This window comes from Columba livia, chromosome 1 (genome assembly GCF_036013475.1).
Source record: "Columba livia isolate bColLiv1 breed racing homer chromosome 1, bColLiv1.pat.W.v2, whole genome shotgun sequence".
Classification (NCBI taxonomy): Eukaryota; Metazoa; Chordata; class Aves; order Columbiformes; family Columbidae; genus Columba; species Columba livia.
Genome location: NC_088602.1, coordinates 171,523,393 through 171,757,238, shown reverse-complemented (window position 1 = coordinate 171,757,238; position 233,846 = coordinate 171,523,393). Strand labels below are relative to the sequence as shown.

At 45.7% G+C, this 233,846-nt stretch overlaps 7 protein-coding genes across 25 annotated transcripts; 5 read left to right on the top strand and 2 right to left on the bottom strand.

Moving 5' to 3' along the window:
• Positions 1-31,451: 31,451 nt before the first annotated feature.
• On the top strand, positions 31,452-94,301 carry EP300 (E1A binding protein p300). The gene is made up of 31 exons (XM_065046350.1): positions 31,452-31,874; positions 46,062-46,720; positions 55,533-55,709; positions 57,846-58,107; positions 58,880-58,993; positions 59,907-60,143; positions 62,063-62,156; positions 62,489-62,623; positions 62,986-63,103; positions 63,610-63,784; positions 65,817-65,894; positions 66,764-66,873; positions 67,349-67,504; positions 68,577-69,011; positions 69,539-69,727; positions 70,405-70,561; positions 71,143-71,261; positions 72,794-73,033; positions 73,581-73,669; positions 76,175-76,255; positions 78,692-78,748; positions 80,164-80,241; positions 81,335-81,402; positions 82,872-83,022; positions 83,304-83,450; positions 83,820-83,933; positions 85,666-85,831; positions 86,488-86,652; positions 88,693-88,854; positions 89,303-89,584; positions 90,895-94,301. Exons 1-31 carry the CDS (start codon positions 31,781-31,783, stop codon positions 93,133-93,135), a joined length of 7,350 nt encoding a protein of 2,449 aa, XP_064902422.1. The 5' UTR covers positions 31,452-31,780; the 3' UTR covers positions 93,136-94,301.
• Positions 94,302-102,312: 8,011 nt separating this feature from the next.
• LOC102087727 (histone acetyltransferase p300-like) lies at positions 102,313-106,471 on the top strand. The gene is made up of 4 exons (XM_005514959.3): positions 102,313-102,454; positions 102,856-102,973; positions 103,480-103,654; positions 105,142-106,471. The coding sequence occupies exons 2-4, from the start codon at positions 102,908-102,910 to the stop codon at positions 105,183-105,185; spliced, it is 285 nt and encodes a 94-aa protein (XP_005515016.2). The 5' UTR covers positions 102,313-102,454; positions 102,856-102,907; the 3' UTR covers positions 105,186-106,471.
• Positions 106,472-107,037: 566 nt separating this feature from the next.
• Positions 107,038-124,815, top strand: L3MBTL2 (L3MBTL histone methyl-lysine binding protein 2). 5 transcript variants are annotated; one of them, XM_065046382.1, is made up of 17 exons: positions 107,038-107,167; positions 108,812-109,079; positions 109,319-109,452; positions 109,799-109,922; positions 110,893-110,972; positions 111,896-112,013; positions 112,376-112,510; positions 113,206-113,294; positions 115,373-115,604; positions 116,323-116,402; positions 116,976-117,080; positions 118,226-118,373; positions 119,256-119,338; positions 120,931-121,165; positions 121,985-122,050; positions 123,005-123,127; positions 123,990-124,815. In XM_065046382.1, exons 1-17 carry the CDS (start codon positions 107,147-107,149, stop codon positions 124,097-124,099), a joined length of 2,151 nt encoding a protein of 716 aa, XP_064902454.1. In that variant the 5' UTR covers positions 107,038-107,146; the 3' UTR covers positions 124,100-124,815. The 5 variants fall into 5 exon arrangements, with proteins under 5 accessions (XP_064902454.1, XP_064902474.1, XP_064902472.1 ...); XM_065046400.1 differs by lacking the exon at positions 107,038-107,167 and adding an exon at positions 108,310-108,392; XM_013371371.3 differs by lacking the exon at positions 107,038-107,167 and adding an exon at positions 108,666-108,725.
• Positions 124,816-125,933: 1,118 nt separating this feature from the next.
• Positions 125,934-131,189, bottom strand: CHADL (chondroadherin like). 2 transcript variants are annotated; one of them, XM_065046364.1, is made up of 5 exons: positions 130,880-131,189; positions 129,621-129,790; positions 127,871-129,532; positions 127,020-127,186; positions 125,934-126,665 (listed from the first exon to the last, which is right to left on the bottom strand). In XM_065046364.1, the coding sequence occupies exons 2-5, from the start codon at positions 129,771-129,773 to the stop codon at positions 126,440-126,442; spliced, it is 2,208 nt and encodes a 735-aa protein (XP_064902436.1). In that variant the 5' UTR covers positions 129,774-129,790; positions 130,880-131,189; the 3' UTR covers positions 125,934-126,439. The 2 variants fall into 2 exon arrangements, with proteins under 2 accessions (XP_064902436.1, XP_064902430.1); XM_065046358.1 differs by lacking the exon at positions 130,880-131,189 and having other exon boundaries at positions 129,621-129,992.
• Positions 131,190-134,033: 2,844 nt separating this feature from the next.
• RANGAP1 (Ran GTPase activating protein 1) lies at positions 134,034-156,023 on the bottom strand. 2 transcript variants are annotated; one of them, XM_065046413.1, is made up of 16 exons: positions 155,865-156,023; positions 153,467-153,604; positions 152,114-152,241; positions 151,150-151,209; positions 150,304-150,483; positions 148,920-149,054; positions 147,611-147,769; positions 147,311-147,424; positions 145,744-145,843; positions 144,928-145,012; positions 144,404-144,542; positions 143,795-143,908; positions 143,369-143,471; positions 141,443-141,531; positions 139,729-139,850; positions 134,034-135,486 (listed from the first exon to the last, which is right to left on the bottom strand). In XM_065046413.1, exons 2-16 carry the CDS (start codon positions 153,576-153,578, stop codon positions 135,417-135,419), a joined length of 1,710 nt encoding a protein of 569 aa, XP_064902485.1. In that variant the 5' UTR covers positions 153,579-153,604; positions 155,865-156,023; the 3' UTR covers positions 134,034-135,416. The 2 variants fall into 2 exon arrangements, with proteins under 2 accessions (XP_064902485.1, XP_064902492.1); XM_065046420.1 differs by having other exon boundaries at positions 155,734-155,895.
• Positions 156,024-159,772: 3,749 nt separating this feature from the next.
• Positions 159,773-209,419, top strand: ZC3H7B (zinc finger CCCH-type containing 7B). 12 transcript variants are annotated; one of them, XM_065046313.1, is made up of 23 exons: positions 159,773-160,235; positions 166,831-166,891; positions 169,923-169,956; positions 170,321-170,518; positions 171,354-171,512; positions 175,010-175,090; positions 176,602-176,658; positions 178,062-178,104; positions 182,129-182,388; positions 183,286-183,634; positions 184,581-184,687; positions 185,558-185,720; positions 185,807-185,968; positions 186,823-187,028; positions 187,764-187,864; positions 188,522-188,703; positions 193,148-193,233; positions 198,768-198,901; positions 200,166-200,271; positions 201,693-201,801; positions 203,477-203,610; positions 204,411-204,574; positions 205,360-209,419. In XM_065046313.1, exons 2-23 carry the CDS (start codon positions 166,839-166,841, stop codon positions 205,550-205,552), a joined length of 3,081 nt encoding a protein of 1,026 aa, XP_064902385.1. In that variant the 5' UTR covers positions 159,773-160,235; positions 166,831-166,838; the 3' UTR covers positions 205,553-209,419. The 12 variants fall into 12 exon arrangements, with proteins under 12 accessions (XP_064902385.1, XP_064902364.1, XP_064902358.1 ...); XM_065046292.1 differs by having other exon boundaries at positions 159,774-160,235; positions 176,599-176,658; XM_065046286.1 differs by having other exon boundaries at positions 159,964-160,235; positions 184,578-184,687.
• A 7,546-nt stretch (positions 209,420-216,965) lies between these two features.
• On the top strand, positions 216,966-233,522 carry TEF (TEF transcription factor, PAR bZIP family member). Of its 2 annotated transcripts, none has more exons than XM_005514939.3 (5): positions 216,966-217,287; positions 227,167-227,493; positions 228,966-229,186; positions 229,827-230,038; positions 231,939-233,522. In XM_005514939.3, the coding sequence occupies exons 1-5, from the start codon at positions 217,185-217,187 to the stop codon at positions 231,958-231,960; spliced, it is 885 nt and encodes a 294-aa protein (XP_005514996.2). In that variant the 5' UTR covers positions 216,966-217,184; the 3' UTR covers positions 231,961-233,522. The 2 variants fall into 2 exon arrangements, with proteins under 2 accessions (XP_005514996.2, XP_064902281.1); XM_065046209.1 differs by lacking the exon at positions 216,966-217,287 and adding an exon at positions 221,801-222,123.
• Positions 233,523-233,846: the final 324 nt, after the last annotated feature.

Sequence of the window (233,846 nt, the reverse complement as noted above, 5' to 3'; positions counted from 1 at the left end):
TTGGTGTGTCCTGGTATCCTCCTCAGTGCATCAAATTTTGCCCCCTATGTCGACATCCGCAGCAAATGCTGGGAACTCAAACAAGGTCAAAGAAATTCCTTCTGCTACAGGAGGCTGTGTCACTTCATGTCAGCAATGGTAGATACAGCACATTTCTTTCATTGGTTTTTAATGATGCCACTTTTTTGCTAGTTATTGAGCATGGGAAATCTGGTGGGTGATGTTAAACATCAGTGTACTACAGTGATAGGGAATAAAGATGGTCATTGAGAGAACCCAAACTTGCATGTTTTTCAGTAATTGCTTTCTTTAAGCTGCAGCAAGCAAATGTCAGGATTATTTAATCAGCTGGTGTCAGTGCTCTGAAATGATATGGTTTGCAGTTTTTCCACCCTGAAGAAGAAGAGAGGAACAACTAGAATCAGGAGAGTTTATAGCCAGTTTATTTACTGGGTTTAGTTGATAGAAAGCTTATCCTGAATTTGCAAGGTGATGGAGGCAGGAATAGAAGAGGAGGGGCAAGATGATCTCAAAAGTGGTCAAAGCATTCATCCAGGCAGCAGGATATCCAGGTTAAATACTGTTCACTGAAACTTGAACTCCCATTTAATGTCCTGTCCAGCTGAGATGTCCCCGTTTATGATTATCCATTCTGTTTGCAGTGTTTGATTTTTCAGGACCTGGAACCCAGATGCTCACTGATTGTGGAATTATTTCCTTGAACTTTGTTTTGGGTCCAGTTACATCATTCTGGTTCATCTCCCTTTAGTCTGTGCATATTGCCCTGAGCATATTTTTTTGGCTGTGGGGACAGGCACATCAATGCAGGCATTTCCCTCTCCTTTGTGACTTCGTGTACATTTGCTTGAGGCTGTGCCTGCAAGGAGACAGAGGGATTTTGGGGTTTTTTAATTGCTTTTTAAAAAATTGGTCCCTCCAAATGGCAGCCTAGAGGCACTCTCCCCAAACACCCTTTGAACTTGTTTTCTGCTACGGTGTGTAAAGCCCTAACTGTTAAATTTGATTCCAGGTTTCTGTTGTAGTGTCTGCCCCAAACCTGGCTTTCCCAAATGGACAAATATGGACCGTAAAGCAGCGATTGCTTACAGACCCAGGAAAGAAAATCCCTTTTCAGCTGCTGCCCATCAAAATGGCCCTGCTGCTGTTCCCTGCCACAAAGGGCTGGAGCTCCGTGATGACCCACAGCATCTTCAGCACACAGCTGCTGGCAGCCCCATTTTCCATGCCACATTAAGGGTTGTGTTTGGTGGGAGGAGGAAAAGCCTCAGCAACTGACCTGAGAGAGAAGCTCCATGGCACAGGGAGCGCCAAGTGAAGGTGAGAGGGATTTAGTCCAAAGGCACAGAGCCCCATTTCCCCAGGGCACGTTGCCCGCTCAGGCTGGCATCGCTCTGTCCTGACTTGTATGACTTGGCCTCCATCTCTGCTGGATGTAGTGATGGTAGGAAGGGGAAGCCCCATTCCTTCCCACCGCCTTTTCATTTTTTTCCTGAAGTCACAATTGTTTTCAACTACAGCTTCCCCTTATTACAAAGTACAGAGAGCTTTTTGGGGTGGAAGAAGTAGTTGGACACATTTCTAAGCGTTGAGGGGGGAAGGTATGTGTGCAGGGGAGAAATTATGACCGTTTCAGTACCATTTGTCAATCATATAAGCTGAGGATGCATCGGAACTGCGGACCCAAAAATAAAATCGGGAGAAAATGACGGTAAGAACTGCAGAGAGTAGCTTATCCTGCAGCTGCCTGGCTTAGAGAAAAACAAATCACTTCTAGACCTGCTGCGGAGCAGAAAGCAATTTTACATTTCTGATGCTTTCCACAAGTTTGTCAGTGGAGGCGAGCTGCATCGCTGAGCAGACGCTGGCTGAGACGGCTCTGGGCAGGCCAAAATGGCCAGACAGCAGCCTCCTTCTTGTCTTTTTGAAAAGGGGGCCATGAGCTCCAGGTGCTGTGCGGCATTGGCTGTACCCCTTGTGCCAGATCCCTCGCTGCTCTTGTGTTGAAATGCCGGAATCGGAATGACGTGGCACTGAAGATGGCATGTTGGGCTGTGTGGAAGTAGGAGGGGACAGATGAGAGTTTCCCTGTCAAAATCAAGCTATGGGCCATACATTAAAAAAATGGCAGGAGTCTGCTGGCTGGAAGGTGTTTGTTGTCTGAGAAAAACAGCTGAAGTCTCAACCAGTTTGCCAGGCTTGTAGCAACACACCATGGAGTGAACTTCATGATCATGTCTTCCTGTCTCAGACAGGGAGGGAATATCTGTGGAAATGCAGATGTTTGGGTTGGAATGAGGAAGCTTTGCAACTGCTTTGGGTGGCCCTGTGCATGTACCTCTTGTAGGGGAGCCCCAGGAGCTGCTTCCACCGTTGTGTGGTTAGGCAGGGACAGCCCACGTGGGGAGATCTGCACTGCTTCTGGAAAACTCCCTTCTCCAAAGGCATCAGGGCAGAGGATGGCAGCAACACCACCTCCCTGACTGACACCACCATGGGTTTCATTCCCTCAGCTAGAGAGGAGTAGCCAAGAAGAATGGGAGGGGACGTTAACTCAAAGAAGAGATGGGCAGACGCAGAGACCAAGACTAATTAGTTGTCTGTGTTTGTCCAAGACACTGCTCCCGTGAACAGGCAGGTGAGATGTCCTGGCGTCTGGGGACTGCCCTTGGTGGACAGCACAAGCTCTTCTCCTCAGCAGTGTGAAAATGCTCCCACGTGGTTCTTGGGCAGCAGGAACATGGTGTTGCCATGGGACAGCAGAGAGGCACTTGCAAGGTGCAGAGCTGATGCCCATGAGTGGCACTTGGCCAGCCCGCTGCCAGTCCTGTTCCTGTCCCACCATGGACTCCAATGCTTCTGCCCTGCTGCAGCTGCTTTGCCATCCAGCCAAGGGATGAGCCCCTCGGTGGGCTCAATGGGTACTGCCACCCAGGTTCCTCATGCCAGCCCAGCTGGAAACCACCTGCAGACCCCTAGGCCACAGCTGGAGAGAAGGGGGAGAAGGTGACACTGCTGAGGGTATTCTCCTACCACAGGGTCCCCAGGGGGCTGGAGGGGAGCAGGAGGAGGGTGCGTGTGGAGAAGCATCCCTTGTCTCCCTGCTTTGCTCAGCCTATTCCTCTCCCGACAAAACCCATGGAAAGAGCAAGCTCTTCTTGCCTGCATTTGCTTTTCTCCACAAGCTTGCTCTGCCATTATTATTACCAGCTTTAATCTGCTGTGAGGAAACAGGCTGTCCCCCCTGCCACATGCTCTCTGTGTTGCTTCGTTTCTTCACGAATGCAGGAGGTTTTGCAGCAAGCCTATTATTGCTCACCGCAGGGCGTCTCAGCCACACGGACGGATTCCACACACAGCTTGTCCCACTACTGCCACCTCCCCACTCCCCTCTGCTCGCACTGGTCTGCTCTCTGCTTCCCTCTTTCACTGTCCCCCTCTCTGATCCAGTTCCCATGGAGATTCTGAGGCATAAACGGTGCCATTCCTCCCTTTGCAGCCTTGCGGGGCGGGCATTGGCAGGATGATCTTTGGCTCACCTGGGATGAAGTTGCATCCAATCCCCAAAGTCAAGTGACAAGTTGCTGGAAGGTTTGGTCTGTCTCTCTCTCACTTCAGTCCTTCACAACAGTAGGTCTTTGGCCTGTTGCCTCTGTTTTTTTCAGCTGCTTTCCAGCTTCTCCCCATCAGATGCAGAAGGGGATGCTGCCCAAAGCTCAGCCCTGTGATGGCACAGCTTGCTAGGCCTTCACATCATGCCATCACTGATCCTGGCTACAGAAGAAAAAAATCTGTTGAAATTTAGTACCAGCTGATTCTGGAAAGGCCAGATCCAGAGGTGGGGATGCACCACTGCCTGCTGCCTTGCTGAATTTACCTGCTCCATTGCAGCAGCATGGAGTTTGCCTGTTCGCTGCCTTTTCTTTCCATGTGGCTGTGAACATGGCTCAGTCACCCAATTTCTTGGTCCTTGTATGAAAGGTGAGTCCTGGCCTCACTGCTCCAGCACATAAGCCAGGAGGAGGGCATGGCAGTTGCTTCTGAAAAGGTACCAGAGGTACCAGTGTGGTAGGCATCAAAACTCGAGATGGGACTGCAAAGCAGAATGACCGTGGAGCATCAGGATTTTCTGTCCAGGTGGCATCAGGTAGGTATTTTCAGTTGATCTGCTGTTATGGGCAGATGATCCTAGACGGCAGCGCACTGGTGGTGCCTTTGGGAACACGACCTCTTCTTCTGATTGTGCTGTTCTTCTTCGGTCACTCTCATCTCCTCTTTGTATTCCTGTGCTGATCTCAAATGGATGTTTATATGCTGAGGAAGGGGATTAGAGAAGGTTTTCTTCTCTGGAGATGCAGCCTGCAGCCTGCTTTTTCGTCTCCTGTCCTCTTGCTGAGAGAGGTGGTGTGCTGTTGGAGCAATCTTTTCATCCCAGTTGTTTCAGAAGCATTTAAATTATTCTTTTTGACATTTTAGACATGAAACATTATGATTTTTTAATGAAAAACATGAGTGTGGATGTTTTGCGTACTTCTCCCAACCCCCAAATGTCAGTATTATGGATTTTTTGAAGGGTGTATGTTTGCCAAAAATCATCTCTAAGCTGCAGCTTTTTCTGTAAAACGTGAGTTCAGTTTTGTACCATTTCAGTGTGTAAATCATTAGGCTTGTCACAGAACCTTTTCACTCGTGTTTCCTTTTGGGGTGAGAGCTGGCTCCAGGTGCCATGTCTCTTGCATCCTGCTGCTCCATGCGGAATGAGTGGCCATACATCTCCCTGCTCAGCTAAGTGTAGACTGAACATTTAAATTACTCATAAATCACGGATCTCCTAACCATACAGAGATTAAGGTCTACAAAAAAAGAAAACAGCTCTGTGAGGATTGTTTCTGAGCCTCTGGTTTCTCCAGAAACCTTCCAACATGGTAAACAACTCCCTAAAGGGATCGGTGTGAGGAGCAACCCAGACTTGTCCTCCCAGGAAGATATTTTGGGTGTCTCTCAGTGCCACTATGTACCTTTCCTACGGGGTGGTGAGATGACAAGGAGGTGTTGCTTCCAGGTAGGGGCAGAATTATTTACCCACCCTTTTTCAGGCATTTTAGGACAGATTTAATTTTATCCGTGTGGGATCTTCTTGAGAGGGTTGAGGTAAATGTGAATCCCACTGGGTCTACTGGACACAACTTTCAGGGAGTAAAATTCAGACAGACATATGCTGAATTTGCTTCAAGAGATTTTTACCTATTTCCCAGACCTTGTCCCCATCCCCAGTGTCACCCGTGAGCATCAGCATCTTTTTAGACAGTCATCAGCTGTTGATAAACCTAGAAAACAGTCTTTATTTAGTCAGATGCTACCTGCCTTTAAAACCTGAGTCTGGCACCCAGAGGTGTTCCTTTTGCTGATGGAGAAACAGAGCCCATCCTTATTCTGTTCCCATATTACGTATGACATCTATCTCAAAAATTACTTTTACTGTTTCTGCAACCACTGTGCTCATGCGACATTTCTGTCCCGGCTTGAGACCACCTCCACCATCTCACTGATGTGGCTTGTTCTGCTTACAGCTGGAGACCTCCAATGGCAAGGGAAATATCCATGAGAGAGTGGCACAGCAAAACCTCAAGAACACATGCAGCAGTATTTGTGCTGAAAATCAATGTCACAGCCCTGGACATTGCTCGTTTTGTGGTTGTTTCCTCAGCGCAGTGCTGCAGGTTGTGTCGGTAGAACAGAGTTATGGGTGATGATGGTGGCCTCTCTTATACCTGGGGCTGCGGCCACTGGTGATGAACAATACACTGTGGCAGCAAAAGCAGCTCCTGGAAGATGATGCAGCCTTGTTTCCTTTCTCATTTCCCACTTGTCTCTTCTGGGGTCAGTACACCATTTTGGGCTTGTTCCTTTGGGCTCTCTGTCAAGCCCTTTGGGTTTTCTGTAAATGTAGCACTTTCATTAGCATTTAATTAGCACTATGTAGGGCCATCTCTGAGCAGCAGCCCATGAAGATGCCATGCTTCAGGTGGGAGGCACCTGTGGTTGGTCATAACTGCTGGGTGACACATGCTCATCAGAGCTTTGCACGGAGAGTAGATGTTCCTGGGGCGAAGACTATGACCTCAACCCAGCTCCTATCTGCTGCCCATAAATCAGATTAGAGTATATCAAAGCCCTGAACTGTCAGCGCTACCTAGATGTAAATACTGTAATTATGCTAAGTGAAATTAGCAGTTTATCAGACTTCCTGTATTGAATCTTTTTATTAGAGGCTTTTTTTTTTTTTCATCACAGATTTGATTTGCCATAGACTTTATGTGACCCTGGATTATAAATGTCTGGCTTTCAAACACTACCTGACATCTTGAGCTGTTGCAGCAGCTAATTGGCAACTGCTCAGAGGCTTCTTTTGCTGAGGAGAAGGCTTTTTTCCTGGCTGTCCTGAAATCTGTGGGTCCCTTTCAGGAAAGGTTTGTACATTTTTTACAATGAGGGTGGTGAAACACTGTCCCAGGTTGCCCAGAGAGGTGGTAGATGCCACATCCCTGGAGACATTCAAGGCCAGGCTGCACGGGGCTCTGAGCAACCTGATCTAGTTGAAGATGTCCCTGCTCATTGCAGGGGGTTGGACTGGATGACCTTTGAAGGTCCCTTCCAACCCAAACTATTCTATGATTCTATATAACGAGTGATGCCGGTACGTATTGAGGTCCTATAGGACCCAGGTGTGAATGGAACCTAAGGAACCTCCCACCTGAAGCATGGCATCTTCATGGGCTCCTGCTCAGAGATGGCCCTACATAGTGCTAATTAAATGCTAATGAAAGTACTACATTTACAGAAAACCCAAAGGGCTTGACAGAGAGCCCAAAGGAACAAGCCCAAAATGGTGTACTGACCTCAGAAGAGACAAGTGGGAAATGAGAAAGGAAACAAGGCTGCCTCATCTTCCAGGAGCTGCTTTTGGTGCTTCAGTGTATTGTTCGTCACCAGTGGCTGCAGCCCCAGGTATAAGAGAGGCCACCATCATCACCCATAACTCTGTTCTACCGACACAACCTGCAGCACTGCGCTGAGGAAACAACCACAAAACGAGCAATGTCCAGGGCTGTGACACTGATTTTCAGCACAAATACTACTGCATGTGTTCTTGAGGTTTTGCTGTGCCACTCTCTCATGGATATTTCCCTTGCCATTGGAGGTCTCCAGCTGTAAGCAGAACAAGCCACATCAGTGAGATGGTGGAGGTGGTCTCAAGCCGGGACAGAAATGTCGCATGAGCACAGTGGTTGCAGAAATGGTAAAAGTAATTTTTGAGATAGGTGTCATATGTAATATGGGAACAGAATAAGGATGGGCTCTGTTTCTCCATCAGCTAAGGAAACAAGCCCGTATCAAGGAGAGTGCAGGGTGGAGCGTGTGGGGAGAGGAGAGGGCTTGAGCCCTCATTCCCAGCGAAGCAGAAGGTGACAGCTTCATGCAATGAATGCAAAGATGATCTCTTCAGTCCACCATGCCCGCCAGCAACTGCAATCATGGATGCCACCATGTCAGGCGAGGCTGCTGATGGCAGCTGCCAAGGTAGGAGCTTCAGAGAGGAGCCTGCACAAAGCTGTGCTAGCATAAAAAGTTATTTATAACACAGTCAAAGCTTTCTAACGATCGTATCAGGCTGTAGAGTTCAAGTCATGTGAAATAATCTAACAGCGGGTTTTTTTCCCTTTTTTTTTTTCCTCTCCTACCAGAACAGAAGCCACTGAGTGAAATGACTGTGCTAACAGGGAAGCACCAGCAAAGCCCAGTGCTGCATTTTCCACCGCCCACCTCCCTGCAGCAAAAGCCAGCGGACAGTCTGCACAGGCATTTCACCATGAGTTACAAATGGCACATGAGAAAAAAAAAAGAGAGCCGTACTTCAAACACACACACAAAAAGAGCCTTTTCTCACAGGCGTCTTTGCACAGCATCAGGAGACAAGCGACGTTATTGCTTTTGTCCCAGCAGAGCCTGGAGCAGCGGGTTCATCTCAGTTGTTTTTCCTGCCTCTGACTGTCATCCTGTGCAGCGTCTTTCCAGCAGCTCCACACCTCCTGAAGGTGATTCAGAAACTGAAACAAAACAAAACTCATTTTAATAGCTTGTCTTGACCAAGGCCAACTAGGAGTACAGCTATGTCATTGTCGTGAGCTGGAACACAAAGCTCTTACTTCATTAGCAGGAGCGACAACAAAATAGCAGTCCATGCTGTTGGCAAGGGTAGAGCCAGAACTAAAATATTGCATACAAACCAGCCAAATATCTGGAAAAAATACCTTATTATAGATTTAAAATATTTTTTCTTGGACAAAATAGGCTCAGAAAGCTCCAACGGCTTGTGTGAGAGTCCCTGAAAAGCAGGTTTTATCTGTCTGACTGTGTGAACTTCTGACATCCTGAGGAGATGCCTCCAGATGAGTCAATGCTTAAAGGCCGTAGAGTGAAGAAGGGACAGAGCTAAAACTGTTAACCAAAGTGCTTTTACATTTTGGACTGACTACAGTTCTAGAAGCAGGACTGGCATCCAATTTGTATTTCCATTCCCAGCCTTTGTAAAAGCAAAGCTGAAGGGCTACAAGTGGAGCAAAGTAAGAGCAGGCTCAATTCCTTATCATGAGACTAGCATAACCAGGGTTTTTTTTGGTTTGTTTTATGTTTTTATTAAAAGGCTCTCCATAAAATTTTGAAAAGTCTTTTCACTGACTGTGGATAACTTCTTTCAAGGAGGAGATTTCATTCCCTAGACAGACTTGGAGCAGCTCCCTCTGGCAATGTGGACATGGGGGGCTTGCCTTCTCTTGACAGAACAGTTCCTCAGAAGTACAAAACATGAGGATAAAAAGTAGAAAGATCTGCAGTAAAATCTGCTTATCTTTGAAAGAGGAACAGTGTTTTTCTGGTTGTAACAACATAATGTCCTTCGGCTTTGTTCCAAATTTTCAGTCTATCTTGGACTATCTTTTGCATCTTAAGTAGATCAAGCTGTCCCTAAATCCCCCATGAACATACCTGAAAGGAACATGTGCTGTACCTTGAGCATCCAAAATGTCATCCTCTTCCTCAATCTGCCGGAGAAATCTTTTAAAGCAGCCATTCAAACAGCCTTCCACATGAGGAACTCATCCCATTGTGAGATTTCGATTTTCTCTCTGTGTGCTTGACACTTGGTCCATCAGCCGTGCTCTGCACCTCCCCGTTTCCCTGGCTGTGCCTCTGCTCACTTGCAGACACATTCTGACGAGCCCCTGTGCCCATCTGCCCTGGTGAGCTGGGAGGTGTCTATGAGAGGTGAGCACCAAAGATCTCCAACAGCTTCAGGGACTGGTGTGGAGAGCATCCCGATGGGGACCATGGCGTGCCAGGCTGCACCACCAACCCTCCAACACAGTGCACCCAGAAACATTGCTTGCTTTTGGGGCAACAGGTCCTCCTACCCCCATTCAAAACTGCCGTGAGCAAGGAATGTGGCTGCATGTGCTTCCTCCAAGCCATATTATGCTCGTGCCCACTTTAGGAAGCGCTACAAAATCTGGCAAAGATGCTCTGGCTTCATCCTTTCCTCAAATTATTTCCATCACCAATTTTCCCCACACTGGTGCTTTGTGTTCAGCTGCAGCATAAGCCATACAGAAGCCTGAAGAGGACAAGGCAATGTATGTGTCCCAGAAAGGATAAGCTTCGAGATATTTAATCCATGGGCATGTTTGCATGCCGAATGGTGTTCAGAGGGGCAGCAGGAAGAGAAGTACAGGCAGCAAGGCCTGGTTCTGCCTTTGTGAGTAGGCTGTGTGCTGCAGGGAGAGCCGAAAATCTCAGCGACACCCGCGTGCTCTCGGTCTGACTCTGCGGCCTTTCCAGGACACCAGGCTCTAACTCCGCCTTGGCTTTCTCATCGTCGGGCCTGGGAAAGGAACGTGAACATCAGTAGCACAGGGTTAGAAATGATTACTCAGAGTCTACAGTGCTTCAAATTGGAAAAGTGCAGCGCAAGCACTTTTATTATTTAGGTGCTAAACATGTAAGGTAATTATGCAGTGCTCGTGTTTGGGTTGCTTTCTAAGTTTGGTTTTAAAAAAAAAACCACACACACACCATGAATCAGTCATCAGTAAAGATGTCTCAAAAAGATGAGCTAAGGTAGGGAAGTTTCTGCAGTGAGTCACAGCAAGATCAGAAGTAATTTATTGGTGGCTTCCCCATCCTGGGTGTCTGTCCTGAGCCGCTGCTTCCTGTCCCACTGGGTGGCTCCAGGCAGCCGTGGGTGCCAGCATCCAGCATCCTCACACACAGCCCTGGTCCTCACCTGCCCTCTGCCAGCTGCAGCACACAGGTCCTCTGCGTGAACAGCTTTTTTCCTCCCCAAAATGTATACTTTGGGTTTAATTTTAATGGACTACCCAGAATGTAAGAGAGATTTACACTGGAGCTAAAATGTAAGCTCTTCTTCTGACAAATAGTACTGTTTGGATAACAGGGAAAAACAAAAATCAATTTGCTTCACACTTCGTTCCTGTCCACTCCTCCTGCTCACACACTGTTAGAAACAGAGACCAAATTAATTGCAGGAACATCAGGCACAGAGGGGTAGAGGAAAAAAAGAAATCTAAAGCCTTGTAGTACAACTGTAACAGTGTTTCATGTTCTCTGGGGTTTTCACTCACTGTGACTCTACATCAAGGTTTTAGTCACACGGAATTTAATGCCAACTTTTATTCTCCTCAGTCCACATTGGCGACACTGTGCTTGACTTTTGAAAAAAAACCCGACACTCTGAGGCCTCAATGCATCAGTGCTTTTTGAGTTTCAGGTAGGAGCAGGGCCCCAAAACTATTTCTTTCTTTGGTTTGCTACAAAACGACTAACTTTTTCTTCCTTTCTTCTCTCGGGTGCTGGATTAACAGATAGGCACTATCCATCTGTGCCAAGGCCCTGGCTCCTGGAGCGAGGTGATGAAATTGAAATCTCATCTTCTGGAGCTGAGATTATTTCTGTTAATAAATTGAACTTCCAGTCTTTCATCATACTGAGAAGAAATCTGAAAACATCACTTAGAAGATGTCAGCTGGAGTCTGTGGAGGTGCTGGAGCTGTAGCTCAAACAAGATGCACTACATTGTGCATCTCAACCGGGACTTAATGACAAGGCTCCTTGGTTTATGGCTGGAGAAGAGTGTGGAAAGTCCAGCCTTTCACCAGCTCATAAATCTGGCTGCTGTGGTGGGAGTTTTGGCAGAGGTCTCTCTTACCGCCCGAGGTGAGGGAGCCTGGCAGCCCCACGTGGGGTTTAACATCATACTGAGGATGGTGGACTCCGCAACTCTGACTTGCCTACGGGGCTATTTGGGGTCACTTTTGGAGATGATTTGGAGACTACAGCAAATGGCAGTGTGTAGCTAGCTGCCAGCATGGGGGAGCAAGCCCTGTGAACATGCCGTACTGTGCTCGGGTTGCTGATGCTGCAGCCTCTTTCAGGGGCTGACTACAGTGTAGGAAGTCCTGTATAGGAAGACCTGGCTATCTTCAAGACCACCTGCCTGGTGCCTCCAATCAGGAATTCTACGAGCACTGCAACATCTATCTGTTTCATTCTTGGCGTGCACTTTTCAGGATCAGTGACTGAGGTGGTGGTGCAAGAAGCAAAACACTCCCATAAAGCTCTCCAGGCACCCGTAGGCAAAATGCCTGACGTGGAAAACAAATCCACCAACATTTTAGGGAACGAAACATCTTAAAACACATGATGCTGAATGTTCTTGATAGAAGATCTCTATAGGATTGTCTTCCTCTTAGAGCATTTTGGAGCTTGTATTTGTCAGTCCTCCGGGCCCATGGAGGCTCGCTGGGGAAAGCCAGCCCCAGGGCAGCTGTTTTCTCAGCTCTGAGAGAGAAGCCCTGTTGGATTAAACTGCAGCAAGCAGTTAGCAAACTCCTGATTACTTGTTTTGCCCCCAGTATGAGTGCCTTTGTGCATGGAAAGATTTCCCTGCTGTCACTTGGACACTTGCAATCTCCGTGCCATGCTGGTAGATGATTCAAACTTTTCTGTAATAAAGGAACTCACTTTGGATCCTGCTGCTTTAAATTATTCACTTCCTCTTACTATCCTTTTTTCTTTTTTTACTTAAGCAAGTGAAAGTAACTTGCTTGTTCTGTCAACATCTGTTTTGCCTGCTCCTTCTCCAGGACTGACACACTGCTGCATGGACCAGGAGGTGACTAAGGGCTTTGCTATAGCACAAACACCGAGGAGAGCACTTTGCAAAGTTGCATGTCATATAGTGGGAAACACTAAATATGACGAATCAAATTTCTGGGCTTGGCATTTCAGCAGCCAACACCAATTACTCCCAGTCTGGGATGAATCACCCTGGAGCTGCTGCAACCTCAGGCAGCTGCAGCAGAGCAGAGAGCAGGTGGCTCTGCCACTGCCAGAGCCTTCCCACCACCTTTGCCCTGGCCTTTCTCAGCTCATGGAGATCATAAAATCATAGAATAGTTTGGGTTGGAAAAGGCCTTCAAAGGTCATCTAGTCCAACCCCCTGCAATGAGCAGGGACATCTTCAACTAGATCAGGTTGCTCAGAGCCCTGTCCAGCCTGGCTTGGAATGTTTCCAGGGATGGGGCATCTACCACCTCTCTGGGCCACCTGTGCCAGTGTTTCACCACCCTAATTGTAAAAAACTTCTGTTTCGTGTCCAGCCTGAATCTCCCTTCCTTTAGTTTAAAACCATTACCCCTTGTCCTATCGTAATAGGCCCTGCTAAAAACTCTGTCCCCATCTTTCTTATAGGCCCCTTTTAAGTACTGAAAGACCTCAGTAAAGTCCCCCTGGAGGTCTTCTCCAGGCTGAACAACCCCAAGTCTCTCAGCCTGTCCTAACAGGAGAGGTGTTCCAGCCCTCTGATCCTCTTGATGGCCTCCTCTGGACCCTCTACAACAGGTCCATGTCTTTGCCTTGTTGAGGCCTCCAGAGCTGGACACAGTACTCCAGGTGAGGTCTCACCAAAGTGGAATAGAGGGTGCAGAACAGAGAGATGTTTTATCCAGCAGCAGCAGCGTGGGTACCACAGAGCCACAAGTGCTCTGCTCTCCCCGCAGCTCCATCACAATGCCCAGAGCCTGTCCGGCACAGTGGGACATCGTCGTGGGCTTGCTAGACAGCACTAGCTCAATAAAAGAAATTATCTCTAGCTGGGAGGTCTTACAGGGAGGTCTCTAGAGTAGCTCTGGGTCACCCTGAGCCCGTGCGATTTTGTGACAGCAGTATCTGGCCCTGTTGGAAACTGCTATTCTTTAGAGAGACAGAGGGATTCAATGATCCTAAAAGCAATAAACACACAAATGGAGTAAAAAGGGCTGTGGGGTCAGCCTCTCTGGGAAAAGCACCAAAACAGGGATCACAGGATAGGAGTGAGCTTGAGAGGTGGCTCAAAATCCTGCTGAGTTCTCCAACCTCTTCACGTGCCGCCTACATTGCTGGCTGCTGGCCAGTACTTGGGTTTAAAACATCCACAGAGTATTTCGGAGGAGCTGAGCCTAGATATTTGCTCAGGGACCAGACTGCAGCATCCCAACTGATCCCTGCTTTGTCCTGATCCCATAAGTGACCCCAAAACCGAGATATCTCCAGGCAGTAAGGGGCCAAACATGCTCGTTGTTGAGGTCTGCCACCGGCAGCATTCTGCAAATGGTTTTCCTGCCTTGCACATGTGCTGCTGAACAGGAGGGAGATGTGCCTTCCTCTGCTCTGCACAGCAGACCCCTGCCCCCCCAGGACTGTTCCATGCCCCAATGTGCCACAAAAGCTGGGACTAGTAACAGCCATGGAGCCTGGCCCACCCAAAGCCATCAGTGTGTGTTCCTGGACATGCTGCTCACACTACTCTGGAACCTCCAGAAAACAAGCATCCGAGGGGCTGCTGCAGGGCGAGCTGGCGTCTCAGCCTGATTAAACGGTGGTTTGGTGTTTGGCCACTAATAGTTTGAAACTGGGTCCTTCAGCAAAGATGGATGACTGGAAGGTGGTTGCTTTTATAGTTGGAGATAAGCAGTTTGTAAGAAGAAAGAAAAAAACCTCATTTATGTGATAATTCATTGTTTTGTCCAGAATTCAACTGCTACTCTTTCAATTCACTAAGATGAAAATGCAGTAAAACAGGGATTTTTCAAACTGTCTCCTTTTCTTTATAGTAGAGGATGGGGCAATGCTTGAATCAATGAGCTCTCCCATGAGATCATGGGAGAAGGGGGTGAGGGGGTAATTCCAGTATGGGACTCTGGACTGCAACAAGTTCAATACCTCTCATATTTATGGTTCTTCAGATATCCCAAATATCTCAGAGCTCACAAAATGCCATGTTTGCTTATGACTTTTGTTATAGGTATATTTAAATATGGAAGTGATGCTCTGAGCTTAACTGATGGGGATTAGAGGCTGGCTTTGTGGTGAGGTGACATCTAAACCTGTATGCAGGCATTTTTAATGTGAAATGCCGCATTTAGACAGGCTTTTTCCCTGTTGTTTGTTCCCAAACAGCCTTCAGGCCCTCTTGCTTCAGAGAGGGATGGTGCTGAGCAGAAATCAGCTGTGCAGCAATGGCCTGAGAGTGGGGGTTTTCTTCTTTCCTTTTTTCCCCTCTCCCTTTCCTGGATGCTGAATGAAGCAGCTCTTTTGTGAACAGCAGTTGTTTACATTCTTCCTAACAAAAGTTGGGATTTCTTCTGATGCTAATAATCTTGTCACTAATGCATACAGCCAGCCAGAGCATTTGGAACAGCTTTTTAATAACGTCTGGGCCAAGCTGAGCATGCTTGTTGCTGATAGAAACAGCTTCGCAAAGCTCAACACAGTGCCGCCAGAACAGGGAGGTGACTCTTCATCGCTGCCTTTTTCCGCAAGGGCAAATACCTTGTATTGTTCCCTGCAAACCTCGGGCTGAGGGCTGGGTCGCATTTGCAGGTTTTCAAAGCACCCACCATCACCTTTCGACTTGCTGACACCTGTTGGGACCCCCAATGTGTGGAGGGTGATTGGCCCAAGCACCTCAGACCCGTCTTGGTTATCCTGGGCATCCAGCCAGGTTTTCCACATTTGTATTTGTGCTGTCTAGTAACGTAAGATGATGTCTCTCTGTTTGAGCATTTCTGTGCTATCTCGGTATTTTATTTCTTTTCTCTCTGAAGGGCAGTGCTCATCCTTGGTCTCAAACATGTGGCATGGTGAGAAAAATGACATTTTTCCACTTTCCCGCTTGCAGATGGGAGTTATCCTGAGGAGGGGCACAGCCATTGGGGCTGGTGTCTGCTAGGTATTTGCTGCTGTAAATAGGGAAGAGAATTCCTTCAAGGAGCCAGTCTTGGCAGTCACCACCCCACAGCTGAGCATCATCCTATGGGATCCCAACCGGAGGATGATGTGGGCTTGGGGCAGGGCTGCCATTGCCAGCAAGCTCAGCAGCGTGAAGCTAAAGGGTTGGCCATTACCAAAAACAGTGCATGCCACAGATGCGTCTTTTTGTTCCCAGTGTATCCCTCAGAAAAAGCCACTCAGCAGCAAGAGCTGCTGTGACCTTCTGCTCCCATCATGGCTTTGCCCCGTACCCAGGAGCATCCCAGTGATTATCCTGACTCCTGGGGCACTGGGTGACAACCAGTCCCTCCATCCCTTGTCCCTGACCTCTTCCCACTGCCACACTGAGGGCTCGGTGAAAAATAAAGGTCCTTTCCAGAAGAACTCAAGCAGAGATATTCTGAATGTTTTGGTTCTGTCCATAAAACTGAAAGGTTTATCAAAACCTGCTGTTGAGGAACCTAGAAGCTCTTTGCCATTTAAGTAGTTTTATTTAAGAATGCAGATGTTTTAGAAGACCAAATCCAAGAGCGTTGTGCCACACTCTGTAAGTAAAAATGTTAGGAAATCTAAAAATAAAGTACTTTATTTTTACTGCCCAGAACAAATGAACACAAGTAACCACAGCTATTAATAAAAACTTAGTCCTTGTTTTCTTTATTTGAAAGTGTTCTGAGCAGAGTCCAGTTTTTTCTCCTCAATAATCTCTTGATTTCACCTCTGTATATTTTTGTTATTAGTTACCTGGTATCTCTTATTAAACTACATGTTGAGAAATAGGATTTCCTCATTATAATTTCAAACCTATAGAGCAAACCACAAGTTTCCAACTAAACAGCTCTTCCCATGTCAGCACCTGGATGCAAAAGGTTAAAATGCAACACAGGTGGAGAGGGATATTTCAATGTTTTTGAAAACAAATGCCTCCCTAAATATTGCTGTTAAATGCAGAAATACTACCATTCGTCAAAGCTGAACAGCTCTTCACCCCTGAAGACATGCTGAAAAGAAGGAGATATTGGGGTGTGTCAGGGGGTTGCTGTGGCTGGTGGGTTGGAGCAGCTGGAGGAATATGCGGAAGGCAAAGAATAAAAACCCTCTGCCAAAGAGAGGCAGAAACCCTGGCAGGGGACAGGCCGAGAAGAATGCAGATGGAAGTTGTTTTCCTTCGTTAAAATAATCATCAGACAGGAAGTGCTACGATCTGGCAGGTAAAAGCATTGACTCCTTAGGCAGGAGGAGCAAGCACTGGGGTCTGAAACGTCCCTCTGTGATGAACAAGCACCTGCAGGAGAGCAGGTGAGTGAAGGTGCCATGTGCACCCTTTGAGGCTTCACCTTCATTGCTTCTCCCTTCCATCTGTCCCTTGGTTGAGCTGGGAACACCAGGAGGGGGTTCCTGGCCTGTCCTGCTGGCATTCTGATGGTCCCCCAGGAATCAGGGCAGGGGAGCACCCGGACAGCCCCACTGCTCCTCTCCCAGCCCCAGGCCACTCTGGCTGGATCATAACGAATGATTTGATGGGTTTTGCTTCTGAACCGGGGGGCAAAGCCTTTTTCTCTCCAGTGTTCTCAGAGCACTGTGACAACGACACAAAATGGATATAAAATTGATAAAAAATCTCTTTCAGTCATTAATAAAATAAATGAATGTGACAATGGACCATGAAGTTTTCTGAAAGTTTTTCCTCACAGTGTATCATTTCCCTTTTGAATTCAAAGCCACCCACTAGCAATCTGAATCCCCGAAAACCTAAAAGCTCCAGAAACGTTTTTGATTGAAATAGGTGGACAACAAACAGACCGTAAAGCTGCACACAGTCGCCATAGCGACGGGGCTTCCAAAAGTATGCAGGAGAGCCTCAGCCTCCCGGAGCATCACCAGCATCCACAGCGCTGGGAGAAGCATGAGCATCCCAAAAAGGGGGTCGGGGTTGCTCTTTGCAAGGAGCTGTTTAGGGGGCAGACAGGATGTTGCGCAGACAGGGTCATCCCTGCCAGCCCTCTTGCCAAAAGGGTAACTGGGCAGATGGGAAGGTTTTTGAATCTTGGGAAGGAACCTTCAGGAACATGGCCTTAGGACAGTCACAGAGTTGTACGGGCTTACTGCGGGTGCTGAGGATGGAAGGTGACCTCGGTATCTTCACCAGCCCAAATTTCTATTTAGGAATAAGTCCTGAAGTACTTTAATAAAAGATATTTAAAACCCAACACAGACCAGAATGAACCAGCGTGGCTCCACACAATCTTCCCTGTGGTGCACTGATAACAAAAGGAGAATTGGACACCCCTGACTCTAGCATGGGGCACAGAGGACTTCATCTCATATCACAATAGAAAGATGAGTAAGGAAGACTGTTGCTCTGCCACCCAATAAATAGCAAATACTGTTGATAAATAATGTCAATAAACTCAAAGTGCTTAATACTTTTTTTAAATTTTTTAATCAGTCTTCAGTGAATATCTTGCTGCTCAGTGGGCAGCCAAGAAAGGGAATTAGACACGAGCCTGGAAGAAAGAAGTGGTTAGAGAGTACCTGGATGAGGTAAATATTTTCAATCTCATTGTGCAGGAGAAATTTCACCCAGCACTGACTGACATTCATCAGAATGGTAGGTGGTTAATTTGGGAAATTTGTGATGGACACATCAGGGCACCCCAGGATTAAAAAAAGGGCGAAGCAGTTCCTATCAATAGAAAAGGGAACACGAAAGAAGCCAAGGGAATCACAGACCACTCTGCTTAACTTTAACTCTCTGGAACCAACAATTTACTTGCAAAGATCCAAGAGATGGCAACAAGATAAAAAGCAGCCAACCTGGATTTGTCAAGAGCAAGCCACACCAAACCAACCAAGCCATACCAAACCAACCCATGTTCCTCCTAATGTAGACCAGCAGTGGGGTCTGGGGTGAAAGGAGAAGCTCCAGCCACGCTTTGGCATAGTCTCACACAATGTTCTCCTAAACCAAGCAGAGAAACCCACTGGATGAATCTAGTAAAGGACTAGTGGCAAAACCCTGTGCTATTCTAGTCTTCAGCAGTGATTAATTTTCAAAATGAAAGGATGCACTGAGTGAGGGAGAGCCAGGATCCAGCCCAGGTGCAGGCCTGTACACGGCTTTCATATAAATTATCTGCCTAAAAGAAGAAAGATTAGGTTTGCTAAACCTGCAGATGATCTGAAGCTGTGTCGAGCTGCAAGTAACACAGGTAACTCTCCCTAAAAATAATAGAAAAGGGTCTTTACAAAATAAAATAAGACATTCAAATTTCAGGTATGCTTACTAATAGCATCTTGGAAAGACTGAATATACATATAGATGAGATCAGTCAAAATCCTTAGCTACATTTCACCCTAAATCAGGAAATTGCTTTCTACCAGAGCACTGTGCAGAGCTCACCTCCTGATTTGTGCTGTCTCTGCAAAAGGGGAACCGGAGCACCTTTTATTTTACGTTTTCATTTTTTATTTTTAAGGCCCCCATTTCACCTCAGGTATTCCATTATTCACATCAGTGACAAAGAAATGTGAAAAGCCTTCACCGCATTACCAGCAAGCCTGGAGCCTCTGTGAATTGGGAATTCAAATACATTCTGACTCTTGTGTGGACTGGAGGTTGTGGGATGAAAATAGGCCTAAATTAGAGTCAATGCTGACTTTAATGGTCAAATACCGATTAACAGAACAACATTTTGTGATTTTAGGTTAGAAGCCATGAGAGTAAGTGAATTTACCCCAAGTTACCTCCCCAATTCTTTTCCGTTAATAAGTTCACGGTATTTTAGCAACTGCTGAGAACAGTGGAAGAGGAACTGGCATGAGGAAAATGTACTCTGGAGAAAGCGTGTTGAGCAGGATGTCAGGTATTTTTCCGAAAGCTGATTTCTGCTGACAGCATGTTATACTCCCTTTACCTCTGCTGCAAGACTGGCATCTGCCTTACTGACAAGGCTTCCTCCCATACATGCCTGTGTTTTGTATTACCAGTGAAGGCATGATCAGGTAAAATTAAAGGTCACTTGCTGATGGGACTTTCCATCACAACTTGTGAGGCACCTGGGTGACAGATATAATCCAAAACACCAGGGTTCGCAACTGGCCCACCAGCCACACAGCCTGAAGGCTGATTTATGCAGAGGTTACCCCTGTACAAATGATAACGATTCAGAAAACCTTGCTCTTTTGTGTCATCTGTTCTCAAAACAAACAAGCAAAGAAACAAACACAAAACAAAAGTGCCCACCAACATCACATCTCTGCCTTGCACCGGGTAACCCACACAGAACAAGATGAACTGGACCAGAGTGAGGGTTCTCATGGGGCTCAGCAGGCTGCGGCCTGATCCAGGACCACATCAGGCTCCAGGCTGTCCAGCCCAAAAAAGCCCTCAGTGCTCTGCTCGGCATGACAAAGAAACTCAGACAAGAACTAAAAACCCCAAGGAATGATGTAGATGAAACTACATTGTTTGTTTTTACCTTTATTTTAATGAAGGGATTCTCTCACTTGTTTTTTTTTTTTTCTGATTTCCTCTTGGTATGAATGAGTGAACAGGTGTGTTGGTGGGAAAAATACTCTTGGAGGACTACTAAAATTAAGTTTAAATGAATTCAGGTGGAAGTCTTTGGAGTTGAAAACAAGATTATTCAGAAGCATAATAGCTGGGTTTGCCCTAACCACCCCCTCTGCTTTAGCAGTGAAGGAGAATTGGGCCATTTGCGAAATAGGGAATATGCAGGCAATAAATGTTAATATGTTTAAAAATAAGCTTAAGGTTTAAAGAAGGATGTGTTAAAGGAAAGTTACCGTGGAGATACCTATCACGTTACTTCCCCAAACAGAACTAAAATGATTACCACATGACCTGGGTCATGTAGTTTGGCAAAAAATCCAAAGACTGGACATCGTCCTTTAAGGGGGGCGGGGGGAGCTATATCCTTCAAAGAGGGGATATATATCCTTATATCCTTTGAAGACCTATGTTCTTCACCAGTGGGGTCACTGCATCTGCTGAGAAGCTCACTGGGGTTTTAGCCTGAAAAGACTCTGCCTCCTCCTTGAAATCTCCCTAGGCAAGATTAAATCTCAGTAATTCCCTCAATGGCAACTTCACAAATCACTTTGATAGACGGATATATAATCTGACGCCCAGTCGTTTGAATCTATTGATTTATCGATTTGATCTTAATCATGATCTCGGTGTGATCACTTCATTGGTCTGCCTTTAATTGGCTTAGTAAAAATAATGAATTAGTTTAGCAATATCCTTGCTGAGATGTGCCTTCATCCGCTCATCCTTTTCAATCACTTCTGCATGGAATATGCAAGGTAGGTTTACCCTATCGAATCATCACTGAGGTTACAAACCTGAGGGCAGCAGTAAATTTGGGTAAGGCACATGCAGGCATCTCAGCTCTGCAGCTCTCCAGCCAACATCTCACACACTCTGTGAATAAACTCATGTCCGAGTATGTTTGGTCTCCAGAATCTCCCGAAGACACCGTGTAGCTCTGCTGAATGAATGGTGCAGAGGTCTGCATCTCAGAAGCAGTCAGACTTTTTGAGGACATCTTTCTCCATGCCACACCACCAAGGAGGAGAGGACAAGACATCCTGGGCCTCACACTAGGTGATTTATCCTCCCTCAGCCTTCACTCACTAGCACTTAGAGCTCTGACTCTTGTAAAGTCCTTAGTGTAAGAGCTGTGACTGAAGCAGACTGAAAGAGAAGGTGAGATTTTGAATAACACATTACTGGGATCATAGGCATCCCATCCCATTCTTTATTTTTTGCATTATTGTAGTTCTTGGATACCAGGAGAGACCATGCCCTCCATGGGGTAGGCACCACACCAAGACCAACTCTCGATGGACTTTCGTGTGAGATGGATGGGTAGTGGAAGAAAAGCTGCAGCTGAAACCCCAGAAAAAGTCTCTCCATTGGGTATTTGCATCCAGATGATTAGAAAATTCAAGGAGAAGGGCTGAGGCTGTATGTGTGGTGCTAGATGGGAACAAACGGAGAGAGAAGGAACCAGGCTGGTGCCCATGGAGTCACTCACTGTCAGAGCAGGTGCTATTGTGGCTTTCAATGTCCAGGTGACTCTTCTTTTGGGATGGATGCTTTCAAATCCAGGTCAACTGCATAACCAAAACTGAATCAGCAGAAAAAATACTCACATACTGCAGAGGCCATCACACAGGGAGTGAATATGGGACGTGGCTTTCCTGACCACTCAGTTAGTTAATCTTGTTCTTTATGGATATTGCTAGCTGTTAGCTTTGTGAGTAAGTCAGAGACATTGCCTGAACTGGCTTAAAAAATTATAAACAAGCATTTTTATTTTTTTTACTGGAGAAGATGTTAGAGGCCTGGTTTGAAGCCAATTTAAGTCAATGGCAAGATGTAATTGGGCTTTGTTTTCAGTCTTGGAGGCAGCCTTTTTTAAAACCATCCCTCTGCTTATAATCAAGACGTGGCCCCATCAGATTTTAATCACTTCTTCCTAGGTTAGACACCAGTACGGGTGCATGACGGTCACTGCTGCAGTCGCGTACTGCTCGTGCATTCCTGGCGCTGGAAGCCAGGCTGCTTCACTCTTTCTACCACCGACTGTTTGCAAATGCAGGAGAGGAGCTAGGAAAGAACAGAGCGATGCAGAGCTGGGGAGGGAGGGGTTTGGTGGCTGGGCTGGAGTTAGTCACCGCCAACTTCCATTTCCAGATTGTGAGGAAGGACTCAAGCCATTTTAGGCATTTTCTTGGACTTCTTCCCTGGCTTTTAATTGAAATACCCAGGAGGAACGGAGGAATCCACGGGCCTGTTTTGCACTGATGTGGGATACTCATGCGTAAGCACAGACGCTCTTGTCTTTCATGCCGTAGTGTCAGGCCACCGTCGCTCTAGCCCTTGGCTCGGCTCCTTTGCATGGGAACAGGGAATCTTCCATATGTGTCTCACCTTCTGGCAGCTGATGCACTCCTCTGTGAACAGAGGGACACTCACCTCAGTGCAAATAATTTTTAAAGGTTTTTTCTTGCAGGGGCTAAATATTCTGGGATGACTTGAATATTCTGAGCAAAAAGCATTTAATTTCTATACCCTGAGATACAGAAATACACATCTATGTTTATAAATCTGTGTCAGTACCATACATAGACACATGATCCGGGAAACTGCAGAATCACAAGAGGCCTCAGGCATCTCTGTTTCTTTTCAGGAGGAATTCAGATGCCTACATCTAGCAGAGCAAATGAGAAAAAAACCCTGCTTAGCTGCCAAGACAACCGGCACATCCAGCCGCCAGACTTTTCGCTATGCTACTCACTCCAGTGTTGTAAGTTTTGCATCTCCACATGCCCAGCAGCATTCTCCTGTTCACCAGAGCAGGTGTTTGGGACATCGTCACCACGATGTCCTGGGGCAGGTGGGCAGCAGGCTCACTGGGAGCACACCCAGCACGGCATGTGGACAATGTCCCCTCTGTCCATTCCCAAGCATGTGGCCAACACTCACCACAGAGGGCAGCAACAGCAGATGATGGGGCTCATTGGTGTTGCAAGGATTTGTTGTGGGGTGCATGTTACAAGCCTTTTTTCTCCTGCTGAGACAACTACTTTTTCTCTGCCTCAGCGATCTCAGTGCCCTGGTTATCCCAGAGAAGGTTCTCCTGGCGCTTGGCCGAGCAGCACCATGCAGGATGGCCATGGCCAAGCCCCTTCCTACAGGGCTTGAAAGCCTGCACAAAACATTTACTCATCACGTATATGATGGTGAAGGACTGAAACAAACGTTCTGTCATTTTGAGATGTTGATCGTGCATCTCCCACTTCACATTTTGTTTTCTTGAAGCTTGCTCTTAAAGAGCAACAAATTTGCAGTCATGTGAAAGGAGTAACATCAACCTTGAAATCGTTACTTTTCTGATCACTAGAAAAGCCCTCTACATTACCTAAAAAATTGTCTAAATGTTTCTTCAACTCTGACAAAAGATAAAGCTTTTTATCTTCGAATGTTGAAAGCCACATAAAAAGTTGGCTGAGATTTGCTGCCTGACAGGATTCAGCATGGTTTTTCTTCTCTCAAAAGCACTAAAATTTCCTATCTGCATTGCTTTCCATACCTCCTTGCACTCGCAGCTCTGCAAGACCTATGTATTTAATGCATTTTGTCACAAGCGGGTGGGATAGGGGCCACCCTGTGTGGCCTGCCAGGCAGCGCTCTCCTCCGAGCCACAGACATTGGCTTTATTCTCAGGCAGCCAGACAATATTGTGTCCTTGCTGCCAAAGTGTCGTGCCAGCCACGACTTCCACCTCCCATCGGGGCCTGACAGTGGCTGAAAGCTCTTTTTTTTTTTTAATGGCTGGTTCAGCCCTCTCAAAAGTTTTCAGCTTTCTTCCCAGGTGGCTGCATCCTTGTTGTGGCACCTGTGCTGGACCAGGACTGCTCGTGTCCACCTCTGCGTGCTACATCTGCTGCACGCTGTGGCATCCTCCTCCCATGCCCATTCTGAGACTGAGAGAAACAAAAACCTCGTGGATGTTGAAACGTGAGGGTTCGTGAGGGAACTTCTGGGAAGAGAAGTGATAAGCCTACATAAATTAGGAAGGTAAGGAACTAAGGATTAACCCTATTGTTTTAGATGGAGTCGTCGCATTAGAATCAATTGGCTTTTGGTGTTTGTGGTTAATGATTGACTTTTATCTGCCTGTAGAAAGAACACACTCTTGAAGAAGGCATTGCCTTTTCTAGCCAAGAAAGTACAAGATCTTTTTTAGACAAAAGAAGAAAAGAAAACCAAACCAAACAAAAAATCCAGACCTATATTACCTGTGGAAGTTTTTTCTTCTATGGCAACTAAAAAAACAGTTCAGATTGTGTTGATTAACTAAGGGTATTCGACCACGAACAGCCGGGTCTGTCAGAAGACCAATACCCTCTGTACTGAAAACCTCTCAATTCAGTACATTTCTCTGCTGCAGAGTAAATTCCTGCTTGGCCCCATCAAAGAAATCACTTTGTATCTCAAAGCACTACAACTAATAAATCAGAAAAAAATAGTTATTTTTTCCCTCTTTGCATTTTGATTGCAGACATTAAACAACACATTGTAGTTCACCATATAGAAGAATGTTGTAGCCTGTATAAAAACTCACCACAATACAAATCAAGGAACACTACATGAAAAAAGAAAAAAAGCAAAGGAATGAGAGGTATAAGATAAATAACTCTATTTTGTTCTTTGTAAGCATGTGTGGACAGAGGATTTGTATCTGTGGAACAATTCAGGAAACAAATGAAAAGATAAGTGTGGGGTTTAAGCTCAGCAGATTTCAAAGCACATTGTTTATACCTTCTGCAGTGCAATAAAGCTTATCAAGAACTTTCCCATTGGATACCATAGTCAAAAGAAGTAAGAGGAATGTGAACAGCGTGTTTCCTCTGGGTCGTTACAACAACTGTAATTCTTTCAGCACATATTTCCCATGTTAGCTTGAGCTCCATCACACAATTATCATTTTTAATAGATCATTGTAAATATAGTGATGAGAAGACCAAGTTATTCAGAAATTTGCCATACTTTCACCTTCCACAAACTCGAAGTACATGGCAAGTTCAAGGACTCTTAATTAAAAATATTATACTTTCACTCTAGAACCCCTCGCTTGACTGCCCATAATACTCGGATAAATCAACCAGCAATGTAAATGCATTAATTTCAGTGTAATTTAATTTAGAAGACACAAGAGTAGTACATTTTCATGTAATGATTCAGATGTACTTTATGTAAGCAGGAGGTAGCATCACCTCCCTGTACAGGGGGGAAAGCTTAGCCTGGGAAGTGAAAGGTGGCGAACTGGCCAGCCCTTGGTAAAGCTGGAGGAGCACACAAGCCTCTTGCTCCTATTCCACATTTGAGCTTACATCATGAACTGGGATATGAAAACAATGTATAAAGTTATATACATTTCAGATCATGAGATTCGGCTCTAGATGACCAGACCTCAAAGCTGTAGTATTTCTGCCCCACTGTTAAATTGAGAGGTCAGTTTTTGTCCTCATTTTCTATTGCAAGGGCACTCTTGCAAGGGGAAACTGCACAGCATATTTGTTAGGACTATAATGTTGCATTTGCTAATGAAATAAAGTGGGAGGTTTTTTGAGAACTTCTTTTAAACAAAACCATGTGTTCCAGGGAGGAAACATTTTTCTGGTAAACAGCTGAGCCCTTAACATTTAGCAACAGTTATTGAAAACTGAGTGACCGAGGAAGACTGTTTCTGGGGCTGAGGACTGAAAGCATTTTGCCTGCCGTCAGAAAGCCAGCCCTTTCTTTGATGTATGTCCTAGATGTAAGAACCAACTATTGGATGGTTCCTTCTTATGGTTTTAATAAAATTTGTCTCATATCAAAACGCTGCTGAGTTTTAATGTTGACGTCGCGCTGAGCAATGCTCTCTACTCCGGCAATGCTGCCTCTTGCTTTCCAGAAATACAGCTGTGCCCTGGCATTACTTGCAAAAATTGCAGCCTTAAATAATTTCCTTGCCCCTCTGACCTATGCCAGGAAGGACCCTCCACACACAGATTTCCTTGCTGGTATGGAGAAGGGGGTCATTCCTCCTTTGGTCCCCGGGAGCAGTACTGTGTGAGCAGAGAGCGGTGGCAGCAGCAGGTAGCTGAGGAACAGGAGAAATTACCTGTCAGACACGAGCAGCAGACATGGAAAATTCAGGGGAAAAAAATATAATCAAGCTGGAAACTGCAGGCAACAACAGGGACTGAGAAGACGGGAGACTCCCATCTGCGGCTCCTGTCCGCCATTCCACGAGCCCTCCTCTTTTGGAGACACTTGTGCAGCTGCAGGGCTGCGGGGCAAATCCTGCCGAAGGAGAGCAGGGAAGTTTTATTTAGGACAAGTGATTTTCCAAGTGGCACGAGGGAGGGGAAAGGTGGGTCGGGTGGCTTTGAGATCACACACCACTTCTCAGCGCAGCAGCTGGAAGGGAAAGGCCACAGCCCCAGCTCCCTCCAAGCTGAGGGAGATGATTATTCCTCTGCCTGCTCCTCTCACTGAGGCTGGCATGCTGAGCTCTGGGCATCACGTTGTCCCTTGGAGTACGAGGGGGTCTGATCTTGTTCTTTGTAGGCCTCAAAACAGCTGGGCATGCCTGCAAACTTCAGTACCTACCAGCTAAGGCCAAAATGAGATCCCATGATAAAAGTTCAAGGCCCTGCATTCCTATTCTTATTGCTTTCCTGAGAGGATTCTCATTTTAATCGGACTTACAGTACTTTCATCCAGTTATCTCAAAGTACATAATGACTGCTGTAATTACTGGCAATAATGAGATAATTAATTCTGCTGGGTATTATTTTCAACAGATAAACCCTATTAATATCTTTGCTGTAAGAAAGGGGAAACTGAGGAAAGGAGGACCAGTTGTTGGGTAAATAGATTTGGTTTACTGCTAATAGTACAATCCTTTCCTAATTTTATTTGTATACATTTATATATTTGCCTCTTAGTATGCTTTGTGTTATATTTTATTCCAGTAATTTTGTATATTATTGTTTGGGAAGATAGCATTTAGCAACAGTTGTGTGTATGTACTAAGGTTCATTTAAGAAAACTGTGTTGTTTTTGGAAAAATTAACAGATGCTGCAGGGATTTTATTTTGTTTGTTTATAGATATATTGGATTTATCTTAACCCTGGGTTTTCCTTTTTCCTCCTCCTTTTTTTTTGTTTTAGATGACCTTCTTTTTCAGAAAACAAACAAACATTCAAACCACAAACAAAAATATCAACAACAAACAAAAACAAACAAATAAACAACAACAACAACAACAAAACACCAACCAAAACCAAAACACAAGTAGCAGCTTTTTCTATTTATTTTCCTTATGCTTCAGCTTGCATTTAAGTCTCTAATATGAAAAGGTAAGTGAATGGGACCTAATATGTAAAGAACTAAGGTATTCTACTGTTTGTGTAGCTCGTAAGGCAGAGGTATGGTTTTACTACTATATCAGTTAATTACTTATATCTGTAGTTCCTATTCAGAAGATGTATGCTAGTGTGGTAGCATTCACCAAAGGGTATAATGTTTCCCACAGTTCAGGTACTCTTCCCTGAACTCATTCAAAGTGTAAACAGGTAAAGGGGAAGCTGCACCAAAAAGAGAAAAAAAAAAAAGACTTAATTTTGTCAGATTTTTCTGGTACTTAACAAAACTAACCAATCTGGAGTAGCAAATAACTACCCAATTCTTTAACTTTTATCTCTAAGGCTGTGCTCCAGCAAGCACACATGTGTTTAGTTTTACTATGACATGTAATATAGCACATCTTCAGTGGAACTATGTGCTACATGAAACTAAGGACACATGCAACTACTGGTAGGATCAAGTCTCTAGATAGGAACTAGTGTCACAAAACTCTTATTTGAACAACTGCTCTGCTCCAAACTTCTTGTTTAGTAACAGCCCGACTTCTAAATGCATTTAGGCGTTTATGTGCACCCTGATGTCTTTATAAAGCTGGCACTAATTCCTTACTGAACTATGGATTAAGGGTCTCTAGAGAGTCTGAAAACCTTATATAGGCTTATTTCAGTCAACTTAATTCTAAGGAGACTTAAAAAAAAAAAAAAAAAGTTAAAATTAGTCCCAGCCATGCCAAAAAAAGTGCTTCACAAAGAGGGGAAATAGTCAATCTGACAAAACAAGTTGAGGTGATACAAGACTTGGGATATTTTGAGGAATTTAGTTGCAAGAAGAGGCAAAAAAACTCTGAAAACCATAACATACTTTCTAAGTTGATGCTGTTAGGTTTGACGCTGTTAGCCCTGACAGCTTTAGTTCTGAGACTTTCAGCTTTCCAGACTATTTTCCTATCACTTATTTGTCCTTGCAAGGCTCCTTCCACGTCTCTTCTAAAACATATAGATTTGTGCACTGCCTACAGTTCCAGGACTTTTCCAGAAGGCTAATACATGTGTAATCTTTAAGCATTTTTGGACTGGTTTGAGCATAACCCTATTTGTGTTTTCCCTTTTGTTCAGAGGGAGACAACGACGATCTTGCTTGCAATAAAGCCCAAACAAGGGAAGCCGAAGTGTGGGAGTACACGAGGGAGCTGGTGGACAACTGTTACAGGGCTGTGAATCTCCACTCACACCTTCTCTCATGGCCTGTGGTATTAATCCCGGTGTTTAGGCTGGGCTTTTACCAAATACCCGCTTCGGCTTTTACATGCAAGACTGTGGAGAGCTCAGCCCTGAGGGTGGGCGGCAAGAGAAATCCTCGCGAACATCCCGTTCAGATCAAACAAAAGTGCTTTTTCCATTAAAAACACACGCGTGCTTGCGTTTCCCTTCCACTCCCACCCCGCGATGGTGCACGGCCCAAAGAGCCCAAGCGCACCCCAGGGGAAAGCCAGGACGGGGCATTTCCTTGCTAGCGATGACTGACGAACCTTTGAAGATTTGAGGAAAGCTCTTAGTGGGTCAGCAACCCCGAGCTCTGGAGCGGCTGAGGGGCCACCAAGGGCGACATAGCCGCACCTGTCCCCACCTACAGCCCCAGGGTCACCTCCTGCCCGGCCGCAGGAGCGGGGAGCAGGGGGTCTTTTGCTGGACGCTGCTGTACCGCGCAACGCCTCCCGCCTCTATTCCCAGCACACGCAGGGATTTTTTGGATGAAACGTGGGTTTTGTCAGTTTATTTACTCTTCGGCATAAAGCGTTTTGTTGGGGTTTCTTTATTATTATTTTTGTACCATCGAGGGAAAACTGCGGCGCCTCTCCGAGTTAAGCAGTGCGTAAAGCGCCCCCGAATCTCACACACACACTGCCCGCCGGGCCCCGCGGGGCTGCGCGGCCACTGCCCGCGGACGGGGCTGCTGCTCACACCCCCGCTTCCCGCAGGTCGGGGGGGCTGTACCCCCGCTCGGGAGCCGCGCCGCCCCGGGGCCTCCCTCCCAGCCCGGGCTGCCATGTCTGTGGCGCAGCAAGGCCCGGGACCGGCGGCAGGAGCGCCCCGCCCGCCGGCGCCGCGGGGAACCGACCGGGCGCCGACACCCATGAGGGAGGGAGAAAGGGAGGGCAGCGGCGGGACAAACCCGCTCGCCCCGCCGGCCCCTCAGCCCACCGGGCCGCGGGCACCGGGGCGGAGCGGCCGCCGGTCCCGGGCCGCGGGTTACGGGCGGCCTCTCCCGGGCCGCCGGCGGACACTTTTCGGCCGACAGAAAAGAGCGTGAGTGAAGACGGGAGGAGGAGCCTTCTTTTTTTTAATAAAAATCGCCTTTGCCTTTAAGGGGCGGAGCCAGGGGAGTTTGCGGAAGAGCCTGGCGAGAGGCAGCCGCTGATTGGGCGAACGTGGTCTCGTGACGACAGCCGGGCGGGTCCACTCTGCTCGCCCCCCCCCGCAGCACGCCAGCCCCCCGCGTTCCATTGTGTGCGCCAACGCCGCCGGGCCCCGCCCCCAGGCCTGGCCCCGCCCCCTTTTTTCTCTTGGCTCATTTCCGGCCGCCGCCGCCGCCGCTCGCTTCCCTCCGAGGACTCGGGAGAGTGAAGAAACAACAGCCGCCATTTTGTTTGTGTGTGAGCGACTGAGGGAGGGAGCGAGAGGCCGAGCCGGACGGGGCGAGCCAGGGGGAGGGCAGCGCAGAGAGACCCAGGGGCCCGGCCAGGGGACGGGGAGAGAAGCGAGGAGCCCAGAAGCAACCCCCCCCCCACCCCGCGCCAGCCTGCCCGACCTCTCTCTCTTCTCTCTCTCTCCCCCTTTTTTCTCTTCTCTTTCTCCCCGACTTCTTTCTCTCCCCCGCTCCCCTCAGCCCCCGCTCCGCCACACACGCCCCAGGAGCAGCCGCAGCCGGGCCGGCGCTGAGCGCCAGGCAGGGGCAGTAGGGAGCCTGCGCTCGGGCCCCGCGCTGCCTGCGCTGTCCCGCCCCACCCCCCCGCCGGGGAGCGCCGGGACCCCCTCCCCCTCCCGGCCATTTAACCCACCGCGAGGCGAGTCCCCCGCCTTCCCCCGGCGTAATTTTTTCTTCTATTTTGTTATTTTTAATTTCACCCTCCTTCTCCTTTCGGAGGGGTCGCTGAGCGGCCTCCTCCTCCTTCTCTCCCCCTCGACTACCAACCTCTTCGCTTCCTTCCCCACCCTCGCAGAGGCGAAGAGCGAGTCCCCGCCGCGCCCGAACAGCGCCCGAGGTTTTTCTCCCTCGCTTTCTGCGCCCAGCGTAGCGGAGCCGGGGAGCCCCCTCCCTGCCCGGCGCCAGCGCCCGCAACCATCCTCGGCCGCCCGGGAGAGGGGAAGGTAGGCAGAGAGGGGGGGAGGGGCCGGCTTCTTCCTCCTCCTCCTCCTCGCTCCTGCCCCTCTGCCTGCGCCGGAGGGGGGGGCAGCCTGCAACTGAGAGCGAGAGAAAGAGGAAGGGGAAAGGAAAGAAGAAGGGGGTGGGGGGGCAGAGAGGGTGTTGAAACCCGCCCCCCACCTTCCCATCCCGCGATCGGTGCTGCCTCCATCAGGACAACAACCCCTCCTCCTTCCCTGCACAACAAGATGTGAAGCGGAGACTCCTGGGACTTATCCTCACCCTCCTCATCCTTACAGCTCCCCTTTCTGCAGCCATTAGCGACGGGCGAGGAAGAAGCGAGTGGAGCTGGGGACCCCGCGCACGCCTGGCCGCTCCCCCCGCCGCCTCCCCCCCAGCCCTGTCGCTGGCGGTGGGTGTTTTTTTGCAGGGTGGTGTTGGAGGGGGAAGGAGCCGCTGCTAGAGGACGGTGATCTTTTTTTCTTTTTTCCTCCTCCTCTCCCCTCCTTCGCCCGCCTCCTTGTGGCGATGAGGAGGAGGAGGACGGCGCCGAGGAGGAAGAGGCTGATGGCGGCAGTGAGGAGGCAGCAGGAGGAGGAGACCCCCCGAAGGATGAAGAAGATGATGGTGGCAGTGGCGAGGAAGCACCAGCAGCACAACAGCCGGGATTAATTTTACTGAAAAAAACCAAACCAAAACAAAAAACAACCAAACAACATAAACCACCAGCTTTTTTTTTTTTTTTTTTCTTTTTTTTTTTTTGGCGGGGGCTCTACCTGCTCTTCTCATCTTCGATCAGCCCTTTCGCTTGGGGGAAGAGACCGCTTCGCTCCCCCCACCCCAGCTCCTACCTTCTCCCCGCTGCTCCGCTGCCGCCCTCCCGGAGCCCGAGGGGCAGAAAAAGGGGAACTTGGCCCCCTCCTCCGCCGGATCCTCCTTGCTCGCTCTCGGCCTTATTGTTCTTCAGCCGACTGGGGGCCCGAGAAGAAGGTGAAGATTTCGGGGTTCTCCCCCCACCGCCTCTCTGCTCTGAGTGATTGTCTAAAAAAGAATTAAAAATGGCCGAGAATGTGGTGGAGCCGGGCCCGCCTTCAGCCAAGCGGCCTAAACTCTCCTCACCGGCGCTCTCCGTGTCTGCCAGCGACGGCACAGGTCAGTCTCGGGGTCCGGGCCCTCCCCACCTCTCCGTGCTGCAATTATTGCCCCTTTTCTCCCCTCTTCTGCCTAAATCTCCTTCTCGCTGCTGTTACTCGTGCCTGCCTTCGTCCTTTCTGTCTGTTTCTCCCGTTTTCGCTCCGTTTGAATCTATTGGCGTTAATGGCATAGGGAGGATGTTCGGGTGTTTTTGCCCTTCTGGTATTTTGGAAGTTGCTTTTGAGCAACTGCAGATAACACTTAAAAATTTGGCATTTTCATGTCACAATAGGAGCTATTACTGAGCTCCTTGCTAAGCATATGCCTTTAACGCCAGTTGCAGAAATACGAAATAGTGCTGAAGATGATGCTTTTGTACACTTTATTGTTGAATTGCATGTGTACATTTGTACACACAAATGTGTCTTGTGTCTTAATTATTTTGCATACACAAGGGTTTTTACAGCTTGTTTAGAAATGAGATTTCTCTATTTTCCCTTTTTCTTCTTACATGCAGTCTGCTTATTTGATTTCTTTTTTACAATCCTTCTTACTCTTCCTTGCAGAAGGGTATCTAAAAACTGCTGTTCTGATTCAAATAGACCATCGACTTTGGGAAAAAAACAGTTAAAACAAAAATCCAGATCCCAAGCTTGGAGCATAAGGTTTATCAAGATTCTTCTTAGAAATGAAATGTTGTTTCACCTTATTTGCATTAAGAATCAATATGGAGTGCAGTTCATCTTGCGTCTCCCATTTCTTTGCTGCGAGACCAAAATGTCTGAAATTTCCCTGTAGGCTTAAGGGCTGTGAAGATAGAGGGACTTCTCTGCAGTCCTGCAGAAGTCTTTGGTGATGCTGTGAAAGCAGATGGGAGGCTGGAAATCTTAGGTGTCCGGATCCCTAGCAAATAGTCACTGGTTGTACTGGGGGGGGAGAGGGAATAACAAAGGGCTGTTTAGCTTTTCAATGCTTCTTGCGAAGCAGATGAGTATTTGGTGTTATTTAGCTATGAGAGTACTTGATTACCTGTCCCATAGGAGTTTCTTTGAACTCACTTTTCATCTTTTTAGCCTCTGCTTTGGGAAACATAGGGAAAAGAAACTTCTGTAGCACTATGAGATGCAGAGGGGGCCTCCTGCCAGTCTGGTGAGTGGTGACATTTCTGATGCCACTGGTGGTCTTGTTCAGTGTGGTTACAGCTGGCAAGAAGGAGTTGTTGGAGTTAAAAACAAAAAACAAACCTCATTTGACAGTAAACAGAACCTTTTAGTAGGTGGTTTTTGGTCAATCAGTGGATGTGATTCTACTTGGAATCATCTTCAAAATTTTGTTTTTTGGCTTTCTCTAGGTGAATGACATGTTAGTTTTGAACAGTTTGTTTGTACCTTGCAGAGATATTAGATGGAGGTAATATTATGTTGTAACTGGAAGACATGACTGTTCCTAATATCAACAGGTCTTTATTAAGAGAGTAAAAGAGGATTGGAAAAGCTGCTCTTTAGCTAGAGCTAGTTGTTGGGTTTATTTGCTGGACTTAGAAACCAGTACTTTATTCAGTTGTAACTGTTTTTATATTGTCTTGATGGTGGTTATCTTGCTCTGTTTAGGGAGGTAAAATAAAAATGTATTTTGTGAGAGAAGTCCTAATACTTCAAAATATGGAAGTTAAAGATATATTTTTATTCAGATGAACATGTATCTAAGTTAAGATGTTTGTGATCAAATAAGGTTCGGATCATTTGTGAATACATTTCAGCTTAACTGGTGTAGATTTTAACAAAATAGTCTATTTTAATTGTTTCTTTACTGAGCCATTTAATAAATGAACTTTTTAAAGTTATGGTGGAACACTAGGGATTGTTGGACAGTTTCAGGAGTACACAACGGAGATAATTTTTCTGAAAGTGATTGAGGTTGTCATCACTTGGTAACTATGCAGAGGTTCATAGTGGTGCGAACAGTTTGTGCTGCATAAAAACTGTTGAAGAATTCTTACTCCTCTGCGTTTTTTTTTGTTGACAACTTACGTGGATCTGGGACAGTTGAATTTTCTGTGTTGTTTAACATTATATCATTTCTATTACTTTATTTAAAGAAAATCAAACCTTTTAATTAATAAGCGTGTTTTCAGAGTTATATTTTTTCATTTGCTGCTGGAGAGACTGCAGCTTTTCTTGTCCCACTTTTGCTGTTGTGGGAAGCTGCTTTGAAGTTTACTTTTTTTTTTTTTAACCTATCTGCTCCTTAAATTTGCTTTGGAATAGTGCAAGCAACTTTCATTAAGTAAATTCCACTTATAGAATCTGTTGTATTGCTCCCACTCCTTAGTTAATTATAGAAAATAAATAACATGGCGCTTATGTACTTACTCAAGCGCTCTTTTTAAAACTGACAGATTCACAGCATCATTAGAGGGAAGGAAGAAAGTAAGAAATTCGCACCCATTGATGAAACTTTTTCCAGCGCATGTGCATAGTGGATCTTTCAGTGTGTTTTGCTGTTAACTTTTGGACTCATTTCTTAATCTGAAATACTGCTTTAGCTTGTTAGATACCTAGAAACAATGAATGTCTCTAGTTAACTTATTCCCAAACTTGCAGAAGTGTATTTATATTGAAGATGAAGTGGAATCTCTTAATTCACTCATATTTTTGCTGTAGACCTGGATGATACTGATGTCCTGGGCTTGGAATATGCTAAACTCAAATGCTGGTGGTTTTCTTCTATAAAAGTAGTAGGTAAAGATTGTCCTAATAAACTTGATTTATTGGCAGCAGTCAAATACAGCTGCATTTCCCACTGTTGTTGCAGTGCCGCATCTTCTTCTGTCTTAAATGGTTTGTGTGTTCCCTGCTCAGAATTTGCATTGCCATAGAACGTGCTGTATTAGTGTAGTTTTGAGTTGCTTTGTTAATGCCAATTGCTTCTTTCGGAGGGAAGAATAAGATAGACTTAAAAGGAGACTGAAATGTTTGTAGCACATTTTGTAATAAAGTTTATTTTGAAGTAATTTAGAAAGTCTTGGTATTGTCAGTGTTGTGTAGTATATTAGTAATGAATTTTTGAATGGTGTCATCTTTTTCTTAAATGTTGTGTAGTTGCAGAATAAGCTTCAGGAGCAGAAAGGACACTGTGGATTCTCTTAAACTGCCAGAGGTTTTCTACAACTTTTTTTTTTCTATTTAAATGTTAAATTTGTTGCAAAGAAGAATGGTAATTATAGATGTATCTTGCCCAGATGTTAAGTTTTCTAAAGCTATTACAGCTCTATGGTGGGGTCACCTCTTGTTGGTACAGTATCCTTAGTGTGGGATGTGAGTTTGTGACACTGTGTGCTGGCACAGCTCTTCTGTCCCAGCATGGTTACATTGATGTAAGTACATTACATTGATACATTGGTTTGCCAGTGTAGCTCATTTTGCTTACCTTTCCTTATTGGTAGAAACACTGTTTTGATATCTTGCATCTAGATTGACAAGACTTTCTTAAACATTGTATTAGCAAAGCGGGGTACACCAGTCTATTTTTCCCCCAGTAACTCTAACAGAATAAGTTTACTACAACCTGAAGAGTTATGTTCTTGAGTAAATTAGTGGAAGTCTTTCATAAAGATATATTTTAGCTGGATGACTTAAACCAGTGATTTTTATATATATATATATTTTTTTATTTGTGAACCCCTTGATATTTTTTTTTTTTTTCCTGCAGTAATGCAGGTGCACTGAAATTGCCATGTACAGATTTCCATGTGGTATATTCAGGAAGGGAGAGTTTAATAATCTTTTACAGCCCCCCTTTAGAAAAAACATGTTTACTGCAGACTAGGAAAGTTTTTTGGGCTCCAAGTTCAGAACTGCTGTGTTTCATCAAGGAATAAAAATGGAGTATACCCTCTGCTGCAGCATGGCTGTACGGCATCATGTCTTTGGGTTGTTAGATCTGAAAACAGGATTTTGAAGTGCTTAGTGTTTCTGGCTTGCTGTAATATTGGAAGCCAGCTTTCTTCGATTAGTTGTCATGTGTTATATCGGAGATTGAGTTACGTATTTGTGGTATGTGTCTTAACATCCTTCAGTTTACTATATCCAGAAGTCGAGTTTTTCTGAGTAATAGCGTATCTTCAATCTCCCTTTCAGTACCCATCTTTTTGTAAAGTCTATATGTTCCCCCTTTTTTTTTTTTTTTTTTTCAGGAACTGCTTCTGACCTTTGAAACTTTATTCTCCTTTACATCAAAGGTGTAAGACTTTTAACGAAACTTCTCACCTGGACTACTGCAATTTTGACTGATACTCATCTTTTGTTTGTTCCAAATGTGTCAGGATGTTTCTTTGCTCAAAATGAATCATATTATATCAATCTTATATCGCTGTGTTTTCCAGAGGCATATGCAGGGTTTTCATTTGTTTTTGGACAGCTATGCTGTTTTCCCTACTGTTTGTTTGTACTACTTTTAAAATTAAACACTTTTCACAAATCTGCTTTCTGGCTAATGTTTAAGACAAAGTTATTAGCTGCATTTAACTTAGAGCCATCAGTTAAAATATTTTTATCCCTATTGAAAACCACATTTTTTTCCCCCCAAGTATTTGTAATGAGAGATGCATTAAAACATGGTTAAATGGATGGCATATGCTGTAAATTGAGTATTGCAGTGGTGGATGCTTGTGTGGCAAAAATGGGCATCTTTGCCTTGTAGCTGAATAGGTACTAGAAGTAACTGCATTAGGAGTAAGTGTAAGTTAAGATAGTTTAAGTCTACAAGATTTCCTTTTTTAAAAGTAAACCAATCATTCATGTGGTGCTTAGTAACTTTTTAAAAGTAGGTCTTGCAGACTTTTGAACCTCATAGATTTTCAAACTACTGTATCTCTGCTTTTTTCCTCTACCCTTTCACCAAGTGGATTGTGTGTGTATGTACTTTTTTCTGAGCAGTGTTATGAACCTTTTTTTTTTTTTAAGGAAATATCCACCACGACACAAAACCCATACATATTGTGATGTAAAACTGAATCTTGAGCACTTAGAAATAAAAAACCTTTGAGACTTGAAAACAAGTTTACAGCTGCATCTTAAAAATACAGATTCATAAGTTTGATATTTCAGGGAAAAGCTTTGTTGCTGAACTTGGGAATTTAAATCCTAGATAAAAAAAACCCTACTAACCTATGGGTCTTGTCCCTCATGGTCCTAAAGCAGGGTTTGGATTTAGTCTAGAGTGTCCCTGGTTCAGGTTATTGGTCAGTTGTTTATTTGTAGAAAACCCAAGTATATCTGGGAATGGTATAGTGGACTCTAAGGTTTAGTGTATATTTTTAGGGGATGTAGGTTTTATAAGGTACTACAGATAAAGGCTGAACTCCTACTGTAGGCATTCTGGTTTCTTGTACTATTACAACTTAGAGAAAATGACCTTATTAGATTTTAATTTTGTATGATTTAGTGAGTATTTCTTGCAAAATCTCTGTAGACTGTTTCATTATCTCCAGTGTGTCACTTCAGCGTCTTGCTTAGCTGCTTTAGCAGGAGCAGCCTTTCAGTGCCTGTTCCAACCATGTAATGATACTAATTTAACCTTTCTCATCAGCCGAACTAGTGCCCCCTCTGAGAGAGCTTGGCGAAAAGTCATTTAGATTTATTATTTGACAAATGGGATAATTTTGCTGTGTAGATTTCACTGACAGATAAACAATGCGCACCTGTCTCCAAGGATTTGGCTTTTCTGTCTTTACTTAAAGTGTAGCAGCAGGCTGAAGTAAAATACATCTGTCTCTGTGTATGGATGTATGCACTGACAAAACATCTGCGGTTACACAGAACTTCAAGTAGAACTTGAACTAGGGCAATTCACAGAAATCCTCTCCCTGAGCAGTACTGACGAATCTGAAAACACGACTTTGTTCTCTTCCTAAATAGCAACAAGTTCCTTTAAAATGGATTGGCATATGAATGTAGTTAAAGGTATCTTAAAAACTTGACATGCTGTATTCTTCTTCAAACATGCATTTCTTACAACACTTCTTGAAGAAAATGAGAAAAAGGGGTGTTGGATTCTGATTATTTCAAAGCGTAGTAACTTGTGGTTTGGTTGACAACATCATTGTGTTTGTAGGAATAGCAAAGAGATGAAATAGTGGTCCAAACTAGGATTTGTACAAAAAAAGTGCAAGTCAGGTACAAGACCTTTCTGTTATTGGTGGCTGTGAGATGGGGCAGAGAAAGATTTTGCTCTTTTCTACTTGATGTGCGAAGCACCTCTACTGCACTTTTTGTTGCATCTCTGTAGGAGATGTAGGTAGAGTTTTGAACTGTATGTGTTTGGTTGCAGAATCACAATTTATTTATTTATTTATTTTCTGGTTTTGTAGTAAAATAATCTAATTCTCAGGGTTTTTTAGAATAGTAATAAAAAAAAATCTGGGAAAATGCTGGCATATGTCTTGCTCAGTACAAATTCTGCTGAAGCTCAACTGCCTTTTACGTATTCATAATTTCAAGAGCTGTAGGCAATCAAGAGTTCTGTTTTTTGTTTACTTTTATATATATTTTTGTACATAAATTCAGCATTTTTTATTTTACTTGGGAGTAATGTCGGCTGGACTCAAGTCAGTAATACTTGGAAAATGGACTTGACTTTTTGGTAATTGTATATACAGATTGCATCATTTCAAACTTGTTGTTAACTTGACAGTAATGTGAACTTTACTTTTTTCTTGAAACTGACTTGTAATCACTTCTAAATTGAAACTGATTCAGTGTGTTTGTGCACATGAGTGCGCTTTTCCTAGCTGCATGTACCCATTTTGTGCCGACCAGCATAGCAGACCAGCAAGGCATCTCGAACTTCCCAGCACTGTGCGCACAGTGATCCAGAATTTATCAGATTCCTGACTGAAATACCATTCTCAGTGTTTAATGATACCACAGACCAACAGTAGTTAACTTAAGGTGGTCTTATGGGAATTTTGGTGGCATACATGGGGTACTCTTGGGAATAAGAATACTAATTTACGGACTTTTCAATAAAGATGAAGGTAGCCCAATGAAGTTTATGCAAATAGCAACATGTTCACAAGGGACTTATTAAATGTGTGACTTGAGCATTTTGGAATTAAAACTTCTAAACTTTTTTGTTTTATTTGAGTCACCAGTGATGCCGAAACTAGTATCTTTGCATTGTGTTGGTTGAAAGTGTGAGTAGGCAGGTACACAAACAACAGTGTCTCTGAAACTCCCCCTTAAGTTAAAATATTAAATGTACTCTGTGTTGATTCCTGTACCTAGTCTTTTCCATATGATTACACCACTTCTGTTTCTCTGTAACAGCTACAATTCCATATTCCATTTAATTTTCATTATTATTTTCAGTGGTAAACACCTGCTATCATCTGTACCTCTAAACAGTGTTTTTTAAAGAACTTTGAATAGAATTATGAAAATGAAAACAGTTTGTTATGAATACAATTTTCTTCTGAAGTTGCCAAAACCAGAGATCAACCCAAGTCTACTCAAATTGGCATTTCTCTTTATCTTAGTTTGGGACAAGTAGGACTTAAACTTGCAGATTACTGAGACTTTGCAAAATTAAGAGCTGATGGTTTTGACACCAGTGTTTGAATAGGGGTTAGGATATCTTAAAATATTAAATGTGATGGGTCCTAAAATAGTCTTCGATAGGACACTTATATTTATATTCGATTGTTACAATTAATGATGAAACCATGTGCGTTCTAGGTGGTGAATTTGAACCTTCTCGACCAACAAACCCTTGCTTGTTTTTAAAAATCGGTGCCTGAACTCAGTGCGCTACAATGATGTGCTAACATGTTTTGTGCCTCTGTGCTTGCTGTCTTCCAGGGGTTTTGAGTGTGTCCTTTTTAGGCGTGTTTTCTGCTTGTATCATTTGCAGTCTGTCTTCAAATTACCAAGTTTCTTGATGTGGTGAGCAAATTCAGGTCTTTTCTGGATCAGCGGGGAAACAGCCAGTGCTTCCGCAGTTTCTTGCAGGGAATAGAATTAATATGAAATTCCAGTGCTGAAGACTTTGTTACCCAAATAGCACACTACAAAATAAGAATCCCCAGTTGCTGTTGTGTAAGTAATAGTGAAGACCTCTGCATCACACCTCCACTTTGGGAGTGGGTGATGCTTAGGGTTATACAGGGACTGCTGTCCTGGGATTTTGGAAGCAGTAGTTGCAATGGTGAATCTTGACTTCAGTATTTTAAACTGATGTTGAATTTTTGCCCCTTTGTCTTGCATCAAGTTACTAGATTAATTTAAATTAACTCTACATTTTAAGGTAGAAAAAACGGTTTGGCAGAGTTTTTGCTACCATTGGGTAATTGTGGCTTCACAGAGGAGCTAAATGAAAAGTCTTCTCCTGTAATGGGCTTTAATGGTAAGAAGACATCTGATCTCCAAAATGCTGTGTAGCAAAATTCTCTCACACCCACCTGGTAGGAATCTTAAGAGTTTTTGCCTCTTTCTCAGACATGTTTTTTTCCCCTGATAAAATTGCCTAAACATGTCTAGCTTAATTTTCTGCCATTGCAGAGGCCTTGGAAACTGATGACTTTCTTTATTAGCACTTTGTTTCATGTCTGTGCTTCACCTTTGCTTTTGCATTTTCATGGATACCTGAAAATTGTCTTGTGAGAATGTGTCTCCTTGTGCTGCCTTTTTTAATTTTATGTTTTGAGTTCTGGCTTTTATTTTTTAGGGCATTTCAGGCAATACATTTTAGGGCCTGTGATGCTGGTGCTTGACTGCTTGAATGGCTGGTTTCTCTGGGATATAGGTTGTATCTTCTAGGCACTTTCTCTGTTAAATTCAGGCCCTGTTCAATTCCTGGGGAGCTTTCCTGTCACCATGCAGGGAAGATACTGACCTCAGCAGCTTTTTGTTATTCTTTATCTGAAAGCACAGCAAAGGTACCATATTTTCTGTGAAGTCCAACATCATCTGTGGCTCCTGTCAACCCTGTCACATGCATGCTTTGTATTCAGTGTCCTGTATTAAGCCTTGTCCACTTGTTTCATTGTGAACCTAATGACTGTGATATAATTTGATCCACTGATGTATTTCTGGAGCCCAGAAACATTTGTGCAGAAAGGTGACTGTTCAGCAGCTTTCTAATTTGATATGTCTGTGTTCAGAACATAATATAAATAGGGTGCAGGGACAGGACCTGTAAAGCCTCCTACCTCTGTAATATCAGTAATGAGGTAACCACTGGAGTAAGTTGTTGTCTTACCTGTCTGCCATGCCGGGTTCTTCGGGTGTCACTGTTCACATGATGCTGTTTCTTCAGATACACCAACTCTTCCTGGAGATTGAATGCTTGAAAATATTGAGTCCGAGGGTACAGTACACATGAGAGTAAAAGTGTTCTTGATATTTTGTAGCATGTGGGCAAGTTCTTAGAAAACTAGTATTATTCACTGCTGTGTATTTACTAGAACCAGATAATCTCCGTATTGATAGAAATGCTTATGTTATTCTGAAAGGTGAATAGAGGTCTGTTGTCTCAATCCAGAAATGAGAAAACAACTGAATCATGGCTATAGGCTAGAAAGCACGCAGAAGAAACTAGCATGTGCCACTTGAACCCACATGTGGCTTTCTTTGCAAAGTGTAGTTAGTGTGGGTATATTTTCCTTGCATTGTCAGAAATCTCTGCCTTGCATGCTTTGAGGGCTGTTACATCACCGGTGCTGCCAGGTGATCTCGCAGTAAAACAAGCTTGAAATAACTACGTAGTCATTTGTTTGAGAATTGGCTGCTCATAAGGCACCTATGTCTTACTGACTTAAGAATCTTGATTGCACACTTGGACTTCAAACTAGTACAGATTCAATTTTGGTGCCAGGTGGGTTTCCAACCCAGGCTCTCAGTTTCTGTTCATCTTGCAGACCAGACACTGTCAAAGGCAGACTTCTTGGAAGTCAGTTCTTTGTAGGGTCCAAAGCTAAGAAAATAATCCATAGGATGCAATACAGGTTAGGATACTGATTTTTGAAGTTGCTTTCTCACAGTTCAGGGTGCAGTTCATGTTACTTAATCCAGTCTAACTGGACTGCCATTGAAAGAAACGGACCTGCTCCATCTACTTACTGTCTTTTCTGACCCACTTTCTCACTACAGATCTAACGTAGTAAGGGCAAGTCAGGCCAGTTTCTTGACTCTATAAAGAAGACTTGCTTAAGTGTTCAGTAGTGGTGCATTTCCTCAATGGAATTATTATATGCCGCTGCATGTTGAGACTACCTCAGGTAAAGACTTTCTAATTACCTGCTTAGATGTTGTTTTGTAGAGCAACTTTCCTTCTCTTTGCTTTGAATCGTAGGTGGCAGTAGCAATCTACTCTGTATCTTCTTGTTACCTATGGGAAGCAATACACTAATAATACTGTGAATAACATAATGTGGAATCACTCTGTGCTACTCCATTGAGATCAGGATATAGCTCTGCCTCTTACTGCCTGCATGTTACTGGATGGTTTGGGGCTCTTAGGCTAGATGCTGTCTGTTCTGTTACATCCTGATTTTTCTGTGTCTGATTACACTCTAAGATCTTCAGGGATTATGAATTGGGTAGACAAACCATTGCAGGACTAATCTGCCTCCTTCACCTTCCCACAAGCTTCTTTTAGTAAGAATTTTTTGTGGGTATCCTTAATGAAACAGGCTGCAAGGCTTGCAGTGGACTCTGTACTTCCCATACTACTGGGAAGTCAATCGGTTCTATGAATGTTTATCACCATTGTCTTAAGCTATGCCTTCAGCTCTTGTTTGAGTGTATGTGCCATTATTTTCACGTGGCCTGAGCTGTCTGGACCAGCCTTGTCAGTTTTTGGCCACAGGTGGAACTCTCTACAGTGGTCATTAGGATATGTGTTACATGTAAAAGACTGTGAAATGGATTACAACTCTTGCCGGATACACACAAAGTCTTATTGATCTTTATGGTCTTTTGAGACTGTTCCTGTTTCAGTCCTGTGTCTGAAAGCTTCTGCCCCCTGGCAGCTGACTAAAAATGTAATTTTCGTAGTTGACCAAACAACTGTTTTTGTTTTTTGTTTTTGTTTTTGTTTTTGTTTTTTTTTTCTGGTTTTGTTGTTTGTCAACTGGCTGAAGAAGACTTCAAACTTTTGGTTTTGGAAAAGACTTACAAGAAGACCAAACTTGCACCAGAATATTGCATTGTTGATATTTACTACTCATGATTTTTGCTTGTAGCTGATAGTATTTTGTGATGAATCTTGTGTTGTATATTCTCTAGGATTAAAAATCTGAACAAATTAGTTTTATATGGAAAGAACAATTTATGTTTTTTTGATGTAAAGAACTAATCTGATTGGGATTATCTCACAAATATTTAGTTTTGCGTTGGTGGTGGTTTTTTTAATGCAGCTGTTGATTTTTTTTGTGGTTTGAGATGTTAATGAATATAATTAAAAACACTTTGAGTTTTTATGATATTTTTCTTCCTGTTCACGGGTCTCACAGAATGACCAGGCCAAGGAGCTCAGGTAGCTTGTACCTGAATACTCCAGTTGGATATGAACGGGTAAGCCTTAAAGCTGGTATTATCTTCTCATTTATGAGGAGGGAGAATTTCAAAAAGAATGAGATCTTCAGAGAAGCAGATTAATATTTTCTTGTGAAGAAAGATGAACAAATCTTTGTCTCTCAAAAACAAGAGTTGCTCTGCCCTTTTGCAGTGCTATATCTGAAATAATCTCAATGGGTCTTTCTGAGAAAATGCTCTTTGATGGTGTGGGAAAAAAAAAAATAGTTCTTCCTATTTAGACATTTACTGAACACTTGCCAGGTGGTTTTGTGAGAGTCTTGGTATACAATGGTCTAAGCTCAAGAAAGGCAAAGTGGGGATTTTTGTTTTGGGACTCATCCTGTCTTGGGGACCCTGTCTGTTCAAGAGCACAAGCTTTTTCCCCAGGTACAATCACCAGACTGGCCTTTGAGCTTCGTGGGCATCTTTACCCATACAGCTGTTTCCTGATGTGCAGATGGGAGGTTGCTGTGTGTGCCATTATGGTTATGTTGTACTTACAGGGTTTGTGCTGGTTCCTGTTCTTTCCAGACACTTTCAATTTCAGTTTTGTTCATTGTTAAGGAGAACTTTTTTTTTTTTTTCTGGACAGCAGACTAACTTGTGAATTACTGATTGTATGTTTTACTCCTTTTTCACTCATGGGCTGTTTGTCAGGGTATTAGCCAGAGTGTTTTATGGATGTAGTGCTTCAACATTTGCCTGTTAGAGTCATCCTAAGAGGCATCTTAAGGTGCTGTTGAAGCTGTTGTAAACTGTCATGTATTTTTTGTCTGCTTGCTCCATTTCCTTGACCTCCCCTCGAATCTGAGGATCTCTTCTACTCTAGCTCTTCCCATGATCATCCATATTTAATTCTTCAGCTAACCACTGAGCATTGTAAGTTGTTTTGGGGGAGTGTGTGTTTTGAGGAGTCTACTGACACAAAACTCTAAACTCATAATTTTAAATAAAGGAAAACTTGGACAAAGCTTTATTCTTCTGATTCTTCCTTTGCTTCTGAATCTTCAAAAGTGACAGTCATGCTGAAGAATACTAGTGATGCAAATGAAAGATTAGTCCTTAGTATGTGTAGCAAAGCGTAACTTTTAGCATGAGACTTACGTTAATGAGGAATGGGCTAACCGATTTTAACAGTTTAAAATATAAGTCTTTAGTGGAAATTTTCTATCTGTCTCTGGTGCTTTGCAGTAATGAAGAATATATAAATGGAGTTATAAAATACCCTCTGTTGTGGTATGCCCGCATTCTTGCCAACCTCATACCATATTTTCAGAATTCTTAAGTCATGATCTTATCTGTGATAACAGTTGCAAAGTTGTAGAAACTCTGTTAGTACTGGAGTTTGTCAGTTTGGGTGAAAAATGTAGAGATATGTAATGCTGATGTGATGAGCTTTTGTGACTTAAGTGCTGTTTAGCAGTAGTCTTTTTCCATTTATGTTTAGACAAAGTCCTCTTGCCAGCCTCTCTAGAATTCAGTGTAATTGACATTTCCTTTTAAATGCAGTTGCTGAGATAATGAGTAGTATTTTAGGTAATTGTCTAGATCTAAGTTTTTGAAAATACAGTGCAATACCTCCTACAGAGCATCTACAAAATGACCTTTCTGGGAGAAGTGGTGCTGAAATGTTCTAATAATTGAAAAACCCTTCCTTTACTAGGTATTCTCAGATTCCAAATATTAAGCTTTACAGCCTAGCTGTACGTAGGTACATCACACAGGGCCTCAGCTTTTAGCCATAAACTTTCTAGGTTATTTTTGTGCTATCTACCATAGACTAAAGATCCAGGTCAAGGTGTGTGCTGCTTTTGAAAACATAAGAACTTACTGTTTTCTTGAGCAAATGGTTTCTGGGTGCTGTGTAATATTCTTGTGTCTATATGTCCCAAATAGTAATTTTTCTCCACTTAGCTACCTTGGGGATTACTTTGAATGGGCTCTTGAGATGTGAATTTGATTTTTTCATCCTAGTGTTTTTTCACAGCTTTGTGGCCAGGACGGTTACTTTGATTGTTTTCTGACAGTGTTGTGGGAAGATATTGGTTGTCCAGTGAAGTTCAATGGAATTTTGCAGTTTTGTACTGGGAATGACTGGATGTGGAAACTTAAAAAATCAAACAAACAAACCCCAAAACCCCAACTCTATTTTATAAATAGTAAACTTTTTAAAAACTATGATACTTATATTATGTCTGTACCAAAAGTGACAGAGTTTGTTGAAAGTTAAAAATGAAGACAGTGCTTTCCCATCAACCTTTTAATTCTTTGTAGTAATTGCTGTCTAATTCCATTGGCTAACTGTGGTGGGATTTTTTTAATGCAATTTTTTTCTCCTTCCTTGTCAATCTTAAGTTGCAAGATTATAGTCTGAGATATGCAGTGATCTTTCAGCACAAACTGTTGTGGGAGAGTGAAGTAGAATGGTCTTCTCTAGTTTAGACTGTAAAGTTTAGAAATCACTTTTATCATGGCAAATTGGATAATTTTCAGTAACGACTGATATGGGAATTTTGCTGGAACACAAAGTGAAGTCTTGCTAGTTACTTGAAATTAAAAAATTTGCAACTAATGAACAAAATTTTTCTTCAAGATTGCTCTGACCTCTCACAAAATTTTTGTTTTTCAGATTTTGGATCACTCTTTGATCTGGAACATGACTTGCCAGATGAACTGATCAGCTCCACAGAACTGGGACTCACCAATGGTGGTGACATTAATCAGCTGCAAACCAGCCTTGGCTTGGCACAAGATGCTGCCTCTAAACACAAGCAGCTGTCTGAACTTCTACGGGCTGGTAGCTCCCCAAATCTCAATATGGGAGTTGGTGGCCCTGGCCAGGGCATGGCAAATCAAACCCAACAAAATAGTCCTGGAATGGGAATGTTAAACAGCATGGTGAAAAGCCCCATGGCACAGGCCGGGTTGACTTCTCCCAGTATGGGAATGGGTGCAAGTGGACCAAACCAGGGTCCTTCAGCCCAGTCTGCAGCAGGAATGATGCCAACAGTAAACAGCCCAGTTAATCAGCCTGGCATGGGCATGAACACAGGGATGAATGCTGGCATGAATCCTGGGATGTTGGCAGCAGGCAATGGACAGGGGATGATGCAGGGGCAAGTCATGAACGGTTCAATTGGAGCAGGCAGAGGACGACCTAATATGCCATACCCAAATCCAGGAATGGGTAGTGCTGGTAACTTGTTGGCTGAGACACTGCAGCAAGGCTCTCCGCAGATGGGGGGACAAGCTGGACTGAGAGGGCCACAGCCTGGAGCCATGAACAAGGTAAGACAAGCTCAACTTGACTTTATTACCTTCCTTCTTCTTTTTGGCTTTGTTTTGTAAGATGAATTCCTCTGCAGTATGCATTCTATAGAATAGGATGTTTTTCTTTTAAGAATCCTGGATAATGTAGTAAATAGTTTATATACTGCTTAAACGGAATTTGTGACAGTCATGGGAGGCAAAAACTGAGTCTTGCACAACAAGCGAGACGACTGCTGAATTAAAAATCCTATTGTAGATTGTATTTTATTCTGTTTTACGTTTGTCCACAAATGTATTTTTCCATCTAATGTGATGCAGGTATTGTGAGTATGATGGGAATCCGTCAGGACCATTCAGGTGTTGTGGTGCTTTTTTCCAGTGTGACACTTAATGAAAGTATTTGTTGTCTGAGATCAGCTGAGTGTTTATGCTGTAGCAGATGCCAAGAGGCATATATAGAGGTTTGAATGTATTGATACACTGCATGTGCTAAGACATACGTTGGCCTTGTTACAAAATAGGTATTTGAGTTAATGGTGGAGAACAAATGCTTGCATAAACACCTGAAGACAAATGTTGGGTTCTTAAAAGACTGTTAATCCAACTCAGTTCTAGCTCTAAAATTTACAAAGGCTTTGTCTATAGGAGAGTAAACTAGAAAGCAGAAAAAACCCTCTTATGCTGGAGGGTGAAATAGATAGTAACTCATGACAACTTTTTTCAAATATCTAAAAAGATGAGAGAAGACCTAGCGGTTCAAGTGACAAAAGGAGATGTCTACATTTAATTTTTGCTTGTACAATTAGCTTTTTTTTTTAGAGTAGGGAGCCACTTGAGTATTTCTTAAGTTTTTAGTATTTGATCAACAGCCTAGAAAATAAATGTTTCAGTTCACTTTAGGTATGTATTTTATGTTTCTTGGGTGATGAGGGGAAAGTTTTTTCCAAGGTGCTCTGTGATACTTGAATAGATCTATCTGGGAATGCCTAAAGTCAATCCGCTTGGAGGGCTTGGAACGATAAGTAACGTAGTCCATAAATGTATTTGAAACATAAATGGACATTATGCTGTGTATTCATGGTTTTGCTGTGCTTTAATGTATTAAGTAAAATTTCTTTAGTGTCTTGTGAATGTTATTAATTATGAAGTTTTTTGATCTTAGCTATTTGCTTAAACACAGTGCTGCTAACAATAGTTCTGAGATATATACATATATATGTGTATATATATATATGTCTAGTAATCAGTTAATTTTGCGGTCTGGTCATTTCAGATATTTTTGCCTGTTAAAGTTGTTGCAAACCTTCATTTCTACAGTAGAAAATTTGTATGCAGTTTACAGTGGAAAGAAATAGGGAACGACTTTAAAAGTATTCTTGTATTGGAATTATATAATACCTCATTCATTATTCCTTGGCTAAAATAATAATAATAATAAATTGATCTTTAGAAAGCTGTATTCACAAGTCAAAAATAGATTTATTGGGTATTTGGGTAAAATGCAACTTCTTAATCCTTACTTACCAGAGCTAAAGTAGGGTTATGCACTATAATAAACTCATTTATCTAGGAGAAGTAGGGAAAAGACACAGAAACTTTTTGCTGATGTAATCCAAAATTAAATTGTCTTCCTCACTTGCTTAAATTTTGAAAGATGCTGTACATCTAAAGAAAGAACATTTTATGCTTTTGGGAATATTCAGGCCAAATACACATTATTTTTTTTTTTTTTAGTTCATAGTCCCAGACTGCTTAAAAATACCTAGAGTTCTTTAATTGCTGCTAAAAAGCCTTGAGACTTTTAGCATAAGTATAGTGGGTATTGCCATCATAAAGGACTTGAAACTGCCGGATGAGAAAGAACAGTCTGAAATGGAGGCTGAAATTCCAGAATGTCTTCAATTGGTTTGGTTGTTGGCAGGGAGCCTGTGTTTCACTTCGTGCAGTGGAGTTCGCAAAATCTGACAACAGTAATGCCTGACTGTTTTATCTCTCCACCCATCTGCTTTTGTTTTTCCACCTACAAATCTTCAAAAAGTAGATGAAAACAGAGGACACTAAGCAGTTGTTTTTAAAAGCTATCTTTTTAATTGGGAAATTTAATACTGTGTTGCTGTTAATGTGGGAGTTTGTGTAGTAACTTCTGTAGGTTTCATTTATCACTGCAAAAAAATGTGCCTTATCCAGGAGCTGTCCTTCAATAGGAGGAAAAACAGATCAAACACTTTGGTTGTGTTCGACTTGGTCGTGTTGGCTGGCCAGAGTCAGGCCCTTTAGGTGATGGGAGGGCTGCGTCTGGGAGTTCTCCCTCAGTAAAACAGAGGCATGTTGTCTGCAATGGTTTGAATGGAGGAATAGCTTCGGTTTCCTATGATGTTAGTTAATTTACGGAGAGGATGTTATGTTCTTCTAATGGTAAAGATGAGCTCCAAGTGTCTAGTCAATTTGGAAACTAAAATTGGTTATGTTTCTGCTTTGGTTTGTTGTTGAATGGAGTTCCTGAAGTGTTTTCTTCTCCTCCCAAAATATTGGCTTGCGGAGTGGAGCACTTGCTTTAGACGTTAGCCATGTACTTCTCAACTTTTTTTAGTTGTGCACATTGCTTTTCAGGACTCAGAATCTCAGAGATGTAAATGATTTATTTGGGTTCACCTGGTATTCGTAAACTTATATTGTTAGAATCTGCTGTGTACATCCTGTGATCTAATGCTGTAGTTTTATGTATAGAATGTGGTTCTACGTAAGCAGTCACTGACATACAAAGCAGCAGTTATGTCCGCACACCATCTCTTTGCCAGTTGCATGACAGGCTGTGTTGAGGAACTAAATAATGCTTGAAACTCATGTGGTCATTTTAAAAAAACTTTTAATTTGAATTGGTTTTCTAGTTCAATTTATACTCATCAGATGGAAAGCTAGTGCTGATATTAGGGAGGGGTCATATTAAAGGAGTTGATATTGCCAGTCAGAGAAGGGTGTGGACCCTGCTTTGGTGACAGTACCAGCTTAAAAGTGCTTGTGAAAGTCTAGCCTGAAAGGAACTGTTACAAGTTTGGAGGGGAAGGGAATTGTAACAAGTTTTGCTTTCTTGAATAGCTTTTTGTTTTCTATGTGTTTGGTTGTGTGCAAGTTAGGAGGATGACAGACGTGCCTATTATTCTTAAAATAGAGTTTTGGAGATTGTTTGTAATGCTTTGATTCTTTCAGTGTTTAAGCATTTTTTGGGCTTTTTGTTTCACTAGGTAGTTTTACAGCTTTGATTAATTTAAAAGTAAATGGATAGCAAAGTAAAGCTCTATAATAAGAACAAATTAATGTTTCATGGTTTGAGCCATTTTTCATTTGGAATTATATCCAGTTAAAATGTTCAGTTTGTTGTTCCACTGGGATCTGCCAAGAGTGCCCAGTTACGGTCTTACTGTCCAGCCTGTTATTAGGAGAGGAGGGTATTTTGTGGGTAAGTTGGTGTGTGCGTTTCTGGGATAGTGGTGCTCATCACAAAGTGATGAAGTTCACCTGGCCTTCAGGTCATTTGGACTTCATGTCTTACTGATTCAAGAAGTGTTTTGTTACTCAAGTAATGAAGTGGATGTGAAGGCAGTTCAGATTAGTAAGGACATTACTGCTACCTCTGCTATGTAAGTATTTATCTTGCATGTGAAATCACTGGAAACGTTTAGAGTTCCAATAGCAATTCTGTGTTGTTTGTGTTACTGAGTATATACAGGGTTCTCTCATAATAAATATACTTGGTTTTGTCAGTTTGACCTCCTTTAAGAACCAATGGCAGTGTTTTACAAAGACAAATGTAATTCTTCAAAAATGTCTTATGTCCTGTAAGTAAAACAATAAGAAATTTTGTTCGGTTCAAAGTTGCAGAGAGATTGAAGATGATGTTACTTTCAAACTGTAAAATTAGATAAAGAAAACAAAAGCACCTCATGTTCCTTAGTGTTCATGTATTCAGCATTGCATTTTAAGTAGAAGGTCAGTGTTCTTGGGTGCCTTATTATTTTCATTAGCTGTTTGATTCAATGCTTAAATTTGTCCCCATTCCTTAGACTCTGTGACTAAGCATACCATACAATGAAGTACCATTAAAATCCATTAAAAGTGTAGTTGTGTGTTCTGATCCTTTGCTGCTGCTCCTTTGGTGAATGAAGGTGAAAAAATGGATAATATCTTACTTTATCCCAGTGCAAGGAGGGAATGTTTGTTTATGAGAGAGAAATGGAGCAGTAAAGGCTCACCTTTGAGTCAGAATTTCTTGCATAATTGGCAGTGAAATAATACTAGTGTCTTAAAATAGGTGTCTTAAAATATTACACAGTCAAGTGCAAAGAATAGCAATCAATAACAGTCCTTGGCAAGGAATGCAGCGGATACCACTGGCAAAATTGTGTTGTTAAGTTATGCCTGGGTTCAGTAATGCTCTACCAGTTGATGGAGTAGCATGAGAAAGTCATGTACAATAAATTATTGTTTTTAAAGAGCCAGCTGGAATTTACCAAAACTAACTCTCCGGTTTTAGGAAAGTTAGTCACCTTCTACTTGTGAACATGTGCATATGGAAAGGTACTAGATACCTGTCAGTATGGACTTAAACTAGTACATGCACTGCAGTTACCCTGATAGAGGTAGATAGTTCATATTGCAAATGTTGAATTATTTGGAAGAATGCTATTAAAACTTAATTCTCTTTCTTCTCCATGCTTACATTTATCTTTGCAAATCTTAAAACTGGTCATTGTTCAATACTATTGCTGACATCTACTTCTCTTTCAAATGTTGGACTGTCAGTGAAGCAGGTTTTTGGTTGTTTTTGTTTGTTTTTTTGTTTTATTTTTTTACAGAGAAACAATATTTGTAATGTCTATGTACATAGTTGTAACAGCTATTCCTCCTCAATTTGCACTCTGTGGTATCAACAGTAAAACTGGAAGCAGAGTTAATTAATTTACCTTCTTCTGAACTGAAGATGCATGTGTTTCATGACGTTAAATCAAAATTTCGGGGGATTTCCTCCACTGTCATAGTTGCTTTTCTCAGATGAGGGGAGTGTCTGAACAGCCCTGTCTGATGGTGCTGATGCTTGTGAACTGGGGTGTTTCTTGGACTTATGTCATCCATGCTGTTTACATGATGAGGTGCACATCTTCCTCCATTCTGGTAATGACAGCCCCTGCTGTTGGAGGCACAAAAGTAATTTTCCACTGTGTGTGTAAAGGGTAGAACCATATGAGATTACCTTTGCTGTGAGCCATACATCATCTTCTGCTGTTTTCCTTGTTTCCTCCTCTTCTCCTTTACTGTGAGGTAGATTTTTGTCTGCTCTTCCTTGTGTGTAAGTCCTTGCATGCGTGATGAAAGTAAGTTGTGAGGCAAGGAGAGGAAGAAAAACAACAGATTACATGGATAAGAGAAATGGGAAGAGCAGCTGAAGGGAGGTGGTGGCCAGGAAGGAGTGAGTAGTTGTTGCACTTGCTGACTTGCAGCTGTGACTTGGCCATGTATGTTTTTGCATGGTATTGCAGATGAAGCCTTGTACTTGTCTTGTGCCGTGGTACTCGCCACACATTTCTTTGACTGGTTCTTCTGCACTCAAATGTTTTATTGACCCCTCACTCCCAATAGACCATTAATATGATGGTGAGCTATATGTCAGTCCTTCTGGTTGTTTCCTACTGATAAAATTATACGGTATTATTTTTATTGTTCTTCTGTAGTCATTAGGTCATCCATTTCTTCCTGTTTGTTTTCTACTTTCATGTTTCTCAACATGTCACAGCAAATTACTTGAGCATGCTCCTAGTTGTTGTGCCAGGGTCACAAGGCCACCTTGGGCTAGGTGAAGGATCTCCTGAATTATCCTTTTCTTGAGTCAGGCCAGAATTGGCTGCAGGTTGTTGGTGTCAGGTTAGTTGAGCCTGTGATGGCAGGGCTGGGGGGCATTGCTGTGAGCCTCACCTGTGAATCTGGCAGGTGTCAGTCTTACCTGGACCAGGTGATGGCTGCTGATTCATTCCAGGAGACCTTGTTTTTTAGCATGCTTCTTAGGTGTTTCTTGACTGTGGCTTTTGGAGCCCATTTGGCATACTTGTTCTTCAGCCTGGCCTCTTCTCTGGTCTTTGCTTTCCCTGCAGGCTGAGGCAGGGAACTGAGGATAACCCCCGTCAGGAGCAGCTGGGCTAAGATGAGCATGTTGTCATCTGCTGCCAGGTCCCTGGGTACTGTGGGTGAACAAAGTCCCCTTGTTGGGGTGGATGGTGGTTCTCAACCCTAGGGAGAGTGGATCTTGCATTTCTGTCATGGAGACAGCCTTGTTTGAGGGTGCTGGTTTTGCATCCTGAAGAGTGCCAGTGGCTCGTGTTTGAAAAACATCGGAGATCTTTGTGCTGGGCCAACTTGATTAGTGCATTTAAAAAAGCCATGTGCTTCACACAAAGTTTGTGTCCAGATGTGGTTCAGATACAGAGGTTTGTTGACATGGTCAAACCTCACTCCTGAGTTCTATCAGAAAGCTTCTATTCTGGGTGACATAGTAAAGGGGCTTTTTTAACTCTAGGTTTGGGTTTTTCCCCCTGCAGTCCGGACAAAGTTGGCTTACCTGGCCACTGTTACTTTGAATCCTTTGGTATCAATGTGTGGAGTCCCTTGTTGTCTGAGTTGGGAATATTGGTTTTCTCCCTGTGACAGCAGGGTATGAAAATGTGCCTTCAGATTACAATTCTGAATTGTGTAGTTAGGGTTTATTTAACACTGATAGCATAAGTTGCAGAAGTTGTATGGGGGCAGTGTTAGTGATGGCCACCGTAGTCTAGGTATACTCTCAGGTGTCAGCTGAATTTGGGAGCTATGATTGTTAATGAACTTGAAAACTTTATGTAGAAGTTTCTGGTTTGGGGGGATGTACCTGCTTTCAAAAGCCTTTCTGGAGCCAAAGGGATCAGGCTATCTTGCAGGAAAACATATTTTGTTTTCTGAAGGAAATAATTCCCACTGTCAGTCCTTCACTGAGCCTTGAATATGTTGGTCAATTTGAGGCAGCAATGATGATGGAGAAGAGTCCTGAAAGTGTTTGCTGATCCCTTAAGCTTTTTCTTCTCCCTTTCCCTTCTGCTCAGCTTGCATATAGGATCTTACTTAGAGGTATAGGCAGAAAGGGTTTGAGTCTTACCTGTTCTGTTTTTGGCAGCAGCTGCCTCATCAATCACCATGTGTATGTTCATCACAGTTGAGACACAGCAGGGGTGGTACCAAAGGAGACAGAGGAAAAAGGAAGGGTTTTTTTTTAGCTCTGCCTGATCATTGCAGTTTGTTGATCTCGTATGTGTAGAGATTCTTTTCGTTGCTCTCTAATGAATTACTGCTGTGTGATTATGGTTATTGCTTATGTGTGGAGGAGGGGAGCTGTCCTCAAGGGAACTCACTTGCACATATCAGATGTCTAAAGTAGCAGGTTCTTTAGTGAATTTTGTGTAGCTTGGGTTTGATCCTGCTTTATGTTGTAAATGCAAACTGAAGGCTATTATAAGGGAATGGCAGATGATACAACCTGAAAAAGGAAAGTGTTTGACTAATTGCAGGTAATCTCTGGGCACATAGGTTACTTCTCTCTGCAGACTGGAGAAGCTTGGGAAGCGGCAGAAACAAGGTGTTTCTACTAGGGGAGGTTGCTTTGAGAAAAAAAATGTAGGAATGATTGGAAACAGACCTGCCATAGGAGCTTGAATGCATTTTTTTTGGATGCAGGAAAATGCCCAGACTTGAACCAAAAAGCATCAAGGAGACTGTACATTGTCTAGTCAAATGCTTATGTGAGTTGAAACAGTACAGCTCTTTATTGTTATGCCTTTATTCTGATTTATGGCTCCTTGAGGATCTTGCCAGTGTCATGGTGAGAACTTGGTAATCTGAAAGATCTCCAGTTTTCCTGGTCCACTATGGCTAGTTGTTGTCCTAGCAGGCCAGATTTCCCATGAAAAATATATGAGAATGCAAGGAATGGAAAAAAAAACAAAGAGAACAACTTTATTGGCAAGATTGCTTCTAACTGTTCTTTAGGTTCTGGAGCATTCCAAGCCAACAAATGGTATTTTCTGGTATGCTAAAACTGTTGAGTATACATATAGCTTGTATGAAAGACAAATCTACTTCTGCTATGGATGAATGCTTCAACAGATTTGTTTTGCTTGCAGAGTTCCTTCATAGCTTCTCCTTTGACCTCTAGTACTGCTCACTGCAAACAAATTACTATGCCTGTGTGTGGTGTTACCTATGCTTATGGTATATTCCTAAATTGAAAATGCTTGTGTACTGAAATTGCAGACATGCATTGTTATGGCTGCCTGGAGGGGAGCTGTGAGAGTGCTGACAGTTCAGTAGGAGGTTTTGGGGATAAACCCTGCTGATATGAATGAAGGTGATACTTGTCTTCATTTGGAGTCTGCACAGATGCACAGTGCAGAAAATCTCTTCCAGGCTTCTGAGTTCTATAGTCAGTGGTACAAATTTGTGATTGGGAAAGCTGAAATGAGAAATCTATTGAACAAAATGCTTTATAAATGAATAATCAGGCCAGTTCTGACCAGACTGACTTCAAAGGCTGGTAAGTTGGCTTCACTGTGTTTATAGGAACTGTCTGGTTGAGGAGTTAGTGTTGTGTGATGGGTAGATACATGTATGTAAAGGAGCAAGGGAAGAATGTGGATCACTATTGACATTGCAGCTGGTTTATGGCTGTAATCAAACCTGCTTTTCTGAAGTATTAATTTGCCTTCTACGTTGTGAACTATATCTTACTTGAACACCTTACTATTTTAATTCCTAGATGGGAATGATGAGCAATCCCAACCCTTATGGCCAGCCATATAGTCAGAACACCGGGCAGCAGATTGGAGCCAGTGGACTTGGGCCTCAGATGCAGAATAAAGCTGGACTGCAGAATAGCTTACCACAGTTTCCAATGGACAAGAAGCCGGTTCCTGGGGCAGGAATGCCTAACATGGTAAGTAGAATGAAAGGTATCTCCAGAAGATGTCATAGCAGACCAAAGTGGAGCAACATGCTCTGGTGTTGCCATGTTATAAGTTTTTGCAGCTGTCATACCCAGTGCGAGTGCATGCTCTGAATCCATACATAATGTACTTGCTTCAATTCCTAAAAGGGCTGATATGGAGGAGAGGACTGAGTTGTGCTTTCTCTGTTCATAAGCTGCACTTCCAGTCTTCGTCCTTCAAACCCTGTTAGCAGAGAAAATTAAATTAAGCTCTTTAACCAAAGCAAGCTTTGCCACCTTTTGGTCACCTCTGCTCTCCTCTCCCATCCTTTCTCTTGTGGTTGCTGTATTTGGCCCCTTCTCCTCAGTGTAACTTTGTCTTGAGTATTATATTTCTGCTTGTACTCACCAATGTTTTTGGGGGAAAGAAGTATCCCTTCTCAAACAGGAATTCCCTGTCATAGGGCTTAGAAGCCCCAGTTGTGGGTTCATTCCTATTCTGAATTACATGAGCACACAACAGTCCTGATGCTAGAGGTTGTTGCTTGTAGTAGCCCTGTTGCCCCTGATTTTTCCCCCACACACTGTTATTGCAGCAGGACTGAAAGAAAGTGGAATTCAGAGTAGTGAGAAAAGTGGATGGCCCAAGCTTATAAATGACAGGTTATGACATTAGGTTTCCTAGTTTGAGCTTAACACTGGTGGCTGAATGTGTTTGCCTCAGTATTTTAGAAGCTTAAACTGGTTAGGCGTATGGTATGCAATATGTCCTGCCTTTTTTCCCTATACGTATATTTTTTAATTTGGGAATGAACATCACATTTCTGAATATAGCTTGTTTTTCTCACTGCTTCATATTCCATCTCTCCACTCTCTGGGAGAGTCAGTCTCTTGATCTTAGTAACTGTTGTTGAAACACCATTTTCAGATAAGTTTTGTACCTTTGCATTAAAAAGAGCTCAATCCTTTCAGTTATATTTAATGCTTTTTAAGTTGAGCATGAAACACTGGAAGTCTAGCAAACCAGGTGGTTGTATGAACCAAAAAAGAAGCAGCCAAAACTTGGCTCTTCAGAACCGCAGCTGTCAAACTTATGTTCAGTGCAGAGTATAAAACTTTTGAAGTTGAACTGCTACCCAGCTGAACCTGGGAATGAAAAATTGCTGCTCTCTCAGTTGTAATTTAGAATGATAGGCTACAAACAAGGCAGTGATGGTCATATTGGAACATACAAACTGTGAAGGGTCTGAGTAATTGGTGAAGTCTCCTTGTAAAATGAAAGGTTAGTACTAGCATTGAAGAGCTACTGAAGAAGTGGAGTTTAGAAATGCAGGTAGCTGAGCTCTAAAAATCTGGAGATCTCCAGAAACTTCCTCTAAAACTCTCTGTGAAGAGTCTACTAGAAACTGGAAGCTGTTGAATGGAAGTGATACAAGCAACACAGAGTCCCTGAGCTTCTCTTTGCTGAGTACTCCTCAAGTGTCACCTGGAAAGAAATATGAATAAGTCTAAAGAAATAAACAGAAGTACTAGATGTTGCCATACTTGATATTACTTCTGTGGCATCTGTTGTCCTGAAGTTGTCCTTAATCTCTAGCAGAGATTAGGAGATGATTGTTTTGAATGTCTACATGTGAGTTTCCTGATTGGGAAGAGATCCCCGGAGCATTCCCCTCATTCTCCTTTTCTAGGAAGAGTCAAATTGAGGCACCTTATACGGAAACAGAAGGAAAAATCTTCACTCTGAAAGGTGTTTTCTTCTGTTAATGCGAGTTCTGTGGATGCAACTTTCTAGCCTCCAAAATGAGGAGGAGATTTGAGGTCTAAGTGTTTATTCTGGTTGGTCTAGCATGCAAATTAACCTGTGAGCATGTGCAAAGTTCTGCTGGTCTTTGATAAGGCAAGAGCTAAGACTGGGAGAGTGATATGGGGATGAAATTGTGTCTGGCAAGCCAGTTATTGCCTGGACTGTTGCTAAGGAGTATATTTAATGAGTCATCCAGAACTGCAGATAGGTGGGCTATTCCATAATCACAGAACGTAGTAGTTGTTTCTCGTTTGATTTTTCTGTTGTTGTTTACTAGCTAAATGGATTGTTCTCAAAATCAGATTCATTTATGGGAATTTCCTTTCCACCTTCTGCAGGGCCAGCAACAGGCTCCCCAGGTTCAGCAAGCTGGGATGGGGCCAGCAGCTTCGCAGGGAATGGGGTCTGGAGCACCAACAGCCGATCCAGAGAAACGCAAACTCATTCAGCAGCAACTAGTTCTCCTCTTACATGCTCACAAGTGTCAGCGGCGAGAACAGGCCAATGGGGAGGTGCGACAATGCAACCTCCCTCATTGCCGAACCATGAAGAATGTCCTGAACCACATGACACATTGTCAGGCTGGCAAATCTTGCCAAGGTAAGTGGAGGAGTGGTTATATAGATGCGGTTAACACTTGCAGAACAAGAAGCGCTCCTAGAAAGAGATGGAGAACTAGTGGGTGGCTTGGGAAGTAGAATTTTTTTGTAACCCATCTGTGCCCTTAAGAATGGAAATTAGAAACTTTTGAGCCTTTAAAGTTTAGGCAAGTTAGAGAGGACAAGATGGCACAAAGAGATGAGTGAAGATCTCTTGCTGAACTTTGTTAGCTCACTGTGAGATCTTTAGTATGCTGCCTTCTGGTGAAGGTTGACACAAAGTAGGAATCTGCAAGTAGGAGCCTACCTGTCTCCCTTATATGGAAGAGACAAATCTCAAGCAATAGGTAGCCAGGAATTCAGCTGCTACTGGCACTGGTGAACTCTTAGTCTATCCTAGTAGCCAAGCAAAATGTATGCTGCCTTTTTGGTAGTCCAGGCGTGTCTGGGTTTTGACAACTGCTGGCATCTCAATTGCTTGGTAGTCTGCCTGATGTATGTGTTGTTATCCTTAGAGTCAGGGAGACAAAGGCTTGCATGTCTTAACATAGAGCTTTCAAGTAAGCTTTAGTTGAGCCCATAGTACTTGAAGAAATCTAGCTACATTTTCAGGGCTAGGTAGTGCTGAACTACTGCAAATAATACTTTACTGACCTGTGTTGATATAGGTGTGTGCCATGAGAGAAATAATTTCTCCCTACCCAGTTTGTGTCGACTGCGTACAAATGCTGACGCTAGTTTGTAAAAGTCTTTCATTGCTCTCCCTTCTTCAGTGGCACATTGTGCATCTTCCCGACAAATCATCTCGCACTGGAAGAACTGTACGAGACATGACTGTCCTGTATGTTTGCCTCTCAAAAATGCTGGGGACAAAAGAAATCAACAATGTAAGTCTTCTGGGGAAATGTGCATGTTGGATAAACCATAAAATGCATGTTGAGAGTTAAACTTTCCTCTACCCAAGTGACAGTAGTGGTGCTCTTGAACCTGGGAACACATAACATGATTTTCCCCTTGCTTTAGAGTCCCAGAGTGTGTTTCTGTCTCTGATAGATAGTCCTTATGGAAGCTTTCTAACTTTACTGAATTTTCCTAGCAGGAGAGTGGTAAAGGGTGAACGCTTTAGTGCTCTCAACCAAATGATTGGCTTTTCACTAGCACCTCTTCCAGCTGGCCAGGTTCTGGAGACAGATGTGCACACACATAGAGGATTGTGTCAGTTCAACCCTGATAATATTTGGTTCTTTCTTCATCGTTTGTTTGCATCAGGTGTCTCTTCCCCCTTTTCTTTGTGTCCCCTTGGTCTTTTTGCCAAAATCTTTGGCAAGATACTTGTCATTGTATAACCTCTCTGAGTTTTTTTTTTCCTCCTTTCTTGATGTTAGTTTGGGCTCTTCTCATGACTAATGTGAGCTATTTCTTGTTTTAATAATTTTTTTTAAAGGCAGTACAGTATCTTCTTAGAGCTGTATGTACCCTTCTATCTTTGGCTTCTGTGACAAGGTGTGTCTCTGTTTTCAGTTTGAAGCAAACAGATGTGTCCTAAATACTTGGAATGGGATTTCCCCTCAGCAGCTTAAAGGGAAAACAACACCACATTGTTGGAGTGGCTGGTTGGGTCAAAACTTGTCTCCCTGTTTCATGACAGGTTTTCCAGACCTGGCATCTTCTCTGCACACTCTTAGAAAGAGATATTTTAGTTCCAAACAGCCAGTGCACTCTTTTATGTTCTTTCCCTGTTTTCATGGATCTCTTTGGCTAACCCCTGCTGGCCTTACTAACTTACGATGTCTCTTGCAGCGCTCCTGGGCGGAGCTGCAGTAGGACTTGCAAATACTGGCTCTGTGGGCGTGGGGCAGCAGACAACGCCCAGCATAAACACTACCAGTCAAATAGACCCCAGCTCCATCGAGAGAGCCTATGCAGCCCTTGGACTCACCTATCAAGGGAACCAGATGCAGACACAGCCCCAGGCTCAAGTGAAGAATCAGCAACAGGGACAGTCACCCCAGGGTCTGCGCCCTATGAATCCTATGAGTAAGTTTATCTGTTTCTGTTAAAATACAAACTACAGGCAACTTTCCTGTGCTATATCTAATGCAAATTTTCTTAACCTACTAGCTTAATATTGTTAGTTAATTTGCAAAAGCTGTATGGTATTGCAATTATCCTGCCTGTATGCCCTGTGACAAGCGTGTTTATGGGATGAGCCCTGCGAATGCAGAGGAATTCCATGGGGAAGGACTTGGGAGATTGCGGAGAAGAGTAGCAGTTGGTTGCAGGCTGCAGTTTGGTGGGCTGTTTCTGCACCAGAGGACATGCTATTCCTGAGTTACTCAGGAAGAGGCTGTTGGGTAGAATATGCTTGTTAATGAGGTGACTGGTCCTCAAAGGTTGCATGTGACTTCTACACTGCTAAAAGTTTGCCTTCCAGTGTGTAAAGCATTTTTTTTAAAAAAGAGTGTGAGGGAGCGGTCCTGAGAACTTAGTCTTTAAACAATTAGATTAAAATAACATGGTTTTCTACTGTGTAGTAAGAGTGTATAGCAAATAGATTAATTTTTGGAAACTAGAAAATGTTATAGTGAGGGCCTTGAAAGGTCAAAAGGAATGTGTCACCATTTTACTGAATCAAAATGGTTCTTTTTTATTTATGGACATGGGATTTAGGCTGTGCGTTTTTACTGGGCACTTCTCGTAGAACTGATAAGAAAATCAAAGTGAAGAACTTAAGGTTAATATAGAAAGGACAAGCATGGAGGGTGTGGATTTTGACTGTTGTTTCATTATTAGAAGCAAGGGGCCAAGGAGGGAATTACAACACACAAGATGGGAATTATCAGGTCATGGCCTACATGACAACACAGATAGTTTAGGAGAAACAGCAAGATTTGGTGAGGACTGCGATGTGAAAAGATTTAGTCCTAAGTAGATCAAACAAATGGTCATTTTTGGCAGTTGAAAAGGGAGAGTTAAGGTGAAGGTTGACAGTTGTCTTCTACACCAGCTTGTTCTCAGATGACAAAGTGAATTTGGGAAGGAGAAGAAAGTGACTAAGGGAAGGGAGGCTGGAGGCAGCTTTATGAAAAGACTGCTAAGCACTTGGTTGTGATATTAGAGGTATGTATTAGGCTTGATATACTTAATTTCAGTGGATTTCTCTTGTACACAGTGTCTGATTTTTCTTGAAATACAGATTCTGTAGGATTCAGATGTCCTAAATATGTGTGAAGCTTGGTAATGATTTTCATGCTACCCTCAGCTTCACAAAGTGATCCATTTTGAAGCTTCAAACAGAAGTGTACTGCATTTTTTTTCACTATTTGAATCTTAACTGTAGTGTGTGAAGAAAGTACAGGTGATTTTTCTGGTGATTGAGATCTGCTGTGATTCAGAAAAGCAGATTTTTGGTAGAAATTACTAGGGATTCTTCTTTCAAAGGATTGTCAGATTTTCCTTTTTAGTATGAAATTGGAGCTAATTATAGAATCCTTAAATGTGGAATGGGTGAGAGGGGAGTACCTCATCAGATGTAGGTGGTAGCTGATGTTTCAAGTTTTTCAAGCCTTTGTGAGTATATATCCTGAGCCTCTGCGTGACAAAAAAAGCTCCAACCACTTACAAAGAAAAAAAAAAACCAAACAGAAGTGGTTGGTAATGCTGAATCTTTAGTTAGGGAGTCACAGAGAAGTGCTCTGGTACGTAATATTTGCAGTAAATTGAAAGTGCTTGTTCCTTATGTTTGAGAAGATGTGCAGAGGAGTAATGTGGCATGATTCTTCACTTGGAGGTTACGAGTGTTAAGCCTCAGACTTCTAAGTTTGTAAAAGGTGGAGCTCCCTTCACAAAAATCAAAATACTTGAAAGTCTGGACCCTTGTTATTACTGAGCAATTACTGATTTTTGTACAGTAAATGGGCTGTTTACTTAAGAATACTTATTCCTCCGTTTTATAGGTGCAAATCCAATGGGAGTGAATGGAGGAGTAGGGGTTCAAACCCCTAATCTGCTGCCTGACTCAATGTTACATTCAACCATGAATTCTCAAAAGTAAGTTGACGTATTCTTTGCACCTCAGTGATTTTGTTTTGATCTCATGGCACTTCTTGCATAAACAGTGGGGTAAATGCCATTGATGGCTATCTCTCCCTTTGGATTTTGTAGCTTTTGTTGCAGTTTTCCAAATCCTTGGGTAGGACAGCATGTACTCTTTCACGGTATTGTTTTGGTGTCTGTGCAGCTGTTTCTGTAGAGTTTGTCCATTGATTAGGGAATGGCTGAACTAGCACTTTGTCCTAACATTATTCGAAAAGAGGCTAGGACTGTAAGATGACTAAGCTTGGGCTAGACTTTTGCCCTCAATTCTTTCTCTGTTTTTGAAGCCCCATGATGAGTGAAAGCACCAATGTTGCCAGTTTGGGAGCCATGCCAACAGCTCAGCCATCCAATACTGGAATTCGAAAGCAGTGGCATGAAGACATTACTCAGGATCTCCGAAACCACCTTGTTCATAAATTGTGAGTAGCTAATAGCAAAACAGTCTCCTGTTAGGTGAGTCACTGCTTCTGAAGTGTACATGTGGGGCAGGAGGAAGCCTGTCTTCCAAAACCAAGGGACCAGGGAGTGAGTGTTTTCGGGGTACATGAGGAAGCAGAAGCCTGACAGATGGAGCTGCATCTACTGTTTTGGGGCTCTTGTATTGGCATGTCCCACTCTGTACTCAAGCCATCTGCATGGAAGCACTGGGGCAGTAGCAGTGCCACAGTCTGTCAGAAGATTTGCTTGCTGCTTTGTGTTCAGAGCACTGGGGATAGTGCTGGTGTCCCCTGCTCTGGGGACATCCTAATCACCTGCATGATTTTTTTACCCCCCCCTGCAGAGTCCAAGCCATATTTCCTACTCCTGACCCTGCAGCACTGAAGGATCGGCGTATGGAGAATCTGGTGGCTTATGCTCGGAAAGTGGAAGGGGATATGTATGAATCGGCAAACAGCAGGGTGAGATGCCATCCTCTGTCGTCCAGTCGTGTATCTCTGCCTTGATCCCGTAGTGCTGGTGAGGGAGAGGGGTGCAAGCACAGAGGAGGCTCCCAGGCTGAGGAAGCGCGTGTTCAGGGCTGCTGGATGGGGTCTGGGAACCGGCCAGCTGCCGGCTTCTGCCTGGGTGTGCCGGGAGTCAGGGTGGTGCCTGGCGGGCTGTGCTGTGCCTGAGACTCCTCGGAGTTCCCCAAAGGCAGCGTGAAGCTGTTCAGTGTGATTCTCCCAAAGCAGCTTTGGATGTGAGAAGAGGAATGTCTGCTGTTGGCCTAATGGTTGCCAGCAATGCCCTGAACATTATTTGTCCTTCTGGCTGCCTGGCATCTCCTGCAAAGGGAAAGCCACCCCCACCCAACCCAAAATGTGTGTGTGAGAGGCCGTTTTACGAGGTTGGATCACTGGTACCTGTTGCCTTTACTTATCGTGTGTGTGTCATCTCCTTTTCTGACTTGTGTTCCTCCCAACAGGCAGAGTACTATCACTTGCTAGCGGAGAAGATCTATAAGATTCAGAAGGAGTTGGAGGAGAAACGAAGAACCCGGCTGCAGAAGCAAAACATGATCCCAAATGCTCCGGGCATGCCACAGGCTCCCATGAATCAAGGGCCCAACATGGGACAGCCCCAGCCAGGGATGTCTGCAAGTAAGAACAGCTGGGTACTGACTGGGTGCAGGCGAATCTTGTAGTGTCATTTTTGGTAGGCTGGTTGACCATTTTGCACTTGTTGTTTCACAGGTACCCAGCTTGCTCAAAGTTAAACAGAACTTTCTCCTCTTTGTTTTGAAGTACTTGCAAAATCTTTGCTTTCCTTTTGTGTTAATTAATGCCCATAGATTAGATAAAAGCATTTAGTCTTCTGAATAAACAGAATATTGTGGATGGTTACACTTAGTTTGAGGGTGGAGGGAATGGAGATTTTTGCATCCTTTAAGTTGTAGAGCTTCAGTCTCATTAGAATCACCTCTAGAATTAATTGATAGCTTCAGTTACTGTAAGAGAAATATATTTGTATAGTATTTGGTTGTGTGCTCTTTAAAATGATATCACTATTACTGTTGCTAAGCAGAGAGTATGATGATTGGAGTGCTTGAGTATTTATGCCTTTGAAAGTTTAGAAAGTGCTTGTTCTGTGCCATATTTGTTTTTTTTGGATAAATGGCCTTTCCAGCATGCAGTGAAAACTACATTTCACTTTCTTTTTGCTATGCAGCTGTCTTCAACTTCGCAGTAGTTCTGTGACTTGAATTGACCTTCCTAATGCTAAACAGATGATGATGATGATTATTATTAATAATAATAATAAAGATTCCCTGCTAAGTATGCTTTAGTATATTTGAATAAAATTGACTTTGAAGTGGAGTTAATTATTGAAACTATCATGCTGCTCAAAAGTGTAACGTCTCTTACAACATTAGGAAGGGACAAAGTGCTGTAGGTTGTCTGGTATCTGGTATATTTTTATTTGGATAACAGATAAAAACAGGTAACACAAATTACTGTGGTTGATATTTCTAGTTAGAAGGTGGGCAGAGGCATATGCTGACATTGTAATCTTGTATTTCCAGTTAAATCCTGTAAATAATTGAAATACAGGCTTTTAAACTGTACATTTGTAAATAAAATCTGCTTTAAGATAAGGTTTTTTTCTACTTGTGATTCTGGACTGACAGCTCTAGAGACTGAAGTAGTCTTTGTTAAAACTGAGTGCAACAGTTCTGCAAACATGCTTTCTAGAGGGCAGCCCTTCCACCCACATGACTCTCCCAACAGCTTCCTTTTCAGAATGAAAGGATTTTTCTCCTCGATTGTTTGTCATGCATGTTCTTAGACACTTTACAGTTAAGAATGGAGTTCTTAAGATACCTCATGGAAAGACATGTATAGCTGTTAGTGGCTCTGTAATAAGTTGTCTAAAAAGATGGGGTCAAAATTTGAATTAGTCAGCTAGGAGACAAAAAATGTTCCTGTGTTTTTTTCCTAATGCTGCAGAAAAGTCTAGTAGATCCAGGCATATGCTACAAGAATCTTTGAGTTCTTTTTTTTCCTGCTTAAATTTGAATGCATCTTGGTAAATCCAGTTCTGGGTCTTTTTGTGTTTGAAGTCAGAACAGGATTTATTGAGATGCATTACCAAGATCAAGAAAGATTATTAAAGGTTGGTGCTGTGACTTTGTTTGCTGCAACTTCTGTAGGAAGTGATCTTTAGCAGTAGATGTGACGCTTTTGGTTATTTATTGTGTATTCCAGTTGTATTCTCAAACTTCAGAGTTATGATGAATACTCTGAACCATATAGTTTTCATAGTGTTTAAATCTAGAAGTGCAAAAACAGTTTAGAGTGATCTGTAGAAGTTCTTGTGGTCTGGAATGTTTATAAGCTACTGAGTTTGTCTGTGTACTTTGATAACATGCTTCACATTTGTCCACATCTTCTGAAAGGTGACCTCAGTCAGAGGATATTCCTGTCAATGGGACATGCTTGTGTTTTCAAGGAAGTTTTTGGTTTTGCTTCACATGTTGAGGACTCTTGAAGTGTTTAGAGTTACTGAGCTATGTCATTAATTCCTTGTTTTTTTACACACGGGTTTTAGTGTGTAATTCTCACTAAAATACTTGGTGGATAAAACCTGGTGATCTTCTAAATGTCATGACTTATTCCAATGTCTTTTTTCCAGATGGTCCTCTTCCTGACCCAACCCTGATACGTGCCAATGTGCCAAACCAGATGATGAACCGCATGCAGGCACAGCCAGGTAAATATTTGAAGAAAAATTGCTACTGTGATTTTGAAGGAATCTTGGAATTGGACAGCTCATGCTGAAGTGTCATAGCCCTGGTTTCATCTGCAGTTTTCCCATTTGATTAAGAAAATAGCAATCTCTTTTGTATAATACTTACATAACTATATATCTAGTGCATGTATAAAACTGTATTTCTCTCTCCAATAGCATTTCATGATCTTGTGAATTTAAGAGCTGCATGTTAGCTGCTTGCTTTGTTAAATAAAGAACTTGATGGCTTTGCAACTTCTGATTGTGTCAACATAGGATGGTGGGGTCAGTCAAACATGGCAGGCCTAGCCAGCTTAGATGAGGACATGGTGGTGGTAGAGGGAAGATGGTGAGAGTTATTGCTCAAAAGAAAGAGGCAGAACCTTTGTTACGTATTCAAGTATTGTAGCCAACACACAAAGTACTTAAGGAATTGAAGATACAGTTTGGGATTCAACAAGTGAATTTCTAATATGTAATTAGAATAATGCAAGTTTCTGTAGAAAGTCGATCTTTAGCAGTAGATGTGACACTTCTGGTTACTGATCATGGATTCTAGTAGGTCTCAAACTTCAGAGCTTTGATAACAGTGGGAACAAGTCTTTGGGGGGAGAAAAATCTAGTATGTATTCTAAGGGGTTGGTAGCTTGGACACTTCATTTTTAAAATTATTCCATGTAACTGGTTGATAAAGGGAAATATTTCCTATATGGCAATGTATACTTCAAAACTGGTTGCTAGAAAGTGAGATTAGGAAGAATCTGACAGTGTTTCTTCTGCAAATGTTGAATGGTGGCTGAAGGAGAATTTAGGTATTTGCTTATATGTGTTTCTTTGGCACAAACACACAGGAATGAATCAGTTTGGCCAGATGAACATGCAGCTGTCACCGATGGGACCCCGGCAAACCCCTCCTCTTCAGCACCCTGGACAGCTAAGCCAGGCTGGGGCCATGAACCAGGTCAGCGGTGCTTCGGCCAGTGTCAAGCTGGCGGGTTTGCTTCTGTTGGCTGGGGGTTCCTTAGAATAAATCAAAAAATCAAGCATTATTTCTTCGTTCTCTTCATCCTTTGATTTCTCCTTTTGCATCTCTGCTGAAAGACTTGTCTGATCTAAGCTTTTAGATCTTGGTGGTAAAAATTGCCTAAAATTTAAGTTTAGGTGGTTTTTTGTGTTGTTGTATCCCTAAAACAAAGAACAAAAATAAGTCTTAAGTCACAGTCCCCATCTGAAATCTGTATCCTTTTCTTTAGCTTACAAGGGAAATCATCATAATTTCTGTCTTTTGAGAGGAGCTATTACATAAGCAGGCTTTCCATATTGTATCCTGCAGATAAGCAGCAAACATCAGTTTTTGCAACAAAATAAGTGTGTTGTATTGTAAAATCTTATGGAATCCTATGCACATTGTGTGAAATGAGTTTCTTTTCCAACAGATGGGATTTCCTCCACGTATGCAGCAACCAGGAGTTGGCCAGCCTTCTGGTCAGAATCAGTTTCTACAACAGACCCAGTTCCCTGCTTCTTCCCCGGGAATGAACACAGCAAGCCTGCCTATGACTCAGCCTGGCAATCAGACACCAGTTTCTCAAGTAGGTTTCTGATTTCTGGAAGTGATGTCAGTGGGCTCTGTCATATACTGTTTTCATTGTTCAGTCTGTAGTAATGGCAGACAGCTTGTTTTCTCAAGATGCTTTTGGAATTACAGTCAACTGAATTCCTTTATTGAGACTCTGCATTTTCCTGATGTAGCACTGGGAATGGTAAGGGTGGCACATTGTTGGCTTGTTCTCAGGCTTTAAGTGTGACAGGATTTTTTTAAAGTTTGTTTTTATGGAGCGAAGAAGAAATCATTGCTCAGCATGCAGTGGTTAAGAATTTCTTGCTGAACAGCAAAGTATTAGAGCCTGAGAAATTAAGAGATGGTGGAATAAGTCAAAAAGGCATGTCTATCTAGGACCAATGTGTGTTGCTGGCTTTGGGGAATAGGAGGGTTGTCACTACTAAAAATCTGAACTTACAGTCTAGCAGATTCCTTTCTGTCCTTTCCCTCTCCCTTTTCAGCAAGAACCTTTCAGGCCAGGAAGAAATAGGGAACGTCAGTTTGCTTCTCGTTGATGCTTCTTCCTAGTTTGCAGGCAAGATTATTGTGGAGTGACAGCTTTTTTCCTTGACCAATACATTTTTTTCTTTTGTAATCTTGTAATGGTACAGATAGAGTGGTCCTTACTTCTGATGATAAATTCCATTTCTAGTCTTGGGGGTGGGGTCATGGGCACACTATGAGTGTATTTGAATGCAATTTCTCACTGTAGTGCTTTGTCCCATATTCTGAATGTACAAATCTGCAGTTTTAGAAGGAAATGTTTTGCCAGCTGGCAGTGTAGGTGTGCCATTCTTTGAATATATCAACAAGTAGAAGTTACTCTATTGAAACTTCTATCTCAAAGCTGAATAAATTAAAAACAAGCTTTATGTTCATGTGGAGCAAAATAAATCAAATAGTTTATTTCTCCTCTTGAAATAGAGTTTTTAAAAACGAGACAGATAGTTTGTCACATTTTTAAAAGTATGCCAGTAACCGTGGGAAAGCAGCCGTTTGACAGTGAGTTCTGTCGCTTTTCTATTTCAAGTTATTGCAAATGTGTACTTGTTTTCCCACAGGCACAAATGACCAGTGCTTCCTGTCCTGTGAATTCTCCTGCAATGGCTCCAGGTTCTCAAGGGAGCCATATTCACTGCCCACCTCTTCCGCAGCCTCCCATGCACCGAAATTCTCCTTCTCCAGTACCTAGCCGAACCCCAACACCTCACCACACACCCCCAGGCTTGGGATCACAGCAACAGCAGGCAGCAGCTGCTGCTGCCCCCACACCTACTCCTCAGGCAATGCCGCCTGGACCGCAGTCGCAAACTATGCACCCCCCTCAAAGGCAGACTCCAACGCCTCCACAGGCACAGCTGCCTCCACAGGTCCAGCCTCCAGTGCCAGTTACCCCTTCTGCGGAACAGCAGCAGCAACCCTTGTCCCAGCAAAGCACGACTGCATCTGTTCCCACCCCAACAGCACCGCTGCAGCCTCAGCACCCCACAACACCTGTAAGGAAATGCTTTAATTGTGCCTTCCCTGCAAATGTTTTAAGTGTAAAGTTTAATTTTCGGTTGGTCTTTATTTCTGTGTGAGTCTCTGATGATGGAGGTAGCTTCTGGCATATTTAGTATGAAAATAGGTTTTACTGCATTTGGGAAGTAACCTTTTTACATCAAGACAAGTCTATAGATCATCTGGTGTTTCCAGAGAGGGAATATTTTTCAGAATTCTAGTGCATGTTTTGAAACTTACTGTGAAATATGGATGAGGTCTGTAGTTACGTCTACATACGCGTGGTGCTGTACGATAGGGAAACAATATGTAATTTTCTGTGTGCTAGGCCTTCCAGTGCATGTTTTGTTGAGTGTTTTTCTATAACTGGAGTTGTGTAGCAGTATGTTCTTCATATGAAGCAACTAGAAGGGCTAGAGTGCTTTTGAACTTAGTGGAAATGCAGTATAGGTAAAAGGTAGATTAGAGAAAGGAAAATAAATTAATTAGAAGCCAGTTTGCAATGTGTGTTTTGTTCCCTCAGCTTTCACAGCCAGCTGTAAGCATTGACGGGCAGGTGTCCAACCCGCCGTCCACCAGCAGCACAGAGGTGAACTCCCAGCAGACTGTTCCAGAGCAGCAGCAGCCACCCTTGCAGGAAGTGAAAATGGATATTAAAACAGATGAAGGGGAACCAGAGCAAGCAGAGCTGCAAATGGAGGAAAAACCTGAGGTGAGATTGTCAGTCATTTGTTGGATAGAATATCTAGTGCTGCTAGATGCTGTCTCCATGCAAAACATTCCTTCTAGAGTTCGATGAGACCTGTAGGTGCTACCTGCTGCTGCTGCTGTTTTGACTGTTGTCTTTCTCTGCTTCTTCCTAAAGGAGGGTGCCTGTTTTGTGGCGAAAATGTTGGTAAAAGCCAATGGCCACAGGAATAACTGTGATATGTGGTTGCAGTGTTGAGTCTTTTTGGTAAATGTCAATGTTAGGGGACCCTCAGGTCAGTCCTTCGGATGTTATTGGCAGCTGTTAAATGTTATAACAGTGGATATGTATATGATGGGCTGCTTTACTGGGCTCTGACAGCTTGTCACTGAGGACAACTGGGAGTGTGGCTGCCAGCAGCGTCATCCTGGAAGCCCCAGTGTAGGAGAGACTGTCAGACCTGCCTGAAGGGCTGTGTGTTGTCTTTCAGCTCAGAACTGGTTATCAGCTTGTTGGTACTACTGCAATGTTAAAAGGTGTGTTCTAGCACATCTGCTCAAGTTGTAGGCAAGTTTTGACTACAAAGTAGATACCCTTAATCCTTGGGAAGAGTGGTGGGTGGGATGGCAGATAGGTTTAAAGGGCAGAAGTGTGGATGGGTGACTTCACAGGAGACTGACAGGCTTCAAACTACTTTTCAGGTGAAAGTAGAACCAGTCATGGAGGAATGTAAACCAGACCCAATGGAACAAGAAGAGAAGAAATCTGAAGTCAAGACCGAAATACCAGAGGGGGAAGAGAGACCTACTACTCCAGCTACTCAATCTTCTCCAGCAGCTGGGCAATCTAAGAAAAAAAGTAAGTAGGAACACTATTTTGACTGAAATTCACTGCATCTCCCTAGAGGAATCTTCTGAGGAAAAAAACAAAACAAAACAGAACATGAGCTTTCTTCATTGGTACTCAGTAGGCTTATATGCATTGTTCTTTGTGGCTTTTCAACAAAAATTAATAGTAACACATGTGCTTGTAATTGGCTTTGGGCAAGTTCTTTAAGGCTTTAGTATTAGAGGTTAAGCCTTAGTAAAATTGTTGCTATGATAGAGATCTGAAATACTCCGCAGTTACAGATTATCTAGATGAGTTTTTTCTTGGGACTTCAGAGAGGGGCTGTATTTGGAATGTAAACTAGCTCTATTAAATTTAGCAGTGTCTTCCTGTGATAAAAACAAGATTCTCCTTATTTTGGCCATTTTCTTGTGTCTAGGTGATCATTTTGGTATCCTTCTCAAAACTGAGTGTTTCAGAGGATAAACAAGCTGTCTTAAGTAACTTAAACCCATTGTCTGTGGTCTTTTTCCACAGGCCACATTTTTCCAGTAGGTTTCTTTCTCACAGCTGTTTTTGCTATCTTTCTAATGTTGATTGTTTTTCAAAAGTTTTCAAGCCAGAAGAGTTGCGGCAGGCACTTATGCCAACACTGGAGGCACTTTACCGTCAGGATCCAGAGTCTCTTCCATTTCGACAGCCTGTGGATCCCCAACTACTAGGAATTCCTGTGAGTGTCTTAGCAAGATACTTTCTTAGCTTTAATTCAGAACTACTATGCTATCACATACCTGTTTGAGAACAGCTGAAGTCTGTCTTGTTAACGTTTTTATATGGAGGTATTTGAAGAGGTTTGGCTTTAGGCAGTGGAACATAAAATATCTGATTTAGGAAGGCTTGTTTTTTTGAAAGTTTGTTTGGTTCTGTGTTCCTTTTGAAAAATAAGCAGGTATACTGTACATTGAAGTGATTACCAATAGATCCCTGGTGCTGTGTCTGCTTTTTATTGATGTTGCTTCACATTGTGATGCTTCTATTGCTGAATTCCATAGGTGTTTCTCATATACAAAACTTGGCTGAATATGTGGGAAACAGAGCAGATCAAGACCACTTAAATCTATCAATAGTTATTAATCTGTTAAAAGCAAGGAGAAGACTATTCAACTTCTAGTTTTTGTTTAGATCAAATTTTTGCTTGTTTTAGAATTGTCTTCAGAAGATATTACTATAATTCAAGGGTCTCTGTGTTAAACTCTCTGGATTGACCCCACGAGTTTACTATTTGCACACAAATATGTGTACATAGAAGTCCTACATAGGTGCTTTGGGCTATATTTTTTTGCCTGAAAGGGTTTTTTTGTTTGGTTTAGGTGTGGATGTTTTTTCTTTAGGATAGATACTGCAAAAATTATAAGCCTGCTGTACTGTAAGCAGGCATAAATGTTAATAAGAATGCTTAACAAGCTCTCAGTTGGCTGTCATATTCTGAGAACTTTTGTACAAGTCCTATAACTGATGGGGGATTGGAAAAAAGCATTCTTTAGGCAAGACATGATATCTTTTATTGTCTAAGAGTTATTTCTTTTTATTTAATAGGTTTTTCTAGTCTACTAAAGACAGTCATTTTCTATGAATGTTCTTGTGCATATCCTCAGATCACAGAGGCTGCAAAAACATTGCCTTTTCTTTTTGTAATACTTGTTTTGCTAACTAAAGTTAGAGTGGGTTTATTTCATCAGGAGTGGAAGAGCAATAGAGTCTGAGAATCAGAATCATACAATGGTTTGTGTTGGAAGGGACTTTAAATATGGGCAGGGACATGTTCTACTAGACCAGATTGCTCAAAGCCCCATCCAACTTGAACTCTTCCAGGGATGGGGCATCCAAAGCTTCTCTGGGCAGCCTGTTCCAGTGCATCACCATCTGCATGGTGAAGAATTTCTTCCTTATATAACTCACCTATGTCTACCCTCTTTCAGTTTAAAGCCATTACCCCATGTTCTGTCACTACATGCCATTGTAAAAAGTCTCTCTCTAGCTATCTTGTAGGTCCCGTTTAGGTACTGGAAGGCAGAAAGGAATAAAGAAAAAGATGCACTGGGAAGTGATGCTTGTAGGTCACAAGCAGTTCAACAGTTAAGCCAGGGAGGAAGCTGTTTTTCTTGATGTACTGCAGAAGAGTGTATATGCTGAGAATGCACATGCGGTCATGTCACAACATAGTTCAGTAGTAGTGTTTTGATACGCTGTGTATACTTGCAGGATTATTTTGACATAGTGAAGAACCCCATGGACCTTTCTACCATCAAGAGGAAGCTGGACACAGGACAGTATCAGGAACCATGGCAATATGTAGATGACATCTGGCTCATGTTCAATAATGCCTGGCTGTACAACCGCAAAACATCACGGGTATATAAGTACTGTTCCAAACTGGCAGAGGTGTTTGAGCAAGAAATTGACCCGGTTATGCAGAGCCTTGGTTATTGCTGTGGAAGAAAGGTAAGAAAATTATTATTTTTAGTCTGCTGCTTGCTTCCTGGTGTTGAAGGGGGAAAAATGCAGCAGCTGCAGTGTTTCAAAAATTTGGGAAATTTATCAGGATTTAGCAATCCTGAATAATCTGATTTTGAGGGTTTTATGGGTTTTCTGATTTTATCTAGTGTTTAATTTATTTGTATATAAGCCTTTGGGGGTAAAAGATCCATAACTGAAGGCTTATTTTGATTAGGGCAAACCCATTTGCTATTGCTAATTAAATGGGTGTGGTTTTATTGCTGCAGAAGTAGTGCTGTCTATTTCGCTGTAGTTTGAGACTGTATTTCCATTGTCTTGTTTTGATATGCTTTCCATCTTTGAAGAGCAGCTAAATTGAGAATAACAGCCCACTGAACATTTTTTGTGACACTAGCACTTCATACACTTGCTGTACTGTGAGATTGGTGCACAGAATAAAACAGAATTGGTCGTTGTTTGGGTCAGACTTGCTTCTCGTGGAGAGCAAGTGAAAATGCATATGAGTACTAAGGCGATCCATTCCTCTTTACAGTTGGAATTCTCACCGCAGACTTTGTGTTGCTATGGCAAACAGCTATGCACAATCCCTCGAGATGCCACTTACTACAGTTACCAGAACAGGTAAGGAAAATTCACTTGGTGAGGTTTTGTGCATGCTGTGATCGATCTGTTAAAGGCATGCATGTATTTGCATATACACCCTCTTCATATGTGTACATGTTTGTGTTTTAAGGTATAAATATGCTGGAAGTGCCCTTGAGTGGTTTACCTTGTGTGTTAATGATTTCTTTTTGCACAAGTTCACTGCAGCCTTTGCTCTTCCTCTTTCATTTGCAGAAACATGATGTTTCACTAACTTCTCATCATGCAGTTAATTAAATCTTCAGTTATCTAGATCTAGATGTCATGTATACAAGTTTTTGCTTCCTACCATGCAGCACTTTTTCAATGCAGAACACTGACTAAACTATACAGCAAATATATTAATGCCTGTAATATATATTATATATATTATATTTGGCAAGTCTTTGTTTTTCTTTGTGATGTTAACACTGTAGAGCAAACTTGCTTTTGTGGTGCAAATCTTCATTGGAAGATTTGTGTATTCAGATTTGAGTAGATTGATGCTTGTTCTTTCACCCTAAGTTTCCTTAGGGGATTTGTCTTGAAGTAGCTGTCAGCAGCAGCTCTGTAAAGTGCTGTCACTTCTACAGCTCTTTTGATTTTTTTTTTTTAACTTTTTTTTTTTTTTTACTTGGGGTTTATTAAAGGATTTTAGTTGATTTCTTTTCTGAAAGGTTTCTTGCTTAGGCATCTCTTTGCCAGTTGGGAAAGTGAGGCAGGAAGAAGCAGGGAAATAGATGCTACAACACTCCTACATCCCCTGGCCTGTCCGCTGAATGCATCTGTTAGAGCAGAGGGCTGGTTACCTGCAAATTGTCATCTCTGTCGGTTTAGTTGCTGGTCTCCATTCTTTCCAACACCTTTAAACAAACAAAAAAAAACTCAGACCTCAAAACAAGGACACAGATGTGAACATACATGCAAAACTAACAAAACCACTCAGGCTTTTACCTGAAAGCCAAGATAATTTTGAAATAATTATGGTTTTCTTAAGCACCTTCTCAGGTGAAAGAGCTACAGGAGTTATATCTTAACTTTCTTATGCTTCATAAAGGTTTACAGCAGTTAATGGAGGTTTTAATGAGTGGAGAAGTAGAAAATAAGCTTTATTATCCCACAATAATTATTGTACCTTTAGATTTGCATGGTGTAGAGCTTTTTGTATCATAAGTCAGTATCTTCTACTCATGTTTATCTCTAGGCAAGCACTAGGTGGACCAAAAGACTATTATTCAAAAATCTGACCTGATTTACACGTTTTCATACATTAGAGAATGTTTGGTGCCTACATGTGACTTGTAAATTATGTTATCTGCACACATGCATATATGTCTATAGACTGAAATGTACAATTCCAGAAGTACTATTCTCTGCAGTATCTTAGATGAAAACTGGTACAAAGGGTTGAGAGATCTATTTTTTCAACTTAACAGCTGCTATAGTTGTAGTTTGTGTCTTTACAACAAACTTGTTTGAATTCTTTTTTTTTGACGTCTTGTGCCCTCAATTAACATGCCTTAGAAACAGAGGCCACAGCTTAACAACATATTGGAGGGCTCAGGTAGAGTCTTGCATTAATCACTATTGTGTTCAAGTGCAAATGGAAACTTTCTCTGTAATACTTGCTGTATTGATACCTGCCACATTCTCACCACTGGGTGAGAATTTTATCAATTTAGAGTATTATGTGTGTTGTTAACATCAGGTATTGAGTTAACATACAGTTTGGTGGTTCTAAAATTATTGTAAGATTTTGAGAACAGATACTCTTGTTCTTTAAGCTTCTGATGTTCAGCTTTCCCTTTCAACTGGGGGAGAATCCTGTGGCCTTTCAGCATGTATACATTTAAGATTGAGGACTGTCCCTCTTCCATTGATCTGCCAACAGAAGTGCTGTGCTGATGTACAAGTCAGAGTAGCAGTTCTTGCTTCCTTCTGCTCTTTCCCCTTTCTCATTTTAACTCTTTGCTGTATGTGGCATGGATTATTAAAATAAAGAGGGTATAGACATGCTAGAGTGGAATACTCTTGTTTAATTTGCTTTAATCATTTGCTGCTTGTGAACCTATTTGAGAGATTTAATGCTAATCTGTGCTTTGCCTTGGCTTTCTGCTGTGTGTTGTCTTGTCCTGCTTCTGTGTTTTTGTTTTTGTCCTGCAATCCCTGTTTCTTTTTTCATGTGTTATTTTTTTTTCTCCTTCATGCCTGTCATTGTCTGCACTTGGCTTTTATCGCGGAAAAAACAAACAAACAAACAAACCACACACACAAAAAAAACCAACCAACCAAACAAACAAAAAAAAACCAAACACAAACCAACCAAACACAATGTTGGGGGCCCATAAATCTGCATCATTGAATATACTTGTCGCTGTTGATGACATCCATGCTCTCTGCTCCTGTCCCTTCCTTGACCTGCTGTGATTGGTGGCTCCGTTGCTTGACTTGGGCTATGTTGTGTGGATGGAGCAGTTCACCAAAATATGGCCTTTTTGCTGACAGGTATCATTTCTGTGAGAAGTGCTTCAACGAAATCCAAGGGGAGAGCGTTTCTCTGGGAGATGACCCATCACAGCCTCAAACGTGAGTTATTTGTGTTTGCATTCATAAGCTGTATCATGGTCTGCAGTACTTTCTCAGAGGGAAGGAGTCTGGTTTCAGGTAGCCCTTGCTGTATGCAGTCTAGTAGAAGGTGGACCAGATATTATTTGTGAGAGCCTGGACTTGTGCTGTAGATTTGGTTTTTTCTTCAAAATCTGGACTGACTGAACTATAGCATAAAATTAGCTCATAGTGCTTAAAATTGCAACTATACCAATGGAGGGGAAAGAGGAGAATCACTTTTTTCTGAAGAAAATGTGCAAGTATTCTACTGCAGAAAAATAACTGTGCCTGCAGGCAGGTAGGTGACAGACATAGTTTGAAATGTACCATTCTGTTTATAGACTGGCTATGCTATTAAACCTGTATTCAACTTCAGATTGTTTTTATCCAAATCAGAACCAGGCAACCTCCTTTTGCCATACAAATATCTTACTGTTGGAGTTGCCATCTACTTATGAGAAATGCTGTATAGTTGTTAAGGAGATCACAGTAAAAGTCTTTCCTTCTGCTGTGTACCTTCCTCACACCTTCCAAAAAAATGCTGAAACAGAATTTTGGGAGAACAGGGAAGCCTTTGAGGGACAAATGAGTGCCAAGCTGTTACTCTTTGAGCTGTTGAAGGAAGCTCTTTGGGGGATGGCTTTGCAGGAACACTGCACAGAGAAGCAAGTGGGGAACTTGGGAAAGTCTGAAGCCAGGGGGAGAGTTGTCAAAGGTACTTAGACAGTGAGTTAACTTTCACTGGAAGCAGAAATTGTCTTTAGCAGTGTGTTACCACATCCTGGTTGCACTGATGGATGTATCTAGAACAGTAGTGAAAGAATGCCTTTGGGCTTGGGAAGATGTAAGAGTACATCTGCCTTTCTGGAAGGAAGAAGGAAGAAATAATGTTCGTATGGTGGTCAGTACAATGGGCCATGTCTCTGTGGATAGTATGGATTACTACTGCAGTAGAATCGAAGTCAATATCGTCCAGTTCTGTTAGTATGAGATGTGGGATATGAAGTGTTTACATATGAGAAGTAGCTATATAAATATAAATCTGTGTATAAATAAACTGCAAATATATACAGGACTATGTGTTTTTATTTAGCTGCTAGGTGTACGGTCTGTCTTGTACACCAAGTTGGAATGGTTTGCTGCAAACCTTTGAGTTGGGGTAGAAAGTATCATAGAGTGCTTTTGATTTTTATGCCAGATCTGGAAACACATATGCTGGATGAGTTTTAAACTTTTTAATACTTTTTTTTTCAAAATGATCAAAAGCTCCTTGAACACAAGCAATGCTAAGAAGATACTTCCAGCTCCTGGTGTCCTTTTTCAGAGCTGGTTTAAATGCTTGGTAGTGAAAATGAAGACTATAGGCTGCACATGAAGAGCAATTACTCTTCTGAATGTTCTCACCTGCTTACAGGCTTTCTCTTAGGAAATTATTTTAGTGGGGCATACAGATCCTGTTCCCTTCCTCTCTTGCTACAACCTGTAGGTAAAATGAACAAAGGCAAAAAAAGATTAGGAACACATATGTCAGGTCCTGCTTACAGTTCTACTCACCATATTGTAGTAATAGCCTGAGGTAACTGAGAGATTGAACTATCCTCATTTATCTGATAAGGAGCTTGAAGTATTCTGCAGGTGGCAATATTTAGAATAAACACTGAAATAAAAGGATAGGGAGGTTAATGCACCTCATGCAAGTTGGATTGAGTCTTTGTCATTGCTTCCCAGAGCCGTGTACTTGATCTTCTCACATTATACAGCACCCTCTTCAGGGTGAATTCTCAGAGATTTGGGTTCTTGTATGATTGTTCTGGACTATTTTGAACCAGTTTGGTGTAAATATACCTGGGACCTCACTGTCAAAAAGGTGGGATTTCTATCCTTACAAATGCTATAGGTAATATAGTGTAGAGTAGTTGCTGGGCTGGGATTACAGGGTTTGGAAGCTGAAATTCAACCTTTGAAGTTAATCTAGGAGGGAAGGTTAGGGGAATCTGAAATAAGACAATCTACCTTTTTTGGTAATCAAAGATAATGGGAATTTTCTGCCTTCAGAATATCAGAGAGGTATATCAAATAGTTCTTTCACTATGAAATACAGATCAGACTGGTCCAAAACTTGAATGTCAGCCAGTTTTACCACTTATCCTGTAGTAAAACTGAATAAGGAAGCAAGGTGGTTCTCTACAAGCTATTGTCCCATAGAAAATGCTATTTTCTGTGGATGGAGTCAAGGGTAGCATATACTTCAGTTGTCTGTCACTTTGGGAAATACAACTCTTTTCCTTGTAGTGCCCAGTGAGTGTTTAAAAGATCTGCTTGCAAGTTTTGTCGTGGCGTGTGGATATATGTGGTATGGCATGAAGGTATGTTATCTTGTGTTAAAACTGAGTTTTATTGCCTGTTTCTCCATAGCACAATAAACAAAGAACAGTTTTCAAAAAGGAAGAATGATACACTGGACCCTGAACTGTAAGTAATGCCGCCACACTTTGAATGATCCCCATTTTGTTATAATTATTTTGTAAAAGACATAATTCATTCACCATCAGCTTTGTTTTTCAATGTTTTCTGAATTTCACGTAGCTCTGTTAGCTGGCAGGGGCTGCTCTGTAAGCAGCATTTCTGACATTCTGTGCTGAGAACCCAAACCACCACAGCTGTACTTGAGAAATATGTAACACTCTATGCATGGGCTAAAATTATTGCATTTAGTTGTCTTGAATGTGGATTTGACAGCAGGATAAGTGTAGATAATTCTGCTTTGAAACTCTGCTGTGGCAAATGCTCAGAACTGATTTGAGTCATTTGGCAGTAGTTCTTTGGGTGCTGTTCACTTTTCTAGTTGTCATATTTTACAGGCGGCTGTAGTAGAAAAAGTTGTTAAATTTGAATCAGCTGGTTCTTCTACACTGCTCTGGAAGCAGAACTGTAGACATTCAGTAAGGTTAAGATGATGGTGACTCAGTTCCTTTTCTAGATATTCCTGAGGGGTTTTTTTTGAAGCCACTTTATGTGGTCCTGCAATATACACCTGTGTTGCTATCCTGCAAACATTACCTTTGTTCTCAGATGAATAAGCAAAAAGGATATGTATTCTTCCCACACCAGCCTTCTAAAACCATGAGGAGTCAGCCAGTTGTACAAGTGCTGTGAGAAGGAGAGAATAGTACCTTGATTCATAACTTTTCTTTCCCTTTTTTATAGTGAAGATACAGCCTAACACTAGAATACAACATAACTCACAGGATGATACCATATGCCCCACATTAAATGACAGCTATTCAAAGTCTGAGACTCCAACAGACACTTGCAAAAGGAGTGAGATTGTCCTGATAGATTAAACAACTTTTTTTGTTATTTTGCCAAATTATATTCACCAACATCTGTGAAGCAAACCATAGTGCTTACCTCAGTTGTCCCTAAATCTCTACTAGTCTTCTGAAAGTGGCTTTGTTGCTTCTGTTTTCTTCCTTCCCGCCTTTCTGCAGTTATTCGCAGTGTACCCCAGGCTTCAAGCCAGCTATTTTTCCGGGTTCTTCACTTCTGACACCTGTGAATCCATTTTCCTCTCTTCATTATAGCAACACGCAGTGTACAGATTTTATCCTTAGAAGGGCTTCACTTGGAAAAAAAAAAAATTAGTGAAGTGGATGGCAGCGAGGAAACCAAATTGTAATAGTAATGTGTCCCTGCATAGTCAACCTGACTTTAGCTGACATTCTTAATTCATTCTGGAGGGTGTTTTCAGCATAGATGTGCCCTCTATGTTAAACAGGCTCAAAAGCCTAAATTCTAGAACTCCTCTGGTAGAATATTACAAAATATATGAGCAAGTAATGATACTATTAACCTTGCTTCCTTTCCCCTTTTTTTGCCTTCTACAGGTTTGTTGAATGTATAGAGTGTGGAAGAAAAATGCACCAGATCTGTGTTCTGCATAATGAGATAATTTGGCCTTCTGGGTGAGGAATTTCTACTTCTTAATTAGTATGTGATAGATTTACTAGAGTTAGTGCATAGACTTTGTTATATTTCCTTATATATTGGTAACATTCAAAACTGTCTAATGGAAGAAGTTGCATTCCCACCTGAAAATATTGCAGAATCTATAGGAGAACGTCAAATTTAGATGTAATATCATACTGTGTGTGTGAAGTTGTTCCTAATCTTGAATGTTTCTAACATTTTTTTTGTGGAAAAGGACCCTTCAGCCTTATGTTTCAGCCTTTTATGTTTAGGGATACTAGTCTTGCATGAAAATGTTTTCAGTTCTGGTAACTATGTCATACTGATCTGTTTTTTGTATAAATTATATTGCTTTGTCATCATAAAAAAAAAAAAAAAAACTGAAAAATTTAACAGGTGGATTCAGTTTTTTACCTCAGTGATCAGATTAAATCTGAGAAACAATCTAGTCATCTTTAGATACTCCCTAGTTTTTGATCAACATACTGGGGTTTCTTCTGATTGCTTTAAAAGCTTTTCTAAAGAGCTTATGAATTTCATGTATATAAAGCTCTGTAAGAGCTTAAATGTTCCCTTTCTTGACAAGAAAGCCGTGACTTCTACCATACTCTTGTCCCATCCATTGCTGCAGGCAAGGGTAGACATCCTGTAACTGAGGAAGAATCTGCCCATCATTTCATGCTACAGTGTACTCGGGCGTTTAGAACGAAATCAGCCTTTTGCTTTGTGTTGCAGTATCTCATAGTGATCAGAGACAGCAGTTTGAGACTATTGGTTCAAGAATGCTTTAAGCAAATACTGTTAGACCTGCCAGCGGAGACCCGGTTTCCTGGGCTTGCAGGTGGTGACATGGGTGACTGACAGGAGATGCACCCCCTGGAGCTCAGATCCTCCTCTGCAGCTCTGAAACAGTTGGGGCATTTCTGCTGGCACTATTCTTTGTGCCATCTTTTATTTCAAATTTTGGTTAAAGGTATTTTCCATACCAGATAAAGTCTGGTGAAAGATTTTGCTTCTAATGGTAAGATGCTAAGGAACTTTATGGTCTGACTTGAGGTGGGTTTTCACTTTATCCTGTTTTTGCTTCAGCTTTGTCTGTGATGGCTGCCTAAAGAAAACAGGACGAACCAGGAAAGAGAACAAATTCTCTGCTAAAAGTAAGATTCTGACACTTGCTCCAACAGATCTTAAATAGTTTAAGAATGGGGAAGAGGTGGCTTTTATGCTCTTTTTGCATTTATTTCTGTTTTTTCAAGATAAAGGAGGATACTTGGGTCAGTTCTGAACATCAGTTGTGTGATGTTGAGAATGTTTGCTTTCACAGGTGTTATCGTGGGTAATAGTCTGTTGTAGAGGGTTAACGTACTGTTTTAGAGCACCGCTAACACAAGATACTGCAATTGAGACAAAAGGATGTGTATTAATAGCATTGGGAAGTAGTCGCTGTGTGACTGCAGTCTAACTTAAATTTGTGATAACATGTTTCAGCCACTGTGACTATTGCTGCTTTTAAAAGCTTTGATGGAGGTAAAGATTGTGTCACCTGGTGCCAAAACTCTCTATAAACATTTCCTCTTGATCAAGGCAGCTGATTTGAAGGTAGTGTAGGAGGAAATTTGTGCAGTTGTTATCCATCTGTTCTATAGACAAAACAAGTCTTTCAGAAGCTTCTTTGGTTGGTGTACTTCATACAAATAGTGAGTATTTACATTTCTGCTAAAAAAAAAAAAAAATAAAAAAATAAAAAATCCCCAGCCAACCAATAGCAACAAGATTCAGCAAACCATTCAGTGAGTGGTTTCAACATCTCAGTTTTTATTCAAAATCCCCAAAATCAAAACTCCCTAGATTCACCAAGAATACAAGAAGAATGCAAAGGTTCTTTTACAGTTTTTATTGGTTTTTGTTTCTAGCAATCTTTGTGTTGCATACTTTACTTAGAATAGTGATGCTTTACTGAAAGGTATCAAACTGGAAAAATGAAAAGTTGATTGGCAGATACGTAACTCTACCAGAAGTAATGGACAGCAATGAGGCAGGCCCTGTTGCACCAGAAGGCTTAAATCCCTTTAAGTTTTAGGTGTTTGTCCACTCATGTTATGCTTGTACTTCTTTTGCATGAAGATTGTTTGAAAATGAGAGATTTCTAAACTAACTACATTATTTGCAGATACAGTTGTATCCAGTTGTTCTATTTTTTTGAATGTATTCTTTTGCTTAAGTGGAGAGACTAACTGAGCTAGTGTGGCTTTATAGACAGAAAATACTTCCAAATGCAACATCTGCTCCTGAAGATACGTCTGCGAGCAGTGTTTTGTAATCCAGTTTAAGTAATTTAATAGCTTCTATTCAGGAGAAGACTTAATTGTGATTGACTTTTAAGACAGAAATTGGGTTGAAATACTGATTCTTTCTTCATTTAAATCATGTATAAACCATAAATGTGCCTGCAGGTGAAAAGCAGCTCACCCTGTCTAGAAGTGTTAAAGATAAAGCTTTAATTTATGATAACACTCTGCATGCATTAAGAGTCAGTTTTAATTTAACATCTGAATAGAGAAATCACATTTGAACCATTTGGTTTTGTAGATATATATAGAGAGTGAGCTGTATTTTTCTTCTGCAGGGTTACCAGCTACAAGACTTGGTACCTTCTTGGAGAACAGAGTCAATGATTTCCTAAGACGACAGAATCACCCGGAGGCAGGAGAGGTTACAGTCAGGGTGGTACATGCGTCTGACAAAACTGTTGAAGTAAAGCCAGGAATGAAAGCAAGGTATGTTCTTTCCATTTCTAATTTTGCTTTCTTGAATTTAAGCCTCAAAACCTCATCAATGTTCTTGACAAACAGGTGTTACAGAAGCATCTTAACTTGTTGTGATGAGTGTTGTCCTTTTCATGGTAAAAAGTGAATTACTTATGTTTAGTTGTCTGTAAGCATTTGGCTTTAACAATGATGAGGGCTGCTGTAAGTGTAATTTTGTCTTTACTTGGTGACATATATTCTCTAGCATGTGAATATCTTTGTTATTCCCCTTTACCCTCTGTAATCTGCAGGTTTGTAGACAGCGGCGAGATGGCTGAGTCTTTCCCTTATCGAACAAAAGCGCTTTTTGCCTTTGAGGAGATTGATGGTGTAGACTTGTGCTTCTTTGGGATGCATGTACAGGAGTATGGCTCTGACTGTCCTCCTCCCAATCAAAGGTGAGGAGCTGCATGAAAGTTTCTTTTGATACTGTCTTGGTTGGGTGAACCTTCTGAAGTTCTGTTGGCAGTGTTGCGTATGTGAGGACTCAGTGCTGTCAGCTTCTGCAGGGCATGTGTGGGTTGGTCTGGCTTTTTACTGGGGATGCTGGCTGGCAGACGGCAATGCCCTAAGGATCAGTTGTCAATATTCCACAGGAAGGGGTTGGATAGTTTTAGAGATAAGGCTGGGATATCAAAAGTTTACTTTCTAGAGGTAAATTAGGGTCAGAGGCTTTGAAGACTGCTATTGAAATGTATAAAATAACATGAATAAACTTGTAGAACTACTTTGAAATCTCTGCTTCTCACAATTTTTTTCTTTTTTAGGCGAGTGTATATATCTTACCTTGACAGTGTTCATTTCTTCCGCCCTAAATGTTTGAGGACTGCTGTCTATCATGAAATACTAATTGGATATCTAGAATATGTCAAGAAGCTAGGGTAAGTCTTTTTAAATGTTTTCTTCTGTGCAGCATTTGTGCTAGGTAGTACTTGTGGCAAATGAAATTACTGCATCCTATTGTGCAGAATATAGTGCCGAAATATCAACTGGTAATAGAATAAATTTGCAACAATGTGCATAGTTGAGAAGGAGAAAAGATAAAAAGATTGCAGGCTTTTCAGGCCAGACTTATGCTTCGGATAGTTTAGGTTTCCAAACTTATGTAAAATTTCCGTAAGTCTAAGTAGAAAAAGTGAAGCTTTTTAGCTGCATGGTAAAATTTTGCTGACGTTGTTGATAGTGCTTTCCTTGTGTAATGCCACTGCTTTAATCAGGTCATTCCTTTGGGCTGGTAAGTAAGTTTTTAGCCATGTTTATGAGGAGAAAGGTGTGTTCTGTCTGTACTGATTAACACTGTAACAGCTGTGTAGGGCCACTAAGAAATTTCTAATAGAAAAAGTAGTTTAAATGGTGAAAAACTGGAAAATTAGACTAGAAAAAGGAGACTATACTTGGGACAGCACAAAAGAGAATACAGAACAACTGAAGAAAGGTAGAAAGTAAACGACCATGATTACTTAAATAGAAAAGGCAGTAAGCATCTGTTGTCAAAGGTATCTGGTGCAGCTTGGCAGAGAGTTATTAGTCCAGAAATTAAGCACTATGTTTAGAGTAGGTGCATGAGAAAAATAAGGGGAGTCAAGAATGGAGGTGGGTGGTACTGTCTTCAGTACCTCAGTGAGATGATATATTCTGTAGTACTTCAAAGGCATATGTTTGACTTCTCTCGGCTTTTTTTATTGTGTATTTTCTAGCCTGTGAGTCTGTAGAATTGGTGCAGAGGCCTCAAGCCTCAGTTGTACTTAATGCTGTTTTTTGTGTTAATGGCTGACATCAGGTTCTCATTTTGGGAAAACAATATTGGTCACGCAGTATCATCTCTCGCTTCTCAGGCAGAAGGAATGACAACTGGCTGCAGTTCCCAGGGTTTGGGGAGGGTTCTGCAGAGCTGTTTCTCAACATGGCAAGGATGGTTATTTTTCTCTAACTTGAGATCCGATTATTCCTCCTACTGGAGTTCTTTTCAAAAACTAATAGAGAACTAAGGATGGAGAAGTGATATTGTGGTATTATATTCTCTGCAGCTGCTACTATTTGGATGTCATCTGTCTTCATAGTGCTTAGATTGTGCACCCAGTAGCATAGGTTGACAGTGACTTTATTCTCAGATATAATTGTGAAAACTTTTAAAACTGATCCTCAGAGTTAAAAAACAGAGGATTTACAGTAGGATAATGAATTGTGTGTTTAAGTAAATCTGGTTTTAAAGTGTTGCTAGATAATGAATGACTGCACTATCTCAAGGAAGAACAATTCTGGCTTTTACTACTGAAACACCTACTCTCCATCTTTCTCTTAAGTTAATTGGGAGGTGGCATTTGCAGGTCTATATCAGGCTTTGATTTTTATCTAGACTGGAAAACATACACAGTTTGTATAAACTACTCTGCATATAGTACTAAATTAAAAAAAAACAGTGAACGATGGTAATACTGTTGCATGAATGAAGATGGAATGAACACTAGAATTCAAATCTTGGAGAGTTATAATTATTGTCCGTCTGCAACGTCAGCCAACTTTGTGGTGGCTCCATCTTGTGGCAGAGAGAAGAGCAGGCTCGAGTATGAATCATCAGAATCCACATGTACTTTTTTTGTCTAATGGTGCTAGGTATACTACTGGTCATATCTGGGCATGCCCGCCTAGTGAAGGAGACGACTACATCTTCCATTGCCATCCTCCTGACCAAAAGATACCCAAACCCAAACGACTGCAAGAGTGGTACAAAAAGATGCTGGACAAATCTGTGTCAGAGCGCATAGTCCACGACTACAAGGTTGGTTAAGCATATATTTGTGTTGGAGTAAGGTGTGTTGACTGGTCTTGTCTTGGTTTCTTCCTTGCCTTATGCATTGTGCCCGATTCTTGGAGTTTACTCTGTTAGTTTTAAGTTAAATTAATAATAAAAATTTAGAGTGTTAATGTATCCTTTTCAAAGCATGTAGCTTCTGAATCATTCTACCAAGAGGTTTGAAATGATTCCTTAGAACAAACTAAATTCTTGAGGAATACTGTAAAAGAGAGCAAGTCGCATTTCATTATACAAAGAAAATATATGGAATCCCAAATCTTCTGGTGTCAAATTAGGCTGCTGACACAGTTAGAAGTATGTAGAATCTTAGGAATTATCAGGGCTTCAGCTGGTGTTGACAATATAGTGATGATATTATCCCACTTGGTAAGTATACATATTGAAGTCTAGCAGATGGTAATGATATATTTCTTCAGAGTGGGAATATTTGAAATTTTGATGAACTGTCTGTAGCTGATATGTTAAATATGCGCTTAGAATATGCCCTTATAAAATTAATTGAAATACTAAGCTCTCCTTTGTTTGATCTGCTGGTGCATTTTTTTTATCACTCACTGAAAAGGTTGACTTGACTTATGTGACTTGTAATAGTGGTAACCAAGTGTGTTGCTCTTTTTCAGGATATATTTAAGCAGGCAACAGAAGATCGTCTAACAAGTGCAAAAGAGCTACCTTACTTTGAAGGGGATTTCTGGCCAAATGTTCTAGAGGAGAGCATTAAGGAACTGGAGCAAGAGGAAGAAGAACGAAAGAGAGAAGAAAACACTAGTAATGAAAGCACGGATGTAAGAATGCTTCTGTTGTTTCATGATCTAATGTAAAATTTGTGATTATCTGTGGCTAATTTAAAAAAATGAGGGGAAGCCTAGGCACTTCGGTTAACTGGCTTTTTCACTTTTCTAGCTTCATTCTAATATACATTTGCATTTTATATTTTATGAATTAGAGCTGTTAAAATACAACTATGCTGCATGTGTGTGAGCTGGGGTTGTTCATATTGCTATAAACCTAATTACCAAAGTCAGTGAGATTGAAACAGCTGCTCGTTAAATATTTTGCTGCTGAAGTCCAATTATTATGAGTGTTCATGCTGCAACCCCAGCCTGACTTTCATAAGCTTTTTCCTTAAGCTTTCACTTTCAGACAGTGGGTCTCTTCTTTCTACCTTAGATGTTGTAATACGTTAGCAGAACGTTCTGAGGAAGTAACAGAGCGCTGTGATTTAGTAGTTTACTCAGTATACATTTTTTAGTAGAAGGCTTCAAGATATTTAAGATCTGAAGCACAAAATACTACTGAGTTGTTGTGGGGCTACTTAAACTAGAGAAATTTGCTGGTATTGTGCAGTTTTTTTGAGACCGTGCAGCTACTGTGCTTTCGCATTCCACAAAGAACAAAAAAGGTATGCCTCTTAATTCAGTGGTAAATTTGAAAATGAACAGATGTGGAATTTATGCATCTGCCCATCCTTTGATCTTACGAGCTTCTATGGAAGAGGTGGTGAATCCACGATGAAGTTAGTAGTTTTGCTCGCACAGTGGTACTTGTTAGTTAACACTGTTGAAACACTGCTGCTTCATCACTTTATCAGATACTAGGTTTTTGTTGGGGTTAAGAATTAATCTTTGGATCAAAAAAGTTAGGTTTAACATTAAAACTAGAATTTGTGGTTCTCCTGTTCTGTTCTTAGCAATACCTCCTTTCAAAGATTTTGAATAAACTAAGTGCAAGTGTGACCTGGGAATCGGGCAATTTGATATCAAACTTGCATTAACTAACATCTTACTTACAGTATTATTTAAAGGTTTGGTTTGCACTTGGCATAGCTGCAAGTTCTCGTCTCTCTAATATACCAGAAGCCAGTTGTGAGGAATCATGTAGCTCTGTGTGTGAGGTCGGTCAACACCTAGTTGTTCCTTCACAGCAGTGTGGCCCCAGAATCCAGCAGTGGGGGAAGCTTGCAACATATTACTATTTAACCTTTATTATTAAAAATACTTTTAACTCTTTACTGACATCATGTTTCACTTCTGGAAAATGGGGCAATAACAAACTACTATCAAATGAAGTGATAGTCATTCATGTTTGCTGGACATTTCCATCCTGACAAAGTTAAGCTTAGGAAAAATCCTTATTTGGATAAGAATTTCTTTGATCTTTGACCATCATATTCTGTAGTGGTTTGAGGGTCCCTCTGAGAAGCACAGAGAGAAATAAACTGTTCATTGCTAATTTATTTTGATTGAAATTAAGCTGCCCCATTTTGTTTGACTGTTGCAGGATATATGACAGGAGGAAAGTGCATACTAGCAATTGCACTGCTAATGCCTTTTGGACTCAGAACAGCAGCTTCATATGTAGTCCATTAAAAAAATAAAAATAAATCTATCACATCTGTAACAAACTAAATCTAGATGGATTAAGTGTTTCTTACCTCTTGTTAGTGCAGTATCAGTTGTACTTTTCAGTTATTTTTAGTTCTGAATGGCATTGAGAAGCCGTCTGCAGAACCCCTTTGTGATTATCCAAGAGGTTCTTCAGTGTTTAACTATAGCAGACAAACAAGCTTTGATAAGCATTTCCCTTGCACCTCCTGAGAACTTATGCTTTTAATATTCTTAAAACTATGTATTGCTAATATTGCTGTCTTCTGGAGTGTTTCTAATGGAACTAAGTTTATGCTTCAAGGGGACCCTGGTAAGTGTCTTCGGAGTAAATTATTGCGAAGTGTGTTTTGTCCTGCAGTTCTATAACATATGAAAGTAATAGAATGCTGATGTGGTGTGACTTAGATACCTGACATAAAATGCCTTTAAAATTAATAGGTGAGCAAGGGAGACAGCAAAAATGCCAAAAAGAAGAACAACAAGAAGACAAGTAAGAACAAGAGCAGCTTGAGTCGTGGAAATAAGAAAAAGCCTGGCATGCCCAATGTGTCCAATGACCTCTCCCAAAAGCTGTATGCCACTATGGAGAAGCACAAGGAGGTAAGAGTTGATAGAATGACAAATATGTATTTCATTTAAGTAGAGAGGTGTACAAAGCATTGATACTTCAAACAGAGTTGTGCCCTGCACGTTACACAAGTTTAGCTGGAGAATTGAGTGGCATACCAGACAAGTACCAGTAAGTCTGGGCACTCTTTGCTGTGAAGGCAGTGGGGATAAATACAACTGTGCTCATACAGAAGTTCAGGAGTCTAGATTGTTACAAGTTTCACTGTTCAGTCCAGTGCTCCTTATGTAATGCTTCTGAAGAAGGTGAATGTGCAGCGTACACAGAGGTTTGAAATTTCTCAGCCCTTACAAGCACACCACCCTGGCAGCATGTTATTCAAGTGTCAGTTGATCCTGGAACTGTAGATTCTGTATGATGAAGTTTGACAACCAAAACATCCTGGTAAGTTCTGGCATATTAAATATTTTTACTTTTCAGGTCTTCTTTGTCATCCGTCTCATTGCTGGCCCTGCAGCCAACTCCCTGCCCCCAATTGTTGAGCCTGACCCTCTCATTCCTTGTGACCTGATGGATGGGCGTGATGCTTTCCTGACCCTTGCTAGAGACAAGCACCTGGAGTTCTCCTCGCTACGAAGGGCTCAGTGGTCAACCATGTGCATGCTGGTGGAACTACATACCCAGAGCCAGGACCGCTTTGTTTACACCTGCAATGAGTGCAAGCATCATGTGGAGACCAGATGGCACTGCACTGTTTGTGAGGTATGCTTGGTCGTACTTGTGTCTCTAGTTGTGTCCCTATATCTTTGTCCAGAGTGCTTTACCTGAACTAACTTCTCATTATTAACTGATGGAAAAAGATCCGTACAGCTCATCCTCTGGCAGTTCAGAAAAAAAAGGAGAGGAAATGATTTCTTTAGCAAGTGATTCTACTTATGTGCTGCTTGGTGTGATTTTTGTCTTCTACTTTCAAGCTGTGGAGACCTGAAGTACAATTGTGTTTGTTGTAGTTCATTTAAGGTGCTGGTACCTGAGCAGTTGGGAACTGTAGCGATTGCTTGAGCTGTAATGGTAGGATCAGCTAATTTTCCTGAAGAGCAATGCATCCTTTTTTATTCAAGGGTCGGAAGTGTTGCACTGCAGTATTTCTGTATATAGGGCTCTCAGTTGGTTTACTGGCATAGAGGTTTTGCTATGCTAGAAGTCAGATTCCTGTACTTGGTTGACTTTTCCACTACCCTGTTGTCTCTCTGTAGAATGCTGCAAACAGCATTTTTGTCTTCAGAAGTGTTTGTAATCCCAGTGTGTTTGAAGATCAAGTCCAGCAGTCTGCATCAATGCTGAGCCCTCCAGAAGCTGAACTAACCTTGACTTGACTTGTAACTTCATTTTTTAGCTTGCTGGAAGTAAATGATTGTCTTGGATTCAGTTCTGAAAAGCTCTGCTTAAAATACTATGCTCCCATTTCCTCATATATACTAGAAAATAAATTCTAGATTTCCTATAGATTAATGAATCCTGGGGGTTGGATCAATTATTGAGTCCAACCTCTTGTGCTGTTGCTTTCACAGAATGTAAATGCTGTTCCGTTCTTCTGCCCAGGACACTTTGCTGCTTTAACTCTTCTGAAAATGCAGCTTTCATTCTTTTTTTTTTTTTTTTTTTTTTTTATTGGTATCTCTCCTGCAACTCTTGCCCTCTTTTTGAAGCAGAAGCAGATGGGCAGCTATTTGTTCCTTGCCTTTTTCTTTTCCATTCCTGTTAGGAAAGAAAGAGATTTTTCTGTCCCAGCTGAATGATGTGTGACTTGTTAGCTCAGAGCTAACTTGTTTTTCAAGCTATATATATTTGTGTAGATTTCAGACACCCTTGTGCCCACACACTTTCCCTGGCTATAATTTAGATTTATTCCTTCTCTAGTACCTCAATATGGCATGAAAGATTGAATTTTTCCCTAGAGCAAAAATTTGCTGGAACAGACCGGGAATAACTTGCTGAGGTGACATGCCATCATTTATTTATCATATGGGGTTTCAGGAACCCTGATAACTTTTCCTTCATTGTCTTTCCAGGATTATGACCTGTGCATCACCTGCTATAACACTAAAAACCATGACCACAAGATGGAAAAACTAGGCCTTGGTCTAGATGATGAGAGCAACAACCAGCAGACTGCAACCACCCAGAGCCCTGGTGATTCTCGGCGCCTGAGCATTCAGCGCTGCATCCAGTCCCTGGTCCATGCCTGCCAGTGTCGCAACGCCAACTGCTCACTGGCATCCTGTCAGAAGATGAAACGGGTTGTCCAGCACACCAAAGGCTGCAAACGCAAAACCAATGGAGGGTGCCCCATCTGCAAGCAACTCATTGCTCTCTGCTGCTACCATGCAAAGCACTGCCAGGAGAACAAGTGTCCCGTGCCCTTCTGCCTCAACATTAAACACAAGCTTCGTCAACAGCAGCTCCAGCACCGCCTGCAACAGGCACAGATGCTCCGAAGGAGGATGGCAAGTATGCAGCGGACCGGTGTGGTAGGCCAGCAGCAAGGATTACCCTCGCCCACGCCTGCCACCCCAACAACTCCGACAGGCCAGCAGCCTACAACACCGCAAACCCCCCAGCCCCAGCCTCCGCCCCAACCTGCCTCACAGCCTCAACCTGCGCCTCCCAACAGTATGCCCCCCTACACCATGCCAAGGACTCAGCCCCCCAGCGCTGTGTCCCAGGGCAAGGCAGGTGGCCAGGTGACTCCTCCAACTCCACCCCAGCCACCTCAGCCACCAGTTCAGGGTCCTCCTCCAGCGGCAGTGGAAATGGCCATGCAGATCCAGCGGGCAGCAGAGACCCAGCGTCAGATGGCACAGGTTCAGATCTTCCAAAGGCCCATTCAGCACCAGATGCCCCAGATGCCGCCGATGGGAATGAACCCTCCACAGATGGGCAGAGGTCCCGGTGGTCATATAGATCAAGGAATGGGGCCGGCAGGGATCCAGCAGCAGCCACCGTGGGTGCAGGGGGGCCTCCCCCAAGCTCAGCTGCAGCCAGGAATGCAGAGGCCATCCATGATGTCAGTAGCCCAGCCGGGTCAGCCGATGAATATGGCACCTCAGCCAGGGATGGGTCAGGTACCTGGCGCTGCGCAGCCCAAACAACCACCTCTGCCCCAGGCGGCCTTACAAAACCTGCTGCGGACTCTCAGGTCTCCCAGCTCACCCATGCAGCAGCAGCAGGTGCTTAACATCCTTCACTCCAACCCTCAGTTGCTGGCCGCTTTCATCAAGCAGCGGGCTGCCAAGTACGCGGGGTCCCAGAACCCCCAGGGGATGGCGGGTCAGCCCGGCATCCCCCAGGGTCAGCCGGGCCTCCAGCCGCAGCAGGCCATGCAAGGGCAGCAAGGAGGGGTGCACCCCAACCCAGCCATGCAGAACATGAACCCCATGCAAGCAGGGGTGCAGAGGCCCAGCATGCCCCAGCAGCAGCCGCAGCAGCAGCCGCAGCAGGCCATGGCCGGGATGAATCCTCAGGCGCAGCAGATGAATATGAATCACTCGGGGATGGCTCCCCAGTTCCGAGACCTCCTGATGAGACGGCACCAGATGATTGAGCAGCAGCGCCACCAGCAGCAACAGCAGCAGCAGGGAGCAGGACCAGCACTGGGACCGGGGATGGCCAACCACAGCCAGTTTCAGCAGCCCCAGGGTGTCGGGTATCCCCAACAGCAGCAGCAGCAACAGCAGCAGCGAATGCAGCATCACATGCAGCAGATGCAGCAAGGAAACATGGGACAGATAAGCCAGCTCCCACAGGCCATGAGCGCAGAGACAGGAGCCAGTTTGCAGCAGGCTTTCCAGCAGAGGCTACTTCAGCAGCAGATGGGGTCCCCAGCTCAGCCCAATCCTATGAGCCCCCAACAGCACATGCTCCCCAATCAGGCCCAGTCCCCACACCTCCAGGGCCAGCAGCTCCCTTCATCGCTCACCAATCAAGTGCGTTCTCCGCAGCCCGTCCCCTCACCGCGGCCCCAGTCCCAGCCCCCCCATTCCAGCCCGTCCCCTCGGATGCAACCTCAGCCTTCTCCGCACCACGTCTCCCCGCAGACCAGCTCCCCACATCCAGGACTGGTAGCTGCCCAGGCGAACCCCATGGATCAGGGGCACTTTGCCAGCCCGGAGCAGAGTGCAATGCTTTCCCAGCTGGCCAGCAACCCTGGCATGGCCGGCCTCCATGGTACAAGCGCCACGGAACTGGGGCTCAGCTCTGAGAACTCAGACTTGAATTCAAACCTTTCACAGAGTACACTAGACATACACTAGAAACATTGTAGCATTTTGGGAGCAAAAAATAAAATTTAAAAAAAAAAGAAAAGAAAAAAACTTATTTTCTCAAGACTTTTTGTACTGAAGACGATTTTTTTTGAATCTTTCTTAGCTAAAACAACATTTTTCCCTGGAACACATCTGAACTCTGCAGCAGTAGTTTGTGGTTTTAAAAACAAACCGACAACAAACCTGAGGGACAGTAGAGTACAAAGAATATATTTTTGTTATGGCTGGAATCATAACCAGTCCTTTTTCTTGTTTTGTTTTGTTTTTTCCTCGTGTGCGTTGGGGAGGTCGGGGGAAGACGGTGGTCTTTTGGCTGTTAACCAAAGGATGCTCTCCTCATGCCTCCAATAGGTTTTATTTTTTTTTAAATTAATGAAAATATGTAATATTGATAGTTATTATTTACTGAGGCAGATGGTAAACATTTTCCCTATTCTGGTTTTTCTCCATGTCACTGCAAAAAAACAACCAACAAAACCCAACACAACACAGGAGAACCTTTTCGTAAAACTGGAGGACAAAAGGGGTTAATGTTGCTTTAAAAATACATTACATATATAAATATATATATATAAAAATAAATACCAATCTTTTCCTCTTTGGTTGGAAATATGTCCATTCTTTGAAAAAATGTAAAAATATTAAATAACTCAGTCCCCTCCTCAAGTCTACTTTTGTCCTCCAAGATTTTCTATACAAGAGTCTGAGCTTAAAAGAAACTTCAAGTATTAAAATAATTTGTACATGTAGAGAGAAGACAACATTTTTGCAAATACACAGGGGCAGCTGCCAAATGGATGTAGTATATATATTGTGGTTTCTGTTTTCTTGAAAGAATTTTTTTCGTTATTTTTACATCTAACAAAGGAAAAAAAAATAAAAAGAGGGTAAGAAACAATTCCAGCGGGATGATTTTAACCTGAGAAAAAGTCCCTGGGGTTTCTTCTTTATGCTTGCTTTCTCTCTCCCATGCCCCTTCCCCACCCTCTTCCACTTTCTGTAAAACTTGAAAATAGAAAGCAAAAAACCCTCAAATGTTGTAAATCATGCAATTAAAGTTGATTACTTATAAATATGAACTTTCGATCACTGTATAGACTGTTAAAAATTGATTTCTTATTACCTATTGTTAAATAAACTGTGTGAGACAGACAGCCTGTTTTTAATGTTTCCCTTCTCTCCCACGTCTTGCTTGTTCTTAAAATGGTGGGGGTAGCAGAAGATACGCTATTTAGACGTCGGAGAGCTATTTAATGTATATGACTGTTTTAAAATGCAAATCTCTAATAAGGGACGTGGAGTAATAATTAGTCTTCTAAATGGACGCTTTTGGTACAACTCTGCCTTCGCGTTTGTTCCCGGCATGTGTCTTACCAAAGAAACGAGGTCTGACCTCAACAGTTGTGCCAGTCAGCTCTGCCCACCCTGCTCACACAGCCCGGGAGCAGCTGATCTCCAAAGGACCTGTTTTTGCATTTTGAAATGAGAACTATTGTTTGGATATGTGATATTAAAAGATCCTATTTCGCTTGGAATATATTGTACACCTTTTGGCGCTGAAGCGTGAGCACGAGGTAAGCTTGCGGGTGTCCCACAGACCCTGCACTGAGATGGCGCGTGGGTGCCCTGTCACCCTGTGTAGAATCCGGTGATCTGCCAGATGTAGGGTGTGTGGGGTCAGTTACTGTATATTATATATATATGTTGGGGGATTTCCTGAACATAAATGCTTCAGCTGTGGAGCACGTGTAGTAAACACAGTTGTGTTCTGCCCATCACCACGTGCACATGGAGCTGATCCCGTCGTGTAAGAGCGTGTTGTGCACTGGCTGGGCAGCGTATATAGAGCTGGTCCATTGGGGGCTTCCCAAAATACAGCCTATTCTGTGAATGTATATACAGTGCTGGCTGCCTAGGGATGAACTCAGTACCAGGGTATTACACAGCTGAAAGACCCAGATGTGGCCAGGGATGTGACCAGAGCACAACATCTGCATAACACCAGCTGTGGTGTGACATCAGCATATCCACAAATCTTGGCCAAAAACCCGCATGAGCGACCTGCCCTCAGGAAACAGCTGGCAGAAGATGATGGAGGGGGAACCTGGATGGATGGCAGCCTCAGCCAAGTGCCAAACAACACTCGTGGCGCGTTGCAATGTGAACCCATGTTAGAAAACGGGAGAGTAAAGTGCTTCATATTTTGATAGAAACACAAGTAGGGCAATTAATCTTGTATTTTAAAAGGGTGTTTGGTAGCAAGCCCTCAACAAGATGGTGGGAAGTTCCTGGGAGGCTTAAGGAAAGCAGCTTTGTGCTTTGGTGTTCTCCTGTGGGTAGTCCCCATATCCATCACCCCTGCGTGGTGCAGGCCAGCTCTGCACCAAGCTCACGCTTACCTTGTTTGCTTTAGGAGGGACTGCTGCTGACCTGCACTAGAGAGCAGAAAACAAAACCACCATGTGCTGAGTCCCATGGCAGCAGCCTGGGGTGGTTTAGATTTGCGTTTTCTGTGCCAGTCATGGTAAGATTTCCTCTTGTTCCCCCAGCCAAGCAAAGCCTACTTTTACTTTCAGCCTTGTGGGACTTCTCAGGATGGAGTATACATAAAATAGAGTATAAATAAAATTCCTTCTGACTGCACGCTGGTTAGTGAAGTATAAAGTGTGCCCAGCTTTCTGACCTGCATGCTTTCTGTGCATCCCAGCTTAGCAAACAGCTTTTATTCGTGCCTTTATGTTAGCACACAAAATGCGTTTTGAATTTGTCCAGGCCCGCACGGGAGCATCTGACCCACGCTGAGGTGGGGAAGCCTCGAGACCTTGCAGAGCAGCTTTGATTCAAAGAACATAGCAACTTGCTTAAAAGATGCCAGGAGGCATTTTATGTGACAGCACAGCTGCTCTGTCCCTCTTTGTAGATGCTGTCCCTGAGGCAGGTTCATTGAGGTGGTGTGGGTGATCAATGGTCTTGAATTTGCATGGGGTCATTTTTACCCTACATCCCTCTCCTGCTTTTCCTGATTCTGCTGGAGAACCAGAACCCACCAGCTGGGGAAATACTATGGCTAACTGTGGGAGTGGTAGAGCTTCAGGATGGCAGCAAAATTAGAATGTCATCTGTATCACTGTCCTGTGCTCTTGCCAATTAATCACTTGCATCTGAGTTATGGTAGGTTATTTCCCTTCCCACCTATTCATTAGACTCTTGGACCAGCAAAAAGAACTTGCACCTGAAGTTTTAGCAATCTAATCAAAGAATTATTGTCCAGTTACTATGATGCTAATGCTTATAGTCAAATAATATGCAGTTCAGTGAAGTAAACTTCCTAATGTCTACCCTTTCCAATGCACCTTTGAGTCCTAGGGTCAATGACTGAAGTTGCAGGTAGAGAGGCCTTATAATGGGTTTGTCATGGGGAGGAGTATATTTATGGTTTTTCTTTCAGTCTTGGGCTCATCTGTTTGTAAAAAATATACTTTGCTCTTTCATGGTTCATCGTTCCATATTATGTACAAGTTTACTGTTTATGGAGTGTTTTACTTATGTTGCATGCTTGTTTTTTGTTACCCCTAGAGCTGTTTTTACCCACCTCCCGGTTACTCTGGTGACTTGGCCGCTGGCGAATTGCTTATAGCCCTGGACCTGCAGTATTGGACTGTGTCTACACTGCTGCTTTTTTTTTTCTAATTCTATCATCATAGATACCCTGTTCCACACAGAGCCACTTGTGTTTACAGAAGCACAGAATGGCTGAGGTGGATGGACACCTCTGGACATCATTTCTTCCACCTCTTTGCTCAAAGTAGGATCACCTAAAGCAGGCTGCATGGGGCCAAGTCCAGATGAATGTCTCCAGCGTGGAGGTGCCACAGCCTCTCTGTGTTGTCCCCCAACCAGGACATGTGTGCTCCCCCACATATAGATAAGATCTCCCTGAGCTGAACAGTCCCAGCTCTCTCAGCCTCTCCTCCTAGGACAGATGCTTCACTCTCCTTATCATCTTCCTGGCCTTTTGCTAGACTCACTCCACAATGTCCAAATCTTTCTTGTACTTGGGAGCTCCAACCTGGACACAGCACTCCAGGTGTGCCTCACCAGTGCTGAGGGGAAGGATCCCCTTCCTCCACCTGCTGGCAATATTCCTCCAAATGCAGCTGAGGATGCCGCTGGCTGCCTTTGCCCCAAGGGCACATTGTTGGCATATTGTTCAGCTTGTCCACCAGGACCCCCAGACCCTTTACTATCAAGCTGCCTTCCAGCACTTGCTGGTGCATGGGGTTGTTCCTCCCAGATGCAAAACTTTATGTTTCCCTTAGTTGAACCACATGAAGTTCATGACTGCCCATTCTTTTGAACTGTTCAAGTCCCTCTGGATGGCAGCACAACCCTTTGGTGTATCAGCCACTCCTCCCAGTTTTATACCATCTGTGAACTTCCTGAGGATGTACTCTGCCCCATCATTCAGGTCACTAATGAAGATTATGTGAAACAGCATTGTCCCCAGTACCAGCTGCTGGGGGACGTCACTAGTGACGTGCCTCTGCTGGACTTTGTGCCAGTGATCCCAACCTTTCAATCCACATTGCTGTGTTTATCTAACCCATACTGACTCAGTTCATGAAGAAGTTGTCAGAGATGGTGTCAAAAACCTTAAGTAAATTAAAGATAACATTCACTGCTCTCTTCTCATTCACCAAGTCAGTCGTCTGATTTCATAAGGGTGTCAGGTTGCTTAAGCATGATTTCCCCTTCATAAATCCACAGTGACTAGTGACTACTCCCATTCACCTTCCAGTTCTTAGTGTGTTTGGAAATGGTTTTTGGGAAGATTTGCTCTGTCACCTTCCAAAGGATTAAGGTGAGGATGACTGGCCTGCAGTTCCTCAGTTTCTCCTCCGTTGAGACAGGGGTCTCTTTCTTCCACTCCTCAGGAACTTCCCCCAGCCACCATGACCTTTCAAAGATAATAGAGAGTGGCCTTGCAGTGACATCAGCCAGCTACCTCAGCACTTGGGTGTGCAACCATACAGGCCCATGGACTGGAGCATGTCTAGTTTGTTTAAATGTTCTCTAATCTGATTGTACTTCACTGAGACCATCTCTCTTGCTCCAGACATTCCCACTGGTCTCAGGGAGCTGGGATTGCTGATAGCAGGGAACCTCAGGGAGGCTGAATTCCTGCTGATTCAGGGATGCTGATTTCCCAGAAAAGTTATGAGAGCTTTCTGCAGGATGCTGTCCTCCCAGCACATCCTTGTTTTCATGCGTACATGTGGGCTGGGTCCCCATCTGCCATGTGTCAAGATGTCTTCCGTCCACATTACACTGCAACCTTTGCTTGCCAAGCTAGTCCATCACTTCCTGACTTGATTGTCAGTTCTCCTGTCCCTCACCTGTTGTCCCTAGTTTAAAGCTCTTCTCCACAGGCTGGGCAGCCTTTGTCTGTTTAGCAAAGATATTTTTGTCCCCTTGGTCAGGTGGATCCCATCACTCCATAAAAGTCCTTGATCCTTGAAGAGGGTCTGATGGTCATAAAAATTGAATCCCTATTGACACTAGCTGCACAACCAGTTGTTGACCTCCGGGCTGCATCTGTTTTCCCTCAAGTACTTTCCCCTCACTGGCAGAAGACCACTTAGCCCCCATACCTATGGCCATTGCATCCAGAGCCACAAAGTCACATTTTGTATGCCCTGGGTCTCCCCTGGCAGTATTGTTGATGCCCACATGGAAAAGCAGCGGTGGAGGGATAACAGTGTGAGGACTGGACAAGCCTTGGCAGCCTCTCCATAATATCCCAGACCTGAGATCCAAGCACATCTCCTTAGGCAGATGGGGACCTCCATCCCCTGCAGCAGGGAATCTCTCACCACCAGCAGCCACCACTTCTGCATGGTGCTGCTCCCAGGCTCAGGCAGTTCAGACGTCTCACTGGACACAGCTCCCACCCTCACATCTGCTATGAAGGCACTGAACTGATTCTGTTGTGGTCCTACGTTCAGGTGGAGCAGGAGGCATCCCCCTGGTGCCACAGGTCACAGGCTTCCAGCCTTTATCATCACAGGAGTCACTGATTCCCAATCCAATGAGCGCAGACTCTGCCTTCAACACAGATGTGGGCTTCTGGCTCTTGAAACTGCAGGTTCTCCAAGAAGATCATGTTCTGCCACAGCGCCAACCAGAGCAAGAAGCCTCACATACCGCCTGCAGCACAAGACTTGCAAAGCCATGTCCTCCCACAGGAGAGCTCAGCCTGGGTGGAGGCTCTGACATTACAGGGGGAGCTGTTCCAGTGGCTATGGGAGACCATGGCTGATCGTGGTGATCCTGGCCCCTCCATCCACCCCACTGTGCAAACCCCTGTGTCTGTTGGCTGCTCTCTGGGAGCTGTGCTCTAGGCCCAGCAGTTAGATAGGCATCTCCCTAGTACCTGCTATCTGTTAGTCACAATAATACATAGGCAGTAAATGTCATGTGAGATAATTGTACAAAAACTAAAACAATGTTGGTAACAGCCATTTGGTCATTAGGCAGTTATTGAAACAATGAAACAACAGCACAGGTCCTGGCAGGCCAAGACAAGTCCAGACAAAACCTGACAGGGCCCAAGTGACTCACGTAATGCAGAGCTTGTAGGCTCTTATAAGCCGAGGCAGCTCCACAACAAGGCTGAGGTACATGATGTGACAGTGACAGCCATTCCAGCGTCTGCTTCCTTTTCCTGTGCTTTTTCCAGTGTTTGATACACACTTAGTTCCTCTGCAAAAAACTCCACCTCCTGTTTCCAGGATGGTCTTTTTGTGGCCTTGATTGTGCTGCTCCCGGTTCCAACCAAACTCAAGGAGAGTCTGGAGCAGGTCCTGTATTGAAAGATAGCAATGGTCAGAAGCATCTGCTCCTGGTGACTGCTTCTGCCTAAGTCTGTGAAGAGGCTTCCTACACATTTTAAAATCAGCTTTTCCTTGAAGAAAAGCCATACATTGCCCTGGCTGAGGAATGTTTGTGTTTACAAAGCCCCTTAGTGGCTGCCTTGCTACCACACAACCCTTAGGTAACTGTCAGTTTGCACAAGATGCCGTTTCCTCCCTCAGCTTGTCAAAACAGACCATGTGCTATAGATCCCGGCCTGAGACAGAGCCTAGCCCAGGCCCTGAAAGTGTCACAGCACAACAGGCTCCCCTCTGCAGTGGTTTTGGCACCATCTTTGCCTCCATCACAGCTGAAAAAACACCGAGCTGCTCTGTCAGCCTTGCAGGCAAGTTGTATGCATAGGCATTTGCCTGCCCGATTTCAACCCGGCGCTTTGTTTAGAAAAATGGGGATTTGATGATTTGCTTGAGTTGCACTCCCTTAGAAAAGGGTCCCGGTTGTAACTCCCCAGCAGGGATCCTGCATGGTGGAGGCTGGAAAGGGAAACCTGTTCTGTAACCGGTGCTGTGGGTAGCTGATGGGCAATCAGCCATGGCTCCGGTCTGCACTGCCTGTTGTCGAGAGTGTGGTGGATTTAGGGAGGGTGGAGAAATTACTGTTGACACCAACTCCCTTAGCCATCTTTGAAGCCCTTCACAGCTCCTGGTGAAGCTGGCACGGCTCAGACTGTTGTTTCCCCCAGGTGTGCTGGGTGGTGGCAGGCTTTGGCGTATCTTGGGAACACAGAGCTCTGTGGGATGCAACCACAAGCTCTGACAGTGGGTGTTTTGCTTCTCCCCATGTCCCCACAGTCCCCAAGGCAATAGCAGGAATTGGAAGGCAGTGACAGTGGCATTACAAGAAAAATACTCTTTGCCAACCCTGCTCCTCTGGCTGAAAGGGCATTGTTTCTGCTGCCCAGAGAAGCGAGGAGTCCTTCGCTTATGTGTGTGTCCTTCTTCACTTTTGCTTTCTGTTGTCTTTATTGCCCCACACCATTGCTGTAGCTTCTCTAAAATGCGGAAAGAATGTAGGTATGGCTGCGTACCCTCTGAAGGAAGAATCAGAGCAGCATGGGACTCTGGAGCTGGTGAAGCAAGGGCTCAGATGTAGGGGCATCCCTGGGCTGATATAGAAAGGATCTGCAAGGGCTAGAAGGCAGGACACTGTCTCCCTGGTGAGCAGAGGTTTGGGTGCCATACGACAGAAATCTCACCAGGCCTGTGGACTGAAAGCCAGGGCAGCCCAGGGCCTGAGGTGTGACCTGGGTCTAATGGGACCCGTGCTGCCAGGGCTTGTAACCACATTCACTGGCTGGGTTAGAGCCACCAGAAGTTAGAACCTCAAAATCGTGGGTTTAAAAACAAAGACCTCAGGTGCTCTTCTGTTTGGTTGCTGTTTTCTGAGCTTGTATTGAAGGATTTCAAGCCTTTTTTCTGTCACCCGAGCCTAATTCCCTTATGTCACCACGACCAGTGAAAAAGGGCCCTTAACTGTGACTTGGGAAAGCATATGTAAAGGGTTTTCACCTTTATAAACTGCATATTACGTGCCAGGTCATATAGGTGTTGTAACGTCTCGTCTTCTGCTATTAGCTGGACTTCCCGTTCCTCCGGGCTGCCCATTCTGGCAGGGAAGGGGACCTGGCAGGACATGGTGGTGTCACATCTTCCCAGGCTTGCAGAGAAATCACGCAGGCAGCACAGCCCAGCACTCAAAACCCAGATTTCTTGGGGGAATGGGATGGGGTAAAGTACAATACTTAAAACTGAGGATTATCTCCCAGTTAGCTCTTCCCTCCCCTTTTCAGGACAGCCTCGGAACTGGGCATAGTTGTGTTGTGTTGTTTTGTTTTTTAATCTGGACACAATTTTTTCGTTTAGTTTTTTAGTATTATTTGTATGTAGAGCTATGTTGACATATACTGGCAAACCTAGCATGGTGAAAAAATAGCAAGAAAGGACAGACTTAGTACCTGTGCCCTTAACTGGGATGCTTGTTGAGTCTGGGGTTAGCTTATTTGTTCAGCACACCAACTCTTGAATCTCTCTGTCTATTGCGCAGTGTGGTTTAATGACAAGTTGCTGTAAATACGTAAGAACATCAGTGCAACATTAAGTATGATCTGACAGGGGTTTTCTGTAAATTCCACGCTGGGAAACTCCCTGCCTTGAAGGTTTGTTTGGGGTTTTTTTGTTTTGTTTTATTTAGATGTTTTCCCGGTGGGAGTTGTGGAGCTGATGCTCCACTGGGTGAACCGCAGCAGTGTAGAGGTGGCCATGATCCCCGAGGTAGTCGGCCTGGAGTCAGGGGGCTCCCTGCCCTCGGGAGGCAGCCAGAAGCAGTGTAATGGAGAAGTCACACAGGATCTCTGAAACCGCCTTGTTCATAAATTGTGAGTAGCTAATAGCAAAACAATCTCCTGTTGGGTGAGTTGCTGCCTCTGCCATCTCTGTGTGGGGCAGGAGGAAGCTCAGCTTCCAAAACGAGGGGGTCGGAGGGTGAGTTTTATCAGGGTACAAAAGAAGGGAAAGCAGAAGCCCAAAAGATGCGTTCTTGCTTTCCTGATCATTAACAGAGCTGCATCTGCCATTTTGGGGCTGCTAAATTGCCATGTCCCACTCTGTACTCAAGCCATCTACACGGGGGCACTGTCCCCTGGCACCAGTAGCAGTGCCACAGTCTGTCAGAAGATTTGCTTGCTGCTTTGTGTTCAGAGCACTGGGGTTAGTGCTGGTGTCCCCTGCTCTGGGGACATCCTAATCACCTGCATGATTTTTTTACCCCCCCCTGCAGAGTCCAAGCCATATTTCCTACTCCTGACCCTGCGGCACTGAAGGATCGGCGTATGGAGAATCTGGTGGCTTATGCTCGGAAAGTGGAAGGGGATATGTATGAATCGGCAAACAGCAGGGTGAGATGCCATCCTCTGTCGTCCAGTCGTGTATCTCTGCCTTGATCCCGTAGTGCTGGGGAGGGAGAGGGGTGCAAGCACAGAGGAGGCTCCCAGGCTGAGGAAGCGCGTGTTCAGGGCTGCTGGATGGGGTCTGGGAACCGGCCAGCTGCCGGCTTCTGCCTGGGTGTGCCGGGAGTCAGGGTGGTGCCTGGCGGGCTGTGCTGTGCCTGAGACTCCTCGGAGTTCCCTAAAGGCAGCGTGAAGCTGTTCAGTGTGATTCTCCCAAAGCAGCTTTGGATGTGAGAAGAGGAATGTCTACTATTGGCCTAATGGTTGCCAGCAATGCCCTGAACATTATTTGTCCTTCTGGCTGCCTGGCGTCTCCTGCAAAGGGAAAGCCACCCCCACCCAACCCAAAATGTGTGTGTGAGAGGCCGTTTTACGAGGTTGGATCACTGGGACCTGTTGCCTTTACTTATCGTGTGTGTGTCATCTCCTTTTCTGGCTTGTGTTCCTCTCAACAGGCAGAGTACTATCACTTGCTAGCGGAGAAGATCTATAAGATTCAGAAGGAGTTGGAGGAGAAACGAAGAACCCGGCTGCAGAAGCAAAACATGATCCCAAATGCTCCGGGCATGCCACAGGCTCCCATGAATCAAGGGCCCAACATGGGACAGCCCCAGCCAGGGATGTCTGCAAGTAAGAACAGCTGGGTACTGTCATGGTCACGCTGGTGACCATTTCCCTCTTTTTATTTCACAGTTACCTTTGTAAAATTAATCTGCCAAAAGTTAAACAGAACACCTTTTTATTTATTCAGTTTGCTTGTTGCTTTTCTGAGCTGTTCTGCCTTACTTTCCTTTTTCAGAGACAGTATCGTGAATATGACCAAAGGTTACAAGGCTATAAACATTTTTTCTTCAAAATGGCTGCCTTCCCCATGCTGATGACAGAAATCAAAGCCTTGCAGTGCTTTTTTGTTTTCTTACAGTGTCAGCATAGGAGGTGAGAAGAAAAGCATTACTAAAGCCATGTGCCATTTCCCACTGCACTCAAGAATTTGGGAGCTGGCCCTGTAACCAGAATGGCTGCTGGTTGGTGCTGGAAGTCAGTCTAGACTCAGGGACTGTCAGGATTCTCATGAGCTCTTTGAAATGACAGTAGGAAAAAGGAGGCTCTGGAGGAGCAGTGGATGCATTCATGAAGCTTGGGCACCCGGAGCATGAGTTCCCTACCCCAGAGGTGAGGGGACAGACCCAGTGGACAAAGAGCCAGTATGTGCCAATGCTCCCGAAGGAAGTTGTGGTGATGAGGGACTGAGCTGGTGCTGAAGTACAAAAAGCTTCTCCAGCTGCACAATTTGGAGCCGAGCGCCTGTGTCCGGCCCTGAGAAACCAGCCTGGCCTCTGTCCTGCAGGAATAATCCCTCTCACTGCATGCTGGACTCCTTCTGGGCTTTCACCTGACAGCAGCCTTTTGGTAATGATCCTTCTAAAAATTTTATTTCAGATAGCATCCAATCAGAGACCAGGCCCAGAGCAGCAGTAGGGAAGGAGGTAGGAAAGGTGAAGCCTAATCTCAGTTTTGGCTTTTGGTTTCTTGAGGTTGTCAGTGCTGTTATATCCCTGAAGAAAGGAGCTGGCGTTACAAAGATATTACGATTAGTGTTACATAACAAAGTTTTTATTATTAAAGAGAATGTAAGTATTCATTAATCAATTTGAATTTGATTCAAATTAAAATGAAATTATTTAAATACTGTTATTTACTGAAAAGTTTTATTTAAAACCGCAATGTCAAGTGAACAGCCATGGGATGAGGACTGCCCTTAGGCCTGCTCCATGTCAACACAGAACTCATTTGTGCTTAAGCTTTCAAGAAGCCTTGAGCCAGCCTGGCTGTCACCTCAGGGAGCGGTGCTGCTTGTTCCGCTCTGGGAAAGAAGCAGGGGATGCGCACCAGCAATAGCTCGTAATGCGTTACGTGAAAGATTACTGCGGTAGAAAGATTTAATGAATGTCTACTTTCATATCCATGTCTTTTCTGGAAACCGCTTTGTTGTCTGTCATGCGGTGCGCTGTCTAGCAGTATTTGCAAGAGAATAACAGCCTTTATAGCTTATTTCATTTTCACCTACATTATTTAAGTACTTTTAAAGCAGTTTTCTGTTTCTTGTTTCTTAACAGTGCTGGAGGATTGTTTGGAAAACCTGAAGCTGGAGGATCCCTGAGGCTACAGAAATCTGCTGATCGCCTGGCACGCAGTAGGCTTTGCAAGCTCCCCACCACTGTCCCTCTGTAATGAGGCTGTGACCCAAATCACCACCCAGGATTCTCAGCGTGCTTCACACGGATAGCGACACTCTTTTGCCTTCGGAGCAACGGGCTGTAGCCCCGTGTTAGTGCCTTTGGGTTGTCTGGAAAAGAAATCCATGTAGGTCTGTAACACGGGGCAGCCTTCGGAATGGACCTGCTCCCCGCTGCCTCACTTCCCCCTGCGACTGGGGCATCACTTGTTTAGCCGCTCACTACAAAGTCTGTACTGTGCAGGAATGTTCACTACCAGCTTTTTTCTTTTTTTTTTTCTTTTTACAATGTCAACACAATGAGTAGTAACAAAACAAAAGGAGTAGAATGGGAAATAGAACTAACTCCAGGGGGCTTACAATTTGAGTAAAAGAGAATCGGTGCCAGAGACATAGAATCCTTTTGGTTGGAAGAGACCCTTAAGGTCATTGAGTCCAACTGTTAACCTGACTCTGGCACTAAACCATGTCCCTAAGAACGTCAACTATGCATCTTTTAAACACCTCCAGGGATGGTGACTCCACCACTTCCCTGGGCAGCCCGTTCCAGGGCATGACAACCCTTTTGGTGAAGAAATTTCTCCTAATATCCAATCTAAACCTTCTCTGGCACAACTTGAGGCCATTTCCTTTTGTCCTATCACTTGTTACTTGGGAGAAGAGACCAACACCCTCCATGCTACAAGCTCCTTTCAGGTAGTTGTAGAGACACTTGCTGTTCAGCTGCTCTTGGCAGCAAGCCGGAGCGCACGATGTTGCTACTGTAAGGAACGTTTGAAGAAGGAATGTTGTTTTTACCAAACTGGGGGCCTGGTGCCTGACCCCAGCTGGGGGGGAAGGACTGAGAGACATCAGACTATGAATCCTTAATGTAAAACAAAGTCTCTTTGAACTAATCCTGGAATGCAAATGGATTACTGTATTTAAAAAGCTGAGCTAGGGAGAATGGTAACCAAAGAGCCAGGAATCCATATTTTAAATAAATCAATAAGGGGAGGGGGATCTTAGAACTAGACGAATGAGACAGGTAAACTGAGGCAGGTGTCGGGTAGTCTGTAAACCCTGCAGTACCAACCAATGGGGAACAGGGGAGGGAATTTTCACCTGGGATTAGGGTGGTGTAAGCAGGGGCTTTTTGCCCTATTTTGTGTGCCTGCCTTTAGGTAGAACACCCGATCTTGCAAAATTGTTATTAAAATATGTTTTGCTGAGAGATCATTTCTGGGCCTATTATATCTGCAAGGTAATAGTTTCCTACCCTACTGGTACCACTAAGACCACTCTACTTGTCACGGGGAGAAAAAAGCTAAAAGAGATAGAAATTTTGTACAATGAAGAAGCTGTGCTATAAATGCGTCCGAATTTTAAAACCCGTTGCATAGCAGAGCAAGCACTTCAAGGCCTCTTTTGCATAGGTAACGCTTCCTTTGCCAAACAAACCATGTGTTTATGCGTGAAACCTCTGAGGCTGATGATCTCAGGACACGGGGCGCAGCAGCATCGACTCGTGTGGATTATTTACCATTAGGGGGGTTGTTGGGGTTTTTTTCCCCTTTGTTTTGTTGTTTAGAGAGGCTTCCGCGACTGAGAGAGCTAACTCGGAACTACGAAAGCGGAAGAGGCGGGCGCGCCGTGCCCGGGGAGGCGGGAGCGGGCCCCGGGCTCTCCCCGCCCCTGGGTGGTGCGGTCGTGAGGCGCCATGGCCGCGCCTGCCGCCGCCGTGGCGGGAAAAGAACTACACCTCCCGTCGAGCCCCGCGGGGAGCGCGGCGAGAACAAACTCTTCGCTGATTGGCTGTCTTTCCTGGCTCCCGCCAATCAGATGCGCCGCTGAGGGGTGGGCCGCGCTCCCCGCGTGTGAGGCGGGCTATCGGTGTCGCGGGAGCCATGGAGCAGGACGGGGGGGAGGTGAGCGGCGGCGAGCCGGAGCCGGGCCAGCGGGAGCCCGTCCGCCCCTGCAGCTGCGGAGCTGCCCGCGGGCTGCTGGGGAAAGCCTTGGGGCGCCGGGCTGAGCCGACTGGTGTCTTGAGGGAGGAGGGCGCGAGGCCCGGGCGTAACGGGGTAACGGCTGCCTGCAGCCGGGGGGGGCCGGGAGCGCCGGGCCACCTCCTCCTGGCCGTCGCGTTGTTGCGCTTGCCGGTGTGGCCGTCCGCCCCGCCTCCGCTCTGCCGGTGGCGGGGCTGGCGCTGGGGGGGGTGATGGGTCTGACCCAGGCGGGATGGGCCTCTGCGTCCCCCTCGGCTCCCTAAGGGTGTTGCACGTGGTGCTGTCCTCGCTCGTCAGCCCTGGGAGCTTGTATCATGTCCGCGAGTTTCATTTGCGTTTGGTGGACGAGTAGTGATTCAAAGATAAACCCTTCCTGTGAGCTAAAGGAAGGTGCAGCCCCAGATAGGGGCGAGAGGGAGATGAATGTACTTTTTTTCTTGAGGTGTTCAGGCTTTTCAGATGTCAGGAATGCTGTCTGAGGATGCAGATCTGCAGGAAAGCAACACTGTCTTCAGGGGACAACTTGGGTACCTTGGGTCTGTTTTGTGGGGAGGCAGCAGTGAGTGAAGTCTGATCTTTCTGTTCGTGTGTCTCTGATTATATCCAGGAGCCAGGAATTGGAGGGAATTTAGCACTGGGAGGTGATGGACATGCTGCTGATCTTTTGTCACTGCCCACTTGGATGAATAATTGTGTCCTGGTGCCTTGTGTGGCTGTCCCAGTCTATGTTTTCCATCACTCCCTATGCTGATGCTGGCATCTTGCTGCTCTTTCATGAGTTCCTAACACCTTTTTCCAGCTTCTTTTGCACTTATTTGGGGCCCGGTTCAAGATTCTGCTAGTCTGAGAAACAGTCACTAGATTTCTGTGCTCTTTCGTCGATCACTGCCTCTCTGCTATAAGAGCAAGTACAAAGAGCTAGTAAAGATGCTTAGTTGTGGAGACAGCTGGTTGTAGGCAAAAGCTCTTAACAAACGTTCTGTCATCCTGGTGATGCAGCTTCTGAACTGAGGTCAGCTATGGACTATACGTTTTCCAACGAACATGAACTTTCTCCAGGGTCGAGTTTGTCCTGCTAACATCCAGGCTGTACCGGTCTTGTGAGCTGTGGTGGCCAGAATGTGCAGCTTTGTGCTCTGTGCTGGAAGTTTGTGGTGACTTTAATGTTGATGGTGTCTGCACTGCTGTGCTGGGAGACTGCTGGGAGACACGGGGCCTGGAAGGATGCAGTCTCCTCTGTCTTCCTCGGCATGGCAGCCTAATTCCCTGTATTCTTTCCATGTTTCTCAAAGTCTTTTGTATGTAGCTGCAGCTCTGTGGCTGTTTGTTTCCTCTTGGGAAACAGAACGCAACCTATGAAATACCTGTAAAGGGATCTATTGCAGGGGTAAGAGCTTCCTTGCTGGAGATTCAGACTCCTGCCTTTGGGGTTGTTATGTGGACTCATTGCTCACCCCAAGGCCTCTCCCCCGTCCAAGAGGTGACCCCCCAGTAACACAAGGCAGGTTTATTGTGGGGTGTGGTGTAAAATGTCTATTTTAAGGCATACTGTCTCTTTTTTTTCAGTTGGTGTCTACCCCCTGCCAGAAAACTTCATCTTTGGAGCGAATGGAGGAGGAAGGTGATGATGATGAGGAGGATGATGACTTGGACATCTTTGGGGGTTATGACAGCTTCCGGGGCTACAACAGCAGCATGGGCAGTGACAGCAGCTCCTGTCTGGATGAGTCTAGTGACGATGAGGTGGCAGACCGGGAAGCTGGAGAGCTTCCGACCTCTCCTGTGCACCAGCTGTCCACAGGCCGGCTCACAGAGGACAGTGGCTCTGAGCCAGGTACTGCGCTGCCTGTTGTACCTAAAACATGTATATGATGGAAGAGCAAGGGCTGGGGGAGCCAAAGCGTGTATGACTGCACCTATATGTGCTTTAGGAGCAGCACTGGATTGAGACTGCATTTTCTGGGCTACATGGGGGAGCTGCTACATCTAATGAGGGTTACCAGAGCTCAGCTCTGTCCTTTTGGTGCATCAACCTTGCCAACTACTCATGTTTTTGTGCCTTCCTTCTCTCAGCTGTGTGCGAGATGTGTGGGATTGTAGGCACCAGGGAGGCTTTCTTCTCCAAGACCAAACGTTTCTGCAGTGTCTCCTGCTCCAGAAGCTACTCCTCAAACTCCAAGAAGGCCAGCATCCTCGCCAGACTGCAGGTGAGTCAAAACTCTCCCTTCTCCCCTGGGCATGGAGCAGGATATGCCTGTGTGCAGGGCTGGGTGGTTGCTCTCTAGTTAAAGATAAGACTGCCCTTACCAATGGCTTGTTCTTGTTGCCCGAAGTCCCCAGAGAATGCATGCCAGCTGAAAGCTGGTGCTCCCTAGAAGCTGAGGGAGGACACTTTGATATGTTACCCGCTGTTTCTTCTTGTTCCTGTGAGCATTAGTAAAAATTGCAGTAGCCTGAAAACCACTTCAAGCAAGAAATGCATGCCCTGCTGGCCACTTGCAGGGACTGGCTTCTCCTGTGCCACTAATGTTCCTTACATTCCTTCTTTTGTAGGGGAAGCCACCAACGAAGAAAGCTAAAGTTCTTCACAAGGCAGCTTGGTCAGCCAAGATCGGGGCCTTCCTCCATTCGCAGGGCACGGGGCAGCTGGCAGATGGGACACTGACAGGCCAGGATGGTGAGTGTAGGTGAGGTGTGAAGAGGTGTGAAGAGAAATTAGGACATCTGGAGGGCTGTAAGCTCTATAGTCTCTTTCCTCCACTATGGTATGCTGCCGTGTCCTGAAATGATGTGTGTGGTTCGCTCTGACACAGGCTGTCAGGACACAGGGCACATCTGCTAACAGAGCTCTGGTGGGGGCAACGTCCACTGTTGCATCCTTATGCGACTCGACCTGGAGCGTAAGATCTGTAGTCACAGTCCCACGAGGTGCTGACTTCTGCTGGCAAAGCTGACTTAAAGGTGTCCTGCTGCTCCCAGCCATTCACTGCTCCACAGCCTGTGGTGGACTGTGTTTAACCCAAGTCACAGATAAATTTGAGGAATAACCACTTGCTGCAGTAGAGGGAGAAGTAATCTGCTGTGTTGGGGTGAAAGTGAGCCCTGTGGGGTGGAAGGAGGGACTGATTCCTGAGCAGACTGCTGCTTGAGCAGAGCTGTAGCCTTGGATCAGAAGTGACTGTGGGATTAATATCCCAGTGCTTCACTGTGATTTTCCCAGCACCCTCTGGCAAGCAAGCACTGCTGATGTGACCCTGCAGTGTTGCTGCTGAGGGGCAAAGCTGCTCAGTGGTTTAGCACTGACAGGATGCATTCTGTATTCTCCTTGGAGTGCTGGAGACCTGGGCTGGATTTGACCCTCTTTCTTTTCCCCTTCTGCCCCCCCATCCCCCAAAAGCAAGTGACAGCAAGAATTGATTAATAATATAGTGTGCCTCTTGTGGGGCCTTGTCCCTGTGTACTCATGGGATCTATTTCCCCACCAAGGTAAATGCACTGGAACAGAGAGTCCCTGAGTGCTGGGGCAGAGGGCTCTGTCTCAGTGCAGGCCACAGTGTGGCTGCAAGCCCTGTAATTCAGAGGTAACTGGGCACTCTGTGCCTTTTCTATAATTTCACCTGATTTTCTGCTCTCATGTCTGCTTATAGCACTCGTCCTGGGCTTTGACTGGGGAAAGTACCTGCAGGAGCATGGCTTCAAGGCAGCTCCTGTCAGCTGCTTCAAACACGTGAGTTGTTCTTTGCTGTGCCTTGCAGCGCTCATAGGACATGCCATCTGCATGGGGCTCCCCTGTGCTCCTGTGGCAAGTGGTGGGGAGAGATGTGGGGAGCTGGTTTCTGAAACCCAGCTGATGCAAGGAAAGAAGTTTGGGCTTTTCACAGCTAAGAATGGGAGTCCAACAGAGGTACCAGGAGTTTTGGGGAAGGAAGCAGAGGGAGACTTGGTAGAAGCAGGTGGTAGAAGGGGGTGATGGCCCAGTACTGGCTGGGGACAGACTTAGTTCTGATTGGGGGCTAGCAAAAAAGCTCATGGTTGCCTTTGCTGCTGCTGTGGGTGAGCACAGCCCGGGGTGATGTGCGGGGAGGAACTCTGCTGATGTGGGCCTGACAGTAACTGCCCGTCTAACATGTCTGGCTCCTGTCATACCGATTTGCAGTCCTTTTGGGCCAAGCAGCCAAGGCAGATCTATGGAAGAATGACAGTTCTTAGGTATTATAGCATGCCCAGGCTCTTTGTGTATTAAGTCTCACTTGATAAGTTCCTTTTGAGTTGTGATTTCTGATAATACTAAAAAAATGGGTTTTTCTTGAGGATCGGTCAGGAAGACGTGGCAATTTGATGGGTTAGGGATTTTGGCACCATAGAGGAATGGCAGCAGATATTAATGAGACAGATAATAATGAGACAGCTGACCGTGCAATAGTGAAGCGTTGCTGTACCATGTTCTACCTTTTGGTATCCTCTGAACACACCAGTGAGATATTTGGGACAGTTCAGTGGTATTTCAAGCTGTTGGCAGATATAGGAAGGGTAAGGTGTGCAAACATGGGTCTAAGATAAAAGTTCTAGCTCTGAAAGCTAGAACAAGGGCCCAGGCCCTGCTCTGATTGTCAACGTCCCTTTCATGACCTGGCTGCCTCAATCCTTCAGGTGCCACTCTTTGATCAGTGGGATGATGTCGTGAAAGGTATGAAAGTGGAAGTGCTGAACAGTGATGCCGTGCTCCCCAGCCGCGTGTACTGGATTGCATCCGTCATCCAGACTGTAGGTATGTCTCCAATGTAATTCCTGACAGCTGGGAATGACTAACTTCTGAGGGAAGCTTTGGAGAGCTGAGTGTAGCTGGTCAACTAAAACATCAGCTCTTAGGAGCTCTGCAATTGCTGAGAGATTTTGGAACGGGAAATACCATGGTACAGGGGTGGGAGGAAACCAGTGTTTGGTTCCTCTTCTGGTTGATGGGCTCTTTGCAAGGGCAGTTCTGGCTCCAGGATGGTTGGAGAAGCTCTGATAACCTACACAGAGCTCTGAAGACCATGCTGTAGGGGATAAGCCTGTGGTGCCCAACAGGAAGAGGAGAAATTCTTGGCCTCTAATGCCTTTGTCTGGTTGTTTGCTCTGTCCTGGCAGGGTACAGGGCTCTTCTGCGATACGAGGGCTTTGAGAATGACGCCAGCCATGACTTCTGGTGCAATTTGGGCACAGTGGATATTCACCCTATTGGCTGGTGTGCCATCAACAGCAAAATCCTGGTACCACCACAAAGTGAGTGTGGGGCAAGAGGGGTCAGCACGAGTCTGGGCATGGAGTAGCCTTGGTTTATACTTAGTGCAGTGGACAGGTGCTCTCACTGTCTGTGGGACCCCAGCTCCATTTGTGCTCTGAGTTACAAAGAACAGTTGGTTCTTTGGGAAGCTGGAGACTGCTTGGACTGCTCCTTCTGCATCTCCCTGTTCCTGGGGGTGCTGGATGCAGAGGTGCTGTCAGACCTATGGACAGAAGCTAGTGCAGGTGACTATTCCTCCTCCTGACCCACATGGTGGCTAGGCTTAACCCTTGGGGAACTTCTTGGTCCTATATCCTGGACAGTGTCTCTGGGGAGTGCACTGGATCCAGTCCCTGCTCAGCTAGCAGTTAAGAGGGGGAGGCCAGTTCAGCAGAATTTTGGCAAGCTGAGGTTTGGTTGATATCACTTGCTTGTTTTAACTCTAATACCACTTCCACAGCTAGATCAGTGGAGCTGGATGTCTGCTTGGCCAAGCCCGTTCTGTAATGGTGATCCCGTGCAGCCAGTTTTGGGGGTGAGCTTGCAGAGCAGGGTCTGCCTGAGAGCACGTGTAGGATCTGAATGTGGAGAAGGCTTTTTAATGCAGATAGCCTCTTGGATAGGAAGAAAGGTGTGGTGTGGTGCTGTAATTCCTTCAGTCATAAAGATGTGCTTTTTGCCTGTGTGTATGCAGCGATCCATGCCAAGTACACTGACTGGAGAAGTTACCTCATGAAAAAACTGGTGGGAGCCAGGACCATCCCAGTGGATTTCCACATCAAGGTAAATGTAGGAGGATGTCATTTTATGTGTGGAAATGAAGCTGAAGCCAAGAGATGTGTGTGCAGCATGTCTCTTCTGGTTCTGAACTGTGCAACTCCTGTGTGCCTCCTTGAAATCTGAGCATGACAGGGGCAGTGAGACCCCTATCATGATGCTGTAGGAATGGCATAGCCCCTGTGCCTTGTCAGCACAACCGTCTCTCCTTTGGGTTATAGATGGGCTTTAAAAGCTGTTGTCATATCAAGCTCTGCTGGAAAATACTGGGGATAAGTTTGCTTCTTTGCTGAAGGGAAAGGCCAGTGCGGCTCCAATCTGGCTTTTCCCTGCCCTGTTTCAGTGCTGGGGAATGGCTCTGAGCGTCAAAAACCTTTGTCTTCTCTGTTGGTAGCACAGCAGCCTGTGGGGAGCAAGAGGGGTGCAGGCTCCCTCGAAGTGCACGGAAACAGCTGTGCCATGGCCTTGGCAGCTTTATAGCTCTTGTGGTGGTTTCATGTAGCCTGCACTGAGGTTAGACGTTGTCAAGAAGAGGCTCTTCTGTGTCTGGCAGCTTTGGAAACTGCAGATAAGGAAGATGGTCTCAGAGGCAGCAGGCAGGAAGGCAGATGAATTATGGGTTTTCCTGCGTGCAAGGCAGTTAATGGTGCTTAGCTGGAGACTTTGACATAGTTGGTGCTTCCCTTGTTGCTTCTCAGAAAGCTGAGAGGATGTTTGCAGCTGCTTGTTCCTGGGCCACAGGTAGCTGAGCGCTCATGCCATGGAAGGGAAGGGGTAGAGGGAGACAAATGTGGTCAGTATCTTTCTCCCCCCCATGCCTCTCCTCAGAGAAGGGCAGTGAAGCTGGTGAGGGGTCTGGAGCACAAGTCTTATGAGGAGAGGCTGAGGGAACTGGGGCTGTTTAGCCTGGAGAAAAGGAGGCTGAGGGGAGACCTTATCACTGTCTGCAACTACCTGAAAGGAGGTTGTAGCATGGAGGGTGTTGGTCTCTTCTCCCCAGTAGCAAGTGATAGGATAAGAGGAAATGGCCTCAAGTTGTGCCAGGGGAGGTTTAGATTGGATATTAGGAAAAATTTCTTCACAGAAAGGGTTGTCAGGCACTGGAACAGGCTGCCCAGGGAAGTGGTGGAGTCACTATCCCAGGAGGTGTTTAATAGACGTGTAGATGAGGTTCTTAGGGACCTTGTTGAGTGCCAGGGTTAGGTTAACAGTTGGACTTGATGATCTTAAGGGCCTCTTCCAACCAAAATGATTCTATGATTCCCATCTAATGAACAGAAGGTGCAAGGGGAAGATCTTACCTTAAAAGTTCTTCTGGATTCAGGTTTGGATGTCTGAGTCTGTTTTGAGCTGTGTCTCTGAGTTGCTGCACAGCATCATGGGATCTGCAGTGCCAAAGTGTCAGGTGTTATTTAAATAGCTCTGGGTGTTTGTGGATGTGTAGGGCCAGGCTGTATCAGCAAACTGAGGTCTCAAATCAGTTAGAAGGCAATCGGTGACTCATTTTTGTGTGCCTGTGCCTTTGGGTGAGTCTGCAGAGTAACTAGCATTGGAGGTGGAGCTGACAAATCATCATGTTGCTCTACCTCTGGTCAGAGTCAAAAAGTGAAAATAAGGTCCTGGACTCTTTTAGAGTCAACTGAAAATCCCTTGAGAAGCTATGCCTCCAACTGCTTCAAGCCTTGAAACCTTTATGGTCTCTTTCATGACTGAAAAAGTCATGCAATTCCTCACCCAGTTCATGCTGAACACAAGTGACATCTGTTTCTCGTGCTCAGAATGTTACCACAAGGTGCTGGCTGAGCATGGCTGCTGGGCCAGGGTCAGGGTAGCTGTTTTGAGGCCACAGGACAGGGGGTATTTAGGGTGCATGTGCCCAACTGTGCTGTCATGTGTGGAGCTGGCAGCTCGCTGTCCCCTCAATGAACCTGCTCTTGTGCATGCCTTCCCAGAGGTGTCTCTCAGTCAGCTTTGGGCAGCACAGGGCATTGGCTGGAATGTCTGTGGGGAAAGCTGTTCTCTGAAGTGTTTGAGGAAGGAAAACACCAAGTACAACTGATCTCACTTCTGTTGGTTGTTGCCAGATGGCGGAGAGCATGAAGTACCCATTCCGGCAGGGCATGCGGGTGGAGGTGGTGGATAAGAACCATGTGTCCCGGACACGCATGGCAGTGGTGGACACAGTGATTGGGGGCAGACTGAGACTTCTCTATGAAGATGGAGACAGCGATGATGACTTCTGGTGCCACATGTGGAGTCCCCTCATCCATCCTGTGGGCTGGTCACGGAGAGTGGGCCACAGCATGAAGAAGACAGGTAGGGATCAGGCCACCACAGGCATCTTCTGATTTGCTATGAACTGCCTGGACTCTGCTGTTGACACCAGTCCTGACATGCTGGGAGCCAGGCAGTTGCCTCAGGACCTGACAGGTAAAGTCTATGCAGTCCTGTGTCTGCTGATTTTCTCCCTGGATAGATAAAAGCCCAGCGATCTGCTGCCACAGGGCAGGACAGGGGGACTGTAGGGTTTCTTACCTGAAGCAGGGGGTCTGTCCCCACAGCATGAGAATGCAGAGTCTGCAGTATCACCAGTGTTTATAGTCTTTTTGAAGAAATTCATACTGGCTTCTTTAAGATTGGATGCAGTCGCTGTGGTTTTTCTGGACTTCACAAGGGAGTAATTCTTGATCAGCTTAGATGGGCAGAAATAAACGAGACTTGAGCCCTGCTCATCCGTTTGGTTGTTTCTCCCTTCCTTGCTGCCTCTCCCTTGTGATTACAGCCACATGTCGAGGTGTCATCACTGGTGCTCAGGAAGATCATCCATCTGCTTTTGAGCAAGCTCTGCATCACAGCCCATGTTATGGGAAGGTGTAGAGGGACTGACCTGTTCTGTTTATTACTCTTCTCATGGTCTCTGATCTAGGTATTTTATAGCAGCTGATGTCTCACCAGGGAATTCATAACCATTGTGTTTTCTTACTGCAGTTGCTGCAGGTTTCTTACTTCACTTTGTTTCTTTCATTCCTCACAGAAGAAAAACGCAGTGACATGGCAAACCATCCCACGTTCCGGAAGATTTACTGTGACGCTATCCCCTATTTGTTTAAAAAGGTAGGACAAGTCTGCCTTTCTGTGTTAGCCACAGCAAAGGAAACAATGGTATCACTTCCTTTCATGGATCTACATGCTGTGGTGTGGGTTTTTGAGGGACAGCTCATTTGTTTCACAGCTATAGGGCAGTAAGGTGTTTGGGGTGTCAAGGCTGTGGTTGGGCAGGGGTGAATCAAAATAGAGAGATGGAAGAACTAAAAGACGATAGATTGAGGGACTCAACTGAGGGGCGAGCAGTTGCTTGGGGCTTTGAGTTGGAGAGGGAAGATGATTGCATGGGAGAGACGAGTTCCAACAAGGATCTGGATCATGCTGGTAAGGACTGAGATGAGAAGGAGGCTTGCTTTGCTGTGGAGCAGTGGCTGAGTGCTCTCTGAGCAACCACAGCCTTGGCCGGAGGCTGCTGACAGAAACACAACATTGGTTTGTATTCTTGTAATATTTCTTCTTCCTCTCCCAGCTTTGTTGGCCCAAGTAAGAAGCTCTAATCCTGTTTGCATTTGGCGTGCTGGGTGTTGGGGTGGGACTGTCCCATACCCCTGCCAGCACATGGTATACCAGAGTCTCCTGTAGGTACGAGCTGTCTATGCTGAAGGTGGATGGTTTGAGGAAGGCATGAAGCTGGAGGCCATTGACCCCCTGAATCTGGGCAACATTTGCGTGGCCACTGTTTGCCAGGTAAGGTCGGTGGGCAGAAGGGGTCTGCTGTATTTACCTGAGGTAACCCAGCTTCTCCTCGGGTCTTTGCAAATAGTTAAGACCGGGTAGGGTTTTGCATGAGGGAGAGGACTGTTGAGAAAGGTAGGCAGCTGATGTGTGGAGGGAATTGGGGCATTACCTCAGAGGTCTGAGAGCTGATGAGACCAGCAGTTGTCCAGTTGTGCCTAAGCGGACAGCATGAAGATGCACATGCTTGGTCTGCAACCCAACTGGCCAGTGTGTGTGACTGGCAGCCACCATTCCTTCTCCTGTGGGCATGCAGTAGGGAAGATTTGTTCTCCAGCTCTTGGAGTGTATAAAGAGAGGACTCTGTAGTGCTACCTGGAGGAGGTAAAGGAGAGGAGAAGAGTTGTGGGGTGATCTCTGTGTGGGAATGGGGGTGTATCTATAAAGGCAGCATTCACTGGTGTAGGAAGCTGAGGATGGATGTGTCTCCTGCTATCTCCTGATGAGGTGCTACTGTAAATTGCTTGGCCAGGTTTCCTCAGTGAGGTGCCTTCCTTGTCCCAAAGCAAGAAGCTGTTTGCCCTTGTAGATCCCAAGCAGAGGACATTGATACTCAGGGTCTGGCAGGAGCATGCTAGGAAAGTCCTTTGTGTCTGGGAACATGTTCCCTTCAGCCTTTGCTTTGAATTGTGAAGAGGCTGGGGCAGATGTGCCCGTTACTTTTGGTAGGTGCCAATTACTAGTGAGTGACAGAATGCAACAAGTCTTGTTGCTATAGGAAGTGGCAAGTCTGAAGGTGGCATCCTTCCCTTCTGCCCAGTTACAAATTCACGATGTGGCTGGTGTAGAGGGACTCTGGGCTGCCCGTAGAGTCTGTTTCTGAGGGAGAACAAAGCTCCTGACCTTTTATGGCTGAGTCCTTTTCACAAGGCTATTAGCATTGGTCCCAGTCCTGCAGAAATAGCTGGTTTGGGGATTAGCTTGTGCTGACTAACATATCAGGAGAAGCTACTGCGTGCCCTGGAGCATGTAACACTGCATTTTACTATCTAGTGGCAATTGTAATCCAACTGTGGGGACACTTGGGGGAATCCTTTGGGAGGAGAGGCTTTAGAGCAAGCAAAACTCTATACTTATGCCCTTCACTCCCATCTCAGGTCCTCTTGGATGGGTATCTCATGATCAGCATTGATGGAGCCACCTCTGCTGATGGCTCTGACTGGTTCTGCTATCACGCCTCGTCGCATGCCATCTTCCCTGTCAACTTCTGTCAGAAGAACAGCATTGAGCTGACTCCCCCAAAGGGTAAGGTTTGGGCTCTGCCCTGTGATACAAACCTGCGTGCAGAATTTGCTGGGTGGTGCTTTTCTGAGAGGTGTCACGTTCAGATGAATCAAAACCACAATCTGCCTGTTTTTCAGGGAGTTAGGGCTGGTTCAGAGAGCTGGTCCATTTGAGCCCTGCCCATATACCAAGCCTTGGTACTTTATGGAAGGAAGTAACATTTCCAGAGGACATCAATGGCATGGTGGTTATCCCGTGGCAGATCAGTGGGAGAGGTGTACAATCCCCAAACTGAACAGAATCAATCAAAGGTTTAAAGGACAAGGAGAGTGGGAAGGGTTAAGTAGAGCCATCGCCTCATGACTCAGTACTTTAAAGTGGCAAGAGTCACCCCTATTCTCCTTGTACGAATAAATCTGAGACCAATATTTCTGCAAATTCCTGAGAGGCAATCACCCCAGGAGTGTTTTTACTGCCTCATGTGGCCATACCCAGAAAAGCCTGCTCTGAATTTCTACGTTGCAGCACTTTTGTGTAGTCCTATTCTATTTTCCTTTGATGTTCCTGCTGGTGAGAGAAAGATTGGTCTCGGTGGTGTGTTTCGAACATCCTTCTTCCTGCCTGCTGCTTCTCCCCACCTTTCTCAGTGGTCTGGATATGCAACTGACATGGGTGTTCAGGGTTGCAGCTTGTACTTTTCTGTGTTTGCTCTCTGGAGAGGGGTGCTGGGCTGCCATGGAATCTGTGCGCTAGAGTGATGTCCAGGATGAGGCTGTACATGCTGGTTCATGAAACTGCTTTGCAACCAGTTGCAATGTGTCATTCCTGCCTATTCTGCCTTTTCCCCCAGCTGGTCTATCCAATGGCTGCCTTCTTCCCTCTTACCATTTCTTCCTGCTGCAGGGCAAGATGCAAAGACCTTCAACTGGGAAAGTTACCTGGAAAAGACTAAATCAAGACCTGTTCCAGCACGGCTCTTCAACACAGTGAGTGCTGCCAGGACAAAGAGATGTGTAGGGATTTGTGCAGTCAACAAGGAGGAGCACAGGAGCTTTGGCTGTCACAGAATGGTTGAGGTGAAAATGACCTCTGGAGGTCATCTTGTCCGGTCCCCCTGTTGAAGCAGGGTTACCTGTAACAGGTTGCCCTGGACTATGTCCAGATGGCTTTTGAATATCTCCAGGCATGGAGATTCTACAACCTCTTTGGGCAACCTGTGCCAGTGCTCAGTTGCCCTTGCAGTAAAAAATGTTTCTTGATGTTTAGAAGGAACCTCCCATGTTTCAGTTTGTGCCCATTGCCTCTGGTCCTGTCACTGAGCCCAGAAACGGACACAGTACCCCAGGAGTGGTCTCACTAGTGCTGAGCAGAGGGGAAGGATCATCTCCCTTGATCTGCTGTGGACATTCCTCCTCATGCAGCCTACGTTACCACTAGCCTTCTCTGTCCCAAGGGCACATTGCTGGCTTATGTTCAACTTGGTGTCCACCAGGACCTTTTCTGCCAAGCTCCCTTTCAGCCACTCGGCCCACAGCATGTGCTGGTGCCTGGGATTTTTCCTCCCCACGTGCAGGACTTTACATTTCCTTTTGTTAAACTGCATGAGGTTCCTGTGATACCATTTCTACAGCTTGTCAAGGTCCCTCTGGATGGCAACACAACTTTCTGGTATATCAGCCTCTCCTCCCAGTTTTGTATCACCAGCAGACTTGCTGAGGTTGACATGACACTCCATTATGTCATTCAGATAAATAATGAAGACATTGAACGGGATTGGATCCCATATTTATCCCTGTGGGAACACCACTAATTGCTGACCTCCAACTAGACTTCACACCACTAATCCTCCTCTGGGCCCAACCACTCAGCCAGTTTTCAGTCCACCTCACTGTCGCCTTATCCAGCCTAGAGCTTCTCCATGAGAATCTTACAGGAGACAGTGTCAAAAGCCTTCCTGAAGTCAGGACAGACAATATCCAGTGTCTCTACTGCTCTTTGCTGCCAGTCAGCACTTCTAAGGAGAGCCTAAGGTATAGGAATATGTGTTCTCCAAGCAAAGGCCCTGTTTGGCTGGCCAGGACAAGCAGCATTACGCCTTTATGTATGCAGTGACATCTTGGTCTCTCTGAGTGTGACATGCGATTCTCTAGTGTTTTCAGAAGCTCCAGGCTCCTGGTGGGTTCTGCAATGCTTGTTGCCTATGGACATATGGCTGTCATGTGGGTGGAGGGGGCTTGTTTTGCATCAGCAAAACTGCAGCACCTGGCCCCGTGCTGGTCTTTCTGATTTCCCAGGGCTGCCTCAGGTTAATTGGTTTGATTGGGTGTCCCTTAACTACTGTTTCACCTATGTGAGGTCTTGTTTCTAAAGGCTGGGTTGAGATTTGCTAAGGTCACAGCTGGCCTTAGGTCTGTTCATGTGTGTCCCTTTTTGTCATGTGACTGGCTGGTTCTTTCTCTGCTTCCTTTAAGCTGGAGCAAGCCCGTAGCTGTTCTAGGGTGCTGGTGGCCAGGTCTGGGTTTGGACTGGATGCAATGGCCTTGGGTTTTCTTATTCTCATTTTTTTTTCTGCACGCAGGACTGCCCAAACCATGGCTTCAAGGCAGGCATGAAGGTGGAAGCAGTGGACCTGATGGAGCCCCGTCTCATCTGCGTGGCCACAGTGAAGCGTGTAGTTCACCGTCTCCTTAGCATCCATTTTGATGGCTGGGACAACGAGTATGACCAGTGGGTGGACTGCGAGTCTCCAGACATTTATCCTGTGGGGTGGTGCGAGCTGACAGGCTACCAGCTTCAACCACCTGTTGTTCCAGGTGAGTGGAGATTTGGCTGTGGTTTCTGACGCTAGAGGCAAAGTTTCCTTCCTCCTGCTCTGTGAGTGCCTCATCCTTTTTTGGGGCCTTGTAGGGAGGAGAAAACTGCCTCCTTGATTTGTGCTGGCTACCAGAAGTCTTTCTCTGCTGCCACACATTCTAGCAGCTGGCAGAGGGAGGAGTCTGTGGTGGGGAGAAAAGTGCCTGAGATTTGAGGTTGGCTCCGTCTTCCCTCTGTTCCCCCACCTGCATACCAACAGAGAATTGCTCCTGTTGAAGTCAGGTAGAGTTCCAGGTAGTCCTGTCCCTGCACAGCTCCCTTTTATTAAGCAAACCTGAAACCTCAGCCAAGTAGCAGGGGGAACTCAGCCCCTACTCCCTTTTCTCATCAATTCTCTAACTCTATCTCTAAAAGGTAAGAGCATCCCTCTGAAGAGTTTCCTTCCCTTGTCGCAGGGAGGCCACTGCCTCACCTTTGCAGATGTTTTCCTTCTTGTTCCAAGCTACAAATCTTGTTGGGGTTTTTTGTTGGTTTTCTATTTGTTTGGTTGGTTGGTTTTGTTTTTTTTTTACTGCCCCTGCCCAATCTCTCCTGGGCCTCCCTCCCCTGTGCTGCCCCAGCCTGCCACCCTGGGCCCTCGCCTGGAAGCACAGACAGCAACTGCGCTAGAGCCTTGCTTTCCCCCCAGCTGGTTGTTTTGGGAAGAGGGCTTTGGCTCGGGGGGACGGGTGTATCTTGTTTCTCGCTTATGTCACTTCATCCCAGTTACCTACTGGTTGTGGGACTTGGCTTTCGTTTCCCTCTCGTCTCCATGACAGAGCCCACAACTCCAGTGAAGGCCAAGGAGGTGCCCAAGAGGAAGAAGAAACCCTATGGAAAGAAGAGTGAGTGATGTTTGATTAGTGCCCTCCCGCTCGCTCGCAGGCTGGGCCCAGTTAGAGGAACCCTGTCCACGTCCTGTCAGAGCAGGAGAGAAAGGCCTTGTCTTGCTGTGGATGCCCTCAGCCAGCTGTGGGTTTGTCAACACAGCTTCATCCTTCTTCACTGCCCTGTTACCTAAAAAAGCAGAGAGCTATGTGTGTGGGAAGAATCTGTTTTGCCGTCTCTTTTCTGTTGGCCAAGGTATAGCTGGTGCTTGCTTCCAGGCGTGAGGTTGTGCTGCTTTCCCTATTGTGTCTGTGGTTGGAGGGAGATTTTTTTTGTTGCAGCTGGAGGGTAGCTGGAGAGCAACCCTGCCTGCTTTGTGCTGGGGGAAAGAAGGCTTAAAGACGGCTGAAGAAGCCAGTAGTGGGGCTGGACCATGTTATTGTTTCATCTTGTCCTTGTTGTCATCAGTGTTGCAGTAGCTGTGGCAAATCATGTATAAACAGGCAAGAAATTCCTTCCTGGGGGGGAGGGTGTGGAGGAAAGGGCATCTGAAGAGTTATAAAGACATTCAACCTAAATATAAATGTCAGCTAAAATGCAAACATTAATGCTACAATGTTGGTACCTTGCAGCCAACATGCCCATTGCCTAGGACTAGACCCAGACAGGTAAGCAAAGCTGGATCCAGACTGATTCCAACAGGACCTGCTCCTCAGAAGTTATGCACACGCTGAAGTGGCTTGCCTTTTATGAAGGAGAACACAGAGGAGCATATTTGGAGAGGATGATTATAGAGTTTTTCTCCAGTAGGCCATTTCTGTTGAGTAACCAGTTGGCAGCTAATGACTGAGTAGGTTGCTGGTCAGTTGTGCTGGTGCCTGGCCTGTGGTTTCTCAGTGGAGCAGGGTTGCTGGTTTTCCAGGGGAAAAGGAAAACACTTTTTCCCCATGCTTTGTTTTCTTTTTGTTAAGGAAAAAAGTTACCTGCCAAAACCCGCAGCGTCAAGCAGACTGTCAAGAAACCTGCCGCCCTGAAGACAAAACGAGAAGCGAAAGCTGCCAGCAAGGCTTTGCCAGAGCCAGCACCTGATGAGAGTAAGGGAGTGAGTCACTCCACCTAGCAGCCACATGCAACTTTCCCGTACGCCCTGCCTGCCACCAGCCCTCCTGAGGCCTGTGCTGCCTCTTAACTCTTAGGTCATGAGTGCCCCAGGCAGAGAAAGGCAACACTGTGACAAATGTCCATCTCTGCTCCTCCAGAGACAGTGGAATAAATCCTTTGCCTGCTTTCCCGTGGAAGGTTTGCCTCCTGGGAAGGTTTGGTGGCACCAGTACAACTGGATATCTTGATACTGCTGATGCCTGCTGAGGACATGGCTGCCTTGCTGAGCAGTCTGGTTGTGCAAGGTCAGGGACGAGAGTCAAGATGGACATGTCAAGAGTGTGCTGTCACTTCCCAGTCACCATAAGGGCTGACACAGCATGACACAGCCTGTCATGCTAAGCACCAAGAGATGTGATCGGAAGAGCATCTGGGAACTGGGTCACCTGCCAGCCTTAGTGGGTGTTGGGAAGATGAGTATGAGGTGCTTTGCGCACCTCATGAAGGTCCACATTGTTCATAGAGGTTTTGTTTCCCATGTGTGGATGCAGGCAGGTAGAGAATGGACCACACTGGCTTTTCCTCCCTCAGCCCCAGGAGAAGTTGTTCTTGGGAGCAAGCAGCTGAATGCTGCCAGGGTTTGGTCCCATCCTGGTTGCTGCTGTGACCATGGATGGATTTGTGCTAGCAAAACAGGGCTGCCTGTGGTGAGGGACCCTCAAGAAGTGGGCTGGAAACCCAGGACATTTTGAGTATCTGCATGTACAGAGCTGGATCTAGGGTGTTGCAGGTAGAGTGAGGCAGCATGGATTGATTTTACTTATGTTTTCCCTCTCTCTTTCCATCTCTTGCTAGTCATTGCCGTGCAGGTGAAAGAAGAAACCATTGACCCCTCAGTAGAAGAGTATGAAGCCACAGAGCTTCCCATTCCCGTCAGCAGCATAAAGCAGGAGGTCACAGATTGATCCTGGAGTGTCTCCCAGCTGCCCACAGCAGCCTGCGCTTCACCTTGTGGCTCTTTGGGGAAAGTCCTGGCAAAGGGAAGCAGAAGACTAAAAGGGCCTTCCCTTTTTGAGGCAGACCACCCTGCAACATCATAATTCTGCTTTCCTGGCGTGCAAGAAAATTTCTCTCAGGCTTGTGATTTTAAGCCCTGGGAAACACACTCCAGAAAGGCTGCTGGTGCGTTGAGGAGCAGGACCAGGGTGGCTGCTGGGGTTGTGTGTGCCTGGCTTTGAAAGCACCTTTCTGAGCAGAAACTCCCAAGTAGGGAAAAGAGGCTGCCAGAGTACAAAGGGGCAGTGTGGGTTCTCAGCTGTGGCTGGAGGTGGTGAGCTGCAGTCTGAGATGATGTGTGCAGGTCACATGTGTCAGAAAATCAGCTGCCATCACAGGACATAGGTGCTGTGCTCGCTCGTCTAGGCCCTGAAACCCCTGAGAAAGTCAGGGCAGGAAAAATGGAAAGACATTTGAAAAAAAAAGGGACAGTGATACCTCTTGAGAGAGCAAGAGACCTTTTTTGAGTGTCACTTCTTGCTTTTGAACCCAGAACTGCAGAGGATGTGGTGTGCAGTTTGATTTTCTTTTTTTTTTTTTTTTAATTTTTAGCAGTCCTACTGTAAATTTGATCTATGATCTGTACCCTAAAGCCCTTTGAATTAAACTTGAGAAAGAGACCAAAGGCTTGTGCATCGTTTTCCAAAATACCAGGGTTGGCCAAGAGGGGAAGAGAAGAGGACTGTAGGTGTTAGGTATAAGGAAACAGTGTTTAGGGGTGGTTTGAGTTTGAGGTGTTTTTTTGGGCCTTCCGTTAGGGTTTTTCTGAGCACTTGCTGTTTACCTGCCAGATCTGCATGAGGGCTGAACATCATGAGTGCAATAGACAGCATAAGGCAGGGGATGCCATTTCCAGTTTTAGGGCAAAACTATAACATCTCTCTCTTTCCCCAGAGTGGCCATCGAAGTTCAGGATAGAAATCAGGAAGGTCAGTATGGTGACAATGATGAAAAACAGTTTTAAATCTCCTGTAGCAAGTTCCTGTGGACTTTCTATGTGTGAGGGTGTGTCCTGCCTGTCAGTGCCACAGTGGGATACAGCAAGTGCCCTGTCCGGTCCTACGGGGACATGGTGGCTGCTCAGGGCTCTGCCTTGGCCATGCTCCCCTCGAGCTTCCAGACAAGAGCCCGTGATGCCAAAATAGTTCCTGCTTTGCACAGTGGCTCATGACCAAAACTGAAAAATTTGCAAGCTAACTGTCTAGAAAACACAGGGTAGAAACGGGGAGTAATTACCAGTCTTCCTCTTTTCCCTTCTAAAGAGGCAAATGGAGTCTTTAACGGGAGAGGGACAAAAAAGGCAGTGGGGGAAGCAATTAAACACGACCAGAAAAAGAACAGAGGGTCTGTATCAAACCAGGCAGGAGAGCTGTGCCCATCCTGGACTGAGCCCTGCAATGGCTCTGGGCTCCTGGGGAAATGGGGATGGGGTGAATGGGGTGGGGGTGTAGGGTTTCTGTCAAAGGGCTTGTAGGACCACCTGTCTTTCCAGGAGAACTTCCAGACAACTTTGGCTTGCTTCCTCCTCGTTTTTGCACTAACATTTCCGTACCCCACACAGTTGTTTAATGGCTGGAAGTGTTTGCCTTCTAAAGCCTTCCCAATTTGAACCAGCTTCTGACTTGAAAATGGGGCTGGGGTTCCCAGCTTGGGCTGCCATGGGGAATAGGTTGGGCATATCGCTTATGCTTACCCTGTAAGTGATCCCATTCCACCAATCAAATTTTGCAGGAAATAGAAACGTTTCAATCTGCTTATGTTTTAATTCTGAGGAGCTGCTGGGGATTCAGGCAATGTTTTCTCTGAGAGTAATTTTAAGTTTCTGCTCTGAGATTCAAGGCAGTGCAGGATCTTGCATTGGTGCTGTTTGCAGTCCCGCTCTTTAATCGTTCTGGAAGCTGCGGAAGCACAGCACTCTTGAAAACAAAAACAAACCTGTGGCTTCCAGCTTTTCCACATGGCTGGAGGGAGCCTTGAGAAGAAAAAGCAAGGATTTGGCTTTGTTGGTCAAGTCACCAAAGCCTGCTGCAAACAATACGAAAGCTTTTTGCACCAGTTCTTTCCAGGGTAGCGTACCTCTGTGTCCTGCAAAAACACACCCTGTCTTGGGCAATTCAGCGTCACTTTGGTGTCACCAGGCTCTCTTCTTTGCACCTTGTGCAATATCCCTGTTACCGCAGTGGGGACAAGCAGAAAAACCACTCTCCCCAGACTGTGGGTACGACCCTGTTGTGTCCTGGACACGCGTCCTAAGCTCTGCTCCTCTTGAAGCCCCTGGCTGGTGATTTTCCTGGTCTCTTTTTCTTGCTGGGCTTGCCTGCGGCCTTGGTCTTGTCAGGCCTGGCTCCCCGAGCCTCACCTCGGCCCCAGCCAGGGCAGGTGAGGAAAGTGGTGGAAAGCTTCACCTTCAGCCCCTGGGCTTCTGCAGGAGACCCACAGGTGGCCCCTATGTGGAGGTTGAGTGTGTTGATCCACCTGGAAACGTGGCAGAAGATCAGGGAAAGGAATGGGATGGGGCAAAGGCAGAGGTGAAACTCTGCCCATGAGTGGGTGCGGGTCCCTTCAAAGCCAGGCCAGGTTGCTCAGCGTCTCACCTGGGTGACCTTTGAATATCTGAGTACCCGCCCACCCCAGCTTGTGGTTGCTTTCCCTACACCAGGAAAGCCCAGGCTGCTTCCACCCTTGCACAGAGGTGCATGTTCTGTCTCACCACCATGGGAGAAGACACAAGAAGGCCAGTGTGCCATGGGCCTGTGCCTCTGGTGTGGCAAGGGTCCAGCTGTCCCCATGGTTGTCCCCCAAGGGCTGTTCCCCCCTTGCAGCACTCACCTCCACAGGGGAAGGAGCTGGCAGTCACAGTGGAAAGGCACATCCCTCAGGTTGAGGATCTCCAACCCTGTGAAGTTGCTCATGTCAGGGATGTTGCTCATTTTGTTGCTCTCCAGGTAAAGGCTTCTGATCTTGGGACCGAGGCCAGCGAAGGCACCAGGGGAAATCTGTAACGAAGTGAGGGTGAGTCAAGGGGTCCTGATGGAGGCCTAGGAGCAAATCTCGGCCCCTGCACTGCTAATCAGGCTGAGGGGCCAAGAGAACCTGTCCTGAACCTGGTGACCCATGAAAGAGCTGTTTTAAATGGCAGCACATGTGCTTTGGGACCATTAGTTAACCGATTTTGGGACTCACTGGGCCCTGCTCAGTCTTCCTGGAAAGAAGGTGGCATGCAGGATGTATTAGAGCAAACCCCGGACGCTGCTAAGGTGCGTGGTCCTTGTGAGAGTGGTGCTAACACAGCTTTCTTCAGAGGCTGGAAGAATTCAGGGTATAGTGGTGAAGAGTCCCACAGGACAGATTTTACAAACAGCAGGAGAAATAAATCCAGGGCTGGGAGAGGAGGTGGTTTGGGGAATGGTCTGGACCCCACTGTAGTGGCGTGTCTTTAAGCACGAGAAGGAGCAAGTGTGTCCCAGGGGAACAGGTTGGAGCAAGACAACGCTCTGGCCAAACCTGAGGAAGCATCTTCTCCTGGCCAGGCTACAGAGCCTCTCCTAAAGCCTTAGGAGTTGGGGACATCTGTTTGGATGCCTCTATAGGGGCCACCAGCCCTGGGTGGTGGAACAAGACAGGACCTGTGGCTGTACCCCGCGGTGCCCCTGCCCCTTGGGGTCCCCAGCCACACGCACCCACTCCAGGCCCATGTTGTCCAGGTAGAGGTGCTGCAGGCTGGAGGCCACGGGCAGGAAGGCGCCATCCCCCAGGCGCTTGATGGGGTTGCGGGACAGCTTCAGCTCGCTCAGTGCGGGCAAGCCCTGCAGTGCAGCTGTGGGCACCTCTGCCAGGTGGTTTCCCTCCAGGTGCAGCTTCTCCAGCATCTTGGCGGGAGCCAGGGCAGTGGGGGCGATGTGCTGGATGGCATTCCCGGCGAGGTAGAGCCAGCGCAGCCCCCCTGCCCTGGCCAAGTCGCTGTCCACCAGCTCCCCGATGGCATTGTGCTGCAGGTGGAGGGAGATGAGGTTGGGCAGGAGCTGGAAGGTGTGCGAGGGCAGGTGGGTGAAGGCGTTGCGGTCTAGGTCAAGGTACGCCAGCTGTGGGGCACCCTTGAAGGCAGTGGCTGCCAAGGTGGAGAGGTGGTTGTCGGTGAGGTAGAGGTAGACCAGGCTCTCCAGCCCCTGCAGCGCCCCAGGGTGCAGTGTCCTGATGCTGCAGCTCTGCAGGTGGAGGGACACCAGCTCCTTCAGGCCAGGGAAGGCGCCTGGCGGAACTGTCCCAAAGGCATTTTGGCGCAGGTCAAGGAGGCGGGTGTCCCGGGGGAAGCCCTGAGGAATCTCCTGCAGGTCCCTGTTCTCACAGGACCCGTGATGGAAATCCGGGGAGCAGGAGCACCCCAGGGGGCAGTGCCCGCTGCTGGCCACCCTTGACTGCTCTGACGGCATGGTGGGGCTGGGGGTTGGCTGGGAGCGGCCACATCTCATCTCGGGGGGCCTGAGGGAGTCAAGGGGGCGTCCACGGAGGGCGAGGGGAGCGGCACAGGCCCCCTCCACCTGCACCCGCACTCTTGCCAGCCAGCGGTGGAAGGGGCGCAGGAGGCAGGAGCAAAGCAGGGGGTTCCCGACCAGGCTGACCCTCTCCAGCCTCCTGGCCCCGGCCAGGGGCGGCAGCCCTTGCAGCTGGTTTTCACGGAGGTCCAGCGTGCGCAGCTGAGGGCTGTGTGTGAAGGCATCGGGTGCCACATCCTGGAGGGCGGCATGGTCCAGGAAGAGGTGCTTCAGTGAGGCCATGGCCAGGGCCTCCTCGGCCATGTAGGTGATGGGGTTGTGGCCCAGGTCCAGCCAAGTTGCCCCATCCAGCCTGGCCAGGGCCTCGCTGGGCAGCGCCTGCAGCTCGTTGTGGTCCAGACTGAGCCTGCGCAGGGCGGGCAGGGCGGCGAAGGCCTCACTGCCCAGCACGTGGAGGGCGTTGTGGGACAGCCGGAGCCACCTGAGGACTTGCAGGCCCTGGAAGACCATGTCTGGGAGGTAGACCAAGGCGTTCGCCCTCAGGTCGAGGACAGTGAGGGATCCCAGGTGGCCAAAAGCACCCGGCTGGATCTCCTCTATGCGGTTCCCCTTCAGGATGAGCTGCTGGAGGGAGGACAGCCCATCCAGGGACTCCTGGTAGAGGAAGGCTATGCCATTGGAGGCCAGGTTGAGGTAGACCAGCCTCCCCAGTCCCCGGAAAGCCCCTTCCTCCAGCCGTTCCACCTTACAGTGCTGCAGGTCCAAGTGTGTTAGGTATGGGGTGGCGAGAAAGGCTCCCGCCGGGATGACCATGAAGCTGTTGCCCCGAAGGTCCAGGTTTTTGGTGAGCTGTCCGTCACAAAAACAAAACACTGAGTTACCTGAGGGCTGCCATCCCCACCTCCTTCCCCCATCCCCTGCCTGTCCCCTTGCTCACCTGTGGGATGGCTTCGGGGATGGCTGTCAGGTTCCCATGGAGGCAGAGGACTTGGGCGCGGAGGTTGTCACAGACACAGGGTGTGGGACAGCGGGCGGCAGCCAACCTCCCCAGTGCCAGCGCGAGCAGGAGGAGCCCCCAGGGCAGCCCCATGGCTGAGGCACCTGCAGCTGGGGAGAGGCTGCAGTGAGGCCTGGGGAGGAGTGGCAAAGGGGTCAGGCCCCTTCCATCCCCAAACAGCATCGCCTACTGCCACCGGGTGCCATGAGGGGCACTGCTGTGACCTGGTGGGGCAGGTCTCATCGTTCCTTGAGCTCACACCATGACTTTTCAGGTTATAAATGAGGAACAGAGCAGAAGGAGAAGATAAGTATTGAGAGTGAAAAGTGAAGGTCGCAGATAGCAAGGCTCCACTTGGAAAGAGCTTTTTTCCCCTGGTTATCTACACTCCCTGAAAGAGGTTTGGGACAAACTGCAAGGAGCCCAGCAGGAGCACAGGGTCACTCCTGGGGAGTGGGCTTGGAGCAGACACCTCTGTCTTTTTCTTCTTATATCACTAGCATAAAATGGTCTTGATCTATACAGAATATTAATATTCCTCCTGCAATCGAGGGTTGGTTTTTTTTGTAAGGCAATCAGGCATAACCATGCAGGGGATGTGATCACACCAAATTTATGAGCTGCCACCTTTGTTTTAATTGCAAATGTCCCATCTCTGCCACCCCAGCCACTTTCCACCTCCCCAGGTGAGTGTCTCCCACCTGCCCCACCCCCCCAATTCCAAGCTATTCACAGCAGTTTTTGAAATAGCTCTCCACTGTTTAGCTGCAGGAAGGATGGGTTAATTTTGGCTGGGCAGGAGGTGCTGGGGAAGGGCCAGGGCTGGGGTGAGCACAGAGAGGGACAGCAGTGTTGTAGATGTGTCCAATACACCCCCACCGAGCTCTGGGGAGCAGCAATGGAGTCTGCAAGGCTCAAACCCGTGGAGCTACCACAATGCCCATCCCCTTGCCCACCATGGCTAATCATCCCCCAGTCCCATGTCCCCACTCTGCCCTTCTGCCACCACCACCAGCCCTGCCTTGGCCTCCCCAGCACTGCAGTCACACCCCTCCCATGCAGTCAGCAGCGAGTGCCACCAATGCAATGTCCCCAGCTCAGACCCCATCCTGAGCCTGGGCACCGCCATGGGCCAGGCACCAACCCGCCACCCCCTCCCACACACATGGGTGGTCGTGCACCCAGGGGCTGGGGGGTACCTGGACCTCAAGAGGCAGCGAAGAAAGAGGGGAAAACGAGTCCCCCCCGCCGTCCAGCGGCTGCCGAGCTCCTGTGCCGGTGTTTGCTCTCCTGGCAGAAGCGAGAGCTGAATGGGCCCCGTTGTGTTGCTTTCCCAGCAGCGCTCACCGGACGGAGCCAGAAACGCGGCAGGAGGAAGAGAAGGAGGAAGGGGGGGAGGAAGGGTAGAGCACCCCTGGAGAGAGGGCAGTGACCCAGACATCGCCTGCCCCTTGCCTCGCAGAGGCCCGGGAGCACCGCTGCTGGGGAGCCAAATCCCGGCGTGCTGCAGCACCAGCCGGGGTGGGATTTGCTCTCGGTGTTTCCCAGGCTCTGCCTTCTCTCTCCTGGTTGTGTAAGTCACAGGAGCTACAGAGGTGCAGGGCAGAGAGGTGACATCCAGACAAAAGTGCAACAGCAGTGGTAAGCCTGAGCAAAAGGAAGGAGGCAGCTGGCAAACTGGGCAGCAGGGCCCTGCCACATTTGCAGCCCCAAGTTCTCCAAATTTTGCTTCTCTGCTTGTTTCAGAAAGGCCAGGGACAGCAGTGCCTGTATGAAACATCATTTCCTTGCAGAAGGCCATGGAGGCCTTCATTTTGCTCCCCGACTCCATCATTTCACAGGGAACATGAACAGCTCTGCAGCCCAACAAAAATCTGGAAGATTCAACACTAAAGTTTCTCTTCCAGGCCCTTCCCCTATTCAGCAGTCCCAGCTGCCAGAACCAGTACATCCCATCCTGCTGCCACCTGTGGGTGATGGATTCACTGCCCAGGGGCTGTGACCCTCCCCCCTGCTGTATGGCCAAAGTCTCCTTGGCCCAGAGTCCCCTCCATCCCTGTGGGCTCTCGGGGGTGCTCAGGTGACACAGGGTGACTGCCCAACTGCAGTGATGTGATGAGCAGCTCTGGGGCATCAGCTTTCGTGCTTATCTCTGCTCTGCTGTGTGGGGAGGACCACTGGGGATATAGGTCTCAAGGGAAGAAAACTGCCCCAGGCTGGTCACCCTGCAGAGCTCACCACCTGCACCAAATCACCAAGACCTGTTTTGGGGTGGTGGCTTGTTTCATGGAGGGCCAGGTGAAGGGAGCTGCATCTGCTTTGTGTTACAGCCATGCTCTGGTGGTCTTCACCTGCCCCTGCACGTGCCACCAGCACAGCCAGGCCCACGTGCTCCCCAACCTGCTCCTGCTTTCTGCAGCAGCATTGCATTTGCTGCCCCAACTCCAGCCTGTCCCCACCACCCACTGCCACCCCCATGCCACCACTGAGCTGACCTGGCAGCCGCACCTCCTGCCCGCGCTGGGGGCCGGCTTCTTCCCAGAGCACTGCCCTCCCACTAAAGGGCAGCAAGGTGGAACAGCTCCAGCTGGGAGCTTTCAGGGCCCAGGGAAACCTTGACCACCTCCACTGGAACCACAACCTCCTCTGCCCCACCCCTGGCCACCCTTCAGCTGCAACCCCATACATCCACTGATGTGAAACCAGCCACCGCAGTCACCGTCACCACACCACAGTTCTGGCCATTGTCCAACTCGCCCTGCTCCCCCCTGCTCAGGCTCACCACCACCTCCCCAGCCAGGAGCCCCCACCCGTTCAGCCAACCCTGTGGGCACCAACACCTCCCTGGAAGGGGCTTGGGCTCTACTAAAGGACTATGGGGAGGGTAAAATGCGGTACCAGGTACCCAGGGCCACATCTGCCATTGCCCCAGCCTCCCCCCAGGCTTTGAGTTTGGTCATTTGCCCAGCAACAATCTCTCCAGCTTCAGCTTCTACTGGGGCTGCAGGGAGGCAGCCAGCCTTTGCTCTCTGATGGGACATGAAGGAATCACACCTGAACTTCCACATGGTGGGATCTAACGCGCATCTGCCAGGCCAGAGACTTTCGCTTTCCATTAAAGAAAATGTTTCTCCTTTGCCTGCAAGGGGCACAATTCCTGTCACTGCCACTCAGGGTTTCACTGCTCAGAGCTGCACCCAACGCTGCTCCATGCAGACCGAGCTCTGCACCACCACTGCCTCCCTGGACTAGTGAAGGTCAAATTAAAAATACTTCTGACAACGGTGGTGCTTTTGGGGCAAGATGGTTGCACAAGAGAGGCTGAAGCAGCACTGGAATGACCCCACGCTGCTCCAGGGCACAGTTGCTGCCTCTGGGAGCAACTTCTACTGGAAATCACAGTTAGCAATTCCCATCCTCTTTTTTCTTTTTTTTTAACCCCCTTATCCTGAGGCATAAGCCACTTTTAAGAGACTTCTGAGTCTGTGTCCTACCTAGAAGCAAATCTGTCTTCTCCAGAGACCCTCACATACCCCTTTTTCCTACAGATATCTAATCTTGACACTGAATAGCAGGACAATCCTGCAGGACAAGCCTTGCAGACTCCACTGCTGCAGGGATCAGCACCTCACACTTGTTCTACTATGGCTTGGCTACTCAGAGCTTCCCACATGGGATCTAACCATGACACGGCACACAGCTCTTTGTGCAGGCATCATCCCCCTGACCTCCACAGGCTCCATCAGCCAGCCTTGCACACATGACATGTTCCACCAGATCTGTTGCAGACGGCCTCCTGCAGAGGTTAACCCTTGGCTTGGTCTCTGCATCTCTCTTCTCCCTCATGTTCCTTTTTTCTATGACTCCTCTCTAGGGCAGAGAGGTGTGAAGAGCAGCAAGAGGCCAGGGAGCTCCAGGGAAAGCTATGCTGGTTCAAGGCTTACAGAAAACACAGGTTCTTTTATGTTTCAACTTTGTCCTCAAGCTTGTGGCAAAAACAAATCCGTTAAGTTTTGCAACAGAGAGGCGAAGGAACAGGATGGTGTGAAGGAGGCAGGGCACGGTCTGCAGTGATCGAAGCTCCTTCTGTAGGTGCAGGGACCTTCAGTTGCTTTTTACCAGTTTGGACACACAGGAATTCCAGCTTTAGTCACAGAATCTGGGAGAAAATGCACTTTGCTCTTAGTCTTAGGGCAACCTTTTCTAAATGAGGGGACACGGCTGTTACATGAGGGCCAGCAACTCCCTTGCCAGAGTAACAAGAGCCACACAAAACTTCTCCGTTTCACCAGTGGTTGCCTTGAACATGCACAGAACCTGCAGAAATTTAAGCAGAGAGTGCGTGCAAGTAGGTCTCGCACATTCTACACACTTTATTTCAATCCAGTACCCCAAGCCCCTTTTTTCTGCCCACATTGTGAGTTACCACCAGCTTCTCCTGCATTTTGGCCAAGCACATGCACCCCGCTGCCAGCTGCAGTACACGTTGCCTCTCACAACGAGGGGACAGCTCACTCCATTTCCTTGTCTTCTTCCAGGCACTGGCCCTATTTGTAGCACACCTCAATTGTAAAGTGGGGTAAAGGAGGATGAACAGTCTCCTCCCGCTGAAAACAGAGGGGAAGAACCACTTGCTAACTGAAGAGATGTGTTGATTCTCAGAGGCTTAAAAGATGAGGGAGCAGGACACCAGCCAGGAGTGGTAGAGGTAGGTGCCACAAATGTGTAGGCACATGGACAATCCTCCATCCAGAAATTTAGAGGCATCTGCTGCTAATCCTTCAGCACCAGAAAAAAAGCACAGCCCTACCCAAGAATGATCAGCAGAGCCCTAATTCTTCATGCTCTTATATGTGGTGAGCTTTGAAACATGTGAACAGTGCACAAAGTCCCAGTGTTTTGTCAAAGGGAGAAGAAAGGGAACATGTATTCCACAGGGACTTCATGGATTGTATTAATTTCCAAACCAAGCCTATTTAATTAGGAAGAGGGACAGGGAAAGGGCAGGAAGAGGGAACACAGGTGATGGCAAAAAAAAAAATTTACAGTAAAGATATGCTTGCTCCCTTAAGCAATAGCCACCAGGGTCAGCTACACTACACGAATATTCCAAGCCACAGCAGCAGGGGAGTAGTATATTTAAATAGGAACCAGCCACACACTGCCTTTGACACATGGACTTGAAAGAAAAAAGAAAGGGGAACACGCCTTGTCCCTCTGACCTGACAACAGCACAAGGGAGTGAAGCACTGCGCTGGCCTGGAGAAGCAGTGGCAGCAGCAAAGCCTCCCCTTGCACAATGCTGAATGGTACCAGGCAGGAGTCACAGTCCAATAAAACAAAATAAAATGCACAACAGCTTTGATCCTGATGAGAGAGCTTTTGGGCCCTGTATAAGTCTTGGCACACCCTTGCCAATGCGACTGAAGTGGAGGACTCTTCTTTTTAATTCATGCAGAGCTCAGAGCAGCGCTGACTCATTCCAGCGTAAGCACCTGCCCTGCAGACCAGGGAGTCATTCCATAAGGAATAGGGAAAAAAAAAAAAATCAGCAGGATTTGTCCAGGTTTATGAAAGCAGAAGGAAGGACAGATATCCTATAGGGAAACACAAAAAAAAAAAAAGGACAACATGTCTGTATGGGCTCTAGGATCTTCTCCCACCACGCAGCTCTGAGTTCTCTGCTGGTGACAGTCCTATGAGGAGGGAAGGGCACAGCAGCGCATCTCTTGTCTCTTACAGCTGGTGGAGGGTTTGTAAGAGCATGTGGCGAGCAAATGAACAGGAGTCAAGAGCACGGTTTGGTCTGTGGAAAGAGAAGAGATAGAATTAAAACACTAAATTTAAGCACTGCAAATAATTTTAATCCAATGTTTTCCACTGTTCTAAGAATAAAAATGATTATTATAACCTTACCTCTCTCCCATCCCACCACAGCAAAATAACCTTTAATAATTAATAGCAGTGAGGTCTACTCAATTTGGGAAAAAAGGGTGAGCTGAAATAAATATTAGAATACTTAGGTAGGAACAAGAAGTTTATCTCTGGATTTACAGCACATGGGCAATAGCTGCAGAGGTGGTTTGGTACCATGTCTGCTATGGTTTAACAGAAGCACATCCTGAAGAAAAGTCAACCCCTGTTATTCCCCCAAAAGCCATTCTCGGCACCGCACTGAATGTACAGGACACAATTCCAACTTGCAGTTTATCTTCAAAGTGAGGTACTTCAGTCATCATTTTTGGAAGACCCAGCCCTGTTTGCAGTGAGCAGGCTGATTCTGTCTAGGCAGCTCCCCATTTTTGGAAGCAGAGAGCCTGAACTGCTGATGTGGATCACAGCCAAGCTCCCTCAACCTCCACACCTAACACCAAGCTTTCTCTAACACTAAAAGCCTCTTTACTTGCTGTGGAGTTAACTGCCCGCCACTCTGTACTACAGGCTGTTGAAAGAGGCCAGTGATGTGATCCAAGCCAACAGCAAAGAGTAGAAAGAAAACAAACAACCCTTACAAAAAAAAACCACCACTACCCTCAGCAAGTCACAAGCACACAGGCACACATCCACATACTTTCAGCGTTTCCACCTAAAGAATTATGGAAGAGTACATGTGGATTTACAGCACCCTCTTGTGTTCAAAAAAAGAGAAAGTAAGGACTGACATTTGCAGAGCAAGATGGATGCTGCTTGCAGTCCGTATCCATAACCTTATTAGTTTTGAATTAACAACACGACCTACAACATCACAAATTGTCACAAAAGAAATGAGGAGAATGACTACTCCAGAAATAAGCTCCTTGTAGCAAAAGACAGCAGAGCTCTATCCTAGGCAGCTACAAGAACTTTACAGCTCTGAAAGTCCAAAGGAGCTAACTGCAATCCTAAAGGAAAAGTCTAAAAAACATCACAAAAGTGCACACCAGTTTGCTGCAAATTAAGGACTCCTGGGTTTCACAGAGTGGAGTCCATATGAGCTCTGCAGATTACTAGGTTAACCAGGTAAAGGTTTGATTTAAGGTTAGGAGGTGATTTTGTTCTTACTGAATTGCAAGGAAAGACAAGGGCTGTAGGTTAACCACGAAGCTGCTTTAACTGGACTTCGTGGTTCTTGACTACTGCGTTCACCTCTGGGACTCCCAGCATACAGACATGGACTTGTTGGTGCAAATCCAGGAGGACACGAAGATGATCAGAGGGCAGGAACAGCTCTCCTATGAGGACGGGCTAAGAGAGCTGAGGTTGTTTAGCCCCTGGAAGAGAAGGCTCTAGGGAGACCTTGTAGCAGCCTTCCAGTACCTAAAGGGGACCTACAAGAAAGCTCAAGGGGGACTTTTAACAAAGGTATGTGGTGATAAGACAAGGGGTAATGGCTTTAAACTGAAAGAGGGGAGATTTAGATGAGTTATAAGGAAGAAATTCTTCAGTATGAGGGCGGTGAGGCTGCCCAGAGAAGTTGTGGATGCCCCATCCCTGGTAGCATTCAAGGCCAGATGGGATGGGGTTTTGATCAACCTGGTCTAGTGCAAGATGTCCCTGCTCACAGCAGAGGGGTTGGAACGAAATGATATTTAAGCTCCCTTCCAACCCCAACCATTGTATAATTCTGTGATTCTTGAACTGCTCTTATTCTCTTCAGGCAACTGTAAAGGGTTTAACAGCTGTTCTCCTTGTTCCCTTCAGGAAAGTAATTTAAGAAATACATATATTTAGAAAACACAATGTATATTGCTTGTGTGTAGTGTTAACTACATCATACTGCACAGGACATAAGTTTCCCTATGATAATATCACATCTAGCAACAGAGAAAGAAGCTTCAGCTCCAAGAATGTCATGGCACCAGGGATACTGCAGGCTTGGCATTCGCAGCCTTACATAGCAAAGGCAGGGAGATCTGCCTTCCACTGTGGGATTCTTGGCTCTCACTCTCCTCTGAATGACCTCTCCCTTTTCAAAAGAGGCCTTCCCTTCTTCTTACCCTCTTCTACTTGTAGTGAAATGCTGGCTACGGATTCAATGGATTTTTTTTGTTGATGAATGCATTAAGACCATAATTTAACTCTCATTTTGCCACATACAGCATCACCTACAGATGAAAAACTTTTGTTGGTGTTTTGCAGGCCTGGAACCTGTCCGAGGCCTACATACACACACACACACAGGGAGAGGGGAACAAGTGTCTTTTGTGAGCTAGTTTGTTTAGAAAGACATGTCACATTGAGTTATGAGGCTACTCTAGGTACCGGAATCTGACATAAGCCATTAGAAGGGTCAAATGCATTGAACCGAAGTCTCCTTTTCCACATTCCCAGCTTTGAGTGATTTAAATCCTCTGTTTGGAGGGCTGGGGCTTATAGGGACTAAGTGGTACTTGTTTTGATCAAGCTGACTCTCTGCATAATTAGTGCCTGATGAAGAAGTAAGCCATCATTTCCTCCACCCTTTTAATTTAGGGCTGGTAGCAGCTCCTTATGCTGTACATATCTACCTGATCAACAATCAAGATGACAAGCAGTGTGGTACAGAGCAGAAATCCAGTGATCTGTCTGCACAACTTCACATGGCAAGTCCTGATACTTCTTGCTGTTCTGTTGGTACAACATATGGTCACTGGCTTGTAACTGCCTAATTCTAAGCCTGATCAAGCCAAAGAGAAGACACAGCAGACAAACAGTTCCACCACAAGGGCCTCTGGTTTAGCATTTACACACTTGTAAACAAGGTATCCATATAGTTTAATTTTCCAAAACTGACCTTAGCGTGGCTGCTTGCTTGACACATACCACCGCTGTGCATCAGCTTTGACAGCTTCAGCCATGCCAACACTTTGAAAAACTCTTCTCACCTGTCACAACTGGTCTGCTTCCAATCCCAGCAGAGCTAAGAAAAGACTGACCACCAATAGTTGACTGCATCACCATTACCCGTGTTTTGTACCAGCCACAAGTATCTGATGTCTCTGCCTTTCATCAGCAAGAGATCCTGAGCATCTGCATGTTCCCCACACCATGAAAATCAGGAAGGCTTAAGCCTCATTCTGGACCCCATTAAAAAGCTGCTCGAACCCTACAGGGCATCTGGTCCATGCTGAGTGAACCAGCCACTGAGCTCCAAATGGATTTCAGACCTCTGCTGGTTTTGCCTAAAGTGACAGTTTTGTACTGTTTTTTGTCTTGACTGTTGAAGAGTAGTATTTAATCCTCCCTCTCTCAAGGGAAGGCCTGTTTAAAATGTTTTTTCTAAGTCTCATCAGTGCTGATTTAATCCAGAAGAGATACAGCTTCCACAACTATTGCATTCACAGAATCACAGAATGTTAGGGATTGGAAGGGACCTCAAAAGATCATCTAGTCCGATCCCCCTGCAGGAGCAGAAACACCTAGATGAGGTTATACAGGAATTCACTATGCTTTGAGACATTAGAGAAACTAAAGCTGGTGGGAACAGGGTTGACTCTATACCTATATTAGAAGTAACAACATTAAATGGAAACAGGCAGTAGCAGCAGCTTCTTCACCACTTGTGCTCCAAATTCAGTTCTCAAAAAAAAAGTCACTGGCCTTGTTGCTGCCACGGTAGGAACAGTTTCATTGAGAAGAAATTCAGTCTCTGTGCTTTGCACTGTTTCTGGTCTGCTGGTGTTCAGTGTTACACAGCACTAAAAACTCAGGTAAAGCTCTGCTGACCCTCATACTCAGATAATTTGAAGGGTGCAGTTAGATCCAATGTACTCATAGTTGACTCAAGCACTGACATGTTTTCTTAAGTTCAAAACACCTCTTCTGTGACTGGCATTAAGAATCTCTGCTTCAGAGCCAGTTAGTTGCAAAGCCAGCTTTCCACCATTTATTCTTCAGGATCAACATTTTATTTTAAACCTTGCATACTGGAGTAAGCAAGATAAGAGTAGAGGCCCATTAAACTATTAATCCTTAATTTCAGAAGAGATATTTACTGGGCTTTAACAGAACAGCTTGCATGTAGCTATTAACCCTCAAACAGCTTCACCAGTTCCTGTGCAAAAGACTGTACGGCAAGTACAATACTCACTTTGTGATAAAAGCTGAGAGAACAGGAGCCAGGGATTTCGGGAAATAATCCTGCTGGACCATATGGTTCAAGGTCATAAGAATACCATAGAGGCTTGGGACAGCTTTGATTTTCTCTTCACTCTGAGAAAAGGACAAGAAGATGAAATCAGACATCAATCGTGATTTTATCTAATCCTCTACAGTTCACAGAGGCAATGAATTCTCTTGAATGAAGTGCTCCTAAACACTGTAGGAGAGAATGCTCCTCACTAGAATAAGTGCAGTGTTCCCCAACACAAAGGTAGCCAATTCCATACACTCCCAGCCCCAGGATCTCTAATGAGAGTAGCATCAAGGACATTCTAGTACTTATCAATTGACAGCAGTACTAATAGGGAAAGGGAAGTAACGAACTTGCAAGTGAAACAGCCGAATCTTCTCATAGGCCTTGTGTCAAAGTGTTTTCCTAAGGAATTCCACTAGACTTCAATTGATAAAGAATTCAGTTGCCTTAATTACATAATTTTTTTCCTGTATTATTCTGTAACTCATTTTTATACCATCTCCAGTTCTTCAGCAGGCTTACTGCAGAACTTCATCCAGTATTCCCAGAACTGGTCTCATCATTATGTACAAGATAAAGCTAAGTCATCTCCCTGTTTACATGATACGTAAGTTATTCTTGCTCCTACCATGATGCTAACCTACATGTTCCAACTCTTATATTGTTTTTATTCACTTCTCCACTGCCACTTCAACTAAAGCCCTTCATTTTGTAGACAGGATCTAGACCTGTGTTCCTAAGTGTATGACCTTGGATTTCATAGTGCAGAATGAGCCACCTCTGGTTCTGCTGACCTGTCTGAAAAGTAGGAAGCTCAGCATTAGTCCAATGAACACAGGGAAAGACTTAATTGAGATTGTATCCAAACATGTCAACAGCTGTCTGTACCCCAAGCTGGATATCACCAGAAGGAAATCCATAAAAATAATTAAGAGCAGGCTGCTATAACATAGATTATGGCTATTCTGTGGTTTAGAATTGTCTTGGTCCAAGTTTCCATTCTCAGCTTCTAGGTCTTGAGGCACTGGGAAACATTAACCCTTGTAGCACAAGTAGGCAAAGGTGCTTCTTGAATTTGCAGAAAGAACCTCTCTCCAGTCATGTCACTGAAAGTAAAGCTACAGGTATTCTAAAGCAATTCACAGGTTTCCTACTCAACCTCCATCTTTTCTTGCAAGAAAGTTCATGCCCTGTAACTACATATTTAACACTAGCATTTGGTGAAGATACTCCAAAGCATGAAGTTGAATACTACTGATCTGGCACGAGTAGTTGGATATATGTTTTCAAGCCATGCTGCTAAGAGTTGCCCTAAAGGACCACATTAACTAATAATATTGTAGGTTAGACTCCTGGACACAGCTTTTTATAGACACCATAGTGCAGTAGCAGCACTATTTCCTTCCCTGACCCTCCCCACCTTTAGGGCATGACTGAGAATACAGTGCACATTAAGCAGAAGAGGTACAAAGAGCTGACACCTCTGCCATCCTAGTGCAACCTTGCAATTTACAATTTCTGCTGGACCTGCAGACTTCCATTGTCCCTGGGCATCAGGCATGCACAGGCACCCAGCTGCTTCCATGGCAACATAATTACCCAAAACCCAGCCAGTCTGGTCTTCAACAGCCTAAACAGACCATAACTTAACTCTTTCCTGCTTCCTCACCTTAAGTAGTCCCATGTGGATCAAGAGGCTTGTGACAAATGCATCTGAATTAAATGTGGCAGAAGTGAAGGCTTTTCTCATCAAGGCATCTAAAAAAAAATAAATGCATCATATTAAACAATAAAGAAAGGGACTCTGTTACAGATTTTAAGATCAAGATTGATCATACAGGACCCCAGGGATTATCGGCTGTTACAGGAGTTTGGGGAGGTGCTAAGATTGCAGTTGTCTCTGCAGGGACCAAGTATAATCTCAAACACTGTGAAAGATAAAACCCAGTCCTTAAGTACAAGGCCTGATACAAAGGGGGAAAAAACCCCACAAACCAAACCAAACAACAAGAAAACCTCAACAAATCCCACAAAAAATCCCAACACAACAAAAAAACAAACCCCACAACAACAGAACAAAACCCCTTCCAAATTCCTACACTGCCAAGCTTCAGATGCAATTTCACTCAGTACTGTGCACCACAAAATGCCCTACTCAATACATGCTGTGTGCATATATATATATGATCAGATGAATTATATCAGCAAGAGTTAGAGCCTTGAAATTTTAAAGGCCAGCAAGAACTCACCTTTCATTTGAAACAAAAAACAATAAGAACACAATGAGAAAACTTGTTCAACTGTTTTCGGGGCTTCCATAGGGCCAGTATTCCACTGCAAGGTATAGGCAGATGAGTGCTTTAGCCTCTCATGTCTACAAGGTCAGCAAGGCACCAGTTTTGACCTCTGACTGTTCTGGTTTCCTGGAACAGGCAGAACCCACTAGAGTGGCTATAGAACAGTGTCAGACATTAACCAGGGACCTCATCATCAGGAGTGAAAGTAATTGCCATGTTCTACCTTGCCCTAAGAGGCAGGAGTAGTAAGGAACAGTTTTGGAGATAAATACATATGCAAGCACACTTCAGACAACAGGAATATCATATCCTGTGCTCCATTTTTCGTTGAGACAACTTGTAAGGGGCACGAGCAAAGGCCAGCACCAGCTCAATGAGATGTCAGCTGACTATTTTTGGCTGATTGGACCCATAACCAACTGGAGAGAACTATTACCTTACTGTTTTACAGACAACAGCTAACACAATTTCACCATGTCTATGTATCGCAAACTAAGAAATTCTAAGCTAGGGAAACGCACATTTGTTTACAGTAAATCACTCTAAGTGGTCTTAAAAATAATTGATCCTGTTCTTTTGCACAATATTGATAGGCAGCTCATATATGGGAGAGCTGTACGACTGAAGGATTTGAAAAAGATCAAAGCCAGTGGTCAGATGTCTAAGAGTGCTTGGGAATTCCTGTTTCTGAGTGAGAACATGAAGGGATACTATTAGTCCACACAAAAATCAGACATAATACAAATCACTGCTCCACAAGATACAGTGAGAACAGTCCCTTGACTGTACATTAGCCTCTGTGTCTTGTCCTGTGTTGCAAATCTCTGCTTCCTGAAGAAATTAAAGATGTTGATAGGTTGATAGGAAGGAACATTAAGAGGTCTCTTTTTTTTTTTATACTCTCTTAATACTACACTGGAGAGGCAACTTCCTGCAAAATACTTTTTAAATAAACAACCTTGAAAAACTAACAGATCTTGGAGCACAGAACTACTGGCTACTGACAGCCCAGCATGAAGGAGATGCAGGTAAGGGCAGCACAGGTCCACCAAGACTGCAACTACAAGAGACATTCATTATCAAGCTTTGGAAGCACAAGATATGCTCAGTTCAGAATTAATCTCTACTTTCACTCTGCTCAACAGCACAGCACAGCTTGGTACTTTGTTATCTACGTTTTCCTGCTGCCAGGGATGAAACAGTCCAGTGGCCTGGCCCACACGGGCCTTTCCTGCATCGCAGTGGGGTCCCTAACATGGAAACAGGTCACACCATGAAGTGAAAAAAGGCCCAGTCACCTGTTGTTTCCTGCACTGCTGTTTTCACTGGGGCTTCATCTTTGAAGACTGAGGATATCCTTAGGAGAGCTGTAACTACTTTCTCTACGTCAGATGTATCTGTCTGAAAGAGAAGGGAAAAAAAAAAAAAGGGCCTTTAAGTTCACTGTGCATCAGCTTCAGAAGATTGGTCTCTACTAGGGCAGTGACAAGAATTACAGCCTCCTGCTGACTGACATCAGTTCTGTCTTAGAGTGTTGCTTGTGCCTTGTGATGTAAGTTCCGGTGGCAGTATTAAGCATTAACTGAATCTTCTACTTCCACAAGGTTCCTCAGGATCACTGAGGAGAAGATGCAAGTCTAGGTCTCAAGAGAGCAAGTTATCACCTCTGGGGATTAAACGATTCTGAGAGAGAATCAAGCAGAGAAGAGCACTGGCTCACCTACCTGCTGAGCTATCAGCACAGAGCACTTTGGTCCTAGCCGCAGCAGCTTCTCCGGGGATGGGAAAGCAAGGAACGTGGCAACATCCACTGGAGGAGATGGCACTGGAGTTGAATCCTGAAACAGGCAAAATCCATCTCAAGTTTACTCTTGGAAGTAAATAAATTGGTTCAGCAGCAAACGTACATAGGACAGGTCAGGACAGAGGTGCATCAAGTCAGGATTTGTTCTATTTGCAAACTATTTGAGGCTGGAATGAGCTCAGAGTTGAAATAGCCAGAACATGCTAGCACGACTGCATGACACTGCATATACAAGGTTCCCATCATTTTCTGGAGATGGGAAGACTTCTTCTGCCTGTGTTTGTTAAAATCGCCCCTCAGCCTCTCCCTCCATGTATGCGTTCACATGCACATTTCAACAACACAGGTTTCCAAGTCATCAATTTTCTTTGTTTCCTGCATGTTTTGTCCCTGACTGTTACTACAGTGCCAGCCCACCCAGGAATGTGAACTCCTGCCAGCGCTCCAAGTTCAGACTCACTCCCGATCTCATTTCCTCCTTCACTCTCCTTGAGTTGAGGAAACAGAAATGCACTGGAACCAAGCTTACCTGAGATTCAATTATCTTCTTAGGAGTCAGTGACTCCTCTTCTCCCTGTTCTCTCTCCTTCAGTTGTTGCTGGTCCTCCTCCTCTTCATCTTCATCCTCCTCTTCTTCATCATCCTCCTCCTCCTCCCCTTCATCATCACTAAGATGTGAGAGTTACATTAATTACACAATTCCCGCACATTTGAATTCAAACCTTTTTTCAAGAACAAAAAAGCAGTCTCCCTTCAAGCCTTACTGCAAGAAGTACATCTCCAGCTACAACAGGTTAAGAGGACACTCAGGCTTCAGTCACCCAGTTGACAATGGCAAGCGAAGAGTGAGAAACACAATAAATGACTAACACTAATAAATCCATCCATAAAAACAAGACACATGGCTCATCCTGCTTATTGAATCCCGTCATGGTAACCCACACTCAGACCAACACCCATCTGTGACATTACAGTTCTTATTTTCAAACAGGCAAATGCAAGTCTTCATGAAAATCGCCAGATTTCTGATTTAAGCTCTAGTAGCCTGCCTACCTCAAAGATCCCAGCACAGCTGCCATATTGAAGCCTTCAAGGATCTCCTGGAGTTGCTCACATCCCTCTTCTCCCAGACAGTTACCTAAGTTGATGGGGGAAAGAGAACAGACTTAACAGAAGCACACGAGTTTGTTCTTGAGGATTTTGCTACAGATTCTTATATATCTCTTCTGAAACTGAACAGTTATCAGTCATTTATAGACAACACCTCAGAGGCAACAATGCAGACTTGTTATCAGAATTAAACAGTTGCTAAACAAATTTCAGCAGTATTACACAATGGCTGGAGACAAAACCCCCTAATTTTTCAGAGTGTCTTCAAGAGACCTCCTTTTACTTCTATAAACAGCTCTTGTTCTCAGCAATTCTAAAACAAAGACACACAGCACAGTACCACTGAAATGCAGTGACCCAGGATATGAACAGAAAAAGCCAACACTGGTCAAAGTTCTCCCACTCTTCTGCAGAGATGCACACAGAGGTTTTTGTTTGCAAGTATGAGATATCTGAGATCACAATGAACAATTTAAAAAGTTTTACTGAAAACAAGTATGGGTATCAGTTTAATCTTTCCATCTTACAAGATATACTGAAACTGCTTAACTTTAACAATTAACTGAGTTCATGGCTTCAGAAAACTTTCAGACCTATCTGCTTCCTGTCCCGAGGTTATCCAAGTTCAGCTTCTCTCATAGTACCATTTTTAAACACTGACAATTGCAAGACTAGAATATGCGATACTGTCAACATTCTTCCTACGGATTTCTTGTTGGGATCAGACTAGACATACTTTGATCTAGCAAACTTACATACCATTGAGATCCAACTTCTCCAACTCTGCCTTATCTTCAATAGCTTCAGCAACTGTCAGAGCAGCATCTCGTTTGATCTCACAGAAAGACAAATTCAGTTCCTAAGAAGCAGAAGAACATTTGTTTGCAGAATTCCTATTAACATCTATCACCCCCATAAGCTTTATGTGCTCGCAAGTGTTCTGGAAAGACTCTCATCTGAACAGACTCTTAGCAGAAAAAAACCATTGACACACATTCCTACCTCATATACCTAAAAGGGGCATTTTGAAACATATTATCGTTAAGAGCAGCACTACTGAAGGTAACCACTTTGCTAAAATAGCCACAGAGACCAGACCATTCTGACTGTTCGCCTAAAAGGCAGCAGACATTTTAATCCTTATCAACCAGCTGACTTCACTTATTCAAGGGCCACAGGAGCATTCCAGAATTCACACACCAGTGTTACAGAAGAAGGGTAGCTACTGTATTAAACAGACTGCACACATTTGCTTTTGAACCGTAAGGTTGCAAGCTAAGGCCTTCAAAAGACCAACTATAAGTGGTATTAACACTTCTGAAAAACACAGCCAGCAGAGAAACAGTGTGGACAAACTAGGAAGAGTAAGTTACTCAACAGCCAGACACCATCCTCCACCAATCCATGGTGTGTTCAATCAATCCTTTCCTGAGAAGAGGTTTAATATTAACAGCAAAAGGGAAGCAGTCCTTGAACAGAAAGAATCAGCTAGGATTGCTTCATGTCACCCTCCCTTAACCACTTCTGCTCTAGAAAAAAAGGATTTAACTTCTGGCTGTTCATCCCAATACCCCCATTAGAATTCTTACTTAAGTTTTCCTGAGAGATTCAGAAGAACCAGCAGAAGCCTGAGCAAGGGATCTCATACCACAAAGTACTTACTTCTTTCTGTACCAGGTTCATATACATACATAAAAGTACTCAGATTAATTTTTGTTCTTGTAAGATTGCAAAATTAGGAATTAGTGTTCAGCATCTGTCTTGGTGCAGCTGTGACCCATGGCAGGTGTTTCGAGAGATCCTAGTTTACTTACATTACTGACTGGACTTAGGCCTGTCTAGAATGTTGTCAAATGCAAGTCCTGTGCAAACACTAATGCAGGATGCTGTGGTATTGCCAAAAAACTAAAAATACTTGGACCTTTGATACATGCCCTAACAAAGAAAAAGCATGAACTGTATGAACTCTGAAATGCTGAAGAAATTACAAGCTGTTCAGAAAGAGGAATGTCTCAGTCCCTGCTCAAGACCCTCTGAGCGGTTCGAAAAGCAGGTACTTTCATTATCAGATTTATTGACTAGCACTTGCTGAGTTGAACCAACAGCTTCAAATACATCAAGCAGAGTCGTGGATCACTGATACACTATGGCGACGCCACTGATGTACAATGCATCTTATTGCTTTCAAGTTGTGAGCACAGAGTCTGCACTGAAGTTAAACCCACTTTAAAATAACCAGTAGTAGTAGGAGAATGGACAGAGAAACAGGAAAGGGGAAACTAGGCATTTTCACGAGATTTAAAGCTGAACAGCAAGAAGACTGTACCTTTAATTTATGAAGCCCTTCTTTAACAGCATCAGCAATAGCAACAGCGCCCTTTGAACGCACCAGGCAGTCTCCAAAGTTGATCACTTCAACCTGCCGAAGCGCCTTCAGAGTCTGCAAGACAGCACAAATTTAAAAGTACAGACATGAAAGTAAATGAACATCCTATCACTCCTGGAAGGTCATCTTTCCCACTGCAGCGTGGCACGTGGCTCTAACCCAGAGGTGCTAGTGCTAACTATATTTGAAGAGACTGGAAGGCAGAAAACAAACCCAAAGCAACTGCTTAGAACAACTCACCTCTGCCATGGCCACAGCTCCTTTCTCTGTGAAGGTGTTGTCATTCAAGTTTATGACCTTAAGCAGTGGGTTGATTGCAAAGGCTTGGGCCAGTGCTGTGATGCCAGGATGGTTAATTCCGTTCTGTGGCATATGGACCTCTTCTAGAGTCCCAATGATCTGGGAAAGGATGCAGATAAAAAGCTGTTAGGAGACATTCTTCAACCGAAGAACATAGTGCTTCCTTAAAAAAAACCCAACATTTTCATTCAACTCAAAACTCCTTTAGTTCTTCTACATAGAATTATTTAACAGCAATTATGTCACAAATCTAAGTGAAACTGCATGGTCGTGGAAAGTGCCAGATTAACACAAGGCCCTGATTCTAAGAGTCACAAGTAGCATCCTCCTATAGTGCCTGCCCTAGATACCTTAAAACAAGAGCTCTTCACCTGTGGTTCAACAACATTGAAACAGATCAAGCAACATCACTGAATATGGTATTTTTCTAATTAAGATCTACACTTCTCCCTGACTGCAGGAGCAAACGTGTAAGAAAATGAGTATGAGCACTGTTTATGGCCTAAACAGTATGTCACAAAACACTAATTAATCCCATTTTGGTAGCGCCATTCAGTCTGAATTCCTCATGAATCGCTTTTTTATGTGCCTCTCTAATATTTAAGAAGTCTTATTTTTGCCCTGATTACTGGTCAGTCAAAATCACATTCAGACAGCTCTTTACAAAAAGAACAACCTATAACTTGCAATATAATTGTAAATATACCTGAAAAAATCTATTATAATTCAGAAGTCACTTTCAGCAGCAATGGAGGAAAGAACAGGGCATTAGATGGCCCAACCGCAATGAATTTTCTTCCTCCAACAAATGTGCAAGTTGGCCAGTGACAGCTAGAGAAAGCTAGGCAGCATTTAGAGCCCTCAGAGGATGATCCTAGTGAAAATACTAGGTTGCTTTTACCAGATGACTGAACAAAGCTGGTACACCTACCCCAGTGCCAGATAACATCCATGCACACAGAGGACTATTACATTACTCAGGAGATGCCTATTTCTCCCTCAGGTAAATCTTTACACAGCCACTAGTTAAGCGCTTGTAAATTTAGGTCACAGAAACATTCAGTCATAAATTCCAATTGCACTTGTTGAAGCCTCCAGCTTCAGCAGTAAACAACATTGAGACTTCAGCAAACCAACAACCAGCCACTTCCTCCAAGCCCAGATAAGCTCTATGTGCATTATCTTTAACATTAGCACTTAGGCACGCCTTGCTCCATTTGCTGCCAAGAAGCTCTGGTTTGGTACTTACCCCAAAGGCTTCAGCCAGGGCAGTGGCACCATCATTCTCCAGACGGTTTCTGCCAGCCACAAATATTTTCAAGGCAAGAGGCTTGCCCTGAGCACTTGATTTCCTGTGACACTCTTTCAGAGCAGCTGCCAATATCTAGAGATAAAAGAAGCAGTTTATACTACCCCAGCATCTCATTCTGAAGGAATCCAGATGTGGTTTGTATATCCAGCTCTCAAGAAATACTTCAGTGACCACCGAAATGTACCTGTTTCTATAGCAGGGTATACAATAAATCTGTCTGTAACTACAGCACTTGCACATTACAGCCTTAGGCAAGAAGTCACAATTTTGCAACACTAGAACACATTGACAACAGTAAGAACATTTCATTCTTTAACAGACAAACATATAGGGTCTTAGTAATAACAAGTTAGTCCCGTTTTTTTCCTTCATCCAACAGGCATCCCTCCAGTGCTATGCTTGGCAACACTGTTCTCTCAAATGCAAGACTACTAGCTCTCTTGACATGGAATCTAATGTTTAGGATAGAACTGTTTTCCTATCCTAGAGAAACAGATGAGCTTTTCATACTCCAGAAATTCATCCATGAAAACATGTAGAGCGAAGGTATCTTGAGATTAGAGAAATGGGCCAACAAGAATCTCACTACGTTTAAAGGAAAATACAAAGTCCTGTGCACAGGGAGGAATACGCCCATATACCAGTGCAAGCTGAGGGTCAGCTGGGGGCAAAATAGATTGGCAGAGAAGAACTTGGGAATCCTGGGGGTCGAGAAGCTGGCTATGAGCTAGTGATATGCAGGAAAGTCTGCTGGGCTGCCTTGGGAAAAGCATTGTCAAGGGAAGTGACCCTTCTCTCAGACCTGTGAAATGCATCTGAGTACTGTGTCCAGTTCCAGGCTCCTACATGGACATACTGGGATGAGTCCAGCAAAGGATGATTAAGGAATTGGAGAATTTTATGTACTGGGAAAGTACTGAGAGCTGGAGAAGAGAAGGCTCTAGGGGAAATCTTACCCATGTGTAAGAACTGCCAGAACAAAAGGAGAGGGGGAAGAAAGTGGTGTCAAGAAGGCAGAGGCAGACACAAATGCACACAAACCAATGCAGAGAAAGTTCCATTAAAACACAAAAAAAACTTTTTATTGTGAAGGTTGTTAAAGACTATCCAGAAAGCCTGTGAAATCTCCATCCTTCAAGATATTCAAAACCTGACTAAACACAGCTGTGAACAACCAGGTCTGGTTGCCTTGAGCAGAGGAGTTGTACTATATGACCACCCAAGATTCCGTCCAACCTCAGCCACTCTGTGATTATGTGCAGGGCAGTCTGAAGCCACGTCCTGGCTCTGACATCATTCCCAAAAAGTAGACAACCCTTACCTTGCCACCACCAATGCCCATGCCACAGTTATTGAGCTTGAGTTCCTGTAGGGTGTAGCATGCAGGGCTCTTCAGCAGTGCCTCAAAGCCACGAACACCGTCTGGCCCAAAGGCGTTGTCACTCAGGTCCAGCTCCACCAGTTGGGCTCCAGCAGTGATGAGTGCATCCCCCAAAGAGATCTGTAAGAAAACAGATGGCAGTGGGTGGGAGGGAGTGGATTGACTTCTAGTGACAGCATCACTGCAGTGGCTGGGTATGACAGTGATGCTGCAAAAAATTTCCACTTTCAAGACATTCAGAAAAGCTGCACAGGAAAATAAAACTTTACAGCTAAAGCCAGAGAACAAGTGCAAATTAAGCTAAAGATAACCACAAAGCCACTACCAAGAAGTTATTCCATCTCTTTAGGTCAAATACACATTTTTCAAAGCAAGTTTCCCCCTCTACACTGCTAAAATAAGTATTATTTTCATGCTGTTGAGTTTATCATGTTCTTGCTCCACAGGACTCAAGGAGGCAGGGACCTCTGTAATGCTCCTGGAATAGATGGCCATATGCTCCTATTTAGAAAGCTTAGTTTCCATTCTATCCATCAGATCACGAGGGTGTTTTCCCCAGTGATGAGTTTCTTCACTACTATGGACTGGCATTTGGCCTTTTATCAACTTTTCTCCACCTCATACAGAAGGAGCGAAAAAGAATCACTCACATATTCTGAGACACTTAAGCATTAATGGCATAGAGAAAGATCAGGTCTGTGCTAAAAAACATACTCCCACAAAAAGCGTTACAGATGAGAAAACAAGTTATATTAGTCAGAAGTCTCAGATCTAGTTTTTACTTACCAAAGCAGGAGGGATCTCCGACCTCAGTCTTCCTGTGAACATGTCACTCCAATGACACCTCTAAAATAAGAAACATACAGATAGAAACCATTAAAAATATTTAAGACAACAAAGTTGTACAGAAGTTTACACACACAAGCTGCATTACATCACTGGGGACAGGTTAATACTGTCTGCCTTCCTTTGGGCTTGTCATTTGATTGTACTAAAGAGCTAGGAGAACTAATGCTGCAATCACCTCACTTACAAGGACATAAAGCCACTGAAATGCACAGGGTAAATAACACTAAAAGAACCCTTGCTTGCATTCAAGCTGGAATTCATTTCTGCTGAGAAAATTACAGGAAAAAGCAGCATGAAACTGAAAGGTACATTAGGAATGCAGATTTTACTAAAGTATGGAGCTCAACAATCTGAACTTGCTTGGAAAGCCACACTTAGGTGATTAACGTGAATCTACGTTTCATACTCATCTCCTGCAACAGACTGTGCCTCTAGCAGCACAGCATCCTTCTAACATTAGGCTACAACAGTAGTAGGGAAACAGCCCGGACATTGAAAAAATCCCTGGTACACATTCTCTTCATGATTTCTTCCCTATCCAGGCATTCTCTGATGTCTCATTCTTCAGAAGATCTCATCCTTCTCCAGAAGGTATGACCCATTTTCCATTAGTACTTAAGTTGTTTTGCCGCAGTTCTTCATTTACAGATGCTACCTCTGCAGACAGGCTCTTCCTTGCAGAGCTTCCCAGCTTAAAGACTGGAAGCCTCCTGAACAGGAACAGTTAGGAATGCAGAAAGTGTTCCCATTATCCTAAAGTCCCCAAGTTCTGCCATTTTCATATGGTTGTTCTTTCCACCAAGCTAACTCAAAGCACACTTCCGCAGGAGGAGCATAGGAAGGCTTTCAGTATTTCTACATTACTTTTTCCCCTTCACATCCACCCACTTGAGCATCTCACCTTGAGCTCTGATTTCTTCTCCAAAGCTTTGGCAATGACTTTTGCTGCCTCCACACCCACTGTGTTGCCTTCCAGGCGCAATGCTTCCAGGCCATCAAATTCCTCTATTTGTTTGATCACTTCTTCAGCTGCAAAAAGCAAATAGTCTAGTTGGCCTTTTAACTGTCATCTCGGATACCACAATAACACTCTGATGCAGCAGCACTTGCTCAACTCCACCCTTAGCGAAAACAGCTCAATTACATTATTTGAAAGAATCCTGAAACAGCAGTGAGAACAGAGCTAAAGTGTCAGGTCACTAGAGAGAACGTTCTCCATTCCTTACCCTGCCTTCTCAGAATTTATTTCTAGTTCTGTTTTCCAATAGCCATCCCCCTATTTGCAAAAGTAGGTTTCCTTACTTCCTAAATGAGAATCCTTTGTCATTCCTCACATGGTTTAGGAGATAGAGTGTATGTGCAAAAGGTGCAAGGACTAAGCTAAAAGTTGATGGGAATTGTGCCATATCAACGGGAAGAATTTCCCACTGACTGGCAAAAGCAGATGCCTGTTTAGCAAACATGCCAGGGTGGAACAGTTTAGAGAAATCTTACACAAGACACGGGAGCAGGCTGCAGACTCTCTCCTGTCAATGGGCACTTGTTATCATTCCCAAGCTCCAAAGCCTTTCATTATAGTTCAGTGGCTTTGCACTACTAAAATGACATATAAAAAAGTATCACCTTTGGAATCAGTAAAAAAGTTACATAATATAGCAAACAACCTCTCATGCTGTTCCTTGGTGTGGCACAAGTGTTGCTCTAAATACATACATGTTCTCCAGATATTTACATTAGCAGCCACCACAAGACATTTTTATTTGGAAAACACACATACACCAGCAAGAGAGATATTCCAGAAAAAAAATAAGAGTCTAACAAATTGGTCAGAATTTGGGAAGAAACTAGACTATTGCAGCAGACTAACATACCAGCCCATTCATCTGCGCAAGTCTTTGAAGCACCTACTTGTTCCAAGAGCTGCTATCCACTTGCTTACTGTTTCTAAAAGGAGTGCTGACTTCTAATGCACAGAGAGTGTCAAAAGCACTTGGAGAGAACACTAAGAAAACAAGAATTACACACCAGGGAGCCAAACCCCAATTCTGCCAGCTGTAGCACTGCCAGGGCATCAGGTCAAGGCAGGGTACAGGGGAAAGAAATGTCTCTGTCAAAAGCAGCTGTAGATGAATGATCCTCACATCATAGCTAACATTATGACAACTTGCCCATGCAGGATTAGCAGGAGGTTTACTAACAAGACTTTAGAATTTCAAGGAGACACTTGCAAAACACAAGGGTATTTTTTTCTTACCATCTTCAGCTGTATTGAGCTTAAGGCTCTGGCCTTTGAAGCTCAACTGTCCACCGCCCACTTTAGTTTTGGCAAGTGACTCTGCAAGCTTAGTGATGTCTTCTGATGCCATTTTTCTGCTTGTCCAAGTGTTAAGCCCTGTTGATTAAAATAAATTGTCAACATAAAAAAAGCAAGCTATAATACAAACTGTATGAATAATCATATTTATTTGATCCTAATGTGTTTTTGTTCCTGAAATATTGAATTGTCTAATTGAGTTTTCAGTGTCATTAGCATTTTCCCCATGGCTCACTTATGACAGCCTGGCCAGATTAACATTCCAAAACCCACCAGTCAGTGTTGATTCTTTCAATGCTGACAAGACTTGGGTTTTGATGGAGTTGTTACACTTCATAAATAACCAGTACCTAAACCATGGATTAAGGCCACATTAAAATGCTACTCTCTGCACAACACTTTTATAGATAAAATGTAACAGTTCTCTCTCCCCAAGCCCCATCCTTTAATTATACATGCTGCACATTTCCCCTCTTCTATGAAGGAAGCTAGAATGAACACAACTGTTTTTCCTTTTCAGTGATATCCCCACTAGTGCCATTGTCAGCATAGTTCTAGAACCACCGCGTTGCTGAAAACATCATGTGTGTTGCACACAAAGCTCTCTCAGATTTGTGAGAGTCTCTTTACTTTCGGATGTCCCACACAGATTCATCACACACATTAAACAGGATGATCTTACACTGACAAAGCGTTAGTGAACATTTTGTCTTGAGGCACAAAACTGAATCTAGCCATGCCTAATAGCATATGCATTCCATTATTTAACGAATGTCAGTCACTGTGTGAAGTGACCGGCCTCTATTCATTCAGCAGGATAAACGGAGCATGTTTCTTATCCCAGCACCTCCGCTGGGATAAAAGACTACACAACTAGTGCTTAGAAGCAACCTACTTATAAAACAGACTTCTGGTGTCAGAAGGGCTGAAGGTCCATTCCTACAACAGAAATCTGGTTCTCATCTATTCTTATCTGACTCAGAAGTGGCCCCACACTCTTGCAGATCTTTGAGTTCAATAGCACTGGTTTTAAAACACCCTCTAAACAAAAGTTGTTCATACATCCTTTCTTCCTGCTACCTAGCTGTGAAGTATTTGCCCCCAGCTTCCCCAGAGTACAGCTTCTCTTCTGCTTTCATTAACTTTAGTATTGCTTTTGGATGGGATGTGTGGGGGGTGGATCTCTAAGGCTGATCAACATCACTTTTCTCGGATGACTGTCCTCTCAAGTAGGTGCTGCCAGTAGAAAGATGCTCATGTAACTTACTCCACTCCTACCAAGCCACACAGGCATGAAACTGATGGACATTCCCAGCCTCTGCCAATCCAACACCAAGAAGGAAGGAAGAGAGGACAACCTCCAACCCATGAAGGCTTTACCAGACAGAAACAAAAGTGAGGGACCAAAGAAGTCAGTCTGTTCACCTAGTTCAATTATTAACCTTACTTTTAAATACCTCATAACCCTACTGTTTAAAAAAAATTAGTTCTGTTCTGCTATAACACCCTTCTATACTCTGGAGGTGTACTCCCTCCTTTTGCTTCTCTTTGCCTTAAATCACCTTTCACTTTCTTCACCCTACAGACAGACTGCTTCCTAATTGCAACTCGAAAATTCGTCATCACATCCTGAAGCATGTTTTATTCCAAACATGTCAGCCACACCCAGTTGTCAACCTACCAGAGAACTGCTAGCTCTTCTGCAGGAAAAGCTTAAAAAAAATTCGAAGAGATAGTACACTCGGCAAATAAACATAAGATCTGGAAGTGTCTGAAGAGACGTTTCCCCATTATTTAAAGACTGTACGAAGCTGTACGCTTCCTGATGGTCAAAAAAGTTCGTTCAGGCGAGTGCTTTATTCACAGCAGTCTGCCCACAGCAGCAGCCAGCGCACCGGCACCCCTCAGGAGCAGCCTGCTCTGCCCTCCCGGCAACAGAGGGAGGGCCGGGCTCCCGGGAGCGCCGGGCGACAGCCAGTCCTCCCGGTGCACCTCGCCCCGCGGACCGGCTCAGTGCTCCGCTCTTCCCCCGAGGAAGCCGCCGAGCACCGTCAGCGTCGCCACCCGCTCTCCGCAGCGGCCCCGCCACCCGCCCTCCCGGCCCGGTCCCACGTAACGGGCCCCGGGAGCCGCCGCCGTTGCCCCTTCCCGCCCCGGGCGCACGCGGAGAGCGGGGTCTCCCGCGGCCACGCGCGCGTGACCCGCACCTCAGCGCGAGAGAGGCGTGCGTGGGAGCGCCGCGAGGCGACCCCTTCCTGCCCGCCCGCGCGAGGAGCCGGGGCGGCGGCAGGGGCTGGGGCGGGATCGCCTCTCCTCACGCACACCCCCCGCCCCTCACCTCTCCGCCGCGGGGGATCCGGCGCCGCCGGGTGCGGGTGGAGGCGATCGAGTGGCGCCGGCCCGAGCCCCCACGCCGCCGCCGGAGATGATGGGGGAGGGGCGGGCGGGGGAGGCGGAGGATTTGAAAGCCGGCAGTTTTACTTTCCGCCCCGGGATTGGCTGCGCGGCGTGACGTCACAGGGGCGGCCCCCCGCCGCCCCGCGCCGGGTGCTGACGGCAGGCCTGCCGCAGGCGGTCACGTGTGCGGGGCTGCGGGGCCCTCGCGGCTGCCGCGGGGCACGCCGGGAGTTGTAGTCCTGCGGGGAGAGTACCCGGCGTGCCCCGCGCGGAGGCGGCCTGGGCTGGGGCCTTAGGCCTGGGATGGGCCCGGCCCACCCGTGTCCCGACACCGGCCCGTGTCCCTCCCCTCCGCCACCTCCGCTCCTGTCTCTCCGCAGCGCCGCCTCCGGGGCCCAGCAGCCCTGCCGCTGGTCTCAGGGGCTGTGTGGATCGGCGCTGTGCGCCTGAGGCCCTTTCACAACAGGCCTTCTTCTCAAGGAAGAGAATATGTCACTGGAGGAGCTCCACGTTGCTCTGCGGGCCTCCCGTGTACCCACAGATAGGACACGAGTCACCTTTCTGTGTGACCTGTCATTTAGATAATGTCTCTGCAGATGTCACCTTTGTACGTCAAATGTTTCTGCCACAGAAAGTGTTTCATCCAGGAGCGCGCAGTCATTTCTACTTCAGAGGGCAAAACGCATCAGTTTACTTGACAGCTTCTTGTATACATTGTATGTGACATTTTCTTGAGTACAGAAATAAAAGTACATCTGCTGGGACAAGGTGAGCTGTGCGTAAACCTGCTTGCAACTGCAGTGTGTTTGCACAGGTCATCTCAACCCAACCCTTCTCTCTGAGTTGCAACCTACGGGCACTGACAGGTGCCATTTCAGCTGGCAGCCACAGATACCTGGTGAGATCAGTGTTTTAGTGGGTAATGGCTGGATTTATTCTGCTATTGGATCCAAAAACATTATAAGAGGCATTTTTCATTCTCTCACAATTGTCCCAAGTGTTGTTATAAGTAACAGTATGAAATGCTTATATGGACCCAAGAAAATAACGTCAATAATTGGCAATGCTGAGTGACCTGGGAGACTGCACGGAGGTTGAAGGGCGTGGTAGCCCTTCTTCCTTCTGGGGGAATGCAGAAAGCAATTGTGTTTCTTTATGGAGCATGACTGCTGAAAGAAAAAAAAGCCGTAACTGGTACAGCAACCAGATAGAAACGTTGAGCGAAATTTAACTATCATAAGTAATAAGAGGAGTTTCTCTTGCAACTGAAGAAAATTACGAAGCTGAGGCACTGCCTAGACAACAGTTGTATGTGAGAAGCATAAAGATGCCAAAAAACTCAGAGCAGATGAGGAAATAAATTAGTGTGATCTCGGGGAGCTTGAACTTGGAAAATATAAGGAAGAAATTCGACACTTTTTATTAGTTCCTCACAATCTTTAGCAATAAACAGGATCATATCAAATACATCTGATTGCCTTCTCTGTTTTTCTCATAAACATTGGCTAATTACCTGGGCCACAGGGGTGAGAATAGTCTTCAATTGTGGATGTAGCTATAGGGGAATGAAATTACACCGCACCGTTGTAGCATAGATGCATAGATTCATTCTTCCTAAAAGAATAGCTTTATAAATCAAAGTAATTTTTATGACACTGTAACTAGTTTGTAGCAGGGATTGGCAGCATTTTGACTCTGCTGACTAGCTGCACACAAGACCTAGGCAACCATGCTTGCAAACCGTGAAAACTTCATGTTAACCACTGAGGAAAAACATTGTTTCATGAGAGGAGCGGTACCTGCTGGACCATGACCTTGCCCAACACCTCTTGGTCTTCAGGCAAAGGAGTTTGGCTGGAGGGAAGTATAATGTGATGTTCAGTGGGGAATTTCAGTCTTGAAAATAAATGTTATTGAATTAAAAAATAGTGCTTATTCCAGCATAACTCTTGATTGTGTGTAGATTTTGGGTTTGTTCCTCTTTCTCTTGATCTCCTCCTAAGCCCTCTTCTTCTTCTTGTCCAGATGTGATGTTGTGCTTTTCAGAAGCACAGCAGGGTTGGAGGTGTCGTAGAATCATAGAATCATTCTGGTTGGAAGAGACCCTCAAGATCATGAAGTCCAACCACAACTTAACTGTGGCACTAAACCATGTCCCCAAGAGCCTTTTAAACACCTCCAGGGATGTTGACTCCACTACTTCCTTGGGCAGCCTGTTCCAGTGCTTCACAACCCTTTCCGTGACAAAATGTTTCCTAATATCCACTCTGAACCTTCCCTGGCGCAACTTGAGGCCATTTCCTCTTGTCTTGGGCTCTGTGACTCATTTGATGCCTAACGGCTCCATGATGCTGCCCTCCCAATGTGCTCCGGCATGTCAGGTGGCCCCATGTTCACTTTTCCCCACCAGGCCTTTTTTTCTGCCCCAAGCCACCCCTTGGCAGGGATTGTTATTTAATGCACATTTGGCCCAGCAACTTCTACAGCAGAGGCCCAGCTTGGTTAGACTCTACTCATTGTCATGGTGGTGTTGCCTAAAAATAAGAGGTAACAAATCTGCTGAAGAGATAATCAAAATAAACATTGTCCTATCCATGAATGACAACAATATTTGGATGATAACAAATATCTTTTAAAAAGTACATTGTGATTAAATATTGTGAAGTGTGTAAAGCACTGCTCTGCAGTGTCATATGGTACATTATACAATTCACAGCCTATATTTCATAAATTATCAGTTTATTTTGTTGACAGAGCTGCCAGAAGCCAATCTTACTCAAGATAGTAAAGTCTTTCCTTTTCTACTCAATGTGTTTTAAATATTAAACAAGTTTAGGACACTTCAGGTGATACCGTCTACCTACCTCTGAATCTTGTCAGTTCCTTGGCTGCAAAACACTAAGTGACACTGTTTTGGGTCACTGTAAATAGAGAAGTGAAACACTGAGGAGCAAATATGTCACTGATCACATTGGAAAAGAGATGATAATTTAAACCAGTGTCAGTCTGGAAATTATGATCTGATGGTAGACAGAATCCCTTAGGGAGAGGAAAACCTGTCCTACCAGGGATACTGGATGGGGAGCTGAGCATAAAATTAATTTCAGAGGGTTATTTGAAATTAATGGTACTGCAGCTGGGCAGGAGTGGATGAACCCTCTGTCCAAGGTGGTTTGTGTTCTTCCATCTTCATCACCATTTCCCAGGACAGAATAACGTGTGTCACTGAGCCTCTGCTTCCCACCCATAGCTCCGCTCCTAGGGCTCCATCTGCATGGGCTGCTGCGGAGATTCAGCCCACTTTCTGGAAATATTGAGGGATTTGGGATGAAAACAAGGCAAAAATCTGGCTCAAAATAGTGCCCAAATTCATATATTAAACAAACAAACAACAAAAAAAAAATATATATATATGTATGCGTATGTGCATGTGCATATAAAATATATAATGCATGTATATTGTACAATATCCCAATAGTATATAAAACAAGAACCACAATAATACACAGACACTATGTATTCCTTTCCACCCAAAGATTTATGCTTTCAGAAGGTCTTATTTACAGGGAAGCCCCCCCAGCAGTGCGGGGTGGAATAAGTAAGGTCTGTCTGGCACAGATAATCACTCTGCCATAGGCAATGGCTCTGGCGCCCTTCCAGCAAACATTTATGGGTGGGCAAAAGGGTCACTGCTTCAACATATGTGATAATCCCATCGCGGGGCCGGGGGGCAGGGGGGTGTCTCGTAATTCGGTTCACTGCTGCGCTTCACATGCATGCAATCACTCTGCAGAGGCAGCTCTCCTTTCTTTTGGGGTGTATTTTACATATCGGCAAAGACAGCCAGGAAGAAGAAAAATGTTGCATTAAACGGACCCTCGACCGCTTAAGTGCTTTCGTTTTTGGTTTTTTTTTTTTTTAGATTTTATTTTTATATATTTTTTTTAAGCCTAATTCACCTTAAAGAATCTCAAAAGCAACCACAAGGGAAAGGCTCTGTGAATTTTTGTAATGGAAAGCGGTAGCCTCTAGGGCCCAGAGGATATGCAGGGAGGCATTTTCTCTTGCTGGTGCAGCTGAGAGGGAGCGAGCAGCGAGACCTGGAAATGAAAGTAAAGAGATCAGGAGGCACATGGAGGGAGCTGCAGGGGCAGCCGATCCAGAAGCAGAATGCTGCCTTCTGTAATTAAATAGCACTTACTTATTATTATTACTACTTCTAGTAATAATACATTAATAATATCTCTAGTAATACGATACCATTTATCAACGAAAGTTTATACATAGTGTGGGGGGGAAAACCCAAGGAGAGGTGAGTCCTTTATTATTATTTTGGGGGGATTATTTTTGTCTTTAATCAATTCTGTATGTGTGTGTGTGTTTGTGAACGTAGAAAGGGGTGGACTTGAGAAACCAGAAAATCTGGATGTTGCTTCATTAGAAAGTAAAGGTTTCAGATAGTAACTGCATGGATGAAACGTTGTGTAATGGCAAATTTAAAAAAAAAAAAAGTGAAAAATAATATGGGTGAGATTTTGAAGCTAACCCCCTCTTCCGCCAAAAATATGGGGTTTGCAAAAAATAATTGTCAGAGATCCTAATCCCACCCTCTGGAAAAAAATATGGTAGTAGTCTAAAAGTGGATAGCTAGGGGAAAAGCCCCTGGGTTTATATGAAAAAACTTAGTAATAATTAGGTTTGTGCCTGTTTGTGGTTTGTAGGTTTGAGAGCTGTGTTCAGGTCAGTATTTAGGTTGCAGTTTCCCCCTCTTGTTTGGTATAAACCCCGTGAAGCAGCAGAGAAACCCTTGTGGAACAGCTTTTCAGATGCACCTTCCGTAGGGGCTTGTAAAGTTTTTCAAATAAGAAGGTTGTGGGATTTTTTTTTTTCAGATTCTTTGTATGCTTTAGACAGTTTCCGGGTGACAGGGAAGGTTAGCCTTTTCCTTTTTTTTCTTTTTTTTTTTTTTTCCCTTTTTGTTTTCTTTTAAAAAAAATCTTAAAACCGCCCTGCAGCCTCCTGGATATGTGTGATTTTTATTTAAGTGGATTGGGGGTGGGGAAGGAGGAAGAGTATGTTTTGGTTTGTTTTCTTTTTTTTCCCGGGGAAGCCTGGATCTCTCCTGCCGCGGGAGACCCCTCCCAGCAGGGCCGGGGTGCCGGCGCCCGGCCGAGCCGGGTGTGTGCAGGAGGCGCCGCCGGCCCCTCTCCGCCTTGGCCGGCCGAGGTGGCGCTTTTGTCCGCGGCGGCCGCTACGCAAGGCCGGGGATCGGCGGCCTAGTGATGGGGGTGGGGGAAAGGAGGCGAGCAGGGGCTCCCGCTCCAACTGTATGGGAACTAGCTCCAGGATTTAATTTTTGGCTGGGCATGAAACCAAGAGCAAGTTGCCGATGGATAGGCGGCGTCACTTCACCACCCCCTCCTTGCTCCTCGGGCTGCACTGCGGTGCCCCTTGGGCAGGGTCCGGCGTAGAAGGAAGGGTGGCCTGTAGTACATGGGGTGTTGTGTGTGGGGAGCGGAAAATGGGGTGATGGTGGCTGGGGTGGTCTCTTGAGGCTTTGCCCACCACCTCCATCCCCCTCCCAGGGAAACTCATGGTCACTGCTTTTATTTTCAGCTGGGGTTGAGGTTGTTGTTGCTGCTTTGCTATGCATTCGCATGTGGTTCTCGCTGGGTGAAGCTGGTGGCACCCCGTCAGCAGCCACTGCGATGGTGCCACAGGGCAGGAGTGGGACTAGTGCGATGCTGGGGTATGGGAGAGTGGCCATGGAGGTACCTTGGGGTGGCTGGTGCATGGAGGGACAGGGTTGTCAAACCCAGTGGGCGCAGCATGGTGCTGAGGACTCTGCGAGCTATCGCCTGTGAGAATCGTTCAAACCCAGGGAGGGGGGCATGGCAGAGAGTGGCCACGGGAGCGAGCGGGAGCCTGTGTTTGTAGTGGGCTGTGTGACCTGTTCTCTGCTTGATATGAGTCTGGTTCTGCTGCACCACTGAGGTGGCCAAACTGCAGCCAGTGAAAGACTCCATGTTGCAGACAAGCTCACCCTGGAGCCTTTTGCCTGGAGGAGAGCACACACAGCCTGAGGCTGAGCTCCTGTCTCAGCTCTACAACTTGCCATTTGTGTCTTGGTGCACTTATTTCTGCTGAAATGTTACAGTCAAATCTGGAAGTCAGTCAAGTGCGAACTCATTGCCATCCCAGAAATATAGTATGAAGAACTTTGCCCAAATGCAGCTCTGGCAGGGTTGGGAATAACACCCAGGTTCTTGATAAGGTAAATTCAAGTCTTCCCATTCATCTTGCAGTGTCTCATAGAACATATCTACTCAGTTTGTGATTGACTCACCCTGTTTACTGGCGTGTGCTTCCTTTTGAAGGCAAGAAAACCATCTTGCCTGTCTGCAGCATTTTATTTCTGTCTGGCAAATAGTTTGTAACTCATTGACAAACTATGAATAATGTCCTCTTTAGATGCTGGACCAGAAAGGATAAACATCCCTGGACTGAAAGGATAAAAGATTAGTAGTGGGGATATAAATACTCTGGATTCAAATCCCGCTGGTGATTTGAGCAGACAAGTCTGGACAGAGAGATTTGTTGGGGACAACACAGGATGGGACGACAACAAAGGACACTTGGGCACACTGCTTCATTAGTGGTTTCCACTGTGTTTCTGAAAATATTTAAAAGACTGAGAAAACAAAACATAAACAGGCTTGGTGCTTAAAATTAATTATGCATCAGCCATGGAATGGTGTGCAGCAGAACTGAAGTGTTGCACGTATGGGTGGCTCACTGGGTGTTGGGTTTGCCGACATAATGAGTGTGCAGCTTGGTCTGAGGGTCAAATTAGACATGGTGAAGAGGCTGGAACTGTGAGGGGAGACAGAAGCGACTGAGTTTGCCAAGGAGGTGGCAGGGAAGGAGGTATGAGGAAGAAATGGAGGAGTCCAAGTGGTGGCCTCCAGCAGTGGTGAGGCAGGGGAGAGGTCTGCCATGTGTGGATGAGGGTGCTGGTGTGGAGTCAGATCAAAAGGAAAAAGTGATTCCTGACAAACCTGAAGGATGCTGGTAGGGCAGCAGCATATGGTGTGTGTTTTGAGGGTGTTGCCGTGAGGAGATGAGTTTCATGTGCAAAGTCATGACGTAAGCCTGAAGGTGTGATGGAGTTTTAGCAGGGGAAGCTGGTCGACCACTTGCAAGGAGAGAAGAATGTGCAGCAGTATCAGGGAGCAAGAGTCTGGAGGGGGGATCAGCCTGCGGTTTATGTCTAAAGAAGGCTATGGAGGGTCTTGGGTTGGAGAATGTTCACTGTGGAAGATGAGGGTAGGAGTACAGAGAAAAAATGTGCAGGGCACAGCGGAGCTTTTTAATGATGGTTTTGTAGCAAGGATCAAAACTGTAGCTCAGTATCGTGGGACTTGGAGAGATGCACTAGGGTGGTCAGCCATCCACATGAAGTAAGGATGGAGATACACATGGTGGTTCTGGTGGCAATGGATGGTGAGGAGAGGAAAAAAACAGAAGGGGAGCTCCAGGATGCAAAAAGTTGGGTAACTCTAGGAAGGAGACGTTCTGGAGCCTTCCCCCGCAGTCCTGTGGCTCCATTCCAGCTTTTGGTCAGTAATGTTTGAATGCCCTTCTCTGTGGGCAACCAACAGTAAGCAGTTCTCATTGTAACATATTCCATATCCTGCTGTGTAGGATGCTACAGCAGTGGCGTCAGGGTAACCATGAGAGCAGGTGCTGATCTCTTCTTCACTCCTTGCAGTAGTGTTCTGAAAGCTGGGCTCAGAAGCAGAGGTTGAAGTAAGCTGTGCGTATCCAAAGCTTTTCAAGGTGATGATCTGTTTTGTGGATATACACAATTGTGAAGGTGCACCACAGAATTTTTGGAGTGCAGCTGTTGACTTTGTGACGACCAGCCAGCGTTCCAACTGCTCTCCCCACAGTTATGAATAATCTCCCCTTTCATCAGATCTGTGTGCTGCTACTTCACTTTCCTGAGTTTTGTTCTCTCTAGAATGGCTCATATCATGGGCTACTCCTCCAGGGAGGACAAGCTTGGAGCTGAAAGTGTTAACAGCCACCAGCAGTGCCCTCGCTAACTGGGGTACAGTCCCACTATATCTGAACAGTGCAGGCAGAAGATGCTGATAGTAGGAGTTCATCAACAGTCACAGACAAGATGAGGTGGTGAATTGAGTCCAGGGTCCACCCAGCAAGTCCAGCAGTAAGAGATGGTGGCAGAGACAGGAGTGGAGACAAGCTGCCTACAGTGTAGGTCCAGGGTTTGTCCAGGAGATAGGACTGAGGACAGGTACACCTACAGTATAGCTCAGTGGTGCGGTATGCCTGGACCTGAGCTTAAATGGACCTCCTAGACCATGGGCAGAGGGTATGTGGGTGGGGGTCTGAGATGAGGCTGTTTGGGGCATTTAAAGCCTGTTAGTGCACTCAGGGCCCAAACAGTTTGAAATTCCTCCTTCCTCCCTGTCCTTTCACCCATCAGCCTTTGTGAGGGTCCTCTGGACCTTTTAACTCCTGCCCACTAGTATATCTCTTGTCATTTCTTGTGGTGGTTCTTTCCCGCCTCTTGTCTCTGATGGCCCTTGCAGTTCTCCCTTACGCACCTCTGGGGTTGCTCTGTCCTCTTTTGTGGCTTTTTCTGTGTGGAAACAGTTCCTACCACTTCTCTTCACCTTGTCTGTTCTCTCCTCTTCTGTCTTTGTTGAATTTCATTCAGGGAGAAATATCAAATGAATTGCCTCTGTCTCTTTTGCTACCCCTCAAGCTGGTCTGCCTATAGCATTAGTGATCATATTAACCTCACAGTCTCCTTGCTGAATTTCCATCTTTCTTCCTGATTGCTCATTATCCAGGCTATTTATAAATCATTCCAGGCCTTCTGTTAGTCTTGTACTGAAGTCTACCTGCTTTTCACCACCACTTCTGTTCAAAGCCTTTACAGAGATGCTGATCATCACTCACCTTGTCTGTTGGCTTTCACTTTCTTGCTGCGCTGCCCATCCCATTCCAAATACAGCTGCTTAAAATCTTCTGCCTGCTGCTTGGACCAGATTGCTCTCAAATTTAATGTATGATACTTGCAAACTGCAGAGTGTCACTTTAAAGCTCTTGCTTCCTTCTGCTACTGCTTCTTTCTGGTCTTTCTCTTGCTCCTGCCTTTCCCCCTTCCCCCAACTCTCCTTCGTAAAGGGCAGGTATCAATTCTTCTGCATTTTGCATGATGCAGAGCACAATCAATAAGGGCTTGCTGAATTGTCAGGATTGATTTTCACATACCTTAAAGGTCCCTTCACCCTGTTCCAGACTGAATGTGCCATAGATACTGTAAGATACCTTAGAATCACAGAATGTTAGGGATTGGAAGGCACCTTGAAAGATCATCCAGTCCAATCCCCCTGCTGGAGCAGGAACACCCAGATGAGGTTTCACAGGAATGTGTCCAGGCAGGTTTTGAATGTCTCCAGAGAAGGAGACTCCACAACCTCCCTGGGCAGCCTGTTCCAGTGCTCTGTCACCCTTACTGAGAAGAAGTTTCTTCTCAAATTGAAGTGGAACCTCTTGTGTTCCAGTTTGAACCCAAAATGATGGGGAAGGTAAAAGGGAGCTCGGTGACAATGCTTTCCAAGCTGGCGTGGTGCAGTTAGATAAATTACTTCTGTTTTTCTCGTAATCTCTTCAGAGGCCATCCCAAGCACAGTGTCTTCAGCTCCATCTGCTCTCAGTGTTTCTGTGCTCGCTGCCTGTGTCCCCAAGTTACCATTCGTCAAATGTTGAGCATTGTTTGTGATCACAACCAGTTGATGACAAGGCTGGGAAATTCCTGTTGCCAGCAACTCTATTTTGCCACAAAGTGCCATCCCTTCCCCCTTGCTTTATTCTTTTCTTCTATGGCAGACCTGTGCATCTTGGGGAGAGGTCAGGAAGGAGCCATTCCAAGATTTGCTTCCAAACTGCAGGGGATGACGCTTATGTACCTAGTGGTGTGATTCCAGCCCATTTTAGTTAAGAAAAAGAACATTACTCCAAAATTACTCCATCATAGTATTTTTTCAAATGCCTGTGCTTGCCGAGACCCTGACTGGATTGGGTCAAACCCAGACAAGTTACTGTGCGCACTTGTGTCCCTAAGTGGGGATAACTCTCTCTCGAGCCTTCTCAGGTGCTGCCTACCCCAGCGTAAAACACTCCAGGGTGGAGCCCTGTTCCCTCTCCAAAGGAGCATTCCCAAGTCTCTGCTGCCCTTGCCTGCTGATTTTCAGCACTAAATTCCCATTGCATTGATTCATTCCTGTCCTTTTATGTGGACCACAACAAGCAATTCCATCTCCTTCCTTCACATATCTCTCTGATGCACCTCCATACATCTTATGGAGATTACTTGCCTTTGTATGCTGTGGAGTAAACTAGTTTAAATCTGTCCCATATAAATAATGGTCAGAATTCCTTATTACAGGAGGGTCCCAGTACAAATACCTGAAATGACTGTTAGTGCAGGGGAAATGTTGATTTTTACTTCTGTTTTTTTCCCCTTTCCTAGAAGGCAGTCATGGTAACAGTTGGTTCCCATTGCTTTATTTACTGGCAGCTGAAGTAGAGAGCTCAAATTGAAGTAATTCCTCTTTGCTCATGTATCCTGGCAGTGCCATGTGAGAAAAAGCAGATGCTTGGTAGTGAGCTGCTTGCTGTCCTGTGTCTGTTGGGTGGATAAATTACGGACTTCAGTGTTCAGGGCATCTGGTCTGGAATTTTGTTAGTAGTAAATTCAGGCACATGCAAAATACTATGCTGCCTAATTGCCAGCAAAACCTACAATGACTCTTTTTGTGGTGTTTTGTTTTTTTTTTTTTTTGATTATTTTTGTATTTCTTCCTCTACAGTAACTATAATGGAGAGACAGAAGAGAAAACAAGAAATAGAGAAAGGACTTCAGTTCATTCAGTAAGTGGACAACCTCATTGTTTCCTGTGGCTTTGGAGGTGGTTGTCTTCATATGGAGGACTGCGGGAGCTGAGTTCGTCCTGTTCACCACTTCAGGGCTGCTGTGTGAGAGAGATATTGGTCCTGAGGGTTTTCACTGTGATTCTTCAGGGTGGTTCTTGTCCTGTCAGCTCTCTAAATTTGAAATTCTGTTAGTTTAATTTCATTGGATTTTGCCCTCCACTGCAGTTCCAGGGTGATCTTTATAGTCAGCACAATGCTGATAGTACTTGGACCTTCTACTTCATCTTAAGTATGAATATCTCCGAGTGCTCTCTCAACAAGGTTATTCCACCTTTCTTAGGAAGGGAGATAGTGTTTCTGTTGTGTAGGTAAGCAGGGTGAATGACTTGCCAGGTACCCCATATGGTGCTTATAGGAGAAACAGATGACCTGGGCTCTTTTACAGTTGCCAACCGGTAGGTACCTCAGGTCACTTTTCTGTGAATATCGTGTGGTCTTATAGAGCTTGAAGTGGTTGCTTATGTGGTGGTTACAAGTCCAAGGACTTCCTTATAAAACACATTGTTGTTTTTTCCCTCCAATGTTTGAGTTAGCAAAAGCCTCAGATTCAGGTCTAGGTTCCATGGTAAGGAAATAGCAAGTTCATAATCGGATTGGTCTGGGGTTTTTTTAAGGTCTGCTTTGAGTCCTACAGTTATTATGGCTGAAATCTGTGCATCTGCAATAGGAAAAAAAGCGCCAAATCTTCCATATTACATATTCATATCCTGTGGCATGACAGTTATATTTTCACCATTGTCTGAGACTAAATGAGGCTGATAACCCAACTTCAGAGAGGCAATTGTAAGGTTTGTTTTGTTAATATGTGTAAAAATCCACAAGATTTCTTGAAATAATTTAGAAATATGGGGGTGTTATTCATGCTTCTGGAGCGTATCTTGAATCCTGAACCAGGGGCAATGCCATTTATTGGCTCAATTTAATGTGAAAGAGGTAGTCCCATTTTATAAGGATTTTGAATGTTTCTTACAAAGCCATGGCATTTCCTGTACTTGATTTTAAGGAGTAGATGATGATTAGATTAGGTGAAATCTAAAAAAAGTTTATTCTGACACCAATAAGATCATGTAAATAAGATCATGTATACGATTTTGTATTTCAAAGTGAGGATGGCCATGAAAGGTACCTAGGGTTTCTCCAGATCCTATTGTTTTCTCCTTAAGAAAAAAATTAAATATATCTGGACCAAGCCTGGATGACTTGGATGGTCCAATTTGAAGAAATGAACCTTTCTGCTAAATCTGGGTGCTGTTGTGGGGTGGGTGTTACCCACACAAGCACTGCTGGTTTTGTGGCACAGCCTGGCAGCCTTGGCCGAGACAGCTGGAGTTAAATGGCCTCCCAAACCTGCATTGTTTTCACCCTTCCTTTTGTGGCGTAGGCCTGAAGGTATGTGGCTGAATTAATGCAGAGGAAAGTTGTGTTTATCATTGTATGCCTTGGATCACACAGAGGATTTGAAGAAGTCTTGGAGTGCCAGTCTGGTGCTTCTTGTTAGAACCAGATGCACATAAAGTAAACTGGATTCTCCATGACAATCACAGAATCACAGAATGTTAGGTATTGGAAGGAATCTCGAAAGATCATCTAGTCCAGTCCCCCCATCGGAGCAGGAACACCTAGATGAGGTTACACAGGAATGTGTCCAGGTGGGGTTTGAATGTCTCCAGAGTAGGAGACTCCACAACCTCCCTGGGCAGCCCCACCTGGACACATACCTGTTAGTGCTGGTGTTCTGCCTTTGCAGCACAACAAGACACTTACTGGCTTTCTAGATTTTCAGATAATGACTCTGACCTGTGCCACTGTAACATGATGTGGCAGATGCACTCGACCCAACTCACGGAAGATAGATAAACTCTCAATGAAAGACTGGGAAAAAGGTAGAAAGAATAGCTTTAACTAAACTTCGGTGGAGATGCTAACATAATGCTAATTGGGAAATTATGAGGATATCATCCATGATGATACAGACTTGTCATACAGAATGTAATTTGCTAGTTTGATAGTGTGCTATCCCCTACTGAGTCAATTTTGGAAGGCACTTCAAGTTCAAGCAGCTAAAGGAGAAAGAAAATCCTTTGAGAATCATAGAATGCTAGGGATTGGAAGGGACCTCGAAAGATCATCCAGTCCAATCCCCCTGCTGGAGCAGGAACACCTAGATGAGGCTACACAGGAACATGTCCAGGCGGGTTTTGAATGTCTCCAGAGAAGGAGACTCCACAACCCCCCTGGGCAGCCTGTTCCAGTGCTCTGTTACCCTTACTGAGAAGTTTCTTCTCAAGTTTAAGTGGAACCTCTTATGTTCCAGCTTAAACCCATTACCCCTTGTCCTACCATTGTTTGTCACCGAGAAGAGCCTGGCTTCATCCTCGTGACATTCACCCTTTGTATATTTGTCAACATTAATAAGATCACCCCTCAGTCTGCTCCAAACTAAAGAGCCCCAGCTCCCTCAGCCTTTCCTCATGAGGGAGATGCTCCATTCCCTTAATCATCTTTGTTGTCCTACGCTGGACCCTCTCCAGCAGTTCCCTGTCCTTCTTGAACTGAGGGGCCCAGAACTGGACACAATATTCCAGATGTGGTCTCACCAGGGCAGAGTAGAGGGGAAGGAGAACCTCTCTCGATCTACTAACCACCCCCCTTCTAACACACCCCAGGATGCCATTGGCCTTCCTGGCCACAAGGGCACAGTGCTGGCTCATGGTCATCCTGCTGTCCACCAGGACCCTCAGCTCCCTTTCTCTTACACTGCTCTCTGACAGGTCATTCCCCAACTTATACTGAGCATAATGCTCCCTAGTTGTGTTCTCTTCACCCCAGCTGCCTTTGAAGTGATAAAATGGTCTGTAATTCACTGAGATCATCAACACAGAACCAGAAGATTGGTTTCTTCATCAGACAAAAGCCAGTGTTTGCACAGATGCCTGTTTCATGACCATTTTCTCTTCTTTCTTTTCAGGTCCACGTTACCACTAAGCCAAGAAGATTATGAGGTAATTAATAAATTTGTTTTCTGAAGCTGGGAACTCTTTGGTTAGCAAGATTTGTTCTGTTGCACAGCCATTAGTTTACGTGCCAGAAGGGGAGAGCATAGGAACTTGTCTGTAACTTAAAGCTTTACGTTTCTGACAAGTACAACTTTCCGTGAAAGGAGAAGACACTTGATTGTTCAAGAAGGAAGGAAATTTGACAGGATTATTTTTCCATACCAGAAGATTGGTGTTTTACACGAGGGTGGGAAGAGGGGGCAGGAAGAGGAAATTTGAGAAATAATGTGGAAGAGAATGGGAAATTGGGAAACCTCTCCTGTCTCTTGAGTATCCACTTTGGTCTATTTTCTCTCTCCTTGCTGCCCAGGCCTTTTTGCAGAAGCTAGTGAGAAACCTGTTTGCAGAGGGCAATGATTTGTTTCGAGAGAAGGATTTCAAGCTTTCACTGGTGCAGTATGTAGAAGGGCTGAACGTGGCGGATTATGCAGCCTCCGATGAGGTGACCATCCCAAAGGAACTCCTGTGCAAGCTGCACGTCAACCGAGCTGCCTGCTACTTTGCCATGGTGAGCACCTTCCCAAGGCAACCCCAGGGGCCAGGGAGGACTTCGTGGTTGCAGTGCTGTGCACTTGGAAAAGATGGCAAGAGGGGTTTCAGTTGATCTTGTGCACTCCCGTCTCTGCCACTGGAGGAGACGATGACACACTGAAAACATCTCCTCACTGTCGCATGGTGTCCTGTGAGACCACAGGAGGGATGTGAAGAAGGGGCCAGGCCTAAGGTGCTGAGAATGCAGTTGTGGTTCACGTTGCTGAGGAGTTAGTACAATCTGGAGATTGGAAAGGGCCAGTGCCTTCCAGTACTGACTGTTTCTCTGGCTTATGGTTTGAGTATTGCTCTGGAGGTTCCTGCCTCCTCGAGTGAGGTACTGGAAGAGAGTGAAAAGGCTCTAGGTTTTGATGGAACCTTCAGCACACAAATGGAAGAAGATTCTGAAAGAATAACGCTCTAAAAGGCTGTGTGCTTCCGTTTTCCTAAGGAATCTAACAGCTTTCCTTTATGGCACAACCCCAGAGCAGGTCCATCCTGCTCATAATGAGGCTGAGTCCCATGAAAAAAATTAGCAAGCAGTCACATTGTTAAAGCTGGTCAAAGTAGAGGGGGAGACAAGATAAGGTTAAAGATAAATAGCCTTAATTCTGTCCTTCAGTGACTTTGAAGTGTTTCGAGTTTTGTGAGACTTAAAAATGTTCTATTACTGTAGGTTTTGTGTGTTTGTACGCTGGTCTGTGTACGAGGTAAGATATGTATTTCCAATTGCCTTTTATATTCCTGTTTTCTGCTGAGAGATAAAATGTCTGCTGTGCCTCAGCTGACTTGAGGTGGTCTCTTCCGTGCAGGGGTTGTATGAGAAAGCACTGGAAGACAGCGAGAAGGCTTTAAGTCTTGACAAGGAGAACATCCGAGCACTCTTCCGGAAAGCCCGCTCCTTAAATGAACTTGGAAGACACAAAGAAGCATATGAGTGCAATAGCCGATGCTTGCTCTCCCTCCCACATGTAAGTTTTTTATTTCTGTGGCTCACCACCTTCCTCCTCCCTAACATGCTTAGCACGAGGTTGGAGGATAATGGAAGAAGCAGCTTGGATGTTCCTGGGAACGTGCTTATGCATGGAAATTCTGTCTCTCTGATTCAAAGATGTTTGACCTCCCATGGTTCTTCAGTCCAAGTCTCCCTCTACAGATAGTCCCAGCCTGCGACACTGGTTAGGGACAGCAGGTTTGGTGGCCTATTCGTGAAGAGCAAAACCCCACCCTGACAAAATGTGAACTAAAGCCATGAGATTATTTTACTTAGCTGTTTTTATGTGTCTAATGGGAGTGACTAGGAGCATGGGACAAGTGGGAACTAGAGCAATGGAAGGAAAACATGTATACTTTTTCTCTTTTAGGTAAAAATGTCCCGCCTTTTACTTACAGTTGCTAAGGCAAGCTGATAAAGCTTTTTATTTCTTGAGGGACATGCAAAGGTATCTTTGACATCACATGTCAGTTATTTTCATGTTCACAGGTGTATAAATATTTGCATTCAGAGGACAATATCTGCATATCCTAGGCCGTAGATATTTTCCTGACAGTGCTTTTGTTGAGTGTCATTTTAGGCCAAATATTGAACAGGAAACCAGACTCTGATTAGGTAGATTCTAGTGAGCACTGGTTGTCTTAGCTAAATTTGGTTCTGATCCATCACAGTAATGCTATAACAAGAAAAATGCCTTTATAATACTTCCGCAGGGGAAGTTAACTTTCCTTTATTATTAGTGTTACAGAGGCAATATTTGAAAGCTTTGTTAAAAGTTAGTTATTCTTTTTGCATAGCTTGTAAATTCTAGTTTCTTTGACTTTGCAGAAGAGGATGACCAAAACATACTAAAGGCATCTTGTTAGGGGAGTTCCAAATAACTTTTTTTTTTTAGAAACCCTTTTATGAATGAAAACATCTAATATATGTGTTCATGAAAAGCCATATCTGGCTGTATTTCACTTTGCAGTTGAGCCACTTAATTGAGTTTTTTAACCATATACTTATGTTTACATACTTCCCATGTTTATCATATCATCATGGTCTACAAACACTTTATCAAACTTCTCTGTGGCAGGAAGGTTCAGCCTTACAAACTCATATCGAGTGATCTGCATTCCCTATTGTAAAAAATTCAGTCTTGTAAATTCACATACCCATTTCCTTATTACCTGATTAACAGAATCATAAGCCTTCTCTGCATCAAAGGCAAGTCAGGCTATCCATCGTCTCACTCTTGTTTCCATTACACCAGCTGCTAGGCCTCTGGAGCACACGAGTACTTCCAGCTTACATTGCTGTAACAGCTGAGAACTTTGTTGTGGTCAAAGCGGAGCAGGTATTAAAACTTCCAGTGATGAAGGATCTGCCACTCAGTTGACTCGCTCTCTACCAGAGCGTGTGGGAATAGCACAAGAATGGAAAATTGTAAATATGCTCAAGCGACTGCAGCTGGGGTGTAGAAAAACACATAGATCACAAATAGAACCTCTGTGTTTAGATAACAGGCTTGTGAAAAGAGTCGTAAAGGCACCTTATCACACATCCTTGAGATTCCTGCAGAAAAAGATCAAAGCAGAGTGGTAAACTGCGCCTGCGTGAATCCCTGTGTACAAGCTGAAATGAGCAGGCTTGTTGATCATCACCAGGGGCTGAATTCTGCAGCGCCTGTGTCTCCGCTTTTGTGACCTCTGCCTTGGAGCTTTAGGTGCTGTTTCGGAGATCCCCCGGTAGCGAGGTAACAAAAATAAATGTGCTCTTTGCGTTGCATTCGTGGCGTCTGGTTGCTCCTGCGACCTGCCTGCATTGGCTCACACACAGAGTTAATTGGTTTCTGGGTGCAGATACTCCGTGCGGCTGGTTTGCAGAGGTTTCCAGCATGGTGAGATTGATACATCTCTGTGGTGTGCTTTTTTGGTATGGCATTGGTATTTTTATAGGGTGTCAGAGGAGAGCATATTGCATGCCCTTGTTGAGCATTGCTCTCATTTAGCTGGGAGGTAGAAGGTGCCTGAGGATAGCATTTGGCTGAGGGAGGGGAAAGCAAAAGGAAGATCTTAGGGGTGGCAAAGAGCAAATAACCCTCTACCCTCAAACCTCAGGCCTGCTGACAAATGGGACAATAATTAACTACCTGTGTTGGGAAGGAAAGTAGTGGCAGTCTAAAGAGAAATACATTCCTGATCTTCTCCAGGTATCTGAGAGGACATCTTAGAGTTAATGCCAGTGTGTGGAATTGGATAAGGTAGAGTTGGTAGGGATGAGTGTGAGATCGATGGAAATAAATGACATCAGAAGTCTTTCTGATGAGTTTTCCACAGGAAGCAGAAAAATGGGAGACTTCAGAAGGCACCCGAGAGAGTGCTTGGAAAGGCAGAAGAACCAGAGGCAAACAGAGTAATGAAAATGTGTTTGGTAGTAGAAAGATCTGAGAGGTGGAAGAGAGTGAGGAGGGAGCAGTGACCATGAGATTTCGCCCAGATGAAGTCTCTGGAGGGTGCAGGAACAGTTTTAGGAGAAGGTAGCACCTCCTGAAGGGGTGTAAGATGGAGACAGAAGAGGAGACGGACAAGACAGAGTTTGTCTTCACTGAGTTCAGAGAAGGTAGTGACAAGATGGATGTTGAGGTGTGGGGGAGCGAGTACAACCAAAAAGTGGCACTCAAATTGAAAGGAAAAGTTACTGATACTGTGGGGTGGAAGAACCAGAGGCTGGTGAAGGGTTGAAAGGGAAAGGATGAACCTGCAGGGAGAAGGAGGTTGGAAAGACCAGCATGACAAGTAGAGAGAAGACAGCAAGCTTCAGGATTGGAGATGAGGGAGCAGTTGTTGGGACATTAAGGAGGGATACCACAATAGGTTGGATATATTTTTCTTCTTTGAAGAAACTGTTAAAGTACTCCAATATTTTTGCAAACAGGGAGAGAAAGGAAAGCAGAAGGCGAGTTGATGGTGATAAATAAGTGAAGAAGGTTGTGGCAGGTTGTTAGTCCAGGCAGAACTGGAGAGGATGGAGCAGGGGAATGGAGTGTGGCCCAGAACTTTGCCTAAAGCCCGTGGTGGTGTGTGAGTGGGCCTGGGCAGTGAGCAGAGAGGGTGGTATCAGCTGTATCAGCCCCCAGCACTGGGCCTTGGCAGCCCTTCGGCCATCTTGCCAGCGGGACCCATGAGCTCTGCCTGCAGAGAGCAGGCACTTTCCTGGAAGCAGGCACTTGATTCTGATTTCCTGCAGCATCGAAAGAGTGTGGGGAGAGGTCCTGGTGCAACCTCAGGGTCTCAGCAGGACTCAATGACAAGTGCACTTAGGTCTGTGTGGACTCTCCTAGGGCTGCTCTGGCAATTGTCCGTTTGTTGCTGTCTAAAAGTGAGGCTTCTTGGCACAGCCCAGTGTGGATAACTGCATTCCTGTTTATTTCATTGTGTGTGCCACTAAGGCAAAACTGAAAGTGTCCTGCCAATGTTTTTGATTCCCCAGGATGAAAGTGTCACGCAGCTGGGACAGGAGCTTGCCCAGAAGCTGGGACTGAGGGTTCGAAAAGCGTACAAAAGACCTCAGGTATGATTTTTTTTTTCTTAGAGACTATTCTTTGTCTCTTTCAGATTTACTTTTGCAGAAGTGGCAGGTGCTGCTCTGCAGCTACAGACAAACGTACACTACCCTGTGCCCTCTTTTTCCTGACCCTCAAACTTAATTTGCCTTAATCCATTTCTAACCCCATTGCTGCTCCTGTGTCCCCAGCTAAGCCTGGCAGAGCTGGGCTAGTGCTACAGGAGAGGCTTCTGATGCACTGGGAGCCTCTGTTTCTGGGAGGACAGGGACACGTGGCCTGATCCCAAAGGAGATTTTGCATCACAGTCCTTTCCCTGTTATGGGATGAGGAGGGTGAGATTCTCTGCTGCATTGGAGGCATGTCTGGTTTTGGAGTGCAAAGTATCAGGAGGGTTTCTTGCCCCATATCTAGGCACACACCTTCTTCGTGGTGGGGGAAAGGCTTGTGCTTTGGGAAAATGACAAGTACTCATCTGGTTAAATGCTAGGAAGGAAAGCAGCCAAAAGCAAGTCATGGGTCCAATAAGTTGACCCCAGTGTCTGAATCGGTAACTGGCTCTACAAGAAAGTGCTGCTGCAACTGGGGTTCTGTTGGTATGTAAGTTTATACCCTGGGATGGAGCTAGAGGGCGTTAGGCCACTGCCAGCGCTCTTGGATAAAGCTGCCTTGGTTGTGTAAAATCCCAGGATGTGTTTTCAGGAGTAGGGAACATTAGGAAGTACTGGAGGTTCACATTTACATCCTGAGCCCTGTGCAAGCTGTTGTATTAAACAGCCAGCACGTTCCACCTCCGGAGGGGCACCTTTGCCCTCCATGGTGAGGTTATCGGTGGGCACCCTGTTTGCAGAGAGCTTTTGGTGTAAATTTGGCTGTACCATCTTATTCCTCTCCCTCACCAATCTCACATGTGTGATTGACCTACCCCCAAAAAAGCACTCGATGTTGGAGCAGCTCTCAACACTCTGAAGGGATTGTGTCTCAAAGAAAGGGAAGTTTTACACAGAAATCTTTTTTGTAGCTGCTCACTAGGTTGGCCTTGACACCTGTTTGCTGCTCTGATGTTACTCAGCTGTGCTGGGCTTAAACTACCTGTGCATTAGAAAAATAAAGATTAAAACCTCCAAAATACTTATTATTTGAAATTTATTGATTGGTATTTTGATAACACCTTGCCCTCTCTTGTGTTGACTTCCAGCTTTCACTCCAGTGCTGTAATGCCTTCTTGAAGTATTAATTTTTTTAACGAAAAGACAAAAACTTCTGTTCCTCAGGGAAGCTTTTCTTCCTGATTATGCATTGGATATTGAGTGTTTTGCACTGAGGTGTCCAGAACAAACATATGGCCCTTTCAGTGTTCACTAAACTGTACCCCTGTGTCAAACTGGTATGCCTTTTGGGAGGGCTTTTATTTATGGGCAGTATCTGGAATGAAACTGTATGTGTAACGCTGCTTTACCTAGTTTAGAAGAACTAACGGGCTGTCTCTGTTCTAAGACCTCTCTCTTCCTTGCAGCAGGAATTGGAAACATTCTCGCTACTCAGTAATGGCACGTCAGTCAATTTGTCAAACCAGGTAGAGTTTGCATCCTGTGGTTCTTATTGTTCATGATTGCGCTACTAGAATACGTCGCAGTTTTGTTACATGCAAAATTTATAACCATCATTTAGGTTTTAGCTGTATCAATTAGTTTTTTCCACTTTTAAGGAATGTTGCCAAGGAAATTAATTTCTTTGAAAATATTTCTAGTGACACCATTTTTATGTCAGTGATTGGGTCACTGAAGATGATTTTTCTTCTTAGTTATTGTGAAGGTTTACTTTCTCTTGCATTTTAAATAAGTTTCAGTTTTCAAGTTTTTGCATCGTTAGGGCAATGCTAAGGAAATGTCAGAAAGTGCAACTACTGAAGAAACATACCAAATTAAATCACGTGACGTACTGAGCAAGGTACATACACAGTTTATATATTCTTTGTATTGTCCTGTCACCTGGGAGATCCAGCTTGGGTAGGGCACTCTACAAATACTAAGCCAAAATACAATAAATTGCTGATTTCCTTGTTTCATCGCTAGCCAAAAAACCTGCAAACACTTGCTGTTTTTACAGGCTGTTTGGAACTTCACACTGCTCCTAAAAGCAAACAAGCTATAAAAGCGTACAAATTGTCATTTTGTACAACAAGATGGAATACTGAAGAATTAATTTACCTCTGACTGTTCAGTGACTTGCCTTCATATATTTCTAGGAGAGCTAGTCAGCTTTCTTTAATAGTTGTGCCTAGTTTTTAATTCAAAAATCTTTCCTTTAGCAGGAGATGAAAGTAGTGCAAAAACTACAAGTTGTAAAAACTATTGCAGTAGATGCAGTACCTCAAGAGTAACACTTTACTTGTGCCTTTTTAAGTTTAAGCTGAAGGCATACATACTTACATCTGTTTATGTTTCTGTAAAATACGGGCTCATTCTTTGCCTGGAGCTCCAAGTCAGCAGTTGTCTTGGCAGAAACCTTTTCCTGTTTTGAGTTTGCTATACAAGTTTGTGGTTGTTCAATTGCAAAATATGTGAACTAAGAAAAGGAATGTTGTGTAAGATCAGGCTAATCACATCTCACACTGCATGGGCCTGACAAGTTGCTGTGTCCTGAGACTTGGGACACAGCAATCTCATCCACACATGAAAAACGCTATTCTATGTACAGATCTGCTCACGTGCTTGGCTATGGTGCAGGGCTGGTATTCCTTTGCAGCAACAGGGTTTGTCCACTGCTGGAGGTAAAAATGAATAGGATCTGTGGATTCATGGCCTCTTGAAGTTTGTTGGTTTTACTGCTCTTGCACTGAAAAAGGCCATAAAGGAAAAGAAAGGAACAGATGCATTTAGGAGTAATAAAGAGTTTCATCTGAGAAGTGTGAATATCTTTTAAAATATGAATTTCTGGTGATATTTTTCTCTTTCCCTTCCTGCACCCTCTTTGCAGACCACTTCCAATGGATTGGGTTCGATAGATGACATCGAAACAGGTAAAGACATCTCTCTTCTCTGATTTTTTTTTGGCTTTGGTAAGGTATCCAACCAGGCTGGCAGGCCTGAGAGGTTCATGATCTTCATTTGCATCTTTTCTGCACACTCCTGGCTTTGGTAACTAAGAGGAGGAAAAGGTGGTAGGAAGCAGGAGTGTTTTGCCTGCAGAAAAGCTTTTTGTCCAGGCCCAGTCAGAGACATGTGTGGGAATTAGAGGGGTCTGCTGAGGTACGCAACTCTCTTCAGTTGTGCTGTCTTAAAGCTGAGCTTGGCAAAGCTTCTGAAACTGCTCCCAGCCAAAACAGTCCAGATAAAGCGAAGTTAAGGTTATAGGCAGCTGTTTGTGCTCTGAGCCGGTATCATCCTCCAAGATGTTGAGATGGAGGAAATGAAAACAAAGCGAGTTGGGAGGGACCCAGAGGGAGCCACATTCAGGGTTTGGCACCCAGGAGAAGCAGCAGGAGGGCTATGGGGTTTCTTTTCTCATGCCAGGAAACAAGAGACCTTAACTCTGCCCCTGTAGAAAGGTTTGCTACGCACTTTGTTGTGTGCTGGAGCATTGAACTCGTGGCTCTAAGCACATCAGTCTGTGCCTTTGAAAGGGAGCTATATGTGTGAAGGTAAGTGTGAAGACTTACCGCTGCAAGTAGCAATTGCTCTTTTTATAGAAATAAACTGATTTCATTATTAGGTTGTTCTGGAAAACATGTCAGTTTTCTGTTGAGTGCCACTTTGGGTATCAGTAACCAAGTGCTATGTGCAATCATAAGACCCAGTTCTGTGAATTAAGGAGAGTTTTTCACATTATCTTGCTGTGCTAAACTCAACTGGACTCCTACTGCAGAGTGAGACTCTTTATCTAATCAGGGTTTGGTGTAAGAGCAGAATGCCACCTCTGCTGCAGTTCAGGCAGAGAGAACCTTTGCTGCTAGGAAATTTTTCCAAAAGCACTGAAATTAAGTGTTATCCCGTTGCCCTGAGTGTGGTGTGCCACCAGGAGAGCTGCGTGTGCTTGGTACCTTGAGAATTTCAGATTGAAAGGTTTTTTAGCAAAGTTTTTGTTGTTGTTGTTTTGTTTTGTTTTTAAGATGCAAACACCCAAAGCCCCTTCCCCTGTGCTTTGCTTGAAGTCATTTGATTAACTTAGCCCTGCTCTGCAGAGATCATGGCTCAGACCTGTCTCAGTATGGCCTTTGACCAGCTAATAATGCAGGAGGGAACCACTGATACTTTGTGAAGCAGAGCAGAGCTTTTAGAAGGACTGTACTTGTCCCTCTGGGACAGTCAGGTGTATGGCCAGAGAAGCTACCAGGTGGGAAGCATGGTATGAGAGACTTGGTTTGGGGAGTGGATGGAGAAAGCCCTCATTGAGCTTATAATAATAATACATGAGGCTTAGTGTCATGGCAGCAGCAGAAATCAGGGGGAGGCAGGTGTGTTCCGGTGCTTTGTTCATCCAAGGAGGCTGTTTTACTTTTTTTAAGAGGGTGCAACCATTAGGTGAATGCAAAGAGGTGTGTGAGCTTTCTGGACTTGAGGTATGGGTATGGTGGAGGTGCATGAGGTCTACAGATGGGGTGTCCTGAGGAAAGCAGGAGCGGGAAAGGAAGGATAAGGGAGAAGATTGGACAGAGGGGAATGGAAGGAAATGGCTGAAGGAATGAGAGGGTTTGGGTGGTCAGGGAGAGGGGAGCAGACAGACATCTCCTCTCTGCCCCTTGCAAGTAGTGGAACCTCTTGGTCCTTGCTCTTCTCCTCATCCTTCACATGCACTGAGCTGTGAGGGGTCTCGTGTCATTCTCTGCCGTTTGGTTGTGTGTTCAGCTTCTCAGTGTTTTGAGCCTCTTAGGGTATGTGAGGGCCTCTTTCCTGTGCTTCCCAGTCCAAGTGGGAACTGGAAGGCCTCATTCATTCCCCAGAGAAGGTCTGAACTTCTGGATCCTTTGGGACCCTGTCATTGTGAATGCTTTTGCTCCCCCTTGCATGTGTCCCCATCCCTTCCAGTGTGTCCTGGACGTTTTGTTGGCCCCTGGAGAGATCTTGACAGTACTCCAGATTTAAACATGTGAAAAACGGGAAGGCACAAGCCGTTCCTTTGTACTGAGGGAAATCTGGCCAAGCTACCAGCCATGAGGCCATCCCCGAGGGAAGCTGGGTGGCTGGCTCCCGAGCCCGGCTGGAGGCCCATGCCAAAGGGAGATGAGCTGAGAGAAGTCGTCACAAAGGGGGCATGGCATTGGAGCTGAGCCTGATCTGAGGGGCAGCTGCAAAACTAAGGACACTTACAGCATTCCTTTGAGCTGCTGCCTGTGGGCAACGTGTCCAGCTGCAGCACTGCAAGTCCCATAAGGTACAACATGTGCTTTCCTTCGATCATATGCATGAGGTTGTGGAGAGAGTCCTGCGTGTGTCCCTTGCCACTTCCTCCTGCTTTCCCTGCCTTTTGTCATGGCTCAGCTTCTGGTACCTTGCATGGCAACCTTGCTGTGGTCCATCCATGTGAACCACTCACAACAAATGCCAGAGGAAAGGTTACCTGGGGTTGTGGTGTGCTCCTGGTGGGGTTAGAGATAAGGGGACCTGTGTTTGTGTGGTCTGTACTGTTGTTTTGTTCAGGACTTGGGGATTTGCAGGAATTGTTGATTTGCCGACCCCTGTAAGAAGAGCACCAGCACAGTCCTCGGTCAGTGAACATGTGGTGTAGAGGACAGCAACATGGCTCGCTTGCCTCATCCCCCTTACAAAGGGAAGGCTGAGTTCTTGTGGGAGCTGAGTGAGCAGAGGTACACAGACAGGATGCAGCATTTCTTGGTCAAGCAAGATTGTGTCTTGGAAGCTTGTCTTCCCTATGCTTATCAGCTTTTCTAATAAAAGCTGTTGCCTCTCCTTCCAAACTTTGCCTTGCTTATAGCCTTAGACCGTCATAGCTACAGTGCAGCGACTGCTACGTGGATAGAGAAGGTAGCATCTTTGTCTTATTTCTTCTTTTTTTATTCCAGGACATCTGCACAGGGGCAGAATTAAGGTAGTTTGGGTGTTTGGTTTGAGAACTGCAAATGTAATGCTGCATTTTACGAATTTCTAACATTTGAACTTCTTTTTTTTTTAACCTTTAATTTTTTTTTTGAGAATAAAATGCTCTTCTGTGAAGAATATGTGCTTGTAACCTTAACTTCACTTAACAGAGGTTTATCTTGCATGATGGGAACATCTTACCTTTTCAGTAATGTACTGGAGAGGCAAGGAAACCTTACAGAAAATCACTGCCTCTCTCCTGCCCTGACCTTGGCTCACACGAATTCCCAAGGGGATGTTTGCTACTGAAGTGTTGAGGCGGGGGTGTGAGGAGCAACCTCCCACCTACAGACATAAGGAAGCAGTCAAGAGTAGGGAATTTACTTGGGTAAATACAACTGAGTCTGATGGGATTTTCTGTGGACACATTGTTAGCACAGCCTTGTCTAAGCACCTGATCTCTGACTCTCTTCCCAGCAGGACCTTGTGTTTTTTGTCTCCTGCCATTTATGATGCCTGAGGTTTTAGAGAGGGTGTGTGGGTAAGCAAGCTTTCAGCTGTGATATCAAAGCTCCAAGGAGAAGAGAAGGCAGTGATCTCTGCCAAATGCATTAGTGAGGAACATTAAAAAAAACACCAGGTGGTGGGCTATAGAGAAATTGGATTATGTGCCCCTGGCCTTTAGTCCTGGCCACAGAGAATTCAGTGACTGCTCAGCCACAGGTTTTGTGTTGTCCTGGTTACTGTACGTGCTTGCCAAATCCTGATGGTCAGTCTGAGCACTGGCCCTTAGAGCGTATTTCAGCTATTGGTAAGCCATTGGAGACTGGGAACAAAAATGAAAGGGCAAGAACGCTTCAGACCAGAGTTCTTCCTCTCGTAAAATAGGCATACTTGGTTTTTGTGATTTGATGGAATTGTACCATATTGTTTTTGCCAGGCTGTGCTCTGCTTGTCCCTTGCAAGAGACTCTCCTGGGTGACTGGCTCTGTTTCTCCCCCAACACAGACTGCTCTATGGACCTGCAGTGCCTCCCAGCTTCTGTGGCCACCTCCGTCCCTGCGAGCGAGGGGCTGGCCCCTTTGCCCTCTGATTCGGATGCAAAGGGCTTGCCTTCCTCACTTCCTGCTGCCAGCCTCCTCCCATCTCCAGACTGTGTGCCCCTGCCAGTGCCTGAGAGTGTGGAGGACTTCACAGATGGGGACATCATTGATGAAGAACTGGACTCCCTCCTGGACTCCCTTGCCGAAGGGTCACCATACCCTCTAGTAAGAGTGGGCGCTGCATAGGTCCCCTGCTTCTTGTTCCAAATATGTCCTTGGAGCAAGTGGATATGTGTGCTGCCTCGCTCTCTCTTTCTGTCACTCCTTCCTCCTAGCTCTTCTGGCAAAACTCATTCATTCCATCCTTTATTTTTGCAACTGGCTTGTGAGTATCTAAAGAGCCCACCTCCAAGCCTGCTTTGCAGTGTGCCACTTCATGGGGCTGCCCCTCAAAAGTACCCAAGATACCCTTCCTCTGCCATCACCTTCCCCCAGCCTCTGCTGTCCATGGAGTTGAAGCAGACGTGAGGGTAGAAATGCGTGTGCTGAAGCAGGAACGATGGATGTATTTTATATAGTGGGCATGCTCTAATCGTCTTGTATTTTGTGCAGGCTACATTCAGCCTAACCTCTTTGAACAGGTCTGGGAGCTGTAGAGACAACCTTATGTTGGATTTTAGTTGCCAGTGTTGCTGATGCTATGCGAGCCAACTTGGGTCTGGAAGCAATCTAATCATACTCATGCAGGACCCCTCTCGAGCCAAAATGCTCTGATGAGATGTGCCGTGAGTAATGGTCGTTACGCTGACCTCGGCACTGTGTGTACTCAGCTGTTTCTTGACCTGAGCAGGTTTAAGTGCCCAGCTGAGGGCTCTTCCTTGCAGACTGATGAGCTCAGGTAGCCCAACACTTCTTTGGGGACCTCAGTCCAGACTGCATGCGGTGCAGATAGACTGGAAGGTCTGTGGGAAGTCTGCAAGCAGATGGAGCTGCCGGGTATCATTTTGCTTCAGATAATACAGCATGCGCTTGAGTGGGAGCCGATTGCTCTCTGTGTTCACTCATTCTCTGCTCGTCATTCCTAATGTTCTGTTTATCCTCCCCCTTCCTGATTCCCCAAAGTCTCTGGTCCAGGGCACCATTCCTACGAACCTGCCGACAGAGATGCCCCAGCTGATCCCTGTGTTTCCGGGGGGAACTCCACTGCTGCCCCCAGTTGTGACAGCCAGCATCCCCGTGTCCACCCCGCTTCCACCTGCCTCCTTCGGCCTGGTGATGGATCCCACCAAGCAGCTCTCCTCCTCCTCTGTCCTGGATGCCTTTGAGGCCCCGCCAGGAGGAAGTGGCAGCTCCACCTTAGATTCGCTGGATTCCCTGGATCTGCTCCCTTACACAGACTCACGGCTCGATGCCCTGGACTCCTTTGGGACAAGCAGAGGCTCACTGGATGCCTTGGATTCGTTTGCCATTGGTAGGCATGGGGCAGCTGGGATTTTGTACTGCTTTACCTCGGAATGCATGCCAAAATTATCTCCTTCAGTGCTGAGGACATCTGTTGTAGAGCCCTGTCTGCCGACACTGCAGGAGTATAAATGTAGAAGAGGGCAGGGAGTTGTCTTGAACACAGCAACCGAATATGTCTGGCTCAGGAGTAATGAGAAAGGCTATAGGTGTGTTATCTCAGATGACCGGTATGTGCGTGGTGTGAAATCTCAAGAGGAGAAAGGAACACAAAGGTGTATAACGATGAGTAATGAGACTTAAACCTGGCTTGGTGTCCAGGGCACCTCCCTTGGCACAATTTGCTAGACTATAATATAATTCCTCCGCCCTCCCCAATGAATCTGATGTTTTGGACCTAAGGAGCAAAATCCTGATTATTGTTTTAGATTATACAGGACCTTGTTGTGATGGACAATGTGGTAGAGGCCAAGGTGGGTCTCTCCCATCTCTAAATTCAGGGCAGTGAGCATCCTGTTGCATGGAGCACTGCACTCTCATGTCACAAAGCTGTGGGGGATGGTGTCCAAGAGTAAGTCCCCTCCTGGCCCAGGAAGGAAGGCAGGCTTATTGGCTAACTTGTCCCCCGTATTACACTGTGTTGGCAGCAAAAGTATTTTGAGAAGAGCAGGGCTTGGCCAGTCAGCACTTCAACACTCAGATTCACTTCAGCATTGGGGTGCCTTGGAGTGGCCACCTTGGGAATGCCAGCACTCAGCAGCATAGAGTTGGGTTCAGGAGCGCGCGGGGGACAAAAAGGCGTTTCCTGAAGTTTTTCCAAGACTTAGACAGGTGGTTTGTGGAAAAAGTATTAAAATGTTATGAAATAAATAAAGCAAATAGGTTTGTACTGCATCTGAAAGTGAAATGATTGTTTTTGTTTTGTGGGGCTCTTTTCCACTTCTTTTGCCCAGAAGAAACTAGCCCTCAGAAACTGCGGCACCCACCTGGCAGCCAAAAAACATCCCCCGTGGTGAGTGAGCCGCTCCCTCGTGCTGATGTCCCAAGGTGCTCTGGAGCCAAGGTAGTAGTGACTTGGGTGATATAGGTAATTTGGGCCCCTCTTCTTAACCTGTCCCTGTGGGTGTTGCCTCCCTTGTTGTGGGATATTTGGAAATTAAGATTTCCCCAGAGTCAGTAGGGATATGTTTGTTCCATGTTCATTTTTATCTGCAACTCTGCATATTGCCACGGTAAACATGGTGTGATGTGGGTTGTAGGGATAGCAGGGGATCATGGAGGCCATTGTCCCACTGTATCTGGCAGCCACATAACACTAAAGGGTGGGGCAGAGTAAGCCAACTTTGTCTTTTGGCTACTAAGGTTCTTTGCTCCTCTCTGGCCCTGTCAAGAGGCTTTTCCAGATACAGTGTTCTGCCCCTGTCCCATGTCCCCAGTCTTGGAGAAAAGGGGGAGGGTTATGAACAAGAATTATTCTTAAGCTTCTGTCACCTGCTATTTCTGTTAACATCCATGTGAAACTAAGTCTCAGCCCTCAAATTAATCTGCTCCCTGAAGACTAAGTGCAGTGGTTTGTTTTTTTTCCCAGGTTGGGATGGGGTTGATTTGAGACTTTTCTAATATGGTGTTGGTTTTGGTGGAAGGAATGGGAAGGAGTGAGGAGGTATTTTGTTCTGTGACTCATGATAGAAAACTGAGCTCCCTTACCATGAGAGAAAGGGGCCTATCTTTGAAGTGAACATACCACACTGTGTGTTATTTTTGAAAAAGTTGCATGCTGCTCTTTTCGAAATGTCATTTCAAATATGAACATTTTTATGAGAGAGAAAACGAGAAGGGTTTTTGAGAGACTGGAATGGGGCAGGGGGTTAGAGAGGCTTCTTACCCATGTGGTTGCAGAGCTGAAAAGAGAGGTACGTATGTTTTCACTTAGGTCAGCCTTGGTGGAGTGAGTCACCCAGCTGTGCCCAAGGTCACTGAGCACTTGCTGTCCCAGCCAGAACCAGTAATGCCCAACACAGCCCTGCTGGTGAAGAACCCCCTGGCATCTACTCACGTCTTCAAACAAGCCTGTCATATCTGCTACCCCAAAACAGGTGACACATTTGTTTTGCCACCCAGCACACTGGCCCAGCCTGGGATTTGCCTTTCCCCAGGCTGATGGGGTTCGTCTCTCCTGCAGGGCCCAAGGCTGGTGATTACACCTATCGGGAAGGCTTGGAGCACAAGTGCAAGCGGGACATCCTGCTGGGCAGGCTGAAGAACTCGGAAGACAAGACCTGGAAGAGGATCCGTCCTCGCCCAACCAAAACCGACTTTGTGGGATCCTATTACTTGTGCAAAGGTGATCTGGAGTGGGTAGGGCTGTTAGTGGCTGGGAAGGGGCTGTTCGATGTGTGCTGGGGAGGCTGTGGGGAGATGTCCAGTTGGTATTGCCTGCTTTCTTTGGGGTCTTCCTGTCTGACCAGTAGGCCTGGTACAATGAAAGGCAGTGACCTCTCATGCTGTGGAGAGCAGGCAGCTTCTAAAGTGGTGGAGCAGGAGAAGAGTTGCAAAGGCAGGAGGGTTGCTGGGCACAGCCAAAGGCTCAGACCTGCCCTGTTTGTCACAGGCTTTGCTGAGACCCTGCCTCCTGTACATGTGCCTGCATTAGTCCCACTCCACCCAGCAGCCCCACGGCAGGGCTGTGGTTCTGCCATGGGAAAAGCTCTCTCTGCCTGCCCGTTTGCTCCAGCCCGTCTCTCTGTACCTGCAGGCAACATGACCAGACTGGTCCCCGAGACAGCATTGTGACAAAGTACCTAATGAAGTGGGGGCTTGCGAGAGCCAAGATGGCAGGGCTACTTAGTGTCGGACTACTAGGAGAACTTAATCTGGATTGGCTCCAAAAGGGGTTGGTTAAATTGTGGTCTGTCCCTGGCCAGGCACTGAATTAAAGCAGGCCTCCATTTTGAGAGAGTTTCCACAACAGATGGCATTACTTGAGATTGTCACCATTCAGTAGTTTGTATTAACTTTCCTGAGTATCTTGGTGTAGACAAACTTGGGGGGAGATGTCTTTTCTTTTTTCTTGAAGTCTCTGTTTTCTTGCTTTCAGCTCCTTGTGAGGTGTGGGCAGTGGGAGAAACGAGAGAGAGTTTAGTTTCTGACTGGGCCGCCCTCCCTGTGTGGTGGTGTGTGCTGTTCGTTGCTTTGTAGATATGCTTAACAAGCAGGACTGTAAGTACGGGGATAACTGCACCTTCGCGTACCACCAGGAAGAGATCGACGTGTGGACGGAGGAGAGGAAGGGGACTCTCAACCGTGACCTCCTCTTTGACCCGTTAGGTGGGATCAAGCAGAGCAACCTCACCATTGCCAAGCTCCTCAAGGAACATCAGGGGATCTTCACCTTCCTTTGTGAGGTACAGAGCTGGTGGGAGGGAGCAGGCACCCTTTGTCATCTCCTCAGTATGTATCTGGACCATTGGTATGTCCCAGCCAGTGCCCTGCTCCCAGAAGGGCAGTGAGCAGTGCATACAGCTGTGCAGGAGAAAGGAGGGGTAATTTTCCTCCTTAGCCCTCCAGCTGAATCAGTAATCTCATGGGACCACCTGTCTCTTCCTCTGTCTTGAGATGTTTCTTTGGATTGTAATTTAGCCCCAGCTACTTTTGAAAGCAGAAGCCTGTAATGCAAGAAATTCTCACTTGATGTCTGTGCCAAGCCACTAAGTCGGTCAGTTAAGGATTGGCTCATACCATCTTGATGGTCTGCAGCAGAGAGTTCCCTAAGCTGGCAGTGATACATGTAAAGGGACATGTTCTTTGCTGTGAACTGGCTGTTCTTTTATTTTTCCCCATCCTTTCCCCCTTGTTGTTGCTCTGTTGGCTAAGTGGGAAAGAATATGTGGCTCTGACCAATATTTTTCCAACCACAATGGAAAATGCTGTTGAGAATGAGCCAAAAAATGTTGTCCGGAAGCTTTTCCAAAAATTTGCTTGCTTTATTTTGAAGTCACACCACAAAGCTTTCACCAGGCTTCTTCTAACTTTGAACATTAGAATAGGCTGGCTCTGGTTCTTTTTCCCCTTCCAAGTGAAGCAGCTCTGGTTCACTTCTCTCTAAGGTTTTCCCAGCATGCTAATTCTTCTCTTCTCAGATTTGCTTTGACAGCAAACCCCGGATTATCAGCAAAGGGACCAAGGACACACCATCTGTCTGCTCCAATCTTTCTGCCAAACACAGTTTCCATGACAACAAGTGAGTGAACATTTTTTGTGCTGATGGGAGCAATTTCTCACAAGTCCAGTTAACTCCAGGGCCTGGTCTCTTTCTTTCTTTTGTCCCCATGGGTTCCAGTCATAGGGCTGTTCAAAGCACGATAAACAGCACTGTGTGCTCTGCTCTACATGCTTGCTCCTGGTGCTGAAGGATTTCAGGCATGAGCAAAGCCCTTTGGAGTCGCATTAAGTTTTCCATTGGCTTAATTTGCCTTTCAGTTTGGCCTTTACATAAGGGTCAAACCAAAGATCCTCTAGCTCAGGATCCTGCCTCTGGCTGGCTGGCAATGAATGCTGAGGAAAACAAGTATAAGAAACATGTCTAGTACACAGTAATACAACCCCTCTGGTTCCAGGCAACCTGAGACTTGGGGATTTGCCGAGCCAGAGGAGTTGGTACCTTTGCTGCATATTTTGAAATGTGCCTGATCTCTGAACCTGAGTAGGGCATCACTCATGGGCTGAGGAGAATGAAGATGCCTACCTAGGGGTGATACAGAGTGGGAGGGCAGGGGTTTGGTTTTCCCAGTGAGTTCAGCTCTCCCAGAGTTGATTTTCGGTGTCCTTTGCCTGCCCAGTCAAATGGGGTTGAAGATTTGGTCCTCTGGTGCTTCATATTTCTCTGGCCTGGCTGCAGGTGTCTGGTCCATATCGTGCGTTCCACCTCCCTGAAATACTCTAAGATCCGCCAGTTCCAGGAACACTTCCAGTTTGATGTGTGCCGACATGAGGTGCGTTATGGCTGCCTGCGTGAGGACAGCTGCCACTTTGCTCATAGTTTCATCGAGCTCAAGGTCTGGCTGCTGCAGCAATATTCAGGTGGGTGTGACTTGGTGCAGGCCTGGTCATATGTACACTGGTTTCCTCCAGTGTGTGCTCTGGGCCAGCTGAGTTGGGAAGAGTATGATTGGAGACCTCACCTGGACAGGGTCCAGAGGAGGGCCACCGAGATGATTAGAGGAATGGAACACCTCTGCTATGATGACAGGCTGAGAGAGTTGGTGGTGTTCAGCCTGGGGAAGACTCTCGAGAGACTTTATTGTGGCCTTTCAGTACTTAAAAGGGGCCTGTAAGAAAGATGGGGACAGACTTTTTAGCAGGACCTGTTACAACAGGACAAGGGGTAGCAGTTTTAAACTAAAGGAGGGGAGATTCAGGCTGGACATGAGGAAGGAATTTTTTACAATGAGGGTGGTGAAACACTGGCACAGGTTACCCAGAGGTGGTAGATGCCCCATCCCTGGGGACATTCAAGGCCAGGCTGGGTGGGGTTCTGAGCAACCTGATCTAGTTGAACATGTCCTGCTTATTGCAGGGGTTGGACTAGATGACCTTTGAAGATCCCTTCCAGCCCAGACTGTTCTAGGATTCTATGATTTGGCAGTACTGAGAAGTTGTCCCCCGCTTGTGCGTACACTTACTGTGCCTCCTCAGTGACACGGGGCCAAGGTGGTTCTGTGAGATGATCTGGCCCTTGTTCCTTTACAAGTGCTACTGTAACTTGCAGACCAGGAAGCCTTTCCCTTGGGACCAGCGGCCTAAGTTGAAATGATTATTAGGTAGGGCTGAACCCCCAGAGGTGTTATGGTGCTTAAACCCTGTGCAAGACCCTAAGTAGCAATTGGGCCCCTGAGTGAGCATCTGGTGCAGTGAGAATGGCAGCATGTGCAGGTGACAAAGCAGTTACATAAAGCAAGACTCTACATCTCCAGTTTCTCTGAACAAATTCACCAACAGTGGGAAACAATGAAATAGTGTTTCCCAAAAAGGCTTTCATAGAATCATTTTGGTTGAAAAAGACCTTTAAGGTCATGAAGTCCAACCATTAACCTGGCACTATCAAGTCCACCTGTAAACCATGTCTCTAAGCACCTCATTTACACATCTTTTAAACATCTCTGGGGATGGTGACTCAACCACTTCCCTGCCAGCCTTTTCCAATGCCTTAGAACCCTTTCTGGGAAGGAATTTTTCCTAATATCCAGTCTAAATCCCTGGCACAACTTGAGGCCATTTCCTCTCATCCTGTTGACAAGATGTACCTCTGAATAGGCTATTGCAGAAATTATATTCAAGTCACTCATATAATGACACTGTCACATCTGGCACTTCCAGCCTTCTCTGTCTCTGACATGCTGGATGGTTTCTCTTGCTGCTCTCCTATTAACTAAATAGATGCTGATCCACCCACAATGCTGCCTACATCTTTTTCACCCTGGCGTCTTGTTCAGTGCAGGACCTAGTCTAGAAATGGGAGTACTTCCAAGAGGAAACATATTAAGGATGTTTCTCGCTATTCTTTGGTGTAATTTGGGGCAACTTCTTTAATTTCTTGTTCAACCCCTGTCACTGTTGTTCATTGCAGTCCTTGGCCTTGGCTCGGCCCATAAGGGACAGTGATGAACAAGTGGCATGCAGCGGCAAATGCTGGTTTTTTATTCTTCCCATTTGGCCCCATTTACTTGTGGCCACAGGAAATTAAAAAGTTACAACACCAGAGTTTCTAGAAGAGCATGTTGCCTGTGGACCATAGGCCACCATTGCTGCCCAACATGCTTATGATACTGCCTTGTAGTACTCTGGACACTCTTCAAGCACCTTGCTCTTTTCCCCACCCCATGGTTATTTTGTTTTGGTTGGTTGGTTTGGGTTGGGGTATTTTTGTGTGTGTTTTGGTTTTTTGTTTGTTTTGTTTTAGAAAAAGTTTATTTGCTCCTTCCTTCCCTGTTCATCCTCTTCAGCCTGTAGAATAAATAATTAGATTGATTTTTTGCTTCTTGCTTTCTTTACTTGAAGAAGTGATTTCTGAAAAGGAAGCTGAGGAGACGAAACAAGCCATGAGTTTAGCTGCAGAGGTGGTCAGTAAGACCTGTGCTTATTCCCATCTTTTCCATCAGTAGGAAAGCTATAATTTATTATTTTTTTTCAGTAGGGCTGTATATATAAGCCTGCTTTCCTTATAAGTTTGCCTTCCCAGCGTGGTAGTTTACCTCTTTTAAGTGTAACCCTCATTATGGAAACAGAGCTGAAGGGAAGTTTGCACCATTCCCTGGGAATGCTTTAGTTATGAAGCAGAGACTCTGGGCACCATTTGCTCTGCAAGAATAGGAAGAGGGCATCATTCATAGCAGCTTGCATTTGAAAACAGTGGGCCGTTGTGTTTCACAGCCATTTGAGCTTTTACAGAGCTTGTGGTTTTGTTCATGGGGATAAATGATTGTATTAGTGGAGTAAAGGCTCCCAAGATCTGAAAATGTGGACAGGCAGGACTGTTTCTTGTTCACTGTGGCTTTTCACAGACATATCTTGCTATCTTCTGCATCAGTGGAAATCACAGTGTCTTTGTTCTCACTAATAATGTTGCAAAAGATGCTGAAATGGTATAAGTAATCAACACATGCGCCTTGTGGCTCCCAGATCATCTTTTTGGGACAGTTCATACTTTGAAGAACTGGTGTGTTGGAAAACATCCTTTCGAATTTCTAGACTCTATTGTTGAGTTATTCCAGATTTCCTCGTCTGGGAGAGTGCAATCACTTGCGAAGGCCTTCATCTGAAATTCAGTCTTCTGACAAGAAATGTGTGTGCTTCTCCTGTTGGTTCTGCACCCTGAGAAGCATATTACAGGTGTGCAGAATAGAGAAGATGGGAGCTGCTTTAGCCGTTTCTCTGCCAGGTCCAGTGTAGCACTTTAACTTTTTGCTGGTTTTCCCAGCTTTGTTGTTTTTATCCCCAAAGTACAGATCAGCTTGTGTCCAGCCCTGGAATACTTGGACGTGGAAGAGGCAGTTGCATTTTTTCTAACTCTACACAGTTTCTCCTGGGATTAATGGTTACAAAGGAGAAAATCCACAGACAGCTCTGATCTGGGAGTAGTACCAGCTATGTAGGAGCTGCCATTTTGGAGGCCTGAGCCAGTGTTCTTGAAGAACGGTACAGTTCCTTGAATGTTTTTTATCTTATCCAAGCCCTGTATAAACAGCAGTATGGTTGCCTGGCGGGGACCTGGACAGCTGAAATCACAGGTGGGAAAACTGAGGTCAGGAATGCTATGGCTTACCCGAGTTACACACAGCCTAAGCTGAGATGAAGACTTGTGTTTTCTCGCCCTTAAGTTCTGGAACATGCTGGCTCCCAGATCAAAGATCATGTCCTTGTGGTGGGCTTTGGGAACTTCAATAATAAAAGCTGTAGGCAAAAGCGAAGCAAGCAATTTTGCAACCTGTCAGTGCTGGGGGTGCTGCATCAAGGCCATCCCCAGCACCCCACTTGTCAGCTGACCATTTGAAGAACTCCCTTCAGTTTGTTTTGGCAGCTATCTCATTCTTCATAGCACTTAAATAACATGGCCTTTTTGTAACAGTCTTCACGCTGACCAGGCAGTTCCTACTCTTGCATACTTTTCTCTTGCTGTTTAGTGCTTTGAGAATCATAGCGCACATCTAATTGGTTGGTGCTGGCAGGAGCTGTTCTCTCACCACTTGAGTTGCTCTGGAGCTAATTCCTCAGATAAGGTCTGACCAACACTTTTTCTTGTCTGATGTTGCATTTCTGACTCCTGAAACCTTGCAGATCTTTCCTTGCTGGTTACATACTTGCAGCTGTCCCTTGGTTGGTTTTGCACTGTTGGTCTCTCCTTATTTCCTTGGTTGCACTTGGTGTTTGTCTTCAATTTCATCTTTCCTCTTTACCTATTGATTGATGAGCACCCTCCACAACATGAAGTGTGTAACAGGCTAATCCCAAAAGGGATTATTAGGTGAGACTTCTGGGATCTTGGAGATGCTAGATGTCTCAGTGGGATATCTGTGATCTACCAAACTAGTGGCAAAAATTCCAATATACAGGAGATTGACAGTAACAAAGCATTGTCTTCAGGGTAGGGCAGGATCTGTTGATCTGGTGTTGTGGGAGAGCCTTGGTCAAGGTCTTGATCCCTAGTCAAGAATCAGCATCTTGGAGGCAGCATCTGAGTCCTTTGTACAGCGTCCTGAGCAAAAGGCTGGGTCTGAATGAACCCAGGAGACCAAACTCTTTCCCTTTCATCTGGCTTGTATGGGAGTGCTGGAGAGAGGAACTTCCCCAGCCTGTGCTTGAACACCTTCTGTGGTGGTGTCAGGTCCCCTCGCAACCTGACGTTACCAGTGGCAGCCATCAGCCACACAGGGGTTCTGAAGCCCAAACACAGAAGTCCTGCAACCCTTCCCTCCCTCTTATGTTGGCCAAGGCCCAGTAGCTCAGTCCCGTCTCCTTTTGTTCCCAGGAATGACCCATGAAGATATTGTGCAGGAATCTAAGAAGTACTGGCAGCAGATGGAGGCACATGCCAGCAAAACAACCAACAGCATGGTAAGTCAGGTGCAGCTATGCCTTGCAGCCTGGTTTTGCTCCCAGCTCTTCTAGCACTTTTTCTCTCTTTCCGCCCACTGCTGTGCCTGACAGGTCCCAGACAGACCAGGCTACGCATGGAGGAGGAGGACAGCTGAGAACTTTCCTCTCTGTGGTGCCAGGGATGAGCTTTGCATGTTGTTTTCCACCATTGTATCTGCTCTGTTCAGTGGTGGGATAAAGCCTTCAGAGCAGGGAGGGAAACATCTGGAGAATGGTGCTTCCTGCAGAACCTTGGCACCTTGCTAGTGAAATCGGGAGACTTCGGGGACCATGGCCACACAGAGTGGAGACCAAAGGTGTCCTGCTGCCCTTTAGTGGCCAAGGGATGATACCGCAGTTTGAAGGACTGTAAGCAGTGACCCACAGGATGGGTCTAAACGCAGGAGTGGGTGGAGCTTGCAGCTCAGGTGCTGTTTGGGCTGGGCAGAGATCTCAGTGGTGCTTTGCCAGGAGGAGGCAGCTGTGAGCTTTGCCTCTTTTTGACCCACCAGTCTCTCAGTGTGGGAGAAGGTGTCTCTGGCTGCACTCTTCAGCAGTGCCAAGAGCTTTCTCTGGAGAGGTGTGCTATAAGCAAAGGGCACCTTTTTGTTTGCTTTCTTCCAGCCTGTTGGCTACGGTTAGCACTGCCTTATGCTTTTTTTTTCCCCCAAGGGGGTGTTCTGTAGCATAGTAGCAGAGCCCACCCAGTGAGGACGATTCCCAGACCAGCCCTGAGGGTGAACTAAAGCAGTTTTGCCATTAGAACAGGGATTTCTTTGGTATTTAATTACTTTCAGAAGATACGACTGATGTGATGAGAAACCTCATGACTCCTAGTAAGCTCTCATGTGTAGGAGCAATTCTCTTCCCTGCAAAATGGTGGGGAAAGTGTTGTGGATCCTTTTTGTTCCCACTTGACAGCTTTCTTGCCCCTCATGGGGCCTGAGCTTGCCACCCCTTGGCCTGTGCCTCACTGGCAGAGCAAGGGTGCTTCACCTTTGGGACCTCTCATCCAGGAGTCCCTCTGCAGAGACCAGCATCGAGTGCAGCCTGTGAGAACCCTACAGAACAGGTGTTTTATAGGAAATGGATCTGAGTCACTCATGTGGTGTGTATTAGCTTTTTTTTGGAGAGGTTACAGGCCAGCAGAAGTGTTTGAAAGGCTGTCAGTCCCTGATGCCAGGGAAGAGCAGGTTTGATGGGCATGAGTTTAGCCCAGCAGGAAGGATGCAGGTGACTGCACTGATGCTTGCGATGAGCTTTGTGTCCATCTGTGTACTGGTTATGCTGCATGAGATGGAGTCATCTTTGACGACATGCTCAGCAACATCCCTGTGCAGCCCATTCTGCTCTTGTGGTCTGAAACGGTTGGGGGAGAGGAATGAGAAGCAGCAGTCCAGAGCAACCAAGGTCTCTAGTTCCCAAAGCTAAGGAATATGTTCTAGCCTCTCAGGAAGCTGAGAGGACAGGTTTCTACAGCCTGTATTTTAAGAGAAGTGAGCCTGGATGATGTGAATGGTCCCTGCAGACAGATCTGGCCATCATCTCTTTCTGCCTGGTGTGCGGATGGAGGCAGCTGCCTGCATCTCCACAGTGGAGGAAACTAAGTCAACTTGCAGCAGTTTGTGACAGTAGTTGGATATATATCAGCAATTCCTGGCCCATGGAGAATGAAGGCTAGTGACTGGTCCTGTCCTGCCTGTTGTGAATCTGCCTGCATTTTTCAGAAGGCTCTGTCTTGCTGTTCTCTATGCATAATCTGGGGATAAAAAAAGATAGATGGACAGCTGTTTTCCTGTAAGCCTTTCATCTTCAAATTCACCTTTGTCTGGAGGTGCTGCTGTTGGAAGAACAAGTTGTTCAGCATGCATGTCCTCTGAAGCATGTGAGATCTGAATGCTGAGCGAGGGTTTTGTTTCTGGCTGTTGGGGCTTGCAGGGGCCAGAGAATTAGGAAAAGAAATGCCAGCGCCTGCTACATCAGCTGTCAGGGGATGGGCAGAGCGCTACAGCTTCTGGGCCCTGTGGGCAGTGCTAGGACTGATGGCCAATGGCAAAATGTGGTTGTGCCCCACAAATGCCTGTCACAGAGCTGGACTGCACCCTCCACCTTTGCAGAACATCAGTTTGTGTGGAAGTGAGGCAGCAGCCTTGTTGGTACAGTCAGGAAACGCCAGCCGGAGGCATCATCAGTTGTCTGTAGGGCTTGGCAGCCTGGCTCTGTGCAGGGAGACAGAGTCAAGTCAGTCAAACGCATGTGTTTGCAATAGCAAACTGTGGCTTTGACATCAGCACGTACTCAGCCAGGGGACTGTGCTCCCGGATGAGACACTGGCTTGCTGCCGAAGACCCTGGGGCAGGACTAATGTATCTGTTGAGAGATGTTTACTTTTACCATTATTTTCTCCCGTCCAAGCAGGCTAATGTGACTCAGAGTTTTCTCAGTGTCCTTCCAGCTTTTGAAGTTGGCTGCCTGGCAAAGACAGCTTCCCAGGAGTGCTGTAAAAGCAGACCCCTCCTTCCCACCGTCCTGTGTGATGCACACTCACCCCGGTGCCCTCTGGTCTGTGGATGCAAAGTCACACCCAGGGATTTTGCTAAAGTTTTGTCATAGCTGCCAGTTGGACTCAGTGGCTGGGCTTATCCAGTTGTGGAGAAAAGAGGCAAGCAGCATGTAGGGACCCAGCAGCTGTGGTGAGGCAGGTCAGGAGACTTAGCAACAGGTGGAAAATGAAGATAAACTGCTTGCTAAATGCTTGCCAGAGATCTTGCTCTTGCCCCCACAAATTTGACCCTGTAGAGGCTGCTGGAGGAGTAAATCCAGTGGCTGCAGATGGAAGAGGCAGCCAGCTGGAGGGACTGTTGTAGGTAGCTGGATGTTCTTGACTTCCGTCATATCCCTGGGAAGTGAGGGGGTTTACCCTCCGTTTTTCTGGTTTTTGATGGCTATTCTGTTTTACCTCACTAGCCAGCTGCAGGACTCCCATAAAAACTGACCTCAGAATTGGCAATTTAAGCACAGAGAGAAAAGTCTCTAATAAGGAGTGCTTGCACCTAAGTACAGCTCACTGTTCAGTGGCTGAGTAACCTGGGCTCTTCCTATAGTCCCCTGAGGCACGTGGCTCCTCCAGGGAGCATTTCATTATTGCTGAGAGAGATTCCTGAAGTCCTGAGTCACAAGTGGCCATGCTGGGGCTATTGCTTTCTGCAAAGCCTGAAGTGAAGAGCTGTAGTGCCAAAGACTCTTATTTACTTGGTTGCCATGGTGCATAGTTAGCACTATATTGTCTGGCTTCATAGCAAGGGGTGGTGCCACAGCCTGAGGCACTTTTGCCTGGCTTCCTCTGCTAGAGCCTCATGTGATATTAATTTCCACACTGTTGGTTATCAGCAGCCTGCCAGGTATGTGTCTTGCCTTTACAAATACAGTCATGTCGCAGCAACAGCAGCAGCTTTGATTTTTCGCTTGGCTCGTAATCCCCTGGGAGAAGACATGCCTTTTGGATTGACCAGCAGTTTACATGACTCTGGCAAAGAAATGCACGGGGCTTCTTTTGGTTAAGAATTTGTGGAAAAAGGAGCCCAGATCACCAGAATTACCCAAGAAACATTTTCTTTATCTCTGATCTCTAGTGCCTTCTGGAGTCACTCAGTTTTTATTTTTGCTGGATCAGTAGATTTGAGCCAAGCTTTCCTGGCTGTGCTGGGAGATCTGTCACCTGGAGGATTATATGGCAGATAACACGGGGCTGATAAAAGGAAATATGCCAGCAGTGCCGTCTTGTTAACTTAGCCCTATAGGTTTTGGGCATAATTTCCTTTGGAGACAAAGTGGATATTAAAACTACTGTTCAAAAGCCACACATCTGAGAGACTGACACCTTACTGCCTTCTGTGATATCCCACGTCCCAACCCTGCGCATCCTGTAGCCTCTGGCTACTTTGACGTGTTCTTGGCGGTCATCATCACTGGTGAAAGCTGACAGATGAATGAGCCACGTGCCAGATGCCACCAGAAAGGCCGTCTTGCAAGCAAGTAGGCCAGAATCACCGCTGCTTTTCAAGGGAGGCAATGGTTCTCTGGAAGGGTCCTTTTGCTGGGACATCCAGAGCAGTGATGGCCTCTTGTAGCCAGTGCTGCCAAAGGTCAGCTCTCCAACCAGCTTTTCACAGCGATGGAGGACCCTTTGTTTGTCAGCTTTGCTTCTGCAGAAGACTGGCTCTGGAGGATGCAGAGCCACAGCTGATATGATGTTTCCTGGGAGATGTTCTGGTTCTGCACCACCTGTGCTTGCCGTGTTCCCTTTGCTGGGGGATGAGCGCAGGATCTGTGCTGCTCCTCAGGGACACAATTTGCCTGTCTGCTCGTTAGTAGATCAGGGTTAGAAGTCAAGGCACAGCAGCTGGGATGGGCTGCTGACGTGGTTCACAGTCAGGCAGCTGGTGTATGGGTACATGACCTTTGTGCTTCACAGTCAGCTCGAGGACCGGGGTGTCCTCTTGTGCCCTCACGCATCCAGTCAGGTTTGATCTTTGGTTTGGAAATGAACTGGAGACACCAGCCTCACATCTTCTGTTGGTGCTACAGGACGGAAACGGCTTTCCAGAGATTTGCTCAGAAATCATGAGGCAGTGGTGGTATGGGACTGGCTCCTTTTTTCTTTTTCTTTTTTTTTTTTCCGTAATCTTTTAGTCATAATCCCAAAACAGCCTTCTCATGGGGACAGGTAGAAGGCCAATGAAGTGAAGTGGCTGAGAGGATATGAAATACATGCATTGACAGTTGTAGCTCTGTCCAGAATTGGCTTTGAAGGGCATTAACAAGAGGACCCAGCTCTGACTTCAGTGTGCCAAATGGTGGACATGACATGAGCCTCTTGCTCCAAAACCAGGAGCAATGGGTCCTGCAGGCTGCCCAGGGAGGTTGTGGAGTCTCCTTCTCTGGAGACATTCAAAACCCACCTGGACATGTTCCTGTGCGACCTCACCTAGGCGTTCCTGCTCCAGCAGGGGGGTTGGACTAGATGATCTTTTGAGGTCCCTTCCAATCCCAAACATATTGTGATACTGTGCTCTGTAGCCTCCTCCCAAAGGAACTCTCGGGTGTGCAGCTGAGCTCTCTCCATGGGTAGGAAAGGGGACATGGGTTACCCTCCCTGCAGGGAAGCGGGAATTAAGCACTGGGGCAGGTCTCACAGAGCTTGTCCGTGCGTGGAGATATGCTGCAGGGGTTTCACAGCCAGGCCTGGTCAGTGCTCGAAGCTGCCAGGCTGGCTGTGATTTTGGCCAGATGTCAAAGCCCAGGAAATCATGCTGAAGCAAGTGGTGGTTTTGCTCCTGTCTGGTGTCTCGAGGGGCCACCCCCTAACTCTGGCAGAGGAGAGCTGGGCTGTCTCTGATTTAATCTGGCTTGTTGCTGGCATGTGGGCGTGCAGGGAGCCACCGGCATCTCTGCAGCAATTTGGGGGGTGCAGTTTGGCTCTGTTTGCCTGAGGTTGTGGTTCTCTTCCCCAGGCTTCTCCTCGGGCTCCCACGTCAAGCACCTTTGACCTCCAGATGAAATTTGTGTGTGGCCAGTGCCGGAGGAACGGGCAGCTGGTGGAGCCAGATAAAGACCTCAAGTACTGTAGTGCCAAAGCCCGCCACTGGTGAGCAATGCAACCTCCTTCCCCCACCCCTCCTCAGGGGTAGGAATTCCTCCTCTTACCTTCTCCAGGGTTTCATTTGGCCTCTTTGTAAGAGGCTGGAAGGTTTCCTAGCAGCCTCTCACTGCTTGGGGTGTTTGTCACTATAGCAAGCATTGCAGAAAGCTGTTTTCCAGTTTCCAGCTCTCTCCTTGCTGTTTGTATCTGGGGCCAGCATTGTGCAGACTGTCACTCCTGGTGCATGCAGTCCAGCTCCCACAGCTCCCTTTTTTTCCCAGTTGCTATCATTTCTTCTCAGCAAAGTCACTAAGATAGTTCTCCTCTGCACTTGTTTATACTCCTAGATGTTTGCAGATGTATGGCAGGTCATTATTAGCAATTATTCAAGGTATTCTGCTTGCTTTTAAATTAATTTCCTTGGCTCTTTCATTGCTTTGGTTGCTCTTCTGTGATGCATGTCTTGTCTGTTTGTACCTCCTGGCTCCTTGGGGCCCGTGAGGATGTTCAGTGTGGTAGAAGAGGAATATCAGCTGGGAAGGCACCATTGGGTCATGAAAACTGTGGCTCATCTCACTCGGGCAGCCTGGCAGGATAGGGTGGGAGGGCTGACAGGGCTTCACTTCCCTTAATACAAGTCACAAAGACTGAGTCCAGCATCCTATTGCAAATATAAGACCTTTGTTGAAAAAGAAACAGAAGCAGGTGGTGGAAGTGAGCAGGTGAGGATCGCTTCCTGGAACGGGAAGGATGACACCACTTTGTGCAGCTGCTGAATAGAGCTGGGGGTTTTGCCCAGGGTATCTCCTGGCGATCGCTTGCCAGTGCTACAGGAGAATTAATACATCCAGGCTCCTGTTCGTAAGACAGTGCTTGTAATGACTTGCATTTCTACTGCACCTTTCAAGCAGAAAATATTCCAAAATGCTTTTCGTGGATCTGATTGCACAAGAACTGGTTGTGTCGAAGGGTGGAATGCAGCTGTTTAGTAGTCCATGGTGCTGCCACGTGAGGCTTGGGGCAGACTTTTGTGGCTTTGTGAAAAGAGATACTCCAGGAAATACATGAGAAGTACAGGGAGAAATCCTCCTAAAACACCCTTCTTGTGGCTTCTCTGTCACAGATATGCATGTCTAGGAGCAGCCAGATAGTGCAAGGGACAAGCTGGACTGAAGAATCTGGTCATCTCAGTATTTAAGGGTCTCTGAGGAAAACAAAAGCTTGTTCTTCTCTTTCTTTCACCTCTCTTGATTTATTCTTTCTTCTCCAGTTGGACAAAGGAACGTCGTGTCCTGCTGGTGATGTCCAAAGCAAAGAAGAAGTGGGTGTCTGTCCGACCACTGCCTTCGATCCGCAACTTCCCACAGCAATATGATGTAAGCCCTGTGCCCGGCACAGCCAGGTGCCCCTTCCCCTTCCCTCCCAGCACGGTGTAGCGCTTTGAGGGCTGGTCCCGTGCAGACCTGACAGGGAGGCAGGCACATGTTGGCTGAAGTGGGAGGCAAGGACAGACTGACAGCAGCAAGATCTCAAACAGCTCCAGCAAAAGGGTAGAGCAGAAAAAGGAGCAGCACCCATTTAAACCACTCTATGCATGTATTCGAGTTTCTGATATTGCTGTTGATGCAGTCACCATCTCAAGAAGTGGCTGCCAAAGGATTTGGAAATGAGATTGAAGTCTCCCCTCAGGTCAGGGTTTCTCAATATGGGTGAGAGGCAAGACAGAGCACTTGGGAGAAGCCTCTCCCTGCCTTTGCCGTGGCTGTGTAGCTGTAGACTGTTAAACTTGCTCCACTACGTGTTGTAAAAGCAAAACTAAGAACTCGGCTGAAAAGCCACGTGCTTTGAGGAGAACTATAGATATCCAGCCTCCAACCCCAGCCCTGAATATGACGATCAGTAGTTTCTCTCTCCTTTCTTTCCTTTCTCCCTGAAAGGAGAAAACTCCTCTCCCTCCTGCCCTATGGGATCTGCTGCCCCTTGGTCCCTGGGCAGGCGCAAGGCCACGCATGAGGCCTTAAACACTCTCCAGTTGCAGACCAGTTGCTGGAAGCTGGAGTGGAGGAGCAAGAGATATTTGCAGCTGCTGCAATAGGAGACAGGGCCAGCGGGTGAGTCACAGATGGTGCAGCAAAGGCAAGTTGTACATACCCGTGTGTGTACTGCCTGAGCTGCCACCCAGCCCCAGCCACAGAGGGGTTTTCTCTTCCCCCCAGTTTGTGTGGGCCAGCTGGTCTCTGCACTGCTGTCCCCTTCTGCTGGCCCGACTGGGGGAGAAGGGACAATCAATAAATACGGGGCTTGGAAAGCTGCTCATTTTCTCAGGCGATGATGCTGTTGGTAGCGGTGAAGTGAAGTTGTGTGTGCACTAATGTGCTCTAAGCAACCCCTGAGGCCACTCTTCACCTGCTTGGAGATGGCTGGAGAATGAGTCACCAGCAATGTGACCAGTAGGAGACACTGTGGGGTCAATCCAGGTTGCTTCCTGCTGTCTCTTCCAGGGCCAGCACTAAGCTTACCTGCACCCAGTCATACCTGCACCTGGTTGCCTATGGAAATGGCAAGAAGAGAGGCTGCGTGCTGAGCTGAGCTGCCTGCATGTATATAGGAAATTCTTTACCTTTCATGTCATCAGGAGCTTGAGGAAAATAAGCACAAGTTAGTGATGTACAAAGTGTCGTGTTTGCAGCCTCTCCTGTGTGCAGTTTAATATCCCAGCTGTTTTTTTGAACCCACTTTCCCCTCTAGCACGGAGTGTTTGTGCAGATGCTGAATTTTGCTCTCTGTCTTTTAACAGTTGTGTATCCACGCACAAAATGGCAGGAAATGCCAGTATGTGGGCAACTGCTCCTTCGCCCACAGTCCTGAGGAGAGAGACATGTGGACCTTCATGAAGGAAAATAAAAGTGAGTGTGGGAAACATGGGCCAGAGAGTTTGGGTAAAGGGAAGAGAACATTTGGGCAGTGGATGCAGAGTCTGTTAAGTCATATTCTTGACAACAGAGACAGAGCTGGACAGAGCTGGTACCATGCAATTGCATGGGATTATTGGGCAGGTCTGTCTACAGTAATTTAGAGCTGCTCTTTTCTTAAACATGTGTGTATATCTTGAGTCCCTCGCTCTGGGACTAGTGCACATTGGTGCCTTTTCTTGCACTGCTCCATTGCTGCCCTCCCTTTCTGCAGCTCTTTGAATCCACCCTGTGCTGTTCTTCCAGTTGCCTGTACTGTCTCAGGCCTGGCTCCATATAGAGCTCTGCTGAAGCACCAGTCCTCACCTGTACCTGCTCCTGGATCTTTCTTATCCATCTTGTATCTGCCTTGGCTCTCTTGCCCATTTCTACTCACGTCCCTTGCTCATGGGCATTTTATTCAAAGGGGTGGAATGAGAATATCATTGAGTGGAGCCTTTATGGAGGATCTTGTCTGAAATTAATTATGCAGGCTTCCAACCTACCTTTTGGGGGAAGCTTGGGGGTTGCCCATGTCCTGGACAACCAGTTTTCTGGCAGCAATCCTTGTTTATTCAGAACAACAGCAAGCTGGGAAAGAAGACTCTCTTTGCAATGCCCAGTTGCCCAGGTGCTCACCTAGCTCTGTTGGGAAATGCTGGAAAGCCTGAAGGGTTTCTGGCCCGCCCTGAATTTATTCAGTCTTTATGCTTGGATGGAGGGTCTTAATCTCTGCTGGGCCAAACACTTATTTGTTATGTTCCAAGCCATTTTGTTGCTGAGGTTCTTAAAGCACATCAGACCAGTCTGGGTGCGTTTGCTCAAGCATGAAGGTGAATCTTCAACAGTGTTGTTTCAGTTTAGGGGAATTTGCATTCATTATCCCCAATTGCCTTGAGTTCCTCAATTACCCATTTAGCGAGGAGTAAATCGCTAAGGCATCACACTTACAGCATCGCATCGGTGTCTGCAAACACTCCTGTTTCTGTAGCCTCTTCAGGAGCTGATCTTGGAAAAGCAGATGTGCAGTCAAAGCTTCTGCCCAAAATTTCCCTTCCTACTAGTATGTTGAATGGGTTTTAAACCAAAAGCACCAGGAAACATGGACTGCAGTCCTCTGGGCAGGTTTTGAACTTGGGTCTTCCTCTCCTTCCCAGTGCTTCCTGTAGCCAGCTTGCCTAAGGGCTCTCTTCCCCCTTGAGTGCTGAGGATTAAATGTAGGTGTAGAGGGAAGGGACAGATCTGAATCCAGCCCCTGCCTGAGCTCCCTGGCTGGAGTGAGATGTCTGCTGAGGTCAAGCAGAACCAGGCCTGATGGAGAATCACCTGGTGAGGTGAAGCCCATGGAGGTCTTGGGGCACTTACCCTCCTTCCTGAGTACTCTGTGTAGCTGCTGTCACAGTTGCTCCTTGACTTAGAGAGAACAGCCCTCCATAGCAGTGATGTGGTGTGAATTTGGCTCCTCTCCCCCGGGTTCTCACCTGAGGAGGTGACATCGGGCCTTCAGTCTGCCACTGCTGCGCTGGAGGGGAGGGAAGGGCAGGGCTGCCCCAGCATTTGTCCTTTTCTCGCAGTTTGTGCACGGGGTGGGAGGTTGTCTGAGTGACTTCAACAGGTTGCCTTTGTGCAGTACTAGATATGCAGCAGACCTATGACATGTGGCTAAAGAAACACAATCCTGGGAAGCCTGGAGAGGGGACACCGCTCACCTCACGAGACGGGGAGAAACAGATCCAGATGCCCACTGACTACGCTGACATCATGGTAATCAGTTGATCTCTTGTCCTTCATCCCTCCTCCTCCTCCTCCTCAGTGCTGACAGCCAGCCCCTCTGCTGTACTCCAGGGGTGAGCTATCAGAGGCTGCATTGCGCCTGTGGGAAAGAGCCCATGCTGAGGTAGCTTAAATGGACAGTCTGGAGCAGCACAGCAGGGGCAGCACAGATGAGGTGGGAGGAGATTGAGCTGGGGTCAGCAAGGGTCTGCAATGGCTTTTCTCTTAATCCTCAAATCAGTAGGAGTCTAACTTAGGTTCCCTTTCATGTGGGCTCAGCCCCTCCTTAGAGTTCCCGCCTGCTCCTGGGGAAGCTGGCAAAGCCGCTGCTGGGCTCTCTGAAAAGAGGGGGAAGCTTGGAGAAGAGCTGGGTTGGGAGCCCAGAGGCCTGGGAAAACTAGAGGTAGGGCTGGCGGAAAAGCAGTACTGGAAAGTGGAGGTAGGGCTGATGCCTGGTGTGAGGGTTTGTGCCCCTGAGGAGTCCCGCACTGCCTTGCGCTCAGACCCCACCTGAGCCATCAGCAGGGGCAGGGGGACCATGTCAGTGAACTGAGCTGCCCTGTGCTCTGAGCCTGCTTGAGCTGCAGGGTAAACATGGGCACAGCATCTGCTCTGCTACCCCTTAGAGGCAGCATGATGCCTTCAGGATAACATGGCAGGGAAGTGCGGGAGGTTGTAAGCTAGGTGGAGCTTCCAGGATGCTCTGGAAGGAGAGGGGCAGAGGCAGGGCCAGCACAGGAAGGCTGATGGCAACGCACTGACTGGCCCTTTGCCGTCTCTGCACCGGTTAGATGGGCTACCACTGCTGGCTCTGCGGGAAGAACAGCAACAGCAAGAAGCAATGGCAGCAGCACATCCAGTCAGAGAAGCACAAGGAGAAGGTCTTCACCTCAGACAGTGACTCCAGCTGCTGGAGCTACCGTTTCCCCATGGGCGAATTCCGGCTCTGCGAAAGGTACTGTTGTCTCATCCCCCTCCTGTGCTGCTGCTGCAAGGCTGGAGCAACAGGCCCAAGGCCTCCATCATCCCGGCTCCTCCTCCTTCACCAGCTCCTCCTCCTCCTCTCACAGAGTCCTCAGGGACTTCTGCTTGGAGGAGGAGTGGGACAAGCTGACAGGTTTGGAGGATGGCGAGGCTGCTGTTGGACCCCAGAGGTACTCAGCCACACTGCTGAGCGGTAAAAACACATTCCCAAGCACGTGTCTTTAGAAAAGGAGAGTGAGCTTCATGTCTGCACCTGTGCCCTCCATAGCCAGGGTGCTCTCAGGCTGCTGAACTGTCTCCTTGGCCTGATGCTTGGGAGATCCCAGGTGTTTTATTAAATGCTTTGAATGTCTCACACCCTCTGAATCAGCACCTCGAGGTGTCTTCAGAAGGCTTGTGATGGTTAGAAATGCTGTTTTGGTTAGAGAGCAGGCTGTGCCTCTCATGGCTGTTACCTGGCATTTCCTCTCTCATGTGGTGGTTTCTCCTCATCCCTGTGGGTCCAGTTCCAGCTCACATAATTTTGTTCTGTTGATTAAATCCCCTCATAGATGTTGCTCTGCTCACTGCTCTGTTTCCGTGCCTAGCCTCCATATTGCCTTCCCTGGCTGCACGTGGGTTTGTAGCAGAGTCACTTTGTCATTAGAAAGCAGGCTTCTCAGCATGTTTCTTTGGGGTCTGGTTGAGTATCCCAGATGGGGAGCTCAAAATCCCATCCTGGGGATGCCCTCCTGATCACACTCCTTGTGCCAGCAGGTTCCAGAAGAGCAAGACCTGTCCCGACGGAGAGGAGTGTCGCTACGCCCACGGCCAGGACGAGCTGACAGAGTGGCTGGACCGGAGGGAGGTGCTGAAACAGAAACTGGCCAAAGCCCGCAAGGACATGCTGCTCTGCCCCAGGGACGACGACTTCGGGAAATACAACTTCCTATTGCGGGATGATGTATAGTAAGGGCTGGGGGGGAGCCTGTCAGCTGGAGAAACATGGGATGGGTTTTCTGAGAGTAGCAGTAGCAGGGAGAGCGAGATCTGTGTCTCGCGAAGAGAACTTTTTATTTTCTTTTGTTTTAAGATTATGAGATGATGATTTATTAGTGGTGAATGAAATCGTGAATTTGATTCTCCTTGGCCAGTGAACGCCATGCTCAACGAGTTTGTAATCTGTCTTCTCTCTTTTCTCCAAATTCTCCTTCCTCTCCATCTTTTTGTTTTCACTGTCCTTCATTCAAAAGAATGAATCCAGTCTGTACTGGGCTGCGAATCAGAGAATTTCTCCTTGTGTCGTTCTCCTGTGGCTGCAGAGGTCCGGAGGGCAAAGCTGAGAGGAAGGGGCAGACATCTGGCCAAAAGGTGACCATGAAGTTCATGTGCTGCTTTTCTCAGTGCTGCAAAGCAAGCCCCACTTACACTGCTGCAGCTGGCCTGCTCTCCTTGGAGTTCAGTACCAGAAGAATTAGGCATTCAAATGCAAAAGAAGGAAAACCACTAGTTCTGGCTTAAAACATCTAGGCTTAAGCTCCTGCTGTGTATATTGCGCTGGGGAGGGTAACAGCCCTCTGATATAAAGAGTGTAGCTAAAAGCAGCAAAATAATAAAACTGCTTCTAGCAGCAGGAACTGGATCGTAGGTGACTTCAGACTGTTTCAGCTGACTGTACCCAGAAAGCAAATCAGTGGCTCCTCGTTAGATGTCTTTCTCAGTGTGCGACAGTTATTCAGGGTGAGTAGTTCTGGTTTGTTTTTTTGGCTGGTGTGACTGGTGCAAGTAAGACTGAAGCCATCTAGAAGGTGTACTGGAGACCGTGACACACCCTGTGTCGCTGTAGTCCACACAGCAGCATCAGTCAGGAGGAAGGCTGTAACCAGGAGCCTGTGTTTCTGTATCAGCTTGTGTCCTGAAGAGAGGGAGGAGGGAAGTAATGAACTTCCCTCTTTGCTCCTTAAATGACCTGTGTTGCTAGTTACTTAGAGCTGTGTTTCTCTCTTCACTGACAGAAGAACTGGGTGGGGACCCATTTAAATGGACACCATGGAGCAGCACAGGCGATGCTTTGATGATGGGGATCCAGCTGGAAGGGCGTTTAGGAGCACTAGGGTTCCAGCCCTCTCCTCCTGGGCACCGGGGCAGGAAGCTTGCAGGTGCGCAGCGCAGCCAGGATGCGACCCAAGGCAGGGACTGTGGCGCAAGGTGAGCAGGACGGGGGGACCTGGACATGCACCTCCTCCTGTCCCACCCGATGTGTGCCAGGAAGGGGGAGCCAGGGGTGCTGAGCTCTGGGCCAGGATTTTTGGCTTTTATAGTGGTATGGCTCGGTATGCCAGCCTTGGCCTTCCTGGCTGTCTCATCCTGTAAGCAGCAAACGTGTGTCCTGTCCTGAGCTTCCCTCTCCTCCTCTCTTCTGCAGTCCATCTGTGCTCTGCAGTTCTGCATGCATGGGTGGCACCATCTTCTCACACAGAAATACACCTCCCTCCCGGCCTTTGGAGGGGATGTCTTCATACAGTCTCCCAGGACAACATGCTCAGAGCCCTTGGGGCTAGCAGTGTTGTATCTGTGGTAAACATGATCTGGCCATGAGCTGCTTGGTGCTTTGGCATTGTTGGTTCCCCCTTTTCCCTCCCTGCTCCCACATCCTTGTGGTTCCCAGCTTCAAGAGAGGTGTGTTGTGGAAACGCAAGAGATGTGGAAAAGCAGGAGATGCTGTTTGAGGCAGCTGGCACCTTTCTAAACCAGCCTCCAGGTGCATCAGCTCCACTGGATAGTTATGGTAATATTACATGCTCTAAGTAAGCTGAATGTGCCTCTGAGCTTGTTTCCTCTCCTTTAAAGTGTGGATAGTGATCACTGGTTTGGTATGAGCTTCCCTTCTTGGCTGTACAGCACCTTGAGATCTGGCCTGAAAGGGGCCAGGACCATAACATCTGATGATACACAGGTGGCTTATTGGGAGGAGAGAGGAGGAAGGTGGTTGTTTCCACCTCTGTCCATGTCTGGGGAGGAGGATGAGATGAGGATCTGCAGCACTGTGAGTAAAGAGGGCGACCAAAGCAATATCAGAGGTGGCAGTTTTTGAGTAGTTGGGTGCTGTATTTTCTCCTCTGCCCTTCGCTGTAGCTGCCTGAGTTGTACCTTCTCCTGGCGCTCCTTATTCTCAACTGGACAACTTTATAAACAGAGAGAGATGAGGGAGGAGGGAGGCATCAGCTCTTGGTTACCTTGTTCTGCTCTTCCCAGGTAGACACGCCAAGGAAGCGAATCTGGATCAGGGAATGTTGGAATGTTGGTTTTTTTTTTAATTACCATTATTTTTTAAAAAACAAATCTGCATCTCTAGTGTGACTCTAGCGTTCGCTGCACCGTGATTTCTCATACGATAACTCCTTTAGGTTACGGAGTGGGTTGCTGCCCCCTCTCCTCGTCTCTGCGGTGAGAGCCGAGCTGCTCAGTGTGGTTCAGAGGGACAGATTGGGGCTGAGGCAGGGCGGGGGCAAGCGTGCGTGAGGTGAGGGAGGCCCACGGTCACGGGGGTTGCATCGAGTATCTCGTTTTGTTTTCCCTGATATGATAACCTGGTCTGTGGTGTTGCAGTACTTTGTCACCAGACTTGTTTTAGTGTGTATATATGTGACCCCTCCCATGAAACATATATACACAGGTATTAAATATATCGCTCTATATAATATTATATGTGTGTGGTATCGAAAGAATCTTTTAAATGAGGGTAAAGGAAAAGGACTCGGGCCAGGAAACGCAGCATCTCCAGTTTAAATATGAAGAGTTTTATTTGGGTTAAGGAAAGGGAAATAACAGAAATGGGAGGGTTTTATATAGATAGGTGTAAATTTTGAGATGGGACAGGTTACCCTGTTCACATTTTTGAAACCCCCTCTGATGTCCTCACAGTCCCATCTCATTGAAAGAGTATTATACTGCTAACTAGCAAGTAAAGTTTTAATGATAAGGCTTTGCTTATATTATTTAAAGGGACATAGGGAAAGGCAGGAAGCTTCACACTTGACTTCCCAGGCTCGCTTTATCAAAGCCAAGAGGATTTTCTTCAGCATGTTACGTACTCCTAGCAGAACTGCTCAGCGCTTACGGCTCTACAACTGATAAGCCACAAGTTGCAGGGGTGCTTTAGTGATGCATTCATGAGACCCTGTGATAACTCTTTTCTTCATTCATGTGATGAAAAAAGAAAATTTTGCAGCGCAGAACCGAATTTGGGGGCTATTAGCTAAAGAAGTGATGTTTTAATTTTATAACATCAAAAGAAAATTGCGTATGCTGTAAAATTGCCAGAGACACACACGCTCACACATAGTAGAGACTTCGATTTGCATCAGCTTGTTAAATGCTGAAGGACTTAATGAAAAACTTTTCCCGAATCCTTTGGTAGGGGCAGGGATTTAAGTGATGCTGGTATTGGAGTTAACCTGACCTTTACGGGGGGGATGTGAAAAAAAGCCAAAATAAAACAGAAATACCCTACTTAGCTTGTATGAAACTGTATGTCAAAAATGGATGTGTTTTAGCAAGTGAAAGGAAAAGATACCAAGGAGATGCTGCAGTTCTGAGCTGGGTAGTAATGATTTTGAGTCCTTTAATATGTCTTTGTATTAATATAATTTAAGAATACCACGCTTTACTATTAAAAAAGAACTTAGTATCTTTCATAAGGTCTAGTATCAAGATAATAATGTAGATGTTTTAACAACATTTTTGGTCTTGTTCTTAAATAAAAAAAAGAAAACCAACAAAACTTGCTTCTTTTAGCCTTTGTAATAGAAAATAAAAGTGTGCACTTTAAACCCTCTCCTGATATAGTGTATGTTTTCATTTTTCAAACAGCCCCCAAAGGTTTTTTTTATCTTAGTTTCAGGTTTCCCTGCTGTAAGGAGGGAAGCAAAGGGAGGATTTCAAGCATTGGATCACTTTTGCATTCTCCCATCCTTAAGATACTGCTCTTGCTGAGTGGAAAATCGCCTGTGTGTGAATTAACAGATTCTGCAGTTCTTTATCAGGCACACAGTTCTGGTGGACTTTGGGTGTGTTTAAGATTTTTTTTTTTCTTTCCCTCAACCACCAAGAATTCACATGCTCTGCATTAACATGTGGTTTCAAGTGCTTGGGTAACCTGTGTTTTGAAGCCTCCAGAAATCAGGTCTTGTAATCACCTTCATCTAGGGGTTGTTCCACTGTGTAGGCTGCTCTGTTCAATTCTTTTGCCTGCCAGCCTGCACCTTGCCAGGGAAAATGCCCTTCGCTCTCCCCACTGAGTGGCATGCAGCTTGGGCCAGGAGAAGCATCTGTGCAGATTCCCCCTGGGGAGGATGCTGTGTGGTGAAGGGGGAAGAGGTCAGTGTGAAAATGTTTATTAATAAACCTGTTTATTTTTCAAATCATCATGATGCAGATTAATCTGGATTCTTGATTAAGCCAAAACTGAAGATGAGGCAAAGACAAGGGAGTCTCATGGAGACACTGTGCTACTGCTTTAGAAACCGGCTGAGTGACCAGGTCATATCCAGCAAGACCTGAGGTGAGTTGTTACACATGTCCCCGATGTGCCTGAATACAGACACAAGGACTTGTGTCCTGAGTACAGGCGTGTACTACAGAGGGGATACAGAGACTGGTGGGCTTCTAAGGTGCATATGTTGAGTATGTACGATGTTTTGCACTCCATGCTGGCAAGAGTCAGGGTGGCTTTTCCAGTACAATGCAGACCAAAACTGTTAAAGGGTGAGGCAGACAAAGCATGAGGAGAAAAATGACAGTGTTCATCTTGCAGGTTTGAGTCTCAGCTGTAAGCCTCTCATCTCTGGTGTTAATTGAAGAAAATAAACTTGTATTTTGGAAAGGCAGGGAAAGGAGTGCTGACTTCAGTATTCAGATCCTCCTAAGGACTTCAGCGGATACAAAGACAAGGGGGAAGGCCTTATGTCAGTCCAGAAGGATCCAGGTCCAGTGGAGGGTTGAGAGGCGCAGGAGTAGAGACCACTCAGAAGTGGGAGGAAAGCTTCGTACGAAAGACCTTTAATGCCATTGCGCAGCAGCCTGGCAGAGGGAGTTTGCCTCACAAAGTGTGGAAGCTGCAGATGACATTCCCAAGCAATTCTGTAACTGAGTCTGCCCACACTAGAGAAAACACCTCTTGGCAATGACAGCAGGTGGTGTTTCTGAAAGCAGATCCAGGTGGGGCAAGGACAAGAGCAGGGATCGGAAGAGATGGCACCTCCAGCTGACTCCTTCCCCACTGCACCAGTCCTGGCCCTGCCAGCTCCCAAGACTGTCCCTTCCATGGGTGCTCCTCTCTGCAGGTTAGCTTATGGATGGCAACACCCCAGAAAACTCCTGCTTCTTCCTGAGAGCCTGGGGAAGCACAGACATATCAGCGGGTCCCAGGAAATAGGGTTATTTGTTACCATTTGGATTAATCCTCCCAAAAATTGCATTTACCTAGGGCTGAAATGGAAGCCTCTAAACCCAGATGCCAGAGCAGATTTGGCTTGCTTGGAAGAGAAAAATGCTCAGCACTGAGAGGTGCTCTTTGGTGTATTTCCCTTGTTCTCTGCGCCTTTCCTCTGTCTGCCTTAGCTGTGGGCTTTCAGTAGTGCTGGGGCCCTCTAGGCAGACAGTCAGGAAGGATGAAGAGCTGCATAGTTTCTCTAATTGAATACCAAGGCACGCTCCGACGTTTGTACCCAGCAAAGCTCAGAGGCAGAGAGGGAAAGTCCTGCTTCTGCAGAAGCATGATGGACTGGACATTGCCTCGGGGGCCTGTGGTGGGGATTCAGTACAGAAGCAGTGTTTCAAAAGAGGCTCTGAGCAAGCTGGATCTGGATCTTCTCCTGTTTGAGACCCAGGCTTTCATACCCTGGCTTTTGGGGATCAGCAGCAGCCAGGCTGCCCCGGCTTCTGGGGGATCGGTTGTTGCCTTTCAGCCCACACGCCTTCCCCAGGCTCAGCTGACTCCTATATCTGTTGGGCTCTGACCTCTTCGACTGTGGTGCTGCAGCATCTCTGCTCCTGACTGGGCCACATCGCTCCCAGGAGAGGTTAGTGAGCCTGGGAAGGGATGGCCAAGGGATGGACAGGGTCCTTTACAGCCAGCTGCTTCTTTTTGAGAAGGAAGCAGCTGGAGGAGCATGTGTCCCGCCCAACGGTCCTTCATGGACCCTGGCAGAGGCCCAGCAATCGCTGTCCTTGGGTTTCCACATCCTGCTTTAAACACCCTGGTTTATTGCTGCTCTTGGCACCTCCTGGGCTCTGCGTCCTGCCAAGGCCTGTTCGGAGAGCTCCCAAAGCTGGCTTTGCCCCGGCTCCCAGAGTGTTTCCAGAGCAGGGAAATGCACAAGAACAGCTCTAGGTGTCCTTCCTGCCCATGGCAGCACAACTTCTGATGATCCCAAGAGTCTTTCTCACATTTTCTCCCCGCCTAGCACCTAGTTTTCCAGCAAATGACACCTCACAGGGGAAGGCCACGTGTGGAGGAGCAGGGCTGTGTTGAGTCCGGCTGCCACGTGAGCACCTTGAGAAGGGGGGAATGTCTTGGCTGAGGGTTGGGGAAGCAAAGCTCATTAGCTCTTTGGCACTCATTTTGAAGAATTAGTTTTTAGAAATCTGCTCGCCTGAGGCGGGAGGTGCAGGCGGTTCCTTCCACTGAGCTGCACTGCTCACTCAGAGATCCCAGCGCTGCTCCTCCATGCAGGGAGACAGGCACACACCTGCACATACACATGTATGCATGTGGTACCCTGCCTGGGGAAGGGGCAACCCCCTCAAAGGTGGCAAGGGGGCTCAGTGCAAAGCCTTATCAATCCTGCATGTGTATGCCCCACATTGATACCATCAAAGGCACCTACAGGGTCACACACCCATGTTTCATGTGCCGGGCAGATTCTTTAGCCAATGCAGAGCCCCAGTTCCACTTTTACCACGCTCAGCTGTTCACTTTTCCATGCTGGCTCCATCACTCCTTCTCCCACTTCCTTTTCTTCCAAAGTAATCTGCTGTGGACGCAGACACCTCCTGATCTGGCCACAGCCTTCCCTGCTGCTGCCATTCTGGGTGTCCTTGCAGCTCCGCAGATGTCCATTGCCGCTAGCAGCAGCGTCTTGACCCTGTAGAAGACAAGGCGCTGGGATGTGGGGCAAGTGTCCTGTCAGAAAGGCCAGAGTGAAACTCATCCTGCCGGTCCCTGCCAAGGTGAAAAAAAAATCCCAATCAAGCCCAATGCACTATGCAAATAAATAGTTAAATGTGGAAGCTGTTGGTGGAGTGTGCGTTTGTGCTAGGAGCTAGTATAAGAACAAACAAAAATTACGGATGTCCGCAGAGAGGCAGTGACTGACTTCTGGCAAAGGGTTTGCTTGGATAAAAGGAGAGGAAACCACTTACCAAGCTGTGTTTGATGCAAGAACCAAACCCCGTGGGTGGGCTTGACCATGAAGAGTAGGTCTGATCTGTGGGACTTGCAACAGAAGACATCTATACTTGAGCTATATGGAAATTTCTGAATAATGGCTGTGCTGCTAAGGGGAATGGTGTTGGGAGACTGAAAAAAATAAAGCTCTTTAAAGAGCAGCATGATTTGTAAAGCCTCTAGAAGTTTCTGGAAGCTTTTGTTCTTATTTCCAGGTACACCTCAGGGGAGTGACCTACCTTGTCTGTCACCACACAGTCCCCTCAGTATTGCTGGCTTCTGCCTGCCCCCTCACTATTGCCTGCCAAGGGCAGCATGTGCTATGGGGTGTTTGCTGCCAATGCATGTGCCCCAGGTGAAACAGAACAAACAACAGCAAGTTTTCTCTCTGAAGCGGCAGTAATTCAGCTCTCTTCTCATAGCTTATTTTTCAAATATAAAAATATACTTAAATATATTTATCCCTTTGCCAAGGTGGGTAGCATGTTCTGGGGAGGGGGAGAGGGAGGGATGGGTGGATGGATAATGCTGTTGTGTAGAAAATCAGACAAAAATCTTTTTTATTTTCTAAGAAGACACATTCCATTAGATTATCAAACCAAGCTTTCATCTCATCAGAGGAAGCTGAGATAACAGCAATTAGTAATAATAACCAATAATACCTTTCTTTGGTGAAATGTCACTGCTGCTGGTGGAATTCCCATGAGCTGTGCTTTCTGATACCTGTAAGAAACAACTAAGTTCCCTTCTGTAATGGTGACCTCAGAAATCGGTGTGCGGCCAGCTGCCACCACCAAGTACAAGACTCACAGCAACAATCTGCAGGAGTTTCTGACCAAGGAGGCACCTAGCTGTGCCACTTGTCTCTTGTTTCTGGGCTGAGGGTGGCTGCAAGACAAGGGCAGGAGGGGAGGCAGTGGAAGGGCAGCTCCAGAAGCACTACAGATGTGGCCCTGTGGAGGAGCCGAGGGAGCACTCCTGGGGCTGAGGGAATGATGGCAACTTGGAGAGATGCACAAAGAGCTCCCTTGTCCAGCTTCTTGTAATGAACAGGGTTGTACTGGAGGTCTCAACCTCCAAAACGATTCAAACTGCCAGGAAGGCTGTACCTTCTGGTAACACCTGAGCAGCACTGGTGCACTTAGGGCCTGATGACAGATCTCTGTAGAGAGAGCCCCCTAAAGACATGAGTTGAATTAGGGGTACCTGAGCACTGCAGAGAGGTGAAGGCAGAGGGAGGGAGGAGAAGCAAGGCACAAGAATTTCATTGTGCTTTAAAAAAAAAGAAAAAAAGGCAACTCTTTGCAATGCAAATGTAAGAGGAGGGAGAGCATGGACCATGGCAGACATTGAGGGACCCCCACTCCTCCCATCAAGAGTATGTGCAGCTGTGGCACTGCTGAACATGGTCCTCAGGCAAACGTGCTGAGGGGCCCAGCAGCATTGCTGGCAGTGCAGGAAGCCGCACCGAGAGACCTAGAGAAACGACTCCTAAGATAACCCTGGCCTCTGCTGTTTAAATTGGTGTTCCTGGGGTCTGGCCCTCTTAATCATGTTTGGTGCACCCTTCTGTGTGCCACTCGTTTAGCGCCAGTGTAAGCTGACTATGGCTGGCTGTGTCTGCGAGAAAATGTGCTGTTAAGAGCTGACTGGACCTCTGAGTGGTGGAGCAGAGATGCTGAGACCTCCACTAACATCTGATAACAGTGCAGCCAGAACAAATGATGCAATCTGTGTCCATGCCTGCAGCTTTCCGGAGCCAACATTTCAACTCCATTCGCTAAGGCAGCTCAAGTGCTCAGTGTGGTAGGGACACAAGGGCAGATGGATGCTCTCCGCTGCTATGACTCTACTCCCTAGTACAGTTTCTGCTTCCCTGGAGCTCAAAGTCAGGGTGGTGTTGATGCATCCTGCTACTGATATTACCCAAGCTCTTCTCCTGGGCAGGAGCTCAGTTTTCAGGGATTATGAATCAAGGACACACAGTGTTGGCCGGAAACTTTGTAGACATGGCAAACACAAGATGAGATATGCGCTCTCAGATCTCTAGACAAAAACTTGCAAATGTCCATTGCAGGCTAACAATTCAAAATGCTGTGTGACAATTTCCTCTCAATTAACTTCATTTTCTGAAGATTTAAGTGTCAGTCAATTGCTGCAACAGCTGCTATGAAGTCCTTGGATGCTTCCAGGCATATGGTCAGATGTTTGCCCAGCTTTCAAGATGTGTTTGAGCCTGGGGCAAAACCAGTAGGTCTGGCTGCACCTGGCATTGGGCAGCCACCACGTTCCCAGTGACTTTTCTTTGCCGTAATTTAATGAGAAGCAGGCTGAGGCATATATGACTGTCCCAAAGGTTAGTGATGCCTGGCAGGATTGAGTGACACCTTTGCCTTGATGAGCCAGAGTGGACAGGAAGATTTTGGGAAAGGCCACGGACCTCCTGACTGGCAGGCTGTGCTCCAGGAGGAAGAGATCCAATTGTTTCCCTTTCTCTCAGCAGCCAGAATCCAACACCTTTGAGAATGTGTGCAGGGTCTGTCTGCTATCTCCAGCCTTGGGTGGGTGGAGGACACCATAATGGGCTGGGGTTAGTAGGAGACTGTTCCCCCTCAACGGCTTCACCACCAGTGGTTATCACTGGCTGTTTTCTTACCTTCTCTCTGGGGCCTGGAGAGGAAGCAAACTACAGGGAAAATCCCAAGAGGCTGTAATTAAGAATTCTACCAAAGCATCTACTGTGTGATTTCTGTGCTTGGTTAGACTGGCATCCAGATAATGAAAATTCCCCAGCTAATTTCAAATCCCAACCACCCAGCCTGACTAAGTAATTCTTTATTTTGCTTCTGTTGGGTTAAATCAAATGGATTGCCGTCTGGGACCAAACAGGAACACCCCACTATGGGGAGTAAAACTCTATCAGTTTTTAAGGCTCTTGATGCTGAGCCAGTTAAATGCTTCACTTCAGGCACAGAAGAGTCCTAATGACTTCACTCAGGCCATTTCCATGCTTAGGGCCATGCATGGGTTTGCCAGGCTGTCCCCAAGAGCTGAGACTCACGGACCAGTGTAGGAATACCTGGTTCCTATTGACTCACAGTGGTGTTCTAAGGCTGAGCCTGGCAAAAGTGACAGGAGTGAACTGAGAAATAAAGGCACTTCTGTTCTAATTATCACACCCAGCAAAGACTAGCCCCCAGCACGTGTAAGATGCTCCTTTGGGAGCCAGATCCTGATAAAGAAGATCAAACCTTTATCCTCCTGTTTCCACCCCTGTATGCTGAAAAACTTCACTAACAGGAGAGGAGGGGCTTTGCACTCTCAAGATCTTAACTAGCTCTTATTAGAGTATTTGCCAGGTTCATGAACTCTCTTGCCTTACATCAGTGCTCCAAGAGGACGCTGTTGGCTTTCTGATAAAACTCTGTGCCACTTCTGAACAGAAATCCTGCATTTTGGGGGTGATGCACACTAAATAAGAAAGATACCTTACGCTGTAATCAATTTGGACTTGGGAGGGACACACAGTATGCGTTGCATCATATACAAACATTGTCACTATGTGTATCTCAGAGGGCTGAAATGTGAGCAGGCAGATGCAGACAGCATGTGTATCTCCACAGGGCAGCCCTATGCAGCTCAAAACTCCTCAGAGCTTCCCCAGAGCCCTTCAGAGGACCCTTTTGCTGTTGCATTTGCAGCCGATGTGTGTACTCCTGACAGCACATGCTTGTGGTTTGGTTTTTTCCTCTTTTCCCCAACATGTATAGTTGTTATAACACCTTGGGAAGGAAAAGGGTGCTGCCTTTGCAAAGTTAGATAACTGGCCCAGTTCTTTGCTGCCGGATTGGCTGGGAGAGGCCCTGTAAAACCAGGCTGGCCAGCCGCCCGGCCCAGCCCTGCGAGGCTGCAAGCTGTTTCCACAATTGGCCACTTCAGAGTGGGAGAGGGGGAGGTGAAGACAGCCGGGCAAACTGCATCTCTGCCAGGCTGCTTCCCTTGCTCCTTGTTTTTTCTCTGCCGGAGTAGTTTGGCAAGCCCGCTCGGGGTGCCTCGGAGCCTTTCTTGCAACGCCCAGGCGAGTGGGGTGTAGCGTTGGCAGCCAGGCATCTGGCCCTGCCTTAGCCGTGCTAGCACAGTCCCAGGACAGGACATGTCAAGCTGCAACAACCCCGGTGGCCCCGCTGCCCTGGACTTTCCAGAAGTCCTGAAGTCCCTGCTGGAGTACTCCCTGCCCTGGACCAACAAGATGACAGGTAGGATTGATGGAATGCGTGCTGGGGTTTCTGGTTTGATTTCTTCCCTTCCTTAAGTTGCAAGGCGAGAAGGGGTCAGAAGATCTTGCTTGCTGCAAGCGCTCTAAGGGTGTGTTTCCTCCAAGTGTCTAAGTCAGACAGGAAGTTCTGGCACCAAGTGTGTTGTGCAGCTGGGAGGAAAAACGGCAGCAATGGATTGATTACAAAATCAGTTGAGAGTGCTGAGCTCCTGATCCTTTTAGCCTCTGTGCTCAGCTACTTCTTGGAAACCCCTCAAAGCTTTGTGCACAGAGAAGGCTTGGGCACAAATCTCCATGCTCATGTAGGAGTGAACTGAAGGATTGTCATCCAGGTTGTCCCATGGTTAATAATGGTTGAGTTTCCCGACATTGCCTCTTCCCAGACACAGACTGTCCCAGGAGCCCGGCCCTGCATGGCGCAGACTGACTCTATGCAAACTTTGTCTTTGATGCTGCTCTTGTTTATCAGTGGAAAGCTGGGGTAGGGAACACTGCACATGTTGTGCTTTCTTTGCAAGAGCACTTCTATACTCCTAGGCTTTCCTGCTCTCTGTGCAGCATCCTGAAAAACAAATGGAAAGGACCAAGGAGATTATTTAGGCTGGGCTTCAGCTGTGCTGAACACTTTGCTCTTGTTGCGCTGACCACTTCTCTGTTGCTGGGCATGCTCCAAGTGTCCATCACACAACTCAGGGACTCTCTGGTTTTTGATAGGTTGCCACATGCTCTTGGCAAGCTGCTTTTTGGTTGTTGTGTTTTAAGGTTCATTGCCGAGTGCTGGGGATCTGTGTAGGAAGACCTTGGCTCAACAGGCTCATGCCTGGGCATGAGTGACTTGAACTCACAGAAACAAACATGCATTGAGCTCACTCTTCTGTAGCAAGTTGCTACCAGGACACTCAGATGGCTCTGCAGTCTTGGGTGGCAGCATGATCCAGGAGATGAGAGCAGAAAAGCCAGATGGACAATGTGGACAGGGACCCTCCTCTCGCTCTGGGGTCAACAGGAGAAAAAGCTGCTGCAGCAGCAGTAAAGCATCCATGGCAGGAAAGGCAGCTGCCTACACCTGCTAGAACACAGAAAGACCTGTGGCACCTGCACAGCTCGCTGTGGGAAGGAGTTAAAAGGGCAAGAGGAGCTGCCAGACCTCCTAAGGGGCTCCTTTTGCCATATTGCTCCACTGCTGCCACCTGTGAGCTGGCTCTCTGCTTTGCTGAGACTTTGCTCATTAACAGGTGTGTTTACATATCACACAACATGAAGCGGTGTGTGGGGACCAGGGCATGTTTTCTGAGCTGACTGATACCGAGGCAGAAAGTGAACTTGGCTGGGAGGAGGCAGCAATGGCCAAGAGAGGCTCATGTGGTACAGAGCCTTGTCATGGGTAAGCTGAAGTTTGGCTGCCTCTCTGGGACCTCTGGTCTCTGCAGCCAACTGGATTGAATTAATCCAAGGGAGGAGTGCTGTCAAAATTTATCTGGCAAGAGTTAGAGTGGGGGGTAGAGGGGGATCAATGATTCACAGCGGAAATAATTGAGTCTTAACTCAATGTATTTTGTGGCAGCTTTCTTCCTCAGCCCCAGGACCACCCTGCCTCACAGCATTACCTCCCATAACCCTTAGAATTGTCCTTATTAAGCCGCCTCCCTCCTCAGGCCAGCATTCCCATCACAGCCCTCTTCCTACAGAGCTCAGTTGTCTCCTCCTGAGTCTCCATACCTACACACCGCTCAAATGGATTTGCTGGGTCTCAGACCTCTGTCCGTGTTCTGCCATTCAAACCTCCCAGTGGGGCTTGCTGTATGTGTCCCCCCCCGTGCCTAGTGCGGGGCTGCTTCTTGCTTGCATCCCTGCTGCATGAGGGCTGGGTTGTTCTGCATCATCTGGCCCTGACAAGGCTCCCAGCAGCAACGGCCAAGGCCGCTGCATTCCTCTCTTCACATCTTATTGTCCTCCTCTCTTCCTTCTTAGCTGCAGAGCAAAAGAGAAAATGTAAAAATCCAGGCATATCTCAGCTTAACCAAGAAGGTACAGCTGCTGATGCAGTGCCCGCTCTCTGCTGGCAGTTGCTTGAGCCCCTAAGCCCCAGAGGCAGTGAGAAAAAGCTCTCAGAGCAGCCTTCCTCCTTGCTGGCAAGGCAGAGCTGATGCCTGAGCAGGGTGCTGTGAGGGCGAACCCACAGGAATGCTCCCCAGGAATTCCCTTCTGCCTTTGGGCTGAGCCACTAATACTGCACAAGCTAAGTCCTCTCCAAACAAAGTCACAACCCAGTGGTGGTGCAGAACAAACCTTAGTGTGGCAGAGCTTGGGCAGAAATGTGCTGGACGAAGAACATGGTCACTGTAAAGGGAAAAGCCCTGGAGTAAAGGCTGCTGAGTGGGTTTAAAACCTCCATTCATATGGAAGTTACCCAACAAGGCAGTTGCCATCAAGATCTGCAGGGGGGATGCATGCAAAGCCTGTTCCTTGAAAGAGCACTATGCAGCACAACATCAGACACAGCAGCAACCTCAGAGGCCTCCAGCATCAACAATGGAACAAAGCGACCATGAGAGCCGTAACTGAATGGGAAGCCTGTGGCCTGCCCTACTTCGGCTACATCCCCTTGCCCTGTTCATGGAAGCTGCCCCTTCCTGGCCTCACTAGGTTGTGTTCTCTATTTGCCACCTACCACTAGATGTTTCCCAGGCAAAAGCTTCACTGTGAGCCCGCGGCCCCTTGCCAAGCTGTGTGTGTGCCGCCTATCTCATGTGTGGTCTGACATCTGTGTTTCATTGCCCCGTGTGAAGCGGCATCTCCATTTCACGCATGTGCTTTTTCCTTCTGCCAGCGGAGCTTGGCAAGGCAAAAGGAGTCCGCAGAGGGCATGCAGCAGCCCTGGAGCATGCTGGGCAGCAGAGCATGACCTGTTCTGCCTGCTTCTTGCATCTGGATTTATCAGCCTTGATAAACGACACATTAACGCGCGCTGCTCCAGCCTGCGTTAACAAGGTGGCCCTTTCCCAGCTCCCTGTTGGGCAGCACACACACAGGGGTTGCATCAGGAGTCCCATCCCCATCCAATGCAAAGGTGGGTGCAGATTCCACCTCCTAGCCTATGCAAGACAAGTTGCTGGCAGATAGGGCAGCCCCCTATCTGCCCAGGTTGGATGGAGACGTCTCCTGGACCTCACTGCAGAAAGGCAGAGGGGAAAAGAACCTATTGCACGTGACTTCCAATCTGTTCCTTTTCCATCAGGATTTATTAGCAAGGGTCAGGTGAAATTGTGCCTTGCCACTGAAATGAAACATCTGAGGTTTGTGGAGGGACAGATGCCTGAGCATCTACCGGGGAGGAAGAGGTCCCTTTTCTGCTGGCACTTCAGAGGTCTCTGCCCTGGCACCTGTGGCCCTATTGGATGTGGATGGAGCCATCCCAGGGAGGTTGCGTACCCTTTCCTTTTCCTGCTTGCAGTGCCATGTGGGAGGTTTGCTGTGGACGGCCCTTCTGCAGCAAGAGACAGCAACTGCTAATGTGAGAAGCCTGTGGCTGTAGCGTCTGTCACTTCTTCGAGCTTATTCATTCTGCAGGAGAAGCTTCTCAGTATCCGCCTGTGCTCTTGGTGATGAACCTGGCAACGTTGTCTCCCTTCGTATATACGTTCAGAAGCTTAAATCCCAGCATGGCATGCCTGTTGCTGAACAGGGGAAGGGGTATGGGAATCACAAGAAGCCCCTCTCCAGCTGCTCACCCCGCCAGCCGCCGCAGGGGAGTCCTTCTCCCTGATGACATTATATAGGGCACGTGGCTGCGGCTGGCATGATGTAGGACAGAGGGAGATTAAATCCAGATCATATGGGAAAGGCGACCTCGGGATACCTAACGAGGATATTTAAGGACCGGCTAGAGCGCTGGCACCGGCGGCGGTTCGGGCGCGGCGGCTTTCCGCCTTGCCCCGTCGGCCGCGCGGTTATGCGACCTCCGAGCCCAGTCCCACCGCGCTGCCCGGGGCCGGGGCCGGGGCCGGGGCTGAGGCAGGAGCCCGGGCTGGCACGCGCGGCCCCCGCGGCCGCTCAGCCGGTAACGGCCGCCTCGGGGGCTGCGGGTGAGCGCCCCGCGCGCAGGGGCGGCGCGGACCCCCCGCCCCGGAGGCGAGTGGCGGGCGCGCGCCCCGCGGCAGGCGCTGCCGCTCCGCCGCCCACGCGCACACTTTCCCCCCCGCGCCTCGGCAGCTGGCTGTGACGCAGCGCCCCGGAGGAGGTGTGGGGGGCGGGGCACGGCATGCTAATGAGCCACTGGACCCCGCCCCTGCACGTGCGCCGGCGGGAGGGGGTCGCGTGCCCGCGCCGGCCGGGGAGGGGCGGGGTGGGCGGGGCCTTCCCTCGCGGGGCCGCCCCCCGAGCGGAGCGGGCCAATCCGCGGGGCGGAGAGGGCGGGGTGGGGCGTGGCCGCTTGCATGGGCGTGGCCGACGTGCTCATGAATAATGAAGCGCGCGTGAGGCGTCAGTCGTCTGCGCATGCGCTGTCGGTCTCCCTCGCGCCGACCGCTCTCTGCTCGTCGTTGCCGGCGGGCCCCGGGAGCTGTCGCAGCTTCGCGTCGGGCGCCGCAGCAGTTGGCGACCGTTGACAGCCCGCACGCCCGCCAGCTCGCGGGGAGTATGCCCGGCCGGGCCGCGCACCAGGAGGCGGCGGCGGCGGCGGCGGGAGGACCAGAGCCCACTGCAGCCGGGGGGAGCGCGGGGGCCGCCGCGCAGCAGGAGCAGCGGGGCCTGGCGGGCGCCTTCCCGCTGGTGCTGAAGAAGCTGATGGAGAACCCGCCGCGGGAGGCGCGCCTGGGTGAGCGCGGGAGCGCGCGGCACCTTCCAGCTTCTCCCCCCTTTTTTCTTCTCCTTGCCTCCCCCTGCCTTCCCGCCCCACGCCTCGGAGGGCGGGACCCGGTGGGTCGCGGCGGGACTGGCTGCGGTGTGCGCGGGGGGAGCACCCGCGCGAGAGGCCGCACACCCGGGCCTGGCGTCCTCCCCCGGTACGCCCTCTGTCCCTTCCCTCCGCCCCGCCGGCCGGCTGCGCCAAGCGCTGGCAGCACGGAATCGCAGGCTGTCGGGGCGGCCACCGGGCTCGCGGGCCTGGTACCGGGCCGGCTCCCCGACCCGGCGAGCCGGCGCGACTGGAAAATTCAGCTTCTGCCGTCGACCTTTCGAGTGCTGCGGTGGGCAAACCCCAGTGCTTGGGGTACGAGAGACAAGTCAGGACGTGACGTGCTGGTTTTATTCCCTTAGCTGTCTGAAGCCTCCCCTGCCTTTAGTTGTGAGCAGCAATGAAGAGGTTTTGAGTCTTCCTTGACCTTAATTGCTGAGAAGTTGCATGATGACACACATAAACAGCACATCTCTTCAGATTAGGTTTGGTGATAATCCATAAGGGTATGACTGCATGCATGCTTATGCAGGCCTGTACAGTGGAGAGAACTCTCTCCCACTGATTATGCAGACAGCAACTGTGTAAATAACAATGCTGCTGGTGCTTATAGTCTTCATTGCTGATGGAATGCTTTTTTTTTTTCCCCACCTGGCAGTGTTTTGCCTTTCTGAGTATCAGTTTGATTTTTTAGGAGGGCTCAGTTTTATCTGCACCACTCTAATGCCCGGTGTACTGGTGTACAATAAAATAAGTCCTTAAATTTAGGAATGTTGAGGTTGAGAATTTTTGGAACATCAGACAATGTCCAGGGTGGACCCCAATGCAAGCAAGGTTGGCAAGATTGTACCCAGTGAGGATCCTAGTTAAGATCCATTTACTTTTTATGTCTAGAGTTGCACAATACTGTGTAGATGTATCCATGTTGTGATCCTGGCAAACATTATTTCTCCATTCTTTTAAAAAAAAGTCAGCTTCTGATAAAGGTTTTAATTATGTCGCTGCGGTGCAGGATGCTGCAGCACACAGGATCTTGAATCTACAACATTATGGGACTTCTTAAGATATTTCTGCACCCAATCCTTTTTAAAGGCAAGAGTGCCAGCAGGAGCAAGTTCCTGTGTGGAAACTGTAGTGATAGCTGACTGGGATATGGTGACTTCGTCTTAGCGGTGGTTTCTTGTCCAGAATCATGTGATCTAGCCTATGGAGATATAAAATTTTGAAATTAATATGATTTTGAGGTAGTGCATTTTTCTGAAATTAGAAGCATGTGATACTTTTACTAGATGACCCCATTCCAGCTTGGGAAGGTGTTCAGCTTGATTCTCTAAAGCTTGCTAATGAGTACATTGTGTCTTGATTACCCTCTCCATTCATGCTGTGATGAAGTTCAGATCGTTGTCATTCTTAAAATTTCTCCATAGATTTCCTTAGTCTACCCTGTACTGTTTCACCAAACACTTTGCGGAACTTGTTGCTTTCTGTTTATTTTTATCTGTGATGCTTTTCTTGTTTGCATATTTGCAAGACAAAAGTTAGTCCTAATTTTACAAAAGACTTGTCAGTAGAATTATGACTCAACTGACTTCAGAGGTTCCTTGTTTATTTTCTGTTCCTTTACAGTATAGTGACACAGCCAAAATGCCAAATAATTACTAATTTACTTAATACAGTGGTGTGTTTTCAGCAAGCTTTCTGAGAAGACCCTGTGCTTTTTATCTGAAGTACCGTTTGACAAAAATATAATTTTCTGTCCTATTCTGCAAGAAATGGTATCAACTAGCTGCAGTGTTCATTTATAGTCTCCACAAGCTACCTATGGGTTTTCCAACTGCTGTGGGTAATTTGACTACCCAGTAAGCCCGAAGGCTTTCTAATCCTCCTGAGCAACGGAGGAGGACATCCAGTTCCCACTGAATGCCGTCATCTTGTGTGCCCTACCATACACCAAGTATATCTGACTGGCCTTGCTGTAAGTTGTCGTCCTCTATGCTCTAGGGATGAAATAAATAAAAATAATAATATTTTTATAAAAAGCCCTGTGGGCTTGGGGAAGAGAATTAATTTTCTGGAGCGGGAGGGTAGGTCTCTCCTATTAATAATGTGCTGCTGCAAATTCTCCAAAGGATGGCTTAATCACCAGTTGTGTGCTGCTGTGGCAGGAGGAATGCCTCAACAAACATCACAGTAATGGGCAGCAGGAACACAGAACCCTATAACCCTGTCTTGTTCCATTGTCACAAGTGGGACTAAAGGTTTATTGAGCAATCAGCCTTGTTTTATATAGTGTTTTAGTATAATTTGACAATATTTTTTGATGAACAAGGGGAACTTTGTCAAAGAAGTGTTTGTTCTTTTTGTGGCTGGGATTGCACTTGACAGTTGTGGCTAAAATGTCTTTTGGTTGGTTTGGTTTTTTTTTGTTGTTTGTGGGTTTTTTTGTGGTTTTTTGTTTTTTTGAGGAAAAACCAGGATGTGGAATAAAGCTCTTTCCAGGCTGCTGTTTTTGGCTAAACCAGCAGCATTTCCAACAGTTTGAGAACTGGAATACTGTCTAAATTACTTGGCATACACTAGTGACCTCTGTTAACAGCAGATGTACAGCCTAGTTAATAGGTCACAGTAGCAGAATGAGGGGGCTAAATCGGACATGAGCTATCAGCTGCAGAAGTACAGTCCAGATTTATCAGGGTGACCTTGAATCACTGCAAATGGAGCCTCTTAGGATACTGCAGCTCTGCTGTCAGGTAATACCTGTTTACACTATAAATATCTTCAGAGAATTAATGTTTCAGGTCCATGTGCTGGGGCAGGCAGAAAATTCCTCCTCAAGATGCAAGAAATTAATTAGTGTTTCATTGGATATTGTGCACCCAGCAGGATGTTGTGCAGCAGAAGTAAAGATTAAATGAATTGAAAGAAAGCCAGTGGGAAAAAGTCAATGCAAAAATGATCGTACAACAGTTTATCTTTTTACACGTCATGTTTGAAATACATGGGCACCCAATGTGGATATTAACTTCTGCTCTTTTGATTTGGTTGAGATATTGCTGTTAGAAGTGAGGGGGAAGAGAACGAGACAGCATAGCTGAACTCAGCACTGGGGGCCCAGTGCTTGCCCGTTGCCGACTTGTGGCAAAAGGAGAAAAAATTTCAGCTGGTTATCTCCTGCGAAGGAAGGATCTAATGTGGGGTGAGCCAGGGACAGTATGAAAAGGAAGCTGGAGGGACCACAGTCTTTTCAGGTTACTGAGGTACAGCAGGATGATGGTGCACAACTGAAAGGCATTAAAAGATCTGAGAAAATCCACACACGCCAGTAGTGTAGTGTTTTTGGCATCTACCTTCTGAAAAATATTTTTAAGCCTTATGTTTAACCTGGCAGTTCAGAGGCAGCAGTGCGAAGTGGCAAGGGGGGAAGGCCAAAAGCTGCAAGATGGTGTTAACCAAGCTCAGGTCCAGGAGCTACTAGTTTGAATTTAACATGTTATTTAGGTGCTTGCTCTTAGTCCCAAGTCAGTAGCTGGTGAATATTTTCTCAGCTATTTAGTTTATAATCAGTGTCTTCTGTTATATAAAATGTTCAGAGTATGGTAGGTTAAAATGATAATTTACTCTGTATGGCAGCACTGTTCTTTAAGCCATAAAAAGCTCTTTCAGTCTCAGTTCCAACCAGCTAAGGCAACAGCGAAAGGAATGCCAGTTCTATCAGAATAGGTTTTATATAAATAGGTTTTTCTGATCTAGAGCAGAATTTCACCCCCACTCCCACTCCTGATAAAGAAAAATACTCCTTTTTCCATATTGTAGCCAGTCTAGAAAATCTTATTACCAAAGATCTGCGTTTTGTTGGGCTAACCTGTGTGAATACTGGAGATCCAAACTGGTCCAGTGTATGTCCATGGAGTCCGTGTTCCATTGAACTGAATATTTGTCAGCTTCCATGGTAAAGACTCAGTTTAGGGTTGCTTGGGGTGCAACTGGTGATGGTTCCTTTTGACGGCAGTGCCTCCTTCAGTGCTGGCAGAACCACATGGCTACATGGACAACTGGAGCAGGAAAATGAATTTTCTTTTTTTTCTGTCAGCTTATTTTTATCTTTTAAATTATATAATTATTCCATAACTTGAATTTTCTGCTTGGATTCTGTCCCAGACAATTGTTAAGATTCAGTAGCTATGTGGAACATAGAAACAGCCATTTTTTCTGTAACGTGTGCACTGCAGCACAGTAAATGGAGAAAATTTCATCAGTCTTTTGTGACTGGAGGGTGGGGTGTGGGAGTATGCTGTATTAGACATCCCCCTAAAGAGGGAAAATTCTATGTAGGTACTCTGAGCTATCTATAGTGGAGAGCATTTGGAGCTATTGCTTTGTGTGGACATGCTGAGTCATTTCAGAAAGAAATGCTTCTGAAATACTGAACAATAGACATCCAGGTCTCTGGTGTCCCGTGGACCATTTGATGAATTTTCATGTGTAATCTGGAACACCATATTCCTTTCTTGTTTGTATCTGGATTATTCTTCTGCACCGTCTTTCTTTGTGCATAGAGTAAACTACTCTGCGTCTTCAGAGCTTTCTTAATGGCTTCCCATGTAATCCCACTTAGGGACACTCACTTTCACTGTCTTCCCAAATGAGCCTGTGAACAACAGGCCATTTTGCAATGACAAGTTAATTGGAAGCTAGATGCAGCATTATATCACACTTTGGTAAGTTATCACAGCAAAGATGCTGGTCTTGAAGGCTGCTCAAATGTCTGTGGTCCAGCCATCACAGGGAGTCAGATTGTTCCATGCTGAGTCACACATGAATGTTGCCTTTCAACATCTGATTTTTCAGGTCATGTCATGAGCCTATAGCTTACTGTATTTCCTTTAATAGGGATTTTATTAGACTCTTAAACCTCGAGTCTCTCCTGTGTTGCAGCTTGTACAGTGACCTACTTGTATCTTTCAGATAAAGAGAAGGAGAAGATAAAGCTTGAGGAAGATGAGGCAGCGGCTGCCAGCACTATGGCAGTCTCAGCTTCCCTTATGCCGCCCATTTGGGACAAAACTATTCCTTATGATGGCGAGTCGTTCCACCTGGAGTACATGGATCTGGATGAGTTCCTGCTGGAGAATGGAATTCCTTCCAGCCCTACTCACCTGGATTTGAACCAGAATCCACTCTTGCCTGTGGCTGAGCTGGAAGGAAAGGAGTCTGCCAGTGCTTCCACTGGTTCTCCTGCATCATCTTCTTCCACTGCGGTTTACCAGCAATCTGAAGCAGCCTCCAGCACAGGTAGATGGAATAATATGGGGCTCTGAGGGACCTTTGTTCTTATATTAAAAGGTGCCTCATTAGATCAAAGAGGAGACATGCTACCCTGTCAGTGTTAGCTGTGGCAGGTTAAGTAGAACAGACGTGCTCAATGCCTTAGTCCATGTGTCAATTCATGGAGGTGCTGCCTCTCCTCCTCCCCCTCCTGGAAAAAATGAGTGTCCCTGTATGCAGTCTGTTTCTCTGTTGGAATTAGAAGAGCTGAAACACCAACACGAAGTATTTGCTTTCTTGGTATTGCTAATCTAGTGAGAGACTTTACATGTTGAGAAAATAATTTCTTGGATTATTTTACAACAGATTTGATGGTTTGTGACAAGTCATTTGTACTACCTTGGTGGCTTGGTCTGCTTGGGTGAACTTATGCTAATTTAATGGACCTCAAATAATAATGCTTAATAGCAAAACAATGAAGCAATCTTCTCATGGTAGCCTGTGAAATGTGAGAACAGACACTTGAAAAAGGTGTGTTAATGATGCAGTTTGATGTTCTGTGATGCTTTGAAGTGGGAATGGAGGAACAAAGAAACAAAACCATACTTAAATGGTACTAGGAAATTTCTGCTCTTCGTTTGTAGTATGGAGATCTTCTCTATTCAAGAATTTAGCAGTGCAGTTTGCCCTAGATCTAGAGTTTAAACATGATAGCCTCTAAACTTTCACAATAATATTTTATGAGCAGACTTTACAAAGAGCATTTTGCTCAGGGCTTCTCCTGTGAATCTTCACAAGAAAGGCAAAATGTGGAACTCCTTCAATAAGACATAGGGTGTGGCTTTTTTCTAGGTGGCATATGAAAAAACTTATTCATTGATGGCTACTTGAAATTGCACTGACATTTGCAATTTTTATGTATGGAGTCTGTGAACAATAGATAAATATGACAAAGTTCATATGAACACTGTCAGTGTCAGACAATCTGTTGGGACACTTGTTTCCATGTGGCAAAGTAGTAGCATACTAATAGTTTTATTTGTAACAAATACAACTTTATTTAGTCCTTTCTGTGGAAATACAGTTGACCTTTGAAGGACTCAAGGACCCTGGGGTCTTTGGGCAGGCTTGTGTCTGTAAGACTTTCTATGGCACAAAACTCAGGGTGATAGAAGTTGCTCACGTCTTACTGTGGTGAAACATGCTTCTTAAGTGTGCAAAGCATGTAGTTTTTGCTGAGGAAGTATTAACTCTTGTCCTGCATCTAGCTACTCATGTCTGTTAATCTGCCATACGTTTCTAGAGTTTGTATTACAAACTGAACTGTGGAGCTTCTCTCTGTACCAGCAGCTGTACAGCACCAAGGACACCTTAGGGAAATACCAAATACTATTAAATATTGCCCACAGTAGGGCAATATATAGAGATAGCCACGTTAACTTCTTAGTTAATTCTCTTTATCCTGCTGAATGTATTATGACTTTTCCTATTGTTGCCAGAGTCGCCACCACAAAATGAAAGAAATACTCCCAGCCCCATTGATCCTGATTGTGTAGAAGTTGAGGTGAATTTTAACCCTGACCCTGCTGATTTAGTGCTGTCCAGTGTGCCTGGTGGTGAGCTCTTCAATCCTCGCAAGCACAAGTTTACTGAAGAGGACCTGAAACCACAACCAATGATTAAAAAAGCCAAGAAGGTTTTTGTCCCAGATGAGCAAAAGGTAACAGATTTATTACTGCAAACTTTTTTAGGCCCTGATCAAAGTTTGACTCTTTGCCCAAACATTTTGACGTATAAAGTTAGTGTACTATACCTTTGTGATTGAGCAGAAGCACTGCCAAGAATAGAATTTGCAAGTCAATTGCTGTTCTTGTTGTTTTGCTGGTTTGGTATTAAGAGATAATTACTGGGCAGGAGCAACTTATCATGCTGTATACAGAAATTAGAAGAACTACCAATTGACAGCCTTATCAACTGCAGTTTTGAAGGCCAGTGTATGTATTTGCCCAGCATTATGTCTGATCTGACTTTAAGGAGCCCAGAAAACAGAATAAACTTCTGTGGAAGTTTATTCCCAAATTGAAACTAAATAAAGGGAGCCTTTCAGTTGGACAGCTTCTTAGTAGCTAAGTCTCTTAATCTCCCTAGTTCTCTCAATGCACTTGGTTTATCCTAAAACAAGACTTGCGTATGGATGAAATCTAACAGTACTGTGTTGCCTGCATTTTGGTGTCTGGGCCCTGCAAACCAATGGAGGAGATTCTTCAATATAGCAGTCAGTGTGAATGTCATGTTACAGTAAAGTTGTCAGGTTGGAATACCTTTTTTTTTTTTTTTTTTTTTTCCCTTTTTTGCTACAGGATGAAAAATATTGGACAAGGCGAAAGAAGAACAATGTGGCAGCAAAGCGTTCCCGTGATGCTCGGCGATTAAAGGAGAATCAGATCACAATTCGGGCAGCCTTTCTTGAGAAAGAGAATACAGCCCTGAGGACGGAGGTTGCAGAGCTGCGCAAGGAAGTGGGACGATGCAAGAACATTGTTTCTAAATACGAGACCAGATACGGACCCTTGTAAGCACACCCCTTTTCCTTGTTAGGGCTCATTGTTTTAGCCTCTTAGATTTCTCTGCCTTCTGTTGAGACTACCAGAAATAAAAGTTTGTGGAGGCTTTGCCATTTTGCATTTACATGGAAAACCCCCAAACCCTGTTTCTGTTGGCACAACTTGTTCAGGCCCTTTCCTGATCATTGTGTTGCCCGAAATCCTAGTGTCCACATTTACAACTTTGTTTTTAATACTGATAGAGCATCTTCTGATGTCATACAATAGAACAGATTCATCTGTCTGGAGGAATAGATGTGGATCCCTCCTGAGTTGACAGGGCTTTTGCTATCTGTTCTAATCTACATTTTAAGTGGAGAAAGAGCATAGGAGACTCTCCTTTCCTTTTTTTTTTTTTTGTTTTGGGTCTTTTTAAACTCCCACTCTTTTCTCCCTTTCTACCCTGCCATCCCTCCCAGTCAAACTGTAAAACTTAAGATAGGTACATGTTGCTGGGCAGCATCATGAAATTATTTCGTCTCCAATTCAGAGGCACTAGAAAGTACCTGTTGTGTAGAACTCTGTTCCCGTTGAAGAGGAATAGAGGAACCTTAGGACAGGAAGATGGGAAAATATTAAATTTCTTGTAAAAACTGAGATATCTCTAAGTTAATGCATAAGTGTTATGCAGACTGGAGTCAGTGCAGTGTTGATTAAAATGCTGCTCAAACGTCTTGGTAGATTCTAATCCTGGATAACTTCAGAAACCAAGGAGCAGAAACAGTAGGGGATCTCTTACTTTACAGATATGGACAAAATAATTTGCTGTGGGTTTTAAGCTGTATTTCTACCACCACTGCCCCTCCTTTTTTTCCTTAGAGGGACTTCCCTCTTGAACTGCTGATAAAGCAGCATGTTACAGTTAACTGAGAAGTAAGGGAGATTTAGAGAAAGAAGTCCAGCTTATTAGGCTGAACCATGAGTGTCATCTGTTAGGGAATTGCCAGTACCTTATGCATTGGAAGAAGCTGGGTTTTTTTTAAGAAGCAAACAAGCCACTATTACTTCACTGCACCTTACGTGTTGTACAAGAGTTGAGAAAGAGTTTTGCTTTGTGAACACTTTATGGAACAAGCTACACCCACTCTAAACATGAACACTTTACCTCACTGTCTCCTGTGTAGCAGAATATCTGTTCTCTCCATGCCTGCTGGTTCTCTCTCCAGCATGTTTCCTGTTACAAAATTAGCACACAAGACGTGCTCTCTTGGAAGTAATCCATTCTCAGCACCAAGCGCTACTTCAACAGTACGTGGTGTTAAAAGAAAAAATATGTTGTATGTGATGTTGGGACCTTCTAAATGACCTGCAACTGCAAGAACCAGAAGCTTTAACAGAAGTATATGTCTAGAAGTCCTCTTAACCAGATAAACTATCTTAAGATAGTGGCTGTGTCAGAACTCATAGGCTACAATTCCTGGGCTAATATTTAAATTAGGGAGTAAATGTGGGATACTATATGTTTAGGCTAGTTTCCAGTTCTCCTATTAAAATATAAAAGGTATATTTAAACAGCATTTGGGTTTCTTTTCTATACTAAAAACTTCTTGCCTAGCTCGCCTTTTAAACATAATGTGGAAAGTGGTATGAGTTTAGACGATTGTGTGTTGACTTCTTAAGGAAGCAGAGAAGCAGGCTAATCCAGAAGGCTTAAAGTAAATGTATGCTTTCAACTATCGCCCCCCCCGTTATGCTCTTAATTTGACTAGAGTGGCTCTTATTGCAGTGTTGGTCTAATTTATTTCAAACATACTAAAAATTGTCACCCATTCAGCAGGGATTTTTCTTTCACAGGGTGGTATGTGGTGGTGATGGTGGGAAGTATGTTATAAATAAATTGTCACACTTAACGCTTTGCTTTGTTTAAAGTGACTTATCTGATTCCGAGTGATGCAACTTTAAAGACTTTTAAAAACAAAGAAACTAAAAAGCACACATGAATCGCCAGTCTTCAGAGTGAGCAGTGAATTCTGTGAGGTGTCCCAACACAAACAACTGACGATGACCCTGCCTGCCTGCTTGCCTGCAAGTACCCCATCTGAACTACCCAGGGCTGGGCATGATGAAAAGTGCAAAGTCTCCTTAATTCTGTATATGGCTTTCTTATCTGTCTTTCTCACTGTAACTATGAACTACAGTAAGCTTACTTATTGGGGTTTTGTCAAGACACTCAAAGTTCATGTCTCAAAGTCTGTTGACAGCCTGTGTGAATAGTAACTCTTTGTTCTGGCACTTGAGTGGAAGAAAATAGGGAGTTTTAAATAAAAGTGTCTGTATATATTAAGAACTTCTATATTTTAAGATGCTTCTCCCTGCAGTTGAATGAGTTTTCTTTAATACAGCAGCTCCCTTTTGGTACAGTGTAGCATCATGTGGAGTTCTGTGAGTGCAGAATTGAAGATGCTAGGAAAGCAGCAGCCTGTGATGTGAGGCTTCCAAGTGCAGAAAAGTACAGCAGATGTATTGAAACAATCCAGAAAGCACCACAGTGTGCCATACAAAGAGTAGTAATAAACCTCTATCAAATGACCCATGTAATAGTAGAACACTTGGGTTACTTTCTTGCTCCACAGCTACCTGCCTTTTCTTTTGTTTCTTTTATGGGACTTGCTTGCTTTTATGGAGTCTTGCTGAAACAAGATCTATTCTTCTGTTAACAATTTAACAATCATGGAAAAGGTGCTAGTCTGAGCTGCTGATTCCCATGTCTTTTGGTGGTCTGAAACTGCCAAGTGAGTATTAGCTCCAGCAAAACAATGGCTATTAGCTGCCATGTTACAATTTTCTGTCTCTTGACTACATGAGAACTGCAGTGGTGAAAGAGATCTCAGTTCATCTGTTCTATAAAACTGAAACAGCCAATGATTTTCCACAGTTACAGCAGGCAGCTTAGGTATCGAGACCCTTCTGCTGGCGTGGAGAATACCTGGAAGCTTGGACGGGTTGTGGGGATGTTTATTGTGTGTAGACGATCGAGGAATCAGAAGTTCCTTTGTAGGAGTTTCATTATCGTAACAATCTACTGTTACATTAGGGAAGCTTAAGAACTAAATTTATGTGGGAAGAAAAAGAATACTTAATTTCTGGGAAAGGAGTGCAGTGCCATGCTTGTAACCAAAATGGAGCTCGTAAGACGGGGGTGTATTAATGCCTGGAGATTGATAAACAGCATAGACGTAAAGAAAAATAATCTTGAAAGCCTTCAGAAGCACAAGTGCTAAAATGACAAGGCACAACTAGTTACCAGTAAAGCTCAATGCTATCATGTTGAACAAGTATTTTGACTTTTCATTTACCCAAGAGATTCCACTTCTCTTTTCAGAGCAGAAAGGCAAAGAGAAAAAGGAGCAAAGCAGCAACTAATGCTGTAAACTTCATTTAAAAAAAAAAAAAAAAAATCTCAAACCCTAGAATTTGTAACCAATTATTTTAAGAAGTCACCTTTGTAAAGACCATATACATTAAATGCAGTTCTTTGCCTATTATTTTTAATGGACCATGTTCTAAGGTCAAGAAAGTGAGCTTTTTTTTTTCTGATTACGAAAGTATACTTATGAGTGTACTATAGTTTGGGATTCTAAAACTCTAAGATGATCTTGGGGTATTCTCTTCAAATAGTTTAGCTGAAACATTGCTGAAATGTCAGCATATATCTCTATCTGTATCAAGTATGGCTGATTTAGACTGATATTTTTGGTATGTACTGTTTTTTGTTGTTGTATTTTGGTGACAAAGGTTGAACCGTAGATTAAAATAAAAAAGCAACCAAAACCACAG

Coding starts and splice junctions, on each gene's coding strand:
- CHADL (XM_065046358.1), bottom strand. CDS start 129,863: ATGCTGTTTGGGGATGGAAGGGGCCTGACCCCTTTGCCACTCCTCCCC. Junction 129,533..129,620: donor TCCCCGAAGCCATCCCACAG/GTGAGCAAGGGG, acceptor TGTGACGGACAG/CTCACCAAAAACCTGGACCT. Junction 126,666..127,019: donor CAGCTCCTTCCCCTGTGGAG/GTGAGTGCTGCA, acceptor CCACGTTTCCAG/GTGGATCAACACACTCAACC.
- TEF (XM_065046209.1), top strand. CDS start 221,805: ATGCGCTGTCGGTCTCCCTCGCGCCGACCGCTCTCTGCTCGTCGTTGC. Junction 229,187..229,826: donor TTGTCCCAGATGAGCAAAAG/GTAACAGATTTA, acceptor TTTTTGCTACAG/GATGAAAAATATTGGACAAG. Junction 230,039..231,938: donor GAGACCAGATACGGACCCTT/GTAAGCACACCC, acceptor CTTTGTTTAAAG/TGACTTATCTGATTCCGAGT.
- LOC102087727 (XM_005514959.3), top strand. CDS start 102,908: ATGGAGAATCTGGTGGCTTATGCTCGGAAAGTGGAAGGGGATATGTAT. Junction 102,974..103,479: donor ATGAATCGGCAAACAGCAGG/GTGAGATGCCAT, acceptor TCCTCTCAACAG/GCAGAGTACTATCACTTGCT. Junction 103,655..105,141: donor CCAGCCAGGGATGTCTGCAA/GTAAGAACAGCT, acceptor GTTTCTTAACAG/TGCTGGAGGATTGTTTGGAA.
- ZC3H7B (XM_065046265.1), top strand. CDS start 166,839: ATGGAGAGACAGAAGAGAAAACAAGAAATAGAGAAAGGACTTCAGTTC. Junction 198,902..200,165: donor AGTGCCAAAGCCCGCCACTG/GTGAGCAATGCA, acceptor TTTCTTCTCCAG/TTGGACAAAGGAACGTCGTG. Junction 200,272..201,692: donor ACTTCCCACAGCAATATGAT/GTAAGCCCTGTG, acceptor GTCTTTTAACAG/TTGTGTATCCACGCACAAAA.
- L3MBTL2 (XM_013371371.3), top strand. CDS start 108,681: ATGTGGACTCATTGCTCACCCCAAGGCCTCTCCCCCGTCCAAGAG. Junction 108,726..108,811: donor GCCTCTCCCCCGTCCAAGAG/GTGACCCCCCAG, acceptor CTTTTTTTTCAG/TTGGTGTCTACCCCCTGCCA. Junction 122,051..123,004: donor GAAACCCTATGGAAAGAAGA/GTGAGTGATGTT, acceptor CTTTTTGTTAAG/GAAAAAAGTTACCTGCCAAA.
- RANGAP1 (XM_065046413.1), bottom strand. CDS start 153,578: ATGGCATCAGAAGACATCACTAAGCTTGCAGAGTCACTTGCCAAAACT. Junction 150,484..151,149: donor CGGAGATCCCTCCTGCTTTG/GTAAGTAAAAAC, acceptor GTTTTCTTACAG/ATCTCTTTGGGGGATGCACT. Junction 135,487..139,728: donor CTCTCAGCTTTTATCACAAA/GTGAGTATTGTA, acceptor CTCTTTCCACAG/ACCAAACCGTGCTCTTGACT.
- EP300 (XM_065046350.1), top strand. CDS start 31,781: ATGGCCGAGAATGTGGTGGAGCCGGGCCCGCCTTCAGCCAAGCGGCCT. Junction 46,721..55,532: donor AGCCTGGAGCCATGAACAAG/GTAAGACAAGCT, acceptor TTTAATTCCTAG/ATGGGAATGATGAGCAATCC. Junction 60,144..62,062: donor GCGCCCTATGAATCCTATGA/GTAAGTTTATCT, acceptor TCCGTTTTATAG/GTGCAAATCCAATGGGAGTG.